The sequence below is a fragment of the Schistocerca gregaria genome, chromosome 3, assembly GCF_023897955.1.
Source record: "Schistocerca gregaria isolate iqSchGreg1 chromosome 3, iqSchGreg1.2, whole genome shotgun sequence".
Classification (NCBI taxonomy): domain Eukaryota; kingdom Metazoa; phylum Arthropoda; class Insecta; order Orthoptera; family Acrididae; genus Schistocerca; species Schistocerca gregaria.
In genome coordinates this window covers 211,035,334-211,279,126 of record NC_064922.1, presented here as the reverse complement: position 1 = coordinate 211,279,126, position 243,793 = coordinate 211,035,334, and the positions used below count along the sequence as shown (strand labels likewise).

The window sequence follows — 243,793 nt, the reverse complement described above, 5'->3', positions numbered from 1 at the left end:
TTATGTTCCTTTTAAAATTTAATGCAAAATAGAATGAGTATGTTTACCACTGTTACAAAGTCTATATACTTACGTTAAGTAATTATTCGGGACGTTTTCCTGTTGATTCCCTCCAGATTCAAAAGGCTCTGAGCACTATGGGACTTAACTTCTGAGGTCATCAGTCGCCTATAACTTAGTACTAATTAAACCTAACTAACCTAAGGACATCACACACATCCATGCCCGATGCAGGATTCGAACCTGCGACCGTAGCGGTCGCCCGGTTCCAGACTGTAGCGCCCAGAACCGCACGGCCACTTCGGTCGGCTCTCCAGATTCAAAACGTAAACTGTCACCTGTAGTCATTGGTAAGATTTCGAGTAAAATCCCTTGTTCAGTACCATTAACAAACCTTTTATTTTCATGTTGGCTGTGCGTGCTCACACAGCCAGCTTCTTCGTTTGTATCTTTAATATTCATTTGTATGCAAGCGCTACCAACGGTAGGCTATCCGTAGACGTGAAGTTTAATTGCACCAATAGTCACGGTTAATGATGTCAGCACTGCAGGAAGCAACTGACGCTGCTTTCCCCTCGCCCCTCACCGCCCCAACCCCTCGTAAACCTATCGTTCCCCACAAACACCGCGCGATTCGTCGACAGGCAGTAGAGGGAGGACTGACACGAAGGGAGAATGAGTGACAGCGCCGATGTAGCGGGAGAGGGAGAGGGGAAGAGAGTGAGTGAACGAACTAGAAAAAAGTGTGGAGTGTGCTATCTGTGAAGAGTTTGAAGTACCAGTTCACTGAAATTGAGTGGTTAGTTCACACTTCACTAGAGTGAAGCGTTCATTTGAACGACTCATTCACGAGCTCCCCATCACTACTGCGTAGTCATTTACATAAGGATTTAACTGTGGTTCATTATATGAACCACAAAATGAAATTAACTGTCCACGATGTTGCGAATGATGTAGCAGATGTATACCACATACAGTTTTTCTTTTAGATTCCTTATATTCTGTGTTTTCTCGAAGTCCCAAAAATTAGAGACTACTACAAAGTGCTTGACAAGAATTATCCTCGCAGCTATTAAAACTAGGCCGTATTTTTCGCATACGTTGGATTGCTTCCTCATTTAATGCTGTGCGAGCTTTTCTTGAAAGTCAGAGTTCTCTTGTCCATCTTTTTGAAAAAACTGAGACATGATAGTTCCTGATCAATTCAGGAGAGATCTAAATTTGAAGGTTTACTAAAACATATCACAAAGTGGCTTTTCTGATAGTGCATACGCTTGAATATTGAGTTTCGGCATTAACATCTATATATAAATAATGGTTTAACCATGGTTAACGCCACGGTCCAAACTAGTAACATATATAATTATACCAACCCCCTAAGACATCCCACCCACTGGTAAAAGCACACTGAAGCCTGGTGACATCTGCCATCAGCCAAGGTGCACCGCAAAACAAACAGCAGCCACTTGGATGTATGCATTAGCTCTAACCATTTCCACCCCCACATAGACGCCCAGTTTAAAAATACGCTTTACACAATCCTATGTTGTTGACCATACACCGCAAATTTCCCATGTGAAATGTAGATAGAAATCGTTGCAAACACGCATTTTCACATCGATAAAATATCGTTCTTGTGAAAACCCTCTAACAGTATAGCATAGGCTACATTTCCTGTAGGTATTTTCTCATCAGGTGGAAAAAAATCTGTTCTAATCAGCTTAATATCTGTTATGCCCTGCATCACAGGAGTAGAATATTAAACTCATTTTTGGCTCATGATGGAGTGCTAAGATCTATCTCCATCACAGGAACCTCCCTTAAAACAACCAAATGCGTTGTCACATACGAAGTCTCTTAAGGTAATAGAACAGATAAGTTGTAAATATCAGGTTTATATTACGTATCACTTTATAAATTCGGTAATACATCTCATTTTATTACGATATCGTCTCTCCCCGTGTAGGTGGAAGACTGAGAGTTTCGGTAAAAGATATCACCGCAGGGAAAGAACACCTGATTACCACTCTAACTCAATAATCATACCCGTGGTGCACTAGCCGTCGCTTCCACCGGCCAGACGGTACATCATTGACATCAAATTAATTGGCTAGTTAATTAAATTGATTATGAGAGTCACTTTGCTTGACGAGCAATTTTTTTTTTATTTCTGCAGCCAGGTAGCTGGAGGGAAGACAATGTTCTTTTTGGGGAACATTATTGAGAACCGACATTTGAAGTTGTCCACCTAAGGATTCTATTGCTGGGAACATACATTTGCCTAAGGACCGAGCTATTAAAAGCATGATCAAAATGACTATGTCAGTATCATCCTGAACAAAAAGTGGTCTTGGTTCTACAGGTAGGCCTATACACGAGAGTCGCTGATAGTGTTACGCTTTCTGGTAGAAATGCTGTCTGCGATTTAGAATCAAGTTTCTCCATTCAACCACATACTTGCATTGGACCCTATGGAGACTTCTTTTAATGATTACAGCAACTAGTGAATCATATTCGTGGCACTCTCATACCTCGAAACAAGTGATCTTTTTTCCAACCACTCTGCTAATGAACCCATACAGCAAAACTCATATCTCGAAACTAGTCACCTTTTTCAAACCTATATGCTACTGTAAAACTCCAAAGTGGTTTTAGGCAGTCCCTCTGCATCTTGTGACTCTTGCTCAGTCTCTGTCCCGCCTTCCCTGCCGTTGAGTCCATGTGATTGTTCCAATTTAAGTCAGAGCTGAGCAGACAGCGCTATATCTGCCACCTTCTGGATCCTGAGGAGAAACAGGGTGAGCTGAGTCAGTGCAACAAGACCGTGTTTTGACCACTCAGTGGAAATGGGAACATGTTGTCATGGCTCCACCAACTGTGTACCGTATGAAAGGCCAACACCAAATGAAGCTTTCTCTTGCAACATGAGGTAGTGGAAAAAACAGTGCAAACAGTTGTGGTGGTGTTTGTATCAGGAAAATTAGGAAGACCCCACATCATACAGGAACTTGAAGAAGGGCAAAGATTTTACAGCTGCATTGCTGTGCATCCGAAAACTACATACAGGAGCTGCAGTCTGAAGGAGATCTACATCTCTCACATTACATTCATGTCTGTCACCCAAGCGTTCTCTGTATCATCGTTATTTTCTATCATTCAAAGAGAAAAACTACGATCTATAAAAATTCCACCAACGTCACCCAGTAGAGAACTTACGAAGGGACCTTCTGGGAGGTGCATCGATTTATAAGCTCCCACTTCGCCTGCTGATAGTGTGGGTAGGAATCTATCACACCCTAAAATTGTAGGTGACAATGCGGCCTCGTTTTTGAAATATTGGCTGTTAAAGTTTGGACAGTTATTTATATACAGAAAAGTTTCACGGTTGTGGCAAGTGAGCTAGTAGCCGCGTCATTTGTACTTTCGACATCACGAACATATACGAATGCACGTTCATTTTCGTCACAATTAAAAAAAAAAGAAAAAAGAGTAGCACGTGAGCGAGACTCCCGTCCAGGCGACCCTGGTTCGAGACACGTCTATGCTACTTTTATTTCCTTTTTTTTTTCAAATGTCTGTTTTAGTTCATAATTAATCATGGAAATTACGCAAGGAATTGATTAAAAAGAATTACAAGCCTCTATAAATCAAAATTACACATTGAATGTCAAATTTTGGTCCAATCTTTTGCGTTTTTTTATTTTAACTGGAAATTAAGCGTAATGTAATTTCTTGAAATATTTTATTATTGTTCAATTTTTTTCGTTGTTTTTTCAATTTTCTTCCGTTGAGGTAGGGAATATTAAAAAAATACCAACGAATGAGGGATTAAAAATATGTTTCATTTAATGGAAAATTTAATCGATATTTCCTATATCTTGACGAGTACATTCCGACGGATGATACTTTTAAAAACAATCAAAACATTTGTACTTTCGACACCACGAACATTGCACGAACGCACATTCATTTTCGTCGTAATCGCATCTGTATTTTCTCAAGTCCGCAGGAAACGCCACTGCATTGAAGTTATGGAATACTGTTAAAATAAAAAAAAAAAACGCAAAAGATAGAAACAAAATTTGACATTCAATGTGTAATTTTGATTTATAGACGCTTGTAATTCCTTTTAATCAATTCCTTGCGGAATTTTCATGATTGATTATAAATTAAAACAGGCATTTGAAAAAAAAGGAAACAAAAGTAGCATAGACGCGTCTCGAACCAGGGTTCCCTGGACGGGAGTCTCGCTCGCTTGCCACTTTTTTTTTTTTTTTTTTTTTACATGGCATCCGGCTAGGTCATTTGTTGATCCTTCCACTCAGTTTTTTATTACAGAGGCCAACCATCTCTCTGACCGAGCACGCTGAGCTACCGTGCCGGCACACTCGTTCACTTGCCAGCAGAACCGTGAAACTTTTCTGTATATACAGAGTTGCCCAAACTTCTTTAACAGGCAATATTTCAAAACGAGGCCGCATTGACACCTACAATTTTAGGGTGTCATAGATGCCTACCCACCTATTAGCAGGCGAAGTGGGAGGTCATAGCTCGATGCACCTATCAGAAACTCCCCTCGTCAGTAAGATATTACCACATCTCTCTCTTCTGATGTATTGGGAAACAAATACTGTCTGCATGCTAGCATCGAGTGTATGTGCTGATCCTATTGAATATACGTGCTTTGGTCCATTGGTGCAGGTGGCCAATGATTGAAATCGCTTATACAGACCAGTGTAAAGTTTCGTCGCTGTAGGAGGACCACATGCCACAAACTATCAATCGTAAGAGAGGTATCTGCGTTGTTGTTTGACACATTGATTTTTTTCTGTTGTAACATACCTAAGCAGTGTATGTCTACAGCTTTGTACACTGCCATATATTTTGTTCTCTGCACCGCGACTTCAGGGTCTGTGTCAGGTTCTAAACGCTTTTTGATCCATTGGCTCTGACTGAAAGCAATACATTGCTTGGTGTAAACTATGCTTCTGCTCGCCCAACATACAGGATGATTGAAATAAAACACAGAAGCGGTGTTTCTTATTGACAACAATGTGGAAGACATAGCAACATATGGAGACTGGAGGGGTTTTTCGGCACTAGAGTGTGAAGTGCAATGCTGTCAATATTCCAATGTAAGAAATGTAATTCCAGCACATGACATACATTCTCCCTACAAGTTCTCTACAATAAATTATGGTGACAAACTTTAAAGTGATAAAACTAGTACCTAGCACATCAAAGAAAATATCGATTCTTTGTATCACAAACACCACATAGGTTTCCAGAGGTGTATGACGTCTGCTATTAATGAAGTTCAAACCCGATTACAATTCGGAAATTATGGTATGTTCACAACGATGCTATAAAATGACTCTCGGCATCGAAAATGCATATGAAGACGCAGTGACATCGTACGAGGAAATAAACAACACAATCAGAACCCAGAGGGGATGTAACAGTCTTATTACACCTGAACCACTGCCCATAGTAACCTTCCTTTTGCACATGCAAGTCATGGTCGGATGTTAGATTGTATTGCTCATGTGCGGGATAACATCGCCGTTTCTCCTTGACGCTACGCCTCTAGAAAGCCTCCTCTTTTCACTATTAAGGCATATATGTAGCATCAGTCTACTCTCCTGCTCTGTGTATGTTACTGATGGCTCCCATGACCCAGGCCTCCCACTGGTGGAACCAACTTCAGGCACAGAATACATCTCCGGGTGTAACTCAAGGTGGGCTAACCTTTGAGCCCTGTCCCAGGTATGATGTATGGTGGATCCACCTCTGAACATCGCTCCAAATATAATGCATGGCGGATCCACCTTTAAACCCTACCCCGGACATAGCATATTGTGGATCTGTATCCAGACATCACTCCAGGTATAACGTGTGGTGGATCCACACTCAAACACTAGCTTGGGTCTACTCTGGGTTATGGGAACCATCCGTGACACATGCACAGATACACACATACTGAAAACAGAGCAAAAGCACTGCAACTGCAAGTGACTCGCATGATCAGTTTAATTAATTGGCCTTTCAGTTTGATACCAATGACACAACATCTGGTGGGTGGTAACGATGGCAAGGAAACTATGGTATTATTATTGACTTGGAGTGATAATCAGGTGATTTTTCGTTGCAGTGATATCTTTTAACGAAAATTTCAATCTTCCACCTACACAGGGAAAGACTTTATCGTAATAAAATCAGATGTATTACCGAATTTATAAAGTGATACGTAGTATAAAACTGATATTTACAACTTTTCTGTCCTATTACCTTAAGAGACTTCGTTGTGATGAGAATTTTGGTTGTTTTAAGGGATGTTCGAAAGTGAAGGGGTATCTTATTCAAGAGATAGATCTAAGCACCCTGTCATGAGCCATAAATGAGTTTAATATTATAGTCCTGTGGTGCAGGGTGTAACAGATATCAAGCTGATTAGAAAAGATTTTTTCTACCTGATGAGAAAATACTTGGTGGAAATATAGCCTATGCCTTACTGTTACAGAGTTTCTACAACAAGTAACAAGTGATGTGAAAGCATGTGTATGCACTGATTTCTTGTCCTTGTTAATAACTTGTATAAAAGGGAGAAATCTATATTTCACATGAGAAATTCGACGTGAATGACCAACAATATGGCTCTCTCAGATTGAGTAAAATGTATTTTTTAGACTGGGGGCGGGAGGGGGGGGGGGTGTCTATGCCAGGGTGGAATTGGTTAGAGCTACTGTATACATCCAAGTGAAGCTGTTTGTTTTGGAGGGAATCGGGGCTAGAGGCAGGTGTGGTCACGAGGCTTTGGCGACCAGAAGTAACGGATTAGATGAGTGTGTGACAGGCTGTTAGTTACAATGAATGCACCAACCTGTGTAGTCTTGCCCAGGGCAGTTGGGGCTGGTGATGTGACCAGTGCAGCGGGTGACCAGTGACAGAAACAGATGTGTGTGTTGTATAAGAGAAGATTCAACATGACAGATGTTTGCGGTGGATGATTATTCCCCCCCCCCCTCCCCCTCCCCCCCAGGTAAATTAATTGGTTGACTGCTTGGTGACAGCCGCTCTAACCTCTGAGCATTCAGTATGACAGGCTTGTGGATGCCAGGAGATAGATATGCAGCTCCTGGAATAGCTGCCGCTGTTCTAGGCCTCCTTCGCGGCTGGCATGGATGGAACTACTCTGCATTTGGCGGATGGCGCCCGATTCTCGATCACAAATCTGAGTGATCGGTAGGATCTTTTTTCATCAGATATGTTTAGATGGAAATGTTGTGGTGGAGGAGAGCATTTGTGTTCTCAAATGTAAATTCATCCAAGAATGATCTATTTGTGATGGAAATTTCATTGCTTGATTTGCTTAATGTTTGCATGTGATACTCTTACAATGAAAATATGTTTTCTTATGAAGAAGATCATTGTAAGGTGGTGGTGAGTGTTTTAAGCTATCTATTTGACTCCTGTAAACTGTTAAACAATTAATTTGGTAGAGTAGTGCAAAAGAATTACTTCACTCTATTTCTGATATCGAAATTGCATCAACTCTCCTTTCGTCTCCAGCATTAGCCAATAGAAATATCTCTGAGGAGAGATGAAAACCTCCGTCTGCATCTTTGGAGATGTTGGTTCAGAAAGACAAACAGGTTGAGACTTCTTGAGAGAGACAGAGACAGGAAGCGAGTCTGGTATTTGCTGGTCAACAACATGCCGTCACTTGATGCTCTGTTTGGGGACTGTGTGATCAAGGGAGGGTGATATCTGGTCTGTAGTTGGTGGTATTTAGTAACATGGTCTGTAATTAGGACATTGGGCCGTTTTGAAATTTGTGGCTGCGTCCGCGGTGGCCGTGCAGTTCTGGCGCTGCAGTCCGGAACCGCGGTGCTGCTACGGTCGCAGGTTCGAATCCTGCCTCGGACATGGGTGTGTGTGATGTCCTTAGGTTAGTTAGGTTTAAGTAGTTCTAAGTTCTAGGGGACTTATGACCTAAGATGTTGAGTCCCATAGTGCTCAGAGCCATTTGAACCATTTTTTTTTGGCTGCGTCCTGATCATAGACACTCGTGTGGGAGACCTCAAACAGTGACTACGGTACTGCACTTCATTCATTTCCTAAGTGATTACAGTTATTATGTCATGGTTAGCGTTGGTGGTGGGAGGGGAGGTCAGTTGTGAATTCTACCAAAGAGGGTTAGCCCTGTCTCCTGCAAAAAAATATGTATCAATATATTACTGACTCTGATTTGAATTTCGAGGCTTGAGATCCTTTGTCTTCAGCACAGAGTGAGTCTTTTACCTACAATTTTTTTTTCTTGGGTGGGTGGGGAGAGAGGGAGCGAGGGTTAAGGATGTGGGATGTCCTCTGGTGGTGGCACTGTGAGCGAGCTCATTCGATCACTGCATGTCACGGTGAGCACACACACGAAATTTTTTTCCAGCAGGACAACATCTCCAATCTGCAACAGTGTAATTACTTAATTTGGACATGTAGTTGCTGGATGTGAGTTTTTCCCACCAAATAAAAGAGAGATCCAACCTCTGCAAACTGAATGTTATAAATAAACGCTATATCCTTTGCTATGTAATTGACATTGATTTGAATTTCCTGTCATGATATCCTTCCTCTTCAGCACAGATACAGTCCTCTTCTCACCAGGTTCCAGATTGGGGGGACGGCTGGGGGATTTCCCACACAGGTGGGGTTAATTAATTGATCGATTTAATTAAATAGTCAATCAAACCGACAGATTGGAAGTGGCTATTTGAGTAATTCAGGCCTGGAAGTGTACTTGTATTGGCGAAGGGAGTTCCCAGAGAGGTGTGGGAGGGGGATGGGAGGGGAATGGATGGGGGCTTTCTTGGAAGGATGGATTATTCCCAGGCACTCATAATCCATTTAGTAGAACAACAGGTTAAGGACCTGACAATCAAAAGAGAACAATAGGTTTGCCTCTGAATGTTTGTTTGCCCATGATGTAGGCAACCCACACTAACAAAACCGTTTGATGCCAGCTTTGCCCTACTACTTATGGTTTCCTAGTGTTTAAAATTCTTCTGAACCTCAGGAAAGTTTTTGCATGAACATGAACTTTAAAAAAGGGTAGTTACGAACTCAGGAGTAAGAAAAAAAAAGAGTATCAAAATTAAAAAAAAAAACTGGTAAATCTGGAAAAACTGGAGTATATGGCAACCATAAAAGTGTGTGAAACTTTCTGGCAGATTAAAACTGTGTGCTCTATCAGAGCACTTGCCCACGAAAGGCAAAGGTCCCGAGTTCGAGTCTCGGTTGGGCACACAGTTTTAATCTGTCAGGAAGTTTCATATCAGCGCACACTCCACTGCAGAGTGAAAATCTCATTCTGGAAACATCCTCCAGGCTGAGTCTAAGCCATGTCTCCACAGTATCCTTTCTTTCAGGAGTGCTAGTTCTGCAAGATTCGCTGGAGAGCGTCTGTAAAGTTTGGAAGGTAGGAGACGAGAAACTGGTAGAATTAAAGCTGTGAGGACCGGGCTTGAGTCGTGCTTCGGTAGCTCTGATGGTAGAGCACTTGCACGCGAAAGGCAAAGGCCCCGAATTCGAGTCTCGGTCGGGCACACAGTTTTAATCTGCACAGTCAGCTGCAGAGTGAAAATCTCAATCTATAAAAGTGTGTGTTGAATTTTCATGACAGACGGTCACTGAAGAGGATTATGACGAAAAATTATTAGACGACACTACAAAGCCCAGTACAAAATTGGGTGACCCATTCGCGAAACCTGTCAATGCCTTAAGAACATGAAAGGAGCTCTATAAGTAGGAAATAGCGGGGTGAACTGAAATTCTAAACCACTCGTCAGTGATGCAAATGCCCCTAGAAGGAAAACTTGGTGCCAATATCATAAAACTTGAAGTACCGAGCAATGGAAGAAAGAGATATGGCCAAACAAGTCTTGCTTCATACTGTTTACAACTTCTGGCAGAGTTTACATCCCAGTTTTGAAATATGGCCTGTGTTCAATGATGATTTGGGCAGCCATGTTGTGGAGGTCTGTGGGGCCCATGGTTACTCTGTGAAATGGTTCAAATGGCTCTGAGCACTATGGGACTTAACATCTTAGGTCATCAGTCCCCTAGAACTTAGAACTACTTAAGCCTAACTAACCTAAGGACATCACACACATCCATGCCCGAGGCAGGATTCGAACCTGCGACCGTAGCAGTCGCGCAGCTCCGGACTGAGTGCCTAGAACCGCAAGACCACCGCGGCCGGCTTACTCTGTGAGATCGCATTCCTAACAAGGATTATGTGATCATTTTAGCTGATCAGGTCCATGCCATGCTACAATATTTTGTTTGCCAATGGTGATGCTGTGTTCCGAGATGACAGGGCCTCTCTTCACAGAGCTTGCATCGTCCAGGAATGGTTTTGCGAGCACAAGGATGAATGTCACATCTCACCTGCTGAAAGCAGTCACTAGATCTCAATATTATTGATCCTTTATAGCTTACTTTAGAGAGAAGGGTGTGTGTTCGCTAGCCTCCTCCCTCACCTTTACCTGAAATTGCCTCAGTTTTGCAGGAAGAATGCTATAAGAATCCTTTGAAAACCATACGACATCTCGATTTATCCATTCCAAGACGGCTAACGACTGTTTTGAATGCCAACGGTTTACCTACATTGTATTAGGCATGGTAGTGTGTCGCGTTTTTGGAGTTTTCAAATTTTTGTGCACCATACGCCCACTATAATCAGGAGTAATTTCGTTTCTCACTATAACTATTGGATGTTATCCCTTAGCTACTTGAAACATTATCTACCACCGTCCTATAGAACGTCTATTTTGGTTTTGATCACAGGGTGTCTACGACCCGGGACAACAGGGAGATCCGGGAAAAACCCGGGGGAATTTTTTCATCCTAGAGAAAACTGGGAAAAACCCGGGAATCTTTTTGTGTTCCGGGAATTTTTCATTGTTTTAGTTTTCAGTTAAATTTTTGTGATTTTGACTGGTAAGAACCAATACTCTAACAAAATAATTTACTGTATCCCGCTTCTGCAGAATAATACTGCAGCAACAAAACAGAACTAAAATAAAACTTAAGTCGCAAAGAAAATGCGACATATACAACAACAAAACACAGTGCTCATACAAGCGTCTGCCAGCAGCAAAGTGTGTCAAAGGCTTTAGGAAGACTGTGCAGTGCTCATTAACAACAAATTGCCTCCAATGAGCGTGAAGTGACACTTTTTTTACATTGCTTTGAAAAGCGTTACTTTCAAAGTAAATTTCCTTTTATGTAAGATAAACTATGTGTGAGAGTGTACGACGAATTTCTTAACTCACAGAGCGTTTCACTCTCATTTAAAAATCAACTCTTTGGGGATGACCATATGAAGAATTTCGAGCCCAGAAGATCAGACATTTACGTCGTTATTAAAAAATTTTACTGGCACATTTATTTGATGTATAATGCGCAAAAAAGATCAACAATATATGTGGAAGCTTAGCTTCTCTTGCAGCTTATTAATCTTAGAGACCAATATTACATGTGATAGCTTTTCTTTTCTTGTAGCAACAATTGTACATTAATTTTTCTTATTTGCGTGTTCGCGCTACTTAAGAGTGATCTTGCTATTGGCTGACTACATCACGTGTCAAATGCTGTCATCAGCTGGTGAGATCAGGTAACATGAGCTGTGACTGGCTTACAAAAGCGCATCGCAATCTCGGTTTTAATGCTTCAGAAAGTAACATGCGGTGTTTGGTGGAATTCGAATTTTTACGTTCGTAACACGGAAATATGCAGTGTATATGTTGCTGCACATCAAAGATCTTTCCAAAACGTGTTTTTTCCCCTGAGTTTCATCTTCTGAAATGCCGGCAAATTCTACGCCGGTGTATAAAACCATAAACCATAAAAGTGCCGAGAAAAAGTATACTGTCACTTAACACGGAAAAGTGTATTTTCACCTGGGAGAAAGTGTATTTTCAACTGGGAAATCCGGGAAAAATCCGGGAGTTATTTTTCCTTGTCCATGTAGACACCCTGGATCACATAAAACATGGCATAGGGTTGTTCAGTTTGCCTAGCTGTCATCACAGCATTGTCCCTCTATGGTATTCTGTTTCTTTGCCTGTGCAGGATTCCGACAGAGGTGGGAGCTGGTGAGCCAGTGCCTGAGGAGAAACCAGAAGAGGTGCTGACGCGCGAGCAGGCAAGTGCAGCGCTCAGCCACCTGGGCAAGGCAGCCGATGGGCTGCGCTATGCCTACCTGGCAATGCGGCTGCCCGGCTGCCGCCTCTGCGACATCTCCGCTGCAGCCGCCTTTCAGAACATTCTCTTCATTGACGTGTCCAACAACAGGTGACCATCTTCCTCTGGCATTAGCGGGCTATACGTGATACCATTTGTTAATCAGTATGACCAATTTTTCATTAGTGAAATCACTGTTATAGTTCCCAGCCAAAGACTGATATGATACAACTCTTCACAAGAGTCCATCCTGTGCAAGCCTCTTCATCCCTGCACAATTACTACAACCTACATACTTTTGAACCTGCTTATTCGAGCCTTGGTTTCCCTGTACAATTTTTACTCTCCCTCTCCCCCACACACACTTCTCTCCACTACCACACTGGCTATTTCTTTTATGCCTCAGGATGCATCCTATCGACTGATCCCTTCTTTTAATCAGTTTGTGCTACTGAGTGAGCTAGCACAGTGGTTAGCACTATGAACTCTCATTTGGGAGGACTACAGCTCAAATTCCTGTCCAGCTACCCAAATTTAGGTTTTCCATGATTTGGCTAAATCACTCTAGCCATGTGCCAGGATGGTTCGTTTGAAAAGGACATGGTCAATTTCCTTCCCAATCCTTCGGTAATCTGAGCCTATGCTCCTTCTGTAACGTCTGCAGTTTCGACAGGAAAACTCAAATCTTCTTTTCAATTTCTTACACAAATTTCTTTTCTCCCCTGTTCAACTCAGTTCCCCTTCATTACTTACATGATCTACCAATCTAATCTTCGTCATTCTTCTTTACCTACACATTTCAAAAGCTTCTATCCTCTGCCTATCTAAACTGCTTATCATCCATCGATCACTTCTGTACAAGGCTACAATCTTGACAAATACCTACGAAAAAGACTTCCGAACACTTAAATTCACATGTGTTGTTAAAAAATTCCTCATTTTCAGAAATGCTTTCCTTGCTATTAGTCTGTCTGCATTTCCCTTCCTCTCTACTTTGACCATCATCGGTTACTTTGATGCCTAATAGCAAAACTTATCTTCTACTTTAAGTATCTCATTTTCTAATAAAATTTGACTACATTCCATTACCCCTTTTTAACTTCTACTATTGCTCATCTTACAACCTTTTTCCAAGACATTATCCATTATGTTCAACTGCTTTTTCGTGTCTTTTTCCATCTCTGACAGAAATATGATGTCAAAGGCAAGCCTCATGCATTTTATTTTTCCTCCCGAAACTTAAATCCATTCTCAAATTTTCCATTATTTCCTGTACTGGTTGCTCAATGTACAGACTAAAAACATCAAGGATAAGCTGCAATCCTGTCTCACTCCCTTCTCAACTACTGGTTTCCTTCCACATCCTTCGACTCTTATAACTCCGGTCTAGTTTCTGTATGAGCTGTATATAATCTTTTCCTCCCTCCTACATTCGGATTTTCAATGAGTGTATTCCAGTCAATATTGATAAAAGTTTTCTCTAACTCTACAAATGCTATAAACATAAATTTGCCTTTCTTTAACCTGTTATCTAAGATACAATATGTGATCAAATATATCCAGACACACCCAAAAACATACGTTTTTCATTGTGAGAGAGCAGAATGGAGTGCTCAGCAGAACTCACAGACTTCAAATGTGGTCAGGTGATTGGGTGTCACTTGTACCATACATCTGTATGCGAGATTTATGTACACCTAAACATCCCTAGGTCCACTGTTTCTGATGTGATAGTGAAGTGGAAACATGAAGTGACACGTACAGCACAGAAGTGTACAGGCAGATCTCGTCTGTTCATTGACAGAGACTGCCAACAATTGAAGAGGGTCGTAATGTCTAATAGGCAGACATCTATCCAGACCATCACACAGGAATTTCAAACTGCATCAGGATCCACTGCAAGTACTATGACAGTTAGGCGGGAGGTGAGAAAACTTGGATTCCATGGTTGAGTGGCTGCTCATAAGCCACACATCATGCTGGTAAATGCCAAACAACACCTCGCTAGGTGTAAGGAGCGTAAACATTGGACGATTGAACAGTGGAAAAATGTTGTGTGGAGTGACAAATCACAGTACACAATGTGGCAATCTGATGGCAGGGTATGGGTATGGCAAATGCCTGGTGAACGTCATCTGCTAGTGTGTGTAGTGCCAACAGTAAAATTTGGAGGCGGTGGTGTTACGGTGTGTTCATGTTTTTCATGGAGGAGGCTTGCACCATTGTTGTTTTGCATGGCACTACCACAGCACAAGCCTACATTGATGTTTTAAGCACCTTCTTGCTTCCCTCTGTTGAAGAGTGCTTCGGGGATGGCTGTTGCATCTTTCATCACAATCAAGCACCTGTTCATAATGTACGCCCTGTGGTGGAGTGGTTACACGACAATAACATCCCTGTAATGGACTGGCCTGCACAGAGTCCTGACCTGAATCCTGTATAACACCTTTCACCTTTGGGATGTTTTGGAACGCTGACTTCGTGCCAGGCCTCACTGACCTACATCGATACCTCTCCTCAGTGCACCATTCCATGAATAACGGGCTCCCATTTCCCAGGAAACCTTCCAGCACCTAATTGAATGTATGCCCGGAAGAGTGGAAGGTGTCATCAAGGCTAAGGGTGGGCCAGCACCACATTGAATTCCAGCATTACCGATGGAGGGTGCCACCTTTCACCTTTGGGATGTTTTGGAACGCTGACTTCGTGCCAGGCCTCACTGACCTACATCGATACCTCTCCTCAGTGCACCATTCCATGAAGAACGGGCTCCCATTTCCCAGGAAACCTTCCAGCACCTAATTGAATGTATGCCCGGAAGAGTGGAAGGTGTCATCAAGGCTAAGGGTGGGCCAGCACCACATTGAATTCCAGCATTACCGATGGAGGGTGCCATGAACTTGTAAGTCATTTTCAGCCAGGTGTCCAGATGCTTTTGATCACATAGTGTAATTCATAGGGTCAGTTTGCCATGGGTGTTCTTCCATTTCTCTGAAATCCAAACTGATCTTCTCCAAGGTAGGCTTCTGCCTGTTTTCCCATTGTTCTGTTAATAATTTGTGTCAATATTTTGCAAGCATGACTTATTAAAATGACTGTTTTTTAATATTCACACCTGTCACCACCCATTTTCATTGGGGTTGGAATTATTACAGCATTCTTGAAGTCAGAGGGCATTTCCCTTGTCCCATACTTCATGCATATAATGTAGAGTATTTTTGTGATAGGTGGCTCTTTCAAGGATCTCAATAATTCTGAGTAATTGACATCTGTTTCAGGGGCCTCATTTGTCTTCAAGTTTACTTGCCTTGTAGAGCCCTTCTGAATATTAATTCCAGCTAGCAGCTGGCCATTCTTTGCCATATGAGTTCTTAATATTCATATAGTTGGTTCTTTTTTCTGCAAAGGTCTCTTTAACATTCTTGTAGGGGGTATGTATCTTCTGCTTTTGAATGCACTATTGGCAGATAATCACACTAGACCAAAGAAAATCACTTTTTTAAAAGAAGACACTGGGTTATTTGGAGAGCTGTAGATAGTGTAGAACTGGTACCAGGCGTTCATATGACCCTCGACAGCTGACGCTGTGGCAGTGAAATGATAGACTAGGTGGTTAAAATTAAAATTACAAACAAGGCCTATACAAATACAAATAATAATCAGACACACTTAGTTTATGAGAAGTTCATATAATAGGGAAGCTACAGCTGACATAAAACAGCATACCTAAACCTTAGTACTACACTTCATAAGGAAGATAAGAGAGTTGAAGATACAAAAAAGTGGATGAGAGGCTGATGATATTTACAAATTACATTCTTTTTATGTTTGCCAAAGATGATCAGGTCACTTGACCAAGTATGAAGGCTCGAGAGATTTTTAGCTTATTTCTTCCTTTTTAGAATGGTATAATCCATTAAAGCAATAATGACATTTGATAATTTACTGTTCATTGTACTTAGGAGAAACTCCAGTATCATTTGGATAGTTCAGGTTGGTAAATAAAGGCATACATGTGATCACGACAACTTACGAGCAGGGACGCCATCTAGTGATCTATGCTGTCAAATACACTCCTGGAAATTGAAATAAGAACACTGTGAATTCATTGTCCCAGGAAGGGGAAACTTTATTGACACATTCCTGGGGTCAGATACATCACATGATCACACTGACAGAACCACAGGCACATAGACACAGGCAACAGAGCATGCACAATGCCGGCACTAGTACAGTGTATATCCACCTTTCGCAGCAATGCAGGCTGCTATTCTCCCATGGAGACGATCGTAGAGATGCTGGATGTAGTCCTGTGGAACGGCTTGCCATGCCATTTCCACCTGCCGCCTCAGTTGGACCAGCGTTCGTGCTGGACGTGCAGACCGCGTGAGACGACGCTTCATCCAGTCCCAAACATGCTCAATCGGGGAGAGATCCGGAGATCTTGCTGGCCAGGGTAGTTGACTTACACCTTCTAGAGCACGTTGGGTGGCACGGGATACATGCGCATGTGCATTGTCCTGTTGGAACAGCAAGTTCCCTTGCCGGTCTAGGAATGGTAGAACGATGGGTTCGATGACGGTTTGGATGTACCGTGCACTATTCAGTGTCCCCTCGACGATCACCAGAGGTGTACGGCCAGTGTAGGAGATCGCTCCCCACACCATGATGCCGGGTGTTGGCCCTGTGTGCCTCGGTCGTATGCAGTCCTGATTGTGGCGCTCACCTGCACGGCGCCAAACACGCATACGACCATCATTGGCACCAAGGCAGAAGCGACTCTCATCGCTGAAGACGACACGTCTCCATTCGTCCCTCGATTCACGCCTGTCACGACACCACTGGAGGCGGGCTGCACGATGTTGGGGCGTGAGCGGAAGACGGCCTAACGGTGTGCGGGACCGTAGCCCAGCTTCATGGAGACGGTTGCGAATGGTCCTCGCCGATACCCCAGGAGCAACAGTGTCCCTAATTTGCTGGGAAGTGGTGGTGCGGTCCCCTACGGCACTGCGTAGGATCCTACGGTCTTGGCGTGCATCCGTGCATCACTGCGGTCCGGTCCCAGGTCGACGGGCATGTGCACCTTCCGCCCATCACTGGCGACAACATCAATGTACTGTGGAGACCTCACGCCCCACGTGTTGAGCAATTCGGCGGTACGTCCACCCGGCCTCCCGCATGCCCACTATACGCCCTCGCTCAAAGTCCGTCAACTGCACATATGGTTCACATCCACGCTGTCACGGCATGCTACCAGTGTTTAAGACTGCGATGGAGCTCTGTATGCCATGGCAAACTGGCTGACACTGACGGCGGCGGTGCACAAATGCTGCGCAGCTAGCGCCATTCGACGGCCAACACCGCGGTTCCTGGTGTGTCCGCTGTGCCGTGTGTGTGATCATTGCTTGTACAGCCCTCTCGCAGTGTCCGGAGCAAGTATGGTGGGTCTGACACACCGGTGTCAATGTGTTCTTTTTTCCATTTCCAGGAGTGTATAAGTGACAACAGTTATCTTTAGGGACAGCTCAGCTGAAACAAGAATAACCAATAACATTTTCGATTAATGTGAGGGCCCTCGGTTGCTACTTTGATGCCTCCAGATTAGATTTGATCCATATTATGTTGCTTCTGTATTATGCCGACACTATATTGTGGCAGTTTTAGGTGCGAAATGTTTTGAATTATGGTTGCCGATAGAGAGCGGGACTGAAGTACCACTGCCAATTGCAGCAAACAATTGTCCTGCAGTCACTAGCTTTGTGTATTTAAATTTACTTTGTATTGTGGATTGTTGTTGTCTTTTTCTTACTTTGTAATGAGTGAAGAGATATAATCGTGGTGCATAAGGGTATTCGATTGCGGCTCTCAGCACAACATAACAAGTCAGCGATCCCTATTATCTTTACGTCAGTTCCGCTTTCGTGGAAGTACAGAACGCGGACATAGAATGGCAGCTCTACGATATAGAGGTGGGGCTTATTCCCTCGTACAGCTCTTCACCCCAGGGACAGTTCAAGTTCTCTTTTGTTTACGGTCATGGTCGATTGCCATGATATACTTTCTGTATACCGTAATACTATAACCTGTGTGTTATGACAGTATGCCGTTTCAAGACAATGGTGCATTAAAGATTTACCACAAGCGTCAATCTTGGTACAATTTATTATAATTAAATGTCAGTTAACAAAGTGTCATGGAAAAAAGCATTTAGGAGAGCCTAAGATAAATGATACAAATGCCGAGTGTTGTATGTGTATGGCGTGGTATTATAGTTAGAGGCACACGGTTATTGTGTCGGAGGAAGTAGGTTTGCATCCTGCTACACCTGCATATGCTCATAATGGCTGCTCATAGCAGCTTGTAACTCTGCGAGTTCCTTACTAGCCCTGATAAAAGTTAGTCCCATTGTCACTCTACAGGTTTGGCACCTAACCTTTGGTGATACAAATCTTCTAGGGGCTGACAGGAATGCATTAGCAGTCATGTTGTCAACTACCAGCAAATGCACCGCCTATGTCGCCAAGCACACAAATATGGACAATGTAGCAGTTTTCCTTTAATTTTGATCGCCATGAGCCAGTTTTCACTTAGTACTGTCCTTTGCAATTGTAGGGAACAGTTGACACTCAGTGCAGAAGATGACGATGTTCATCTTCCACTATTACATTTGTGAGATGATGGTGAAGTGGCAGTATGAGTTGATGCTTCTACTCATATGACAGATAAGCATTTAGTCGCCTGTCTCCTACCTGAAGTAATTTCATGTCATCAAGGATACAGTACAGTGATATGAGCTTTCTATTACTGTCTACTAGCCTGTTGGTCCCCGACTGTTGGATTTCCATTGCATGTACAGATTGTTGTGTTATTCTGACAAACCATAGCAAGACGTCCTGCAGTTCATTGTGAGACCATTCAGCAATTACTGTTGTTTCCTCTGCAGTTTTGTAGTTATTAAAAAACTGAAGACAATATGCCATTATCCGCTACAATTGTGATAATGTTGAGAATTGACAGATGAGACCCTCTCTGATTGCTCCGCTTCACCTGCTCAGAATATTTCTTCATACCAATTTCCATAAGGCTGTGTAGGGGCTCACCTCTTTGGCGTCCTGGCAGAGATTGAGAACACATCTGTAGTGAACTGCTCATTTGTTGTGATTGTACAAGGTGTATTTAGAAAAATCACAACTGGTGGCATTAGTAAATGAAGGACAGTGTTGCTGTATTAGTGTGACTATCTTTTGACCTTGAGATGTGCTTCTTTGCTGTGATAAGTTTAATTCAAAACTGATTAGCTTTGGCACAGTTGACATGAACTTCATTCAATTTTTGTATGAGACACGGACACTTTTACAAATGTTGGCGACTGCATGGTAGTAATCTTCATTCATTTTGACCAAAGTCTGATATCAATCACTTAAAGTAGCTTCCAAGAAACAGTTGTTAGTTACACCAAACTGAAACTTTGTGCAACATTCTTCTGAATCATCCTTACTAACAGTCACATCACTTAACATAATTTATCACTTTTTTGCAGAAATTTGTGACAGTATTTATCAGTTCACTATCATACATGGGCTAGAAAAAACAGCAGTCAGTTGAAGGTATTTGTCATCCAGTTCACAAGGCATCTCAGTTTTCTACATCTGCAGATTGGTTGTAATGAAATCATGCAGATAAACTTCAAGGGATTGTGGTGTGCGTCATGAGGAGCATTTTGAGGATTGCAGCCTGTGTCCAGAAACATCATCCAGGTATTGTAGAAAGTATTGAAGATAAGAGGCCGACAATTGCAGCAGTGCCAGTCCTTTGGCAGTAAAAGTGAGTTTGTGTGGTCTATGGAGATGTTACAGGCATGGCCACATTTGACACGATGTAATATAATGAATGCAGGTATGTTGCTAGGAGCTCGACTTATGATCCATCACATTTCAAACTCACATTTGATGTTGAACTAGGTTAGATTAGATTAGATTAGATTAATACTTGTTCCATAGATCATGAATACGACACTTCGTTATGATGTGGAACGTGTCAGGTTAATGAAAGATGTCTATACAAGATATTACATTACACAAAATATTGCATGACACTAATGCTTAAGTTAGTTTTTTCCCTCCCTTAATTTATATCAAAAAATTCAGCTAATGACTAGAAGGAGTTGTCATCTAGAAATTCTTTTAATTTATTTTTAAATGTTTGTTGACTATCTGTCAGGCTTTTGATGCTGTTTGGTAGGTGACCAAAGACATTTGTGGCAGCATAATTTGCCCCCTTCTGTGCCAAAGTCAGATTTAACCCTGCATAGTGAAGATCACCCTTTCTCCTGGTGTTATAGCTATGCACACTGCTATTACTTTTGAACTGGGTTGGATTATTAACAACAAATTTCATAAGTGAATATATATACTGTGAGGTTACTGTGAGGATCCCTAGATCCTTAAATAGATGTCTGCAAGATGACCATGGGTGGGCTCCAGCAATTATTCTGATTACACGTTTTTGAGCAATGAATACTTTTCTACTCAACAATGAATTACCCCAGAATATGATACCATACGAAAGCAGTGAATGAAAGTAGGCATAGTAAGCTAATTTACTGAGATTCTTATCACCAAAATTTGCAATAACCCTAATAGCATACGTAGCCGAACTCAGACGTTTCAGCAGACCATCAATGTGTTGCTTCGAGTTTAACCTCTCATCAATGGACACACCTAAAAATTTTGAAATTTCTACCTTAGCTACAGACTTCTGTTCAAAGTCTATATTTATTACTGGAGTTGTGCCATTTACTATATGGAACTGTATATACTGTGTTTTATCAAAATTTAAAGAGAGTCCGTTTGCTGAGAACCACTAGGTGACCTAGATGCAGGTGCTTGCTCCTATAACTTCAAAATGTTGAAGTGCCTGTCTTCGGATGATGTTCCTGACATGGGTTCCTATCCTCAATGTGCTTCTCATGACACCCTCTACAGACCCAGAAAGTCTGTTGACATCCGTTCATTACACTCTGTACATCTGTATTCTGCACACTGTCTTGTGATATTTAGTGGAAGACACTTGTGGGTGTCATTACCTTTTCCTTCCTTTCCTGTTCCAATTGCAGTGGTACATTGTGGGAAAAATGAGCTCTGATTTCCTTGATTTTTGTGCCAGATTATTTCACAAGATGTTCAAGGGAAGAAGTAGTATGTTGCTTCTCAGAATTTCAAGAGTGGAACTCTGACACATACCACCTCTCATGTAACATCTTCCACTGTAATTTGGTAAACTTCTGTGTATAACTCTCATTCTTGCTAAACTAATCCATGACAGACTTCGTCACTCTTATTTACATCCTGTGTACCTACTTTTTTTACTCCATTTTCACCATCTAATCAATAGTATCCATAAACCTATGAGTGGACATTAATATCAGGTATGTTCACCGTTTGCCTTTATGACAGCTTGAACTCGACTGAGGACACTTTCAGTGAGGTGTCTGAATGTCTGTGGAGGAATGACAGGCCATTTTTCCTCAAGAGCTGAAACCAGAATAGGTAGTGATGTTGAACACTGGGATCTGGAGCAAAGCTGATGTTTTAACTCATCCCAAAGGTATTCCTCTGGGTTTAGGTCAGGACTCAGGGCAGACCAGAATATTTCAGGAATGTTATTGTCCACAAATGATTGCCTCACAGATGCTGCTTTACAGCAGTGTGCATTGTCATGCTGATACAATCACAGTCTGCGAATGGTTCCTCTACTTCATTCAGTATGTAATGCTGTAAAATGTGTTCCTATCCTTCCACATTTAACGTTGTCTTAGGTGCAGTAAGGAGACCATGCCCTAACCACAAAGAAAACTTCCTCCTCCATACTTCACTGTTGATGTTACATGCAATGACAGGTAATGTGCTCCAGGCATTTGTCAAATTCAAACCCTTACATCAGATTGTCATGAGGTTAACCTGATTCATCACTCCAAATCACCCATTTTCACACATTGACTGGCATTGCCCACTATGCCAGCTCAAGTGTCAGATAAAACTGTCTACAGAAATTTGCGGCTTGAAAGAAGCTGCTAGACCATTGTACCCAATTGTTTTTAATTCCCACACAAAGTTGTTGAGCTAGCTGGTCTACTAGTAACACTATGGAACTCACGAGTTTCTTCTGCAGATTCCATCTGATTTTTTACAGCTAGCCTCCACAATTCTCGACACTCCCTACCAAGTGAGGTGGCACGTGATTAGCATACTGTAATCACATTTGGAAGGATGACAGTTAAAATCTACATCTTTCCATGCTGATTTAGGTTTTCTGTGATTTCCCTAAATTCCTCCAGGCAAATGCTAAGATGGTTCCTTTGAAAAGGGCATAGCTAATTTCCTACCCCATCCCTTTGTAATATGAGCTTGAGCTCTGTTTGCAATGATCTCACTGTTGATGGGACCTTAAACTTTAATCTTCCTTCCTTCCATCAAAACTCTCTGTCACTATATGATGTCTGTCTGTCTGGTCTTGGTTAAGCTGTGGCTGTTCTTTTGCATTTCCATCACACAGTTGCATTACCAACAATTGACTTGGGCAGCTTTAGAAGAGTTGAAATATCCTTCATGGATTTGTTACTCTGGTGTCATCCAATGACTAGTCCACATTTGAAGTAACTGAGTTCTCCTGACTGACATATTCTGCTGTTACTACTTTGCTACTGACAACATAATACTCCTCGTTTCCTTTTATAGTGGTAAGTCCTTCTCTCATATCTAGTAATCAATTCCACATTACATAGGGATATCCAAATACTTTTGATCAGATAATTTAATAAGAATCCCCAACTGATGAGCGATATTGAATAATCAGTTTAATAAGGGTTTTTTAAACTCTGTCTATTATGTATGAATTACATTTCCTCATGATTAATCAGTCTTGTCTGTTATTTCACTAAAAGTTGTCTTTCATAGTTTTCCACATTAGATCTTTCTCACACATATTTTACAGTTGTTTCTGTTTCCAGAGTGTTATTGTCAATTATATATTCAAATAATGAAGTGTCTTTCTGCCCATTCACACAATATTTCAATTTATTTATTGTGTTTGCCAGACTGTAAGACAACCCTGAATCACCCTCTCCCCCGCCTCCCCCTTTTTTGAGATGGTCTTTGAGAAAATTTTATCTGTAGCATATCCTGACTAGTCAAATTTACAAACTCTTTAACTGATATCAAGTATCTCCCGCCATATGAAGGTGTGTAGTGCACTTACAATTATTGTCAAACATGATTGTTTTGGTGGTCCAGGTGTTATGGAGCAGGGAGGCGTGATGTTGCATGGCCATACTGATCTCCAAATCTTCGAACATTGTACACTCACCAATCATTGTTAATTGTGACACTATACACGTTCCCCATATGTGTCTTTTCAGGGGTGCATTCAACCCGTATTTCATTTTTATGGGCGGCAGTGAACAACCACATCAAACTGCACAGGTTAAGGAGCTCTTGGAGCAAGGGGATATTCAGTGAATGGACTGATCTACCCGTTTCCCCAACTTTATTTGTAAATCCCATCAAGCATGTATCGGATGCATTGGGGAGACATATTGCAGCACATCCACATGGATCAATGACCAGCCAGCAGGTGGCAACCACACTGGTGGTGGAATGGAATGCCCTACCACAAGAACTGCTTAACAACCTTGTGGGCAGTGTGGGAACATGTTGGAGAGCATATATTACTGCTGTATCTCCCTCAGGGAGATGCCTGATAATAAATAACAAGACCCAGGAAAAAAAGAACAAGGGTTTATTGCAACCACAATGGAAAGATTTAATAACAAAGGAAATATCATCTCAGCAAAAAAAAAAATACAGTTCCTCAGACAGTAACCGGCACATGCCTGGAACACACAGTGAATGAACATCATTGGACATAAAGACTATTCCATTGATAAACCCTAACGATGTTGATTGAGTTTTCAGCATAGTTGACCAACAGGTATGTCTTGGGATATTACTGTAAAGTCATAGGTCATGCTGTGGTGGCTTGCTGCCATGCTCTGACTGAATGAGCTGCTAAGAGCCAGTGCACAAATTGGCCCACAGTTCCAGTGGAGTGAACTGCTGACATGTTGGTTTGTGCCATCCTATATAGCTGGGGTGTGGAGGAATACGTGCTGATCCAGTTCCGCACATGACACATTGGAGGATATAGATCCCTGGCACAGACGACCTCTGGTGGTGCTTTTGTCCTGCCATTTGTCATCCTTGTTGTGATTGATACAATCCAGGGAGGCAATGCATTGTACATGTGCAAACCTGTGATGCTTCAGTGTCTGAGGGGTTTTCAATCTCTTTAGGTGAACAGTGGGAGCATGGCAGTTACCACGTGTGGTGATCAGACTTTTCTATTAAGAGCCATTTCCCACTGTTTATAATGTTCAGGGCCATCATAAACTGCAACAACTTCAATGTAATGATTGTCTTTGAATAAAAATGTCGTTTCTGTTTATCTCATTGCTTATTTTTTTCTGTTACCTTCTGTGCAATACTGTAGCAGTTCTTTCTATACATGATCCAAGTTTCGTTGAGCTGTGGTACTTGGTAGTGACACATCATATTAAAGTTACTTTTGTCCTTAAGCTTAGCACATCAGCATATACAGAATGGATCACCCACAATTTGCACCACAAATATTGCGAAAATGGAAATGCTATTGATCTGCGGTTTTCACAGAATGTATTGGTAGTCAGAGGTTCATATTGTTTCACAGATTGTAATAATACTTAGAAAGTTTATTTTATGTGCAAACGTATACCTTTTTAAGTGGAGCAATGCCTATTGACATTAACCAACTAAAATTAGGGTAAATTAGAATGTCAGTGGTGTTTGTTGCAGATTATATGTGTGAGACGTTTATGAGACATCATATTTTGAAAAGTTTCCACACCAACACTTAACAACACCTGTAGTAGCACACACCAAAGAACAACAGAAATGCATATGCTAGTTATGTAGATTATGGCCAGTAACAAGACAACTGACCATTGCAAGTTGTGTTCAAAATGACTGCCTGTAGTGGCAGCATTTCAGCAGAGATTTCCAAGCAGACTGCAGTTATACATCATTGTGTATCATGGTATGCCCACATAGACACCATCTTTCAGTTTTCTCCACAGAAAAAGTCTACAGGCATCAAATCTGGGGAATGGGCTGGCCAATGTACAAGTTCTCTGTGTCCAGTTCAACAATTTGGAAACAATTCCTGAAGCTGTGCTGTAATACTTTGTGTACTATATGCTGGACAGCCATCATATTGATACTACAGATTCCTCCTAATCTGCAGAGGAATGTCTTCTAGCATCTGTGAAAGATGGTCTACTAGGAGGCTGGGATACTGAGGCTGGGATACTTGTGCATGTTTAGTGTTCTATCTGTGAGCTGCTGATTTACTATTCCATACCACACATATACACTTCATGGATGCTGACATTCCATATGATGAAGTCAACATGGATTGTCAACAGACCAGTAGTGCATGCTTTAGTGGTTTATCGGGGTATGGTTAGTAAATATGGCTTCCTCACTAAACAAGATACATGATGCATCTGGAGTATCTTGTTTTAATGCTCAAGTACAGAAGTTAATGCAATTCCTATAATTGTTTCTATGCCACTCTTGATGGAGAGAGATTTGATAGGGACGGAACCTATGTCAATGGAGAATGCACAAGACACTTGCCTGGCTCATGCCACTTCCTTGTGCAGCTGCATGGAAGCTAACATGTGGATCAGCTGTAATGGCAGCAAGAACATGAATTCCCCTCTCTTATGTTATGATCCTGTTATATTATCTAGGCGTTAAACTATCGCTTTCATGCAACTGGCTGATAAATGATTGCTGAGATGGGTGACGTCTATTGGGGTATCTTGCCACATACACCATATGAGAACAAACTACATTCTTCCTACGCTCCCCATACACCATGAGCATGTCAGCTTTTTATGTATTGATAAATCCCATTGTCCACTCACAATCACTGCTTGGACTGTCATACATGAACTACTAGTAAGTCGCAGTGCCATCTAGGAATAACAACATCATACCTAGCAACTATGCATTTTGAATGCTACAAACAACTGTCAGTGTGGAAACTTTTCAAAATATGATCTCTCATAAAGGACTTACACTAGAGTCCTGCAATAAACACTCTTGACATTCTAGTTTTTTCACAGAAAATACACTTTCTAAATATTAAAATCTGTTGATTGGCTAACAATATCAGCCCCTGACTACCAATCCATTCCGTGAAAACTGCACATCAACAGCACTTTCCATTTCTGCAATATTTGTGGGGCAAGTTTTAGATGATTCACCATGTATACCATAAGGAATATCAATAACATTAATCAACATGACTCTGATTTGGTTGAGTGTAATTAGAAGTGATTTTTCAGTAATTATTTAATGTTTTCACACTGTCTGCATCATAGTATTTTCCTGTCTCTCAGTTAGCACCTTTGGCCTCTTTACTACTTACATCGATTTGTTATGGATTCAGTTTATGCCTTCATGATTATGGAAGAACTACTTTACAACACTTACCACACCACTTTAGTCACAGTGGAACACCAACCACTTTCGAATTTCATAACTGGACACAATTCTGTGCCAACCATTCAGTTTGTTATATGCAGAGAAACACCAAAATTGTACTGCCTCAATTGCAAACTTAATGTCTGAAACTGTTGTAGGCAATGTCTCCTTCGTATCTGTATCTTATAATGAATGGTATCAGTGGGACATTATCTCCAACTGTACCAATTATGTATTCTAATGAGGAGAAATTACAAACTTTCCAATTACTGCCACTTCAGTAGCAATATTTCTCCCACATCTGATGAAATGCATGTAGCTGCTTGGAAATAGCAGGAAAATGAGCTTCCCATCAGATACTCTCATATGGAGAGTGGAATCATGTCACTTAGAAGGTATTCACTTCCAACACTGGATGTGTTGCTCCGTCCAACTATTTATAATATGTCTTCGTCAAACTCTAATCTTGGACCTTCACTAAAAACAATCATTTACATAGAGAAAACTGTCACACTGGTCCTTCAGACCAAATATAGAACAACCCTCACTATAAATTGCCTTAGTAAACAATTAGGAATGGTAAACTCCACAAAATTTCTATGAATATTGGTTCAGGAGGACATGAATTGGGGCACACATATAAACTACCTCAATAAACTAACCTCAATATCCTACGGAATAAAAATATTTGCTAGATGTACAGCAAAGGAGATATTGAAGAACGTACATTATGTCCAAGCAGAGTCACTGTTGCTGTATGAGATGATTTTTGCAAAAGCTCCTTCATAGGACAAAGGAGGATTGTAACAACAGTTGAAAATGCAGCATCCAGAAACTCTTGCAAAACAATATTTAAAATACTCCAGATACTACTAATGCAATCCCTGTGCATTATTGAAGGACTATCTGCATGAAGATAATTTCAGAGGCTGAAAACAATTTAGTATTTACAGATCAAGCTCTCAATAAATATGATACCAGACAAAAATTGGATTTTCACATTGAGTATGCAAACACAACTCTCAGACAAAGTGTACACTTGCAAACTGGGAAAAAGCTTTACAGTAAACTACATGACTATATCAAGACAACAAAGAAACACATATTTCAGAATGATTGTAAAAGCACATTTGCAAGAAAGGTGCTATTATACTATAAGTGAATATCTGATAGCATAAAATTAAATTGTTTTCTCTTTCTTTCTATGTATCTAAAATTGTTTTTGTTATTTAGTGTATTGTATATCAGATTGTATTGTTACTGTAATGTATTCTATTTCTCTGTTTTATTGTACTTTATTACATAATTTATGGTATTGAATAACACTGAATTATTTTTACTGTAATGTATCATATATTCAGAATTGTGTATTTGTTTTAAAGCCATGCTCTATGTCAATGATATGCTGAAATGGGTGGTTTATAAATAAATAATTAAAAAATAAGATAAATAAAATGGTTCCATGTGCCTACAGATTCCTGTTATTTTCACTGTCTGCCATACTGCAGTTAGAAACCTTCAATCAGCTTGTATTGTGAGGGATTACGGATCATTGTAAATTGCTAGAATAAGGAAATTTCTTGACACTGCTTTCTGTCTATGGATTTTTCATGCCCCTATGTTACTGTTGTACATAGCTCCTTCATTTATTTTTTATATTGGTAGCTGATTACCCGAATACACTTGGTCATTTTTGATCATTTTCCTATGTCATCATCTTTCCATTCCCATCGCAACAGCTAGAGTTACAAAGCAATATTATTCCAAACTAGTTTTCTAGATAGTAAATCTACCAGCTTTGAAAACCATGTGGGACAGCCTATTTATCCCGAATATTGTGGATATGCACGGCCAGTTCTTTTTGGTTATTTTTACATGCTATCTTATTCCTATCCACACTCAGTAGTTTTCTCCCTAGTTAATAAGTCACATGTGTACTAAATGTGGTTGGATATTTTCCAGACATCCCCTGCTCTGAAAATAAATGTTGAGATATTGCAGCAGTTCTGACTGCACAGTATTTTATTTTAAGAAACATGATCAATTCAGAGATTTAAAGCTTTATCTTTTAATGCAGTTATGTTTAGAGGTTTACAGATATTGTTCTTTGCAAGGTGTAAACAGAAACTACCAGGAGACAGTAGCAATTAATATTTACCTACATGAACAAAGGTTTCAGATCTTGTGCATCATCAGAAACTTGTCATTGTGTCAAGAACTGACTGTTGTCATACACTGTCTATCCTGATCACATGCTAGATTTCTGTCTAAAATTTGAGGTTTCAATTCAACAAAGAATGCTCCTTTCTCTTAATAAAGGATGGCTAGACTTATTAGTCTCATCATATTCAAAATTATTACTGCCTATACACTAGCTCTTTGGAAAAGATTCAGGAAAGGGGTTGGCCATGTCCTCTCTCTGAAGGAACATACCAGTTGAATTAATGTGGACTTGTCTTTCCTCAACTTCCACTTTTATTACTTCCTGTGTACACTGAGTCACATAGATAGTCATTTTTCCTCTATACAATATGTGAATGGAATAGGACAAAAACTCAGTAATATTGGTTTGTATACTGTAGTAGTTTTTTGGAGTGTACATATAGATGTATAAACGGAATGCTTGAAATGTACATGTACGGTGTTTCGAATGGTGCAGGTTGCGTGATGGAAGCCTGGATGTGCTGTCAGCCATCCCATTTCTGGTGATGATCAAGGCAGAGAACAACCTGCTGGAGTCGGCTGCCATACCAGCAATGCCCTACTTGCAGCTGCTCATCCTCAATGGCAACCGCATCACACACACACATGGCATTGAGCATCCTCTGCTGGAGTGCCTGGAACTTGGTCACAACCAGATCCGTGACATCTGCAGCCTGGAGCCTGACATCCTCAAAAGGCTGCGCACCCTAGACCTCCGAGCCAATGTGCTCACCTCCACTGCAGGCATCCAGTTACCTACACTTGAGAACCTCTACCTGGCACAGAACTCTATCCAACTACTTGAGGACCTGCAATCACTCACCAGTCTGCGTGTCCTCCACTTGCGGCAGAATCCTCTCAGGTTGCTGACGGGCTTCAGTAACAAAATGGCTCATCTGACATACCTCAACCTGCGCGGCTGTAAGATTGAAGATATGAGTGAGCTGAAGAAGCTGGCATGCCTGCCAATGCTGGAGACACTTGTGATCTCAGAGAACCCGATGGTCGAGGCTGCAGAGGAGGAGTACCGTGTGTCATTGTTGTCTGAGCTGCCTCGTCTGAAGAGGATAGACAAGCTGGCTGTGGAGGAGGAAGAGCTGATGGCTGCAGAGGAGCTGATTGCTGCCCGCACGGAGGTTCCGGAGGGCGAGGACGAGCAGGTGGCAGACGAAGAAGATGAAATTTGAGAACGACGACTTATGGTACTCTTAAGTTCCCTCCCTCCATACCCGTCAAGTTTCAGGTGGTGCTTACTTTCAGAAACTGTCAACTGTGCCAAGGACATGTAAACTTTGTAATACAATAGTACAGACACTGTATGGATATAGTTTTGTTCTAAAATGTTCTGCAGTCCATATAACAATTCTTACTTTTGCAATGTTTGTAATTCTTTGTCATATGTAATTCTTTGTTATATGTAATTCTTAGTCATAATTAATGTAAGGGACGCAAATGGAGATTAGATTTGAAGATGCCTCAACACTTGGTCTGCCAGTTTTGTATTGTGGTACAGGTGTAAGTAACTAACTTCATGAATTAGTCCACACACATCACTGTTCCTGTTTTAGTCTTTCTAGCTGTAATTTCGTACCCTGAGTCACTCAGTTAATATAAAAATGCTGTTTTTGTATTATTGCTTACAAAATTTTATTGTTGCTTGGTGGTAGTAAGAACTGATAAATATATTTACCAAAAGAAACCATTTGATGATAAAGTGGTAATGACTGTTATTCAATAACGCACATATTTCTTTCTGGAGCAGTAATAAGTTTAGTCCATATAATTAGTTATCTTTGCTTTAATCAGTGACATGTCAAAAAGTAGCCCAGTTTTCAAGCATTCTTTACAGCCACTCCACTCAAACAGTACTTCAGAATGCTCTCCTCTCTCTCTCTCTCTCTCTCTCTCTCTCTCTCTCTACATGGACTGCCTTCCGCAGAGATGCCAAATATTGTATAGTGATACCCAAGATTCCTGAATGCATACTGGAACAATATTATCACAGCCTTGTTGCCAAGAAAGAGAACACCTAATCAATTATTCAAAATACATGATTTTAGTCATATTCAGCATGTTGAAATTGCTGATTAAATCAGTGCTTCATATAATGACACTGCTACTAAGCTCAATACAAAATGTGGTCACTGGATTGTGAACAAGGATCCTAGATGCTTATGCAAGAATGTTTGTGGGTGCTTAACATCATGGTCTTTTTTTATGACGTGCTATATACCCTGTGGCTTCTCTGCATCTTTTGTGTTTTTCTTTTTCCAGCGGTGTTTCTTTTGATAGTGCTCCATCCTTCTTCAATGTTGCTAATATTCATCTCCTATGACTTTAATGTTGACAGAACACTATAAAATAACCTTCCTTAGACATGAATAATCAAGAATGATAGTCTTGTAAAAATATGTGCAAGGCACTCTTATATTATGTCCAATGATAATGCACACAGTGCCACATTCAGCTACAACATGATTATGGAGTACATATCAGGATCAAGATGGAGTTATCAGTGAAGTACTCATCACCACCATGCCACCTGCTCCTAGTAATGATAAATTTCTTTTCCTCTTCTTAGGTCTTAAACCATCAGATTGATTAGCAGCAGTTCACTATTAATTTCTGTCTTCAGCCACCCTCTTGAGAGCAGTGCTGCAGCTGGTAATCTCCATGATGTATTCTAGTTTCGGTCTGTCTTTTGCATTTTTCTCTTCTATTGTCCCTTCAAATATACTTTTAATGATACTTTGGCAGTAGGGCTGGATACTGACCCATCCGATTGGTTAGCCTGCTAGTTTGTGATAAATAATGCACAATGATATTTCCTATGCTGAGATGACAAGACCTTTATTTGTTTGTTTGGTTGATACAAGACATCTTTTAGACGCAGTGTAGGTCAGTGGAAGACACACGTGAAAATGAATGAGTGACATGTTGATTGGTTCCTCAAGAACTAAGTATAAAAATATACTTAAGAATTAACATGGAGAAAAAAAGAACATGTAAAAAACTATATGAATCAAGTTTTTTTTAAAAGGGTGTACCTAATGTTGAGTAAATTTTTAAGGAAACACAACAAACTATGTCAACTCCAAACTATGAAACACATGCTTTTTGGTGGTTTTATGTGATTAGTAAAGTAATGTCTGAGTTTATGTGAGAAAGATTTTCACCTTAAGTAATTATGCTATGTGTAATTGAACTATAAACTTCATTGATTTACACCCTTTTAAAAAAAAATACATCCTAAATTAAAAAACCCATGTCAGAATTAAGCAGACTTTGCTTTGTCTTTTTAAAATTTTGTTTAATTAGTTTTCAAAGGTATACAAAATACTATTAAGAGCAATGGTTTATGATAAAAATCACAAAAATTACTAAAAAAATATAACACCAGTACTGTCATCAGCTAGATTACATAAAACGCATTCTTCTTATTCTGTGGCATTTTCAGGTTCAGTTGGCCAAGAAAATAATTCTGTGTAGAAATACTTGTGCTCTTGAGGAATGTAGAGTTCAATTTTCTTCAGGTCTTCAGTCTGGTCTTCTGACGGGTACTTTCCCAGAAGAGTACGATGGTGATGATGGTGGAGCATGTGTCATTGAACTGAGAGCTATGAAGAAAGTGTAGCTGACCAGACCATTTATTGTCGAATACCCCTTAATGTAACCCTTTCTTTCATAGGAATAGACAAAGTGATAAAGTGTCTAATTGAAAACTTAATTCTTTCATTTCCGGGTTTACTTTTAGTCTCTTCAGACATAGCATACTTTTTGTAGTGCAATAGCCACCAGCTTTTGAAATGCAGAATTTCAGTGGTTGCCACTTCTTTCACCACAAACTTTCCTGGTACAGAACTCTCTATAATATGATGAGCAACCGCATGTGCTGACTAGATTCTATCAATTTTTTTTGAGATTTTTTGCACAGTTATCTGAAAATAAACTGAGCTCTGTTTTCATTTGAGGCACCTCTTTTATAAAATCTGATAAAAAAGAACAGATCTCATCTGGCGATTTTCTGCCATCTCCTTCATGGTAAACATACAATGTATTCTTCTTTCCTTTAATGTTACTGATGCAAAATATACTAACAGTAAGGTGTCTTAAATAGAAAAGCTCCTGAACTGGAATCTTTGGTAGGCTTGTATTCTGCATGGAGTCAATTGCGATGGACAAAACATGACTTTCTTTTTGCCCCTCTACAGATAATTCATGCTTTAGAGCAGAATAAAACTTCCTACTCCTGTGTTTATGTATTAATAGTTCAGTTGTAGCTGACCTTTTAGCAACCTCATTAAGATGAGGGACTTTAATTTTCTGGTTAAGTTCTTCACAGGTACAACATACATCTACTTGAGGCCTACGAAATCTGTAGCCAAAGTTCTCGTTAAAATCATTCCAGTATGTGTAGTAGAGTTCTGAATTCAGGATATTTCGTTCTGAACAGTTTCCAATTGTTTTTATTGATAGCTGAGGGCTCAGGTAGCATATTTTGTCCTGAGAATAATATGATTCATACAATGGGAAAGATCTAATATGTTCATGAATTGCCTCATGCATTTCATGTGCACGACATCTGCTAATACTTCTACCTCTTTTATCTTCTGGAGTACATCCAGCCATTTTTAAATCTCTGATTCTTCTGACTCGCTTTTCACTAACAGAAAAAATTGAAAGAAAAACTTTCATGCACACCTTTGTTTGATCACTTTCTATAAGAATGTGGTAAGAGAAAGTACTGCTTTTCACTACCTTGGGATTAGTTCTACCCTCTGGTCTTCTCTGTTTAACTTCACCTACATCAATCCAGCCTTGTAGATACAAATCCTGGGCATTCTTACTAAGAATATTGTAAAATTTTGAAAACACATCCAAACAGTTGTCTTCCCCCCAGATTGTCCAAAAACTTTCTTGTACCTCTAACAGAAGAAAGAAAAAGAAAGAAACAAATGAGTAATTGTTGCAGTAAACACAACTAGTACACGGTCATTATGAAGAAGATGGAGGCTACCATTTAAAACAGCTTTGGTTACCTATCAGTAATATTGTTATTAATTGCTTTAATTATAAACATAAAGTACAGCTTTGAAACATTAATGTATATCTAAATCATTAACACAAAAATGGAGCAAAATAATGGAAGCAAAGTGGCTTACCTGCATGAAAACTCACTTTTTTTTAGTCTCAACAATCTTGTCTCTGTGGTTAACATGACCTTCACACTTGAGTTTGGCTGCTTTTACTTTGTTTACCTTATATAATGATGGATTTGCACCACATTTCCTTTTGCATGATTTGTCAGCATGATCACCACTACACATGCTATCAGTGTTACTCATTTTATCATATTACCAAGTGGGAAAGCGCCGGTAGACAGGCACAATAAAATAACAGACAAACACACACACAAAATTTCTAGCTTTCGCAACCAACGGTTGCTTCTTCAGGAAAGAGGGAAGGAGAGAGAAAGACGAAAGGATGTGGGTTTTAAGGGAGAAGGTAAGGAGTCATTCCAATCCCGGGAGCGGAAAGACTTACCGTAGGGGGAAAAAAGGACAGGTGTACACTCACACACACACACACACACACACACACACACACACACACACACACACACACATATCCATCCGCACATACACAGACACAAGGAGACATAATGTCTGCTTGTGTCTGTGTATGTGATGATGGATATGTGTGTGTGTGTGTGTGTGTGTGTGTGTGTGTGTGTGTGTGTGTGTGAGTGTACACCTGTCCTTTTTTCCCCCTACGGTAAGTCTTTCCACTCCCGGGATTGGAATGACTCCTTACCATCTCCCTTAAAACCCACATCCTTTCATCTTTCCCTCTCCTTCTCTCTTTCCTGAAGAAGCAACCATTGATTGCGAAAGCTAGAAAATTTTGTGTGTATGTTTGCGTGTTATTTTATTGTGCCTGTCTACCGGCACTTTCCCGCTTGGTAAGTCTTGGAATCTTTGTTTTAATATATTTTTCCCATGTGGAAGTTTCTTTCTATTTTATTTACTCATTTTATCATTTGATGTGAACTAATTGTCAACTGAACAGCAATGGAACGAAGGCTGTATAACACAGGTTAGAAAATAAGCGGCAAACTGAAACAGCTATTTACAATGCTGCCAACAGATTTTTTTTAAGAGGTGGAAGTCAGTGACATATGCCCATTTAAAAAAAAAAAAAACTGTGATCTTTGGTCTGCGATTCTCACTCAATGTGAGACATTAGAAACGCCCTTTTAGAACTAATCGATAGGCATATCTATTGGGTTTCTGAAACAACAAAAAACTAAAAATTGGTGAAAAAACTCGATTCATATACTAACAATAAACAACACAGAGTAACGGACACAGCACAGCACTCCTAGTGGCTGGCACAGAAGTAATTTATACTTGGGGTGTGACACAAGGGTGATGCACTAGTGAACTGAACTGCACTGCTAATTGTGGTCGCTACAACAGCCCCCTTGGCAAGACTGGTGTACCATCCAGGTAGTACACCAGGAAGTGGATGCGCCGACCTGACCTGGTGGTGCACTGGTCTACCGGAATTGACGTCCTGCTCGGTGGTGGTGACGGAGCTGCTGTTGCCAGACCAAGTTCTGAGTGAAGCTGTGTTCACTGAGTCTCAGTGGGGGGTGGCTTGTTGAAGATGTAGGCTGGTTTGACCCTGTCAGTTGTAACAGAGGCTCATTTTCCATTCACAAGAATATCCAGGGTGCTCCTCCCCTACTGAGGATTCGATGTGGCCTGGTGTACGGTGCCTGGGTGACAGTTTGACGCCATGAGTTTGTAACATAACGTGAGTCCATTTCCTGATGTCTTTGTTCACTAAGGTGGCAACAGTTCTGTGCCTAGACAGTTGTGGAGGACGAATTTCCCTGACAAAGTCATGAAGGTGACTGATGAAGGTAGACAGGTCTATATCAGGCTGTGGAGTCATGTCTACAAATTTGCCAGGCAGTTGTAATGACTCTCCATACACTAGTTGTACAGAGGAACTGTCTAGATCTGGCTTTTAAGAGTTTCGTAAGCCAAGCAGGCCCATTGGAAGAGCTTCTGTCCACCCGGCATTGTCGCACATCAGGGCTGCTTTCAAAGTGCAGTGCCAATGCTCTACATGCTGTTACTGGCTGGATGGTAGCTGGTTGTGTTTTGGTGGCTCATCACACAGAACACCGTTAGGTTTGCGAACAAATCAGATAACATTGTTTACCATGATCTGTGGTGATGTGCGAAGGACAGCCAAATCGTTACACCCAGTTTAATATGAAGCATATGCCAAGGTTTGTAACAAGACATTGTCCACTGGGGCCACTTCTGGCCAACACATGAATTGGTCAATCATTGTCAGCAAAAATCGATGGCCATTTGAAGGTGGTAACAGTCCCATGACATCGACATGTACGTGTGTTAAACAGGTGGTGGTTTCAGGAAAGTTTCCAGTAGGTGCATGCAAACCAACCTTATTGCACTGAAGCTGTATACAACATCGTGTCCACTCACAGTAGTCTTTCTTCATCCCTGGCCACACAAAGCAATTTGAGATTAGGCATATTGTAGTTCATGCTCCAGGATGCCACAGGTAATGCAAAGATCTAAATGCGTGTTTCCTGAATATTTTGGCTAAAAATGGTTGGGGTTGCTCACGCTGACAAAACATCAGAAAAATTATCAAAAAAATGTCAGCTGAAGAACCCAAGACAGAATCCAACAGGCAAAGCAGTCCTACCACACTTCTCTGTGGCACTTCTGATGATACACTTGTCTCTGATAAACATTTGCCGTCTGGGACAATGTACTGGGATACATTATTCAGAATGTCTGTGAGGCACTCACATACTGGAGAACCCATGCCATTTGCTCAGAACTTTGTTTACAGTCGGTAGTGGGACTCTGTATCCAACACTTTCCAGAAATCTACAAATATGGAATATGCCCAGTGTCCTTCGCAGGTTATTGTGTATGGAAAGGGCAAGCAGATTTTTGCAAGAGCAGTGATTTCTAAATCTGTGCTGATTTGTGAACATAAGCTTTTCTGTCTCAAAGAAATTTAATATATTCGAATTGCTCAATAATTCTGCAGCAAACCAACGTAAAGGATATTGATCTGTAATTTTGCAAGCCCATTCTTTTACCCTTCTGAAACAGGGTGTTCAGTTTAACTGAAGATATTGAAATATCTTGAAAACTACACATCAGATCAAAAAAGGTTTTAGTGCTAATTTGTTTGTCTCAGAGGGGGACATCCAATGATACCACACTTGACCCTCCACCCCATCCTGCACATGGCTGGTGGTGGGCTCCTTTGAAATCCTCAATGGAAACCGCTATTTTGTGTTGCAGATTACAGTTCTATGGCATAATCTACATACATTTTGTCTGAAGCATTTTCTTCATCTCACCACAGATGGTGCTGTACTTGGAGGAGTCAAAATGGATACACAGTCATAATTTCTGACATGCTACTCAATGGTCCTTGAATATCCAATGGCACATGGGACCAGACCTCCACGTCGTGAGGGTAGGATAGGCTAGTACTTCATAACTTCTAATTGGAAACCACATTCACAATGTTGTATTCCTCCAACATATTGAGCAGGGGACTAGTTGTCATGCCACCATGGCCATATAACAAACTATGACATATCATAACAGAGGCATTCCACTGCAACTGAAGCTCATGTGTCATCCAGACATAAAACAGATAGTGGCTCTAAACATTAAAAAATTTGCACAGTTCTTATTGCCTGCACACCTAGCTATTATAAGGAGAGCATGTGTGCAAGTGGACAGTGAATGTTGCAACTTCAGAAGGAAAAATTGAAATGATCCTGATTTATGCTGATAGTAGGAGAAATGAGGATGCTTTTGCCTTGTATGCCAAGCAATTTCCAGAGAAAGCTCATCTCATTCGTTCTTTTACAAGGTTGTGAACACCTTCATGTCTGATGCAGTGTACAGATTGGCAAAAGGAAACAACGCAAACTTGTTACAGGAGAAGTTAATGAAATAACTGTACTAGCAGCAGTGCACCACAACCCATGGATAAGTGTATGGCAATTACACCACAATTCCAGTATGTCTGTAGGTAGTATTGTTATAATATTGCATAATCATAATTATAATCCATAACACATGTCACTGCATCAAGAACTTCATGGCACCAATTTCCATGATTGGGCAGTGTTTCGTGAATGGGCACATCAACAAATGCAATTACCCCCACTTTCTTTGGGGAGGTACTACTTTCTGATGAGTCTACATTCACAAACCATGGCAGTGTTAAACAGCATAAGATGGATTACTGGATGTAGACAATCCCCACTAGTTATGGCAAGTCAACCATCAACATTCTTGGTCAGTTAATGAACAGTGTGGCATCATGGGGAACAAACTCATTGGTCTGTATTTTATTGATGGCACATTGAATGGCTACAAATATCGAACATTTTTGGAACAGGAAGTACTGGTACTGCTGCAGGAAATTCGACAACATAAGTGGTTTCAGTATGATACTTACCCAGCGCTTTAAGCAGTTGAAGTACAGAGGTATTAGACCATGTTTACACTGGTAGGTGGATCAGCAGAGGTCACCCTATTACTTGGCCCACTAGGTCACTAGATTTGATGTCACTGGTTGCTTTCTTTGGGGATATTTAAAAGTTAGGGTGTATCAGCAAGTGCCAACAGGTCATGAAGACAATATTGACTGTATCAGAAATACCTGTGCTGACATTCCTGCAGATATGCTTCTGCCCAGTGTACGATCATTTGAAAAGTGGATCACCAAGTGTATTGAAGTTGGCAGTATTATGTTTGAACACTTATTCTAATTGGAAAAGCACAGCAGCAGTCACATTAAGCCACAGCCACAGAGGTGCATTTGGTAGTCCCCTGTCCGGTATGCTGGAGGAATACAAAAATGTGAATGGAGTTTTCAATTAGAACTTATGAAATACTGGCCTGTCTTAACCTCGTAGCATGGAGATGGGGTCCCACATGCCATTGGATATTCAATGGCTGTTCAATAGCATGTAAAATATGATAGTATACCCATTTCTATCCCTCTGAGTACAGTGCCATCTGCAGCGAAATGAAGAAAACATAATCTGCAATAAAAAAGATGGGGATTGCCATTGAAGATTTCAAAGTTTTCTCCTACCACTCATGCATGGGGTACAGTGGTGTGTCAAGTGTGGTATCATTAGATGACCCCCTCCGAGACAAACAAATTGGAATCGTAACTTTTTTTGATCTGATGTGTAGTTTTCAAGATATTTCAGTGTCCTCAGTTGAAATTATCACCCTGTATACAGGAGTCACCTGCACTTCTTTCTAGTTGCTTGGTACTCTGTACTAAGTGAGAGATTCATGGTGAATATGAGATAGGTAACGGGCCAACGCCTAGTTCTCTCTATAGAACCAAACTGGGATTCTATCTGAACCTGTTTTTACTTACTTGTTTTCAAGTCTTTCAGGTACTTCTCAATATGAAGGATGCCCGTCTATGTATTCTCTACAAGGGATTCTATTCAGTCGTCAAACAGGGGTTTGCTGTACGATCTTCCTACATGAATGAATAGAATAGAATAGAATCTTTATTGTCACATGACATGTTATATACAATCATTTGATTGAAACATTGGTGACTCGTCAATGAATAATTCTATGCCTACCTAAGTATACCTACAACAACTACAACAAGATACATTAAAATAATGCATTGTGGATGCTCCCACAAGCACATAACAACATAAAAAGATAATTACATGTTAGAGTTCTTCCTTTTTCTTAACATTTCCACAGTGGTTTGAAATCATTCTTTTAAAGTATTTATCATGTTTGTTTCTGGAGTTTATAAATATAGACATACTCCAAAGACCACATACTTTCTTAATAGTAGTATATATGTTTACATCTAGATATTTAGATACATAGTTTATAAGTATGGACACATATAAAAAGAACATATACCTCCATTAAAAGGGAACATAAGCATACACATCGAACATAATGTAGAACAAACAGGAAAACCAAGCACATGAATATCTCCTACTTGCCTTCCTCGTTTATAAAATCATCCACACTGTAGTAGCATTTGCTTTTTAAATATTTTTCAATGTTTGCACAAGTGGATTCTAGCTTACAGTCCTTCAACTTTGAACGGATTTTATTGCCAAGCTTCAAAGCCATATAATATAGCGTATTTTCAAATAATGTTAACCTGTGGCAAGGTAACATGTAATCTTGTTTTTTTTTTTTTTTTTTTTTTTTTTTTTTTTTTTTTTTTTTTTCAGTGAAATTTAAGGTGATGAAATATTACCAGAAAAGAGTGACTCAAACTCAAATATCTCTGTTAAAAGTGCTTTGATGAAAAGGTCATGATTTGCAATGCTGACAAATACATTGAAAAAAAGAAAGGGAGATTGGTGGTTCCATAAATTTTATTGAATCTTATACAACCTGGATTGGGTGTGATTATATCCATAGTTGGTAGTTAAAGATGTGCTTTGTAAGTTGTGTGTGTGTGTGTGTGTGTGTGTGTGTAAACCAATAATATATCTCACGAAGGAATAAATAAATAAACTTAATGCTGTCAGTTCGTGCACCATTGCAGACAGGAATTTTCGTCTCTGAGTGTATTTTCTTTTATAAATGTGCTTATTTTCCTTAATTGATCCATATACAAAGACAGAAAAACAATTAATCGAGAAAACAGAGCTTACAACAGTATCTCCTGAAAATAATGTAAATGGTGGACGAAAGTAAAATCTGGGAATGCACTGTAGATGTGGATACATCATCCTTGTACTTGACATCGGAATAGTTTCCATGCAGCAGACATATGTAGCTTCTTGCACGTTAACCATGAGTGGCTAATATGCATTGTTTGTGGATGCCTACTGTGAGGTCACGCACGAAGTTGATGTGTTCCCATCTATTGCACACTTAAGAATGAGCATACTCCTGAAACCGTCTATTAGTGCAATATAAAGTACTAATTTAAAATAACAACTTTGTGGAAACAATGTCATTCTTTAAATATATAGTGAAGCTGTCAATTCATGTCCAAAATAAGTCTACCAAAAGCATTGTGGGATGAAGCAATTTTAACTGGAGTATGTATTCTAAATTGCACTGTGAAAAGTAACATTTTGTGCAGGATATAATCCAACAGACTAGTGAAGATCCACCATATGCGATTTAGATATTTCTGGTTGATCACTCTCAAATGTTGTTTGACTGTACCTTCACTGCTGTTTATTTTTGATGTCATTATCACTAGCACTAGCAGTAGCACTAACAGTATCATCATCTCAGGCTTTTACATGCAACTCATAATTAAACATTGGTTTTGTAATTTATTCTGTGTTTCATAATCAATAGGGAAGCTGCGAAACGTGGCATTGACATCTTCTTTCCCTGCCCACGCTCGTTTCCAAAAAGGATTTTATGTGATACATTAAGTTGAGGAAAAGCAAAACGCCTTTACAATACATCATACAATATGTAGCTAGAATTTTGAATTTTTTGATATAACCCACATCTAAATGCAGCATTTGGTTTGTGTGTTATATAATTTTTAATGAATCACAGCAGCAGAATTCAGGGAGCTTTTCAACAGCCATGCTTGGCCATTGTTACTCAAGGTGATGAGAAATAGTAGCATGGTATGTGAGTCTATAACAGGCTGGTGGAAGCCATGTCCAAGAGGGTGAGAAAGAGATGTCTCGAATATTCTACAGTATTGTTGTAGGGATACTTCCATTGAAACTAAAAAGTAAGACACAGTTTGGGGGAAGAGAGGGAGACCCTTGTAGGGTGGGAGGAAAGATATAGTCTACCAGTGATATGCAATAATAAAAGTTGTCTAATCATGGATGTTACGAAAAGTGACATATATGGTGTCACACCCATTGAAAAGTTTCAATACAGGATGCCTTGTGTGAGCAGATTGCGATGGGGTTGGCTGAAAGTTAACCTGTAGCTGGAGGTGGTTCGATCTCAGCATTACAGTAAGCTTTATTGGTAGTTCATCTGATGTTGCAAAGTAAAACAATGTACAACTGTATATGAAGTGGTCCACAAAAGTTTTATTTTAAATGGTGACAATAACCATAGACACAGACATGGTTAGATCAGATGAATTCAGCTTAGATGATATTACTGTGACATGCCTCAGAATGGCACTGGTAAGTAGGGCTACGCTCAGTATGTTGCTGTGCGTGTTCTCAGTGATGTGACAGATAATCATGGGTCACTTTATGGTCATGACTGAGTGGGGGATACATAAGAGTAGTGTATAATCTTATTGTGTATGGCACCTAGCAATATCTTAAATATCTTGGGATTTCATATATGAAGTCTTGTGTGGCAGTGTATTTTGTACAGGTGCCATGTTAAGTGTGTGTTAATGTTCATTTGCTGAATAATCTCCTACTGGGATCACTTGTTCATAAATAGTTCATTGGGAAGGGAATGATTTGGAATTGGTGGCTTCAATCACGACACCTTGAATTCTGGAGTAATGCACATCACTCATTGAAATGAATGCAATATTGATGGATACCAGCTTAATAGGAAGATACAGGGCCTCTGCAATGTAGTTCATTGCACTGTTTGACTATTCTGTCAGTTCTTGGTTTAATATTTTATACATTATGAATGGAACACACACGACCCTGGTGTAATATTCTACAATATTTATTATTTGTTACACGAATTGGTTTTCGGCTGTTATGTCATCATAAGGTACAAAGATAAGTTGACTGACAAACTCAAAAATACAATAAATGGTGCACAATCCATACTTAGGAAAAGTTTAAACGTAAATAGCTAGAAAGCTTAAATCCAGGAATGTAAAAACACCATTCTATATGCACAACACTGTTGGACACTTTTTGCCCAATGGTAAAGACAGCATTCTGGCTTTGGAAAAGAGTGGATTATATAAAATTATTTATAATTGTGGCAAATTCTACACACATCAAAAAAAGTTTTGCATCACTAGGTTCCTAGTTTCCTGAAAATGGATGTTGACTGTGGATGTTGTATCACAGATACAGACCCTTTGACTGTTCAGAGATGTTACTAAACCCACCCAGAGATGTAAACAACGCTGCATCAGTAATGACCAACAGCTGATCAGTTCCAGTCATTCCATCAGGAAGGAAGTACATGGCTTGTGTTGCTGTAGTTCAACCATGCCTAGACGGTCAATACCACACTTTGATCGCATCCACATTGCTACTTTGTGCCAGGAAGGGCTTTCAACAAGGGAAGTGTTCAGGCATCTTGGAGTGAACCAAAGCAATGTTGATCGGACATGGAGGAGATAAAGAAAGACAGTAACTGTCAATGACATGCTTTCTCAGGCCGCCCAAGGGCTACTACTGCAGTAAATGACTGGTACATACAGATTATGGCTCAGAGGAACCCTGACAGCAATGCCACCATGTTGAATAATGTTTTTTGTGCATCCACAGGCTGTCGTGTTATGACTCAAACTGTACACAATAGGCTGCATGATGCGCAACTTCACTCCCGTTGTCCAAGTCGAGGTCCATCTTTGCAACCACGACACCATGCAGTGTGGTACAGATGGACCCAACAACATACCGAATGAACCATTCAGACAAACTTCAACCAGACAAACTTCGGAGATATGTTTGGAGGCAACCCGGACAAGCTGAACATCTTAGACACATTGTCCGACGGGTGCAGCGAGTTTTGGAGTGGCATTATGTGGGGCCGATGTATTCCACTGGAGTTCATGGAAGGTGCTGTAACAACTGTACGATGTGTGAATGTAGTCCTCCAACTGATAGTGCAACCGTATCGGCATCATATTGGTGAGGCATTCGTCTTCATGAACAACAATGCACGCCCACGCCATGCACATCTTTTGAATGGCTTCGTTCAGGATAATGACATCTCTTGACTAGAGTGGCCAGCATGTTCTCCAGACATGAACCCTATCTAATATGCCTGGGATGGATTAAAACTGGATGTTTATAGATGACGTGACCCACCAATCACTCTGAGGGATCTACACCAAATCGCCATTGAGGAGTGGGACAATCTGGACCAACAGTATCTTGATGAACCTGTGAACAGTATGCCACAACAAATACAGCATGCATCATTGCAAGAGGACATGCTACTGGGTATTAGAGGTACCACACAGCAATCTGAACCATCACCTCTGAAAGCCTCGCTGTGTGGTGGTACAACATGCAATGTGTGGTTTTGATGAGCAATAAAAAGGGCGGAAATTATGTTTATGTTGATCTCTATTCCAGTTTTCTGTACAGGTTCCGGAACTCTTGGAACCGAGGTGATCCCAAACTTTTTTTTGATGTGTGTATACAGGTGAATCTGGCAGAACAATATGTAGATGTTTGGAGGGCCTCCACAGAAGTTAGAAACTTAGAAAAGGAGACTGTAATTTTGCTGATCACCTGCTTAAAGAAGGCCATAGTTACAAGGTGAAATGTTAATATTACATCACATCCATAAAGGAAAGAATAAGAACTATCTTGAAATAATGGAAGTTAAAAATGTGAACAAGTTAATGAACACCTAGGTTAGTACTCAATGACCAGGCACAGTTCCCTTACTCCCCTCTTCTAACTCCAGATATTACTCACAATCCCATCCAGGCCATGTTGTAAATTACCCCTCTTACTCACGTACCCTTTTACCTTTATTTCAGTTACTATAACTTCTCTCATTGTGTTAAAAAGTTACTTTTTATAATCATAGCTGCTTCACTCACTTGCTTAATATCACTATCATATCTTATCATCTGCTTGGAATTTAGGACCTATTAAAGATAAGATTGTTTTGTCCAGTCACATCATTGGAATATGTTACCAAAGTTTAATGTTCAATTATCTTCTTCTATGTACAACTGTTGTAATTTGTCTATAGCTCATTTGTTAATGTAGGATATTGTGTCTTAGTTAAATAATCTTTCATCACATCTACACTGAAATGATCACTCTTGTTTTGGAACATTAACATTTTTGTCTCTGGAATTGGAGGTACTCAAGATGCACTAGTTTAAAATATTTGATCTGACAAAATTTCACTGCACCACATACTTATCTTTGTGTATGATGATGGTATAACAGCTGAAAACTGGTTCGTGTAACAAATAATAAATATTGTAGAATATTACACCAGTGTTGTGCCTGTTTCATTCATAATGCAGTCTGTTTTTACCAGACATTTTCTAGTCAACTAATATCCCCCCTGGCGTGAAAGAGCATGTGTGTGTTTGCATGTGCGTGTGTTCTTATGTAACAAGTGGGTAGGTAAGTGGATTCAGCTGTTGTCCCATCACTTTCATATCTGCAAAAAAAGAGAGAAATCACACTGTTGAAAGCTCAATGTATATTATATAACAACAACAAAAATTTTGCACACTGTAGCTGAAGGGAATTTATTCAATGAATTTGAAGAGATTAAAATATTTATTATAAGGAAGAGCAATTCCTGAACAAACTATATTCTTATCTAGAGTGAACTTCAAGATTTGGTTGTAAATTCTGCAAACTGTGGATAACACATCAGCACTAGTTTCCACATTGCCATGAACTTCTGTATGTGACTGCACCTCACCGGAACCTGGCTGCATGAAGTGAAGAACTGATGCTCTGGCAGCAGAGGAGAATTTCAATTTGAATTTTAAAAGATTCTGGTCACATACTCTTACTCTTTATCCTACAGAGTATTTATGTTTTCTTGTTTTATTTCCTCTTTTCAAATTTTCCCAATTACTTACATTATAATAAAACTGTGATTACTTTATGCACTTTGCAAACATGGGTATTGTTGTGGTTGGCAGGAGAGCCAACACCGTGTTACTAGAGGAGGCCGAAAGGCACGCGATTTAGCTCACGCAGGCTGGCGTGAGGTCTGGAACAGGGCAAGGAAATTAGAATTTAGAAACAACGGACGTAGCTGATGGAATACTTAACTTTAATCCATTAAGGATGAACGTCGCTCTTGACATTACATGATTCACAGTATCAATAGTAACTGATAATGGCGCCTTGCTAGGTCGTAGCAAATGACGTAGCTGAAGGCTATGCTAACTATTGTCTCGGCAAATGAGAGCATAGAAGTCAGTGAACCATCACTAGCAAAGTCGGCTGTACAACTGAGGTGAGTGCTAGGAAGTCTCTCTAGACCTGCCGTGTGGCGGCACTCAGTCTGCAATCATTGATAGTGGCGACACGCGAGTCCGACGTATACTACCGGACCACGGCCGATTTAAAGGCTACCACCTAGCAAGTGTGGTGTCTAGCGGTGACACCACAGGTATCTGTAGTCAGTTTGAATACATAGCAGTGTCTGTCGCTGTATGTTATTACTCCCTCCCTCAGTTTCTTACAGAACTGCTGTGAGATTCAATCAACTTTGTTATAAGACTGACTTTTCATGAAATTTTCCAATACTGTAAGCACTGTTAAGATTTTAAAACTGCCAGCTTTTGTTATTTCTATTTTTCTATATCTTTTAATTGGAGAGCTAACTATACTTCTTCCTACTGTACTTATTTTGTAACTGTGTGACTCTCTGCTCCCCCCCCCCCCCCCCCCCCCCTTGTTCAATTTGAAAATTCTTTTTGGTGATGCACAACAGCTAATATTGTGGTGCTATCATGTTGACAGCGCATTGGACACATTTTGAGAAGTTTGACAAGGTGCTGCTTGTAGTGCACCTGCATTGTTGCATTTTGACCTATGGTACATAATCCTGCCATAATTTTTAAATATATTAAAAAAGGTATATCTTGAACTTTCGCCAATTCCTGTATTGACAGATAACTTATTACCTCTATTTTTGGTAGATCTAAAGATGATTGTTCCACAACTGAAAACAGTTATGTGGCAGCTTCTTTATGTTGTGATCACAACAAATAAATTCAAGAAATAGTAACTACTGAACAGTAGATGTAAAACAAACTGTAGGGCAATAGAGATAGAATTGTGATATGTGAACTCTTCATGACTATCTTAGCAAAACTATATCAAAACATCTCTCACTAACTGTAATGAAATTCTGGTCATATGTAAAGACTGTCAGTGGCGTCAAAATTAGTGTCCAGAAACTCTTGCATTACAAAGGAACTGAAATTGAGGGTAGTGAATCAGAGGCTAAAGTGAGTGACTTTGTTTACACATTCTCAGTTACAATGAAAGACACAGGAGTACTGTTCCAGTTTAATTCTCACATCATGGCTGAATGAGTGATACAGATACTAGTGTCAGCAGTGCTGAGAAATGCCTGAAATCTGTAAAACTCAAACGGCCTCAGGGCCGGTTAAATCCTCATCAGATTCCAGACAAAATTTGTGACTCAGTTAACCCCTCTGTTAACTGTAATATACCATAAATCATTGAAATAAAAAGCTATGCCCAGTAGTTGAAAGAAAGCACAGGTAACATCTCTTTACAAGAAGTGTAGCAGAAGTGATCCACATAACTATCATCCACTACTACTGAAATCCAGAACATAGATATGATTAGATTCAGTTTTCACTCCATAGACCAAGAACCAAAAAATTATATGATTCTTGGGTGTGTGGAACATGTCAGAAAGTATAACATAAAACATTTGAATATAATACTTACTACCCTGATCATTTGTCAGGAACTGTCAAACTAGGTGAATACAATACAGTAAACTGGAACAGCAAATATTTAGAGAATTAATATGCTGTCAAAGTGAAACATTATTATGCAGTATTAATAAATTTACCATACACAAAATACCTGATCTTGAGTGTTGTGACAAAGTGCTGTCAAAACTGAAATCTAGCAGACATTGTTACTTAAGCTGGCCTACCAGTCTCTGTTAAAATATTCATCTATAGAGTGGAAGGAGTTGCCTATAAAATGGCCTTTCAAACTCTGTTTAAACTGTGCTCCATCTGAAGCCAAGTTTTTAATGGTTGCTGGCAATTTATTGAAAATATTTGTGCCTAAGTACCGACCCCTTTTTGGAGCAAGGTAATTGATTTTAGGTCTTTACATAGATTATTCTTATTCCTAGTATTGATACTATGTATTGAGCTATTGGTTGGAAATAGAGATGTATTATTTGCAACAAATTTCATTAAGTAATAAATATGCCGAGAAGCAGTGGATAGAATACAAAGTTCCTTGGACATGTTTCTACATGATGTTCTCAAATTTACACCACAAATAATTCTTATTACATGCTTTCGCACCCTAAAAACTTTTGCTCGGTTTGATGATTTACCCAGAATATGATCTTGTGTGATACAATAGAATGAAAGTAAGCAAAATATACAAGTCGTTTTATATTTATATCTCGTACAACTGACATCATTCTTACTGCAAACACAGACTTGTTTAGGTGCTTAAGCAATTCTGTGGTATGCCCTTCTCAACTGAGTTTATTAACAACTTGTAATACCAGAAATTTAACACTGTCAACCTCTTTGATCTGCATGTCTTCATATGTTATACACATGGTGGAAGGAAATCTCTTACAGGTTCTGCACTGCATATAGTGGGTCTTTCCAAAGTTTTAATGACAGTGAGAAAAATATATCTAAAAACAAAGATGATGTGACTTACCAAACGAAAGCACTGACAGGTTGATAGACACACAAACAAACACAAACATACACACAAAATTTAATGACAGTGAATTAGCTTTAAACCATTAATTAATGTCAGTGAAAATTTGATTAGTAGTTATTTCTAAATCTGTACTTGAATCGCTACTTATTACAATGTTTGTATCATCTGCAAACAAAACAAACTGAGCACCTGGCAATGTAACAGATGAGAGGTCATTAATGTACACAAGCAAAAGAAATGGACCCAAGATGGAACCTTGGGGAACACCGCATGTAATTAATTCCAAAACATATGAAGTCTGACTGCTTACTGCACAGGTATTTTGCAACAACACCCTTTGTTAACTGTTAATCAGATAAGATTCAAACCATTTCGCAGAACTGACAGTGACACCACAATATTCTAATTTAGTTAAGAGAATGGTGTGGTTCACACAGTCAGAGGCTTTTGACAGGGCACAGAAAATGCCAGTAGCCTCTAATTTATTATCTAATGAATTAAGTACATTCTCACTGTAAGTGTTAATAGCTTTCTCTACATCAGTACCCTTAAGAAATTCAAACTGTGCCTTAGGCAATTTATTATTTGCAGTCAGATGCTTAAGGAGATGCTTGAACACAACCTTTTCAAATATTTTTGAGAAAGTTGGCAGAAGTGAAATTGGTCAATAGTTTGATAATATCTCTTTATCCCCCTTCTTGTTAAGAGACTTAACTTCAGCATATTTTTACCAGTCTGGAAATATTCCACTGATAAGAGACTTAATATGGAAAACTCACATAAGCACTCTTTGATTAACTTCAGTCATCATACCCACTAGAATGATTAAGATTTTAAGAATTTTTATGATGGAAGCTACTGATTTTGGGAGACTTGTGAGTCATTTCCATTTTACTGAAGTTATTTTTAGATACTGGTCTCATATACTCCATTGCACTGTGCGCTGAACCTGATAATGCCAAGCTGTCAGTGACAGAAATGAAGTATTTGTTTAAGAGGTTTGCAACACTAGATGCACTTGTTACCAAAGTCTCATTTATTTTTACAGCTATCTGTTCCTCTTCCTTTTTAGCCTCACCTGTCCCTAAGTTTACTACATCCCATACTGTTTTTATTTTGTTACCCAATGTAATTATCTTTTTCTCAAATAAAGCTGCTTTGACTTCGGGATTACTTGCTTCAATATTTTGCAGTATTCTTTGTAATGCATTACAGTGCTAACACAGAGCTGTTCCTAGATAGTAGATACAGTCTCCTTTTTGTCCCACGTGATGTCTTAATTCCTTGTGTAATCCATGATTTATTTTTTGACTTCTGTGTGATTTGAGTCACCTTTTCACTGACAGCACTTTTCAATAAATTCACATTAAAATCACCAGCTATGATTATTTCCTTGTATTTTACTGTGAGATGGGACAAAAGAGCTTCCAGATTTTTTATGAAGAGGTTAAAATTGCCTGAAGATGATCTGTATATATTTACTATTATAAAGGACTTTTCATGAAATACTACTTCTGTTGCACAAGCTTCTAACTGCTGCTCTGAGGAAAATTTATTAATATCAATATTCTTGAAATCAAAAGTTTCTGACAAATGTAGCATCTCCTCTTTTCTTCATATTTTCTCTACTGAAGTAAGAAGCAAACATGAATCCTGCAACATTTAACATATCTATACCGGTGATCACATGATGTTTAGAGAAACAGATTATATTAATTAGGTTGCTCAACTTTAATTCTTCAACACAAATAAGCAACTGATTAAGCTTACCCCTTTGTCCTCAGATATTCTGATGCAATATGGATCACCGATTTTGTGCGCTGGCTGAATTATAACTGGATGAACCTAACGTTCTTGTCAGTTTTTGAGTGTCTCTAGTTCCAGTCTGCATGAATTGTGTACATTAAAATTTACTTTCTGGCTGCCTGTTTTACAATGTGAATATCATTTTTAGCTTGTCTCTGAAAATCTATTGTTTTGACCCTCCCTACCTTAAAAGAACGTGCTGTTCTTTCACTTGTAACCACTGTTACTTCACCACTTGTGACAGTGCCCCCGCCCCCCATCAAGTTATCTGCGCTATTAGCCCAGACAGTTTTTCCTTCCCTTCTTCCCTTCCCTCTTGAGGTGAAGGCCGTGCATAGTATAGTCCCACCTGCTGATAGAGTCAGCAGGAACTACACCGACGACCCCATACCTGATCCAAGCAGATGTTCCACCTCTAAATTAACTCTCCTAACAGAAGAGTTTAAGTGAGGCCGGTCATGGTGCCTCAGAACAGACACAAGCCCACCACCAGTCTGTCTTGTTGCTGAAACTATCTTTACCAGGTCAATCTCAGTTGAATAATTAGGGTTCCTATCTATGTTTTTGCCCACCCCACCCACTATTACCATACTGTCTTCCTTTGTGAAGTCTTTGCAAAGTGAACCTACATCCTCTATCACCTGACCCTGACTCGCACTAAGTTAAAAAAAAAAAAGGGTTGTGATCTGGTAACATGATTCTAGTTCATCCTTCAACAGTAGGCCAAAACCTTTACCATGTGAACAACCTAACAACAAAACTTTCTTCTTTTTCACAACTTTTTCTGACTTTTTACTTTTCAAACACTTTTTGAAAGTTTGTTGTGTGTTGTCTACTCCTAAATCTACTTGTGACTCATCAGTTTCCAAATGTGACAACAGATCAAACCTGTTTCTCATATTGACAACAAAACTGTCTGAGAAAGTCATATTCCCATTTCTTCTACGACCTGTTGTCACTTCCCACCTCTCTTGTCCCTTCTCTCCCCTTAACCTTGTTTTGCTTTATCTAGTTCCACCTGAAGGGCAGCAATCTTCTCCTCCTGTTCCACTATCTTCCTATCTCTACATCAAATCCTACACAACCAGTGAGCCTTGTTTATTTCCCCAATCCCCACGCCACTACAGTCACCCACATGAAAGAAACTGCAACAACTCTCACTGCACACCCCAGAACTAACAATCCTACAGCAATTTATACACCCCTCACTCATGGCAAACAAATTTTAGCTTTAGTGTAAGTTAAAACAAGAATAACTTCCTAGACTACTCAATTAATATATTAAATTTCTTAGAAAGTTTGGGCCTAAATTTGGATGCTAATTCATAAGTTCCGGAGAAACAAAAACGATTTAACCTGTATTTTTTGCGTGATGAAATAAAAAGTAAACACAGAACTGAGCCAACACTATACAAACTTTTCACTTATTTTGTAACTTCCCACTTCAGCTACTTGCTAGAGAATCAAATGGATAGCGTGTAAGAATACACTAACAGCACAAACTTTACTTTATTGAAATATTCTGAGCTTAAGCACAATGAGGTATCTTGGACAGAATGACATCCTCCATGCCAACCAGAATGGATTCTGTAAACATCAGTCGTGTAAATCCAAGTTGTACTTTTCTCACAAGACATCCTGGAAGCCACAAATCAAAGCAGTCAGTAGATGCAGTATTTATTGGCTTCCAAACAGTTTTCGACTGATTGCCAAACTAATACTTACTAACAGAAGTATGGTCATATGGGAAATCAAACAAAATTTGTGACTAGATTGAGAATTTCTTGGTGGGGAGAAAACTGTGTTGTTTTGAATGGAGAGCCATCAACAGATGTAGAGATAACTTAAGTAGTGCTGTAGTGATGTGAGTTGGTGCCTGTACTACTCATGTTGTATGCTGATAACCTGGTAATCAATATTAATAGTAGTCTCAGACTCTTCGCAGGTGATGCTGTTATCAGCAATTAAGTAGTATTGAAAAAAAGCCTCACATATATTCAGGGAGATCATGATACAGTTTCAAAGTGGTACTCAGATTGCGAACTTCTTTAAATGTTCTGAAATGTAAAAATGTGCACAACACGAAACACAAAAACACAGTGACCTATGATAAAATCAACAGTAGGTTGTAATTGGAATGTCAAGTTATACAAATATTTGGAAAGCCATAGATAATGCAAGTTGCAGATAGGTTTGTTGGCAGAATATCAGGAGACTGCTTGCAAACTTCTTGTGCAACCCATCTTAGAGTACTGCTTGAGTGTGTGGGATCCATACCAAATAGGTCTAACAGTGAATATTAAACAGATACAAGGAAAAGTGGTCTGGACTATGACAGAACCGTTTGAACCATGAATGTGTCACAAAAATGGTGAAAAAATTGCACTTGAAGATTGATCTCAACTATGTCACAAAAGTATTTTACAGAGCTCAAGACCCAACCCTAAGTGGAAAATCTGGAAATATTTTGTTGCCTTCTGTGTATCACTCCCATATGGCCCACAAAGACAAGATGAGACTTTTTACCACACACAGAGCCATTTAACCTGTTTGTTGTTGAGTGAACACATATGACGCTCCCAAGTTGTATGCAGTAATGAGAATTAGGGCATTAATGTTCCATATCTATCATATGCTGTTATCTGGTGAGAAGCTTTTGGATCTTTGAGCCATGAGCTGGATATATAGGGGACTTTGTGTGGATTGATATGTGTTGATAACTGGAACAGTGCTTCTGTTTCACGAAAATCAAATCACCATCTCCTCTGTTCCAAGAATGTCTCAAATGTGTAAGTGTTGTTTCCTTACACATCATAGGAATTATTTTGAAACTTTACTACACTCTTCAGTAATTCTACTGCTTTGTACATGAGTTGTAGTTAACGGGATGTTTACAGTTCAGCAAACTTCATCGAGTGGGAGAAGCTCTGGTGTGTGTATGTCCATGGGTGTCAGCACAATTTTTTCTAAGAGGGAGCAAGTGTCAAAAGTTACATTTTGATATAAGTGATTGGCGAGTTTGAAAAAGTGAGTCCCTCATAAACTAAATCTGGTGAGCGGTAAACAAAACTTACTGTGTCTCAAAATATTAATATCTGTCTTGGTATTTTGAACATGATTACTTTGGTACCTAAACATTAAACATATTTATATTTCTATAATACATGCAAAGCACATATCTTTATGTTATTAATATAGATGGCTCTGAGCACGATGGGACTTAACATCCGAGGTCATCAGTCCCCTAGAACTTAGAACTACTTAAACCTAACTAACATAAGGACATGAATGTCACATTTTTGATATAATGACCTGAAATTTCATCCTCATACAGTTAAATCCAGGCTGTCCAAGGATTTATGAAATAAAGTTTGAAAACATTTTTGAAAATAATTTATTCATACTCAAATATTATTCGGTTAAACCAAAAATTAAAAATCTGAAATATGGATAAGAGTCAGAACGAGTAGAAAATACTGCTGGATACCAATAAAAATGCTGCATTAATGCCCCTCCAAGTGGAGAAACAGGGAATAGGATTTAAAATAAGGCTTCCTTAACTTTGATACCTTCTATAGCACAGTTTCCTTATAAAACTCCACATCTGTTCATTTTAATGGATTTATTGTTTTATTTTCTTGATTTATATCTTTTACTGTCAACTGATGTTATTATGTCTCCATGTTTGTCATCAAATATGGGGTGTCTAGGAAACCTGCTTTCTCAGATCACTAGACAATGTTCAAACACATCATATTGAAGAGTTTTATTACAAAAAAGTAATTGACAATACTTTGACAATTAAACAGAAGTGTCACAAGCAACGGTTGACATATGAAATAATGAATCCGGTTCAGTATAAACAATTCCAAATCTGTACAAGTGAAGTAATGAGTGTTGACGCGCTATCCATGTGCCTAATCTTGAAGCCGCTGCTGTCCGTGTTGTCGTTCTGGAGAGGGGTCAGTCAGCATGCTATTGGTTGACGTCTTCTCCCAGCCATCTCTTCTCTATCATTCCCGACTAGCATGCCAGTGCTTGACTTTACACCATAATAGATGTAGCTAACAGAATATGTTTTGAAAGGTACATTTTTTGGGTTGATTATGTAAAGTATAACCCAGGGCCAATAAATGACTAGACGAATGTAGGAATCATCCCAAAACCGTTCTCAAATTGGCTGGTAGAACCAACCTTTAACAGCCTAGGATTGCACCACGGTAATCATTGTGTCTCCAGTTTCTCACTGTTGTGCAGCATGCCTATTGGAAGGCAGAATTCAGAGTTCTGTGACTGCATGAGGCACTGTGTTGATACATATAAGCTTTGACAAAGTCCCAATCCTGGAGAGGACATCGTGACTGACGTGTTTGGTGTGAAGTGTAGATATTGATGCATTTGGGATTAAATGTAGATGTGTGCAGTTCTGCATCCATAAAGGTTTCTCAACAGAGAAACCAATACGTGATCCCACAAACTCTCTAACGGCACACACAAACAAGACAACATGCTCTGTTATCATTTTCAAACAATGGAAAATCCAGGATAGAATAATGACAATATTATGAAAAGGATAGAGTGCTTCACTTTTTGTTCGCTTATTTCCAGGTATTTACTCACTCTTCCAATTTTTACTAATTTTCTTCCCAAGTCATCACACCATCTGCATATGCTATGATTTTCATATCATCTGCTGTTCATTCTTGGTGAGCTTTCCTTACAATGTTGTCCGAGACTGTATTAAAAAGCACTGGTGGGAGCCTGCTTCCTTGCTGAGCCTCTCTGTTCATTATAAATCATTCTGATTTTTTGCCATCTATTATAACACAGTTCTGGTATTTATTATTTATGTTTCTGATTCTCTGTTGCATTTCTTTTGACAATTCCAGCCTATTAAGATCTTGCCATATCTCTTCCCTTCTAACAGTGTCATAAGCTTTTTTTAAATGTATGAATGCAACTAATGTGTGTTTCCCAGTTTCCCATTTCCTTTCTACGACCTGTCTAGTTGTAAATAAGTCATCTACAGTTGACCTTATAGGTCGAAATCCTTGTTGTTCTTCCCTTAATTGTGGTTCTATCTTATTCCTTATTTTCTGTAGAATTATCTTTTCGTAGTTCTTCACACAGTGGCACAGTAAAGTGTTATTCCACTGTAATTTTCACAGAGTGCCTTGTTACCCTTCTTAAAGATAGGTACAGTAATGGCATTTGTCCAATTGTCATGAATCTTTCCATATGTCCATACTGTTCTCATTATTTCATACAGATATTGAGTTCTGATAGGTCCTGTGGCTTTGATGATTTCCAATGTGATGTCATCTACTCAAGGAGCATTGTCATTATTCATTTATAACACAGCTTTCTCTACATCCTTCATCTGCAGATGATCTCGTTTGATTTCCTCTATGATGGTGATATTTCTTTATTCTCTCGTCTCACCATGTGTATTTGTTTCACTTTTCCTTCACAGTTTCTGGAAGTACTTTTTCCTTACTTTCAAAATTATTTCTTTCTCCCACATAAGTTTTCCTTCTTTAAGACTTTTGAAGTATTTTCTTTTTGATTCTTTCTGTTACCTAATATGTGGTATAATATCTCTTTGTCATTCGGAAAATTCTCAACCATTTTTTTTTTAATTTTTCCCAGTGCTATCGTTCTCTTAGTAGCTCTGCTTAGTCGTTTCCATTTGTCTATATTATATTCCATTCTGTTTTTTAACCATTCTCTCCATGCATTATGTTTCTTCTTCTTGACAGCTTCTGCAATTCCAGCATTTCATCATGGAGTTTTGTTGTGTCTAACTTTTATTGATGTCCTTCCACGTGTTTCTTCGGCTGCCTTGACTGGAGCCCATTTGAGCATCCCCCATTCTTCCATGACCTTTAACTCATTCTACAGCTGCTCATTCTGTGTTTGTTCACATACACTATGATATCTGCATAGACTCATGATGTCTGCAGATCATTCTCTGAATCTATTTATTAGCTATAAAATTCTTTTCTTCATTTCAGTTGAAATACATGTCAGTCCATTTTTCCAGAGGATGTTCCCTATGGGATTGGTCACATTTTTAAGTAAAGGAAAAGTGCTCCACTTATTCTCCTCATGGTAACAACTTTACAGTCATTCATTTCTTTTTCTCTAGTCTTGACATTGTACTCATTATATATAAATTCATTCACATTGTTGACTGCGGTGCCTACATTTCCTTACCACCTCAGTCAACTTGTACAGTACTGACTGCTTTGGAAATGGGTGATCATGTGATGGAGCATTGAGGAATCAGACAGTGCACATTGATTTTCTCTACTGTTGACGCTGTGGAACATCACTGGGGGTTGCTATACACCATATCATCTCTGAATTGCAAGCTCTCTGTAAACCCCTTCTTCAGTGTTAAGGAAATATTGAGATGTCTGGATGCGTTCTGAAAACATTGAATTATATACTGATTAGGAAATGAGGCACTAAAAGAAGAAAATGAGTTTTGCTATTTAGGCAGCAAAATAAACAGTGGTTGAAGTAGAGAGGATATAAAATGTAGCCTAGCAACAGCAAGAAAAGCATTTCTGAAGAAGAGATCTCTGTTAACATTGAATATAGATGAAGTGTTATGAAGTCTTTTCTGAAGGTATTTGTGCAGGGTGTAGCCAAGATGGAAGTGAAACATGAATGATAAACAGTTTAGACAAGAAGAGAATAGAAGCTTTTCAAATGTGGTACTACAGTAGAATGCTGGAGATTAGATGGTAACTAATGAGGAAGCACTGAACAGAATCGGGGAAACAACAAAATTTGTGGCACAACTAGATTAAAAGAAGTGATCAGCTCATAGGACACACTCTGAGACATCAAGGTATCAACAATTCAGTATTAGAGGGAAGTGTGGGGGTTTAACATCACAGAGGGAGAGAAAGATATGAAGACAGCAAGCAGAATCAGAAGGATGTAGGTAGCAGTAGTTATTTGGAGATAATGAGGCTTCTACACTATATAGTTGCATGGAGAATTGCATGAAACCAATCTTCAGACTGAAGACAACAACAACATATACAGTTTGCCTCACCACGTGAACATGTGTTAACAAACATCCCCATGTATCACAAACAACTGCACAATTACATAGTAGCTTTATCCATTAATTAATTGTGGCCATACTGGTTATGTCTGAGAATTGTGACTTTGTGGAATAACTATTTATTTGTATTTTTTGCTATCAGGCACATTTATTTGTTTTATGTTTAACATAATTTCAGGTGTTTATGCATACAAAAAGCCGATACTTAAAAATAAATTGTCATATACTGGCTTGACACAGAATTTTTTGTTTATTGCTCATTGCTGGAGGGGCTGTTGGGGTATTTGGAGGAGGGAGGGAGTTGGGAAGAGGGGACACTTGGCTGGATAGAAATTGTTGTCCAATGACGTCTTCTGCTTGTGTGGAACTGTGTTTCATTGTTTACTATGGCCACCACCACATCTTGTGTTGTAGGCAAATAGTTTTGCATCAGTTACTGTGTTGTGAAAAGTGTGTGATACTCTTTTCTATATGACTGTTTTATCCATAATTTTTAGCTCAGAATGTTACATAAAAAAATCCACAATAAATGAGGATATAGGATGACATGTTGTAGGGAAAAAAAAACTTCCTAAAAATAACTGAATGGATCCTCCAATGGCACAGAAATCTTGGGAAAAAGAACAGAAAATGATGCAGTATGATAACCTAACAAGTTTTAACCTAAACTACAATGGCCATAAAGGCACACACAGATATATAAGCTCAAGATAATACAGTATGAGTTATGACATTAAGATCACTTAAAAAAACACTGAATTGTCTACAGCAGGGATAGTCAACATTTCTGTAAGCATATGGAGCTTTTGCATACGTGCGGATCTCTTGCATGCATGTGGTTATTCCATCTGACTGCACACTTTCCCCACTGCCACACACTGCATTAGACATATTATGCTCTATTAAAAAATATGAAAATCTGAAGCTCTGTTCTACTTAACATGAAAAGCAAAATTATATTGTAACTGACTGTTGGTGCAAGAGAATACTGTATATTCATTTTTTTTTTTTTTTTGTAAGCTACAATACACCAGCAATATTGTGTGTGGCACATTGTTCCCTTTTTTGAATATAGAAAGTCAGAAACAACTAGTCTCTCTAGCACGAAGGTAAAGGTGGAGCAAGTGTTTCTTTTACGGGTACTTAAAGACAGATTTTACTATCTGGAACTACTCTAGTGACATTATAATGGCACCATTTCTCAATAAGAGAGATCACAAACAAAACAAAATTTTTATGACGTACGAATGGTTGACACAAAGACAAACACAGACTGTTTCACAGATTTTCCTCAGGCTGCCACGTAATTTTGTTGTTTAGTTCAAAAAATGGCTCTGAGCACTGTGGGACTTAACATCTGAGGTCATCAGTCCCCTAGAACTTAGAACTATTTAAACCTAACCAACCTAAGCACATCACACACATCCATGCCCGCGGCAGGGTTCGAACCTGCGACAGTAGCAGTCGCGCGGTTCCAGACTGAAGTGCCTAGAACTGCTTGGCCGTGGTTAAGATTTTTTTTTTCTTTTTTTTTCTTTTTAAGAACCTGTAACATTCATATATTGACTGACAAACTGATATAACTTTTGCAGTCTCATTATGGAGATACAGAATCTCTTCCAAAGAAAAACTTCATGGAACTCATGGACAGCTTTAATGTAAGAAAATCTGTCTTTTAAACTTGAAATACACTGCAAATTGATCAGTTCCATATGCACCTGCACAGTGCAACTTTCAACTGAAAAGACAGCCTTGAAAACTGCTCAAAAATGGATGTAAGATTGGCAGAGTTCTGAAAACATTTCGAAAACTGTTCCTATTATGCTTTCAATATGCTGCAATGAATTCTTCAAAAGTTGCATTTCCTTTAAAGAAGAGAACCGAGGGAAATTGTCCCTTCCACAGTCAGATTTTCTTTTTAATTGTTTCCACTTCCCCCATCAAAGGAGAAATACGTTGCTTCTCATCTTTCAATGCACTACTTGGATGTTCAAGTGAGCAGTCAATTCTATTAAAATGTGAGGTCTGCAGTAAAGTTTGGATTTTGTAATTCTGGTCCTTGCTTTCCCATTTCCATCAGAAATTAAAGGATAGTGGGTCTTAAACTGAAAAACTGCTGCAGGTATGAAACCTGTCTTAACATTTAGAATGAAGGCCACATAAAACTTACTATTTCTTAGGATGTCAGCCTTTTTTATGGCTGTTTTAGGAACTACATGTCTCCTGCAACACAATGAAGACCAGCCAAGCCCACCAATATTTGCAATTTCATATTTAAAATTGGGAAAAATCATAACCCGTCAAATTGACTGATACACAGTGTCCTGAAACTTTCGCTCCCATCAATTGATGGCATTGCAACGAATTTCACTGTAATATATAATGTCCCTAATCTCGTCATCCAATTCCATACAAAACTATTAAAACTGACAAGTATAATAATTCATTTGACTTATGACAATTTACTATCTGTACCACTAATTTCATCATGTGCTCATGCTTGGAAATTTAGTATAAAGTGCTTCTTGAAGTACAAAACAATGAATCCTATAAAAATTGTCAGTTGATCATTGTAATTTTTTTGTTTTTGTTGCCTAAATGTTTAAGTTCCTCAAGCATCATGCCATGATGCCACTCTATAATTGTGCCCAATGATTAAGCAGCTGCATAATAGACACTGAAAATTCTCATCCTTCTCTTCGAAAAAGTACTATGACTCCCCTTCTATTTTAAGGCTTGTGGTGATCACTTGACTGCCTATTGTTCCACTGTGTTTGTCCCACTGCAACAGCCACTTCCTTTGTACCACAAGCAAACAGTGAGGGATAAACAGTGCTGCCACTATGATTCTGCCAAACTGAAGAAAGTCATGCCTACTGGAAAATGGTGCATCACATGCCGGAAGAAACAGTGTTGCATCGCACTTCTGAATGAAATGTCATGCTGCACTGAGCACTTCTGAAAAGGACAAAAGAAAGCTGTGATGAACCTTGAAGAAGCAGATATGTACCGAGTAATGCTGAGACGGGCTGAGTAATGGAATGCATGCGTGCAGTACACTGTGCACATGTGAAGTTTTGTAAGGCTTGGCTGACTCTGGTCTAAGGTATGAGAATTTGAATGACACTGCACAATTAATGAAAAACACTGACCAAGTTATAGATGTTTTTCAATAATAAATTCATAACAGCACAACAAGACATATTGCAACATATTTGGAAGAGCATATCAGAATTGTGTCAGAGGCAAATTCTGCAAACTGTACAGTAGTAAAAAGTGTACTTTCAACAATTATTACTGTAAATGTCTGTTTCATGCACTTATATTCTAATAAAGAATCATAAGGTGTACATTTTATTGATGAAATCAACTGCCATTCTTTCTTGATCTTTCAGTATTCTGCATCTTTCCACTGATTGTGGTAAGGAAATGAAAGTACTTTTATACTTCATATTTTCAAAGTTACAAGAGGCTCCTACAATGATGCCAACACAATGGAAGAACACAGTATAGATAACTGTGACCTAGGATGTTGTCTGCTTAGTGTCAGAGGAGAACAGAAATGAAAATCAGATAGATTGACACACCATGCTAATCTGTAGCACCCCAAGACAACAATTGAAAAAGTGAATTTATGTTTGGGGTTAATCACCTTCACCAGCACATTATAATCTTGTTCTGTAAGGCATAAAAAATAATTTGTAATTTAATCAGGGATTGTGATCGGCAAAATACCAAATAAAAATTGTAAATCAAACTTTTTGTTTACTGAGCCAATTAGATAGTGGTATATTTATTTCAGTTTATGCACAGTGTGTTGTCATTTATATGGTCTTCTGTAACCATTATAAAATATAAAACTGTGGTTTGTCTGTACAATACAATATCAACATCATCATATACATATGTATAAAATGTGCATTCTGAAGAACACACTAATAAATATTTTCAACCAATATTTAAGTGCAAGAAAATTTCATACAATGATTCAAAACAAAGTGAATGCTGGAAAATTGTATAAACTGAAGTTTATATTTTTTTCACCAGCTCTATCTTCACATATTACTCTCTGGCATTCCTGCTATATACAATGCTCTATACTGTACAATCACAATACTGTTTCATAGCAAGCATGAGCAAAGCTAATCTGGTGGTGAGCAGTTTCCCTCACTCATGATGCAGCATAAGTGCATGTTGCATATCACAACATAATAAATATCTATATATCAGTTCAGCATCACCAGCAGCAGATATATGCAGTTCAATGAATGGAAAAAAGTATAAAATAAATGCAAAGAAATATGGAAGTCTGAAGTTCCATTTCTGACCTTTCCACAATTGCTATTATATGTGTACTGATTGTGTAACAATTACACTATAAAGCACCTATTTAATTCTAACTGTAGCAGCAATTAACAAGAGAAAACTGTTGATCACTCACTGTTATAAATGTAATAGAGTAATAGCTGTAAAGTTGATGGAAAAATGGTTTCTTTGAAGCAAAGTTGTAGAACAACAAGCTTTTCAAATAGGTTACAAAATCACAGATAATGAATAAGCTTTAATAAAATGGTATCAACAGTAACTGTACTCAATATAGAGGAGGCTCAGTCAAAAAACTGCAGTCTGTTGCAGAAAAATTAATAATCTCATAAAATGGACAATATGGATCACAGCTGCTTCATGCACCATATGATCAAGTAGCATGCATTCTGGGATACATTCCGTTCTCTTTACTTTAAATTTGTTTTCTCAAGAGGGTGACTCCTTTTTTAAGAGCTGGTCAATCTGAAACAAAAAACTCATTTTTACTTTCTAATTAAATTTATAACAAAACAATAATGTACACAAACCTGAATATAACTTAGATCCTCTTTCTTTTATTTTTCTGTGATAAGTTGTATTTATTTATTCTAAAAAAGTGTCACTATGTATCTACTGTTCAGTTCCAGAATTGTAATAGTTTAACAATGCGAACATTTTATTTCACAGGAAGATGGGAGTGGTTCACAGAAACAAAGTTAAGAGTAGTGAAACACATGCTTAGTGCCATATTTTTTCTTCACATTATCACAATGTGTTGTTAATTTATTTTAATTTTTATTCAGATGGAAAAGGAGAAACACTGTTGACTGAGCAGATGACTGTATTGAGGTCAGTCATCCAAATATTGTGCAAAATGGAAATAATCAACGTGAAAATGTATATCCTACAAACCATACAAGAAAAACCTAAAAATCGTATGAAAACCAACCCTTACCTCACTTTTGTAACTATTACAAATCTGAGATTTTATTACAGATAAATGATGCTGTTGGTAATGTCAACTATGATGGCATTATATTGCACTATTTCCTGTCAAGCAGTGTACTGACATGGAAAACAAAATCAATCATGTAATTAAAAGTTGTGTAGCTGTATAATAAGCTGATATAGTTCTGCTTAAGTACAGATCCTTTGTTTAGTAGCCCAGTCAGACATGGATGTAGAAATTACACTGTCACTCTCTGTAATTGCTGTGACATCCACCAGCAGGAAGTCTGGGGGCCATCTGGCTTGAGTTAGTGTACACATAAAAGTGAGTCAGCCACCTGGGCCAATAAACAGCTGGCTCCATCCTGTTGGAAGCCACTTCAGTATTTACATGTGCCTATGTCCTACAGTGGTATTGGTCTGGCCTTCATAATAAAGTGTCGGTCATCAGAACTGTATTTGTTTTGCTCTTTGGACTTCGCTTATAGCTGCTGCTACTGACTCATGTGATAGGTTTTCTTCTCATGATCTGCCTGCCTTTTCTTGTAATGAAGGTGTTTCCAGGTTTTGTGACACTACATTTATGTCACTCGTTTGCACTGTGATTTATATAGACATAAATATTCAATGCTACTACAAAATGTTGTGTAACAGAATGAAACAAATTTCCTTCCATCACTGTTTGTTAGCAGTTACATGAAAGTATTCAAGGAAATCTTTATCATGATTAACAACAGGAACTCCACCTCTTATTATGAGTATGTTATAAAAATATATATTTTCTTCAACTCTTTTTCCTGAGTCTGTTCCACCATAACCATTGGCCCTTGTCACAGTACACATACCTGTACACTAAGGTGACAAAAGTCATGGGACGGCGACATGCTCAGTTACAGATGGTGGTAGTATTGAGTACACAAGGTGTAAAGGGGCAGTGCATTGGTGGGGCTGTAATTTGTACTCAGGTGATCAATGTGGAAAGGTTTCCAACACAATTATGGCCACAAGGCGGGAATTAACATACTTTGAATGCAAAATGACAGTTGGTGCTAGATACACATGACATTATGTTTCAGAAATTGATTGGGAATTTAATAATCTGAGATCCACAGTGTCAAGACATTGCTGAGAATTCCAAATTTCAGACATTATCTTTCACCATGGACAACATAGTGCCCTTTGCTTAGACTGATAGCAGCAGCATTTGTGTAGAGTTATCAGTACAAACAGACAAGCAACACTGCGTATAATAACCACAGAAATCAAGGTGGACCATATGACAAATGTATTCCTCAGGACAGTGTGGAAAAAGTTTGCATTAATAGGCTATAGCAACACATGACCAATACAAGTGCCATTGCTAACAGTATGACATTGCCTGCAGTGCCTCTCCTGACCTTGTCACCAAATCAGTTGGACCCTAATTGCCTGGAAAATTGAGACCTGGTCAGATTAGTACCAATTTCAGTTGGTAAAACATGATCAAAGTGTTCAAGTGTGGTGCAGACCACATAAGGCCATGGAACAGTTATTATGTTCGAGTATAATGACTTTTCTGTAGACTAGAAATCTACTCTGTAGGAATCAGCACGGGTTTCAAAAACGACGATCGTGTGAAACCCAGCTCGCACTATTCGTCCACGAGACTCAGAGGGCCATAGACATGGGTTCCCAGGTAGATGCCGTGTTTATTGACTTCCGCAAGGCGTTCGATGCAGTTCTCCACAGTCATTTAATGAACAAAGTAAGAGCATATGGACTATCAGACCAATTGTGTGATGGGACTGAAGAGTTCCTAGATAACAGAACACAGCATGTCATTCTCAACGGAGAGAAGTCTTCCGAAGTAAGAATGATTTCAGGTGTGCCGCAGGGGGGTGTCATAGGACCGTTGCTATTCACAATATACATAAATGACCTTGTGGATGACACTGGAAGTTCACTGAGGCTTTTTGCAGATGATGCTGTGGTATATCGAGAGGTTGTAACAATGGAAAATTGTACTGAAATGGAGGAGGATCTGCAGCAAATTGACGCATGGTGTAGGGAATGGCAATTGAATCTCAATGTCGACAAGTGTAATGTGCTGCAAATACATAGAAAGCAAGATCCCTTATCATTTAGCTACAATATAGCAGGTCAGCAACTGGAAGCAGTTAATTCCATAAATTATCTGGGAGTAGGCATTAAGATTGATTTAAAATGGAATGATCATATAAAGTTGATCGTCGTTAAAGCAGATGCCAGACAGATTCATTGGAAGAATCCTAAGGAAATGCAATCCAAAAACAAAGGAAGTAGGTTACAGTACGCTTTTTCGCCCACTGCTTGAAAAATGGTCAGAAGTGTGGGATCCGTACCAGATAGGGTTGATAGAACAGATAGAGAAGATCCAATAGAGAGCAGCGCGCTTCGTTACAGGATCATTTAGTAATCGTGAAAGCGTTACGGAGATGATAGATAAACTCCAGTGGAAGACTCTGCAGGAGAGACACTTAGTAGCTCGGTACGGGCTTTTGTTGAAGTTTTGAGAACATACCTTCACTGAGGAGTCAAGCAATATATTGCACCCTCCTATGTATATCTCGCGAAGAGACCATGAGGATAAAATGAGAGAGGCATACCGATGATCCTCCTTTCCACGAACAATATGAGACTGGAACAGAAGGGTGAACCAATAGAGGTACTCAAGGTACCCTCCGTCACACACTGTCAGGTGGCTTGTGGAGTATGGATGTGGATGTAGATGTAGAACCATGCTGTCAACAAGGCATCGTGTAAGCTTGGGGTAGCTCCATAATGGTGTGGATGGTGTTTACATGGAATGGACTGGGTCCTCTGGCCCAAGTGAATCAATAACTAACTGTAAATTATTATGTTTGGCTACCTGAAGGCCATTTACAGCCATTCATGGACTTCACGTTCCCAAACAAGGATGTGCCATGTCACAAGGCCACAACTTATTACAATTGGTTTGAAGAATATTTTGAACAATTTAAGTAAATGATTTGGCCACCCAGATTGCCTATCATGAATCCTATTGAACATTTATGAGAGATAATCGCATGGGGTGCACAAAATCCTGGACCAGTAACACTTCCACAATTATGGATGGCTACAGTGGCAGCATGGCTCAATATCTGTGCAGGAGACTTTCAAAGACTTGTTAAGTTCTTGCCACATCAAGTTGCTCTACTATTATGGCCAAAAGGAGGTCCAACACAATGTTAGGAAGTATCCCATGAATTCTATCACCCCAGTGCAAAGCCACATATGTTGTCAAGAACTTGAAATGTGGTGGACTACCATCCAGTCCTCAAGAGCGTTCAGATACAGTTCACTGTGCAAGAGATGTGATGGCGCTAGCCATATGGAACCATCACTGTCACCTGACAATTTAGTACGGGTAAATAACATCAGACTCTGGGACTATGAAATTGGGCATACAAAAAACAAATCAAAAATGGAAAAAAGAAAACTTATGAACTATTAACAACACAGTAGTGTGAATAGCGTCAGGTTGAAGATCAGGAGCAAACTACTACTCATTCAACAACCAATTCCACTTTCAGAGCTGGAAGACCTCCCCATGGGATCACTAGTCAGTGAATCCCTTGCTGATGTCTTCTTAAGTTGTACTGAAAATAATATTTTTGAGTGGTGTCTAAGTAATGTAGTGTAATATACTGGCATTATTACATAGATTAATCATTTGTCCTATAGATAAACACCCAATCAGATGCAACAATTTATAAAAATCCTCTCACTACTGAAATAAAACAGAAACAAAAAAAAGTTAAATTTTCTACATCTCATAATTCACAAAAAAACTAACATATGTCAATTCCTCACATTCAGGAAATGACCACCATCAGCCCAGTCACTCATAAAATAGCACCCACAAGCAATGCTGATTTCAAAATGCAACTCAATGAAAACAATTATAACAGAGAGCAACAGAAAGACAGACAAATATATAAGCTATTTTTGTCCAACGAGAAATTGGTTTCTGCTGAAGTGAGAAGTCTCAATATACAATTACTGCTAAAGTGAACACTGAACAAATAGCAAACTTTCATTAAAAATTGGCCAGGTACAACTACAACTCGCACTTGGAGGGTTCCATACAATCTTAATTATGTACATAGACAGTTTATCCATTCCAGGACTAGAGAATCTCAATGTTTTTTGCCTGTTTTTGACATTGGTACTGGCAAGATATCGGTCCCAGGGATTTCAAGACTTCTGAGAATATTTTAATTTCAAGTTTGAAGCTGGATAACATATGACAACAGAACCTTGCTTCTTGCATAAGTTCATGATTCTAGGTCAACGTAAAGTACCCTATAAGTTTTACTAAGGGAGTTTGTAATAATTAAAATATGTGACATGAATGGCCACATCTTTTGATTGCATTAACATAGAAGCTTCAATTTCCTACACTGTCAAGGGACTGTAGAGCTTAAATGTGACAATTTCTAGATGATATGTCTACCAGTTCCTGAGAAAAAGGGGTCTTAACAGAAGGACAGATGGACAGTCAGACAGTCGGATAAAAAAAGACAAAAAGGGGGGGGGGGGGAGGGGGAATTGGATAAATAAAAAAATCTACTCACCAAGTGATGACAGAACACACATATAAAAGATTATATTAGGCAAGCTTTCAGAGCCAGTGGCTCCTCCTCCAGACAGAAGGGTTGACAGGAAGGAAGAGAGGTGAAGGAAAAGGACTGGAGAGATGTAGGAAAATGGGTAGATTTCAGGGAGACTTACTAGACGGGATGAGAAGGAAAACTTGCCTATATAATCTTTTATGTGTGTGTTCTGCCGCCACTTGGTGAGCAGAATTTTTTTATCTATCCAATTACCTTATTTTGTCAAAAAAGACAAATAAAGTTTTTTCCCCTAGTGTAATATAATTACAAATGCAAAATTTTTGGATTTTTTCACTTCACCTGTACAATGAAACCTTGCTTCTTGCCAAATTTCATGGTTCTAGGCCAACATGAAGTAGCTGGAAGGTTTTGATGAGTTAGTTTGCAAGTGTGAAAATATGTTTCATAATTACCTGTATCTTTTGATTACACTGACTTGGAAGCTCAGTTTTTCTCACCACCAAGCACTGTGGATCTTAATATGTGACCTGAATGTCAACATGATGCGTCTATCCATTCCTGAGAGAAAGGGCTATTAATATTTGGGCAAACAGAGAGAGACAAACAATAAAGTGATCCAATAATGGTCTGATTGTACATCAACATGTATTTATCTTTAATAATGATCCACCACTTTAGAAGATACAGTTTACACTTTTAACTGTAACTAGAGGTGAAATGGATATAGAGTTCTACCTCTGTTTCTGGGTGTAAAAGAATGGAATGTCAGCCTTGAAGGCTGTTGTGTTGCTGTCGCTTCAGATGTCAATCCCACATTGCCTTCAGCAAAATACAAAATTTTCAAGACTTTGAATGTCTTGTAAGCTTTGTAAATAACTTTGAACAGTTTTTGTAGGGGCCTTGGTTTGAAATCTCAGCATATTTGTGGTAATATTAAACCTATATTACACTGTAAGAGGACTTTGTAGTTGAACTTTTATAAGATCTTTAATAAGAGCACAGCAAGACTTTAGTGCCATAAAACTAAATGACAAGTGTACTAACAAACAATCAGAAATTGGAAATATTTTTAATAATCATTTTTTAAATGTTGTGGAGAAAATAGGATCTAGATCTGCACTAGAAGAGGCAAGGCTTCTAATAGAAGAGGCCATACCTGTGCAGTTTGAAACAACTGTATTTCCACCAACCTCTCCCTCTGAAATCAGTAAAATAATAAACCCACTGAAAAGTAAAAGCTCTTACAGAATTGATGGCATTTCCAGCAAGATACTTAAAGCTTGTTCCCCACAGATAAGTAGGATTCTCAGCCACGTATGTAATAGCTCTTTTGAGCAGGGTGTTTTCCCCGATAGACTGAAATATGCCATTGTAAAACCATTGCATAAAAAGGGGGATACGTCGGATGTCAACAACTATCACCCAATCTCTCTTCTGACAGCCCTATCAAAAATTTTTGAGAAAGTAATGTATTCAAGAGTAGCCTCCCATATTTGTAAAAATAAAGTACTAACAAAATATCAGTTTGGTTTTCAGAAAGGCTTTTCAACAGAAAATGCTATATACCCTTTCACTGATCAAATATTAAATGCTCTGAATAACCGGACATCACCCATTGGTATTTTTTGTGATCTCTCAAAGGCCTTTGATTGTGTAAATCATGGAATTCTTTTAGATAAGCTAAATCATTATGGTTTGAGGGGGGCAGTGCACAAATGGTTTAATTCATACTTAACTGGAAGAATGCAGAAAGTTGAAATAAGTGATTCATGTAATGTTAAAACAACAGCTGATTCCTCAAACTGAGGGGCTATCAAGTACGGGGTCCCACAGGGTTCGGTCATAGGTCCTTTACTGTTCTTGATATACATTAATGACTTACCATTCCATATTGAAGAAGATGCAAAGTTAGTTCTTTTTGCTGATGATACAAGTATAGTAATAACATCCAAAAACCAAGAACTAGGTGATGTAATTGTAAATGATTTTTTTTCACAAAATTATTAAGTGGTTCTCAGCAAACGGACTCGCTTTAAATTTTGATAAAACACAGTATATACAGTTCCTTACAGTAAATGGCACAACTCCAGTAATAAATATAGACTTTGAACAGAAGTCTGTAGCTAAGGTAGAATTTTCAAAAATTTTAGGTGTGTCCATTGATGAGAGGTAAAACTCGAAGCAACACATTGATGGTCTGCTGAAACGTCTGAGTTCAGCTACGTATGCTATTAGGGTTATTGCAAATTTTGGTGATAAGAATCTCAGTAAATTAGCTTACTATGCCTACTTTCATTCACTGCTTTCATATGGCATCATATTCTGGGGTAATTCATCGTTGAGTAGAAAAGTATTCATTGCTCAAAAACGTGTAATCAGAATAATTGCTGGAGCCCACCCACGGTCATCCTGCAGACATCTATTTAAGGATCTAGGGATCCCCACAGTAACCTCACAGTATATATATTCACTTATGAAATTTGTTGTTAATAATCCAACCCAGTTCAAAAGTAATAGCAGTGTGCATAGCTATAACACCAGGAGAAAGGATGATCTTCACTATGCAGGGTTAAATCTGACTGACAAAAGTCTTTGGTCACCTGCCAAACAGCATCAAAAGCCTAACAGATAGTCAACCAACATTTAAAAATAAATTAAAAGAATTTCTAGATGACAACTCCTCCTACTCATTGGCTGAATTTTTAGATATAAATTAAGGGAGGGAAAAAAACTTACTTAAACATTAGTGTCATGAAATATTTTGAGTAATGTAATATCGCGTACAGACATCTTTGATTAACCTGATACGCTCCACATCATTACGTAGTGTCGTATTCATGATCTATGGAACAAGTATTCATCTAATCTAATATAATGATGTCCTTAGGTGTTTTTATAATATCTTTTATAAAAATTGGAGCATGGTCCTGCATTTTATATAAAGATCCCTCACACTTCTTTGATGAGATATTACAAGCCTTTGATTTGCTATAAATTTGATTTAATCACGCCGGAGCATCAAATTAACTTTGATTTATTGTAAAATAGGATGTGTGTGGACTTTTCACAAGTGCAGTGAATCTTAAACTTTGCTAAAGAATTTGGAAAAACTTTCATGAGAGAGACTAGCTCCCAATAAAGACATTTGAAACATAATTATTTATTGTGGTTGTACAGCTCCTTTTTATTAATGTCTTTTTTGATTAATTTCGTGGTTATCGGACTCAAGTACTGTGAGCTTTAAACAGAGATCACACTTCGTTACGAAATAAATCTGACCATGTTTTTAATACAAATGTGTGTCCCCCACACTTTTCAAATAATTAATTTATTCAGTTAATAAATGAAAATGTCACTTCAGAATAGCAACAGTACAAGTAAGATTATTTTACTGACACTTAAAACACTATGCCCGTCCAATCTTGTTGTTAACAGTTGTGCTTGTTTTCACATTCATACTGAAGTAACCATCGCTACACTGCATTTCCATGTTAATTAAAACATGTAATCACTGATTACAGATGCCTTTTCATTTTATGTTCCACTATCAATATGTCCATCCATAACAATTACTGATTCAAAAACATGACAATGGTTCAACCATAAATCTCATAATTAATCCATGCACCTTTCTGTGAAATAACTGAATTACTGAAAATTTTTCTTAATTATTTTTCTACAAAATTTCTCATACTATCTATCCATGATGAAGCTGCACACAAATGCCATGTGTGGGAGCTCAACACTGATTCTTTTTCACACACCAAGATGGCTCATGACCACTAGTGCTATGGCATTATTGCCATTATACAGCAAGACAATACTCCCACAGAGAAAAGGCATGTTCAGCTTTGAATGTTCCAGAAGCCCGCGATAAGTAATGAGTTCAATATCAGTTAATTACAACACTAAAGATAGCAGTACTACTTAAATGGTCAACAAATGATTCTAATTAAAACTGTAATTGCAGGTGACTGTGTTTTATCGATTAGGTGTCACTTTCTCCTAGAATGCTTACTGAATTTATGTATAGCTAAATCACTAAAGTTCTTGTGTTATTTGATTTCTTACTAGTTTTGCTCATCAGAGGTGGGCATCTTCAGATATTCTTTACCATAGTGACAACACATTAAATGTTGCTATTAGGGAAATGAATATCTGAAGACTCATACATCTTATGAGGGGAAATAGTAATCAATCAAATGAACGCTACTTATCGTGGGTTACCTGTTCACTACTTCAATGGTGGTGGTTTATTCTTTCTCTCTTTAACTGATGGTCGATCAAAGACTGAATAAGACACAGTGACAAGTGTTGGAAGTTTCAATACATATTAAATGGTTTTGTTCGCAACTGTTCACTGCATCGATATCTGGATAAATTGCTCTTAACTACATCACAATATGTTGGCGCATTAGTACTTGGGTTGTACTTTTGAATCAAGAGTACACTATTTCTGTTTCCTCAGCATTTTCCAGATTTGATTATTAAATCATGGAGGGTCCTTTCCATCCTTAATCCACTTACTTGGCACATTCATTTCCAGAGTGTAATTTATAATCAGTTTAAACTTTGCCCATATCATACTGAATCTAAATGTCCATTCATTGTAAACTAAGTTGGATGCTAACAATTGCTTATCTGTTTTTTCTAGCATAAATACTATCCTAGCCTTCCTGATGGGCTATTAACTATAGTGACAAACATCGCTACAATGACATCAAGATCACTAATCTCTTTCTCTATGCTAACAATGTGGATAACAAGGTCTAAAATATTTTCATTGCGTGGGGCAGTTTTTGGAAAATGTGTAGAAAAGTACTTCACAAGACTTGTCTGTCCATAACACCTGCTGTGAATCCATTGACATCACAGTCTTTACTTGGTAGAGTCACCGCTAGCTAATACTATATGATCCAGATATTTATGTGCTACTGAGCATGAGTTTTTCCTTAAATGATTCTACAACTACTATGATGGAATCAGGTGGCTGGTGAAAACATCTGATGATAAACCTGAGTTCAGCCAGGCTTGCTACTTACATCCAGATAACTTCACAGTCAAGACTCGATTTCAATGTTGATACACACAATATTTTACTGACAGCATGAACACCCTCCCTCCTATAGTGTCTAATCGTTATACATTTTATACCTTGCTCAATATTTTGGTGCTTTCTACTTTGGATTTCAACCAATTCTCAGTTTTGAGAATAACTGGACCACGACAACTTTCCTGGGGGGCAGTAAGTTCAGGAAAATTGTCACAAATGCTTCAACAATTTATTGTTAAAATTTTGACCATTGAAGTGCCTTTACTTTATATGCAATCTGATTTTGCACTTTGCATATCGACTGGCAGGCATTCATCAAATGACCTTAAACTACTGCCGAGCCTTATAAAGACCATGCATGTACCACAAGTACTACACTGTCCAAGTTGCTGCTTTCTTTGTGTGGTGCACCCCTGACCATCAGAGGAGTCCTACAAATGTGTAAGTCCAAAAATCTGCAGCCATGACCATCACGGAATCGATGGAGCCTCTGGTTGATGAGACCAAAACCAAAGGACCCCAACTGATTCTTGATACAGTGCCACAAATTGTGAACTCTGCTTGCAGGCTGCGAGTAAGACCAGCAGTCTTCACTACTTCCACTATCTGCCTGTAGGAACTGACGTGGCCCTCAGAATCCAGTAGTGCTGACATAAGCAAGAACTTGCGCACTTCTGCATCCTCCACCCCTGATAGCTGCAGGCAGAGTGTACATATCTGGGATGCAGGCAGAGTGTACATATCTGGGATGAGCCTGGGCTGCAAGTTTGGATGCTGCCCAACATGAGTCCATGGGATGTTCATCATCCACCATAGGTCCATGATGTGTACTGTGGCCTACACCCACACACTTCTGCAGCAGAACCGAAATCAACTTTGGACCCTACCATCCTGGGCAGCAGCTGGCTGTGTCTCCTTGCCCAGTGGGCCCTTTGGTCCCCTAGTAAGATGTGCAACTTACATTAAGTTTTTTTCACTATCGCTTTTCACAGTGGCACCAATTGGCATTGATCCACTATCCCTCCTGGTTGGCTTCTCCAGACCACGCATCACCTACATTTTTCTCCCAAGGCAGTTGCTTTTGGCAGAGGAGGGGACAGCAATGAAGTGGCACCAATTGTTACTATGGAAACTGAGTAACTGCTACAACATTCCTGTCAGCTTCTGTGGTACCATTAAGCAGATGGCACTTCTAATCAGGAACATCCTCTGACAGGACAATGTCAGACTCCCACATAAAAATTGGCCCCCGGCCTGTCCGAGTTGATAATGTCAGACTCTGACATAAATTGGCCCAGGACACGTCTGAGTAAGCTGTTATGAAATAACAAATTATGCACCGTAGGCATATTGGTTTAATTTACAGTGTTAGCATTTTGGACTCCTGTTTTTTACAAAATAGCTTGCAAATTCTCTGGACATATTCTGTAATAGATCTCAAATTGTCTAATTAATCAGAGATAAGTCTCCTTCAGTTTTGTGTGCAACCTGCCTTTACAGAAGTCATTGTGTTCTCTCACACTACAGTTTCAGGCAGGGTTACTCAAACCAAAGTGTAAAATAAATAGCGATTTATCTCTTAATATTTTTTGTTTTGTTTAATTATTTTAATCTTCAAACATAAAATGTTTCACATCATCAATGTTAGTATTACATACCTGAGTTTTATACATTTCTTTGACATCTTGCAGGTCAAGTTTGAGTTCTTGTGTCTCTTCCACTTTCTCTCCATACATCTGCAACAGAGCATCATACTTGTGCTGAATATCTTCAAACTGAGCTCGGAGCTCTTGAGCACTGGCGAGAGCTGTCTCCTGTTCTTCAATGCGTGCTATCAGTGCCGATACTTCCCCTGTAAGTGCTGCCCTCTCTGCATCCCGACGTGAAAGTTCCCACTGCAGCTGCTGGACTTCACCTGAACAGAGCAAGCGATGACTATAGCTTTTCGGATACTTATAATCTGATATTCTGTCTCATGCAGAAAACAATAAATTTAAGAAGAGCAAATGACATAATTATGTAAATAAAATAGAAAGAAACTTCCACATGGGGAAAATATATTAAAAACAAAGATTCCAAGACTTACCAAGCGGGAAAGTGCCGGTAGACAGGCACAATAAAATAACACACAAACACAAAATTTCGAGCTTTCGCAACCGGCGGCTGCTTCGTCAGAAAAGAGGGAAGAAAAAGGAAAGATGAAAGGATGTGGGTTTTAAGGGAGAGGGTAAGGAGTCATTCCAATCCTGGGAGCAGAAAGACTTACCTTAGGGGGAAAAAAGGATAGGTATATACTCGCGCGCGCGCACGCACACACACAGACGCACACACACAGACACACACACACAAACACACACACACAAACACACAAACACAAACACACACACACACACACTCACACACACACACACACACACACACACACACACACACATCCATACATACACAGACACAAGCAGACCAAATGACATAATTACTTAGATACACTCATAAGCAATTGAATTAGAGGTAGATGGCATGTCATTTGACTGAATAACTGTCGGACTCATCGGCATGGTAGTTGAGTGGAAGGTTGTTAGAGCACATTTCACTGCAGGCAAATTGTGGGGTCTGGAATGTGAAACACTTCCACTTCAAGTTTGTGCAGGCACTGGGAACTCACTCATCACAATATAAATGGTAAACTGCACGTAGTTCAATTTGGAGAAAGCTGCCGCATAAGGTGGTGGTGGTTAGTGTTGAACGTCCCGTCAACGAGGTCATTAGGGACGCAGCAAGCTCGGGTTAAGGAAGGACTCGAAAGGAAATTGGCCGTGCCCTTTCAAAGGAACCATCCCTGCATTTGCCTGAAACGATTTAGGGAAATCACGGAAAACCTAAATCAGGATGGCTGGAGATGGGATTGAACCGTCGTCCTCCCGAATGCCTGTTTCGGCAACAATGTATTGGTGACAGAGATTGCCTTTGATTACTGTAGATTGTAGCAGTGGCATACAGACTAAAATATAGCAGTTCAAGAATAAATGCTGGACAACAATGATCAGTGAATACCCAAACCTTTCAGATCTACCATCATTGCTACGCAATACAGAAGTGGACTCTCACGTGTGGATCTCTTCTCACAGTATGCCATGAGGAATACACATCAGTATAGGCACAGTAGCAGCACCATTGCATGCACAAAGCACAAAAAAGTGTCACGAAGCTGAGAGTTCCCATACACGTGGCAGAGAAACAATAATTATGTCAAAAATCACACGAGGGGAAGCAACCTGCTTGCCAATATAACACCACTAATACAAATGGCAGAGATATTCTTTTGTTTACATGTAATGAAATGGAGCCTCTGAAATAGTTACTGTCACCTCTACTTGCAAATGATGCGGGAGCTTACTATCCTGCAATGCACATACATTTTCTCACTTACAGAGTTTTCATTAACACGCTGCTCTACATCAACATTCCTGAATTGTGTCAGATTTGTCTGAGGATGTCCTACAGTCTTGAGAGAAACTGTGTGGTATCTAAGATCAACTAACCTTAATCCTTTTGGGCATACCTGAAATTCCATCAAGCAAGCTGTGTGCGCTTTGGTCCCAACTCTGAGTAATCTCCATAAGTTGTGGGTGGCAATTTAGAGGACACAGATCAAGATGGCTCTCCAATACTTCTGGTGTCTCATAGAGCTCATGTCAACATGTGTCATCACCACTGTTAGTGCGAAAGGGAGTGCTATACATTACTTGGTAGGAGTGTTGAGTGTTTGTAATTAAACAGATGAGTTCTTTATTCAAATTTTTCCATCAACCACTGACCATGAAAATGACATGGGTTTTGATATGCATGCAGTAATAAGAATTTACTTTAAAAATTACGCATTGCTTTTAGATTTTACATTAAAATTTACGTGTTAGGTTTAGGATAATACACTACCACAGAATTCTTCTACCTCATAAACACAGTTGTTGATTAATAGTTTCTGTAGATTGGTTGGCTGTTGGAGTTAAGAGAGACCAAACTGCGAGGTCATCAGTCTCTTCATCCTATCTGTGTTGAACCAGGAATAGTCCTCAAACAAAGGATACAAGAGGCAAATCCTGGGAAGACCAGTTAAATATGATACAATCTGACAGAAATAAAATAAAGGAAAAGCAGGAAAGGAGTGAGAGGGGGTAAATTCGGTAAGCCACTCCGTGCACAGTGCAGCTGGAGGTCACCAGGACATGATGGGAGACACACCCTCTACATCCCACCAGCACAAAGTCACTGTCTGTTACATTAAGGAAATGACCAACATGGACAAGATGATAAAAGCTCTGGAAATATAAAACATTAAAAACAGCGAACATAAAAGAACAATGAGAATAAAGAGGTGGGTCGGGTAGAGGCCAGGCCAGACCGCCAAGCAAGAGTCACTATGGCATTCCAGAGCCAGAGCAGCAAACTCCGAAGTTGGTCAATGAGGCTAAAGTCCTCCACCTGACAGAGACAAGTAGAAACTACTTTCACTGGTGAAATGTAAAACCAGGTCTTCCGCTAACACCAGCAGTAGCGTATCAGGAAGGTTAAGAGATTGCCACAAAGCAACCAGATTTGGGCAGTCTAGTAGGATATGGGCCACCATCAGAAGGACACCATATTGGCAGTAAGGTGGGTCCTCACATCAGACAATATCAGCCAAATGTGGCCAATGCACAATGAGAATAAAGAGGTGGGTCGGGTAGAGGCCAGGCCAGACCGCCAAGCAAGAGTCACTATGGCATTCCAGGGCCAGAGCAGCAAACTCCGAAGTTGGTCAATGAGGCTAAAGTCCTCCACCTGACAGAGACAAGTAGAAACTACTTTCACTGGTGAAATGTAAAACCAGGTCTTCCGCTAACACCAGCAGTAGCGTATCAGGAAGGTTAAGAGATTGCCACAAAGCAACCAGATTTGGGCAGTCTAGTAGGATATGGGCCACCATCAGAAGGACACCATATTGGCAGTAAGGTGGGTCCTCACATCAGACAATGTCAGCCAAATGTGGCCAATGCACAGCTGAGACAGGACAGTGGACTCCCTGCGAGAAGCATGAAGGAAAGACTGCACATGATCATGGTCTCCTTTATTTCTCTCAGTTTGTTTGGGGAGTTCATGGAGAACCATTCCGCATTCAGACATCCAACAACTGATGATGTAGAGTAAACTGAAGGTACAGTTCTGGAAGCTCCATTTCCAAAATTGGATCCTGGCAGCCAACTTTGCCAAATGGTCGGCATGTTCATTCCCTGAGATCCCCTCATGTGTAGGGGTCCAAACATAGATGACCGGCCATCCAGCTTGATGGAGTCAGAACGAAGATACTGGATAGTCGTCACTAATGAGTGATGAGGGTAGCATTGACCTATAGTCTGAAGGCTACTCAGGTAATCACTGCAAATTAGCAGCATCTTGACGATGCAAGGAAGAGCATGGATAAGGGCTCATTTACTGGCCACCAATTCAGTAGTGGAGACACAGGATACATTTGACAGGGACTGTAGTTCACTAAAATTTGCATGAGGGTATGCAAAACCGATCTGTCCATTAACCATTGAGCTGTAAGTGTATAGCACTTCTGAACTTGGAAATGCATTGAGGACAGCAATGAACAGGTGGAAAAACACCATGGGGTCAACTGAATTTTTCAGCAAAGGATAAATCGAGACATATGTGAGGTCGGGATACATGCCATGGGTACGTAACCGATAGCTCCCTTACAAGAGGCAACAGTGAGGGAAATGGATTTCAGAGCTCAGACAATGTAGTCTAACTGTCATTACGACCCTAGTTCTGGGTCTGTTGTGGGAGGTGAACCTCCATGCTAGGAAAAAGGACACGGAAGTTTGGATGCTTCCGAAAGCTGTGAATATGTGTAGCATAATTGAGTACCTGTTGCTAGCATCTGATCCATAGTGAAGGGGACCTAGCCTCCATGAGTAGGCTTTACACAGAGCTAGCTTAAAAGGCTCCTGCTCCAAGTCGGAACCCATAGTGAAGTATCAGGTTCAGCAACTGTGAGCAATGCTGAACCATATGCCAGAATCCCATAACTAAGACAGAACAGAACAGAATCTACATCTACATCTACATCCATACTCCGCAAGCCACCTGACGGTGTGTGGCGGAGGGTACCCTGAGTACCTCTATCGGTTCTCCCTTCTATTCCAGTCTCGTATTGTACGTGGAAAGAAGAATTTTCGGTATGCTTTTGTGTGGGCTCTAATCTCTATGATTTTATCCTCATGGTCTCTTCGCGAGATATACATAGGAGGGAGCAATATACTGCTTGACTCTTCGGTGAAGGTATGTTCTCAAAACTTCAACAAAAGCCCGTACCGGGCTACTGAGCGTCTCTCCTGCAGAGTCTTCCACTGGAGTTTATCTATCATCTCCGTAACGCTTTCACGATTACTAAATGATCCTGTAACGAAGCACGCTTCTCTCCGTTGGATCTTCTCTATCTCTTCTATCAACCCTATCTGGTGCGGATCCCACACTGCTGAGCAGTATTCAAGCAGTGGGCAAACAAGTGTACTGTAACTTACTTCCTTTGTTGTCGGATTGCATTTCCTTAGGATTCTTCCAATGAATCTCAGTCTGGCATCTGCTTTACCGACGGTCAACTTTATATGATCATTCCATTTTAACTCACTCCTAATGCGTACTCCCAGATAATTTATGGAATTAACTGCTTCCAGTTGCTGACCTGCTATTTTGTAGCTAAATGATAAGGGACCTATCTTTCTATGTATTCGCATCACATTACACTTGTCTACATTGAGATTCAATTGCCATTCCATGCACCATGCGTCAATTCGCTGCAGATCTTCCTGCATTTTAGTACAATTTTCCATTGTTGCAACCTCTCGATACACCACAGCATCATCTGCAAAAAGCCTCAGTGAACTTCCGATGTCATCCACCAGGTCATTTATGTATATTGTGAACAGCAATGGTCCTATGACATTCCCCTGCGGCACACCTGAAATCACTCTTACTTCGGAAGACTTCTCTCCATTGAGAATGACATGCTGAGTTCTGTTATCTAGGAACTCCTCAATCCAATCACACAATTGATCTGATAGTCCGTATGCTCTTACTTTGTTCATTAAACGACTGTGGGGAACTGTGTGAAACTCCTTGCGGAAGTCAAGAAACACGGCATCTACCTGTGAACCCGTGTCTAGGGCCCTCTGAGTCTCGTGGACGAATAGCGCGAGCTGGGTTTCACACGACCGTCTTTTTCGAAACGCATGCTGATTCCTACAGAGTATATTTCTAGTCTCCAGAAAAGACATTATACTCGAACATAATACGTGTTCCAAAATTCTACAACTGATCGACGTTAGAGATATAGGTCTATAGTTCTGCACATCTGTTCGACGTCCCTTCTTGAAAACGGGGACGACCTGTGCCCTTTTCCAATCCTTTGGAACGCTTCGCTCTTCTAGAGACCTACGGTACACCGCTGCAAGAAGGGGGGCAAGTTCTTTCGCGTATTCTGTGTAAAATCGAACTGGTATCCCATCAGGACCAGCGGCCTTTCCTCTTTTGAGCGAATCAGGGCTTTGTAAAGCTGCAGTGGTGTGGTCTGCATCCGAGCTGGTGTTACTGAAGCAGCAAAGTGTATTAATGTGTAGCCAGCACCTTTGCTTAAGCTGGTGAAGATGGGGAAGCCATATCAGCCGGACATCAAGGACAAGTGTCAAAAAGTGATATGTCTCCACCATGTCGATTAATTGGTCGTCACAGTACATTTCTGGTTGTGGAATGGCAACAGAAGTGCGTGACCTGAGTCATCATGACAGAAAACTGAGAACAATGGGCGAGGGTCCATGACTGCACCTTTCAAAGGGCGCCCTGCAGTTGGTTTTCAGCGACACACACACACACACACACACACACACACACACACAAACACTAGAAGAGCAATAGTAAAAGCAAAAATCGTTAACACATGAGGGGGGACAGGGACTATTAATACAGAGCCCTATGGGACCCCTTTCCCGTGGATATGGGGGTACCATGGAAAGCACCAACTTGGCGTGGCATGGTAAGAAGTTCTAGACTTAAATCAGAAGTGGGCCATGGATATCCCACTCATGTATTGTTGTGGTGTTGTCATGTGATGTCATGAGCCTTTTGTAGAGAAGGTGTTATCTCAAAAGCTGTCTGGATGGCAGATTACAGGCAAGCCAAATTATTATCAGCAGTGGAACGGCCTTGACAAAAACTGCCCTGGGATGGAACCAGAAGGCCCCAAGACTCAAGGAGCCTACACAGCTACAGGCTCACTAGGCATTTGAGAAACTTACAGAAAATATTGGTGAGACTAATTGTGATAGCTTTCCATATCTAGGGGACACTTCCCCAGTTTCAGTACTGGGATGATGATGCTCTCCTCTCACTGACATGCAAGCTACCCTCACTCCAGATACAGTTAAAAATGGTAAGAAGAAGGTGATGTCAATCCACTGATAGGTGTTTGAGCATTTGGTTGTGGATGATTTGTAGTCTTGGGGGTGTATCAGGGCAAAGGGCTAAGGTGTTGAAGAATTCCCACTCACTGAATGGAGTTCCAGGTGCTTTGTAATGAAAGGTAGGTACAATCGCTCAATTCGCTGTTTAAGAACTTGAAAAGCAGGCTGACAGATATCAGATGCAGAGGCTCATCCATAATGCAGAGCAAAATGTCTGACTATGGCATCCGTGAAAACAGCACCGTTCAAGGAAATACAAAGTACACAGGCAGAGGACTGATAACCACAGAGGTGTCTGTTCTTAGCTCAAACCTGCAAAGGAGGTACTTGTGGTCCAATGGTTGAAATGTGCCATTTTCAGCATTTTTGCTTCTGTCGTTTTATTAAGTGGCAGACGTGGATATGGAGCTGTTTAAAGGCAATGAGGTGCTTGATTGATAGATGCTGTTTATAATATTAGAGAGTCTCTAATGGCCCCAACAATTTTTGAGGTCCATCAAGGTGCTACCTTCTGATGGAGGGAGAACCTGAAACAAGAATTTTGCTAAGTCGGCTGCTGACAAAATGACTGCTGTTGTATTCTGAACAGCCTCATCAATGTCTCCATTTAGCGGGCAGTGACAAGTGATGTGAAAGCATCGCAGTTGGCATTGTGGTCAGCTCATCTAGACAGGCACCCATGGGAGTGATGCTGAGGGAGGGACAGGAAGACTGGGAACTGTTCACTACCACACAAGTCTTCATGGACCCTCCAGTAGACGGATGGGAGGGGCTGCAAATAGAAAAATCAGTGGCCAAATAATTTCCATGTGCCACACTGAAGAGTGTGGAGGCACCAGTGTTTTAAGAGACAGAGGTCAAGATCTGCCAGTAAGTGTTATGTCCTAACTGTGGCCAGTGACCATGGTTCCACTCAAAAATGGATTATGGGCACTGAAGTTGACCCAGATTAGAAAAATTGGGGGGAACTGAGAAACCAATGCAGGTAATATTTTCTGAGGAACTCCACCATTGGGAGGGAGATAACCATTACAGACAGTAAAATACTGAAATGCCATTGCCCAAACAGCCACAGCCTCCAAAGTTGTATCAAGAGGCACAAGTTTGCTATATACACAGTTCAGAACACATGTGCAAACTCCACCTGACACCCTATCATAATTGGTATGATTCTTAAAATATCACTGACAGCCACAGAGGACGAGGGTCCCTGTTGCCAGAAACCAAGTTCCTTGAACGGCAAAGCAGAAAGCAGGAGAGGAGCTTAAAAGATGTCATAGCTCAGTCAGGTGGTGGAAAAAAACCACTACAATTGCACTGGAGAACTGTGTTGTCAATTTACTGTGAGGACGTGAAGGGACCAAGGAGGCAGATTACATCTACTGGTTAAGAGGGAGTGGCATCAAATGTACAGGTTCTGAGACACATTGTGTAGTGAGATTATGGGCTCTAGGGGCCACTGGGATTGCTGCTGTAGTCACAGAAGCAGAACATGTGGGATTTGGTGGTGTGGGTACCACCGGAATTTTCGGTGAAGAATTATTTTATCTTTCTTTTCTGCAGGCATTTGGATGACTGGGAGGACTTCCCTGAGTCAGTTTCAGGGACTGAAGACGCTCATGCAGCTCTATGATCAGCAGTCTGTGGGTGCTTCAGCCACTGGCTGGTATCCAGTTGCAGACCGGAAGAAACCTTGGAGGGGAGTGTCCCAAGTGACCCCTTCTTGACGTAAGAAACTGGACAAAGATAATGCGTCTTGGCATCCATGGTGGGTGGGGAGCAATTTGCTCCAGAAGTAGGTGTGGGGGAAGCAGCAGGAGGAGAACCCCCAACCATTAGGGGAATAAGCATTGTCGAGCAGCCCCAAGGGCTCACTGTAGGATACATTATGGAGGAGAGTACCAATGGCAGAGAGGGTGATGTCATCGTAGCTGTAGCATATGACACTGTCATGCATGCACGATATAGATGCTCATACATTTTCTTGGCTTCTTTGTACAGCAGCCTGACCAGAGTCTTATATTCCCATATTTTTTTCTCCCTGCAGTCTGGTGAGCAGCTGGCGCAGACAAGGGGAGGAGAACAAGGAATGTTTATATACAACAGTTGTTCACAATCTCTACAGACTGGGCTGGCATTGCAACAGGAAGACATATGCCTGAATTTCATACCTTTGAAGTGCTGCATGAAGTTGGCAGGATGAAGGGACATATGGTGTCTTGGCACAGTGGTATACCATCACCTTGACCTTTTCAGGCAACAAGGAGCCCTCAAAGGCCTATTGACCTTCAGACCCTTGTGCACACAACGAACAAAAAGTACACCCCGTCACTCAAAGATGGCACGTATATAATCATCGGACTGCAAGAGGACGTCATGATGGAAAAGGATGCCTTAAACCCTGTTTAGATTATTATGGGGAGTGACGGTCACCAGAATGTTACCCAGCTTGTCACAAATGAGCAAAGTCCATGACTGGACAGGGGATGTTATTTTAATCAAAACTGATCTCTTCATTTGAAGGTGATTGCAACTTCCCCAAACCTTCCTCAATAATCTATACAAAGAATAAAGGCTTTGTGGCCAAAAAAAGAATCCACATCTGTCCTTGTACAAACCAGGTATTGGGAAGAGCATTTCTCTTGCTTCTCACTTTAGCTGATGTTCCTCCCATAGTACACCCAGGGAAGGAAATCTCTTGGAGTCGTATTGTTCTGCCATGAGGAGGGAGTGTTTCTACAGATACCTCTCAAAGAAATTCAATGGTAGGTCTATCACTGCCAGGGATAGTTTAATATACAGCTGTATCCCAGTATATTGAAAACTATTTTGGGGCTTGTTAAATTTAGCCTAAATCTACATTATTTGTGTTCTTTGTTCGATAATTGTGTATAGAACTTCTCCAATTTAAAGTCTCCAGCTGCTTCATCGATGTCTCTCCCAACTCCAAAGAATAACCACCAAATTCAACAGAGATCAGTGAAGGTGAAAGCAACAGCTACAATATAATATCCGTGTTGCTCTTATGAGCCATTTAATTGCAAAATGTGTGTTCATTACATCATTACATGACGATCCAAAATATGCCTTGGTACTATTTATTGATAATATTTTATGGCTTTATGAAGCTTAAACAGTACAACGAAGACTACACATTTAAATACGGTTGGTACAAATACCACTGACATGAGTGTCTGAACCCCCTCAGATTTTCTAAATTAATAAACATGATCAAATCAGTGTAGACCATAAAAAACCTAATGATTTTATATTGCACACCTATCTACTAGGATTTTGTTATAAGTGACAACCAACTAAAAGATGACCTCTTGAACACTGTTGATAATCAGCTCAGTAAAGTCTGGCATATGACTATTAAAAAGCTGAAAAACAACAGACATCAATAGTAAACCATTGCAGTAAGCTTTTACACCAATCCCAATAAAGTGCATTTGGAGATTGAGTAACCCGTTTCAAATCAAGGAAACAAAATTCAATTATGTTGCACGAGATGCTGTAATAACGCAAAGTGGCTAACAGTGGCTTTCTAATGCAGCTTATAGCAGCTGTTCTTGTGTTCAAACAGAATAAACAATCACCAAGTGTACAAACCCATTCAATCATACATTTTACATTATTTTACAATGAAAAAACTATCAACTAAAAAGAGGTTTGGAAGTAAAAAGCAATGTGAAATTAAAGACCATCCTACAGAATAGGCAATCAGTTTGGAGGTATCAACCTATAGTAGTACCTGATATCAACAGCAAACACTTTTACCAATCATAAAATTTTGGGTGTGGTGTAGAATGGTTGTCAACACCTTTCCCAACATTTCCCCCATGTTTTCCCCCTTGTTCAGTCCTTTTTAAAATGAAAATTCTGCCACATGTATATCTTACTTATCTGTCTCAAACATAATTTGCAAATTCAATTTGAACTAATACACATATATTCTTAGAAGACACCATCAAGGTGGCCACAAAGAACAGTCGAACTGATAGAAATTGAATGACATTGTGCAATGTTGCCTGGTGTTAAGCTGCTGCCAACTTACCTAACAAACAACATTATGTTTAATGTCTCTACCTTATCTATGTAAGATAATTTCAAACTCAATTACAAACATTTCAGCGACTGTTCATTCTACAAGTCACTTTTACTTTCTTAGATAAGGACACAGAACAGTGTAATTATTTTCTTCAATGATTTACAGAGACAGAGAACAAAGTATCTGCGAAAAGGTCGAATTTTATGTTGTGCTACAGTGGATTCCCTTAGACGTTTCTTGTGTTTGAGAATGTGATTAAAAGGTTTCATACTTTGTGTTTAGTCCTTTGAATGTGTTCCAAATATATAAATAGATTCAACTGTGTCAGGCATCTTAATTTTAACCAAAGCAAATAAGGCTTCTAAGTGATTTTTTTGTAATAATGTCAGTTATAATCTAATCCCATAACATGGCTTTGTTATGACTTTCTACTCGGGTGCAGCAAATGCTTCCAAGTATTTTCATCTATTTTTCCTGCAGCAGAAATGACATACTTGAGTTATTTTATTATGATCTTGTCTGGGTGCCAATCACTGCTGCAAAATGTCTCATAGATTCTCAACTGTGTTGCAATTTGCTGTTCTATATGCTTTGATATTTATCTTCTCTGGAGTTAACCACATTGATTATTCATACAACCAGCCACAAAATCTGAATCATATCACAGTGTCTCCAAATAAAATTTAATACTGTTTAATAGTATGAAAAACGCAGAAAAAAAAGATCAAAATGCTGCGCATCCACTGGTATGCCACAATGTATAATAGTATATACTACTCTTCTGTTATTCTAAATTCCTACCATGCCACATTTTTACCACTGTAATTGACAGTGAGTGTTTAGGTGTGTGATTCCTGCTGTATGTGCTGTTACTCATGCTAGGAAACCAATTATAGACATTTCTTGATAAACAGTGAAAGTACTTGCTTAATCTCAAGATGTCATCCAAAATCTGATGTTTTAGTTCTAAGTGGATTTTTTCCAGCTTCACTACATGTCAATGATGTCAACAGTATGTGTCTAGCAAACCCCTGCTCATCATTTTCAGTTTCTTCTATATGGCCACCTGTGACATTATCTCCATTGTATGTTTACATTACTAACATTCTACTTACTCCAACATATACAACTACCTAAAAATTTTTGAGATTTAATAACAGTGTGCTGCCAACATACAAAAGTCAGAGCAGTGTCTTATATTAGTTGTTGATACACAAAGTACTAACCATCCCGTAACTTCAGCTGTGCCTGAAGTCCTTCGAGCAGTGATGTTGTGTTTCCAGAACGCAGACTATCATACACATTGCTTAAACGCCCAGAATTTGATGCTGTGTCAAATGCATCATCAGGAAACTGAAACAAATCACTTGTTAATTATAATGCAAATTAAATGTACACTCACTGACCACTAAAGGCTGAGAAATTTTCAAAAAGGTGAACTACATTTTATATCTCTATTTTTGGGTGGAAAGCTAGAGCAACAGTAATTCGTCTAGGGAAGAAATCAACACTAGCAGCCAACTCAGTGAAGCTGCACACAAATGTAATACTATAGCTATGATTTTTTACCAATTATTCTAGTTTTTCCTAATAATATAAAATTCCCTGCAAAAAATGTCACAATAAATGGAGGATGGTCAAAACATCAAATTGTAGCTGCATTTCATAAAATTACAGGACTTTTCAATAGAAAAAGTACAACATATGTAGGGGACCTCTGAAAGAAAGTTGCACATGTGGCTCCACACTAACACCACTGCACAATAAGGGTGGCACATTGTCAGAAGACAGTACATGTTCCCGGTTTTCTGCAGACACAAATCTGTGTATGACTGAAGTGGTGTAGAAAATGGAAATACACTCTAAAGTTGAAGCATACAGGACAAAATGATTCTCATGAGCAAAACATCTTACTTACCATGAAATTTTGGTGGTATATGGACCAAATACAAGGTTGCATCAAGTCATAGAGAAATATTGCCAACAATTCGACCAAGACTGCTTATATATGTGTGTGATGCCAATCGGGAAGAAAGGTCATCAACATCGACCACAGATGACAATATCTGAGCAATTAGCAAGCTGAGAGAACATCTGGGGACAGAGAGATTTTCTGTCAATGAGGACATTCACGCAAATGGCTCTTGAAGGATCAAGGAGCAGATTCTATCACTGAGGAATTGAACGATTATTAGAATATTTCGAGTGTCCTTTATAGATACTTGGTGACTGTGCTGATAAATAGTGAACATATATGCATTAGTTTGAAGTGTGATACAGCATTCAATGATAGTTACTTTGCCTGCAATATAATGCATAATTTACTTTTTTAAGTGCTCTTGTACTACAAAAATTTGCAGCTCTCTCTTCAGATAAAAAAGATGTGATGGTAGACAATTCCAAATTTATTTATTTTTTACATTTTTTGGCCTTCACTGAACCACTCTAGCCAACTTTATACGAAGAATTTTTCAGTTTCCTGTCAGCCCAGTACTTCTTCATTCTCTCGGATCTCATCCTTCTTTTTTCATCAGAAATCACCCTTTCTATTGTCTGTTTGTTGATTCTCATTTGCAGTCTGGTTTGTTCGTCTGTGAGCTTCCTGATTTTGTCAGATTTGTTTCTTAGGTCTTCCACTGTAATGTGTAGCTCATCCATATCTTCCTTGATTTCTGTAATCCACTTAATGTTGCACTTACTATTCCACAATTTTTCTATTATTCTTCAGATGATCTTGTTCTCTGGTATTCTGATTAGATGTCCAAAAAATGAAAGGCATTCTTCCTGATTGTACTCATTATTGGTTCTACTGCCTTGTAGACTGTTTCATTTGTAGCTACTCTCCAGTGTCCATCTTTCTAGTACAATTTGCTGATGCAAGTTCTGATGATTCTTCTCTCTATTTTGAGTATTTTGTCTATTTGTGCAGTGTTAGTTGTTCTGAAGATGGTTTTACTTGCATCTGTTATTTCTTGTTGAGAGGCTGTTTTGTAGTGTTTTAATTTTGTTGCTATTGACAGGCTCTTTATGTTGTAGGTGTTTTTGGTGATATATTGAGCTCAAGTCAATGTGTTTATTCTGTGTGCCATGTTGGCTTTTCATTGAGGTTATATGTTATGATTTCTCCCAGATATTTATATTTATCGACAATTTTGATTTCTTGGTTTCCTATGGCAATTTCGTTTACGAGTGGTGGTCAGTTAACATGATGACTGTTGTTTCAAAGGATATTCCAAGACCAATTTTCTGTGCTATTTCCTGTAGTGAGATAACTTGTTGTTTGGTTTCCTGAATACCGTTGGACAAGAGAGCAAGGTCATTAGCTAATCCTAGACAATTTAAACTTATGTTGTCTTTGGGTCTTCCAATTTCGATGTACTCTGGGTTAGTCTTGAACGATTCCCTCATTATGTATTCTAAAGCACAGTTGAAAAGCAGGGGTGCCAAGCAATCTCCTTGTCTTAAACCTGTTTTTATGATGAATGGCTCAGAGGGTTCCCCCCTGAACTTCACTTTGGATACAGTGTTGGTTAAGGTGAATTCTATCAATTTGATTAATTTTGTATGGAGCCTGAAATTTCTTAAGATTTTTAACATTGAAGGTCTATGGATACAGCCATTGCTTTTTTAAAGTCCACGAAAGTTATTATAAGAGGTTTATTTCATTTCTTGTAATATGCTATGGATAATTTTAAATTGATGATCTGTTCTGCACAGCTTCTCCAAGGTCTGAAGCCTCCTTGGTATTCACCTAATTCTTCTCTAGTTGCTCTTTGATTCTCTTGTATAGGAGTCTGGAGAAAATCTCTTATGTGCAGTCTAAGTTGCTTTTATCTCCTTTTTTTGTGAATTGTGTGGATTATGGCTATGATCCAATGTTCGGGAAACTTTTCTGTTATCCAGATTTTTGTTAGGGCTATGTTTGAGGATGTTCTAACTGTATCACTGGCATATTTCCACATTTCTGCAAAAACTTGGTCTTCTCCGCATGCCTTATAATTTTTCATCTCTCTGAGTGCCGTTTCCCCCTCTTGGATTGTTGGAGGATTTATGAGATCAGGTGGAGTCTTGATGGATGTGTTTGTATTAATTGCTAAAAGTTCCTTGAGTTCTTCACAATTCAAAAGTTTACTACATGCTTTGCCATGATTCCAGCATTTTCCTTGTCATTATGTGCCATTTTTCCATCTTCCCTTTTCAGCATTAATGTGAGAGGGGTAAATTTTTGTAATTGTCTTCCAAACGTTTTGTAAAAGTCGTTGGAGTTGGTTTTGTGATAATTTGTGTGAACTTTTTCCTGATATTTTTGAGGTTGGTTGCATTTTCTTCTGTTTTCTGTGTTTCAAATTTTTACCATGCATGATGTCTAACCATGCATGATGTCTTTCTTAATGAATTTTGTCATATTCTGAGTTCCACCAGACATGTCTATTACGTGGGTTCAATGGGGCTAAATTTTCTGCCTGTTGCCTGAGAAGTTGAACCAGTCCTTCTAAATTATCTGTCAGTTTTATGTTTTGTGTGACTTTTCTATATTTATCATTTCTAATTAATTCGTGGGGATCGAAGTTCCTCTTTCGTTTATTGTACTTTGTACTTTGGTTTCTTTTTTAGTGGTGTCAACTTAATTTTGATTTTGACAATGTAATGACCTCAACCTGTATCTACTCCTCTTAATACTTTAACAGTGTAGATTTCTCTGTAGAAGAATTTGTCCATAAATACATGATCCAGCTGCCATTCTCCTTTTCTCCAATCAGGATGTTTCCACATTATGAAATTATGAAAAGATGATATAATCACATATGAGAATCTGTCATATTTGGACTCTTAATCAAAAGAGAGAGAGAGAGAGAGAGAGAGAGAGAGAGAGAGAGAGAGAGAGAGAGAGAGAGAGAGGGGTGATTTGTGTGTTGGAGCAGCTCATATGGCATACTTCTACATTTCAGTCAGTTCTGAGCAGTTGGCAAAAGACAGAAATTTGAATTCAGAACCTGATCTGAAATACATTTGTGATCTTCTACATAAGTTCGCCATTATTAGTGACAGACAGACCTGTCACCCTCTGTTCATGCTCATATTGACATCAGTGGATGGACAAGTAGTTAGTTATATCATTTACCCAATATGCATTTTACATTTTATAACAGGTTTCCAAAAATCAGGACAACTGTTTTATGCTCAAGTCAAGAAAAAGCAAAGTCTGTGACACAAAATATTTACAATGAAGAACTGAGAGTCGCAAATGTGTAATGAACTCAAACACACTTGACTGCTGGTCTCTGTAGGAGTCTTCTGTGTTCATGACACCAGTCGTTATACAGTGTGACTCCGAAAAGAGTGCTGCTTGAGTACTGCTTCAGGTACTTGCAGAATATCACTTCCGATCTAGGGTTCCAAGAGCATTGTTATCTTTCCTCTGCCTGCCTACCTATTTGCCTGAATTGGGAAATTCCAACATACAAAGACAGATGCAACACTTTCAGTTATTTTGTGTCTATTCATTTTTACAAAATGCTTATATTTGGGTAACTGTTAACTGCTAAACAAATGCTTTTATCCAATCTGAACAAAGCCTGTGTACTGCTGTGCAGGAATCTTGTTCAAGTCTTATGAGTATTTCAACAATTAGACTAATTCAGGAACTAAACACAATATCTTGATGGTTAAATTGAAGGTGGGTAAGCAACAACGCTTGCTAGTGAAGGAAACAAGTTTTGTGGCTAGAGAAAAACTGAAAAAGGAGGAGGAGGAGGAGGAGGAGAGATTAGTGTTTAATGTCCTGTTGACAATGAGGTCATTAGAGACGCAGAACAAGCTCACATTAGGGATGGATGGGGAAAGAAATTGGCCATACTCTTTCAAAGGAGCCATCCTGGTATTTGCCTGAAGCAATGTAGGGAAATTGCAGAAAACTTATATCAGGATGGCCATAAGCATGCTTGAACCATCGTCCTCTTGATTGCAGGTCCAGAGTACTAAGCATTGTGCCCCCTCACTCGGTAAACTGAAGAAGATGCTTCTCGTTTCTAATATTACATTTAGTGTACTCTTGTTATCTGACTGGAAGCTGTCTTTGAGATGTTACAAGAGCATTTTACCATCAGGAAGGTTGTGTTGGGAGAGATCACACTAAACAACCAAGGGGTAAAAGCCTCAAAATTCGGATTTCTGTCAGCAAGAATTTAATAGGCTGAACAAAGGCAGATGAAGTATGACTGTATGAAATTGACCCGCACCAAAGCTACCTGTCATCTATCTGGTTCTTCCCCCAATGATTTCCCTCTAACAAAACTTAAGAGAGTAAGGAATGAAGACAGTGTACTTATGTGCATTTTCTTCATTACAATAAACATTTTACTACACTCATTCGAAGAAAGATCAGCAATAACTGCAGTTATGTATGCTGTAGTTTCTCCCCATAAGATTTTAGTAAGCACCCAAAAATGAGCCGTACAAGATTTTGTGCTACCACACCAAGTACAGGCTATTGTAATCATATGACAAAAAGTATCAAATTCAGAAATTTCGGCAACTGTCTTACAGCTGAGTTCCTCATGTGATCCCTTCTTCACCCAAAAGTGGAAGAGTGCAGTTGCTAGTGCACTAAGAAGCACAAGTATCTGTTTCCTTCATTAACTGATTTGGAAAGATACATTGGTGCATACAAATTCAAGGTGAAAACTTGGAGAAAAGAAGACATATAAGAGTTATGTTTTCCTGAAAATGTAGGTTTGTGTCACCTTCTCATATGGAACTACTGGATATTATGAAGTGTTACGAAGCAAGATCTCATTAAGTTGACAACATTTGACATGACAATCACACAATGTGTGTACAAGTTTGAAGAACTATGTCACATGTCCTTATATACTACATGCAGCTTTAACACATGACAGAGAAAAAATTAAATAAATAAAACGTACAGCAGATTTTCACTGATGAAATGCTCTTGGGTTAGCTAGTTCAATTTTCAATAGATTATATTCATTACACACATTATCATGTGGAATGTGTCAACTGAACAAAAGAATGCTTTTAGCCATTTACAGATTTATAAATGACTACGTATGTCTATTAAAGAAGTTTTCTGTGTATAGGAACAGGTTGTTATGGAGAAACAATCTGAATCTACATTTGGAAAGATATATGTTGTCAGTCATACAGTCCATGGCCAGATTATCACAGAATTTTATATCTCTTTCAAAAGGAAAATTATTTTCAGAAAACTATGAAATTATGGTACAGACTTGTTGGCCAGTACTTCACATCAGAAAGCAAAATTATTAGTACTGCCGACAGGCACACATGAAAGTATGATAAACTATCCTAGCCTTTGTATTATTAGATCCTTTCTTAGGCATAAGTTGGGGAAAGTTAAGAAGGAAGGTCCGAGCACTCATATCCCAGGATGAGAGGAACTTGCCCTCTGTGAGGAGGAGGGTGAACTCACAACAGACGAGTCTCTCTCATCCTGGCATCTGAGTAACATGATCTTCTTTATTTATCTTTCCCGACTTACCCCTTTTTCCTATCCAATGAAGCAGCTAATAGCTTAAGAAGCTACAACAGTTTCTTGTACTTTTATGTGTGTCTATCAGCAGTACTAAGAATGTTGCCTCCTTACGATTTCATAGCTGAATATTTTTTTCCTCTCTGTGCCAAAGTTAGATTTAATACAGAGAAGTGCAGGTCATGTTTTCTTCTAATATTGTGTTTGTGAATATCTACATTATTCTCACAATGCAATGGCTTGTTGGAAAAAACTTTCATCAGTAAATAAATACACTGTAACACTGCGGTTAATATTCCAAATCACTTAAACAAATGCCAGCAAACTACATGCGTGTGCACCACAAACAGTTGAATTACTTTCTTCTATTGAATAAACACTTTTTGCATACTGTATTTACTCGAATCTAAGCCGCATTTTTTTCCGGTTTTTGTAATCCAAAAAACCGCCTGCCCCTTAGAACCGAGTGCAAAGCAAGCGGAAGTTCTGAAAAATGTTGGTAGGTGCCGCCACAACTAATTTCTGCCGTCGAATATATGTAGCGCTACACAGGTATGTTTTGCAGGCACAATGATAAATACTGGCGCCAAAACCTCTGCGTCAGTAAATAAATTTTAAACAAAGGAGGAAGATGAGATTTTTTTCTCTGCCCCGAGTTTCGACCACTGGATCTTCATACATTATCCAACTAAGTAAATACAAATTCCGTATTGTTCATCTTCGAATGTAGAAGCATTTCAATGTACTACAAAAATCCGACTGGCAAGACTGTTTGGGATGTTTGTCAATATGGCCAACTCTACGTTCTGAATTTTTACCTACCTGTGAGAAGAAATGGTTGCTAAAAGAAACTTTTTGAATTGTGAATCACGTGCAGTATTCTCTTCATCATAAGAATAATATGAATATAAACATTTTGCCATCTATACTTTCGTGTTTGCTGCTATCTCTTTTAAATCCTGTCTGCCTAATAAACTACGAAACTAGAATAAGACAACAGCAAACGTGGAAGAATATACATATCATCTCATGTTTATATCCGTATTATTCTTGTGTCTAATAGTGATACAGTCAGAAATGAAGCACGGAAATAGACTAGATTTTTAAATCTAAGATGACTCTAATTTCTGTGCAGAATGTAATGTACTAAAGAGGTGTCTGCAAAGATTTTCAAAATTCTCGCTAAACTCTCGTTCAGAACATCTTCTATCATACGCAGTCTATTATTTAGCTTGTTGCCTAAGTAGGTGTGCATCCACGGAAACACAGTTAGTCGGAACTCAAGTTTCTTTTTATTTCTTACACATATCACCGGTTGTCAAGTAAGAGAATACATAAAAGAGAATCAACAACAAAGAGTAAAAAGGTAGGTATGAGAATCACAGTCGACAGCTCTCTTCTCTGTGACTCCCTTGCAAACTGTGGAGAATAATCTCTGTGGTTGGCGCGAATATTACGCGTCGGCTGGGATCAAAATGTGCGGTAGTCGCCACAGGCGCTTGTTGATCATTATCAAAGAAAGCAGCAGTGTAAGTAACAACAAATAGCAGTCTCTTGCCATTGTTTAGCTAATGAGACGATTTCTATCTCTCTTTTTTTTAAATTGTAAACGGCGGTAGTGCGCACAAAAGCAAGCCATGCCGCGAGCGGCGACAGGCTGTAAACACTCATTATCAGAATGTGACAAACAGTGCATGACACAGTACAATAACGCATTTTCAGCTTAGAGTGATGTAAACACCTATAATAAAGAGAACGGCACTTATCAGATCAAGGAAAAATAATCAATCAATTCAAACCAGACGAAACATGTGAGAAAGGAAGGGTACCCGTACAAATACGAACGGAGCACCTGACACATGGAAATGGCTACCTGGTAAAGCTTAACTGCTAAGCTTACGACTCGAACCAAACTACTGTGGCTGTATCATCATTCATTCAACCTAAATTGTGTCTCATATTACAAGGGACCAACTTTGTTTCGATTTGGAGGTGCGGCCTAAACCTTCTCTCCCCCCTTGAATTTCCAGTCTCAAATTTCAGGTGCAGCTTAGATTCGGGAAATTTTTTTTCCTTTGATTTCGAGTCTCATTTTTCATGTGTGGCTTAGACTCGACTGCGGCTTAGATTCGAGTAAATACGGTAAGTGAGGAGTTAACCCAGAATATTAGCCTGCAGGGCATCAGTGAATGGAAAAATGCAAAGTAAGCCAACTCACTATTTCCAAGTCCACATAGTCGTCAGTTATTCTTATGTGAAAAGTAGCTGAATAAAACTGTTTAAGCAGGTCTACTATATGGGCTTTCCAGTTTAAATGTTAATCAGTATGGATATCCCAAACTTTAAAACTTTCTACTCTGTTTATTATTTTTGGTTGGCACACAACATTAATATGAGGTGGGATGTTTTTGACAGTACAAAAATGGACAAGCTGTGTTTTTTCAGAGTTTAAAGCTAATATATTCATTCAAAACCAGTCAATCAGTCTATAACTTTAACAAAAGTGCCATTTACTGCTTCCCTGCTATTACTTATATGTTGGGCTTGACAATAATCCATATATCATCTGCAAAAAGGGACTAATTCTGCCTCCTGATTTACAGAAAATGGTCGGTCAATAACATATAAGACTACTTTTTTTTTTTTTTTTTTTTTTTTGCACCATGCATCAGTCCACTATAGGTGAGTGGTCACCTTTCCCTTATTTTAGACATAGCAAGAGGAGTAACTGGTACATAATCAAAACTTGTGGATTCCCTGTTGTGATTTCTTGTCGTGCAGACAACTGTCATCCCTAATTGTATAACCCTAACAGTCTTGCTCAACTTTTCGTCTCTTCTAGCTCAAATAGATACTGAACCAGGCATGTGTTGAATAATGTATTCCATAAAAACTTAACTTCTATTAATAGAAATTTATAATTGGCATTCTGAAATGCCTTCGATAATTCACAGGGGAACCAAATAGGTGAAGCTCCATTATTTGAAAATTTTATTACGACTTCAGTTAAAGCATAAACATCTTCCTCAGAAGAGTATCCCTTTTGACGTCTAAACAGTGAATGACGAAGTATTCCCTAACTACAAAGATGGATGACAATCCTTCAGTACATCAAATCTCAACACAGCTTCGTCTAGGAGTACCATTAAGCTTGGACTCTTCTGTCTATCTGCCACTGCCTGTCATCCTACTCCTTTTAGTGAGCCTTTTCCACAGACCTCCAACACCAGCTAGAACTAAATTTCTGTTTCATGCACTTTTGCATTACTTGAGAGCTCTCTTTTATTTTCTTCTTCTTACTCTTGTTTCCACAACAAACAACCTTGTCATCTTTGGATATAAAATCTTGAGACTGCATCCATTTAATTATACGTATCTGCAGTAATTTCAAAATTATTTTGTTATGTGTAACAACTTCATCTATATTATTAAAGTGCTTGCACTATAGAAGAGACTGGTGTCTTAACCAAAAAGTTTTTCCTTCTCCTTAAAGTTCAGTGTTCCAATGACAAAAATTTAGCTGCAGAATAACTCAATCTCACACCAGTACCACCAACATGGCCACCACAATATCACACATCATGCTGACAAACTGGGTTTGCATTGGGGAGGATCAGTGTTCAAATCCCCATTCAGGCATTCAATTTGATTTCCATGGTTATTCAAAATTGCCTAAGGGAATGCTGGGATGGTTCTTTTAAAAAGAACAAAGCCAATTTCCATCTCTACTTAGACCAATCCAATCTTGTGCTCCATCTCTACTGGGATTTTAAATACTAATCTTAATTTTCTTTTCCCACAAATGCAAAGGATGATATTTAAGACCACAGCAAAAAATGACACATGAAGTAGGAATAAAAATTAAAAGACATCTAGCACACAATATTCGCATTGTCAGAAACTAAAATGGTGAACTGATGTGCATCACACAGAGTTCTGGCTGCCCTCTCATATAGGGTTGCTTTTTCTTCACCCATAAATGGAATAACAATGTAGTATATCAATATGTATAATGTCTATTGCTGTACTAAAAAAAGAACATAACGGCAGAACATACATACCTGTGGCCAAGTTACACTTGACACAGACTCTGACAGTGACATTCTGCCGAAGCTCAATGTGGGTGATGACCTTGGAGTTCCTGCAGGAGAAGAACCTCTGCCACCAGAACGCTCCTTTTCAACTGCTATGTCTCTGTCTCGTAACTGATCCTGTGCAAGAGAACATTTAACAGTTCTAACACCTTTACTATTATAAGTGCAATGATGGTAATTTAGCCACATCATCTGTCTCTCCATGTATTTACATTATATCATGAAAATAACCTGAACTCACTCATCTGAACATGAAAAAGATACGACAGTTTCCACTTCTTTATGTACTCGTTTAACACTAGTATGACAGCCTGCTTGCTTACTGGAAACACACACATACCAACAAATATCTGCAATAATCAAATTACTACTACACAGTGAGAAACGACAGAATTTTCAGTATTTTTGTATACAGACCTCACACCAATACAAAGGAATTCTTTGAGAACAGCTACATCTGGAACTGGTATCCAAGAACAACAAGTACAGTTATCAACAGATAATATGAACATTCCAATCAAATCCCGTAAAGAAACACCTGAATCCAAAACAGGAAAACTACACAAAAATGTCTTATCAAATGCTATCCCCACATCTAGAAGCTCCAATCACCATTTAGTAAAATCAGTACACAGAGAGGTCTTCCAACTGGTAGTCAAAACATATTTTGAAGTACATGCTCAAGAGTGACGGGCAAGTCCAATAAATAGTTATAAGTATAATTCGCTGTGAATAGGCAAAATGACAGTGAGTAACCAGTACAAACAACACATATACAGTTTATTGAACATTTGGTCCACAACTGACTACTGTCCTCAAACATCTCAGTTGCTGAAGAACTCTGTAGAGTATATTATGATGTGTGAACAAACAAATGGGATAACATTGCCAAAAGGATAGTGGAAATTTGTCTCAATAATCATTTCATATATCAGGATAAAGGGTACAACATGAACACAGAGTGGGACTTTGTACGTAAATTGTAGCAGAATTCATACCAGTGCGCCCTATTCACTGGTAATAAATACATGGCAGTCCCAGGTACCAGGTTTGGGATCCTCTGGATGGAGATGATCCACAGAACACACCTGCGAGTAAGTACAAGAGCTAGATATGAACATCATTCATCCACAGAGACAGAAGTTTAGCAACAGGGACAACATAACAGTATTTCAATCTATGAGAGATCCTTATAGTGAAATCTCAGTTGTGATTTTTTTTCCTGGCATACTACCTCTAAAAAAGTTTGTATTATTGTGTGATTGTGGCACTTACAAGTATTATTATTATTATTATTATTATTATTATTATTATTATTATTATTATTACTATTATCATGAATGCGCAGTTTAATACAGATTTAGGCTTATGTTCCACTGGAAAATGTTGTGTATGACATTTGAAACAAAAGAATTGAGACTGATGTTACTAACTGCCACTAATTTGCAGTACCAGTTAGCAGTGGTTAACTACAAAATAGGATCCATACAAGCCCAGACACTTCTCCATTCATTCATTCATTCATTCATTCATTTTACTGCTCAAAATATTTATTGCATAGAACTGTTTGAGATACTGCTTAGGAGCTATTCCACTATTGCTGACTGGTGGCATATAGGAGCATGCTTACGTAAGGGGCAATTAAAAAGTTTCTGTTTGAAGGCGATACAGTCCAGACTCACTATGCCAATCAGACAAAATTGCTGTGAGCATTGAGGCAATCATCCCACTGGTGCATTATGTTGAAGGTTCTGTTCTGTGAAGAAGCCGTAACTGCCTGCTTCACATCCTTGTCCAACAGGAACTGTTGACACTTCAAGCCCTTTTTTAAGGGACCAAAGGTGTGATAATTGCTTGGAAAGAGATCAGGACAATAGGATGGGTGCTCAAGTGTCTCTCACTTGAATTGGACTCCCAGATCAACCGAAGTCTTGTGTCAAATGGAAAGAAAGGAATAAGGAAAGGAAAGGAATGATTGAGCCCAAACAAAGCAGCAGCTCTCCGACAAAAACCTGCATGATTCCGGAAAAGATAATGTTATGCATCTGGTTGAAAAGTGACAGTGTGGTGTACTATGAAATGCTTCCCAAGGTGTAACCATCACTGCTGACATTTATTGTTCACAACTGAGATGTCTTGTAGATGCAATCCAAGAATAATAAACTGCATAAAGTGATGCTACTCCAAGATAATGCCTGCTCACATTCTGCTAGACTGATAAAGACTGTTATATGGGAGTTTGACTGGGAAGTCATTCTGCAACTACCTTATTCACCAACTCTTGTGCCCTCAGATTTTCGCATTCTCCACTCTCTATTGAATAATCTTCAAGGCATTCCCTTTTTGGATGAAAATGTGCTCCAAACATGGTTTGTTGAGTTATTCACCTTAAAATGACTTCATTTCTACAGCTGTGGAATCAAAAAGTTACCACAGCACTGGCAGAGTACTGTAAATAGTGAAGGAGAATATATTATCCATGACTACATTTTCTGTTATGTGTATCTGTTGTGTTTGTCAAAATAGAAAATCACTATGAACTTATGCACCAAGCCAATATTTTACCACAACTCCACTAGCCTTCAAAGTAATCATCATTAGCTACCATAAACTTCTGACATTGGTTGCAAAGCTGTTCTAAACTGCCAGCAAACACTTGTTATGGAATCTCTTGAAGCGCCATGGACATGCATTGTTGGATATTTGCATCACTACTGCAGATGAGAACTGATGCTACCAATACGATCCAGATACCAAGTGACAGTCAATGGCATAGTATTCATTGCCTTCCCTGCCTCCCAACAAAAGTCAGCTGACAAAATCCAAAATTAAGACAACATTGTTTTACACAACAGCAAAGGCTTGATCCATAATGAATTTTTACTCTATGGAGGCAGGGGAGACGACGAACACCATGCCATTGACTGTCGTTTCTTCTCGTATCATATTGGTAGTACCATGTCTCATCTGTAATGGTGTGGATATCCAACAATGTACGACCATAGTGCTTCCAGTAATTCCACAAGAAGCATTTGCTGACAGTTTGCAACAGCTTTACTAATGATGCCAGAAGTGTGTTGTAGCTAAAGCTGATCACTTTAAAGTCATTAAAGGTATTTACTTTCTAACTATTGTTTCTTTTATTTTCTGAGACCATTCACCGAATTTTTCAGGCAAACCTTGTATAACAACTATGGCATTGTGCTTCTCTAATATTATAGTTTGCACCTGTGACAAGATGTGCGTATTACAGTGGGTATATCATTCACCCATTCCTTAGAATACAACACGTAAGATGACATATGAGAGTGTTGTCAACTAGTAAAATCACTTCAAAGCTCTTTTGAAAATAAAGCTCACATTTTAAATGTAACAATTATGTGTAGCTTCGACAAATTTATCTTCATAAATTATCAAATGACAGTGTGGTAAAAGTATGACAGAATCAAGTAGACAAATTCACATGCATGCTCCTCTCCCCACACACATGCTATTCTTTAGGGGCACTTATCAAATATGTTCATAGATGTACTATTATCTCAATATAGATGAAAAGAGTGTAACCTGGAGCACGGCAGTTTTCCTTTTCTCAGCTTCTGTAGCAGCACGCTCTACTGACAGCTGCTGCTCTAAACTGTTAATTTGCCTCTGTAAGTCCTTCATCTCTTCTGCCAATGTCTCCTGCATAGACTCAGATGTGCGGTGTTCCCTGTGTGGCAGACAAAAATTCTAGATAAACAACTGAAATTTGTTTTAACACACACACACACACACACACACACACACACACACACACACAGAGAGAGAGAGAGAGAGAGAGAGAGAGGGGGGGGGGCAATATTTAAAGTTATATTAAAAATACACAATACACAGCACAGCAATCACATTGCTTATACAACAGTCTACCAAGGGACACATGCAGAAAGTTTTCTATGTCTACGAAGCTGCTGCCAAAATGAAACACAGCACATTACCATTCACCTTGACTGCAAAAACACCTAAAAATTGTTATGATACCATCATACCACACAGTGTAGACAACTAAATGAAATTGTTGGCCAACCAAAAAACTCCCAAAGCCTGTTGGATCTTCACATGAATTTAGGTTAGTGATAATTTAATTCGCTTACCGCTGCTTTTACAATCTGTATACGTGTGCTTGGCAGATTAAGCACTGCCCAACAATGAGCTCTGACCATGCCGACTTTTTTTTAAGCAAGGTGGTAGTGGTAATAAATAAATAAATAAATAAATAAATGTTGTGTGGCATCATGGCCTGGTGCACGTCTTTCAACTGGATGCCATTTCTGTGACTTGCTTGACCTTAAAATCAATGGCACCCATGTTTCTCCAAACACTCATTCATCCAAGTACTATCCTGGCCCAATGTAGCTTAACTTCGGTGATCAGGCAGGGACTGATGTTATCAGTGTGGCAAGGTTGTTGGCAGGTAGTATTGATCATCTTTAGCAACTTACACTGAGTTATAAAAAATTCTTTTGATGTTGCATCATAGCTAAGTGACGACAATGCAGTCCAGTCACACACTCCTTTGGTCATCACAATTGAACTCCACATCCCATAACTACAATCCCCAAGACATTTGGTTATGAAACAATTGATGGAGTTTGTCTATGACGCTCCAGTCAATTATGTGCATAAATTTACAGGATTGTGTCTTCAGTGCTGTCAGCTCGTACAACACCCACCAGTATTTTTCATCAAAATACAGAAGCCTGTTATCAGAATAATATCTCATGCTAATTCTAGAACTTCCTACCAAGACACCTACTTTTAATTTTTTTTTAATGGGAGAGGGGAGGTATTCCGACAATTAGTTGATAAATGTCCTTAGTCACTGCCAATATTTCTCTCAAATGAAACAACAATTTACTGTTTCCAGTCACAATTTATTCTAACAGTAAACATGTGACTGATAGCAGTAAACATGTTGTTTCATTCCATATCAGTAACAGTAACCAAAAATGTTCAGAATACTTCTCGTTCTCAAAAACCAGAGAAAGGCATAAATACAGGGTGTTTCAAACAGAATGAACTCATTTTAGACAGTGATAATTAAGAAACTTGGGAAGTGCTGGCATGGAAAAGTGCACTAGAGTTTCAGAAATCGCTGTTAGATGTCAGCCAATGCGTCTTCTCAGTTTGCAGTCAGTTAGAAGCAACATAGCATCTGCTCAACAAAATGTATTTTGTCTGCTGAAGTTTGCAAAGATTGAGTCAGTAATTTCGGTCCAGCATGCTTTTCGTCGGTGTTCTGAAACTGATCGCCCTGCACTGAAAAACATTAGTCGTAGGTATATCCAATTTGAAGAGAGCGTATGCTTGTGCAAAGGTAAGAATCCAGGTGGACCTTGCACTTCTGATGACATGGTGGAGAGAATACAGTAAACAGTGAGCTACCTTCAAAAATGCTGCAGTTAGCTCTCTTAACAACTTCAGGAGGATGCCAGTGGCTTTATTTTCCAAAAGGATAGAGCTCCACTACAATGGCATGACAATGTACGGCAGTTTCTCAATGGCACTCTGCCTCAATGCTGGATAATGTGCATGGGATCCTGAGACACTGCCCTGCATTCTTGGCCTCCAAGATCACCAGACACGACTCATGCAATTTTTTCTTGTGGGACATGTGAAGGAAAGTGTGTTGCCCTTTACCTCGTGACACAGAAGAAGTGAAGAAGTTGCCATAACTTCTGTAAAAGCAAATACAATGTGTAAAGTTTATGACAAATTTAACTATCAACTAGATTATGTCCATGTTGCTGCTGAGGAATAGAGTGTATTTTCAACAGCTTAGCTAAAAATTTAAGATTTTGTGAGTATTTTGCAATGCATCTCCCTTTGTAGCATGTTTTCATCAATAAATATGGAGTTTTGAAAAAAGGTAATTCTTTCTGAAATACCCTCTACAATGACTTCTAGGGGCTAATATTAGTAAAGAAAAGTGTCAGATATATATGTACTCAACAATGTTACTTATATGCTTGCTTGCTTACTTACTTACTGGCCACACGAATGGAGTTGGTCCTTGGCCTCACTCATTTCATCCTTCCACACCTTTCTTTCAGCTGCATCTTCAGCTCTCTGACCAGTACCTGCATGTCTGCCATGGTATTATCCTTCCCTCTCTTTCTCGGCTGTACTAGTGGTCTCGTTCATTTGGCTTCTCCATCCATCCTCGTTACTTTGGCTTCTCCATCCATCACTGTCTTTATCACTGTATTTTCATCTCTCCACCTCACATTTCCATACCACCTGAGTCTATTAGTTTTCACACTCGCTACAATATCATGTAGTGTGTATAATCGCCTGAGTTCTCATTTTTCCTTATTCTCCACTATACATTTTCTTTCACTGGTCCATATATTTTTCTCAGTACTTCATTTTCAAAACTGATGAGTTTTTCCTCAGTTTTTATCAGGGTTCATGTCTCACTTGCGTAGCACACTATTGGTTTGATGATGGTCTGATATATTCTTATTTCTGTCGGCCAGGATAGTAACTTAGATCTTATGATGTTATGTATAGCTCCTAGACATCTTCCCCTGGCTTGAATTCTCGTTACAATCTCTTGTTCAATAAGGTTTCATTGGTTGATGCTGATACTGAGGTATATGAATGTGTCTGTCTTCTGTATTGTTAGGTTACTGACTGTTAGATGGTTTGGTCCTAACTGAGGTTTTCTTCCTATTCCCATGGACTCAGTTTTACATTCATTTATGCTTAGGTACATTTCCTTAGTTTCTTCCATCAGTACAGGTCCCATTTCCTCCAGGTCTTCCATGCTCTTTCCTACCACCACAATATCATCCGTGAAAGCCAGAGCATTTATCTTTTTCCCTATGGTAACTCCTGTCCATTTTTGTGTTACTCTCGTCAGGATGTTGTCAAGTGTCAATTTGAACAGGGTTGGTGATATAAGATCTCCCTGTCTCACTCCTGTTTTTACCTCAAATGTTGCTGAGAACTTCCCCTGTACTTTCACTCTACATTTTGATTCCATCACACACATTTTAGTAAGCCTGTCTGGTATCCCATACTCTTTTGTTATACTCCAATCTCCTCTCTCACTATGCTGTCACATGCTTTGTTGAAGTCTATAAACATACAGAAGGTATACTGATTGTGCTTCTAGTCCTTTTCTATCATTTATCTTAGTGTGAATATTTGGTCGGTTGTAGACTTGTTGTGAACCCTGTTTGTGCTGTGTCTAATATCTCTTCAGTGTATTGGCTAGGCCTGTTCAGAATAATTCTTGACATTATTTTATAGCAAGTGCACAGAAGTGATATCCCTTGTAGTTCTGTGACAATGTCTTGTCTCCCTTCTTGTATATGGGACACAGAGCAGCAGTTTCCCATTCCTCCATCATTACTTCTTTCCAACACGTCTTTTGTCAATTCCACTAATCATTCACATGTCTTTGTCTCTCCCTCTTTTGCTGAGCTAAGCTGATATCATTTCTATGCCTTGAGCCTTCCCATTTTTCAATCTTTTTATTGCCTCCTACACCTTTCTCAGAGTTTGTTCATCAACTAATGATTGTACTTTCTGGTTGTTTTCTGCCCTGTTCTTGTTGTTTTATGTGTCTACCGCATTGTTCAGCAGTTCTCTGGTGTTTCCCCTCCAGTTCTCTAGACATCCTTCACTATCACAGGCTTAGCTCTGTACTCCTTTCAATAGCTTCTCATTGTCCTGCAAAACTATTTACTGTTGTTCTGGCTATAGTCCTCCTCTGCCTTCCCTAACTGTTTATTGATGGGTGATCTTTTCTCTCATTTGATTGTTCTCGTCAGTTCTCTCATGGCTGTCTCGTATGTTATTTAATTTTCATATTAGTTATTGATCATCATTACCTGTCAGGCTGTCTTCCTGGCCTGAACTGCTTTTCTACACATTTCATTGAACCATGGTTAGTACTTAATATTGCTCTTATTGTTATCTCATAGAAGTTCTTTATCTTCTTTCCTATTACTTTCGTTCTCTAATTCTGTGAATCTATTTCCAAGCTTCATCTTAAATTGTTTATTCACCTTCTCTTCTTTTAGCCTACTCACATCTACTCTTTGGGTTCTTCCACCACTGTTGCTCTTACTTGGTTGTTTTGGTAATGATTGTTTCATCTTTTTATTAGCACAAGAGAATGGTCTGATTCTATCTCAGCCCCTCTCATTGCCCTAACATCTGTTACTGCCTTTTTATGTTTTTTCTCTATCAACACATGGTCTTTTGGTTCCTAGTTAGTTCATTCGGTGAAGTCCATGTTACTTTGTGTGTGTTTCCATGGGGAAATGATGTATTGAGTATGTTTCTAACTTGGTGAAGTTGATGAGCCTTATACCATTATCATTTGATTCAGTATGCAAGCTGAAATACATATATAGGGTTGCCATTGGTGTTCTTGTCCTATTTTGGCATTTAAGCATCCCAGCACAATTTTCATGTCATACTGTGGTAATCTGGAGCACATCTGATTTAAGGGTCATAGAATTTGTCTTTTATGTCTTCCTCCTTGTCCTCGGTTGGGACACTAATATTTCTGTATTTATCTTTGATTGTGATGCACCATATCCTTTCATTGACAGGTTCTAGTGCCATCATACTGACCATTATTTTATTATGTACCACAAATCCTGCCACAAATATATGGTGACCATGTTTGTTTCCACTGTATATGATTGTATAGTTTTTCTTTCTGTGCATGTCATCTTGTACTCTGTTATTTCTTCATCAAGTATCTTTGTCTGCCCTGCAGCGTATAGTGTTCTTACATTCCATGTTCCTATTCACAGTCTTTTCCTCGTAAGCTTGAGTTGTTTTCCGTAATATCCATTCCACTTGAAGGCTGGGTGGTTAGTCCAACAATTAACCCTGCCACTTTATTTGGGTCCAGGACTGGTTGGAAGGCTATCTACCTCCCAGAGCAAATTAAAAGTTATATAGAAAACAAGATGGAGTTTAAGACTGAATTAAATAACTTTCTATTGGGCAATTCTATCTATTCCACTGAAGAGTATCTTCAAAGACAGTTAGCGTTGTAATACAATAATGCAAAGTCTTTTCACTTTATTGTACTTAAATTACATTAAATGTACATCCTCGGCTTCCATCAAGTGTACATTTCCAGCCTTCTTTCAACAGCTCAGAGACTACTTTCCATGGGATCAATGGAACATGAGTAATGCGATGAATTATTACATGTGAAAAATCTTCATCAATCAACTTACTTGTCTCGCTCCTCACGTAGTTCAAGGTAGAGTTTCCGTTGACAGCTCAGATCATCCTGCAACTGGGCAATCTCAGCATTAGCGCTCGATAGGCGGTGTTCCAGAGAAGAAACTTGGGAATGCAGAGATATGTTTTGCTCCCGAGACATACGTTCCTGTTCTGTTAGAGCAGACATTCGGCCTTGCAGCTCACCTGTGCAATCATTGAAATATTTAGCATCATTTAAAATATTGACACTGCGATATTTCATACAGTAATATTCTAATGAATGGGTGACTAAGATTATCTTTCATGACCTACTTAACATTTCAAATTTAATACATACTAATGCACTTCTCAATTGGTAGATTGTGTCTAAAAAGGTAAACTGTGTCCAGTTCCGTTTCTGATACGATCCCCTTCATGGGTCATTCATGAATACATTTCCTCTCCAGTGTGGTAGTTTTGAAATGGGAAAGTGCCAACATAATAACTACTAACATGAAACGTAGTGCCTCATACATGCTCTCTTCTTTGTTTAGTGGTCTATTTTTCCACACCCACATGTTTACAGGCTATAGAGGTTAATACTGTCTTTTGCAACTACAATAAAAATTCTATTAAGATGAAATCCATTTCACTTTATTTTAAAGCATCTTCCGTGGTCACTGTAACAATTTGGCTTTTGTTATAAATCTAGGATCATGGAACAGTTCTCATACTGTAACTTACTTCTAGAAACAATATTGAATTATTATCATTACTTGTGTTTCTCTTTTTGAAGTTCTCCTACACATATGGATTTTTGTGCACAGTGTTTTCACTGATACAAAATATATTTATATTTTTATGTCATGTTGCTCAACTGTCCTCTTACGATTTTGTATACTTTGTTTTGGTATTGTGGGATGCAAATTTCTTTTGCTTTGTTTTGAGGGTAGTTGTAGGCTTAGGAGATGTTTCTTATGACTACATATGTCTGTCTCTATTGTGGTAGGAAGGAGGAAGAAGGAGGTTGGTATTTGATGCCCCATCGACGTCAAGGTCATTAGAGATGGAGCACAAGCTAGGATTAGAGAAGGATGGAGAAGGAAAGTGGCCATACCCTTTGGAAGGAATAATCCCGGCATCTGCCTCAGAAGATTTAGGGAAATCACAGAAAACCTAAATCAGGATGGCCAGATGTGCATTTGAACCACTATCCTCCTGAATGCGAGTCCACTGTGCTAACCATTGCGCAATCCCACCCGGTCTATTGTGGGTGGGTGGAGCTTTTCTTGTTTTACACATGTTGAATGGCCCGTGTCTTTGCTCTTTTATGTTCTTTATATCTTACTTCAAATGTTCTGCTGATCTGTCCAGAATACAGAGTGCCATAACTGTTACAATGAAGTTGATAAGTGCCATATTTTAGATATATGTCAGTGTCATTCTCCTGCTTTAGACATTTATATATTGTATACTTATATGGATATGGTGTCTGTGACCAGCAGCCGTCTAGGATGAAATCAGAATTATATATTAATACCTTCAGCTGCTGACAGGCGTTGATATATATCAACGGGGATAGGTGAAAATGTGTGCCCCGACTGGGACTCGAACGCGGGATTTCCTTCTTACATGGCAGACACACTATCCATGTGAGCCACCGAAGGCACAGAGGATAGTGTGACTGCAGGGACTATCTCGCGCACGCCTCCCGCGAGACCCACATTTTCACCTTATATGCCCACACACAACATTCGTAGTGTCCCTACCCAATACACTCATGAAAGACATTCTTACCAAGTCCCTTAAGAGTTCAAGGAATATGCGTGCATCCGCACCGAAGAAGAAGGTCATGGCCGGTATTGCCAGAACTATATACTTATATGGATATGGTGTCTGTGTGGTGTCACCGACAGACACCACACTTGCTACGTGGTAGACTTTAAATCAGCCGCAGTCCGGTAGTATACGTCGGATCCATGTGTCACCACTATCAGTGATTGCAGACTGAGCGCCGCCACACGGCAGGTCTAGAGAGACTTCCTAGCACTCGCCCCAGTTGTACAGCCGACTTTGCTAGCAATGGTTCACTGGCTTCTACGCTCTCATTTGCCGAGACGATAGTAAGCGTAGTCTTGAGCTACGTTATTTGCTACGACCTAGCAATGCGCCATTATCAGTTAGTATTGATATTGAATCATGTACCGTCAAGACCGACATTCGTCATTAATGGATTAAAGTTAAGTATTCCACCAGCTACGTCTGTTTTTCTACAGTCTAATTTCCTTGTCCTGCTCCAGACCTCACACCAGCCTGCGTGAGCTAAAACGCGTGCCTTTCGGCCTCCTCTAGTAACACGGTGTTGGCTCTCCTGCCAACCACAACATTGGCAAAGAGAGTAAAAGTGTTCTTATCTAAATTGCCCTGATTTACTTGTGTAATGGCTTCGCCACAATCTCCAGATGTACTGTCCGAATTTTATCGCTTACAGAATTAGCAGACGCAGGCATTACTGGATGACATTGGACAGCTCATCCAGGGTCAACGTGCAATGCAAAACGATGCGGCAGCCGCCGCTCCACCGCCGATGCAGCCCAACATGCTGTTGCCCCAACTTTTCGTCCTTTTGATGCTGCACTGGAAAGCTGGACGGAGTGGTCACGCCAATTTGGATTCCATCTCGCCGCCTACAGAATTCAAGGTAACGAGCGGTAGCCTTTTCTCCTTTCTTCCGTCGGGGTGACCACGTACCATGTGATAGTCAAATTATTACCTCCACGCGACGTCGCAACTCTGTCCTACGAAGAAATTTTGCCTGCATTAGATGCATATTTCAAAGAATCAGTCAATGTAGTTGCGTAACGGTATACTTTCTTTCGTACAAAACGTACGGCAGGTCAGACTAATTGGGAGTGGGTTGCAACCTTGCAAGGCCTTACTAGGGATTGTGCTTTTGAGTGTCAATGTGAACTCCCTTATTAGGATACTATGGTACTTGATGCAATTGCACAGAACGTTTCTGATGTTCGTATAAGGGAACAGATTTTGAAACTAGTAAATCCCTCCCTTCAACAAGTGATGGACATATTGGATCAGCAGGACACACTTGACTTTGCTCAGGAATCATTTGAAACTTCGCCAGCAGTGTGTCATGTTAACCAGCCCGCCGGGCGAGCTGCATGGAGCAGTAAACAGCCCTCGAGCCCGGCCACACCGCTGCCGCCAGGCTCTCAGCCACGTGTGCTGCGCCGGCAAGCTAATGCAGTGATGAAATCATGGCCGCGGTGTGCTACTAAACATTCGCGTGATAATTGCCCGTCACGCCAAGCTATTTGCTTTTATTGTAATAAAATAGGACATGTTCAGAGTGTTTGCCAGAAAAAGCTCAGATCAGAAGCTCAAAACCGTTCCAGGCCCTTTGCTTCGCGCCGGAATCGGAATTGAACCAAGGATACTCAGGCTCGCGAAACTTCGCCCATGGAAATTCATGTAGTTCATTCCACTCCTCCCAGAGCCACTCTGTCTAACACTGACTGTGTTCGCCCCAAAAATAGTGTTTATCGACATAACCGGAACTCCCGTCAAGTCGCAAGTTATTATGTACCAGTGTCAGTTCATGTTGCACGAGACAGTCGCTCTTGTCGTCAGCACGACAATAAACTTTTTGTGGACTTGGACACCACCGGCAAAGTGGTATCATTCCAGCTTGATACCAGAGCTGCAGTTTCACTGATCAATCAAGACACTTACAAACTGCTCGGCACACCTCCGTTGCGTGCCGCAAATGTTATGTTAAGTAGTTATTCAGGTCACAGTATCCCTGTGTTAAAACAGTGCAGCCTTCTTGCGACATACAAAGGACAAACAAAACTTGTGTCATTTTATGCCCTTCGTTCTTCTTCTGCAGTGAACTTGTTTGGTTTCGATTTATTTCAGTTGTGTAACTTGTCTATAGTAAATCAGGTCCTATCAGTGAACCAGACTGTGCCTTCAGACAGTGTTCCTCGTCTATGTGAAGAATTTGCAGACATTTTTGCACCGGGCCTTGGTTGCGCTAAGAACTATAAAGCACATTTGGAACTTAAAATTAAACGCGCAACCAAAATTTTTCAGAGCGTGCAATGTTACCCACGCATTGCATGATGAGGTCGCAAAAACATTACACGATTTGGAATCAGAGGATGTAATTGAACATGTGCAGGCTTCTCTCTGGGTATCACCCTTAGTAATTTTGCCAAAACCTTCCGGAAAGTTGAGACTTTGTGAGGACTTCAAGACAACAGTGAATACACAACTAGTGATTGCAACTTTTCCGTTACCCCGCCCGGAAGATCTTTTTGACAAACCCTGCCCGGGTAAATATTTTTAGAAGTTGGACCTAGCAGATGCGTACTTGCAAATACCTGTGGACGAAGAATCCCAGCATTTTGGTGGTTAACACGCATCTTGGTTTGTATCGATTCAAACGACTGCCATTCGGGTGTGCATCCGCCCCTGCATTGTTTCAGCAATATCTACAAACTGTTTGTGCATCGGGCCCTACTGCAGCAAATTATCTGGATGATATTGTGATCTCTGGAAGGACGGAAGAAGAACATTTGGCCAATCTCAGAACATTATTTCAGGTCTTGCGACAAAATGACCTTTGCTTGCGGAAGGACAAATGTGTGTGTTTTGCTCGGGACTTGCCATATTTGGGACAGGTACTCAATGCCCAAGGCATACATCCCAGTCCCACGCACCTTCGTACCATACAAGACTTGCCATCGCCGCAGAATATGAAGCAGCTACAGAGTGTGCTCAGAAAAATTACGTCTTATAACAGATATATGCCACATGCCTCTTCCATTTCAGCTCCGCTTCATCGCTTACGCCGTAAGGGTGTTCCGTTCGTCTGGACGACGGAATGCGAATACGCCTTTCGCCAGTTGAAATCGGCGTTGCTATCTGATACTTGCCTTACGCCACTCGATCCCCAGAAGCCCCTCTTCTTGATGGTGGATTTCGGGATCGGTGCTGTGCTTGCGCACAAAGATGGATCGCACGATCGCCCTATTGCCTTTGCGTCCAAATTGCTCTCGTCTGTGCAAAGAAATTACTCACAGATCGAGAAAGAAGCATTGGCTCTTGTATTTGGTGTTACAAAGTTTCATGATTTCTTGTATGGTCGTCACTTTACCATAATCACAGACCACAAACCTTTGACATCGCTTTTTCATCCGACCAAGCCTGTCCCTCCACGTACAGCGCAGAAATTCATTCACTGGTCTATTTCCCTCTCACAGTACCGCAACGATATCTTGTATCGGTCCACTGCTAAGCATGGAAACGCCGATGCATTGTCCCACTTGCCTGTTACTGAGGATAGGGCATTCGATTCCTCCGAACTTGCTTGCACGTTCATTGATGTGGAAACCGATGACGTGGTCGAATCGTTTCCGATTGATTTTCGTCGTGTAGCTACAGCCACAGCTGCCGACCCTGTCCTTGCTCCCGTTCTGCATTTTGCTGCTACGCAATGGCCCTTGTCAAAGTCACAGATCGGGGACCCATTGGTTCGCCAATTTTTTGCTCACAAGGAGAGACTTTTTGTACGACGTGGTGTTTTGCTGTTGTGTTCTGATAATGATCAGTCCAGGGTCATGGTACCACGTTCATTACAGTCCTCTGTCTTACAGCTTCTCCATCAAGGACATTGGAGTATAGTGAGAACGAAACAACTTGCTCGTCAGCACTGTACTTGGTTCGGAATCGATGCCGCGATTACGAATATGTGCTCTTCCTGCATGGTGTGTGCCGAACAACAATCAGCACCACTGCGGAAATTCTTTGCATGGCCAAACGCCACTTCCCCTTGGCAACGCTTACACATCAATGCTCGATGGTTGGTTGTGGTAGATTCATTCAGTAATTTTCCTTTTGTTGTCCGGATGTCTTCCACGACGTCATCTGCCACCATCTAAGCGTTATCCGCTATCTTTTGCATTGAAGGTCTTCCACAGACTATTGTTTCTGACAATGGCTCACAATTTATGTCCGCAGAATTTCAGTCATTCTGCAAGGCCAATGGTATTCAACATCTGATGTCCGTGCCGTTTTCACCACAGTCAAATGGTGCCACTGAACGATTGGTCAGGACTTTCAAGTCACAGATGTTGAAGTTAAAAGAGTCGCATTCTTGGGAGGAAGAGTTATTGCTCTTTTTGTCCTCGTATCGCTCTCAGCCCCGAGATGGTCGCTCGCTGGCTGAGTTGCTCCACGGTCGTCATTATCGGCCCTTGATGTCTTTGCTACATCCGCCACATCAGGTTCCTGTGCCGCGGCAGACACCTGCTTTTGCTCCAGGCGACGTTGTCTACTATCGCCACTATCGAGGTTCACGGCATTGGCTCGAAGGGCACATTCTTCGCTGCCTCAGCAGCGCTATGTATCTGGTTTTGGGGGCTTCTGGTGAGGTGCGACGGCATCTCAATCAGCAGCGCCTCTGTCGTCGCACAGGATCTGCTGCTTGCCGTCTGCTTTCAGTGACGGTGCCGTCCGGTCAGCACCCTGGGGACACATCTACTGGCTCGCCTCAGCCCCAGGTGTTACCGACGCTCCCTTCCATTTTTCCCCATGGCGACGCGCCGCCGCCGCCGTCGCCGCTGCCGCCGCCGCCGCCACCGCCACCGCCACCGCCACCGCCTGTTCTCCCGCTGGCGAGGCCCACAGTGGACGCGTCGCTGCAACCGCCGGGCACCTCCCTGGGTCACACGCTGCCGATCGCTTCCCATGACCAGTTGTCCTCCGACATGGAACTCTTGCCCGCTCCTGACCATATGTTGTCTTCGGCTGTCGGGTGCCCCAGCCTGATGGAGGTCGACCCTTTGGCCCCTCCTGTCTCTCTACAGGCGCATACACCGCATGTTGGCGTGCACCCTGGAGCAGGTTTTCAGGGGTTTCCTAGCTCCCCGCAGTCTGAATGGTAGGGTGCGGGTGGCACAGCCTCGCCTGTTGTTAAGCTTCCCACCTCGTCGCATACGTCAACATGGGGTCCTCCCCACGGCGGGCTTTTGCCTTATGCCACAACTGTACGCCGATTTGCGGGGGAAGAATGTGGTGTCACTGCCGGTAGTATATGTCGGACCCGCGTGTCGCCACTATCAGTGATTGCAGACCGAGCACCGCCACACGGCAGGTCTAGAGAGACTTCCTTGCACTCGCCCCAGTTGTACAGCCGACTTTGCTAGCGATGGTTCACTGGCTTCTACGCTCTCATTTGCCGAGACGATAGTCAGCATATCATTTGCCGAGACAATAGTTAGCATAGCCTTCAGCTACGTTATTTGCTACGACCTAGCAAGACCTAGCAAGGCGCCATTATCAGTTAGTATTTATATTAAATCATGTACTGTCAAGACCGACGTTCATCATTAATGGATTAAAGTTAAGTATTCCACCAGCTATGTCCGTTTTTCTAAAGTCTAATTTCCTTGTCCTGTTCCAGACCTCACGCCAGCCTGCGTGAGCTAAAACGCGTGCCTTTCGGCCTCCTCTAGTAACACGGTGTTGGCTCTCCTGCCAACCACAAGTCTGTTCTTTCGGACATGGCAGTATGTATAACTACAAAGTCTGTCACATTTCCTGTACTGCTTGAATAATAAAACCCATATTGTTTCAATCTGACAGAAATTAAAGATATTAATGATGCTGCAACACACACAGAACTCATTTAGCTCAAGTGAATAACTCTGAACTTTGATGAAGTAGGGAAACATTCCACATGGGAAAAATATATCTAAAAACAAAGATAATGTGACTTACCAAACGAAAGCGCTGGCAGGTCAATAGACACACAAACAAACACAAACATACACACAAAATTCAAGCTTTCACAACCAACGGTTGCTTCTTCAGGAAAGAGGGAAGGAGAGGGAAAGACGAAAGGATGTGGGTTTTAAGGGAGAGGGTAAGGAGTCATTCCAATCCCGGGAGCGGAAAGACTTACCTTAGGGGGAAAAAAGGACAGGTATACACTTGCACACACACACACACACACACACACACACACACACACACACACATATCCATCTGCACATGCACAGACACAAGTATAGAGTCAGCAAACCGATAAGCAAGCAAAGGTAGATGTATGTGAGGCACAAGGGTACAGGGGAGGTAGTTTGACAAAATGAGAGCGTACTGGGAGAACAGAAAGGAACATATGTCTGTGTGGGGGAGTATACATAGTGGAAAAGTGAAGAGGTAGTTGAAGGACAGAGAATAACAGAAGCCATGGGAATTGTAGTATTGAAGGAGACACTGAAGGGACAGTTAGAACATACAGTACATGTCATGTGTTTGGTGTGAAAAATTTATGCTGTTCATTAGTTTTGAGAAACACCGCAACAATTATAAACATGGTAGAAGCATTCTTTAGCATTCTGCCAGACATATGTTCAGCTGATCCTGTTTCACCCATGAACTTTCACAGACTTCTTTATCCTGCAACCAAAGAAAATATGCCACTACCTCTCATAGCAACACTTACCTATTGTGTCCGTGAGTGACTTTTCCTGTTTCTCAAATGTCGCCTGACGACTCGCAGCTGTGGCTTGCAGCTGTTCCAGCTGCCTCAACAGTGGTCTCGTTGCTCCCGAGGCTGCTTCAGCCAGCTCTTCACTCCGTGCCTCTGCTGCCTCAAGTCTACGAAGAAGCTCAGCAGTTTCTTGTCGTAAAGATGCCTCCCGCCTGTAAATTACTCTCATACAATCTACTTCTGTAGTAAACCAATGTGCACCATTAATAAAACACTAACTGACAGAAAGCTACTTACAATTGGTTATTTGTTTCCCAATCAAAATACATTTAACTACTTTAGAAAGACAATTTGAAACATCATTATCCCGGTGCAGTTGTCTTTAAGATGTTGCTCACATGCAGAAGAAAGTGAACTGGGAATCTCCATAAATTCAAAACTAAAAGTCATACACTGAAGTGACAACAGTCATGGGATAGCAATATACACATACACATTTGGAAGTAGTATTGTGTACACAAGGTATAAAAGGGCAGTGCACTGATGGAGTTGTCACTTGCACTCACGTGAAAAGGTTTCCAACATTATTATGGCTGAAAAATGGGAATTCGCAGATTCTGGATGCAGAATGCTAGTTGGAGCCAGATGCATGTTATAGTCCATTTCTAAAATCACTAGAGAATTCAATATTTTGGGATCCACAGTGTCAAGTGTGCGCCTAGAATATCAAATTTCAGGCATTACCTCTCATCAGGGATGAGACAATGGCCAACAGCCTTCACTTAATGATCAAGACCAGTGATGTTTGCGTAGAGTTGTCAGTGCTAATAGGCAAACAAAACTGTGTGAAATAACCACAGAAATCAATGTGCAATGTACAATGAACATATCCGTTAGGACAGTGTGGCAAAATGTGGGATTAATGGGCTATGTCAGCAGATGACCAATGTGAGTGCCTTTGCTTACAGCACGACAACCTATAGCACCTCACCTGGGCTCATTACCATTTCGGTTGGACCTAGAAGACTGGAAAACGGTGACCTGGTCAGATGAGTCCTGATATTAGTTGGTAAGAGCTGATGGTAGTGCTCGGGTATAGTGCAGACGTCACCAGGCCCCAAGTTGTCAACATGGCACTGTGCAAGCTGGTGGTGGCTCCATAATGGTGTGGGCTGTGTTCACATGGAATGGTATGGGTCCTCTAGCCCAACTGAACAGATTATTGACTGGAAATGGTTATGTTTCACTACTTGGAGACCACTTACAGCAATTCATGGACCTCATATTCCCAAACACCAATGGAATTTTTATGGATGACAATGCGCCATGTCACCGGAGCACAACTTTTCGTGGTTAGTTTGAAGAACATTCTGGACAATTCAAGTGAATGACTTGGCCAACCAGATCACCCAGCACAAATTCAATCAAACATTTAAGGGGCATAATAGTGAGGACAGTTTGTGTACACAATCCTACACCAGCAACACTTTTGCTATTATGCACAGCTCAGTATTTCTGCAGGGGACGTCCAACGATTTCTTGAGTTCAAGTCATGTTGAGTTGCTGCTCTATGCCAAGCAAAAGGTCATCTGATATGATATTAGGAGATCTCCTATGACTTTTGTCACTTCAGTGTATATCATCAGCCATTCCTTCTAAGAATTATTTGAATAGTTTGGTTCTGCTTTTATACAAGTCCTATTACCGCTGTATGAAATAATGGTTATTTAAAGAAGTCTTGACCATACATCTCATAGCAACAATTGTTCTTTGATAGTAAAATCAAATAAATGTTAAGTACTTTGTAGTACATATAGCTCGACAGAATAGTAAAACTGGAAAATGAGTAGTTTTTCAATTAATTATTGAATGCTTTAACTTTCAGCCTTCTCAAATATGAATAGAATTTGGTCAATGTGTTTGACAAATGATCTGGGGTACCAGTATCTATCTTTAATTATGATTATTTATTTCATACTAAAAAAAGTCTTTCCTTCTCATCCCATCTGTAAGTCTCCTCTGACCTGGGGTTCTGGGTGACTTTTCTGCACTGTACCCCTTTCCTTAAACTTCTCCAGTCCTTTTCCTTCACCCCTCTTCCTTCCCTTCAACTATTCTGCCAGAAGGAGGAGCCACTGGCTCCAAAAACTTTTAAAAGTGAAATCTGTGTGTGTGTGTGTGTGTGTGTGTGTGTGTGTGTGTGTGTGTGTGTGTGTGCGTGCGTGTGTGTGTGTGTGTGTGTGCTCCTTCCGCTACTTGGTGACTAGATATTTTTTAATATCGATCCATTGGCATTACAAGAATAAGTTGGTTATAGTTGCATCTCTGAGGTAATTTATGAAGTGACTTTTCCATCTCTGTAGTACTCGTGCTTGAGCATTCGTCTTCATGGTCTATGACAGCTTAGGATCCACGAAAAATACTGTGTGAATGATGACATACAACCAAACTAGGAAAGTTCAAGGGATGCTTATGATGAGAATGTATTTACTGCATACATCACCACAGTAACTAGTGTTATTACCAAAACAATATCAATCGAATGTGGCAAAAAAAATCTATAACACAATGGAAAATCCAAGATGGAATAACAACAATATGAAAGGATAGATTACCACTCACCAAATAGAGCAGTCGTTGGGTCACTGACAGGTACAATGAAAAAGAATGCTGGAAATATTCAGCTTTCAGACACAGAAGAAACACACATTCACATGAGCTCAATTCTCTCTCTCTCTCTCTCTCTCTCTCACACACACACACACACACACACACACACACACACACACACTCATGGCTACTATCGTTACCAGACACTAGGCGAGCTGCAATTGCATCTGAGGTGAGCAGCAATCTAACTGGAGTGGGTAGTTGGGGGTTCAGAAGAGGCATTTGGGGGGGGGGGGGGGGGGACAGATGGGGAATGCAGAGGGATAGCAGGGCAGAGGTGGGTGTGGGGCAAGATGCTAGAGCTGCCTGTGTGAGCTTGCAGGGATGTAGCAGGGACAGGAGAGGTCTGTTAGGTACAGCATCAGGGACTGTTCCACGGGCTTGGGGTTGTGGGTGGGGATGGAGGGTTAGATGGTGTGTTTAGCATGTTTGTGAGCAGGGGAGAGGATAGGCAGATGGAGGACAGGGACTACTGAAGTTTGAGACAGGGCAGTTACAAGACCCAAGGATATGTTGTAGGGAGAGTTCCCACCCGTGCAATTCTGAAAAGCTGGTGTTGGTGGGATGAATCCAGACAGGACAATCTGTTAAAGCAGCCATTAAAGTGATGCATGTTGTGTTGGGTGGCATGCTCAGCAATTAGCTGGTCTAGTTGTCTCTTAGCCACAGTCTGACACTGGTCATTCTTGTGGACAGACAGGTTGTTACCTGTCATGCCCACGTAGAATGTGGCACAGTGGTTGCAGCTAAGTAGGTAGATCACACGGCTGCTTTCACAGATGTCCCTGCCTTTGATGGGATGCAAAATGCCTGTGACTGGACTGGAGTAGGTGGTAATGATAAGATATATGGATCAGGGCTTGCACACATAAGAATCTGGTACAGTGATGTTTAAAGGCTTCACAAATTGCCCTCTTGAATTTAGCATCTATCTATCTATGGTCTTATGGTTCGTTAACATTATACAGAAATTGCTGTTTTGTTACAAGTTTCTTCACAGTTATTGTATACCTTCCAATCACGAACTGTACTAAGTACATATCTCTCCTGTTTATGATCAACTATTCTTTTAAACTTGAGCCACAATACTTTTGCATAGGCCTGACCTCTCTGATGATGTTTGTATTCCTTAGTGCCCACGAGCCTGGTACAGCAACAGTGATTACTAAAGTGCAACTGGCTGCTAAAACAAGTAGGAATATTTACATATTTAGTAAAATTATATACTTACCAAGCAGCAGCAGAACACACATATAAAATAATGTTGTAATTGGCAAGCTTTCAGAGCCAGTGGCTCCTTCTTCAGGCAGAAGGGTTGAAAGGGAAGGAAGAAGGGTGAAGGGTGAAGGAAAAGGACTGGCGAGGTCTAAGGAAAGGGGTAGATTACGGGAAAGTCACCCAGAACTGTGGGTCAGGGGAGACTTACCATAAGGGATGATAATTTTGTCAATAACTGACTGCATTCGTTGTTATAAATATTTAGTAAGACAGATAAAGAGGTAGTCTGTCACATCTCAAGGAGATAATAAACATTTAATGATTTAGTTGATGAGGAAAGAGCAAAAAACCACAATAATCAACAGAGATTTGTATGGGATTCATTGTTCTGTGCTAAATAAGAAGGTGTGAAGCATGTGATGAAATTGGTGGTACAAATAGTAAATTTTCTGAAGGCCCATGCATTATTACATCATTAGCTGTGGTAGTTTTTAACAGAACTGAACGAAGAGTATGGAGACATTACATATTGCTGCAATGAACATTAATTGAGTCAATGGGCATACCTGGAACAGTTTTTCAACTTAAGACTTCTTATTGTTGAGATTACGAAGGAAAAAGGAAAGCACGAACAAAAATTAGAACAGTCAGAATGGATTGCAGACATCTCACTTGAAGTAGACTTGACTGCACAATATACACAGTAAGATGCTGCAAGGTGAGAAACAATTTACTTCTGATTTGGAGGGGATGAATTTAGAAAGAAAATTGCAAGACATCCCATGTTCCTTGTGTGATTGCTTTCAGATCTAAACGTGATGCATTTGCAGTTTCTCCCTCGTCCCACTCAGACAATATAGATGTGTGCAGCCAGGCAATTCAACTCCTCATGTGAATGTGAGCACTGCATGCTTGGAGAATTCTTGGCACTCAATTCATGACATGGTACAAAACTTCACTGGTGCGCAAAACTTTTGCATGATGCGGCACTGCCAAGTAACACAGCTTGATGAAACTTGGACCATACATAGAAAGCACTGCTATAGTATAGTATGGTATGATATAGTGTAATATAGTACAGTATAGTAGAGGAGATAACTGAAAGAAATATGCTATGAGGCGAACAGAAATGGCACATATATTCATAGACTGTAGTTACACTGAAGTCACCATGATTTATGATGGTCCTCTGGACTTTACAATAGGTGGGACATGGTTCTTAACAAGTTGCATGATAACAACAGACAGCATTGTATGCACTGTGACATGCTCCCACGCTTGCCACAATGGTGGTATGGAATTTTTGTGGTAGTATGTTCAGTTTCTTTCTCAGCATAGTTGACAACTGCTGGACGGTCATTGGTGTATATTGACATGCCGCGATACTTCTCCTGCTCATGTCCCACAAGTGCTCGATTGGATTTAAGTCGAGGGAATGGTAGGCCAGTCCATTTGCTGAATGGCTTCTCATTCTAAGAACTCCTCCATCTGTGCAATCTGATGCTCTCATGAACTGTCATCCATTATAATGAAGTCAGGGCCGAATGTAAAAGTGTTAATATTGAATGATGAATTTGCTGTGTTCAAAGATTTGGTGGTAAATAATCTCAAGTGATATTATGCCTCCCTACACCATAACACCTGACCATCAAAATCATCATGTTCGACAATGTTCCTGGTTGAATTACATGTTCCCAGCTTTAGTCACATGAGGGTAAGTTTTCATTGTGTGTTCCAACCTCTAGTCATATAAGGGTAAGTCCAAAATCACTACTCAGACTGAATCTGCTCACACCTGAGAAAAGCATGTGATCTCACTTCTCATTGGCCCAGTCTCTACACTATTGGCACCATCGTAAATGGTGCCACCGGTGTGGAGGTGCAGGTGCAGGTGCCAATGGAACACAAAATACTGGTCATCATACAAAGAGACCACTCTCATACATTTGCCATGCCACTATGAAGCATGTAATTGCTTGTCTTACAATACTGTTAAATGTGGTTGCAATTGCACCCACTGTTTGAAATGGTTCCTTCTTTGCCTGCTGCCCAATGTAATGGCCATCTGCTGCTATGGTTGACAGTGGTCAACCACCTCCCCTTCTTTGGGCAGCAGTACCGGTGGTTCAGAACCTCCCCGCAATGCTGTGAGCAATACCACACTCCTGGGCTCCACTTGTGAAACTTCGTTGTCATTCCAGTTTCCTATTATTATTCATCTGTTGTCTTCAAACCATGTTTTAATGGAGAACACTAACACCATGCACCACAACTGCTCACTGATTGTTACACACTATCTTTTCCCAATCCTTAAAATGCCTCTTCTTGAACAACCAGCCCCATTTGGCACTACAGTCATGCTGACATCACGCCGTGTGACGTCCAACTTTCTGTGCAAGCAGAGAGACCTCGCACAACATTCTCCCACACTTTCATTCATTTACAATGACTAGTTAACACGTTATGTTATATTATGTACCTCATCCATAAGTTCTGCAGAGCAGTGTATTTCTACACAGTTTATTTCGTTAACAGAAGTAACCTTATTTTACAGCAAAATTCACTTTTTCATGGAAACCTGAGAAATTGTATTAATGGCACAGTGTTGAATAATTCTGATTCCTGATAAATTAAAATCATTGTTATTTAGAATGCCATTACATACCCTGAATGCTCTTCCTCAGTTTGGCGCAGACGCTGCCGCAAGTCTTCAATTGTGGCATTTAAGTGTTGCTGCTGTTCCTGTGAATTACGTTTTGCCTCTTCAAGAGCAGCTTCCAGTTCCTGTTGGGCCATGTTTTCAATACTCTCCATAGCCTTGGCAAGTTGTTGTTCTTTGAGTGCAAGAGCCTTCTTGCTTTCACTCATCTCCCTAAAAAAGTTATAGTAAAATAACAAAACAGAAATGCAACATTATAAATGGCTCAAGCAGTCATTTGTATTTTTTCCCCTAAGGACTGTTTTTCTCAAAGTCAATGTACTTGCAGTAATTTACAAAGCAGAGTTGCCTTTCATCATCTCAGCAGGTAAGTTTCAAAGCCTTAACATTGGTTATATTATGTTGTCATGTTTGCAGTTCCTTTTTAACAGTGCACAGTATTCACACCTAATGGAAAGAAGATCACCTGAAATGCAACGCTTGAACACACATAATACATAAATTTCTTTTATTTCGGTCTATGAACACAAAGATGTTTGGACTATAGGTTTCGGCCAGTGATGACAGTCGTCAGATCTGTAGCAAAGCATGGGAAAACTGATACATTTAGTGTGTAATATACATCTTATTTTCCTTTTTGACAATTTAACTTTATTCTTGTTTTTAATTTCTTACATTTTAAAACTGTAATAACTTACACACTCTATAAGGCCACTTTTGTATTCTTCATTTTATTGCATTCTCTGCTATTTTACAACATAAAAATTGGTGCAGACTTACAGCAGCAACATCTACTGCACAAACATATTTTGTGGCTACTGTACTGCAGTTTGTTATGTAGAGTAGACTCTTAGCAGCATGACTCCCTGGCTCTGTGGCTTAGTTTGCACCACATTTCAAACATGTGTGATGTTGCTAAGCTGATTTTGTATGTTTTAGGATGATGCCACCATGGCTTCATTATATTAGGACACGTTTAAAACCAGTATGCTTGTTATATTTTAAGCACAATTTTTCCACTTGTATAAGTAATACTTTTCATTGTGGCTTTTATTGTTTTAAGATGTCTACTTCCCACTTGTTGTATTTGGTTTTTTCATGTTTTCTTGTAGATTTGAAGATGGTCACTGCATACCAAAATCGATAGTCAAGAGACCAAACAATTTTTTGATTGTAGACGGAAGTAAAAGAAATTTATTCTACAGTTTCTAGATCGCTGTTCTATTCACGATTATGTTGCACCTTCTGAAACATGAAATAAAATGTAATTTACAGATTTTGTAATATTTAGCAATTAGCGATAACCTATATGATAACAATTAAGACTGTACAGAAAGTGAACTGCAATAAACATTCAGTCATTATAGATGATATATAAGCTCAGTAGGATAAACCACCACCACCACCACCACCACCACCACCACCACCACCATCCTTAGCAACAGCAGCTGCTGCACCAGTTGACACCTTGTTTTCTGGACAAATGCTTCCTGCACTCTTTCATAGGTTTTGGTTTTCACATCTTCCATCAAACAGTAACTAACTAACCAACCAACTTCCCATTTCTTCCTCTCCTCTCCCCCCCCCCCTCCCCTTCCACCTCTAATATAGCCATTTTTATGGGAAACATGACAACAGCTGATCAGTATGTGAGGATAGATGCTACCACTTTCAGCTGTGTGTTTTTACAATTTCTTTGTTCAGTGTGAGCAGTTTTGGTGCTACAATGCACCATCATCAGCTTCTGTGTAGATCAGTGTGACAACAGTGTTAGTCATCCAAAAAACATAAAGACAATGTGGCAATAAATGTTATCAAATATTCTTTCTTTAAGAAACAACTTATTTAGGTACATCATCATTAGATGAAGAAAACTATAATAAAAAGTAATTTATTATGTTTATTAAATATATTAATAGTAAATCTCATATGACTATGAAACAAGTTTGTTGCTTAATAAGAGAAGCCACTCACTGAATAAATCAACCTGCACAAGCACATACTGACAGTAATTGTGAATTCAAAATTGCCACAAAACAAGGCTGTTGCACCAGGAAAGTAATAAATCATTTACATTAAATTAAAAGTCAACCAATATGAACATGTAAAAAGTATATCAGGATCAATACATACACTGCAAGCGGTGGTCTAGCGGTTCTAGGCAATCAGTCTGGAGCCGCAAGAATGCTACGGTCACAGGTTTGAATCCTGCCTCAGGCGTGGATGTGTGTGATGTCCTTAGGTTAGTTACGTTTAAGTAGTTCTAAGTTCTAGGGGACTTATGACCTCAGCAGTTGAGTCCCATAGTGCTCAGAGCCTTTTGAACCATTTTGAACATACACTGCAGCAATCACAAGTCAGTCAAAATGCACTGACTGTCTACGAAGTTCCACTATCTGTGTCTAAAATAAATATAACATGAGAAAACTGTTCTTAAATAAAAGTAACAAGAGTAAGCACATAGCTCAACAACAACACACAGTACAAAACTCTTACAGGCTGCCCTCCTTGTCCATAATAAACAGCACTTATTCTCTTCTCACCACAGAAATGAAGTATGAAGTCAGTGCAAAATAGAATTATAAAATAAAATCCTCCTATAAAACCCTGTAATATTATATAACTACTATGGTTTGGCACTGAGTGTATGTTTTCTATAGACAGTATCTTGTTTAGTGAGGCAACACACAGCTTCAGGTAGGATTTGAATTTACCTGTCTTAAATGTTACCTGTACCATGCAGAATGCTGTTTGGTCATGTCTAACCAGTGATAGCAAATGGTTTTATTTTGTGATCCTACTTTTCAGTGATTGAAAACTTCCATTTCTGTGGTGAACAGAGAATATGTGCCCTTTTTTTATGGATGGGAGGGCAGCTCGTAACAGTTTTGTACACTGTGCAGCTGTTGGGATTATATGTTTATACTTGTTGTTATTTAAGAACTATTTTATCATATTAAACTTATATGAGACACAGATGGTGGAACCCTGCAGACAGTCAAGCTACAATCCATATATTGATGTTGAGATACCTTTTACATTTTCATAATGGCTGACTTTTGTTCTTAATGTACACAACTTCCTACTCTCATTGAGCAACAGCTCTGTTTTGCAGCCATTTTGAATTCACAATTACTGTTAGTACATATTCTCAAAGATTGATGTATTCAGTGACTGGCTACTCTTATTAAGCAACAGAACTGTTCTGCAGCCTTATGCAATTTACAATTAATTTAATTAATGCACAGTATAAATTACATTTAATGTATGATTTTCTTCATCTAATGACTATGTACTTAATTAAATTGTTTATTAAAGAAAGAATATCTGACATCATATGTTGTAACATTGTTTTTATGTTTCTTGGATAACTAACACTGATGTCACACTGATGTACATATAAACTGGTCACACATGGTTGAAGAAGGTGCCATCAATCCTCACAACCTTCCACTAGGTCATCATCTTGGTCTTTTCAAGTCTTTTGGAATCAAGAAAGCAACTCCTTTCAACCACCATCTATTCATCCACTTCAACTGTATTTTCATAATGCTCAAAATTAAATCTTAACTGAAATTTTTTCCTGGTCCATTTATTTATTCTCTGTCTCTCCAAGAAATTCTTAACGTAAATCTCTCCACTGCTCACCACCCAACTCTCAGTTCTCAGGCATATTCACAGTCATTTTCCTCTATTTCTGACACAGTTTGCAATGACATGAGTCTTCACAGTAACTGTGTTCCATTGATTGGTGCAAATATGTCTACTTCAGTGTAGTATATTTGACACTGTGTGGTGCTGTTCAATATGTCTCCCAAAATGCATGTATGTGGTTTTGTCACACACTGAATTTTAAATATTGGCCTCTTGACCAAACTTTTCAGATGTAGCTTATACATCTTCCAATGACATGCAAGACAAAGAAACATGGCTGAATTATTTCGCAAGTCTCTAATAATATAGTATTTCCCACAATAACTAACATCTTTTATGTTTCACAAATAAAGAATAGTCAACAGAGATAAAAAAAATAGTGGAATTGCTTACTTTGATGCAGCTTCAAGTGAAACACTTAATGTTTCCACTTTCTGATTCAGATCATCAATCTGGCTATGCAGAGTAGCTATCTCCTTTTCTTGGTTTTTGGTTCTTGCTGTCAGCTGATGCACTGCCTCAATCTGTGTCCTCTCCACTTCTTCCTTGGCAGTAAGAGATCGTTTCAACCTTTCAACTTCTTGCGACAATTCTTCTAATTGCTCCCTAAAGTTTCAAGATGGAAAAATAAGTTCGCAAAAATATATTTCATTGTCTCACATCTTGTACATGATTATTTTATAGGTCCTAAACAGATAACAGCATAACTGAAAATCATTTAACTTATTGGCATAAATAAAAATGTATGTATTTATGCAGCTGAACGTAGCTGACTTATAGCCATTAGTACCACAATTTCACATTTTTGTTCAGTATATGCAGAGCCAATCACAGTGAAGATATTTGCATGTGTCCTGTGCCATTCTGTGTGGAGAATGTCCTAGTTTACATGGACATCAGACTTAATGAGATAATTTTATTCATACTTTAGCAAAATTGCACGTATCAGCACAAGCTTTCATCAAAATTTTGAAATGCTGCTCATTATAAATAGTCCAAATTGTAATGGCACTTAAGCTAATTTAACTAATGGAGTAGTTTTTTGTTAGTTGTATTTTACTCTTTATCCTTGATATAATAAAATGAAGCAAGTTCCTGATCAAAATATCAATTCAATTTTTGTTACTTCCTTATGTTGTTGCTTCACATTGAAGATATTATACATTTACTTTTCTCCATAATATACTGAATGCAATATTTTTAGTACTTATACCTTACAAGAGATTTTTGCCCGAATGAAAATATTATAAGGGAAAAAATAAGTGCAGTCATTCAGTCAACTGTTGGTTCATACAGTTACCTTTTTTTCCTTGAAATGGAAGTGTAGTGTTTTAAGTTTAACCGTTTAATATTGGTGACAATAACAAACCAATCCAGAACAGTGATGCACCCAGTTGATGATGCCAAAAGAGTGTGTGTGTGTGTGTGTGTGTGTGTGTGTGTGTGTGTGTGTGTGTGTGTGTGTGTGTGTGTGAGAGAGAGAGAGAGAGAGAGAGAGAGAGAGAGAGAGAGAGAGAGAGTTACTGCACCTGTTGCAACTGTGATATTTTCCACTAAGTAATAAGATACACCACAATTTCAGTAACAAAGTTTCAATAAGACGAAGAAAGATAACACATTATTTTACAACATTCTTCTTGAAATAAACCTTACTTCTGATTCTTGATTGTGTTGTCACTTTCTTTTTCCTTAACCCTGAGCTTCTTGATAATATTAGAATATTGCAATTGCTGTTTTGACAGTTTTTCTCCTTCCTCTCTTAGTTCTCGTATTACTTCATCCTTTTCTGCCACTAAGCCTTCCAGTTCAGTTTTTGATAATCTTGATGCTGCATCTAATCTTGCTTGCTGTAAGAGAGAAACAGAATTGAACTATCACACTTAAATTAAAAAATTAAAAAATGTCATTCTTAAAGTAAAGCGTACCTCAAGTTGCTTCCTTAGGGTCTCCTTGTCACGTATAGCTTGCTGGAATTTACGTTCTAGAGAGGACAACCTCTGGGTATATTCCTCCGTCACTTGATGAATGTCTTGGGATTCTGACACACTTGACTGTAGGGCTGTTTCTAACTGCCTGAGGAGAGTTTCCAAAATGTAGTGTAACTTTCAAAAGGAACAAAAATCTTATCTGTCAGAGCTTCATTAAGACATGCCATAAATTTTAAATAATAAATAAAATATTTCAGTATAACACAGACACATAACAATGCCAAAATAGTGATGAATCCAAAATTAGGTAGATGACCTTCACATTTATCTCCAGGACTCTACTTGAATGAAAATTTTAAGGATGGGAAAAACAAAGGAGAGGAATACCATTAGAAGAAAGATAAGCTAAATTACATTTTTTTAAAAGAAGGGTAACAATAAAATGAAAAGAGAAGATTAATGAAAAAAGCTAAATGGAATCAAGTAGTAATGAGATGTTAATGAGAAACTACTTGTACTATCCATGGCCAGGTGAAAGAAAGCAATGAAGCCTGGCTGGATATATATGTGTTGCATGTGACGAGTTGACACATAATAGAAATAAAAGAGAGTGGAAAAGTGTTAAAAGTAAAAAACGGGATGAGAATTAAAATAAAGGACGATAAGAATCAATTCATTTTATTTATTTAGTCATCCAACGGCATCTAGAAATGATGTAGTATGTGTCAGCACAATAGAATGAAAATAAATAGTTCTCTCACATGCGCACGCGCGCTTGCGCGCGCCCACACACACACACACACACACACACACACACACACACACATTGCACGTGGGAAAAATATATCTAAAAACAAAGATGATGTAACTTACTAAACAAAAGCGTTGGTATGCTGATAGACACACAAATACACACAAAGACATACACAAAATTCAAGCTTTAGCAACCCACGGTTGCTTCATCAGGAAAGAGGGAAGGAAAGGGAATGACAATAGGATGTGGGTTTTAAGGGAGAGGGTAAGGAGTCATTCCAATCCTGGGAGCGGAAAGACTTACCTTAGGGGGAAAAAAGGACAGGTATACACTCGCGCACGCACACACATATCCATCCGCACATATACCCCTAGTTAGGAGCTGGTTTAATAATGAATAAGAAAATAGGAGTGCAGCAAAGCTGCTACAAAGAGCATAATGAACACATTATTGTGTCTGTATATATATATATATATATATATGTGTGTGTGTGTGTGTGTGTGTGTGTGTGTGTGTGTGTGTGTGTGTGTATGCACGCGCGAGCGAGTGTATACCTGTCCTTTTTTCCCCCCCCTAACGTAAGTCTTTCCGCTTCCGGTTTTGGAATGACTCCTTACAGTCTCCCTTAAAACCCACATCCTTTCGTCCTTCCCTCTCCTTCCTCTTTCCTGAAGAAGCAACAGTGGGTTGCAAAAGCTTGAATTTTGTGTGTGTGTTTGTGTTTATGTGTGTGTGTGTGTGTGTGTGTGTGTGTGTGTGTGTGTGTGTGTGTGTTTGTGTTTATTTGTGTGTCTATCAACGTACTAATACTTTCGTTTGGTAAGTTACATCATATATGGATTTTATATATAAAAACAAAGATGAAGTGAAACATGGACGATAACTAGTTTGGACAAGTAGAGAATAGAAGCTTTCAAAATGTGGTGCTATAGAAGAATGCTGTAGATTAGATGGGTAGATCACATAACTAATGAAGAGATGCTGAATAGAATTGGGGAGAAGAGAAATTTGTGGCACAGCTTGACTAGAAGAAGGGATCGGTTGACAGTGCATGTTTCGAGGCATCATGGGGTCACTAATTTAGTATTGGAGAGCAATGGGGAGGGGAAAAATCATAGAGGGAGATCAAGACATGAATACATTAAGCAGATTCAGAAGGATGTAGGGTGCAGTAGAAACTGGGAGATGAAGAAGATTGCACAGGATAGAGTAGCAGGGAGAGCTGCATCGAACCAGTCTCTGGACTGAAGACTACAAACAACAAAACAACAACAGGTGAAAACTGACATGCACAAATAACTGCATTTTTTCTTAATTATAATTTTATATACAATAGAATATGTTACAACAATGTAAAAGTTACTGAAAACTAAAGCAAAATATTTTTGTTTGTAATCTCGACTACTCATAAATGTCTCAACTTTTCTTTTCGTTTACAGGACCTCATCTTTCCACAGAAACCCCCAAATTTTCGCTGTGTGTGTGTGTGTGTGTGTGTGTGTGTGTGTGTGTGTGTGTGTGTGTGTTGACAGGGCTTGAAATAATTGCAGTTACAGTAAGAACACTTAACAAGCAGTTGTCTTTTTATTAGTTCTATCAAATCATCATATTTATTTATTTTTTTGGGGTGTTTTAGATGTTAGGCTGGTGTTATTGGGAACTGTGATGTCAATGATCATGTGTTATGGTAAGACTTATTCACTACAATTATTAATTATAACAGGACAGTTTGCTATGTTAGTACTGTTCAGCTCAGTACATTTCTCACTGATCATTTTCTGTTACATATGAAACATCGGCATTTATCATCAGAAACCAAATATTGTGTTAGATAAGGTTCCAGAAGTACTATTTCTCAACTAAGTATATAACAAGTTTTATCTTACATTTCTGACATTGCCCAATATATTGTCTCAAGAGCACTGTACACATATTGAGAGTTGTTTACCATAGGAGTCTCTTGCAGTGTACTTCATGTTGTCTCTTATCATGATAACATGATCTTGTACAGTCATGTTACAACCCACAATTTCCAGGAACAACTGCATAGAGGTCAAGAAATAGTGTTACTGTATATTTCTGTGTTACTTTTCATGTTGACTTCATTAGGATGTAATCAAAGCAAGGATTTTGCCATCCATGCATTCGTTTTATTTTTACAATTACAGATTTTACGAATTCCTATGCGATTGAGATTCAGAAGTACGGGGCGTATCAAAAAGAATCATCTGATTTGGCATGTCTACATTTGTGAAACTAATACGCATATACAATGTTTTTTTTTATGAACAGGAAACTCAAAAAGTTTTTTTCATACCATTACCTAAGCTTTCAATATGCCCCCCCCCCCCCCCCCCCCTCCTCCCAGAGACTCATGGCTTATGTCAATGCAGTATTCAAACGGTCTCCACACTGCAGTGAGCAGGTCTTGAGTTACAGCTTCCACAGCTGCTCTTATGCAATGTTTCAGTTCATTCATTGTTATTGGTAACAGAGGTGCATATAGAATCTTTTATACACCTCCACAAGGAATAATCACATACAATCGGGTCCTGTGACCTTGGAGGCCAGTAACGTAAGGCTGAATCATTTGGTCCAGCGCAAACTGATAGATCTTTCAATAATCCTTTGATTAAAAAATTCTGCACTTCCAGATGCCAGTGTGGTGGTGCCCCATACTGTTGGTAAATGAAATCATTCAAATCAGACTCTCAACTGTGGGAAATGAAAGTTCTCAAGAATATCGTGATATGTACTTCCTATAACAGTGTTCTTGGCAGAGAAAAATGGAGCAAACACCTTTTCCCATGAAACTGCACAAAACACATTAAATGTTGGAGAATCCCTCTCACGTTGTACAACTACTTGTGGTTGTTTCGTACCCCATATTCTCACATTATTATGGTTCACCTTTCCATGTAAATGGAATGTTGCCTCGTCACTAAACACTAAGTGTGGAAGAAAACTGTCATCCTCCATCTTGCCAAAAACAAAATTGCAAAACTCATGTTGTCATTTGTCACCTTCATGAAGAGCTTGCAGTAGCTGAATTTTGTACAGTTTCAGGTGTAAACATCGATTCAACACGTGGCAGACAGACGTCGGGAGCATGTTGAGCTGTTGAGCTGCACAGCGAATTGATTTTTGCGGACTCCTTGTGAAACTAAGGCAGATGCGTTGATATTATGTGAGAGACACTTGGGGATGGCCAGGTGATTTGCCTTTACACAAGTAACCTGTTTTTTGGAATTGTTCATACCACTGTATAATGCTCTGAGCTGTAGGAGGATACACACCATATCTAGTATGGAAGTCAAACTGAACAGTTATTACTCAACCATACAGGCCAAACATAGAATACAAAACACTTTCTGTTGTCCTGACACCATTTTTACTACAACTGAAATGTGCGCACACTGCTGCTGCCTAGCAGGACCCATGTAAAACTTGAAAGTTGGCCCTTTCCAGCACTATGTTGTTCAACCACATACCTCAATTTTTTAAAATTGGATGATCTTTTTGATATAACCTGTATTTAATTGTCTGCATGACACATAGCATGATGTAATGAAAAACTGTGAGAGATTATCTTATTTTTATGTTACTGTTGATTTGTAGACTGTTTCATGTCTTGGAAGTGTGATTTTTTACTCTTGACTGGAGAAAACATTTGCAAGCTTTTATCACAAACTCTCCAAGTTTTTGCTGTAGTTCTTCAATGGTAGTATTCGAGGTGGCTGCACCAAATACATAACCTTACCAGGCATGTTAATTATTAATGGATTTGACCATGTTTTTCTAATTTGGGCTGTTATTCAGGAACTTATGCCATGTAAATTCCCCACCCAGCTATTTTTTCTCTCCATAGATATATGTCACCAAGCTAATTTCAAAGTGCCCATAGGTTTAGTAATCAATGCAAAACTGAAGACAGAATACACGTGTGAGGATAGTTCAATGTTTGCTGAGTAACATCTACTCAGTCAGACGTGTGTGTGTGTGTGTGTGTGTGTGTGTGTGTGTGTGTGTGTGTGTGTGTGTGTGTGTGTGTGTGTGTGTGTCTACTGCTGACAAAGGCCTTAATGGCCGAAAGCTTTAATTGTGTGAATCTTTTTGTTGTGCCTATCGCGACTCAGCATCTCCGCTATATGCTGAGTAGCAACTTACCTTCTCTGGCATTGTTATAATGAGAATTTATATTTTGTTCTACTATTTTCATACACCTTGATAATTCTTTGTTCATATTCCTTAAGTTATACCATTCTTTTGTTCTGTTCATGTAATTTTGCTTCATTTACTCCCATTCTGTGTGTTTTTTGAAAGACGGTTTCATGTCTGATATTCTCCAATATTTAGTAGTTCCAAAAATATTCTGTGTGTTTGTAATTTTTTGATATAAACTGATTAATAACAATAAAAGTATCAAACTCCAAAATTAAAACTGAAGAACGAATAACTTTTTTGACAAACCACATTCTTTTTTTTTCTGTGGTTGAAAGATCGACGAAATTGTATATTAATTATACATTCCTATCAGTTCTTAGCAGATTCATGATGGAGCTGTTGCAAACCAGCAGATATGAATTGACTAAAAAGTCTAACACTATGCATGGGTGCACAGATTAAATATATTCTTACGGTGGGAAAAGAAGAGTTCGTTCCTTGAAAATATGTTGTACTTACTAAGCATACATTTCTTGTTATGTAATGTAATTACTTCAATGGTTATTTACTTTAGCTACAATTTTGATCATTAAAGCCCATAATGTTTGAATAACTGGCAGGAGCTCAACTAGCTAAATTCATCAAAAACTCTTGATATTTTAACAAGTAACCCTGTCTTTTCCAAATATGAACTGAATCCGGTGGTGCCCTTCAATACAAACCCATGGTGGGGGTAAGACAGTGCAAGCATGAACCAAATAAGACGTTGTACAGGGCAACAGACAACTCATAATCAAAACTAGCACCACAGCCAATGGGAAATAACAATTGCCAAGATGTACTGATGAAATACTTGTGGGCAGACTAAGGATAATACTACTACAGTGTGGATAAGTATAACAGGAACTTCAGAATAGGTTTACTAAATTGTTCTACAAGGTTTCACAGAAATGCTTTTACAAAAAGTTTCAGTTGTATTTAAAATAAATGCACCTGGCTGAAACACAAATTTTTAACAATGATTAAAATTAATTTTATCACAAAACTTACAAAAATATAGAACTGCCAATTTCAATGAATGTTTTATATCATTTCCATGTGCCATATTTCTTAATGCTAGCTGGTATAATTAAAGTTGCACAAATGTCTGTTGAAAGATACATGTTTTGGGTGGTTGGTGGGAAGTGTAAGGTAGGCCCAGAACTTGTCTAGTTCAACACAATAAACTTCCTAAAATCACCTCAAACTGTCTGGTGCAATTGACTCTGAACAGCCTCTGGCTCTAGCATGTGTCAAAAACTCTGGATATACCAGTTTCCAAATTTGATGAAAAATTCACAATTTTTGCCCAACTTCTCTTGTGAGTCACAATATAAATATGGGTTCACAAGTGAAGGTTAAAGAACAAACCTACTCTGTAAATGGCAATGCCTTTCAGTGTCTACCACAATCATTCTACCATGGAATATTAGTCGGTAAGCTACTACAGGTCTAGGGTGTACATAGAAAAAAGCTATAACACTGTGTCTATTAATTTGCACAGATAGGTGGGGTGGGATGGGCGTGAGGGTGAGTGTTCTTCCCCTTTGAAAATAGGCAACTGATGACTGCTAAGTGTCAACTACTTCTACTGAAAGAGATGAGGCTGTGGTTAGCACACTAGACTTACTATCAGAAGGATGATAGTTCAAAACCCATGCAGCCACGCAGGTTTAGCTTTTCCTGATTTCCCCAAACTGCTCCAGACAAATGCTGGGATGGCTCCTTCGGAAAAGGCATGTTCAGTTTCTTTCCCATACTTTCATAATCCGGGTTAGTGCTCCACTTCAAGTGCCCACAGTATCAATGGGAAGTTAAATTAAACTATCCTCTGCCTTCTATCTACACTCTGTAAGCCACCTTATGGTGTGTGGCAGAGGGTGCTCTGGGTACCACTGTCACTGCCCCCTTTTCCTGTTCGTCATGAGTGGTTCGTAAGGGGGTGGGGGGAACTGCAGGTAAGTCTCTATGCACACTCATGCTCCTCAAAACTCACGTTCCTCAATATGCTCTGCCAGATAACACAGACCAGTATGTGACCCCAGAGAGACAACAGTTCTCAGACACTTGAAGAGAGGACTGGGAATCGGCCAAGGAGTGTGTGAACTTCAACAAAATCCAGTGGGCGGTGGGAACATTCCAGCCGTTCAAGTCACCTGGCCCAGATGGAATTTTTCCAGCTCTCCTGCAACAGGCAGGAGGAAAGCTTATAAGAATCCTATGCAGGCTATTTAGGGTTGGCTTAGCAGTAGGAATCATTCCCAATGTTTGGAGGGCAGTGAAAGTTGTCTTCATTCCAAAGCCAGGGAGAACTGATCATACCAAGGCCAAGGATATGAGACCAATCAATCTGTCCTCCTTCATTCTCAAAACATTGGAAAAACTGGTTAATGTATACGTTGGAGAGAGGAAGCTATGTGGGGGTCCCTCTACACCTGAACCAACACACATACCAACCAGGTAAATCATGTGAGACAGCTCTCCACCAATTCGTCAGGAAGGTGGAAAAAGCACTTCACTTCCAAGAAATAGCCCTCTGCATCTTCCTGGATATCGAGGGGGCCTTCAGTAACACAACTTTCGATTCCATGATAAGGGCAGCAGAGGTGCATGACCTGTGGACCACTACATGTAGGTGGACCAGAGCTGTGCATATACCTACTATTATAAAGGACTTATTATTAAATACTACTTTAGTTGCACAATATTGCAAGTGCTGCTCTGAGCAAAATTTTTTAATATCAGTATTCCTGAAATCAAAACAGTTTATGACAAATAAAGTAACTCCTCCTTTCTCCATATTTTCCTACAGAAGTAAGAAGTGAACTTGAAACCTGCAACATTTAACATATCTATACCAGTGGTCACATGATGTTCAGCAGGGCAGATTATATCAACTGATTTGCTCAACTCTAGTTCTTCAACACAAATATGCAACTCATTACACTTACCCCCGCAATAAGGATAACTTATTTTGTGCACTGGCTGAATTACAACTGGACGAACCCAATTTTTCCGCCAATTTTTGAATATCTCCAGTTTCAATCAGAGGCTGTCTGCATGAATTGTGTGCATTAAAACTTTCTGGTTGCCTGTTTTATCAATGTGAATGTCATTTTCAACTTGTCTCTGAATGTCTTTTGTTTCTGCCCCCTACAAAAAATGCTGTTTTATCACTTGTAACCACTACTACCTTAACATTTGTGATAGTGCCCCCCCCCCCCCCCCCACCATATTTGCTATTAACCCATACAGTTTTCCTTCCCTTTCCTGTTGAGGTGAAGACCATGCCTAGTATAGTTCCATCTATTCATAGAGCTGACAGGAACCACACAGATATCAGACTCCATACCTGATCCAAACAGCTGTTCCACCTCTAAATTAATCATTCTAAAAGAAGAGTTTAAATAAGGCCAATCACGGCAGTGAACTAGACTGGTCTACAGCTTCAAGTTAAACTGCGGAATGATTGACTAATGCAGTGTCACCTGCATCTTGGCAAAATGAAGACAGAGCATTAGATAACTGATTGTAAGAACTTGGGACCATCCAAATCAAAAAGTATATCTCCTTTGAGTGACTACATTCAATTATGTTGGATTCAGGATAACCAAAATGGCCAGCTTACTGGTGAGGTGGGGCAAGAATTACTTTGGCTTGGGTGAAATGTGAATGAGAACCAGTGTCACCTTAACTGATAAATATAAATCATACAAAAACAAAAGACTATTGTATCATTGTAGAATAACTCTGTAAAACCACAATCATAGGTCAGACTTATACAAAAGAAAAATGGAGAACCCTGACACAGTTTATCAGGCAGAAAATCATGACAACTACTTTATTATAATTTACTTTTGTGGTTCAAGGAATCATGCAAGGCTTTCTAGTTGATTCCACTTGGGAAGCTTGCCTGTCTTGTGTAGTAGGTAACTGATGTGTAGATACATAGTGTAGTATCATGCATTTTTTGTGATAATGGAAGGAAAGTGATAAAACCTGTGACTGGTGCAGAGTCTACTATTCTCAAATAGCACCAAGGGAGCTTCTGAGCTTAACATTCACATCTGAGAGACAGGTCACTATCAACAGTGCCCTTTCTCCATTAAATGTAATGGAAAGGTTTGGAACTTAACATGGCCTCTGGTGTAAAGAAGTATTAGTTTTCCGAGTACATAGCCTGTCTTATGACAGACTTAAAATGTACTGAAAAGAAGTTACTAATAATACATTTTAAACTTGCATAAACTCTATTAAATTTTTATTATGTTATAATATTATAAAAATCTGATGCAAAACAAACAAAGAATGAGAGAAAAAACTACCAGGCAAGCTGTTAATGCAAATCTTTGCATGATGGATATAAAAATAAAACAGGTAACGGCTGAAAGACACCATCAAATTGTAAAATACAACATGGTATTTGGAGTATTGTTCACTTTACCGCCGAAGAAGAAAATAATTTAAAAAAGCATATAAATGACCAGTGTGGCGAATTTCTTTGTTGTTGTGGTCTTCTGTCCAAAGACTGGTTTGATGCAGCTCTTCATGTTAGTCAATCCTGTGCTGCCCTCTTCACCTCTGCTTACCTACTACATCCATTTGAACCTGCTTATGGTGTTGAAGCCTTAGACTATAGCACCACATTTCAAAGCTGCTGTTCTCTTCTCATGTGCACTGCATATATTTTTATTTCTCTTTTAAATGTCATTACTTCCATATTTTATGGTTTATGGTATTTTTTCAATTGTTTATCAATGTGTTCCACATAACAAATTTCGAATAACTCTCACTTTTGACACTCATCTTTCAAACAAATAATCTCATGCACACCACAGCTGTCTTATATGCGCCAGTGTACTAATTAAAAATTAGGGCACCGAAACTTTTAAAACATCTTCGGTAAGCAATCAATAACCATGGCATGTTAAGAGAAAAAAGCTATGTAGATATGTTTCCATACCAACCTCTTCAAATCTGTGTTGTGCTCCTCCAATTCAATATTTAGCCTGCTTATTTCAATCAATTTTGACTCCCTTGACTCCAATATCTCTGTCATATCAGCCACTCTCTAAAAACAAAGAAAATTTATTGAAGTTTTATATCCATAGGAAGTGTAAAAGGATTTAGAAAAATCTGTAAGGTTGAAAGAGGCATGGGGATGAGATGAGAGAATTGCCCACACCCAGAGAGTGGAAACTACCATTTAATTATGATACAAAATGCTTTCATTAGAAAGAGACAGTTTAATTATTACACAAAATGCTTTCATTAGACAAAGAGAGAGAGAGAGAGAGAGAGAGAGAGAGAGAGAGAGAGAGAGAGAACCAATTTACTCTGTTGGTTATAATTAACTCAAAGCTTTTTTCGAACAGATAATCAATCAAGTTTTCATGAACACACATACACCATGTAAACCACCCTCATGACTTGCATCATTTCTTCCTTTCTTTCTTCTTCTTTTTTTCCCCTTTTATCAAAAAAGATTTGCTCAAAAACATCTTTATCAAAGAAATCACTATTTACAGCTACAATGCCACTAAGGGAAAGCAAACTGGCATTCTTACTGCAGTTCAATACAGCATGCTGTGCTTCTGATGCTGTTTGGTCTGTTAATATCTCTCAAAGGATCACTGCATGTTTAGGCTGTGAGAGCACTGTCACTTTATTGCAAGAAGTATCGTTACCACAAAAAATTGCCACCCGAAATGGAGTATGTCACTGCAACATCATAAGAATATCCAGCAGCTATAGTGACACAAAAATAATAAGATCTGCTTCATAATGGTTCCCCACTGTCAACAACACAAGCTGATGACTGTTACCTACAAATTATGGCTCATAGGTAGACTTAAAGGTGCACTTAAAAAGGATGCAACTAGGCTGGCTGCATCAACTGACAGTATGCTACAATTTCCACACAGACACATTGGCCTCTAGGTGTTCATCAGACACAAGTTTTGACCTGCCCCCCCCCCCCCCTCCCCCCACACATGCACAAAAAAAGAAAGAAAATGTGCTTAAAGAAGAAGGGCAATTATACACACTCTTTATCAATGGCACTGGGTTCTTTTCACAGCTAAGCACTGGATTTGTGTGGTGCTGAATAATAATTGTAGAAGAGTGTAGAGGTGGCCACATACGCAATGTGATCAAAAGTATCTGGACACCCCCAAAAAATACGTTTTTCATATGTGTATTGTGCTGACACTTACTGCCAGGTACTCCACATCAGCAACCTCAGGGGGGCACTCCACGGAACTCGTGCACTTTGAATGTGGTCAGGTGACTGGGTGTCACTTGTGTCATGCATCTGCATGTGAGATTTCCACACTCCAAAACCTCCCTAGGTCCACTGTTTCTGATGTGACAGTGAAGTGGAAACATTAAGGGACATGTACAGCACAAAAGCTTACAGGCCGACTTCGTCTGGTGACCGACAGAGACCGCCGACAGTTGAAGGGTCGTAATGTGTAATAGGCAGACATCTGTCCAGATCATCACACAGGAATTCCAAACTGCATCAGGATCCACTGCAAGCACTATGACAGTCAGGCCGGGAGGTGAGAAAACTTGAATTTCATGGTAGAACGGCTGCTCATAAGCCATACATCATGTCGGTAAGTGCTAAAAGACACTTTTTTTAGCGTAAGGAGAGTAAACATTGGACGGTTGAACAGTGTAAAAACACTGTGTGGAGGGATAAATCATGGTACACAATATGGCAATCTGGTGGCAGGGTGTGGGTTTGGCGAATGCCTGGTAAACGTCATCTGCCAGTGTGTGTAGTGCTGAAAGTAAAATTCAGAGGTGGTGGTGTTATGGTGTGGTCGTGTTTTTCATGGAGGGGGTTTGCACCCCTTGTCGTTTAGCATGGCACTATCACAGCACAGGCCTACATTGATGTTTTAAGCACCCTCTTGCATCCCACTGTTGAAGAGTAATTTGGGGAGGGCGAATGCATCTTCCAACACGACCGAGCACCTGTTCATAATGCATGGCCTGCACGGAGTGGTTACACGATAATAACATCCCTGTAATGAATTGGCCTGCACAGAGTTTTGACTTGAATCCTATAAAACGCCTCTGGGATGTTTTGGAATGATGACTTTGTGCCAGGCCTCACCGACTGACATAGATACCTCTCCTCAGTGCAGCACTCTGTGAAAAATGGGCTGCCATTCCCCAAGAAACCTGCCAGCACCTGACTGAATGTATGCCAGTGAGGGTGGAAGCTGTCATCAAGGCAAAGGGTGGGCCAACACCATACTGAATTCCAGCATTACCGATGGAGAGTGCCACGAACTTGGAAGTCATTTTCAGCCAGGTGTCCGGACACTTTTGATCACACTGTGTATCAATGCAGGACTTGGAAGTCATTTTCAGCCAGGTGTCTGGACACTTTTGATCACACTGTGTATCAATGCAGGACTTCAGTGTAATATCCCACAGGTTCAGCAAGGATATGGATCAGTCAGATCTCTAACACCTCACACCACTTTTGAGGTTAATTTGAGAGTTCTGAACTATCGGGACTGTATTCTCCAATCTCCTATCCAGCTACTATGTCAACATTTAGATGATGGGTTCATCCTTCAAGATAATAATTTATTAGCAAACCGTACTCACATCATTAACTTTTCCGCCAGAAGCCAGGAATCAACAAAATGGAACAGCCTGTGGTAAAGCTGAAATGAACCTGATTCAGCATTCTTAGGACCAGTCGAAACTTGCAATGGATCATCCCAGGAAGCCTCCTCACACACTGGATGACTTGAGGAGGACCACCATCAAAGAGTGGGGCAGGTTTGAAGAGCTACAATCTGACTCCCTTGTGGACAACATGTCAAAGAGAAATCGAGCATATTACAATGGAATGGGTGGAGCAATATGGCACTGAATGCCATCCAACTGAAAAGTTTGATTTCACTGAGGTTCACTTTTATATAGACTGCCTCTAGCAAGCAAGACACAGTATTTACAAATGAGCAAGAGGAAAGTACTGCTGTCAACAAGCAAGATGCAGTATTTACAAACGAGCAAGAGAAAATGTGAGTAAACAATTTCAAAATATAGAACATAATCCACGCATAACAAACTACATGAAATAGTTCATCATATCTAAGCTTCACAAAACTTTTACCAAAGTCTAGAGGTTCAGCCCACCTATACAAAAAACACATTTGGCACACAAAAACAAATTTATCACAGCTCAGAACTAACCATATACTACAACGGTAAGGCCAAAAATGGACATATGCCACAGATTTTACCAGAACTACATTTTAAAGGTTGGATTATAAACAAAAATTCAATGCAGACAATTTTCTAACATACCCCATGTTTGAAGATGACATGGAGTATTAATTTAGAGCTGTAGCTGATTTTGGTTGCCAGCCACAGGACACACACAATGTACAATAAAAGGTAAAGTGCATATACAAAATAAATAACAACAAAATTTGATAGACCATATTGATACCACTGAGGATGGCATAACTGTGGTGAAACATATTTGGGTGGTAAAACAAAACAATAATTTGTGTACCATATTTGCAAAAAGACAGACCCATCCTTAATTCATTATTTTTCTGCAAGCACAGGAACAGAGCTAAAAAAATTCAGATATGAATTTAGTGTATTCATTTATAACCTGTTTTCCTTCTGCTAGTGCCACTGCCTTCTGTATGTTGAAGTTTTACTCTACTGCTAGTTTATGGTTTAGGCTGTGGCTGGATTTTAATATTTTTAAATCTTTTTCTATTGTAATTGGGTTGTAGTTGAGGGCTATTATGTAACCAGCAAATGTGCTGTGGACACTCTCCAGAGCTCTGAGATGTTCTGAATATCTTGTTTTAAACTTCCTGCATGTTTCTCCAATGTACACCAAGTGTCATGTATTGTATGTAAGAATAGATAGAATATGGTAAATGCACAAAACAACTCATGAAAATCTGTGGCTTTGTGAAAGGCCTATATTGATACCTCAAAACGATGAACCTCCAAGAATTAACTCTGACATACCTACTCATGCTGAGTACATCTCTATTAACAGAATGAATGGATGATTCTATCAATTATCTAGACCAATTATTAAACTCTTTTAACACACCCAAACTTTCATCACACAAAATTAATTTGAAGAATGGCTTTCCAATTACTTTGTTGTGAAATTTGAACCCACTGAAATTGTGTAATGGTACCAGGCTTAAAGTTACTTCTCTCCAATGTAACATCATTAAGCAGAAATTTTGATAGGCAATGGCACAGTTCAGCTGAGCAAGTTTATATACATGTTAACTGAATCTTCCGTCGGTTCTTGGTAGAATAACATTATAATAAATGAAAAGCACTAGTTTGCTTTCGTTCTACAGTATTTATAGTTTTTATACCATAAATCCTACTTATTTCTAACAATTTCCCATTTCACTTTAAACTTGTACAATTCCCAGTGAACTTATGTTATGCCATGACCATAAACAAAACACAACGCAAGACACTGTGTGTTTCGGGTACGGACCTTACTGTCAGTTGCTTTTGGAATTGCCAGCTCCTACATGGCTCTCTCTTGTGTCAGTGAAACACACAAGCTCTTTGTTCAGGTTCTCGATCATACCTCTTCAAACATTGTATACAAAGAAGCTTTATAGTTCAAAACTAAATTACACACATACAAAGTCTCCAGTACAGCTATAAATAAATAACTGGGCAATGCTAGGTCTCTCAGTTAGTTCTACACTGAAGATTTGTGGATGTAATCATAAGCCTCTTTCGGAGTCTACAAGATCGCTGTTTATATAAATATAATAAAGACTACTATTCAAATTCCACTCCTTAAAGGTGGTGCCTGATTAACATGTTTACTTAATTGTAAGATGAGGCTTTTCCCCAAATTTGTCACTTGAAAAATACAGGGTTGTATTTTTCAAGGGACAAAATATATTATTATCAAAATATTAGTACATTTACAGATTAAAATTTGTCAACCGAAGTATCATAAAGATTTATTTTGAAGAAACCGGTAAGGTTCTGTATTGTCACAAAATTGCTGACACTAGCACTCGTACTTCTGCCACTAGTGCAATCACAGGCAATGTCTAATTTGACTATGGATTGTTTTCATTGACTATTATTTAATATACTGAATTCTTTCTTTTACAAGAGTTTGCTTTCAACATAGATTGGCCACTGTTGCGCCTGAGAAAACTGATCCATACTATGCTTCAGGTACAACGTAGACCAAACCAACAACAGGCCAGAATGATGATGGCAACAGCATGGCATTGCATATTCCGTGCAGCCCACATATGTTAAGCACGAGTTCCACAATGGTGCATCAAGGGAGTTAGAATCTGTTTTAACCTCTTTGCGCAGCACAGATGCTGTTCCTTTTTTAACAATGAATTATTGTTAATTGATTTTCTGGACTGAATGGAGAAAGTTGTCACAAAACTAATATTACTTGTTAATTATCTTAGTTGAGTAAAATTTAATTTTACCACTATTTTTCTTTAGCTATTTTCACAGCAGTGATCAAAAAAGATCATAACTAAAACCCCTTCTGAGTTAGCTGCCTTTCCATTTGTTGTGTGAACTGAACTGACCTTAAAATTAGACAAATAATCGATAATACTACACATTTCTGCAGGAGGCAATAGAAGTCTTGATAGTGGCCATTGGAATACTGAAGTGATTTTTGCAGTAATCCTGTTAATGCTCAGTGTGAAGTATGACAGGAATGAAAGTGGATGTGTCAGCTGTTGGTTCTATGCAGTCAATGAGAGAGCAACAGGCAAATGGCATGTTTGGAACAAAAGACAAAGGAAAATATTGCCACATTCTCACATCAGTACAGACAAAAATCCTCTATGAGTTTGGTGGGGGAAGGGAAGGGGAGGGGAGAGAGAGAGAGAGAGAGAGAGAGAGAGAGAGAGAGAGAGAGAGAGAGAGAGAATTGTGTTCTCATGTAACTCACTGCTATTTCAGCTGTGCAATGAGGTTCCACCCTAAACGATACCTCAGAAATCATGACGTACTCAACAGCCAAATATTTGCGACAACCAAGATTATATGAATTTCATTGCTGCATGTGGGAATACACTGCCTCTTTTCTCACCTCTCACTGATTAGGTGAAACTATTATCTCAGATACTAATAGTAATACCACAGGTGGCTGTCTCAAACAGTAAGCAAAGAAGGAACTGAAAATTAAAATTAATGCAAATAATTTCTTTTTGTTTATTTTATTTCCCCTTGTATTGTCAAAATGTAGAAAATCAATAAATGGCATAAGTTCAGAATTTGTAAAATGTTAACTTTTTGTGGCAGATAATGAACACCATGAAAGTGTTAACAATTTTGATTAGTCTGAACAATTAAAAACAAAATTTTCTCAAAGAGCCTCTTTTTTTAAAAAAGTGTCATGTTATATTCACAGTTGTCTATTTTGTAAATCCTCGTCACCAGTTTTGTAAAGGCCTCATCGCCACTGCTGTGAAAGCCAAGTTGCCATTGTTGTTACAGTAGGCCGAGTTTGTGAGTTCGTGAAATGGCTTCTGGTGCAGTACACCAGTAAGGCAATTTCTCCCTGCCACCATTACACAGCTATGCCCCAGGGCCCGGAGACAGAACAGGAGAATGAAGATTCTACAACACTCATACAAATTAGTAACAAAGTCACACAAAAAGGTTTACTTATCTTTGTGACTTGTTGAGTAATGAAGTCTGCAACACTGCTTGTAATATAACACACCAAAAGGCCCTCAATGGTTAAGTGCAAATAATTGTGTGTAAACTTCACAGTACACAGCAAATGCAATTTACAACAACTGTCTGTTCACTTCTATGAGTTCACTAAATGACGTTTCCTGTCTAAGTCAGTCCTGGACGATAAGCTGCTCTTCTATCTTAAGGGTAGGCTTCTGTCCACTGTCATCCGGTCATTGGTCGGTTGTACTCGGCTTGCAACTGGCCGAGGCAAAGTTGGTATCATCTTCAGCTCCGCCCATGGTGCTGGTGGAACTCGCATAAGTGACAAGTCTCTATGGCACTGGCACCAGCATCTTTGTGCCTGCGGTGCTTTTGCCCTGGCTGTGTCTTCTTCGGACGACACAGCCTTCTTTTTGCTTAGGTAAATACTGTAATTAATATTTATGGATGGCATATCAATCAAGCCATCACAGGGTACCCTCATGTTATTAGTGCTGCTTTCCGGCAAAAGATATTAGTTGTGGCATTGTGGTGAAGGCAAACAAAAACAAAGTATGGCTGCCAAAGCTAATCTCCGAATTCTTCTGCCGACTGAGAATATCACATTTTATTGCAGGTCTGTGCAGTTTATTCAGAGGATAGATCTTGTTCTTATTAATAACATTATCAGTCAGCTCAACTTCAATTGATTCCATTAGAACACAATCCGGACACGAGAAGTGGCAGCGACAACATGTTTCTCATCGTACTTCATTTCGTGTTACTTAGTTAAGAAGTGCTCCACCACAGCGGATCTTTTTTTTTTTTTTATCGTAATTTTGTGCAGCAGCAATGTTCTACACACCTGTCCCCAATAGCATGAATAGTTCGATTAATATGTGCCTTACAGCAGTGCATGGAATCCTATGGACACTGGGTTCCCTTAGCTGCAATTCATCTTCAACTCCTAAACGATTTTTTTCCAAATTATATTCCAAAAAGTATTTGTTCTTATAAACAAAAAAGGTCCTACAATGAACAAAATTATGTATAAACATATAAAGACAGCTTTTAAGGCTCAAAATAGTGAGTTACTAAATTCTGAAGATTGCCGGTAATAAAATCCCAAGTATACTCATGCACTGGACTTTGACTAAAATATCCAGAAACTTTTTAGTTTCTGTGTAGCTTTGAAAGTCAACCATGTGTTTCACAACAGTTTCCTATGAATATAAATCTTGGAGGAACTGGCTGGAGCACAGTGGATGTATTTATCTATTAACACTGGTGAGCACTTGTCACTCAACTGGCAAACTGTCATCCCTTCAGTCTCTAATGAAGTAACATCACATTTTTCTTCATTTTCTGAGCTGCCAAATTCAATGTGAAACTCAGGAGCACTATATCTATCCTTTACTGAAAGCATTCACTTTGTTAAGTATCCAAAGCTGCAGATGGTAAAGATGACATCTAGTGGAAACCACCTCAACAAAAACATGACAGCCAGGTTACAAATGTAGTACCAGATGCTCTCTAGTGGCTGAACACTTAACTAGCAGAGCTGAAGTGGATATAAGTGGGTTTTACTATTTCAAAGGGCTGTTTATAAGTTGCTCGCTTACACTCATGATTTTAAGTTTCTGTTAAAATAATAAAAATAAGATAACTTGGGGTTTTAAGCTAAGGGATTAACAGAACCCAAAAGGGCACTAACTTTGGCTCGTGGACAAAACACAGTTTTTGTGTTACAATTTCTTTAATTTTTCCATATTTTAGCAAAAACTTTCCCAGCATATGGTAAGAGAGCAACTGATGTAAATTCATCTTGCTGTACTTCCAGTAATGGTCTGAACTCTAGGCCTGATAGATCTGCTTCTTAGAGAATCAGTTCCACTTAAATACAGGCTGTAGGTGTTCAGTGTCCTACAGTAAGCTTTCCACACCAGATAATGCGGAAGATACACTTGGTATCATGATCACATGTGCCACAGAGTATTGGTAAGGAGGATGACCGCCAACTGCATGCAGATACCGGTAACTACATCTAGGTTTGCAGTAAATGTTATGCCCCAGAGTGCCATAATTCCACTTGTAGACAATAACATTGAAAAATGCAAGTTTTCAGTCAATCTCTACATACATGTTACAACTGTAACCTGTACACACCAACAGAGCAGCATGTTACCACAGTGGAAACCCAGTAATTCAAGTTAATTGGGTCTGAGACTACCTCCAATTACAAAAAAACTTGGCTAATATGGAAATATCATAAAATCCACAGGTAAATAATGATTAAATGTTTAATGAGTGCACTACTAAATAAAAAATGGTGTAGTACAAACCTGTGTTATATGTACATACATTGGCACACATTTTCAAGTTGCAAAAATATAAGTTACATTTAAAAACAATAGTCCTTAGTCTTTCATTTTAAAAAAGAACCTCATTTTTTAAATGCAAATGTTGCATCATCTTCTAAAAGCATGGTGTCAATTGGAGTAGCTTCTGCTAGCCGCTTGATGTAATGCAATGCAGATAGCACTGTAAAATCCTTTGCGTAAGTGATCACTGGTACAATTCTTCAGGCAATTTCTCATCGTCACTGTCTTCTGTGGATTCAGTAAGCATTTCAACAATTGCAAGATTGGTCACTTCAAACAGTTCATTACATTCTTAAACACCACTCACTTTCACATTTTCACATTCAGCAAGTTTTTTCATCAGTTTTACCAAGGCTAGGTCATCTTTGTTGTACTCTAGATATCCGTTTCATTCCATAAAATCTGGTTCCAAGACTTTTTTAGTGTCTTTTCCTTTATTTCAGACCACATCTTCTGTCACAGTTTTTCTTTTTTAGAAATTTTTTGATGGTTCCTTTATCTTCTATCATTTGTAGAGGCGTCTAAAGCAAACAATGACAATTTTGTCGATGTTGTCTTCGCTTAGAGCAGCTGAAGGTCGACCGGAACGGGGCTGATCTTCAACCACCATTTCTCCCTTTTTAAACCGAGAAAACCATTCGTACACTTGCGTTTTACTAAGAGCGTGGTCTTTGTAGGCTGTCTGAATCATTGCAACAGTTTCTGCTGTGTTCTTGCCGAGCAAGAAACGAAACTTAACTGCTGCACGTTGTTCATAAGAACTAGCCATTTCCTCGTGTCATGTCTGCACCCTGGAGTGTACACACCATGCAAGAGCAATGACTGACTTTTATTGTTAGGAGCTTGCAGCAGAGAAGGAGGGGGGAGGGATGTGTTTGTTTTTAGTAAGGAAGATTGAGCTGTGTTGGCTCATTCCATGTTTTTACATTCTTGCCTACTGACGCATTCTGCCTCTGTCCACTCACCATGTCACACCTTACTGGTCCCTTAGTACAGTTTTTGGTTGCAGTTCCTTGGGCAGCTTGTTGATTACATTGGTGGTCAGTCAGTCATAGCCAGGGCAAGAGAGAGACAGTGGCACATGTGACAACCTGCGGGTTGTGCATGGAGGTTATGGGCGCAGATTGTCTAAGGTGCCGGTTGTCACAAAAGTCGTGTTGGACAGCAATACTTGTGCCTAATATTGATGCAGTAGATTTCCCTGCATTAAGAAAGCATAGTTGCTTATATGGGTGTTGGACTGCTGTTCATTTTCTAATGCTGTTTGTGCTTCCCTTGTGAGCAAGGTACTTATTATCGATTGCTGCATGCGCTCCCATGTTGAAGATGCTCCCACTAAACTGGATTGCCATCACACTGTTTCAAGAAATGAATTTATCTTTTCATGCCCCTGTTTGAGATAATTTGAGTGCCACATTTGTGTGTTTTAAAATTACCTTTAATTACAATTAGTTCAATGCCTGCTTATTTGTCAGTTGCATCTGAAACTAAATGTCATATGTTCTAGGCCCCTATATGTGTTAGTGACCACTTAGGTCAAAATTCACTCTGATTTGTATTGGAAGTTGTTGCTTCCCTGACTGATGCAGTGGCTGTAAAATTTCCTACAGCTGTGGTAAGCAAATGCTAGCGGCTCAATCTTGGCTCTTTGCACAATTGGGTTCCATTACTCTGGCGAGATTTACCCTTTCAGGAAAATTAATATTTATTGTTTCAAATATGATTAAGATTGTAGATGTTTCAGTGTAGTGCCCAGGACTTGCCTGTTACCTTCTAAGCTACTTTCAACAGTTGATGTGACTGAGAATTGTGTGTAATTCACATTAAATTATTATCTTTTATTGTAAGATTAACTGGTTAATCATTAATAATTCTTTTGTAAAATTCTGGTTGATACACGTACGGTTTGGTTGGGGCTACACTCATGCTGAGCTTTCTGGGTATTTTCATATTTTCCAGGGTTATTATGCATGATTTTTTGTTTGTTTTGTCTCTGCCTTCCAAGCTGTTCATAGCATTTGGAGGCACTGCTCCAGGGTCTTATTAGTTACTTGCCACTTCAATGGGCATAGCCTGACAACGTCAGCCGTGTACATGTGCATGGGCTGCGCACCGCATCCTGTCTCACTGTACCTCTGAGACATTATGGCCTCCGGGTTTGCTACGGCAACCTTTATAAGTTGAGTTACTATCTCGTAGAAATCATATGTTATTTAAACCAGTAGTGCCCATTATTTTCCATCTTATTCGGAATTGGCCTGCTCCACCTGTCCCTTCTGTGGTTTCCCTGTCTGAAGTTTGGCTTTTTCACTGTAACAGTCTTATCACTCGTGTAATACTCAGTTGTGAAATGGTATTTTATTATTTTTCCATGCCAGTATATTGAATATGACAAAGAGCCTTCCCTGATTGATTAAATATGTTTTCAAAATTACGTGATTCACTTTGGCTAGGGTTAAGAGAAATTTATCTTTTTTATTATTTATATTGAACCTATTGTGTGTTGTTTACCTGTAAATGTGAAATGAAGAATTTCCATTTTTAATGTATTTGAACAATGTTCTATATTTATGGTGGTAAGATGGAATAAAAGAATTCAGTGGGAATGTATTTTGGTCAGGCAGCTGATTTATAAGATTTATCTGTGCAATAAAATGTTTTTGAACTTTTGCAAATAACAAATTACTTGTGATATGTGGCCTGCACCTTTCCAGGGCAGTTTAGTTGTTCCTTCATCCTGAAGCGTCCTCTGATATTTCAGGGATTGTGAGTATTCGTTGCAATTAGAAGCAGTGAGTAAGGGAACTGTGTGCAAACACTATCTCTAGATACTATTCATAACCCCATCTATATACTCTGCCAAATAGGTAAGTGCACCTAAATGAGTAACAATTGGATATAATAGCATCACTTCCTTGTGAATTACGGGCGAACCATACTCTCTCGGCAGAATGGCAGCACTGGGCTGCAATTTTCTAATATTATCTGTAAGCAATGAGATCTTTTTCAGGACTCAAAATATCTTCTATTTTATCATTTCTATTACTGGCATAGTCCAACTAATAAAGGGGACCATGGCATTCCTTTTGTCTGTGAGTAAAGCTACTAAATCTTTATTTTTTCTGATAGAATGAATAGCTGCCCCATCAGCAGAAAATATATCATTCTTTGGTGGCCTAGTGCAGCATATAACACACACCTTTCCTGATTTTTTATGCTTCATCCTATGGGAGACAGATCACTGTATAGTGCTATGGTTAAAGTCCAGAGAACAACTTCAGGCGACTGAATAACATCACTTTCCTATAGGTTAAACGATTTAAGCAGTTGGGTTGGTTGGTTGGTTTGGGGGAAGAGACCAAACAGCGAGGTCATTGGTCTCTTCGGATTAGAGAAGGATGGAGAAGGAAGTCGGCCATGCCCTTTCAAAGGAACCATCCCGGCATTTGCCTGGAGTGATTTAGGGAAATCACGGAAAACCTAAATCAGGATGGCCGGACGCGGGATTGAACCATCGTCCTCCCGAATGCGAGTCCAGTGTGCTAGCCACTAAGCAGTTGGGCCAGGAAAGCTGTGAGGGGACATGAATTTTAGGTGTTCCACATTTAATTGGCGTTCAGAGAGGCATCTCATGGCAATGATGGAAGCTGCAAGCTCTCGCGCCACCTGGCCCAACCCGACTCAGTGTATTTATTAGTAAAAACTGTGTCAAAACCTGTAGTCATTCAGAAGGTTAGCCTTCAAATACAGATGAAAAACATAGTGGGAGGCTTTATGACATGTACAGAAGAAGAAAATATGCATGTATGTGTAGATTCTCGTAACAATAGTTTTGTAGAGCTCAGTGGCATAGTGCAAGTTTTTCAATTAAATGCCACTTCACACCTATATTGGTCAACACTCACCTGATCCATGAAGACGTGCAGCCAGCACAAAATGTACAAACCCCAGAATTGAAAATAGATCATACAACTGTGATGATGGTGTCTTAGCACGAATGGAGAACCATCATCACTGCAGACAGTGGAGAAGATAAAATGAGCACTCTCAATAGTGCAGCAATAATCCACTGTGAATTATGTCATTCACCACTAAATGCGAATGGTGTTGTTTTCATAGCAGTGGTTCACTTTGAATTCTTATCAGTTCAGCCAATATGAATGACATTTATAAATTATATACAATAAACCTTACTCAAAAAATCAGTCTACTTATCAGTAAAAACATAAAAATCATTACAGTAGTTCCTGAGATTACTCTGTACATATCAACAGCAACATATAGAAGACTTCAGTTTATGTATATAGAGATTATATCCACTTATGATATTACTTTGTGAGAGAAATGCATGGTATCTTTGAGCTAAATTAGCTTTAATGTGAGTGTACTTCTCACTTCCTGACTTTTTATTTACGTTAATGCCATCTAGTATTGAACAAGTTTGGAAATTTCTTCGAAGTATTATGAAAATTTTTGGTACAATCTTAATGTAAACAGGAAATCAGCACAAACTGAAACATATTAATATAACCCTTATAATGTACTACAAATTGATATGTACATATAACACACCTTTAACAGTTTCTCCACCTCCTGGCAGTGACTGTCATCGGATCCTCCACTAGAAGTCTCAGAAAGTTCCCGCTGGTGGCCTGTTTATCATTAAAAGTGTTATCTTTTTTGCACACAAGAGCAATATATACGATGGTCTTAAGGAAAGGAAACAAAAGCTAAGTCAGAGCACTAACACTACAAACAAAGGCTTTTTAGCAAGCGTTCAAAAGCTTTTGTAGTCATCTTGGTAAGATTTGTGGAATTTATCACACTTATTATCTGGAATAATTTACATTAATTGCAACAGCTGAAAACAATGCTCATACAACAAAAACTGATGACTTCAATAAAATAATACCTTACATATAGAAATCTCTGTCTGTTTGTCACACACGCGCGCCCACACACACACAACACACACAACACACACACACACACAGATAACACCTTAGGGTAGACCTGGAGTATGTACTACAGATGATTAATAATACTGCTCACCTTTTGTTTTTGGAATGACTGAAAACTTGCTTTCTGAACCATGTGAACTCGAACATTCATGTTCAGCAACTGCTAGGGCTAGTTTTCCTCTTGTGGCTCGCTGTAACAATTTTGCTGGACTATGACGGGAGTGTGTGCTGCTGCTGTCTCCATTTGGACTATGTAACAAATAAGAGTACTGTCAGCATAAACTTGATTACTCACTTGTGGATGATATTGCAACACATCACAAAAAAGGACAAAAGTTATTACCACACATGACATAAGTAATAATTTATCACACTGTTTATGGGATTTACTATTTGAAAAATACTTTATTAAGAGTTACATTTGGTAGAGGATGAGGGAGGCACAAATAAGTAATTTTTCTTTCTATTTTCATGAGCTGGATGCCAAATATTAACACTGTCGTCCAAATGTAACCACTTACCAGCTACACAGTGACAACCCTATAATAGCAAAATCTACAGTTAATCTAAATCATCCCATGACACACTGGCTCAGAACAGACTGCATAACTAATTTTAAAACATGTGGTAGCAGGAGGTTACAATGAGAATAAAGTGGGACATGATTCACAAAAGATTTACATTAGAAAAAGTTTATGACCCTCTATAATACCGTGTACCTACACAATGTGCTTCTGTACACAATCATACCTTATTTATCAGATTATAAAATGACATTGAATATAAATTCCCTATTCTGAAGAGGCTTCTTGAGAACATTCTTATTGTATGCAAATTCTAATGAATTAATTGATTTATGACATCTTAATATTCACCAAACAGTTAGCACTACTTATCGTAAACTTATTTCAGTTATTGGTTGCCTAAATTATGACGATAGTGGAAAAAAAAAGGTAACATTAACCGAACCTTCCATCAGTGCTTGAGAGAACTTGACAATAATAACAAAGAGGAAACACTTATCTGACATTCTACAATTGTAATTAATGTCATCACAAACATGTTTCTGACTCATTAGGCCATCATCAAGTGCCAATTGAATGTCGCAATTACAGATGTAATAACAGGCTACTTACTGAGCTACTAGTGATACAAATAAAGATTGTTTGAAAAGATAAGTATACAAGTATACATTTTCATATTTTAAGGAAATTGTTATATTTTAAAAACGGATAATACCATTGATTTTTACTATTGCAATCTAACATTTTCATAAATGAAGCATATTTAATGAGGGAGTATTGTGTTTAGGCTTCCAAAAACTAACTGTGTTGCCTATGTATCGACCACGTATTTCCAGTAGTGTCATCTTTGTTTTTCTTAACAGTCTGTAAAGTCTCACAATGTACATCATGTGGATGGTTTTCAGCTAAAAGAGATTCCACAGATATCAAATATGCCTTTTGGATTCACTACAGACTTCTTAAGCAAGCTCACTCACTATAGGTCTTTACTTTGTTTATAAATAAGATATATTCTCTGAATACAATGGAAAATCCAGGATGGAACGTAAGAATATTAGAGAAGGAAAGTTACTACTCACCATATATAGCAGATATGCTCAGTTGAGATAGGCACAACAAAAGATTCACACAATTGTGGCTTTCGGCCATTAAGGCCTTTGTCAGCGACAGACATAAGTACACACACACTCATGCAAATGCAACTTGCATACACGTCTGCAGTCTCTGACAACTGAAACCATAGTGTGTGTGTGTGTGTGTGTGTGTGTGTGTGTGTGTGTGAGTATGTGTATGTGTGTTTGTGTGTGTGTGTGTGTGTGTGTGTATTGCTGACAAAGAGCTTAATGGCCAAAAGCTTTCTGTTGTGCCTATCGCGACTCAGCATCTCTGCTGTATGGTGAGTAGCAACTTTTCTTCTCTAATTTTGATATATTATGTAAATACTTTTGATAAAGTTTACTCACCTAGAAATAATTTCTATATCAGATGAAGTTGTGGTTTCAAGTTCATCTCCAGATGTATGGCCACTTGTCTGCTCTGACTCTACCTTCACAAGATCAGATCTGCTGAAAATGATGATATGAATTATATTTTATAAAGATGCAAAGGTCATTAGCTATGAGCCAAGATCCAAAGTAATACAGTGTAACAGAGTGATGTACTCAACTTTGAAATGAGGGTTAAGAGGTCTTAAACTCAAACACTGCAGTCAGATCAGTTCAGGAAAATAAAATCAAACTATTAAAATGTTCATGAAGCAAATATTTATCATGCCACAGATTGATACATGAGCTTACTAAATTTCCAGTCCTTATTTTACAAACTCACATTCCACATGACCTGCTCTATTCATGACTAAAACTATATACTGATGAGCCAAAACATAATGACCACCTGCTTAATTAGTCTATTGTTCTGCAGACTTGGTAACAATTCAGCAGCAGTGCTGTAGGGCGTGGACTGTACAAGTCCTTGGTATGTTTCCTGAGGTGTCATCCAATTCCCATAAATTATGGGCCAGTGGTAGTGTACTAGATACATTCCATCTGGTGCCTGGTAGTGTACCAGATACATTCCATCTGGTGCTTCATAGTTCACCAGATACATACATACATTACATTACATTACATACATACAGATGACAATGATGATGATGACTTCTAAGGTTTGTTTACAATATTCTCCAAAAAACACACATATATCAGTTTTTTTTACATTTTTACACAATAATCAAATTTAAATTCTATCACTGTGCTTCCTAGTGCATTACTTTAGTCTCATTGTGAGCAGAATATGTCACAGCCAACATCACGCAAAGTTCATACTTCAACAGTCTCTGATATGCACAGTAGCTTGCTGTATGCCAGTCTTTCCACAGTACAGTATGCAACCCTTTCATATTTTGTCACAAGTGGTTCAACGTTTGGCTTGATGCATCAAGATCATCAATAGAAGAGGAAGTTACACATTGTAACACAGAAATAGCAAGGTAAATATAAAACATATAGTACAATAAACACACACAATATACTTGCAATATATATAATGACATTAATTTAATGATTTTTAATATCTTTGTGGATTGATCATCATGTGCAGTGTTTGCTAAGTGTCCAGACACACTTAAGATCGTTCCAAGGTTAGTGTTTCTGAAATTAACTGTTTATTTGACATCACTGTTAAGAGTGTCTTTTCTCATAATCCATATTCATTCCATGCTTTCCATACAACGTTTTTTTTCCCCTTCATTGCTCCTTTTTTCGCAGAGTGATACAATTTCTGCGACTACTTTTTTTTTTTTTCAACGTTGTACTAGGCAGGTGAGTTGTCATCGCGTTACTGAGAACATTTCACCCTCCAATTCCCACACTACTTTTCACATCCATAGTATTCACTCGTTTATATTTACTTTTGCAACTTGCCATACCCCTGCACATGTTTCACTGTACACTACATTGAACTTCAATGTTCAAATTTATCACAGTTTATGGTATCATAAAACATTCCCATCATTATTTATACAATTTTGTTAATTGTTTTTTATCATTCTAAACATTCTACTATGTATTTGTTTATGCAGAAATTCTATGTTTCTTTTATGTCACCATATAATTTCTCCTTTTTTTTTAATTACTAGTGAAGCCTGAAAGGAAAGATTAGGCACAGCAAAAGCCACACACCCAACACGGGAGCTCATGCACATATCTGTGAATCAAATACTACAGTTTAAGTAAAATTACTCTAAATTGGGATACAAGATACAATACTTGATGTATCTGTGGACCCTAATCTGTTTTCCAATTTTGTGTAATGATTTTGTACTTCTACATCACTTGTCTGCTTCCTTTGACATTTTACATTATATTCTGAAAGTATGTGGTTTCATTCTGTGTTTCGAAACGTAGTTCATTTATAGGTATGATTTCTGTTTGTGCTCAGTCTTCTGTCATAACTGTTACACTGTAAATTCCTGAGTGAGTGGCATAACCTTCATTATGCAGCATAATAAATTAAATAAATCGTTTAACATAAGGACATCATTTAAATCATAATAAAGTTTTCTTCTTCAGCGTCCCTTCTTTCTTTTTAGCTGCTGACCTGAAATAAAATATCTTAGACAATTTTGTATATTTGTTAGCTGTAGACACGGTGTTGTGCTTTACATTTGTGGTTTGTGATTCACTTACCTGCATGTCTCTTTAATGACTTTGTTTATGCTTTTATATGAAACTGATGTGAATCTCTATGATGATATAATCCAACTATTTTATTTGTTTAGGATTCTGTAAAAAATACAAACCAGCTTGTGGAATGCAAGCAGTTATGTATGGACTTTCACAAAGGCGTGCCCAGTTACTGTTACGTCGCTTCAATGGACAAGATTTTGGGTGAATATTCAAAAGTAGCTGCACACGTATTGTAAATTTCTGAGTTTGTTTTATAGTTTCGTCCAATTCATGTTTTCTGATGCTGGCATTATTTGCTAGAGTAATCAATACATCTCGTATCTTGTTGTCATAGGATTCCAGTTGTCCAGGAATCTTCCGAAGGGGATCACAAAAGTCTTTCCTTTCCTTTACATCTAACATAATTTCTTTAGGTATAGAGTCATATACTGGCAAATTATTGTAAACTCCCTCGAAAAGAGACAAATAGTTCACCCGCTTGAAATGATTTCCTGACATGTAAGATCACATAAAACAGTTTACTTTCCTGAAGACCCTTTCACATTGATTCGACTGAGGGCTAAATCCTGAGATAAGGACAATTTTGATGTCATTATTTTCCAAAATCTACCTCCACTTATAACTGTCTGAGAGGATGGCGACAGGTTGGCGAATGCTAGGTATATAATCTCTTCTTACCCGTTTAATGATTGTGTTGGCTATTGTGCATTTTATGGTATACAGTTTCGAATATTTTGAGAAAAGGTCATACAGAGTGAGTACATACTTGACACCGCCTCTGCCTCTAGGGTACTGTCCACCTATGTCTGTTGCTACAATTTCTTTAAGTTTAAAGAGAATAATCGGATTCTCAGGATTTGCCTTTTAACAAACAAATAGTACATGTTTTGAAAATTTTGTGAATTTTCCTACACACATTTGTGAAATAACAGAAGGTGTTTAGTTTCTGTATACATTTCTTTGTTCCATAGTGTCCCAAAGTAAAATATACATGCCAGATTAGATTTGGTTCTGATTCTTGTGGAATATAGAAGGCTTCAAGAGGCCTGCACAAGATAGACTAGTGTAGCGAGCAGCATCAAACCAGTATGAAGACCGCAAAAAAAATTGTATCACACACATTTGGGTTTGCAGAAATTTTTGTATATTTGCTAATATGTCGTAAGGGATTTGACATTTTTTAAGCCTTGGGTTAATGGCCAAAAAATTTAATGTATAGGCTATCCAATAAGTGTGCTTGATGCACCGCACGATACTGAAACAATTAGATAATTTACATTAGTCTGTTTAGACTTCTTCCATGTTCTAAATGGAATCAAACCATGGTAATGATGGAACTGATATTTAAATTTATAAGAATTTACCCACTGAGAAATGTGAATGCCAATGTGATGGTTAAGAAGCATTCTCACGATTATGTTGAGAATGTGATTAAGCCCAAATGCCTACAGACAGACAAAAGGCCACAACAAAAGGCATGGTAACAATTTCTTAGAGGCAAAAGAAATATGCCAAATTCAGATGTATAACTGTTGTCCAATTTCCAATCTGGTTGAGGCAATACAGTGTACAATAGGTCATCTACGTCATGCCTATTCTGGACAGTAATGTGAGATTTTACAAAGTGCTACTTGAATGGGAACAAGACAAAATTTTTAGTGGCTCTAGAAAGCAAATAGAAATTCAGTAAGTGTAAAATTGAAAGAAATGTTATGCCAGGCTGGTCAGGTCCATAACTTATCATGTGGTTGACTATTTTAATAAGAAATTATTTGAAATCAGTCAAGTTTTTGAAAAAGTGAATTATACATTACTACAAAGTTGATGCTCTGTATGAAAACTCAGAGAAGCTCTTTTGTCCACAAGACAAGGAAAATATTACACCATATCATCATAGTGAAGGCTACAATGTATTGGAAAAAGACTGGACAGACGAACCTGAAGATTGGACTATATTAAACAGAACATTACATTATTTTTCTTCAAGTGTCACAGAATGGCTTAGGTACTGTCAATCATAATTATTAAGTGACTGCTGTTCAGTGCCAGATACAGGAAAACCTCAAGGAGTGGGAGCTAAAGATATCTTGAGCTAACTTATGTATCAATAGTTTCCTGTACCTAACTCTTATTACGAGTTAGGAATGGAAACTATTGTTATGTTATTAGTAAAAATATTGTTATGAGTCTTGTAACAATATTTTTACTGGCAAATTACTATGAACTACTATTATTAATACTTCACAATCAACTGGTCACTCTCATTCTGGACTAATCTTCACACTCGCACTTGCTACAACTTGGACTTTTTACTTATTCATTCTTCAATCTTATTATTTCTGCTGAGTGTAAACTAGCTTCCTATTCGTTGAATACTCCGTATTTATAATGCTACATATTGAAGGTTCTCTGTACAAGAAAACAGTACAATATTCATGACTTTTCTTTAACAAATGCCAAATGGAATAACGTATCGAGATCACAAGCTACCTATGGGCCAGACAGAAGCGAATAAAATACGATAACGTGGACGTGCTTGCTACACAGGAAACTACAACTACTTGATAACTCAATTCAGTCAAGTCGACTGACAGAAGAAGTGAATGAACATCGTGTGGGCTGACTGGCGGGGGCGGCACGGGTGGCAATATGGGCGGCCCTACAAAGGTGAGAGAGGGGGGTGGCCGCCCTGTGCACCCCCCCTCCCCCCATTCATATCCACCACTGGTGCTATTGGTAATGTCAGCAATAGTGTAAGAATGTTTTGTGTGAGCTGTTGATATAAGCAGAAGGCACTTGAGCAGAAAAAGCAACCATTGAAACTGAACGTGAAGATGTGCTTACACAAATGTGAGAGTACAATTGTTCCAGCAATGTAAGAGCCACAGAATCAGAAATCCTATGTCTTGTGCACAGGCACAGTATAAACAATGCAGACGTATGGCTTTGAGGTTATGTGTTAATACATATGTGAATGGTCTGACTTGTGGTGGAATGTGGTGCCCATGCTGTTGCCAGTGTAAGCAGCTTGAAACACCTGTCTCAGCTGGGCATACAGCAGAATGTCACACATCAAAAACAGGCAGATTAACACTTCCTTCGGTCAGCCGCTCCCAACACTCCTAACTGTGGTCTTGAATACATCAACCTGTCATCATAATGGAGGTATATGACAGTAATGATCTACACCAACAAGTACATCCACCTCAACATCACCCCATTATCATTTTCATAATTTTAAAATCCTTCATTTCCTCATATCTTAGTTGAAATGTGAGTCTGGTTTGGCTATAGCATGTTTCCTTAATAATAACTGTATTTTACTCCTCTTCTTATAAATTTTCTAAGAAATAAAAAAGCCAGTATATGAATTTTCATTAAAAAACACTGAGTTACATCATGCATTCTAAACTCACACACTCACAAACTAAACATATCAGGTAATTGGTAAAATAAATATTGAAGACAGAATTAAACTAACAAAGATTTCAGGTGCCCTACCTTTCTGATGATATAGGGGACTGGTCACGAGTAACAAGTGATGTTCTGTTTTCCTCCTCACCCATAGCATCAGCTAGCATAGTTTTAACATAATAAGAACTGGATTGCTGTTGTGTTATGGGTGCTGATGGTGTGCTTTCCTCAATGCTGCTATCCATCAATGTGGCGTCACCGCTGCTATCTGTGCTCATAAGTGTTCGGCTGTCTGACAATGTGGATCCACTTGAGCCATCTTCAGCTGCCGAGGTAGCTTCTATCACCTGCAGATTATTCAATGTTTGTTATGGCACACTATATATTATAAAATACGCACATCAAAAAAAGTTTTGCATCACCTCAGTTCTGAGAGTTCTGGAACCTGTACAGAAAATTGGAACGGAGATCAATATAAACATCACTTTCACCCTTTTTATTACTTATGAAAACCACACACTGCATCTTGTACCACCATATAGCGAGATCTTCAGAGGTGGTGGTCCAGAAAGCTGTACACACTGGTACCTCTAATATCTAGCGGCACATCCTCTTGCACTGATGCATGCCTGTATTTTTTATGGCATACTATCCACAAGTTCATCAAGGCACTGTTGGTCCAGATTGTCCCACTCCTCAATGGCGATTCGGCGTACATCCCTCAGAGTAGTTGGTGGGTCACATAGTCCATAAACAGCCCTTTTCAAGTTGGCATGTAGTGAACAAGAGAACTTTCCCTTCAAGCCACCGTTCGAGAGTGCAAAAGGCTGGGGGTTAATTTTCTGACGCGGAGGCTCGAGCATAGTGCTCAGCAAAGTGCTCGGCAATCGCATTTGCGTTGGTAGACAACACGCCATTTATGTTAACATCGGGAACATCTGTTGGTGTATCTGGTACCCAAAAACACGTTTGATCTTTGCCCAGACTTAGGAAGGTGACATATGGCACCCAGTGGTCGAGACATATCTCCCCAACACTCCTGCTTCCGTTGTTTGATAAGTTGCCAAACATGGGCACAGAGCCGTTTAAAGGCTAAGAGGTGCTCCAGGGAACGGTGCTGCTTATGCCACTGTAGAGCTTGCCGACTCTCCTTAATTGCTTCAGTGACTTCCGTCAACCACCAAGGGACTGCCTTTCACTGGGTGCACCCTAAAGAGCTAGGGATCGTGTTTTCTGTCACAAAAGCGGTTGTTGTATTCACCTGCTCAACCATCACATCGATGTTACCAGGTGGAGGAGATTCAACAGTGACAGCAGAGGTGAAAGTTTCCCAGTCCGCCTTGTTTAAAGCCCATCTGGGCAGGTGTCTGTGGGCCTGATGCCGGGGCAGTGACAGGAAGATGGGGAAGTGGTCACTACCACACAGGTTGTCATGTGCTCTCCAGTGGGTAGATGGGAGAAATCCTGGGCTGCAGACTGATAAATCAAAGGCTAATTAATTACCATCAGCCACAATGAAATGTGTGGTGGCCCAGAATTTAAAAGGCAGAGGTCGGACCGAGGTCGTAAAGTTTCGACATCTCTGCCTCGGAGTGTTAGTATGGTGCCACCCCACAAGTGGTCATGGGCATTAAAATCTCCCAAAAGTAGGAAAGGTTTAGGGGGTTGATCAATAAGTGCAGTTAATACATTCAGGCATACTGTACCATCTGGAGAAAGATATATATTGCAGACAGTTAGTTCCTGTGCCGTCCTTATTCTGACAGGCACAGCATCAGAGGGGTTTGAAGGGGCACAGTTTCACTACAGACTGAGTTAAGGACATAAACGCAAACTCCACCTGACACTAGATTATAGTCGCTATGATTCCTGTAGTATCCCTTATAGCGGTGGAGGACAGGGGTGTCCATTGACAAGAACCAGGTTTGCTGAAGCGCAATGCAGAAAGCAGATGTAAAGCTAACAGTTGCCTTAGCTCAGCCAGGCGGTGGAAAAAATCCGCCGCAATTCCACTGGAAGATGACGTCATCGTGAGACTGGGAAGGCATGGAACATTCAATGATGCAGTTTACACCTCAGGGTCACCTGCTCCCACCAGCTTTTTGCCTGAGCAGTCTATATCCATTGTGTCTGAGGGTCCAGCGAGATCTAAATCCTCAGCGGACGCAAGAATATCCACCTCATCTGCAGACACAGAGCTTGAAGGTAGTGGTGGTGTGGAAGTCACTGCAATTCTCTGGGTCTTGGGGACCTTCTTTTTGGCTTTCTCTCACTGCTCCTTGGGTTTCCCTGGCTGGGAGGACTTCACTGATTCAGTCTCCGGGAATGAGGACATGCGTGAAGCCCTACGACTAGCTGCTTTTGGGCTCTTCAGCCACTGGTAGGTGTCACCTTTCCCACTCTCAAAAACCCGGGAAGGGAATGGCCCGAAGGACCCCCTCGTAGCGAGAGGAGCTGAAGAAGACTTACACTTCTCCAGCTCAATTGTGGGGACTGATATTCCCAGTGTTATGTGGGGGGGGGGGGGGGGGGGGGGGGAGGGGGGGTTGTTCCCGAGGTAGGTGGTGCGGGAGCAACAGGGAAGGAAGTGCCCCACCATCAACGGGGCAGGTGTAGTCTTCTGATTCTGAGAGGCGACAGGAATGTGAGGAGCTGATGGGGCAACAACTTTTCTTGTAGCGGCTGCGTAAAAGGAGGTCATAGTCACAGGATGTAGGCACCCAAATTTTCTCTTAGCCTCAGTGTAGGTCAGTTGGCCCAGAGTCTTATATTCCATGATTTTCCTCTCTTTCTGTAAAATCCTGTAGTCTGATGAGACAGTGAATGCTGCTCTCTGCAGCTGGCACAGGTGGGAGGTGGGGCACATGGAGTATTGGGATGTGATGGACATCCACAATCTTGGCAAGTGGCACTGGAAGTACAGTGGAAAGACATATGGCAGAACTTCCAGCACTTAAAGCATTGCTTTGGGGGAGGGATATGGCTTGAAGGCACAGCTGTAGACCATCACCTTGACATTCTCGAGTAATGAAGATGAAGGTAAGAAGAAGGCACCGGTGGCAGTCTGACCATCTCTTGGACCTCGATGGATGTGCGGGACGAAATGAACACCTCGCTGCTCTAAATTGGCGCACAGTTTGTTTTCAGACTGCAAAAGAAGGTCCCTGTGGAATATAATACCCTGGACCATATTTAAGCTCTTAAGGGGCATGATGATAACAGAAACATCCCCAACTTGTCACAAGCAAGTAATGCCCACGACTGGGCAGAGGATGCTGTTTTTGTCAAGACTGACCCAGAGTGCATTTTTGACAAGCCCTCCACCTCCCCAAACTTGTCCTCCAAATGCTCCACAAAAAAACTGAGGCTTCATCAAGACAAAGGAGTCCCCATCAGCTCTCATACTTACAAGGTACCGGGGGTGAATAAGCTTCACTGCCATCCTTAGCCTGGCGTTCCTCTCATACTGTGGCCACGGAGGTGACGATTTGGGTTTATATTTCTTAGTACTGAAGTTAGACTTTGCCCGCTTACTTACAGACTGCTGGCGGCAGACTACCAGCCAGAAATGACGTACTACGCTTCATGGCGTGTCATCCACCGTGATGCCACCCACTCCGACCAGGGGCCCTCCCCACAGGCATCACCCAACCTTAGCAAGGGCCACCTGGCAGGATGGCCTTTGCCGGGAGTCCCAATGCCCCAGAGCGATGGGCATCTACTCCATGGCATATGTGGGGAGTTAACGGTGCAGGCATAAGCAGAGCAATCCCTGTGTTGTCTGGGGGTTACAATAAACAGGGTACATGGTGGCCCTATCACAACGAACTGGCTACCATGCTGGATATGTGCTAAGAAGGCCATGGTCATCACCGGTGCAGAAAGTGACATTCAATAGGGCTTGGTGGAAAACGCACCCAGGAAGGTGTCCTTGCCCAAGAGATGGAGAATGAGCAGGACTGCAATGTGACATTGAGGAAGTGGGCTAAAGATCTTAATGCACGATGACACAATGCACCATGTAACGTGTCCTTCTCCAATTGGCTCGATCTTCAGGAAAATTTAGAAAGATGGAATTCAAACCCGACAGGGGACCATCACATAAAGGCCAAAACGTGTGAGATACTGCAAATCAAAGTAAGTTTTAAGCCATGTTTATAATAAATAATAATAATAATAATGATAACAATAATAATAATAGTCAGCAATTTACAACAATATTTTAACTTTTGTTCCAAATTTCTGAAAGTTATCCAGGATGTGAAGCATATTTGATATTAGAAGAAAATGTACCATTGCTTGGAGACCTAGAGGGTCATACCAATTGGAAACATTTCTTTTATCTTCAAACACTACAACTTCTCCTCGTGAAATACAAATATTGTCACTTCTAGATGAGTTGGCATAAGTTGATCTCTTGCAGTTGTAGTAGGCTGGCCACAGCAGCTTCACCGGCCTATCTCAACCAATAATGTAACACCATTTTGTAAATAACTCCATGGCAATGACCTAAGTGTTTTCATTACTCTGTAGACAGCTACTGTTTTTGTATGTAGCCGTTAGCGCTCGCAGCTGAAAGCTTGCAACAATGAGCCTAAGCAATGACACCTACAGTTGAGACGGTGTAAGAAGATCCCTACCTTCTTATACCATCTCAACTATAGGTGTAATTGCTTAGGTTGGAGGACCAATTTAGACAATAGTGTGCACTGCGTTTTTGTACTTGATGGGGACGGAGGTGGGAAAGGATAGTCATAATGAGCTAATTCATTTTCAGCATAAATTGTTCTGAGACATAAAAAACACAATAGCATTACAGTTGCAATGTTGACAGAAGAATTCACGGGTGAACAGCTGAGTGTTACTGTCCGACCGGCACAATATTTCGGAAAGCGACCACATTGTCATCATCAGATGCGCTGACAAACTGATCGCCGAGACACTGATGTCAGGCTTTTATCTCCTCTCCCCCTCCAGGTATTCCAGATGAGGTCTAAACCCAGGCATGGAGTGTTCAGCACCCTTTTTATCAGATTCAAAACAGGTTCCCAGGCATTATTAAGGGTGTAACCGCTATCTTGATTGATCAGTTGTTCCTGTACTCGAATCTCAATAGCTTCTTCAATGACGCATTCCCAGAATTTGGAAGTCTGTGTCAGAACCATGGTTGGTTGTAATTCTTCCTGTGCAATTTCGAGAGGTGATGTTCAGCAACCACCGACTTGTTAGGCTGCTGCAGCCTGGTGTGCCGTTCATGTTCTTGGCAAGAATCTTTGATAGTATGAACCGTTTGACCAATGTAAGTCATGCCACATTCCCAGGGAATCTAGTAGACTCTGGATTTCCGTAGTCCTAGATCTTCCTTGACATTACCAAGCAGTGCCTGTGTCTTAATTGATGGGTGGAAGACAGTCTTCAATTGATGCTTTTGAAGAAATCAACCTATCTCTCCCGATAAAGTGCCACAGAATGGAGTAAATGCTATGCTCCCATCATGCTGAGGTTCCTCTTCTGTTTCCTATGGTCGTATAGTTGGTGCAGGATGTAGAGCTCTCTGAATTTGCTTCTCTGTGTAGCCATTTTTCTGGAAAACCAGCCTCAGATGTTCAAGATCTGAGTTAAGGCTCTCATTGTCAGACAGGGTATGGAACGTGTGAACCAATCTTTTGAAGACGGCGTTCTTCTGTGCGGGATGGTGGCAGCTGTTTGCATGTAAGCAAAGGTCAGTGTGCGTCTTCTTACAGTACATGCTGTGGCCCAATGTGCTGTCTGCCATTCTTTTAATCAGGACATCCAGAAAGGGGAGCACTCCCTCCACTTCGGCTGGCAGAGTAAACTTGATGTACGGAATTGAGATGCATGAGGAAACCATTCTGCTTGTCTCTATCATGTGGCCATATGACAAAGGTGTCATCAGTATAGTGGAAGAAACAGGTAGGTTTCCACTGCGCTGAATGCACGGCTTCCTCCTCGAAATGTTCCATGAACAAGTTGGTGACAACTGGTGAAAGTGGACTCCCACTGGCTACTCATTCAGTTTGCTTGTAATAGCCTACGTCGAAGAAAAAGTATGTCGATGCCAGGATGTGCCTAAAAAGGTTGGTCGTCTCTGTGTGAAATTTCTGACCAGTAAGTTCTGAGGCTTCCTGCAAAGGTACTCCTGCGAAGAGAGAGACTGCATCGAAACTCAGAAGGATGTCCAAATCACGCAGTCTGAAGTTGTTAATTCGCCCGACAAAATCCAATGAGTTGCGAATATGATGTGAACATTTTCTGATGTAAGGGCTAAGCATATCCTTAAGGTATTTTGCAAGTGAGTTTGGCGAAGCACCAATGTTGCTGACAATCGGTCGTAAAGGCATTCCCTCTTCGTGTACCTTGGGAGTCCTTAAAGTCTCAGTTGTAGCTTCTTCACAACATTCTCAAAACATTGGCTCACATGGCCCATACCCTGTATGGCCCATATCCTGTCTGACAATGAGAGCCTTAACCAAGAACTTGGCTACACAGAGAAGCAAATTCTGGAAATATGGCTACACAGAGAAGCACAAATTCAGATATCTCTATGTCCCACACTGACTGTACAACCAGGGGAAACAGAAGAGGAACATCAGCAGGACGATGGCATAGCATTTAATCTGTTCTGTGGCACTTTATTGGGAAATATTGGTCGAATTCTTCAAAAACATCAAGCGAATACTGTCTTCCGTCCATCAATTAAGTCAGGCACTGCTTGGTAATGTCAAGGACAACATAGCACTATGGAAATCCAGATTCTACCAGATCCTCTGGGAGTCTGACACGACTTACATAGACCAAACACTGTGTACTATCTAAAATCTTTGTCAAGAACATCAATGGCACACCAGACTGTAGCACTCCTAACAAGTCAGCAGTTGCTGATCATTGCCTCTTGGAATTACACAGAATGAATTATGACCAGAACAAGGTTCTGACACAGGCTTCCACATACTGGGACTGTGTCATTTAAGTGTCTATCGAGGTCCGAGTATGGGAACTGTTGATCAATCAAGATTATATCCTTAGAAGGCCGGGGTACCTGCTTTGAATCTGATAAAGTGTAGAAAGAAGTCATCCCATCACAAACTGACTTCGAGAACAGGCAGAGATACTATGTAGACGCTATCAGTACCTGCCCCTGGGTGCAGACTGTGAACAGAACAGGTGCTGGACGCTCTGTGCCTGGGCGTGGAACGCATTTGGAACACCTCGAGGCTGGGTGCCAATACCTCGGTGGTCTGTTCATCAGCCCATCTGAAGATGGCAATGTCATCACTTGCCAAAATATTGTGCCAGTTGGACACTAAGACCAGGCTGTTCAACCATGAACTCTTTAATCATGAAGTATGCTGGAAGACATTGAAGAATCAGTTATAATGTTATTCAGCAATTTATGTAATATCAGAATATGATAAACTGCTCACCTTATCCTTCAGAGATGATGTTGCTGGCAGCAGTACAGAAGGCTTTGGTATATCAGCTGACACAGAGACTGGAATTCGAATGGGTTCTGTAGTATGAGCAAGAGAAAGCTGGAGCCCTGCTCGACAGCCAGTGTGAGTTGCCACAGGGATTTCTGGAGGTGCCTCTGTCCTACTGGCCCCCAGCAAGCCACTGTCACCAATGGGCTGCGACTGTATCACAGCCTGAGGGAACTGCCTGCCACCAGATGCTTCCATTATCGTCACAGTAGCTGTTGCCGTGCTTTCAGATGCTGATGTGTAGCTGTCATCTGCCACACTCTCATCGTCTTCTTCTGGAATAACTTCAACACTCTCAGGCGAAGTTTTTTCTGATGTATCACCACTCCTTGTTGGTGGCCTGTATCCAATAAGAAGTAATCAAACAATGCACAGATTACAAAAATGAAGAGGATATTCACATGTAGGCAGCACGATTACTACATATACACTGTATCATCTGAAATGCACATGAGATCATTTACTCCATATTGAGGAACTTGGAAAATTGTTAGTCTTTTCTTGCTTTCTTTTTTCCCCTCTTTTTCAAATGCACACATTGTACCATTGAAAGCTTCAAATAATAGAAATGACAAGGATTTTGATAGTAGGTACGCTAAAAAAAAATCAGTAGAGCATTATTTGTTGGAAGGTATAAGCATCTTTTCTTGCAAAGTGGGAGACAACAACTTTTTGTAGCTTAACCCAATCAGGTAAAATTTTTAAATTTAATCTAAAAGCTGTATGAATAAACTTTATCACATCTACCACTCATTTATATGTACAATTATTGTCTTATGCTTATGACATATCTGACATTCATATCAAAAATGGACAATGCTCGCAACAGCAAGAAGTTACATAGTTAGTAAGATCCGTTGTAATTAAAACAATGAAATGGTTGCACCAAGAGGTACCATACCTTGTTGCAACAAAAAATAAGCAGCTCAGAGTATTGCAAATAAATATCAGTGGCCAGTATAGTAATTCTTTTAATTTTGTTTTAGTTTCATCGCCACTCTTAGTATTGCTGCTTCCATTTATGTATCTTCTGCAATGTCACAAACATCACTATCTGCAGAAAGCAGTGAATTCTGGCATATTTAATTTTATAAGGATTGGGTAGCTGAGTATGTGAGTGTATCAAAATTGGTAATCACAATTTTTCATTAGGAAACATCTGCAGCCACATATCTATGAAGTGCCTGAACTACTGAGATTGCCTTCAATAATTATCAATGAATTTATAGACGGGAACTGTTAAATTAGATGGCATGAAAATGAGCTACATAAACAGTTTATATACTGCCACAATTGCTGAGCCACACTGATTGTAAGCCATTCATTTCAGGACAAAAGTTTTTGCTTGGTGAATTTTTAACATTTCTAATGACAGAGTGTAGAAGATATAGAACTGAAATTAAATGGAGGAAAAGGGGGGGGGGGGGGGGTGCTAAACAAGCAGAAACACAGAAACAGCACAGAACAAATGTTGTGCAGCATCTTCTCTAAAAATCTAACAAATCCAAAATAACAGTTAAAGGCACAACCCCCTTCCTACTTTCCATGGTTGACATATGGTATGCAGTATGTTAAATATGGTGTGAATGGTGGCAACAATGGAACAGAAATGACTGAATCAATTACAATGCAGATTGGGTATTTCGCCACAATGAGGTGTACTAAGCATGGAGTAAATGTTGCCAATGACAGGTACCGACCTCAAGTTACACTACAGATCAGCAGGTTACCGCATCCTTTATTTTATATTCACTTTTTTTTTCATTTCACCACCAAACAACTAAATGTCACGTCTACCTTAGACCTTAGAACATACTGTAGATTATCTGTCGCAATCAAGATCTTATTTCACACCAGATTTTCGCTCATCTGAAACTGAGTGCATCTCTGCCAATATCAAGAATGACTTACTGGCTATACGTTCAGAACACATCAGCTGCATACCTGACTTTCTAGAAAATCTTGAAATTTAAGTACTCAAAAATCATCAAAATATGCAAGCATTTATGACCTAAAACTTGCATGAATATGACCTTAAAAATTAAATACGACTTTATAAAGTTTATTTAAAAACATACTTGTTGACTGTTTTATATACCATGTAACAAAATTCACTTCTGAACAAATTGTGGGTGTTTTTGTGGTGTTTGAAACTAACTAGTACTTATTTTTGAAATGTCTGCATTTGTCTGAAAAAACACGAAGTACAGTAGAAACAATACCATCTATCCAGGCCATAAAACCATTTTTTTACCAATTATTTAAAAGATTCTAAATTCTTTAACATGTTCCTCCAATCTTCAGTGTCTGCAGAATATCATTGGATCACAAAGTGTATTTTCAGGTTTTCCAATTTCAATTATCTATAGGTGCTGAGGACAGCTTTGTACCTGGAACAGTTTGTCTCTACATCACAGGATGTTACAGAACCTATTTGAAGGTGGCAAGATCACTGCAAGCCAGTTTTGGTTCACTGTCTTTAGATGTTGTGGCATTCCCACAAAAACTGTCATTAATTTTGCACACTGTAGAATATCCAGGATTCCACTGGAGAGCATATTTGGAATTTGTTGTTTCCTTTGTCAGTCACTTGACCACAAGCTTGGCCCAACTCACTCTGCACATGCTGCACAATACTCAGGGCATCATAAGGTTGAGTAGCAGCAGCTTCCAGTCATGTGCTGTCTTCTGATACCACTGAAAAGGTACGCCAAGTTTCCAGAAAAGGTATCTGTACAGACTTCTTCCACGGTTTTAATAGCATTTGATTCAGAAGTATCAGGTTCACAAAAGATAGTCTTTATATTGGTGTAGTTGATGCAACGATACTCGGCAGCATTAAGCATTCATGTAAGAACAGGATGAGAGGGAGGGGCATCGAAGGTGTTTGTTCCTTGAACTGTCTGTATTCTGATGTAGGTGGCACAGTAACACTTGGCAACATTAAGTCAAGAACACCATCTAAGAACAGGTTGTGGGGGAAGGGCAATGAACATACTTGTCCCTTGAATTTCTGCACCTGTATTGAAAGTTTCACTCAGATTTTCTTGCCCCAGGAAATTAGGGCTAGTTTGTTCATATCATGGTAACCTGACCGCACCTCTTTTGCAGCTCTTTGTACTGCATGTGCGAGGCAAGTGACAAACACTATACTGGGGTAGAGAATCTGAAGCCCCTTGTTGCTTTAGCCATGTATGAAGCACCATCTGTTACTACCATCAAAACATTGTTTCTGTTCACACCATCCAGGCATAGTAGGTTTATGGAATTGTCAAACAAAATGGCTATTGTCGAATTGTTTACTCTCTCAAGAGGTTCACGCATAAGGATGAAAATTTATCCAGGTCCATTAATTTTTAGAACACCAACAACAACATTTAGAATGTAAGGCCCATCAACACAAAGGTTTCTTCTGTTGACACCCAGACCTTTTTGTCAGCAACACTAATTCATGAGTTGCTGAGCAACTCCTCATAGCACACGGACCAACAGTTGCTTCTCACTGTAGATTGATCTGGAACTGGATGTGTCACGCACTTCTCCAAGAATTGTCTGAAGCATGAATTATTCAGATTCTCCAATGGCATGTTGCAAGAGACAACAATCTCACACAAGTCCTTGAAGAATGATTATGTTGTTGAGTAACAGCATTTGTCTGCTGTCATTTTCATCACTTCTATTTACACAGCAACTGTGTGTGGTGATATTACAGTGTTACTGCATATTAAATTGCTTTTTAGCACTAATTTTAATTTCACACAGTTATAAAATAATATTTATCCACTAATGCTGAAGGACTTCTCTCCAAAATCACAAATAAAACCTCACAGCATATTCTGTTAGAGCACTTTACTTTTGGCATGTTGAAACAGACTAAGTTTGTAACAGGCTTCTAGAGCATTTTGTCAACACCACACAACAATATATTAAGTCAACAAGCTGACTAATGTGTTGCACTGCTTGTCTGGTATAGTCCTGACAAATAAATCTTCATAGTAACTGTTTTGTTTATTTGTAAAATACCACCTGAAACATTAACAAGTGAGCAACATTTTCATATTTTTATTCTAATGCTTCTTTAATACATGACAAATATATTCATTTTTGGCATAAGTTTGCCAAAGTATGACCTACCACAGCAAAAGCTGGCTGAAATATGACATAACTAGAAAACATGTAAATATGATTTATATGCAAAACAAAAATATATTTTTCTACACTACAATACCTGGATTTATGCATAAATTGTTGTAAAATTCACACGAAAAAACAGGAAAAATATGACTTGTCTTTAAAATCTGGCCCATACTAATCATTTATTAATTGAAAGGACATAAAGTGAGTAAAGAACTGTCTATAAATCATAACATAGTATAGTGCATATCAACAGCTGATAAAAATGTGATGCCTACATAATTCAAATGAATATCATAACTGAATGCTGCTCTTTTTGTTTCTTCTATAATTATTCACCATGCACAATAACTATGCTGAACCACTTCACAATTAGATGAAAAAATCTTGAGCCAAAGTCTACGGGGGTAACTTTACTCAGTAAGTGGTATGGAAACTTATCTATGAGGAAAATTCAGCAGGCTTACACTAAAAAAACTGTTGTTATATACTGTCCACCATCTTCATAGATTTTCAGTTGTTTTTTGGATGTTAATGGAATAATCCAAACCTGACAATAATAATTTCTTTGACTGTAAAACATTATCTCCATAAATTATCTACAGAGAACAGTGTTAAAATTAAGAGACTTCAGTACCATTTAATTCATGATGAAAGAAACAAATATAAATCATTCAATGAAGCAATTGCTGATAAGTTTCAATGTATCTTACAACTGTATTGGTTACATTCATCAGCCTGCATAAAATGCACATTATTCAGAAATGCTTGCATAAAAAGCTATCCTATCACTTGACATGAAGCATAGCTATTTCACTGTAGGTTTATCTTTTTCTCTTGTTTCTTGCTTATTTGTATTCTGAATAAAAATTTGTATTAACCCGCAGAAACCTTTTAATAACATTTAATTAGTGTTTCTTGAATAAAGTGCATATTGAATTTATTGAATTATACTAGAACATAAGCATAAATAGAATATGCCCACCTGGTGATAAAAGTTTAATCATAAGTATAACATATCTGTAGTCTTACTATTGTCCAGACAAACTATTTCCTTCTTATTATATCACAGTTTTCATTTCTAGTCAATAAAAAGAAGAAACAATAGTATTCTAGCTGATGACGCTTTCACAAGCATTATGAGAAAGGGTTCACACATCTGGCAAACCTTTTTATGGGGTGATGTTGGCTGCCAATATTTAAAAGATTGAGAAAGACATGATCTTAGACACCTCCTTTGACATATCAGAACCTCATGTCAAATAGGATGAAGCACTGTAATGCATTTATTTTTACAATAACTTTAGGTTGTGGAAGAACACAAGGCACTGTACACATATCAAGCTGGCAGTAGGTGCAGTAATGTTAAAGGAAAAAGAAATTACAATAAATGAAAAACATCAGTTTGCTTTTGTTCTACAATATTACTCTTATTGTTAACCGGTTTTCGGCTTACAAGGCCATCTTCAGACATTTACTGAGTATTATCACCAAAGAAGTTAAATGTTAGCAAACAACATTGGGACAGAAGTAACACATCTAGAAACATACAGTAAGTAACATCTTTGCAATGAAAAAGTAAAAACTGAACAGTACGTAAATAGCAATGGAGTAGACAGGAAAACCTTTAGCACAAAATAGGAATAGCATGCCTACATAACAGTTTCTATTAATAAACAAAACTAACAAAATAAAACAAAATTAGTACTAGACAAGGCTGCATCAGGAGGTATGAAACATGGAGAGTGATACACAACCAATAAAATGAAGAGACAGTTATTAATGTTAATACAGAATACTTAAGGAACTTAAGCAATATCAATAAGATAAACAGAATGCTCACAACATCCCATAGCTCACAAACATGAAGCTTTCCACTCAATGGTAGACCATCTCATATCTGTCCCCATGTTGAGAGGTGATTTTAAAGCAGAGTTAGATACAATAAAATTTATTGCCACAGCCAATGGCTACAATCCAGTTCTTATTGACCAGATCTTGCACAGGAAACAAAAACGGGAAATTATACCCCTCTTCTATGCCCCACCCGGTTCCCCATCCACTGTCTACAAGAAATGGTGTACACTACCATTTCTAGGTCAGGTATCACAGATTGTAGCCAAGGCACTGAAATCCTGCAACTATATGATTTCCTACTATGCCAGGAACACGACAGCCCAGTGTGTTTTTAATAGCAAAGACAAGATCCAGTTATTATCCAACAGTGGGGTATACAAAATCGCCTGTTCTAATTGTAACAAAAATTTTACATTGGTCAGTCCGGCAGAGACATATCAACTAGGCTGGCTGAACATGAATTCAGCTGGAGGTTGCAGTATTCAGACTCTGTGTTTGCTGAACGTGTACTGAGTGAGGTTCACAACTACCAGCCAGTGTCCCATGTACTTCACCTAGCAAACAAAGGCCATAAACTCAACCTGCTGGAAGCCCTAGAAATTACAAACATCTTGCTCACAGTCCAGATCTCATCCTAAATGACCAGACACGGCTCAACACTTCCCCTCCCCTAAAGTTCATATAATCATCTTTGTTGTTCATTACTTTCCACACTCTCTCTCCACTTTCCACACTCTCTCTTCCTACATATTCCCATTTTCCTGTATTCATTAAGTTGTTTTGTTCTGTTGAAGTTGTCTTTGTAATCCACATAGACTGTAGTTTCAACAGTTAAGGCTTTCTTTTAACTGGTACTTGTATTACTGTCCATGTTTAACACCCCTTGTAGTTGTCTCATCAAATACTGTTCATATTTTACTTTGCTCATTTATTTAATGAAAACTGCTACACGGCCACTGCTTTGTTATAATGTTAATGTTAAAATGCAGTACCACCACAGTCTCAAACTGTAGGTTCCCGCAAACACCTCCATTTTCCTGCATTCATTTATATCTGTTTATCTTATTGATACTGCTTAAGTTCCTTAAGTATTCTGTATTTACATTGATAAACTGTCTCTTCTTTTAATTGGTTGTGTATCACTCTCCATGTTTCATAACTCCTGAAGTAGCCTTGTCTAGTACTAATTTTATTTTATTTTATTAGTTTTGTTTATTAATAGAAACTGTTATGTAGGCATGCTATTCCTATTTTGTGCTAAAGGTTTTCCTGTCTACTCCATTGCTATTTACGTACTGTTCAGTTTTTACTTTTTCATTGCAAAGATGTTACTTACTGTATGTTTCTAGATGTGTTACTTCTGTCCCAATGTTGTTTGCTAAAATTTAACTTCTTTGGTGATAATACTCAGTAAATGTCTGAAGATGGCCTTGTAAGCCGAAAACCGGTTAACAATAAAAGTAATATTGGAGAACAAAAGCAAACTGGTGCTTTTCATTTATTATAATGTTGTTCTACCAAGAACCGACGGAAGATTGTGTTAATATGAAAGGAAATTACATTTTTTAAGTGAGAAAATATTGCAGTAACTACACACTTAACCTGTTTGAATACTGTGTGTACACAAAATTGGGCAGAGATGTTAATACAGACATTTCTGTGCTCTGAATAAATAGGGCTATAGATTAATGTAATTCATGTTCACTGAGATTTTGGGAGTGGAGTTAGAACATCATTAGTTCCTGAAGCACTATTTACTTTCATTTATTCCTTGTGACATCAGTGCATATGGTGCAAATAGAGGCCTAATATGATATGACTTCACAATACATGAGACATATGATAACTATAACTTGCAAGCACTTGCATCAAAGATACACTTATGCAGTAGGACAATAAAAGTTATGAGTAAGAACAAACAAGTTCTGCAGTGATATCAGGTCAGTTGCTGGTCAAACTGGCAGCAGACAATGAAATACAAAATGATGTGGACCCATAACAGAAATCTCTCTTGTGGTGAAAATGAGATCAGAGATGGAATCCACTTCCATATAAATAAACCTTCATTTCATTCATCTGAGTAATCTGCTAGTCAATGTCCACAGTTTCCTTAAGTGTCAATCAACAAGATTTTGATTATTTCAATACCTATGGTGTGTTAAACTATCCTTTCTTTTTCTGCTATGCGGTCAAAGAGCAATTCCATACAATTTCGAAATAGGTTGGAGTTTGCCATTGTGCATCAAGCAATCACATCTGGGATTCTTCTTTCTAAGTAGTCATGATCTTTCATTGATTCAATGAATTCAGACACGAAATAAATTATTTTGAAGATGAGATGTAGCACAGGTGCCTGCTAAGAGCAAATACTGAGGGGAGCACATTTTATGTTGGATAATGACTGAAGAAAATGTTCACTGTACAACACAACACATTTATTTTAGACTTCATACTGGGCTAACAGCTACCTCTAACATCCTGAATTAGTCTTTAAGTTCCAACGATGAGCAGTCACTGAAAACCACACCATCAAAGACAGGAAAAGAAGGTTTGGAATTTTGTGTTATGTTAACAATTGCTTAAGAGTTCTAATATCAGCAGTTCACAAACAATGCTCAATATACGAACTGTGGTGAATGTTGTCTGTACCAAGTAAATATTGTGTGTCAGTCACATATATGCTCGATCTTCCATGTTGATACTCCTCCTACAAAAGTGAAGAGAACAAGGAATACGAACATAACCAATGTGGCCATTTCCTTTCATCCAAGCAGAAACATCACCACAGTGCCTCATAAAAATTGAAAAAGTTGGGACTCATATGCTAGAGTTTATTCCCTGAACTTTTAGAAAGAATATGAATTTTGACAAATTGCCTGATGGCATCTGTTTTGGTTTCTTTGGCCAACACTATCTGCCAATTTTTCTGATGTTTCGCCAGTACAAGTGTCTGAGCTTTACCCTGCACTACATCAGCAATTGAGAGTGAAGCTTTGATACTACCAGGCACTCGTGCTGGTGAAATGTCAGAAAAAAACAGCAGACAAATGTCGGCCAAAGAAACTGAAACAGAAGCCTACAGGCAATTTGTCAACAAGTGATAATGCTAGCCTTAACAATTTTGTAACCTTGCCTGACCACACTTTGTATGATGATGATGAAGATTTCGTATGTGAGGTGCTCAACAGCATGGTCATCAATGCCCTTGAGGAGAATCAGCATGCCATACATACAGGAGGGGAAGGGGGGAGTGATGGAGGCTGTCTGCATATCTGTTTAAGCTGTGTTGTTTATAATGCACTGAAGTCCACCTACTCTCCCCAGGGGATAGGGATGAGGCCCAACACTTTACAAAATTTCAAAACCCACGCGACACTGAAGTCGGTGTCAGTGAGGATGGCGGGCAGATCTCCAGCAAAACAGAGGGCTGCCTCGATATCAGTATTTTAAAACACACAATGTCAAAACATGTTGAGCCAGAAATGGCACACCAAAAACTTCACTGAGTGGAGGATTTGCCTGCCAGAGGACACTGAATATTAATGGACTACGTCCTATGTGCAGTCTAGTGAGCAGTACTTTCTTCCATCAATGTGGTTGGCATGAAGTCAATCATGCCTGTGTGGCCAATATGAGCAACCACAGTTTGTTGTCTGTCACTTCCAACCACCCAGTTTCCCATTGATGCATGATTCTTCTGTCTGATAATGAGATGACAGTGTTTTAGGGGATGACACATTAACATACACCACCATCCCAGCATGTTTCTTTGACTGCTTTGTCAGCTATGTTATTTCTCTGTCTCCTGATGTGTCCAGGTACTCAAAAAAAGACCACCTCCTTGCCTCAGCGTTGGAGCCATTGCAAGGTGTCATGGATGAGCGGAATCAACTTGTCTACTGTACATATTAGGTAGACCATTTGTAATGGAGTGAGTGAGTCAGACCAGATTAGGAACCTCGTACTCTGATGCCTCCAAATTCACTCCAGTGCCATCATAATGTCAATAATTCAGTCACATAATCTGCAGATCTGATATATCCAGATCTGTGAGACTGTTGGTGCCTGTATCCAGAATGGCTTGTTGCATGGCACCGATTCCTGAATTGTCAAAGTTGGCTGTCAAAGTTAGGTTGGACTGATGCATTAAATGTCAATGAATGAGGCAACCCTGACGTTTTCAGGGCCAGCTGGACTAGAAGTAGGTGCCACTGAATCCAGAGTGGTGGTTCACCAGCCTTTGCACACAAAGTCTGAACTGCCGAAAGGCTCCAGTTGATATCTGACTGTCCTCATGGTGGACAGTGTCTAGCAGCTTGAGGTAGAAATGTGGCTGATCCATACACCATATTGCCACAATCTATGGTCTGACATATACCCTATAAACTTGTTACCTCCTCACCTCTTTCTGCTGAGGTATTTCAAGACATTTCATGATTTGAAGCCCTTCATTCACAGGTCTTTCCGGTGTGGGAGCCAGATTAATTTCAAGTTGAATAGTAGGCCCGAAGAGTGGACACTGTCCTTAAAATTTAAATGTGTCCCCATCGTGAGCTCCAGTGGTGAAAACTGTGACAAGTACAATTACAGTTGACACAAGTAGTCTTCTCAAGTAAGAACCTAAAATCAATTTTATTTCCCCAAGTTCCCAGCCTCCTTAAGGTCAGCTGAAGTTGCCTCACTAAGATGAGGAGAAGGAAAAGTAGAAGGTCACACAGTTATTCACAATCAACTCTTAAATGGGCTTCTCACTGCAGAGGAGATGCCATAATTGCAACATAAGAATGATTCCAGTATCACCATCTCCAGTAGAATTAACTTATCATGGTCAGAATGGTAGTGCCTGAAACTGCACTGGGGGCAGCCACGTGGCCCCAGGATTTGAGGAGCCAAATGAGTTGGTGTTTGACCATGTGCTCAAAAGTAGCTAAGCTGGTAAGGGCTACATCGTGTAATTATTAGGGCTGTCATGATCCTTGCCTGGTTTGCATAGGGGGATTAATATTGCTTCCTTCCAAGATCTGATCTGATTGAAACAAGACAGGAGCTTGTCTTTAGGGCACAGACGACAGACTATGGCAATAATGAGTCTGATGTGGTCCTGGAGCAGTGTCCCTGGCTTCTGACAAAGCTGACTCCTATTTCCACATGGAGAATGGAAGATAGTAGACCTCTTCAGTACTCAAGAAGAAGCAGAGCCTGCTCATCTCCCAAGCCTTACAAAACAACTGAAATTCAGGAGTTTGTCCAAATGGCCTGGTAGAAGTACAAAAGTGTTCAGTGAAAACCTGAGACATGGTTTTAGGCATATACACCAAGACCTCATTTCTCAACAAATCCATAAGGATAGATGTACTGCCCTTGCCTGAAATCTGCCTTATTGACTCCCAAGCTTGTGCAGTGGCCATGGACCAACTAATGGAAGTCACCAATTCCTTTCAGGAATTCCTCTTCTGTTCTTTTATAATTCACCTCATTTGTGCTCTCGCAGACCTACTAAGGCACAAACATTTTCTGTAGTTGGATGGTGTTGCACGCCAGGCTCTGATAAGCAAGCGACATTCTTTATTTCACCAAGTGACAAGCTGTAATGTAAGGTGATTGGTAAACTGAGGATAAAATCTGCAGCAGCTCGGATCGCACAAGTAACACGTTCCATCATCTCCTGAGCACATTCCTATTGTTCAGAAATGGTCTGGCGACTGTATCAGAACCTATTTGACCTCCAAAGCATTCATCTTTCTCCTGTTGACCACAGTTCGAGTCAATCCACATCAGAAAGTGGTCACAGAAAGCAAATCTGTGGCCACATCCCACTGAACTGAGTCTGCAAGAGATGGGGAACCAATAAAAAGGACAATGGCTGAAAATGACCCTATAGCTGTAGGAAAGTTTGTCATCTGACGGCAGTTCAAAAGGCAAATGCTCTCTAAATGGAGTAGGTGTTTGACAATTCAACCACTTGAGCTAGTGACAGCTGAGCCCCACAGCACATTGTGTGCACTGAAGCCATCCTTGGGAAGGAATGGACAGGGGAGCGCTAGGAAGAGCTCTGTCAGTGCACCTCCATCCAATGGATCATGATGTGGAAGAGATCAAGAACACACTGTGATCTGAACTGATGTGACAAGATCCACTGAAAATGCTAGGATGCCTGTTCTAAGAGGGACAGGAGAGGAGGAGCATTAGTTGCCAATTGTTGAGGGTTATTCTTATAGAGGTGTGTACCTTCCTCTCTGTCCAAGAGGTGAGGCCAAAGCTCCTTTTCCCAAGACACACAATGTTCCACCTGCTGTGACTAACAGTAGTTCTTGATTTATGCCCAGAGTTTATGGGAAAAGATGTCTGGTGATGCTGGCCAGTTCCCAGCTTGGGAAACCTGACACCACCGTTCCTGTGCCCAACTACTGCTGGCAGAGCTCCCTGGAGAAACACACAGCCATCCCTCCCCTACACTGACAGACGTCTTCATCAGGCCCCTCTGCTGAGGCCTGCCAAGCTTGGGTGGCCATGCTAGTAGCTATGCAACCACCAGCACAGCCCCCAGCATCACAGAGGCATACAGGTTCTTATGATAAAGTGGCGCCCCTGTGAAAGCCACACATTGTAGGCAGTAAAGAGCCTGTAATGATATTATGTGCACTGTAGATTCTTTGAATAATGATTATATGTCCTTAGGCTTCAATCAAATAATTTGCATTCAGACTTTTTGCAGTTTACAATTACATTACATAGTTAAGCACTGTATGCTGTGTTAATTAAATAATATTTTCACAGACCATTTGGTGATCCTGAGTAACCTAATCAAGCACTGGGATGGCCACATAGCAGTCAGGAGCAATTAAACTACACACTGAAGTGATACAATACTTATTACATTCATTTTGTGTGTCATCCATGTAAGGACTACTACTATCAAAGGTAGTATCACATAGTAAATCGTAACCTTTATGTATCGGTTGTTATCTGGGACTTTTTGAGCTGAGTGCATTTTTTTTTCGGAATGGGGACTGTCTTGCAGTTATTTTCAACAATGCACTAGCACTACCCATCATGTGCCATAATACAAGGTGGGAGATGTCATTCCATGTGTAACACGTGTGGCTGCATTGCATTAAAATTATTTAAACAGTTTGCTGAAGTGGTGATTTATGAGTTTGAAAGTATTATGTCAGTCAGTGGGGTAATAGGGGGTAATAATTCAGTTTATTCGCAGAAGGAGAACGTAATTACCTATGAAATTAGTGGAAGAAACAGTATCGTTGTTCTTACTCAGTAGCTTCCATTAGCAGAACTTATGATTTGAACAATTATGAAAGGGCTACTGTGGACAGTTATTATGTGGCAGAATAATTTGGATAAGCAATACAGCAACAGCGAACTTCAGTATGAAAATGGAATACATTTAGCTGTTAATATGAACATGATTGGGTCTAGACATTGTTAGCTGATGTGTTGCTTGCAAAGTATCAATAAATGAAGTAAAATGGTTTATCCTTCCACCAAAACATTTTTTCACCTAATGTTCTGAGGAACTTTAATATTCATCAAGCAGAGAGACACTTTTCATATTAGGTAACACAATTACATTTATTTTGCGAAGAAAGCATGTTCTCTCTGACATGCCTGATCACCAGAAATTAATATAAAAGAAGGTATGGAGGAGGTTAGACATGGATTATTGTGAAAGAACTAGCTTTTCAGTGAAGAGCAGTCAAAACAGAGAACTCTGGGATGCAATAATGAGAAACAAACAAAACAGTAAAGCAACCACGTAGAGAGATACAGTAAAAATGTGTGTCAGCATCAAAAAGATTGTGTGAGAGATGGCAACTGACAGCAACCTGGATTAGATGTCCAACATGGCAACACACAGTGGGCAGCACAGTTTCATTACTGCAACATTGAACAGCAAACAACAGTCACAGAAAGAAACGTATCACTAGATAATGCTGCGTGAGCTTGGCTCATTAGAGAGGGAGAATATCATAGTGCAGGACTCAAAGGTGAGGGTGTGACTAAGGAAGATTTCTTAGACAAGCAACTTATGATCAAATTAAACTACCAAAGTCACACATGCAAAAGCAGGAAGGGTTAGAGGGGACCTTACTTGTTAGTAAAACCGAGCATCAGTCCCCTCCGGATATGTCACTTGGATATGATGGTGCTATTCAACGTGATAAGACAAAATCACAAAGAACAGTCAACAGAAAACAGTAAGGAATGAAAGAAATTTAAGGAAAGTCAAGAGCAATGTACAAAGGGATTAAAAGAATTAAAGGAAGGTCAAGAGAAAACTAATGAAGGAATTAATGTAAGAAGTTTTGGAAAGTCAAGAACTAAAATCAACATTTAAGGGGGAGGGGGTAAAAAAATTATACAAATGAATTAAAGATGGGTTAGAAAAAGAAACGTGTGGCTACATATAATAAAATGCAAAACATACATATTGTCCTCCCCCTATGTTTGATACTAATGAAGCCACGACTACAGCTGATGGCAAAAGGTATGAAGAGAAACTTTTATGCTCATGAATCACTACAGATAACAAGTCTCACAGACTCAGTCAGGTATAGTGGAATGTTCAATACTAGCTACTAGCTTTGACCTTTGATCTGATGGCTGCTGCAATCTCATATTGTTGTGTGTATTTTGAACTGATTTTCCATGTAACCTTACATTCTATCGAATGTAATCTTGTTGTTTCATAGAGAAAGTAATATGTTAGTCTTTGATGTTCATCAGAAATGGAAATCTGTCTTTGCACAGGATTTGAAATTGTTTTTTAAGTATTAGCAGTAATGCAAAATACGGAGGCAGTTGCGGAGCCCAATTCTGTTGCTGATTTTGAAGGTACGGAAAATAATCCCAAATTCCTCCTGTTCATTTCGCTATTTTGATATTGGCTGATGAACTGAGAGAACCGATGAATGTAATCAGTTTTGCCAGACAGTACAGCCTAATTGCTAGTTATTGTATCTGTAGTGTTTGTGGCAGCGTTTCCAAGAAATGCGTGAATGATTTGTATATGTGGTGCTGCTGAAAAGATCTTATGTGGTAATCTACTCATAGCGAGATGTGGTTTGATAAATCATGGCTTCCTATGAAAACAATTTTTCTACTTTCTTACTACTTTTGCTTAAGATCTCTTGTTTGGCTTGCGGCTCATGAGATATAGACAGACTGTGAAAATGTCACAGACTGGTATTTGTTTTGCCAGGAAGTTTGTTCGGATTTTGTTATGAAAAAGAGACAAAAATCGGTGGGCTGGAAGATATAGAAATAGATAAGTCACAATTTGCAAAATACAACAAAAAATAAATAAATAAAAGTAAACAAATAAATGGGAGATGTTATTGGACCACAGGTGTCAGGGACAGTTGTGTCAAGAGATCACTCTTCTCCAGACATGATTTTAAGGTATTTAGAGATAAGATAGCTTGTATTGTGTTTCAGTTAGTAAAAAGTTACACAGCAGATTGGTCCATTATCACGGATGGTGGGTCAGTTGAAGGGGTTACATGAAGCTTGGTACATGCATTTGGCTGTGAATCATTTCATTGAATTTAGGGATAAAAGAACAGGAATATCTACAAATATAATTGAAGGTTATTGGAGGACAATAAAGATTATTATTGTGAGAGAGAAAAGGAGAATTTCATTGCTACACAGTCATTCACAGAAGTATGTTTGTAGGAAGAATGTTCCACAGAATAGCTGTTTGCTTGAGGATTTTTTTGGAAGGTGTGGGGAGAATGTTTTTGGCAAGGAAAGAAAGGTTTTTATTTTGAAATGGTGGTGGATTGTTTGTTAATTATTTTAATTATTAAACATTTTTTGTTTCGTGTTTGGTATTGAATTCTTAGGGGCATCTTTTTTTTTTATTAATGGTTTCACATGTAGAACTGATTTCTTGGACATCAATCCATTGGGGATAATCATCTGCTATTGGTAAGTACTGGTGCGTATCTATTACTGAATTTTCATTTCTATAGTAATTCTGCCCAACAAGGACTTGCTGTTTGGTGGCGGCATGGGGCGAGTAGGGCAGCAAAGCAAAGTGGACTGTGGGAACGTGTAGTGCTGATTGTGGGAACATGCAGGAATGTGATGGGGAAAGGTTTCGCTGCTAGGTGGTTTAGGAAGGGCGAGGGGTGGGGAGTGGGAGGAGGGGGGAGGAGTGGGAGGAGGTGAGAGGAGGGTGGAGGAGTGGGAGGAGGTTGGAGGAGTGGGAGGAGGGGAGAGGAGTGGGAGGAGGGGAGAGGAGTGGGAGGAGGGGAGAGGAGTGGGAGGAGGGGTGGTGGTGGAAGGAGGGGGGAGGAGTGACGAGGGGGAGCAGTGGGGAGGGAGAGGAATGGAAAAAATAGTGAATTACAAGGGTGTGTTCTTGAAATAGAAAGCTATGCTGTGCTTCATTGGGAGAAGGGAGGGGATACGTATGTAGAGGGCAGGTACTAGCGAAGATTGAGTCGGGGGCTTATGGGAAAGTAGAAAACATTGCAGGGAGAATTCCCACCTGTTAAGTTCAGAAAACCTGGTGTTGGCAGGAAAGATCCAGATGGAGCAGGCTGTGAAGCAATCATTGAACTGAAGCTCATTGCACTGAGCACCACATACAGCAACTGCGTGGTCCAGCTGACTCTTTGCCCCAGTTTGACAGTGGCCATTTATGCCGACAGACAGCCTGATAGTTGTCTTGTCCGCATAGAAAACAGCATGTTGGTTGCTGCATAGTTTGTGGATCACATGGTTTCTTTCACAGGTAACCCTGCCTTTGATGGGACAGGAGACATCTGTGATTTACTGGAGTAGTTGGTGGTGGGAGGATGTGTGGGATAAGTCTTGCATTTACATCTATTTCAAAGATATGAGACAGAGCAAGGAGTGGGTGCATGGATGAAATAGGGATGGAAAAGGATATTGCAGGGTTTCAGTGGGTGCTGGAATACTACTGTGAGAGGCTTGGTAAGGATGTTGGGTAGGATACTCCACATTTCAGGGCATGGCAAGAGGTAGTCAAAACCCCGGGGGGGGGGGGATGACGTTCACTTGCTCCAATCCTGGGTAGTACAGAGTCATGAGGGGAGTGCTTCTTTGTGGTTAGAGTGTGGATGTGTGAGAGGTGGTAGGTGACTGGAGAGACAAGGTATTGGAGATCCGTTTCTGTACAAGATTGGGTGGGTAATTTCAGTCTGTGAACGCCACAGTTAGGGCCTTGGTATATTTGGAGAGGGCCTGCTTGTTGCTGGAGATGTGACACACACATGGGTGGCTAGGTTGTATTGAAGGGAATTCCTGATATGGATTGAGTGGTGGCTGTCAAAGTAGAGGTATCGATGGTAGCTGGTAAGGTGGTTATGGACAGAGGTATTGATGGCCTAGGGCATCCCAAGGAATCCTTCCTGACCATCCAGTATGCCAAAATCTTACCTATTGATCTAGAATGAGGGTGAGGATGTCCTATCCAAATTTCTCCGTAATGACACCTTCTCCCCCATTTACTTCACCTGGTCCTCCTCAACCCTACAAGCCACTTTCTTCAATGTCGACCTCCTCTTCAAGAATGGCTACACGTTGACCTCTGGCCATAGCAAACGTAACAGCCACTAGTAATACCTCCACTTTGACCCACTCCATACCAGGAAGTCCTTCAATCCAGCACAACCAGCTGTGGTAGCTGCATCTGCATTAACAGGGCTCTCTCTCCAAATATATCAAGGGTCTCACTGGTGCCTTCATGGACTGAAATTACCCACCCAATCTTGTACGAAAAAAGACCTCCAGTGCATTATTCTCCAGTCACCTACCACTTCCCACATACCCAGTGTCTGGCCACAAAGGAACACTCCCATTGCAACTCAGTACCGCTCACGACTGGGGCAACTGAATAACATTTTCTGTCAGGCTTTCAATTACTCTCCCTCATGCCCTGAAATGAGGAATATCCTACCCACCAACATTCCCACCCCTCTCATAGTGCTGTTCCACTGCACACCAGACCTTCATAATATCCTTTTACATCCCTACTCCACCTTTGTCCCCAACCCTACCTCAAGACTTATATCCCTGCAATAGGCCTAGATGCAAGACCTGTCCCATAAATCTTCCTACCACCACCTACTTCAGTCTGCTCAGAGGCATCTCCTCTCCCATCAAAAGCAGGGCTACCTATGAAAGCAGCCATGTGGTCTATTAACTAAGGTGTAACCAAACTATGCTGTTTACTACAAGGGCATGACAGCTGACAAGTTGCCTGATTGCATGAATAGCCACTGTCAAACTGTGGCCAAGAGACAGCTACACCATCCAATTGCTGAACATGCCTCAGTTCAATGACTGCTTCACAACCTGCTTCATCTGGATCCTTACTACCAAAACCAGATTTTTTGAGTTGGGCAGGTGGGACTCTCCTTGCAATATGGTGTATCTGACATACCCATACCCTTTGAGAATCCCTGTCTTCCACTTACCTATCCCCTTCCCTACTCCTACTCCAGCTCAACAGCCTTCTATATCATCAACATACTCTTTTCTACTTCTCTGCTTTTCTGCTCCCCCTTCCCCCATCACCAAAATCTCCAGACACTGCACCAATTAGCACTACCCTGTCCCTGCATGTTCCCACAAGCAGCACTACACCTTCCCCCACCCCACCCTGCTATGCCCCCCTCCCCCACCCCCTGCCTCCACCGAACCCCAGCAAAAGGTTGCTCCTCCCATAAGGTGTACTTACAACTCAGCCTGGCCACAGTGGTCAAAGGCAGTGGCCATGTGTGTGAATTGCATGTATGTGAGTCTGTACGTGTTTTCTACTTCAGATGAATGGCTTTCTGTGCAAAGTCAGAATGAATAGCAGTTTTTTTAGTTGTGCTTGTCAGTGTGACTCAACATTGCCTTTATAACAATGTATCCTTTTCAAAACATTGAAGTTATTCCATCCTTGACTTTTTTAACTGTTTGTTTCAACAAAATAAATATTAAAAACTGAATCACAACTTACATCTCGACTGGCGTCTGCAGCTCTCCAAATGCTTCTTCATATGAGCAAGGCGCAACTGCACTTTCAGGAGAGATGTACGGTGATGAAGTAGTCCGTGACGTTCGTCCACTACATGGGTCCCCCAGAACCTCTACAGAGCTTGTTGTATCTGGGATAACCTCTACAGACTCTGGAGAACTAGTAGCAGCACATGACCTAACACCTGTTACTGAAGACGACACAGACATATCTGGACTCATAAGACCCAGTTCTGACTCTGGAGATGTTGTGAAACTGCTGCCACATTCCGAACCAATCACTTCAACACTCTCTGATGACTTTTTGTCACTTTCAGAAGAAATGACAGATAGTCTATTATGTTTAAAGCTACCTGTCGATGGAAGTTCACGCCTATGAGTAACAACCACAGCATTCTGATCTCCATCTTCAGTACTTTGGCCCACAGTCACAACTTTATGGTCCACTGCACAACACTCAGCATCTGCATCTGCATCTTCACTCTCTACAACTAGTTTACTCCGGCTAAATCCTTCATCTGAGCGAAGTTCACTTGGATCGTCACCAAGTGCTGATGTCTCATCACTATCCATGTAACTGAGAACTCCCCCTTCATCCCAGCTCTTCTTTCTCTTCTTTGCAGCTATGCTTGCATCTTTGTTCCTGGAATCATGCTTGAGAGAACTTGTGCGAATGAGACCACCTTTTTTAGGCTGCAATGACACTGGATCTGAGTTTTCATCACCATATACTCCAGCATTACCTGCAAAACATACAAACACATCCCTCTCAGCACACTCAAGGTTACTATCATCATACTGTGTTTGATATGTGTATACTGACTACTATTTAAGAAATAATTATCATTAGTCTTGGAGCTGCTTTGAACAGATTAACTGTACTGAAAGGTGGTTACTTTGAAGACATTACATTCATGTTCAGAAAAAAAACAGAACATCCTGAATGACAAGAAATAGGACATTCATATTCACAGGACATGTACATTAGCATGTTCTGCACAAGTGATTAGCATTTCAGTCACCACAGTTGAGCATGTGTCCTGTTGCCTCTTAGGCACAGGAACTGCCATGGACCCTGACAACTTGTTCCATGCATGATGGCATCAATGCGTACAAGGCATGAATGGCATCCTATGGTACAGCAATCAATGCTGCATTCACCTGGTTCCAAAGTTCATCTGTGATGGTTGGAATAAGGTGACAGCACTGCACCCATCATTTCACCACATCCCACACATTTTCGATTGGCAACAGGTCTGGTGATCTCATGGGCCACGGCAATGGGCTGACATCCCTTGACCAACAAGGCAACTGTTGACGCAGCAACATGTGGGTTGTGCATTGTCTTGCTGAAAAATGGCATCTGGGGACACAAAGGGTATGGATACAGGTCACAGGATGTCATTAACTCAGATCACACTGGTCACAGTGCCCTGGATACACACCAACTGTGATTTGTGGTTGCACTCAGCAGCACCCGACACCATATGGCCTAGAGTTGTGAGAATGCAGTCACTGTGATGTTGCTCCCTCCATCAGTGGCAAACCAAAATACAGCCATAATTTTCAAACAATGAGAATGTGGATTCATTCGAAAACACTATCTGATGTCATTCCTGTCCCCAATGACATTTTTCCATACACATATTCATCAAAGGTAGGCGAAGAAGTGGGCGATGCACATTAACCCATGTGTCACCCCTGTGTTCCACTGTTGCACCAGAGTTACGGAGAACGAAGATCTGTCCTGCAATGGCATTAGGATGAGGGGAAAGGGGGAGGGGGGGGGGGTCTGGGTGGTGCAACATGACCCATATCATCATGTTCTATGACCCTCCGCGAACCATTCGGCACACACCCCTTGCACTGCCAAAACACTTCGTCCCACAAGAGCAGCAATTTCCTGGATGGATGCATCACATTCTCTCAAATGCCAATAATGCACCCTCTTTCGGTGATTTGATGGTAGGGTTTACGCATACATCTGGAATGCTGGTACATTAATAACCCATGAAACCTCCATACAGTTGAATGCATGCATGCAGACATGCATATGTCATGTTGTCCAGGTGCTGCATGTCATTTTGTGGGATAGAGATCCATGCCTGTTGCACTTGGTCTGTCAATACAGAGACAGTAATGCAGTTTGTGGATGATGCTGGAGTCGTTATCCAATAATGTCCCAGATGTGCTTGATTGGAGACAGTTCTGGTGATCGAGCAGGCCAAGGCAAATGTGGACACTCTCTAGAGCATGTTGGGTTAGAGAGCCTGTTGAGTTACAACAACGGTACGTGGGCGAGTGTTATTCTGTTGGAAAATGCTCTGTGGAATGCTGTCCATGAACAGCATCACAAGAGGCAGAATCACCAAAATGATGTACAAATTTGCAGTCAGGTGCATGCGATAACAAGAATTCTCCTGCCATCAAATGGAATCACATGCCAAACCATAACTCCAGTGTGTGTAACACGCAGGCAGGTTGATTGCAGGTCCCCACCTAACCAACACATGACCATCACTGGCACCTAGGCAGAACCAGCTTTCATCAGAAAACACTCTGTCCTGCAATTAGCTCGTGCTTGACACCACTGATGTCACAAATGGTGATGGTTTGGAGTCAGTGGAATACACACTACAGGGTATCTGGCTCAGAGTTGCCCTAGAAGTGACCAATTTGTAACAGTTCGTTGTCAGTGTGGTGTCAACTGCTGCTCAAATTACCGCTACAGATGCAGTATGTCATTCTGGAGCCACACACTGAACCCAACAGTCTTCCCTCTCAATAGCACCATGTGGCTGTCTGGAGCCCAGTCTTCTTGCAATCATACATTCTCGTGGCCAACACTGCCTGCAATCATGTACTGTGGCTACAATTCTGCCATGTCTTTCTGCAATATCACAGAAGGAATATTCAGCTTCTCGTAGCCCTATTACACGACCTCATTCAAACTCAGTGAGGTTCTGATAATGGCATTCTTGACTAATATTAACTCACCACATCCAATCTCAAAGGTAACTAACACCGACTCTTATTTCTCTGAAACTGTGTTGTACAACTCGTTGTCAAGGGGTAATGGGTTTGCTTTCGAGCTAGTTATACACCAGTGCCATTGTTCTCCTGTTTGTGTTTGGTAGGGATGCTCCTAGGCTTCTGATCAGCATACCTGCCTCATCAGTAAATGCAGTACAACAGTTCTTGAAGCATCCTCCAATATCCAGGCAAATTGTTTATGTATGTCAAGAACAGGTGCAGATCAAGCACCAAACCCTATGGCACACTGTATTTAATGTTTGACCACTCTTAAGAGTGAACATTTGTTTACATGACCCTCTCTTCTTTATCTATACTGATAATAAACTGTAAAACCATCTTGTCTGTCTGTTTGAACATACCAATCTCCAAAACCACTAGGTGAATTTTCTCTGAGTTTTCAGTGTTAGCTTGAATGTAGCTTAGAGGTATGTACAGGCTTTATTTCATCAAAGTTGGGGGATAACAGTAAAAAAGACATCATACTTTAAATTTTTATCTAAATCTGTTCTGTCTACCAGTTGGAAAACGCTAATCTCCAAAACTACTAGAACTTTTCACGTGATTTTCATGGGTAAGATGAGCATAGCTTGTAGTAAGCTATGGGGTTTATAAAAAAAAGATATCTTATTTTCAAGTTTTTACATAAAACTGTCTCTTCAGTTCAGTAGTTCAGACGTTTACCTCAGTGTCATGATCTGCATTGTGTAGTATTCCAAAGCAGCAATAGATGGCACTGTTTGTTTTCTTAAAACGAGTGAGGTTTTTTTTTTTTTTTTTTTTTTTTTTTTTGGGGGGGGGGGGGGGGGGGGGGGAGTGCAGCAATCTCATCTTCACAAATACAAACTAAAATACATTGAATTTACTTCTTTAGGATATATGGTCTACTAATTTCACTTTCCGTATTAGGAACTTAATGACATTGCTTTGCTTCTTTCGAAATGTTTTACTTTAGTTCTTCACTAGTAAAAACAAATTTACTGAATTTGCTTTGTGATTTCGGTGTCCTACTCATAACACCCCCCCCCTCCCCCCCATGAACCATGGACCATGCCGTTGGTGGGGAGGCTTGCGTGCCTCAGCGATACAGATGGCCGGACTGTAGGTGCAACCACACCGGAGGGGTATCTGTTGAGAGGCCAGACAAACGTGTGGTTCCAGAAGAGGGGCAGCAGCCTTTTCAGTAGTTGCAGGGGCAACAGTCTGGATGATTGACTTATCTGGCCTTGTAACAATAACCAAAACGGCCTTGCTGTGCTGGTACTGTGAACGGCTGAAAGCAAGGGGAAACGACAGCCGTAATTTTTCCCGAGGGCATGCAGCTTTACTGTATGATTAAATGATGATGGCATCCTCTTGGGTAAAATATTCAGGAGGTAAAATAGTCCCCCATTCAGATCTCCGGGTGGGGACTACTCAAGAGGATGTCGTTATCAGGAGAAAGAAAACTGGCGTTCTACGGATCAGTGTCTGGAATGTCAGGTCGCTTAATCGGGCAGGTAGGTTAGAAAATTTAAAAAGGGAAATGGATAGGTTAAAGTTAGATATAGTGGGAATTAGTGAAGTTCGGTGGCAGGAGGAACAAGACTTCTGGTCAGGTGACTACAGGGTTATAAACACAAAATCAAATAGGGGTAATGCAGGAGTAGGTTTAATAATTAATAGAAAAATAGGAATGCGGGTAAGCTACTACAAACAGCATAGTGAACGCATTATTGTGGCCAAGATAGATACGAAGCCCACACCTACTACAGTAGTACAAGTTTATATGCCAACTAGCTCTGCAGATGACGAAGAAATTGAAGAAATGTATGATGAAATAAAAGAAATTATTCAGATAGTGAAGGGTGATGATAATTTAATAGTCTTGGGTGACTGGAATTCGGTAAGAGGAAAAGGCAGAGAAGGAAACGTAGTAGGTGAATATGGATTGGGGAAAAGAAATGAAAGAGGAAACCGCCTGTTAGAATTTTTTCACAGAGCACAACTTAATCATAGCTAACACTTGGTTCAAGAATCATAAAAGAAGGCTGTATACATGGAAGAAGCCTGGGGATACTGACAGGTTTCAGATAGATTATATAATGGTAAGACAGAGATTTAGGAACCAGGCTTTAAATTGTAAGACATTTCCAGCGGCAGATGTGGACTCTGACCACAATCTATTGGTTATGAACTGTAGATTAAAACTGAAGAAACTGCAAAAAGGGGGGAATTTAAGGGGATGGGACGTGGATAAACTGAAAGAACCAGAGGTTGTACAGAGTTTCAGGGAGAGCATAAGGGAACAATTGACAGGAATGGGGGAAAGAAATACAGTAGAAGAAGAACCGGTAGCTTTGAGGGATGAAGTAGTGAAGGGAGCAGAGGATCAAGTAGGTAAAAAGACGAGGGCTGCTAGAAATCCTTGGGTAACAGAAGAAATATTGAATTTAATTGATGAAAGGAGAAAATATAAAAATGCAGTAAATGAAGCAGGCAAAAAGGAATACAAACTTCTCAAAAATGAGATCGACAGGAAGTGCAAAATGGCTAAGCAGGGATGGCTAGAGGACAAATGTAAGGATGTAGAGGCTTATCTCACTAGGGGTAAGATAGATACTGCCTACAGGAAAAGAGACCTTTGGAGATAAGAGAACCACTTGTATGAACATCAAGAGCTCAGATGGAAACCCAGTTCTAAGCAAAGAAGGGAAAGCAGAAAGGTGGAAGGAGTATATAGAGGGTCTATATACAAGGGCGATGTACTTGAGGACATTATTATGAAAATGGAAGGGGATGTAGGTAATGATGAAAATGGAGATACAGTACTGCGTGAAAAGTTTGACAGAGCACTGAAAGACCTGAGTCGAAACAAGGCCCCGGGAGTAGACAACATTCCTTCGGAACTACTGACAGCCTTGGGAGAGCCAGTCCTGACAAAACCCTACCATCTGGACAGCAAGATGTATGAGACAGGCGAAATTCTGTCAGACTTCAAGAAGAATATAATAATTCCAATCCCAAAGAAAACAGGTGTTGACAGGTATGAAAATTACTGAACTACCAGTTTAATAAGTCACAGGTGCAAAATACTAACGCGAATTCTTTACAGACAAATGGAAAAACTAGTAGAAGCCGACCTCGGGGAAGATCAGTTTGGATTCCGTAGAAATGTAAGGAAGGGCAAACCTACGTTTCTAGCATTTGTAGACTTAGAGAAAGCTTTTGACAACGTTGACTGGAATACTCTCTTTCAAATTCTAAAGGTGGCAGGGGTAAAATACAGGGAGCGAAAGGCTATTTACAATTTGTACAGAAACCAGATGACAGTTATAAGAGTCGAGGGACATGAAAGGTAAGCAGTGGTTGGGAACAGAGCGAGACAGGGTTGTAGTCTCTGCCTGATGTTATTCAATCTGTATATTGAGCAAGCAGTGAAGGAAACAAAAGAAAAATTCGAGGTAGGTATTAAAATCCATGGAGAAGAAATAAAAACTTTGAGGTTTGCCGATGACATTGTAATTCTGTCAGAGACAGCAAAGGACTTGGAAGAGCAGTTGAATGGAATGGACAGTGTCTTGAAAGGAGGGTATAAGATGAACATCAACAAAAGCAAAACGAGGATAATGGAATGTAGTCGAATTAAGTCGGGTGATGCTGAGGGAATTAGATTAGGAAATGAGACACTTAAAGTAGTAAAGGAGTTTTGCTATTTGGGGAGCAAAATAACTGATGATGGTCGAAGTAGAGAGGATATAAAATGTAGACTGGCAATGGCAAGGAAAGCGTTTCTGAAGAAGAGAAATTTATTAACATCGAGCATAGATTTAAGTGTCAGGAAGTCGTTTCTGAAAGTATTTGTATGGAGTGTAGCCATGTATGGAAGTGAAACATGGACAATAAATAGTTTGGACAAGAAGAGAATAGAAGCTTTCGAAATGTGGTGCTACAGAAGAATGCTGAAGATTAGATGGGTGGATCACATAACTAATGAGGAAGTATTGAATAGGATTGGGGAGAAGAGAAGTTTGTGGCACAACTTGACCAGAAGAAGGGATCGGTTGGTAGGACATATTCTGAGGCATCAAGGGATCACCAATTTTGCATTGGAGGGCAGCGTGGAGGGTAAAAATCGTAGAGGGAGACCAAGAGATGAATACACTAAGCAGATTCAGAAGGATGAAGGTTGCAGTAGGTACTGGGAGATGAAGAAGCTTGCACAGGATAGAGTAGCATGGAGAGCTGCATCAAACCAGTCTCAGGACTGAAGACCACAACCACAACAACAACAACAACAACAACTCATAACATTTTCATTTTTTTTGTATATTAATAAAAATGCCTAGAAAACAGTTGAGTGTTCCTGAATACACCAAAAGGCTAAAAGACTGAGGACTATGCAACCTCAAGAATCCATGAAGATTGCTAGGTGAGACTTGCTCTTTGGAAATACCTTCCAAAAGTGAGGAGCAAAATAGCTCTTATCAAAAACGTCTTGCATTAACTCCCTTGTCTGTACCTTTCCCTAACATAGTAAACAACTGAAGTTCTCAGTGTGTTAGCACAGCTGTTTCATGGTCTGTCCCGTGTTTGAAGCAAATAAGCTCTCGTTCATGTCCCCAATCATACTACTAGAAAATGTTGCATACAAAGAAGCTTCATAAATCAAAAAGAAATTCCACACATAGGAGATGAGGAGGAGGAGGAGGCGGAGGAGGAGGAGGAGGAGGAGTAGTAAGAGATCAGTGCTTAACGTCCCATTGATAACGAGGTCATTAGAGATGGAGCAGAAGCTCAGATTAGTGAAGGAAACTGGCATTGCCCTTTCAAAGGAGCCATTATGGCATTTGCCCTAAGTGATTTAGGGAAATCACAAGAAACCTATAATCAGGATTGCTGAACATAGGTTTGAACCATCATCCTCCCGAATATAAGTCCAATGTGGTAACAACTGCACTACCCTACCCAGTTCCATAATATGAAGTCTAGGGCACAGCTATAAATTAATACCCAGGTTTTTCATTTAGTTATTTAACTATGACTCCATCCATGCAAATAGACTGTCACCAACACCAGGACTAGTTTCCCTAGAAGGACATAAAAATTCACACAATTGAGTGTTTTGGAAAGCTCACAGATGCTGACAGAATAACTTTTATAATGTAGCTCTACCACGGCTGAGTTCGTGAGACCATTTACTGCTGGCTTCATAGCAAAGCAACACCGAAGTGACATAAAATGGTCATTCACAGGAAAGTTGTTCCATATTCTGTTGGAAGTCAATTTTACGTTCCTGCTTTCGGAACTTTGTTCCTTCGTCAGGGAGGAGAGAGGGGAAAAAAAGGGGAAGAGGGGAAATTGGATTCAGTTACTCACAACCCAGGTTATGAAGCAACAGGGGAAAGGTAAACAGGGAGGGTAGAAAAGATGGAGGCATAGGTGTCCGAGGGAAGCCAAAGATACTCTAGGTAGTACTGATATTTTGTGTATCTATCGGCTGTACTGAGCTGAGGTAAGTACTGGCCAGCCCCTCTATCTTTTTGTTAGTATTTGTTTTGCATATTTATAAGAGATTTTCCATTAATCATTTAAATAAATAAATAGGCAGAACTTGGAAGGAGATATGTCCTTAATTATAGATCACTTACTCATAGCCCCCTTTATAAATGAGTTTCACTGCCTCACATTTAAGTGTTTCAGAAATTACACACTAACTTGCCCAAAGATCACATAGATACTTAAGGGGGGGGGGGGGTGAGGGGAAGAGGGGGGGGGGCAATATTTGTAGCCACTGTTAGGATGGAGTTGGAAAGAAGGTAACTGTGAAGAAACTATAGGTAACAGAAGAAATACTTCAGCTTATCAATGAAAGAAGGAAGAACATAAATGTTCAAGGAAAATCAAGAATACAGGCCTACAAGTCACTCTGGGATGTAATAAATAGGAAGTGCATGAAAGCTAAGGTGAATGGGCTGCACAAAAAATATGAAGAAATTGAATGGGTTTCAAAAGAACTGATTCAGCATATAGGAAAGACAAAACCACCCTCAAAGAAATTAAAAGCAAGGACAGTAACATTTAAGAGCACAATGAAAATTCCACAGTTTAATGCTGAGGAGAGACGACATATGTGGAAACAGTACACTGAAAGCCTCTATGAGGCCATGAGGGGATGGACTCATGTGTTGACATAACAGAAGGAACAGGAGCCAACAGGGTAGAGAGGGAGGATCCCTTATTAGAATCAGAATTTAAAATAACTTTGCATGATTTACAATTAAATAAGGTAAAAGGAATAGATAAAATTCCATTGGAATTTCTAGTCACTGGGGGAAATGGTAAAAAAGCAACAATTCAAGTTGCTGCATAGAATGTATAAGACCGATGATATACCATCAGACTTTCAGAAAATTATCATCCACACAATTTTGGAGACAGTAAGAGCTGAGAAGTGTGAGAATTATTGTAATCAGCTTAACTGCTCATGCATCCAAGTTCCTGAAAGAATAATATCCAGAAGGATGGAAAAGAATATTGAGCTTCTGCTAGATAATGATCAGTTTGACTTTTGGATATGTAAAGACACCAGAGAGCCAGTTCTGACCTCGCAATTGATAATGGAAGAGTAAAGGAAAATCAAGACACACTGACAAGATTTGTCAACTTGGAAAAAGTGTTATACAATGTCAAATGGTGCAAGATGTTCGAAATTGTGAGAAAAATAGTGTAAGCTGAAGAAAAAGGTGAGCAATATAGAACACATGCATGAACCAAGAAGGAACAATAAGGCTGCAAGACCCAAGAGCAAAGTGTTTGGATTAAAGAAAGGGGTAGACAAGGATGCAATCTTTCCCCCCTACTGTTCAAGCTGTAAATCGAAGAAGCAATGACGGAAATGAAAGAGAGGTTCAAGAATGGGATCAAAATTCAAGATGAAATGATATCAATGACAATATCTGCTGATGACATTTCTATCCTCAGTGAAAGTGAATGGTACTTACAAGACCTGTTGAATGGAATGAACAATCTGATGAGTATAGAATACAGATTGAGAATAAATTCAAGGAAGATGAAAGTAGCAGAAATGAGTATAGCACGAAACTTAACATCAGAACTGGGAATAATGAAGTAGATGAGGCTAAGGAATTTTGCTACCTTGGTGGCAAAGTAAACTATGATGGGACAGAGCAAGGAGGGCATGAAAAGCAGACTAGCACTGGGAAAAAGAGCACTCCTGGCCAAGTGATATCTATTAGTGTCAAACATAGGCCTTAATTTGAGGAAGAAATTTCTGAGAATGTTTGTTTCGAGCTCAGCATTGTATACTAATGAAACATGGATGGTGGGAAAACTGGAGCAGAAGAGAGTTGAAGCATTTGAGATGTGGTGCTACAGAACAATGTTGAAAATTAGTTGGACTTATAAAGTAAGGAATAATGAGGTTCTCTTCAGAATTAGTGAGGAAAGGAATATATAGAAAATGCCGACAAGAAGAAGGGACGTGTGTTAAGATTTCAGGAAATGACTTCCATGGTACTAGAGGGAGCTGTAGATGGTAAAAATTGTAGAGGAAGACAGAGACTGGAACAAATCTAGCAAATAATTGTGGATGTAGACTGCAAGTGCACAAGGAGAGAAAAAACTAGCCTATGGTTCATCATGACAGTTAACTTTCAGTTCCATATTTGACAGGTTACTCTGCAACTGTGATGAATAGTATGTTGGTCAGCTGTTGTATTGTAGCTAATTTTGTAAAGTTTTTGAAGCTTACAAAAGATAAATCTTAAGCTACTTGTAATTCAAACTAGTTGTAATTTAAATTAAATTTTTTAAATAGATGCGACGATGAGCAAGCGGCTCGAAAGCGGTCATATGGAAATAAAGGAAAATGATCTGGACATCAAATTTGGATGGGTTCCTATTTTTTTTTTTTTTTTTAATACCTCATGAAGTATTGTCTGAAAATGCTGAATTAATATTCAGTCAGATATGATAGGATTTCAAAAGTGGTGGTAAGATTGGCATTTTCTTCAATAGTATGAAATGTAAACTAATGCAATTTATAAAATGCAAAACTGTAATATTCTCTGACTACAATATCAGTGAGTCCCAACTGGAGTCACTAAACTCATACATATATCTGGGTGTAACAATTTGTAGGGATATGAAATGGAATGATCACATAGGAACTGTTGCAGCTAAAACAGAGTGTAGATTTTGATTCATCGGTAGGATACTGGACAAATGTAGTCAGTCATCAAATGTCGTCGTTTACCAGCTCGTGGTTTCACGGTACCGTTCTCGCTTCCCGAGCACAGGGTCCAGGGTTCAATTCCCGGTGGGGTCAGGGATTTTCACCTGCCTCGAGATGACTGGGTGTTGTTGTGTCATCTTCATCTTCTTCTTCATCATCATCATCATCATCATCATCATCATCATCATCATCATCATCATCATTCATCCCCATTATGGTCGGAGGAAGGCAATGGCAAACCACCTCCACTAGGACCTTGCCTAGTACAGCGGTGCGGGTCTCCCACATTGTCCCCTACGCTCTGTCAAGGAGTATGGGACTTCAGCATCAATACAAAGCACTTGTATGACCCATCATAAAATATTATTCAAGTAAATGGTACCCATACAAAACAGGAATAGCAGAGGATATTGAATATATACAAAGAAGGGCAGCAAGTATGGATGCTGGTTCATTTGATCTGTGAGAAAGTGTCTCAGAAATGCTGAAAAATATGGACTAGCAGATGCTTAAAAAAATAGATGCCAACTATTCAGTGAAAGTTTTAAGAATTAGTATTATACGAGACGAGACAAGGCATTTAAATGGTAATTCTTCCCCTGGATTGGCGAGACACTTAATTGTGTGTGTGTGTTTATGGGGAAGGGATGGAGGGGGAGAGGGTGTTTTATCAGTCTTATATTGAAAGTACCAGATGACAATGAAGGTGATGAGGTTGTTGACATGCCAAAGAAATTTACAGGCTACTGTGTATAAACTGAGCCAACATACAATATTGGCCATGTACCATTTACAATGCCACATTATGACCTATGAACAGGAATGTCTCCCTGTCTCATCCATATGGTGCAGGAGAAATACTGACACTCTGATAGAAACAATCCCAAATCACAGTCCTGCATTTCACAGACTACATCCATCAACCAATGAACTTTGAAAATAATACTGGTCCATGAAAGTCATACGAGAAGCTTTTTCAATATAGCATTCTCTCTAAATTACCCTGAACAAAGTCCAGAAATAGGATATTGAGGAGTACTATAAACGAGTTATGGGCTTTGACCAGTGATGTAGGGAACATGTGACAAATGACATAAACAACATGGCAACTTTATGTGTGTTGTGATATGAGTGACAATTTTTTTTTTCAAATCGTCTAAGCTACAGGTCAGTCGTCACAACAACTACTTTCCTTTAGTTTCACATTCATTGACTTCGTCAACTCACAACGAAACTTTCAGCTGCCAATCTCAGGCAAAGCTACAGATTCGTCTGACACCACAACCATGATTTTTTTACTTTCACACAAACTGGCTTTGCCAACTCACAACCAAACTGTCAACTTCCAACCTAACAAAGACCTTAGGGAAAGCTACAAAACTATATCTTTCTGCTTTCACATACATTGGCTTTGCCAACTAAAACCAAAACTGTGAGTACATGCCCGAAAAGTGACACCACAGCACTCCAGAACATTACATCAGTGGTCAAACCCAATGAGTCATAGCAAATACTCCTCAACATCAGAAATCAATGTACATCATCTCTTTGAAAAACACTGATATCAGAAACTGCACACTTAAAGTAATTGCTGATGATAACAACACTGTAATCCAAGGTGAGGATAAAACATAAAGGTAAAGAATGAGAAGCACAGTGAAGTTGACATTTTCTGAAGATCAGTCAAATACAAACTAGATATACTACATAATGGAAAAGAAATTTAAAGGAACCACTAATGATGTTCACTGATTAAGCTTTGAGAGAAAATCTAACAGGAGACGGAGCACTCCTATTTTGACACTAAAATCTGATGGGGAAAACATTTAAAGAAAGATATGGTCTCGTAAGAAAAGTTACAAAAATTAGTATATTAATCAGTAAAAAACCTATGACCATTTTGTTGGCAATTATGTATCATATAGTGGAAACTGGCGAGAATGTACTCCTCAAAATAATAGGAAATGAGAAATGAGTAAATATGATAGCACATAAGAAATGTTTGTATATCTGTACAGTGCAGATTGAGAGATTACAGCTCAGTCAGAATTGTCAATCAGACAACAATTTGTACTTCGAATTTACTATTTTGCTTGGTGGAAATAGCTACTGTAGTCTCCGTTTGAAAGCAACTACAAAACTTTAGTAGGACGCAAATAGTAAATGGCTTGTGTTAAACAAATGATGAGAAATAAGATTTAGATCGTTATGTCTTACCTTCCGATGTCCTAGGATTTTCAAAAAAAGATCCAGTAAAAGAACCCCATAAACTTGCTGTCATATTCAATTTACTGTTTCCTTTCGGCGACTCCTTTTGGGACGTGATGTCGGTATCGCTAGGCTTATCCGTCGCCAGTGTGTCCACTCCTGACTTCAATCCCCATGTAGCGAAAAAGTCGTCGCTTGCAGCTTCTAATGTGGAATCTCGTGTCTCTGGATGTTGCTCATCTTCCTTTATATCTAGTGCTTTATCTATAGTTTTCTGCGCTTCTTTCAGGGCATTTTTGGCAAGACTAGCTATCCCAGACGCATCAAACCAGCTCATGATCAACTGATACTCGACATAGTCTGCAAGAAAACACTGCAGCAGAATTATGTTATTTAGTATGTACGGCAAAAAGCAAACGAAGTGTGCCCCTTAATACTGAGACACCGGTATTTTTGTCAATAATTAGGATACTATCAATGACTACCAGAAATAGAGAAATTGTCAGTTATCTAGGAACTATCTGTTTAAGGTTACTAATAATTACCTGTCACTTGAACGAATTCGGCGAGTGCTCTATTCAATAGGAAAACCGAATATTTGATTGCAACAGTAATTAAGTAAGAACTACGTAAAACAATTTACAATGTATTTTTTTTAACAATGAGACCACGTAAAAATACGTGTTCTGCTACGTATATGTAAATTATCTCTGCAATAGACGCGTACGTGTTTATTTTGAACAGCTGATATTCACAGCATAGGATCTCTGCGCTTGAATTAATGTCAAAACATATTGTAAACATATATGGGTGTCTATCGAGGTAACATGTGTGGAACAGCAACGAAATGTTTTATTTGAGTACATAATAATTCAAAATATTTAATACTTCAGCCAGTGTTCATAACTATTAAATTATACGTAAATTGGTAGATGAGCATTCCGTGATTAAATATAGAGTCAATAAATTTTAAAAAAGATTTTTACCAGTACCTTTTAAATGAAATTCCAGTTTTTATACTTCAAATTCCAAAATACAGGATTTTTCACAAAAAACCTCTCTGACTCAAAACCATCTCAGAGTTAATAAAGCTAGGAACAATGATTGCACTCGAGCAGTGAGAATATAAAGAGATTAGGAGAAAAAACATAAACAGCAAATATCATACACAATAACCGTAAAAAAATATATATTTAAACTAATATTCAAACTCTATCATAAACTGTCATAAGGCTCCATTCCTTCAGTGCTCCAGTGGCGCAATCGGTTAGCGCACGGTACTTATAGACAGTAAGTTGTGAGCAATGCCGGGGTTGTGAGTTCGAGCCTCACCTGGAGCAATATTTTTATTTAGCTCAACGTACTCTGTATTCAACTAACATTATGTCCTTACATGGTTTTCATCTAGTTCCGCTCCTTTTAATGTACATTTTTTTTATCAAATCTGGGCTTGAGTAGCACAAGATAGAACACACGTTTCTGTACCCAGCGAGTGGAAGACAGCTATGGCATCTACTTTCAGCCCCGTCTCCCTTTCCCCCGCCGCCTTAAATAACAATAAAATTCTCAGAAACTGAACTTTCGTCGTGATCAATCACAAGACTAGAAGAATCAGTTTGAAGAAGGAAGAAATTTGTTCGTGATATACGACAATTTTCGAAATAAGTTCTATTACAGGCACATCTGATAATATATTCATCTTATGGATCCGCAGCTCTTATCTTGCTTTCCCCGTCTGCATTTAAATTGTAGAATATAGGTTCCGCCTTTTTGTAAACACGCTTTTTTCCTTTTTACCCAAACTTGTTAGATGGGTTACAGCCTAAAACGTTCACTTCTTACGGTTTTCAATAAACCCACTGTTGATAGAACAGAGGTGCTGAAACATGTTTGGTTAAAAAGAAAAAAAGGCGGGACATATTTTCTACAACCTTTGATAATGGTGGTGGGAACCGGTGTGAAAGGGGAATGAGACTAAGGCCTATACTTTCCCGAGCGACAAGGCGTGCCGGTCCCCGGGACGAATCTGGCCGGCGGATAGGCTTATTTCACATGAACCCGGCAGGCCGACAAGCCGGTATTTTTGCCGGGCCGATACGAGACCTACCGCCTATTCATACGTAGCTGACAGCAGCCCGGCATGCCCTGCCGTCCTTCCGTGTCTTGTGCATGTTCAGCTATTGGCGTTTGAAAAACAGAAGAAGAGGATGTGTTCATTGGGTCCATCTACTTAATATGAGAAGAGACGAAGTGGATGCATTCTTTATTCTTTTTGAGGGATTAAGGGGAGATGAAGATAAGTTTTTAAATTATTTTCGGATGAGTTTACGAACTTTAGACGCTCTACATGCACGAATGAAGAGTTCCATTCATCGCCTTAATACATCCTTCGGAGAATGTATCCAGCCTCTACAAACGTTGACAATTACCATCATGTAAGTGGGAAAAAAAACGAAAGCTAAAATTAAAAAAAAAAGAATTATCCTAAAGGATGTATATTTTTGTTATCACCTTAAAAAATTAAAACATTGGTTAAGGATTTCCACAACCAGTAAAATAGTCAGATGTGTGTGTCAAGCTATTTGGTCTCTGCCTTATGAATGTATGTCTCTACCCAACAAAGACGACTTTGAAAACATAGCTGGAAAATTTGAGCCAAGAGCAAATTGGTGCTGTAGACAGAAAACTTAATGTGCCACTGACGTAAAAAAAATTTGTACTTAACGTAAAAAATAAAGATTTGTACTTACCATAGTCGTTCTGTCTTTGTCACACGTCGTTCAAAGCTTCGTTCAGTTCTTTGCAAACTTTGATCCATGCATTCCTTGTTTGTATTCTGTCCTTATAAGTACCTAAAGTCTTATCCCATATGGAATAAGGACTTCGTTATCAATTTCCGCCATGACACAGTAGACTAGAAATGTCCAGAAAAGATTGAACAACCAACAAAGCAAAACACAACTGGCCGGCACACGATAGTTGTCGACAGGGTGGTCCATTGATCGTGCCCGGGCCACATATCTCACGAAATAAGCTTAAAAAAAAAGTCTAGCTTGAAGGGGGAAACCAAAGTGCGCTATGGTTGGCCTGCGCTAGATGGCGCTGACATAGAAACGGATATTAACCGCGTCTTTTTAAATAGGAACCCCCTTTTTTTTATAATATGTTCGTGTAGTACGTGAAGAAATATGAATGTTTCAGTTGGACCACTTTTTGCACTTTGTGATAGATGGCGCTGTAATAGTCACAAACATATGGCTCACAATTTTAGACCAACAGTTGGTAACAGGTAGGTTTTTTAAATTAAAATACAGAAGGTAGGTACGATTGAATATTTTATTTCGGTTGTTCGAATGCGATACATGTACCTTTGTGAACTTGATCATTTCTGAGAACGTATGCTGTTACAGCGTGGTTACCTGCAAATACCACATTAATGCAATAAATGCTCAAAATGATGTCCGTCAACCTCAATGCATTTGGCAACAGGTGTAACGACATTCCTCTCAACAGCGAGTAGTTCGTCTGCCGTAATGTTCGCACATGCATTGACAATGCGCTGACGCATGTTGTCAGGCGTTGTCGGTGGATCACGATAGCAAATATCCTTCAACTTTCCCCACAGATCAGGGGACGTCAGATCCGGTGAACGTTCTTCGACGACCAATCCACCTGTCATGAAATATGCTATTCAATACCGCTTCAGCCGCACGCGAGCTATGTGCCGGACATCCATGATGTTGGAAGTACATCGCCATTCTGTCATGCAGTGAAACATCTTGTAGTAACATATGTAGAACATTACGTAGGAAATCAGCATATATTAGACTGCCATTAATAAAATGGGGGCCAATTATACTTCCTCCCATAATGCCGCACCATACATTAACCCGCCAAGGTCGCTGATGTTCCACTTGTCGCAGCCATCGTGGATTTTCCGTTGCCCAATAGTGCATGTTATGACGGTTTACGTTACCGCTGTTGGTGAATGACGCTTCGTCGCTAAACAGAACGCGTGCAAAAAATCTGTCATCGTCCCGTAATTTCTCTTGTGCCCGGTGGCAGAACTGTACACGACGTTCAAAGTCGTCGCCATGCAATTCCTGGTCCATAGAAATATGGCAAGGGTGCAATCGATGTTGATGTATCATTCACAACACCGACGTTTTTGAGACTCCCGATTCTCGCGCAGTTTGTCTGCTGGGGAAGTACGGATTAGCCGCGACAACAGCTAAGACACATACTTGGGCATCATCATTTGTTGCAGGTCGTGGTTGACGTTTCACATGTGGCTGAACACTTCCTGTTTCCTTAAATAACGTAACTATCCCGCGAACTGTCGGACACTTGGATGATGTCGTCCAGAATACCGAGTAGCATACATAGTACACGCCCGTTGGGCATTTTGATCACAATAGCCATACATCAACACGATATCGACCTTTTCCACAATTGAAACGGTCCATTTTAACACGGGTAATGTATCACGAATCAAATACCGTCGCCACTGGCGGAATGTTACGTGATACCACAGACTTACGCGTTTATGACTATTACAGAGCCATCTATCACAAAGCAAAAAAAGCAGTCCAACTAAAACATTAATATTTCCTAACATACTACACGAATATGTAATAAAAATGAGGGTTCCTAGATAAAAAAAAAACGCAGTTGATATCTGTTTGACCTATGGCAGCGCCATATAGCGCGCCAATCATAGCGCCATCTGGTTTCCCCCCTTCAAGCTAGACGAGTTTCTTTGTAGATTTTTCGTTTGGTGCTTATTTCGTGAGATATTTGGCTCAGTCACTATCAATGTACCACCCTATATGTGTAGCGCTCGTACTGTTCTGCATACCCCACCACTTGCGCCGGTATTTCCACATGACCCCGACAACGGCCCGACTCAGTGGGCGCCGCTGTCGGCTGTCGTTTAGCCGCCCACGTCGTCTGTCGGCCAGGTGTGAAATGACCCGTGCCGGCCGTTGTGGCCGAGCGGTTTTAGGGGCTTTAGTCTGGCGCCGCGCGGCTGCTACGGTCGCAGGTTCGAATCCTGCCTCGGGCATGGATATGTGTGATGTCCTTAAGTTAGTTAGGTTTAAGTAGTTCTAAGCCTAGTGAACCGATGACCTCAGATGTTAAGTCCCATAGTGCTTAGAGCCATTTGAACCATTTTGAAACGTGCCGTAAGCGCCTCACTCTCACAACCGGCTAGCCGGTGCCGGCTGCCGTGTCGAGGTCCGGTGAGCCGACCAGCCTGTGAATGTTTCTTAAGGCGGTTTTCCATCTGCCTCGGCGAATGCTGACTGGTTCCCTTTATTCCGCCTCAGTTACACACTACGTCGGCGATTGCTGCGCGAACACTGTCTCCACTTACGAGTACATCATAACTACTCAATCACGTAAAAATTTGGTGTTACACTCGTCTGGTATGAGATGTTACCGGGAGAGGGGGGTGGTTCACTGGGTTCGGTGTGGGGCAGTGGGGTTGTGAACCACTGTGGGCTACGGCGGGACGAAGCCTCTCCGTCGTTTCTAGGTCCCCGGTTCAATACACAAGGCCTACACTTCTTCCAGATTTGTCTTGTTCATGAAGTAGGTATAAGCTACTTTAGTTACAAATTCTTCATGTCCACAGCTACTGTCCCCCTAACCCCGCAAACGTGACTAGATGCCAGTATTAACGTGCCCTGCCGGAGTCACACGCGCAACCGTAGTACTGATGAACTGGGGAAGTCCTATTAAGCAATGAGTCTTAACATTATTTATCATATATGATTCTACTTCCATGTTGGATGTCACATCAGAAACCATTTGTGCAAGCAATATGACGTGACACTCAGCCCACTATGGGCGTGATGTTGCACCAGTACTGAACATCATATACAACCGTTCGCTCGACGAAAGATCAGTACCCAAAGAGAGGGAAGGTTACACAGGTCACACCAATATTCAAGCAAGGTAGTAGGAGTAATCCACTAAATTACAGGCCCATATCGTTAACGTCGATATGCAGCAGAATATTAGAACATACACTCATGGAAATTGAAATAAGAACACCGTGAATTCATTGTCCCAGGAAGGGGAAACTTTATTGACACATTCCTGGGGTCAGATACATCACATGATCACACTGACAGAACCACAGGCACATAGACACAGGCAACAGAGCATGCACAATGTCGGCACTAGTACAGTGTATATCCACCTTTCGCAGCAATGCAGCCTGCTATTCTCCCATGGAGACGATCGTAGAGATGCTGGATGTAGTCCTGTGGAACGGCTTGCCATGCCATTTCCACCTGGCGCCTCAGTTGGATCAGCGTTCGTGTTGGACGTGCAGACCGCGTGAGACGACGCTTCATCCAGTCTCAAACATGCTAATGGGGGACAGATCCGGAGATCTTGCTGGCCAGGGTAGTTGACTTACACCTTCTAGAGCACGTTGGGTGGCACGGGATACATGCGGACGTGCATTGTCCTGTTGGAACAGCAAGTTCCCTTGCCGGTCTAGGAATGGTAGAACGATGGGTTCGATGACGGTTTGGATGTACCGTGCACACTAGAGGTGTACGGCCAGTGTAGGAGATCGCTCCCCACACCATGATGCCGGGTGTTGGCCCTGTGTGCCTCGGTCGTATGCAGTCCTGATTGTGGCGCTCTCCTGCACGGCGCCAAACACGCATACGACCATCATTGGCACCAAGGCAGAAGCGACTCTCATCGCTGAAGACGACACGTCTCCATTCGTCCCTCCATTCACGCCTGTCGCGACACCACTGGAGGCGGGCTGCACGATGTTGGGGCGTGAGCGGAAGACGGCCCAACGGTGTGCGGGACCGTAGCCCAGCTCCATGGAGACGGTTGCGAATGGTCCTCGCAGATACCCCAGGAGCAACAGTGTCCCTAATTTGCTGGGAAGTGGCGGTGCGGTCCCCTACAGCACTGCTGTATGGCATCATATTCTGGGGTAATTCATCGTTGAGTAGAAAAGTATTCATTGCACAAAAACGTGTAATCAGAATAATTGCTGGAGCCCACCCACGGTCATCCTGCAGACATCTATTTAAGGATCTAGGGATCCTCACAGTAACCTCACAGTATATATATTCCCTTATGAAATTTGTTGATAATAATCCAACCCAATTCAAAAGTAATAGCAGTGTGCATACCTATAACACCAGGAGAAAGGATGATCTTCACTATGCAGGGTTAAATCTGACTTTGGCACAGAAAGGGGTAAATTATGCTGCCACAAAAGTCTTTGGGCACCTACCAAACAGCATCAAAAGCCTGACAGATAGCCAACTAACATTTAAAAATAAATTAAAAGAATTTCTAGATGACAACTCCTTCTACTCATTGGCTGAATTTTTAGATATAAAGTAAGTAATAAAAAAAAAAAAAAATAAAAAAAATAAAAAATATAAAAAAAAAACACTTAATCATTAGTGTCATGCAATATTTTGGGTAATGTAATTTCTTGTACAGACATCTTTTATTAACCTGACACGTTCCACATCATTACGAAGTGTCGTATTCATGATCTATGGAACAAGTATTAATCTAATCTAATCTAATCTAACTGCGTAGGATCCTACGGTCTTGGCGTGCATCCGTGCGTCGCTGCGGTCCGGTCCCAGGTCGACGGGCACGTGCACCTTTCGCCGACCACTGGCGACAACATCGATGTACTGTGGAGACCTCACGCCCCAAGTGTAGAGCAATTCGGCGGTACGTCCACCCGGCCTCCCTCATGCCCACTATACGCCCTCGCTCAAAGTCCGTCAACTGCACATACGGTTCACGTCCACGCTGTCGCGGCATGCTACCAGTGTTAAAGACTGCGATGGAGCTCCGTATTTTTCAACTGGTAGTCGCGATGTACCTTACGAGAGGATGAAACGAATTTTTGCAGTTACTTCAGAATTTCTGCCACAAACTTGGGTGAATTACATCAAAAGCTTGGAATCATATTACAGAACCAAGACATAAATATACTGTCGTACAAATGGTATGTGTTCCAGTGAGTAATGTACATGAAACTGGATTTTGCTGATTGCATCTAAAGCTTGCTGTGTTCTGCATAATTATGTGCACGACTGAGGTGATCAACTTGAAGGCATGGTCACTCTGAAAACATTTGAGTGTGCAACAGATTTGGGTGGAAGGAGTGCGTCAAAAGTAAGAAAAAGCAATGCATTGGCAATTGTGTTTGGTAAAACGCTTTGGCGGGGCTGCATAATGTGATTTGTTGCGTAAGGTAGGGGTTTCCAGACTTCTTGTCAATATGTAGCACTTTACGTTTTTAGAAATTTGGGAGTACCACTGTAGCTTGTTCAATATTTAAGGAACACAGTATTTAAGGAACCTCCACGTCGGAGGTTTGCATCCTCTCTCGGCCATGGGTGTGTGTGTTGTTCTCAGCATAAGTTAGTTTAAGTAGTGTGTAAGTCTAGGGACCGATGCCTGAGCAATTTGGTCCCTTTGGAATTCACACAAATTTGAACATTTAAAAATATTTCTCTCCTTCATACCTCCTCTGTGTTACCACAGATGACGCGTCACTGATCTCATTTGTACTAAGGTTGCAGTACATGCGAAGTGCCTATTTGCTTCCACCGCTCTGAATGGAATGCACAAGTTCTAATAATTGTACACCAACGTGCAGTCTTCCACAATCGTTGTCCCCTGCGCAGAAAACAGCATGTAGGTTGTGAAACCGTTATCTTGAGGCTCTAGGAAACCCCCTAGCGAGGAACTGTTATTTTAGAAATAATTAAATGTCCAAACAGTTTGTTTATACGGGATGCCACTCGCTTTTTACTAGCAGAACATGAGAAACTGCACAATTAAATTCCACTTTTGTTACAAATAATTTCTAATCTTCAACAGATTAATGTTGTTGTTGTTGTGGCCTTCAGTCCTGAAACTGTTTTGATGCAGCTCTCCATGCTACTCTTTCCTGTGCAAGCTTCTTCATCTCCCAGTACCTACTGCAACCTACATCCTTCTGAATCTGCTTAGTGTATTCATCTCTTAGTCTCTCTCTTCGATTTTTACCCTCCACGCTGCCCTCCAATGCAAAATTGGTGATCCCTTGATGCCTCAGAACATGTCCTACCAACCGAGCCATTCTTCTGGTCAAGTTGTGCCACAAACTTCTCTTCTCCCCAATCCTATTCAATACTTCCTCATTAGTTATCTGATCCACCCATCTAATCTTCAGCATTCTTCTGTAGCACCACATTTCGAAAACTTCTATTCTCTTCTTGTCCAAACTATTTATCGTCCATGTTTCACTTCCATACATGGCTACACTCCATACAAATACTTTCAGAAACGACTTCCTGACACTTAAATCTATGCTCGATGTTAACAAATTTCTCTTCTTCAGAAACGCTTTTCTTCCCATTGCCAGTCTACATTTTATATCCTCTCTACTTCGACCATCATCAGTTATTTTGCTTCCCAAATAGCAAAACTCCTTTACTACTTTAAGTGTCTCATTTCCTAATCTAATTCCCTCAGCATCACTCTACTTAATTCGACTACATTCCATTATCCTCGTTTTGCTTTTGTTGATGTTCATCTTATACCCTCCTTTCAAGACACTGTCCATTCTGTTCAACTGCTCTTCCAAGTCCTTTGCTGTCTCTGACAGAATTACGATATCATCGTCAAACCTCAAAGTTTTTATTTCTTCTCCATGGATTTTAATACCTACTCCGAATATTTCTTTTGTTTCCTTCACTGCTTGCTCAATATACAGATTGAATAACATCGGGGAGAGGCTACAACCCTGTCTCACTCCTTTCCCAACCACTGCTTCCCTTTCATGTCCCTCGACTCTTTTAACTGCCATCTGATTTCTGTACAGATTGTAAATAGCCTTTCGCTCCCTGTATTTCACCCCTGCTACCTTCAGAATTTGAAAGAGAGTATTCCAATCAACATTATCAAAAGCTTTCTGTAAGTCTACAAATGCTAGAAATGTAGGTCTGCCCTTCCTTAATCTAGCTTCTAGGGTAAGTCGTAAGAACAGTATTGCCTCACGTGTTCCAACATTTCTACGGAATCCAAACTGATCTTCCCCGATAGTATTTTGCAGCTGTGACTTATTAAACTGATAGTTCGGTAATTTTCACATCTGTCAACACCTGCTTTCTTTGGGATTGGAATTATTATATTCTTCTTGAAGTCTGAGGGTATTTCGCCTGTCTCATACATCTTGCTCACCAGATGGTAGAGTTTTGTCAGGACTGGCTCTCCCAAGGCCGTCAGTGGTTCCAATGGAATGTTGTCTACTCCGGGGGCCTTGTTTCCACTCAGGTCTTTCTAATGAACTGCGTATTTCTGCAGCTACAACCACACTGTTCTCAGATACACGTCCATATAACCATACTTGCTAATAAAGTCTTAACTATCACCGACCGCGGCAGACAGCATGTCTGTCTTTCGAGACTGCCGAACCAGCTTCACATTTACAAACTAGACATTGCAAATGAAGTCTTAACTGATACTGTGGTGGACATGTCTGTCTTCCGAGACTGCCCTAACAGCTCTGATCTTACAGCCGAACCACTTCGCCCACCAATCAAGTAAGGCGCGATCCGAACATCACCGAAATGCTTCGTCTGCGTCTTCGTTTAGCAGTTGTTTATTATTCTGCTGGTTATTAATGTTTGTGAAATAATGGAATGGTAGCACACCATTGAGTGATGCTTTAAATATGAGATGCAAGTAAATACGCTGTTTAGCTTGTCTAATATGAATAAGAGAAGATTATTATTTTGGCGCGCAACTTTCGATTGCAGCAGCCAATCGCAGAGAATGACCAAAATTTAGGCAGTCTTTCTCACGATTCCCGTACCTGACAAACCATCTGTCATCGGAACCATTAATTATGTGAATATAATTTCGTAAGGCATTCATTTGGGTTTTGACTTACATCATCTTATGTAAAGCAACCGTTGCCATTATTGTCTGCTCTCCATTAAATGAGAAGGAGGACAATACAGGTATCCTGAGTTTGTAAGAAATTATAATGCGTGCTGCTACCGCTGCTTCTTTCTCGTCGGTCACAGACAGTCGGTGAACAGATAAACAACTTTAGAAACTAGTAGTGTGCACATAGATGACATGAAACTGGTGCTAGCACTTCGTTACAGAATGATACTTTCACGTTAGAATACATTGGCCTTAAAATAATAATAAGTCCAGAATAACTGTTCACTCACGTAGCCGGATATGTACAACGACGATTCTGTCGTCGTAAGAGATGATTACAATTGATCGCTGGTAATATGAGTGGACTGAGCAGCACTTCACTCGGACATAATTAACTTCCCGGCTGCCGTGGCTAGACTAGGGGACTTGCCTAGGTCGATGCCTCCGATACGTTGCTGCGTTTGGCAGCGCCCGCCATTACTTGTAGTACCATGCTGAAGTACCAACTTTTGAATGGTACCTCGTTCTGCAGACGACACAACACTGTATTTGTACCAGAAGTGTGCGAAACCATCATCAGTGTTTTGTAAGCATACGTCAAGGTACGTGAAAAGTTCTCATATGTTTCTAACACAGATTTGATATTATTTTTTTATTTTTTACTATTTTTATTATAGTGAAACATAGTATACAAGAAAAACACAACACTAAAATAATACAACAGTAAATTATGAAACATATCAATGAAGTACTGAATAAACTTTGTAATGAAGCATTGTATAAACGAACATGATTAATAACTGTAAAGTAGAAATGTATACAAGTTTTATGTCCCTTTGTAGTTGGATATATACACACCGACGAGACAGGAAATTAGTTCAAAATAAGGAGCGGTGGTTTACGGGCACGCAGCTGGCGTCCAATATGTGTTTCATTGGGTCAGATCAGGTACATCTGCTGGCCAAGACATCAGTGTGAGTTCACTGTAATGCCTCTCAAACCAATGTAGCACGATTCTGACCTTGCAACAGGGACAGTTATCCTGTTGGAAACTGTAAACGCCGTAGTGGGAGACTTTAAGCACGAAGCGATGCAGATAGTCTGCAGTAATGTTCACATAGTTGATTGCTGTCATGACGCCATAGATAACCACCATAGAACCCTTCGGAGCCCAATTCAGTTGTAATGTTCTTTTACAAACAAATATTTACGATTACTTTGAATGAATGTCTGAACTGTGGAATGGGTACTAAACTCGAATTATCGTGTAGCATGTTGTAAGTGCAAGTGGGGTGCTTACTATGTCATTGTTATCAAAAACTTTATACGAACAGTTTGGGCAACGTAATTTCCAGTACCAATAAAGGAATACAGTCACTGCAAAATGCATTCAGCCCCTTAGGCACTGAATCCTCTGGCCCTGTTCAATATGATAACTTTGGTCCTCGTGCACATAACAAATAAGTTAAACTGTTTTATCTCTAAAGCAGCAACGGTGGAACGCGATAAATTCTGGTCTCCCATAAAAAATATGCTAGTTACATGCTCAGCTGTGTGCAATACTGGCGTAATACTTTGAAATGCACATGAAATTTGAAAGGTCTCTGTTGGATTCCTTTCATGTTAATTTCTTAAATCTGTTGTCATTTACGGCATAAATTCCTTTTCTAAATTTACTGTGGCGTTTCTGACTATCTGCGAGGAGACTGAGCAGTGGAACGTGTTACTTTTACACATAAACAAGAACGATCTGTCACACTACTACACTTTAAAGCACAGTTTATATCTAATTCATATATGTAATTCATGTCACACAGTCTCATACGGAACCTACATCTCGAATCACACTGCGATGAAATTTAAGATAATATTAGATATTTTAGAGCTAAACCTGAAATAAAGGTGATTAAATTTTCAGTTAGGCTGAACTTAAGAAATCCATTGTCCTACGGACTTAGCAGACACGCGCTTAGCCGGAGATCTTACCACTTCAGACGCTCGCCACGGACAGACTGACCTGGGTTTCTACCAAGGGTGCTTCCGTATACAAAACGGAAGTGACCAGAGAGGCAGCTTCCTATACCAACATGACAAGGGACGCTCAGGACAATACTAAGAATAGAAACCTCTCTGCTTTTAGAAAGCGTAGCTACCTGTTCCGACGTTGGTCCTACCGTTCTCTAGCAGACAGGCTTGTCTACTACCATCCAGCATGCAACTAGAAATATATTTGCTCATTCATTCTTTCACACAGAAGGAAAGGGGGATTGACAGTATCTTATCACATACGGTATATAAAAGAAAGCGGATGTAGGTTCCGTACGAGACTGTGTGACATGAATTACATATATGAATTAGATATAAACTGTGCTTTAAAGTGTAGTAGTGTGACAGATCGTTCTTGTTTATGTGTAAAAGTAACACGTTCCACTGCTCAGTCCCCTCGCAGATAGTCACAAACGCCACAGTAAATTAAGAAGAGGAATTTATGCCGTAAATGACAACAGATTTAAGAAATTAACATGAAAGGAATCCAACAGAGACCTTGCAAATTATTTTGACTGATAAATGTTAATAAAAATCCAACTACCTTGAAAATCATATGACCTGGACGGGATGGTAGTACTGATTGTGGTGAATTACTAACACTGTTTCTTTCTTTTCTTTTTTTTTTTTTTTTAGCAATGCTATATTGCAAGTTAAGTTTGTCTTTTCAAAAACATCTACAACTGAAGTTACATTGGTTAGAATAATATATCATATTTACTAACTGATCCACAAACAACGAGATTTATACAGAAAGTATAATCTAGTCTCACTAATCTAGTATAAATACAAATCATCAAATTACATATAGCTCTGTTAACGAAACATAGAAACATTACAAAAGTGAAATATCTAACTAGCCATTTTATCAAATCAGTTTACGTATTTTTTTGGGGTTACTCAACAATTACAAATTATCGGCCACCTCATCTCTGCTAACGAGCTGGCAAAACAAAAATCTTAATTATTTGACATCTTTACTTCGCTTGCATGAAGACTTCTGCTTCTGTGTTCTCGTAATTCCTACATTAATCTAAGACTTGGTGGCTTCAAAAAGCACACCATAGAAACTGCCTACACCATCGTTTTTCGCTCAGTAGTGCCTACTACTGAGCGCCCAGCACTCACTTACACCAACACTACAATCTCTGATCAGAAACAGTAACTTTGCGGTCGTGCACAGTCAGCGATCTGCCTTATAAAGCCTATCAGAGACGTACACCGTTTATAATATTGTAGTTTCAGTTTGACTTACATTAATATTCTTATCATATTCGGGTGCCACATGCAAGTGTGCCCCAGTAAACTCCTTTCACAGTGTACCCCATAGCATAATTCTGTCCACATTGGCCGGAATCTATGGTGTGGTGCATGTTTCGTGCAGCCATTTGCCTGGAAGACGTCGTGTAAGGACTCAGAGACCATCGACATTGTGTAACAAGAAATGCGATTCATTTGATAGGTGACACGCTTATATTGATCCACAGTGAAAACTCAGTTATGATCTGCCCTCTGCAATCATAACTGTCGATGTTGTTGGGTAAACACAGCAGCGCGTTGGGGTAGTGTGCTTTGGAGCTCGATATTCAGCAATCGCCTTTGAAGTAAGCTGATAAAATAGCTTCATATTTAGCAATTATATACAGCCACTCCCCCCCGGAAAGATCCGTACCTAAAGACTGGAAAATTGCTCAAGTCACACCAATACCCAAAAAGGGAAGTAGGAGTAATCCGCTGAATTGCAGGCCCATATCACTAAGGAAGATTTGCAGTAGGGTTTTGGAACATATACTGTAGTCTAACATTATGAAGTACCTCGAAGAAAACGATTTATTGACACATAGCACGGATTCAGAAAATATCGTTCTTGTGAAAGACAAATACACTCCTGGAAATTGAAATAAGAACACCGTGAATTCATTGTCCCAGGAAGGGGAAACTTTATTGACACATTCCTGGGGTCAGATACATCACATGATCACACTGACAGAACCACAGGCACATAGACACAGGCAACAGAGCATGCACAATGTCGGCACTAGTACAGTGTATATCCACCTTTCGCACCAATGCAGGCTGCTATTCTCCCATGGAGAAGATCGTAAAGATGCTGGATGTAGTCCTGTGGAACGGCTTGCCATGCCATTTCCACCTGGCGCCTCAGTTGGACCAGTGTTCGTGCTGGACGTGCAGACCGCGTGAGACGACGCTTCATCCAGTCCCAAACATGCTCAATGGGGGACAGATCCGGAGATCTTGCTGGCCAGGGTAGTTGACTTACACCTTCTAGAGCACGTTGGGTGGCACGGGATACATGCGGCCGTGCATTGTCCTGTTGGAACAGCAAGTTCCCTTGCCGGTCTAGGAATGGTAGAACGATGGGTTCGATGACGGTTTGGATGTACCGTGCACTATTCAGTGTCCCCTAGACGATCACCAGAGGTGTACGGCCAGTGTAGGAGATCGCTCCCCACACCATGATGCCGGGTGTTGGCCCTGTGTGCCTCGGTCGTATGCAGTCCTGATTGTGGCGCTCACCTGCACGGTGCCAAACACGCATACGACCATCATTGGCACTAAGACAGAAGCGACTCTTATCGCTGAAGACGACACGTCTCCATTCGTCCCTCCATTCACGCCTGTCGCGACACCACTGGAGGCGGGCTGCACGATGTTGGGGCGTGAGCGGAAGACGGCCCAACGGTGTGCGGGACCGTAGCCCAGCTTCATGGAGACGGTTGCGAATGGTCCTCACCGATACCCCAGGAGCAACAGTGTCCCTAATTTGCTGGGAAGTGGCGGTGCGGTCCCCTACGGCACTACGTACGATCCTACGGTCTTGGCGTGCATCCGTGCGTCGCTGCGGTCCGGTCCCAGGTCGACGGGCACGTGCACCTTCCGCCGACCACTGGCGACAACATCGATGTACTGTGGAGACCTCACGCCCCACGTCTTGAGCAATTCGGCGGTACGTCCACCCGGCCTCCCGCATGCCCACTATACGCCCTCGCTCAAAGTCCGTCAACTGCACATACGGTTCACGTCCACGCTGTCGCGGCATGCTACCAGTGTTAAAGACTGCGATGGAGCTCCGTATGCCACGGCAAACTGGCTGACACTGACGGCGGCGGTGCACAAATGCTGCGCAGCTAGCGCCATTCGACGGCCAACACCGCGGTTCCTGGTGTGTCCTCTGGGCTGTGCGTGTGATCATTGCTTATACAGCCCTCTCGCAGTGTCCGGAGCAAGTATGGTGGGTCTGACACACCGGTGTCAATGTGTTCTTTTTTCCATTTCCAGGAGTGTAGCTCTTTATACTCATGAAGTAATAAGTGCTATCGACAGGGGATGTCAAATTGGTTCTATATTTTTAGATTTCCAGAAGGCTTTCGACACAGTTCCTCACTAGCGTCTTATAACCAAAATGCGTGCCTACGGAGTATCGCCTCAGTTGTGCGACTGGATTCGTGATTTCCTGTCACAAAGATCACAGTTCGTAATAACAGACGGAAAGTCATCGAGTAAAACAGAAGTAATATCCGGCTTTCCCCAAGAAGTGTTATAGGCCTTCTATTGTTCCTGATCTATATTAACGACAGAGGAGACAATCTGAGTAGCCATCTTAGATTGTTTGCAGATGATTCTGTCATTTACCGTCTCGTAAAGTCATCAGATGACAAAAAAACTTGCAAAATGATTTAAATAAGATATCTGTATGGTGCGAAAAGTGGCAATTGACCCTGAATAAAGAAAAGTGTGACGTTATTCACATGAGTACTAAAAGGAATCAGGTAAATTTCGATTAGGGAGATAAGTCACACAAATCTGAATGCTATAAATTCAACTAAATACTTAGGGATTACAATTACAAATAACCTAAATTGGAACGATCACATAGATAATATTGTGGGTAGAGCAAATCAAAGAATACGATTCATTGGCAGAACATTTAGAAGGTGCAACAGGTCTACCAAGGAGACTGCTTACAGTACGCTTGTCCGCCCTATTCTGGAGTATTGCTGTGCGGTGTGGGATCCGCATCAAAGCGATGCGCGAGTAGTGTGGATGGCAACAAACACTGACCAGTTGGTTCGCTGCACTCGTACATCTTAGTCTTGGCGTTATTCTTTTTTCTGCGTTGTGGACATCGGTTTTTCTTTTAAAATAGAGTGGCCCGACGATTTTGCCATTAAATTGATAAATATTTATGAACAACGTCCTGTGTTTTGAGACGCAACAAATTCCCAATGTAATATAAAATTTAAAAAAAGTGAAGTGTGGTATGGTGGATGTGGCCGAATTAAAAAAAAAAAAGCTTATTACCCACTTACAGGAAAGTTCGCCAGAACAAAAATGAGCCTGGGCTGTCTGGCGCTGGGGTTGAGCAAGTGAACGCTCCAAACTGGCTCGCTTTCAAAGCGTTTCAATTTCTGCACTGCAAATATCAGCTGTGGAAGACAAGATATAAGTAAACAAATATTTATTTTTGGAAATGTATAAAAGGACCTATTAAAAAACGTAAGGCGTTCGGTCTCTTTTGGGTTCTGTCTCCACAGCTAGTTAATTTTTGTCTTTCTCAGCTTACACTTTGGTCCCTGCTCATTTGTTATTTTTATATTTCTTGATGTTATTCCCTTATATACTATTAATCATCGCATATCTTATCTTAAGATAGTTTTTCATATTTATTTTAGTTTACTACCATTTCTATTAGGAATATACCCAAAACTGCTTATAGTTTTGAAATTTAAAAATTAAAAAAAGTTATAATTGTGATAAAATTGTAGCGCTTATGGCAAAATGGACTCTGAACGTTACAGAGAAGAAAGGAGCAAATGGAGTAACAGGATTGGAATACATACTGGTGCAATGCTGGGTACTTAGCTAGTAATAAATAAATAGTAATGAATAACATTTATTTTTCTAACATAATATATTTAAGCGCATGTACATTTATGTATATTTTATTTGTATATTATGTTATTTGGGGAAATAAAAATAATAGGACAGGAATTAATGAAGGTAAAACTTCACATATATAGGTAGTTGAAATGTGTGAAGTCAGGCAGTCACACGTACGTACGTAGCTAGTAGCTGAAAAAAATTCTTTATATGTTATTGGTAATAATCTTGCCATGGCAATCTGCTCTCTTTGGAAACGAAATAAGCAGCGAATTTATATCCAATGTCTTGGGCAATCTGCGTTGAACGTCGTGGAATGATCGCTAATCGTGTAAACGTTGCAGCAGGAGTGATTTCATTTCTATAAGATCCTGTCTTTAAATGCCCGTTCTCCTCATAATCCACTGCTCCTACAGTGGCATGAATTTGTCTGGAAGCAGAACGTTTTCGCAAGAAATTATGGAGGTATATACAAGTCATAATAACACTTTGGATTTTCTCAGGCTGTAGTAATACAGGCTTTCTTAGTATCCGGTATATGGAAGAATGAATTCCGAACGCATTTTCCACAATCCGCTGTGCTCTTCAAAGTCTGTAGTTGAAAATTCTTTTCATCTCCCTCTGCGGTTGTTGCCCAATATACGGCTTCATGATATGACTGTTCAGGGGAAACGCGTCGTCTGAGACAGTAATATAGGGTATTTTTTTCTGTCTACCTGGGAGGGTACGGGACTCCTTGAGTGTTTATGAATGTGTTGTGAACTAACATGTCAATCTTGGCTATAAACTACATTATAGTTCGGAAAAACGATATCAAAAAAAAAGATGTATTTCGAAAAACACCACCGTCTGAAATTCGACCTTGGCGGCCGACATCAGCAAACATCATCCACCACCTGCGTGTTCTTGGGACTTTGTAGCGTCTTCTTCTATGCTCTTCCTCAGCAAAAAGGCGCATCCCAAGGAAGCTGGCACTTACTACAACCACTTCGTCCATTTTTAAATTAGGAAACTGGCACTGGTCACGACTTCGAGTACGGTGCGGATCGTCACGAGCCAAAGCCTGGCAAGCAACTGGAGTAGTGTGGACGAAGATAGAAGCAGCACGAGCGCAAGTCAGACAAGTCTCGCCAGACGCATATGACGAGCAGAAGTCTGGCGAGCACGAGTAGTTTGGGCGCAGGCTGGGCGCAAATTGAGACGCGTGTAGCACGTGTGACGTGACACGACACTACAGCGCGACACGCACGAGTTGCGCGGGTGCAGCGCATATTGCGACGCGTACACCATACTTCGAACGCGCCGACTGGCGACGCTCTGCACTGACAAAACCGAAGCGCGCGTAACCTGTTATCTTTCTCAAACGATTTTACAAAAACTATTCCCTGAAAATATTTGATTTTTGCCTTACTTGTAGCGTTATGTGTCAGCTTCGTGGCGAAGCGCCCATTGTCTCGCTAATGACCATTCTTATCGTGATGTACACATTTTAGTAAGACACTACGCAAAATTCAAAAAGTTTGCAACGAAAATTAGGGGTCACTGTGATTTTGCGTTTGGTGCGTATTACACAATATGTTGCTGTATATGAGATTTAGCTAACATGTTGAATTGTTGTTTAGACTTGGGAGGAGGTCTCTATCTGCCTCCGATCTCGAGAAAATGGATCCTATGTAGCGCGCTCACTTCCGATCTCGCGCCCGCAACATCTCTCGTATCTCCTAAACCGCTCGAGACATCGAAACGAAAGTTTGGTGATTGATAGCACACAAGGAGGAGAGTGTTTTGCCAATTCTTAAACACACGGAGTCTTCTTATCTATGGTGATATATCAGTACTTATACTTCCCTTTTGTATTTGTTTCACTCCAGTCACTGCAATTTATAAAAGTTATCGACAGCTAGCGAAACAAGAGTTTCCTACTATGAAAATAAACATGAAATTCTTTCTTTTATGTTACTGCAAACCGACACTATGAAATTTTTCGTAAGCTATTGAGCTCTGTGGTTGACAATTACTTGTTTAATGAAGCACTCCGTTTCAGAATTCTGTCACAATGCCTGCTGTGAGATGAGTTTGGCAAATTACACTGTGACAAAGGAAGTACAATTAAACCAGTCACCAAGAGAAATGTGGCCGTTACTCACAAATGATGATGCTTCTTCGATTGAGAAAAGGTTAACAACTCACACAAAAATAGATTGCCGATTCTCTTAGAATTTTGGTGGAATCCCCCTAACCCATGGTATTTTTAACACTGAGCAATTGGAATGGAAACTTACCAAAGGATTTTATTCCTTCTGTTGATCTGAGCACTATTAAAATAATGACGAGCGTTCATTCAGGAGGAATGATAGCACATGCCAGATACTGTTTACTCACCTACGGCTTGCCAAACTGACAATGTGTGATCGCGAACAAAATAGTTGGTATTGAGGAAAATACACAATTGATCTGTCGCACAACACAATGGTCAGTGTATTGTCAGCAGCGGAGGATAATGTGCGCGGTAAGGATGCTAGCCATGTGTGCCTTGTGAGCTGGAGTTCGAAAAACATTGTCATGAAGGTAGATCTGCCTTTGTCAGCAGCACTTTTCAAAAAATTAAATATATCTGATCATGACACTCTTTTAGAATATTTCTACTTTCGTAATAATACCGACCATTTTCCTCGTTTGTGTAGCCTGTTGTATAATTAGTTTATTAATGCTGATAATGTTCATACAACAACTGAAATGCTTTTTCTCATCACGGCGAACCAATAACACATTGTTATTTGTGACTGCTTTTCAGCTGTTTCTAGCTTGCAGTGAAAATGTGATGTTCACGTGCATGGAGTACAGTGTGTGGTATTACATTATTACATCCATATCCAACTAATCACAGTAAGACTTCTAAACTTCAGATCTTGGACGCTCTTTACCAGGAGCACAAAGGGATCTCACCTGTGGAGATTATCCCTTTCTAAATTTTTATAACAGATCGTACAGATACGCCAGCATACTAGGCAGCGAGAAGACAACCTTGTTTTACTTTCCTGCCTTGCTTCTTAATCATATGATTTTATAATATTTCTTGCTTCCTTATTCACTACCCTCTGTCCCTTTTTGTGATCTGAAAACATTGCGGAGGCATATGATACAATTCCAGCGGCCAATGGCTCACCAGTTATTGAAGTATGCATTTTTCTTGACAGAAGAAAAACAAAACAAAACAAAACTATATAGATGTAAACAACAGAAAATTATAATGGACTAACGAAGAAATCTGGAGCGCTTAAAAGATGAAAAACGAAACACTACCCAAAGGCAATAAAATTTAGTATACAGTAAGGCAAAATTTATTGTATGGGCAATACTACAGCTGGTCATATGTGCCGTTCCGATGTAAGCATATGGCCGGGCTACTTTTCCGTTCCCCGCCTAAAATTTCCCACGGTGCCAGCGAGGCAGGCGCGACGCGCGGCGCGAGAAACTGTGCCACAACCACAACGTCGCGCGACCCAGCGCAGGCGCGCCTCGCGTCCCAGTCGCGTCGCGTCGCAATTCGCGCGGTCCCGTTTCAACCTGTGAAGCTAGAAAAATGCGCGCTGCGCTGCGTCGTGCCGCACGCGCTACACGCGCTTCAATTTGTGTCTAGCCACGAAATGTCACACGGTATATGCGTGATAGCCCCTTGTATTGGTACGACTACGATTGATGACCACTTACAATCCGATGTTGATATAATAATGAAGTTGTAGTCAGTGCATGTGTCAAGAGGAATTGCTATGAATAAAATTGAAGGCAAGTCATCAAACTTGTGTGCTTTTAAAAGACAAAGGAATGATGGTAAGTAAATATTTATTACAAAATGTACTCCACTTTACTCAATTTTGCCACTTACATGTAGTAAAACATCCAGTTTATGGAAATTAGCAGCAGTTTTTTTTTAACCTGATATAAATGTTTCATTAGCCTATTATACTCTATACGTATTATTCGCTAATGTTGAGACATTTGTAAGACTTGTACTTGTGTGCCCAGCTTCAAACTGCAAAAGAGAACATAATTTTACTGCTCTACGACATCGGCAGAACAATCTGTGTTCAACAATGACACAGCGGGCGCTCACTCGCATAGCAGTTTGCAGTGGACACAAGTAGCAGTTCGATAAAATAGACTTAAGAACTGTTGCTACACTCTTTGTATCCAATTTGAATACAGGAAAAATGGATCTGGATGACTATATGATGAACTTTGTAATATTATTTTACCTTATGCTCTTGACACCATATTCAGTTACCGTTTCTGACTTTTTAACTAATGAAATTTTTATTTCTGGTTTTCATATTTTTCTCTTTGTGCTGTCATACGTGTTTTTAATGTTTGAAAAATAAAGCAAATGAAATCGTGTATGTAATTGGCTATTTATTTGCATTTCTAATAAAAAAAAGCAGAATTTAGTTTGAAAAATTATACAGTTTGAAAACTTTCCACCGTTGTTTAGGACATAATACATAACAATCATACACACATTGCTGATAAATTAAATGTTAATATTATTTAACTTTTTTATACTCGGCAATCGCAAAATACGTTTTAATCCAAGTTTAAATTAAGTGCGCATTAGGTGTTAAATTTGTCACTGAAATACATGTCCTTAAGCGTTCATTAAGCTCCAAAAAGTGGTTTTAGGTCCGAATTTTTTCAACTTTATTCGTGGGGATCTCCCGTTTAGATCCTCTAGTCATCTATACCCCATCTATCAAGCCCCCTCCCCTCCCCCCCCCCCCCCCAATAATTTACTGCTGGTGACAGCCTTGTGTTTACAGCACAACTGCGTAAACAGTCGCTGACACAAGACGTTTTTCATAGGATGGCTTATATTTTCTGTAATAATATCTAAGTTACGATCCAGTACCGAAGAATGTTCTCAGCCAATGTTTAAGAGCTGAAAATGGGAAAGCTATTAGACGCCATTAATAACGCTCTGGATGTGTTCTGAGTCTTCCTTGCCTATCATTACTTTTTCTGGAGGAAATGAAGTTATTAAAGAAAGTAGTTCAGTGAACAGGAACGGACATTTCTAAAAAGGGCAGTCACAGAAGACACAAAGGAAAACGTAGATACAAGTAAGGTAACTGCGAAGTAATCATGGATAATAAAAAAAAAATATTTCTGTTGATCGATGAAAAAAGGAAGTACAAAAATACTTAGGGAAATTCAGAAATACGAAAATACAAGTCAGTTAGGAGCGAAATAAACAGGAAGCGCAGAGAAGCTAAGGGGAAATGGCTGCAGGGAAAATGTGAAACAATCTAAAAAGAAATGATTATCGGAAGGCTTGACTCGTCATACAGAAAAGCCGAAACAACCTTCAGGGAAATTAAAAGCAAGGGCGGTAACATTAAGTATGCAATGGAATTCAACTGTTAAAAGCAGAGGATAGAGCCCATAGGTGGGAAGAATACATAGAAGGCCTCTGTTAAGGGGTGGACTTAGCAGATGAAGTGATAAAAGAAGAAACATGAGTCGACAGAGAAGAGGTAGGAAAGCCAGTATTAGAATCAGAATTTAAAAGAGCTCTGGACGACTTAAGAGCAATTAATGCAGAAGTGATTGATAACATCCCAGGGGTATTTGTAAAATCACTGGAAAAGTGACAACAAAACGACTACACACGTTGGTGATATACCATCAGACATTCGGAGAAACATCATCCATACAATACCGAAAACTGCAAGAGCCGACAAGTGCGGGAATTATCGCACAATCAGCTTAACAGCTCATGCATACAAAAATCATTGAGAAGAATAATATACAGAAGAATGGAAAATAAAACTGAGGATGTGTTACATGTCGATCAGTTTGGCTCTACGAAAGGTAAAGGCACCAGAGAGGCAGTTCTGACGTTGTGGTTGATTGTGGAAGCAAGACTGAAGAAAAATCGAGACACATTCGTAGGATTTGTTGACCTGGAAAAAGCGTTCGATAAAATAAAATTGTGCAGGATGTTCCTGAGAAATCTAGGAATAAGCTAGGGGGAATGACGGTTAATATACAACGCGCACAAGAGTCAAGAGCGAATAATAAGACTGAAAAACCTAGTACGAAGTGCTCGGAGGGGGTAAGACAGGGATGTAGTCTTTCAGTCCTATTGTTCAATCGATACACGGAAGAAGCAATGACGGAAATTAAAGAAAGATTCAAGAGTGAGATTGAAATTCGGGATGAAAGGACATCAGTGACAAGTTTCACCGATGACGTTGTTATGCTGAGTGAAAGTGAAAAAGAATTACAGGGTCTGTTGAGTGGTACGAGCAGTCTATTAAGTACGGGGTATGGCTTGAGAATAAATCAAAGAAACACGAAAGTAATGAGAAGTAGCAGAAATGAGAACAGCGAGAAACTCAGCATCTGGATTGATGGTCACAATGTAAATTAAGTTAAGGAATTCTGCTGCCTAGTCATCAAAATGACTCATGATGGGCTGAGCAAGGTGGACATAAAAAGCAGACTATCAATGGGAAAAAGGACATTCCTGGCCAAGAGGAGTGTATTTGTATCAAACGCGGGACTTAATTTGAGGAAGAAATTTCTGAGAGTGTACATTTGGAGCACAGTATTGTATGATAGTGAAAGACGGGCTGTGGGAAAACCGGAACAGAATCGAAGCATTTGAGATGTGCTGCTGCACAGGAACGTTGGAAATCAGATGGTCCTGTAAGTAATGAGTAGGTTCTCCACAGAACTGGTGAGGAAAGGAATATTGGTAATGACCCCAGACACTAGAACAATAGAATTGCTAGCGCAGTTTAATTACGTAAAACGCATCAAACTCCACCCGTCTGGAGTTCCATCATGTATAAAAAAACACCCGTTTCTTGTTCTTAACCATCTGTTATACCATCACAACAGTTTCATATCTACTGTACACCGATAAGGGGTGCTAATATCCTCGGCATTCACGCATAGTGAGAAATCTTGAGTCTTCGATGCGTGCGAGACAGCAGTTACATCCTCTAATAATTTTTCATAATGTGAGGCCACAGTCATAACATATTTCTTTAAAGACAGTACCGCCATTAGACTGTTGTTTATTTGCAGTGTTACATTTACACTTACACAATCATGATTTCGGCTTCAAAGTGCCATTATCAAGTGTTTTAAGTGTTATACAGTGCCTCGGACGGCATACTGTCGTATTTAAAATGCAAAATGCACTATTAAATACGACTGTATGTCATATTAGGCACTGTATAACACTTAAAACACTTGTAGTGACACTTTGAAGCAGAAATCACGATTGTTTAAGTGTAAATGTAACATTGCAAATAAACAACAGTGTAATGGCGGTACTGACTTTACAGAAGTTACAGCCTCGGTCAGAATCTTGATAACTTGCCATTGTAGCAGCAGTAACCGATCTAACTCCTTGTCTTATGCAGGCGTTGCCGAGCGCATCTCCGTAATCTGCCTGTTTACATATCTCTGTGTTTGAATACGCATGCCTATACCAGTTTCACTGGCACTTCAGTGTAGTAAGTGGAGATTTTAATTTAAACTTCCGAGAGTATGCCTACTCCAGCATTATTCCGAGTCCCTTGCGATTTCATGTAATCTAACTCACCTTGTAGAATTTGCGACAAGTGTTATAGGTACCAGCAACTCTGCTATTATTGTTAACATTTTTACAGACACTTCGAGACTGCCATATCGCAGTCTAATTTCCGTAGTTGATGGCCTCTCGGACTCATAGTATAATTATAGTAGTTAATGGCGTCTCAGAGTCGTAGTGTAATTCCAGTAGTTAAGGGCCTCTCAGACCACTATTGCCAACTGGTGACATTCATAATAAATAACTCGAAAAATGCAAAGATAAAAAATGAAAAGGGAGTTGAGAAATTCAAGAAGATCATCCGAAGTACAGATTGCAAAGATGTGCAACGCACTCCTGGTGCGAATGAAAATATAGTGTATTCTATAACATAATCAATACACTCTTAAGAGTGCAGTGCGAATACCACTGTTCCACCGTTGAAAGCGGAGATGAAAACGGATACGTGGAAAGAGCACACTGAAGGGCTTGCAAAATCTCAGCTCGCACACTGAACGCCAAAATGTAACGGCTACAATTTTGAATTTATAAAAACGACATTGAAACTTTAACTTAGGAATAATAAATATACACTACTGGCCATTAAAATTGCTACACCACGAAGATGACGTGCTACAGACGCGGAATTTAACCGACAGGAAGAAGATGCTGTCATATGCAAATGATTAGCTTTTCAGAGCATTCACACAAAGTTGGAGCCGGTGGCGACACCTACAACATGCTGACATGAGGAAAGTTACCAACCGATTCCTCATATACAAACAGCAGTTGACGGCGTTGCCTGGTGAAACGTTGTTGTGATGCCTCGTGTAAGGAGGAGAAATGCCTACCATCACGTTTCCGACTTTGATAAAGGTCGAATTGTAGCCTATCGCGATTGCGGTTTACCGTATCGCGGTATTGCTGCTCGCGTTGGTTGAGGACAAATGACTGTTGGCAGAATATGGAATCAGCGGGTTCAGGAGGGTAATACGGAACGCCGTGCTGGATCCCAACGGTCTCGTATCACTAGTAGTCGAGATGACAGGCATCTTATCCACAAAGCTGTAACGGATCGTCCAGCCACGTCTCGATTCCTGAGTCAACAGATGGGGACGTTTTCAAGACAATAACCATCTGCACGAACAGTTCGACGACGTTTGCAGCAGCATGGACTATCAGCTCCGAGACCATGGCTGCGGTTACCCCTGACGCTGCATCACAGACAGGAGAGCCTGCCATGGTGTACTCAACGACCAGCCTGGGTGCACGATTCGCAAAACGTCATTTTTTTCTGATGAATCCAGGTTCTGTTTACAGCATCACGATGGTCGCATCCGTGTTTGGCGACGTCGCTGTGGACGCACATTGGAAGCGTGTATTTGTCAGCGATATACTGGCGTATCACCTGGCGTGATGGTATGGGGTGCCATTGGTTACACGTCTCTGTCACCTCTTGTTCGCATTGACGTCACTTTGAACAGTGGACGCTACATTTCGGATGTATTACGACCCGTGTCTCTACCCTTCATTCGATCCCTGCGAAACCCTCGATTTCAGTAGGATAATGCACGACCGCATGTTGCACGTCCTTTACGGGTCTTTCTGGATACAGAAAATGTTCGGCTGGTGCCCCGGGCCAGCACATTCTCCAGATCTCCCACCAACTGAAAACGTCTGGTCAATGGTGGCCGAGCAACTGGCTCGTCACAATACGCCAGTCACTAATCTTGATGAACTGTGGCAATGTGTTGAAGCTTCATGGGCAATTGTACCTGTACACGGCATCCAAGCTCTTTTTGACTCAATGCCCAGGCGTATCACGGCCGTTATTATTGCCAGAGGTGGTTGTTCTTGGTACTGATTTCTGAGGATCTATGCACCCAAATTGCGTGAAAATGTAATCACATGTCAGTTCTAGTATAATATATTTGTCCAATGAATACCCGTTTATTATCTGCATTTCTTCTTGGTGTAGCAATTTTAATGGCCAGTAGTGTATACGGGTCAGTTTATATCAACGGGATCATTTAATTCATTGCCCAGGGCGCAAGGTTGGTCACTAAACGCCTATTAAAACATGTGCACACAGTTGATAGAATATAAATTCAGAATATGAGGCCTCAATTAATCACATACTAGAATTGATAAATTCATTTATTAAACTACTGAAAATTAGCACAACATGACGAAATATCTACTACTGAATAATATAATTACCACCTGCTCATAGAGCCAGAGCCCAATAGAGGGCATCACGTAGGCAGCAAGAGAAAAAATGCCGCACCGGTCTTGTACTAGCCGCTAATATTGCTACAAAGAAGCAGACGCTTCACCGGTGAGCAGTAATCTTGGTACCGTGCAGACATACTGGGCAAATGTATACCGGGAAAATTTATTTCATTGACGTTAGGCCGTCCTTGGGTTAACCTCATAAATAAGCGTTTAGACAGTCCCCTATTGGATCCGTGTTGCAAATCCGTGAGTAAATTTCAAGTAACAGAGTTCTCAGATTAAAAATCACAAATACGCCCAAAATTGAAAAAAGTATTACACGCTTTGTCCATTATACTTGTCCGGGCTGTTATGCCGAGGTCGGTTGATGAATTTTGTCTCAATTCCCAACGTTTCGTCTCCGACTGCGGGAGACATCTTCAAGGGGGTCCGTAGGTCGATAGAAGGTCCAACACACCCACTGGCTCGCTACTGACTGCCGCTAAATTCCGTCTTCGCGAGCTCCCGCGCCGCGGTGTGACGTCACGTATTTTGAAAACGTCAGTGCAATTGGCCGCTGTCCGTCGCCGTCGATCGCCGTTGCCATCATCCAGTAGTGGACGGGTGGTACACATCTTCTGTAACACCGGCATCCATATACCGTTTAATTTCACGCCCTCCTCCTTTCGGTTGAAATTATATGGGTGTTTAGCGATTTCGATTGCCTCCCTGTAGAGCCTTTCGTAGTATTCGCTTGTGGCCGCTAGTACTTGCGTCTCCTCGAAACGAATATTGTGGTTCCCTGGCTGGAAAGCATGCTCCGCAACAGCTGATCGTTCCGTTTCTCCTCTTCTACAGTTTCCCTTGTGCTCTTCTAAACGTTTAGAAACCGTTCTTTTAGTTGTACCCACATAAACATCACCACAGCTGCATGGGATCCTATACACTCCAGCTTTTTCCAAAGGTTTGCGAGCGTCCTTGGCAGGCTTAAGGTATTCCTGTATCTTCCTGGTGGGCTTGTAAATTACGGTAATATTCCGCTTCGTCAAAATCCTCCCTATTCTTTCCGTTACATTTTTAACAAACGGCAGGAATACCTTAGATTTTGCAGTAGCCTGTACGTCAGTATGGTTTCTGCGTGGCTGCCTCAACGCACGTTTTATTTCGGCGGACGAATATCCGTTCTTCATTAATGCATTGTGGAGATGTTCCATCTCAGCGTCGAGCAACTCAGGTTCACAAATACACTCCTGGAAATTGAAATAAGAACACCGTGAATTCATTGTCCCAGGAAGGGGAAACTTTATTGACACATTCCTGGGGTCAGATACATCACATGATCACACTGACAGAACCACAGGCACATAGACACAGGCAACAGAGCATGCACAATGTCGGCACTAGTACAGTGTATATCCACCTTTCGCAGCAATGCAGGTTGCCATTCTCCCATGGAGACGATCGTAGAGTTGCTGTATGTAGTCCTGTGGAACGGCTTGCCATGCCATTTCCACCTGGCGCCTCAGTTGGACCAGCGTTCGTGCTGGACGTGCAGACCGCGTGAGACGACGCTTCATCCAGTCCCAAACATGCTCAATGGGGGGCAGATCCGGAGATCTTGCTGCCAGGGTAGTTGACTTACACCTTGTAGAGCACGTTGGGTGGCACGGGATACATGCGGACGTGCATTGTCCTGTTGGAACAGCAAGTTCCCTTGCCGGTCTAGGAATGGTAGCACGATGGGTTCGATGACGGTTTGGATGTACCGTGCACTATTCAGTGTCCCCTCGACGATCACCAGAGGTGTACGGCCAGTGTAGGAGATCGCTCCCCACACCATGATGCCAGGTGTTGGCCCTGTGTGCCTCGGTCGTATGCAGTCCTGATTGTGGCGCTCACCTGCACGGCGCCAAACACCCATACGACCATCATTGGCACCAAGGCAGAAGCGACTCTCGTCGCTGAAGACGACACGTCTCCATTCGTCCCTCCATTCACGCCTGTCGCGACACCACTGGAGGCGGGCTGCACGATGTTGGGGCGTGAGCGGAAGACGGTCTAACGGTGTGCGGGACCGTAGCCCAGCTTCACGGAGACGGTTGCGAATAGTCCTCGCCGATACCCCAGGAGCAACAGTGACCCTAATTTGCTGGGAAGTGGCGGTGCGGTCCCCTACGGCACTGCGTAGGATCCTACGGTCTTGGCGTGCATCCGTGCGTCGCTGCGGTCCAGTCCCAGGTCGACGAGCACGTGCACCTTCCGCCGGCCACTGGCGACAACATCGATGTACTGTGGAGACCTCACGCCCCACGTGTTGAGCAATTCGGCGGTACGTCCACCCGGCCTCCCGCATGCCCACTATACGCCCTCGCTCAAAGTCCGTCAACTGCACATACGGTTCACGTCTACGCTGTCGCACTGCGATGGAGCTCCGTATGCCACGGCAAACTGGCTGACACTGACGGCGGCGGTGCACAAATGCTGAGCAGCTAGCGCCATTCGACGGCCAACACCGCGGTTCCTGGTGTGTCCGCTGTGCCGTGCTGTGCGTGTGATCATGGCTTTTACAGCCCTCTCGCAGTGTCCGGAGCAAGTATGGTGGGTCTGACACACCGGTGTCAATGTGTTCTTTTTTCCATTTCCAGGAGTGTATTTTTAGCTCTGTCCGCTAACGTCTTGATAACACCCCGCTTCTGTTGTGGGTGGTGGTTCGAATCCCGGTGCAAATAACGGTCTGTGTGCGTGGATTTGCGGTATACTGAGTGGCCCAAACTACCATTTTCGTTTCTAAAAACAAGCACATCGAGGAAATGTAATTTGCCGTCTACCTCCTCCTCCATTGTAAACTGAATTCTCGAGTTTATGGTGTTTAGATGTTCGTGAAACCGGCTTAGTTCTTCCCTACCATGTCTCCACAGCACAAACGTGTCATCCACGTATCGGAACCATACATTTGGTTTTTTGCTGGCAGTACCTAAGGCCTGTTCTTCGAATTTCTCCATAAAGAAGTTTGCAATTACGGGACTTAGGGGGCTTCCCATAGCCACGCCATCCGTTTGCTCATAAAACTGTCCATTCCACTTGAAGTATGTGGTCGTCAAACAACACTTAAATAGTTCTAAAATATCGGCAGGAAAAATTCGATCCAGCTGTTCCAATACATCATTAAGTGGACAGCGATACCACATCAAAGCTGACCAATATGTCCTCTGGCTGGACCACTATGCCATCCAATCTGCTGATGAAATGTGTCGAATTCCTTATATAAGAGTCCGAACGGCCCACATGTGGTTTCAACAGCGTAGTCAAAAACTTGGCTAACGAGTAGGTGGGCGAACTAATGGCACTTAGTATCGGTCTTAATGGCACACTTTCTTTATGAATTTTGGGCAATCCATAAAGCCTCGGTGGTAGCGCAACCGAATTGCACAGACCTTTCTGTACACTCTCTTCAACGAAGGACTTTTTTATTAACCGCGACACAGTTGTGAGAACGTTGTTAGTGGGGTCCTTATTCAGCTTCCTATATGCTTGCGGATCCAATAGATCAGTAATTTTACTCTGGTAGTCGGCCACATCCATAACCATCGTTGCGCTTCCTTTGTGAGCTGGGAGAACCAAAATACTATCGTCGTCATTCAGGAGTTTTAAAGCTCTTCTCTCACCCACAGTTATATTACTTTTCGGCGGTTTTGCATTGGCTAATATTCTCACTGTTTCTATACGGATTTCTTCAGCTGTTACAGAATCCACACTGCGAATTCCTGCTTCTACACTGGCTATAATTTCTTCCGTGGGCACATAACGCGGACTAACAGCAAACTTTCCTCCCTTGGCAAGCACAGATGTCTCATCGTCAGATGACGAACGTTTGGACAAATTGATAACGGTCCGGAAAACGTCTAAATGCCGAACAGACTGCTTAGGTAGCAAATTATCAAACTTCTTCTTCTGTCTACTAGACGTTGTCAACATATGCTTCCCCATGGTATCATGCAGTAGTCTATCAATCTTATCCCAGTCACTGCTGCACAGTTTATTACTGATTGTAATATGGAGAGACATTAACTTACAGTTTGTGCTTGCCAAGTCCCGTCGGGCCTGCTGAATGCGCTCTCGTAGTAAGGCCTCCTCAGTCCGTTTGAAAATGCGTTGTGCCTTTCCCGAATAGAACAGTCGCTTTATCTTCAGAAACTTCGGTATGACGCCGACGGCTCTGCAACGAGACAGGAATGTGATGAAACACAACAGCTGCACTCTCTTCTTCTGGAGTCCTTCCAGGCGTCGCACTTCTCTTGACATCTCCTCCCCGTAGAGGCGTCTGATACTAAAATGTAGACTTTCACGGCCGGAAATATCATGTCCATTACACTTGTCCGGCCTGTTATGCCGTGGTCGGTTGATGAATTTTGTCTCAATTCCCAACGTTTCGTCTCCGACTGCGGGAGACATCTTCAAGGGGGTCCGTAGGTCGATAGAAGGTCCAACACACCCACTGGCTCGCTACTGAGGGCGTGAAATTAAACGGTATATGGATGCCGGTGTTACAGAAGATGTGTACCACCCGTCCACTACTGGATGATGGCAACGGCGATCGACGGCGACGGACAGCGCCCAATTGCACTGACGTTTTCAAAACACGTGACGTCACACCGCGGCGCGGGAGCTCGCGGAGACGGAATTTAGCGGCAGTCAGTAACGAGCCAGTGGGTGTGTTGGACCTTCTATCGACCTACGGACCCCCTTGAAGATGTCTCCTGCAGTCGGAGACGAAACGTTGGGAATTGAGACAAAATTCATCAACCGACCACGGTATAACAGCCCGGACAAGTATAATGGACATGATATTTCCGGCCGTGAAAGTCTACATTTTAGTATTACACACTTTGCCAACACGAGATCTCGGATGGATTGTGTTCAAGAAGTGACTTACTGAACTAGCATGCTACACTGAAGCGCCAAAGAACTGGTACATGCGTGCATATTCAAATACAGAGATGTATAAACAGGCAGAATACAGCACTGCCGTCGGCAACTTCTGGATAAGGCAACAAGTGTCTGCCGCAGTTGTTAGCTAGGTTACTGCTGCTACAACGGCAGGTTATCAAGAATTAAGTGAGTTTGAACGTGGTATTTTAGTCGGCGCACTTGCGATGGGACACAACGTCTCCGAGGTTGCGATGAAGTGGGCATTTTCCCGTACGACCATTTCACGAGTGTACCGTGAATATCAGGAATCCGGTAAAACATCAAGTCTCCGACATCGCTGTGGCTGGAAAATAATTCTGAAAGGACAAAACCGACGAAGACTGAAGAGAATCGTTCAACGTGACTGAAGTGCAATCCTTCCGCAAATTGCTGCAGATTTCAATACTGGGTCATCAACAAGTGTCAGCATGCGAACTATTCAACGAAACATCATCGATATGGGCTTTCGGAGCCGATGGCCCACTCCAGCACCGTTGATGACTGTACGGCACAAACCCTTACGCCTCGCCTGGGCCCTTCAACATCGACATTGGAATATGACTGGAAATATGTTGCCTGGTCGGATGAGTCTCGTTTCAAATTGTATCCAGCGGATGGACGTGCATCGGTATGGAGACAACCTCGTGAATCCAATGACCCTGCATATTAGCAGGGGACTGTTCAAACTGGTAGAGGATCTAATGGTGTGGGGCATGTGCAGTTGGAGTGATATGGGACACCTGATACGTCTAGATATGACTCTGTCAGGTGACACGTACGTAGCATCCTGTCTGATCACCTGTATTGTGCATTCCGACGGACTTGGGCAATTCCAGCAGGACAGTGCGACACCCCATACGTTCAGGATTGCTACAGAGTGGCTCTAGGAACACTCTTCTGAGTTTAAACACTTTCGCTGGCCACTAAACTCCCCAGACATGAACATTATTGAGCATATCTGGGATGCCTTGCAAAGTGCTGTCCAGAAGAGATCTCTACTCCCTCGCATTCTTACGGATTTATGGACAGCCCTGCAGGATTCGTGCTGTCAGTACCCTCCAGCAATACTTCAGACATTAGTCGAGTTATTTGCTTCTGCGCGCTTGCGGTTGCCCTACACGATATTAGGCAATTGTACCAGTTTCTTTGGCTCTTTAGTGTATTATGTCATTGTGCTTGAAGTCACGAAGTGCAATAATGCATCAATCTGTTTGAAAGTAAAAGTTACTGGATGATGGCATTCTGACTACTGTTATTGACTTTCCACGAAAATACAGAGTGTTGAGGGTATAAATGCAGATGTTATGATCTTTGGTACCTTGCTATTTACCGACTTCAGTCTGATAGTTGTTTTTCCTCTGCGTCTATCAATCTTCCTGCACATGACACATAATTTACTTCCTGATGTTTCTTGCGCCGTCGTAAGTGCACCACTAAGTGGACTACACCTGTCAGTATAGACTAACCGTTCGAGTCCACCCTTCCACACTTCAGCGCCTGACGTGCTGTCCAGGAGAAAATAAGCAATAATGGCTTGCTCTTACCACTTGTAGTTGGAGATACCTAAAAACCTAAAAACATACCACTCCTAATAGCTGTAATTATTAGTCTACAAACAAAGTAAATACTAAATTAATGTTGTTCAGTAGACTGTCCTCAGTCACCAATAAAGACAGCTACATTTATATCCCTAATACACTGTATATTTCTGCAGCACAAGCTAGGAAATGTTGATAACTGCAACATCTATAGGAACAGCACTTTTACAATTGTATTCCTTCCTATGTGGTTACTTGTCCTTTCTCCACACCTGACCTGCAGCAACTGGATACTAAGTTATATACATCTATGTTCAGCATTCCTAAATCTGTTGTTAACAAAGAAATTCGCCAAACAGCCGTGATGATTGGGGAGTTACTTTATTTTATTTCCACTAACAGTTTTGGCTATTCAATAAGCCATCTTCAGGCCTCGTAGGCACCTTCAAAAGTTATCGATATCGGCACACTTACCACTTCTCTTACAATTTATATTACAATCGAATGAGATTCTGACGGTGGCATTTACAGGAAGTGCGTGATGGGTCCATTTTTTGTCTCCCTCTCCTGCTAAACTCCGGGCATCATAGAAGAAGCATGCTTTACATTCAGAGAAAACGTAGAGAATATTTGTAATTCAGAGGGGAACTGTTAATCATTACAACAACAACAACAACAAAAACAAAAAGTATCCATCTTTTCCCCCTTCTCAGAGCTTTGAGAACAAGCTCACTTAACATTTCAAATTCACATCTGTCTTTTATGTGCAGTTTGCGAGCTGCCAATTATCGGGATCCTTAACATCTCAATGTACATGAAATCTGGTTTCGCAGTATAGAACGGATCAAGTTATGGTTGTGGAGGGGGGGGGGGCGTAATCAGTTACTGTCAGTTGCACAAAACCACTTAATTACACATTGCCTAAAAAGGATCAAAATAAAACAATATGGCTGAAGGCATAGTTAGGAAAACTTGAGATACCTCCAGGGCTGTAGGCTCAAAAGCACACCCAAAAGAAGAATGGCTGAAGGCTTAAACACGAGTTATAAAAAATTGCTTTTAAGAATACACGTGGCTGAAGGCCTTACTTATAAAAATATTTCACCTAAATAAACGGCTGAAGGCCACACACTAGACATTGAACAACTCAGGTCTTAGGGCCTGGATAACAAGAATATCAGATAGAGCAAATGTAAAAAAAATCATTTTAAACAAATGAATTTTCAAATTTTAATTTAAAATGGCTGAAGGCCTTATCTTAAAAATATTTCACTTAAAAGCTGGGCTGAAGGCCACACACTGGACATTGAACAACTCAGGGCTTAAAGCCTGGATAACAAGAATTTCAGTTAGATCAAACTTTCAAAATTTAGTTTTAACCAAATAAATCTTCAAATTTTAATTTACTTCAGCTGAAGGCCTTACTTTAAAATTAAAACAAACTAAATTAATAGACGGCTGAAGGCCTCATTCAGTACTTCAGACTAAAATGAAAGTCACAATCTAAAACCAACAGAACAGTGGTGCTCCAAAGTGTTCCGAGAGTCAGTGGACAACGAACTTTGTTGCTCTCACAACTAGCGCCTCACAATCCGACCGTTTGTTACTTGCTACCAGCAGTCCCGGCCTGTCCTGGCACTGCGGACACTTTCTCGCTGCTCTGTCCCAAATGATCGCCTGTCACACGCACCACCACACGGAAATATAGCAGTCACACCAAAGATGGTACAACAGCACTAGTATCAAAAGCGCTGCTGCTGCCACTGACGGAGGCAAGTCAGCAAATCGTTATGGTCGTAACTCAGGGAGAAATAAGACGCCACTCGATTGTGACAAAATGCCAAAGAACAAACGGCATCAATGGCTGCCGGCCACAGCTCAGTACACACTACAAATATATTACTATTCTAGTCAAGTTCAACATTTTATGGCAGTTTTGATGAAAGTACGGATCTCACCTGAGCTTTTCTTGTTCACCGACGCAAGCGAGTATTTTCAGGTTTGAAGTAAGTAGGGACCTAAGTGCGAATTTACTGACAATGGGACCTATGTGCCAAGGCCAGCAACATAAAAGGCGATTTAAGTGCCAGTGATCGATAACAGAACGCGCTCACTATATGTGGCAGACGGTCGAACATACAAAGGGATCTAACTCCTGAAGCGCCGGCGACCTGCATCGTGTTTGTGACTCGTTTTGTTGTGTTACATTGCAGCCTGTTGTCTTTGTAGTGTGTTGTGAGTGCTTAGTGTGAGTGACTGGGCCTATAATTAGAAGGCTTATCAGTGTTATTCAGCGTAAACTATGGCAGACGAGGTTGTTAAGAAGCGTAGGAAGAAATGAGAAGGAAGACTGTTCGAAGATAATGAGAAGCTAAGAAATGCTGACAAGCCCTATGTTACAGCTACTAGCACTGTAGCGAAGGTGAAGGTTGTCCTACCCCAACAAACTAAGTGCAGACACAAGCGCAAATGTATACTCTACGACCAAACTTTTTACTCTTTGATGTGTTTTATAATTCAGACCATTGTAAACAACAAAACAATCTTGTAGGACTAATGGAAGTTAAGCGTGTTGCGAGACGCAGGCATGGTACATACGAATATACTGCACAAGTAGGCGTCAAACAACGGTGACGTACACTGTTCCAAATGGCGAAGGGGAAGTTGTGCAAGTCTGTAAGAATACTTTTTGCAATATTTGTGCTATCTACGGCAAAAGGTGCCAGCTTTCAGTAAAAATCAAGAAGACTGCTAACTCAGTGTATATTGAAAAAAGGGATAATAAGAAAACTGATCGAAAATATACTCACGATGACAAGGCTCTTGTCTGTGAGTACATTACGGCTAGTTGAAAAGAGAGAGAGGAAAAGAGAGATACAGTATATACGTACATGTGATAAACCCATTCCCTCGAAAACTTCTCTTTTTCATATTTTCTCTGAGTTACGACAGATGACGTGTCTCTGATCTCATTTGTGCTAAGATTGCAGTAGACGCGGGGTGCCTATTTGCTTCCACCGTCCTGAGTGGAATGCGTAAGTTCTAATAAGTGTTCACCAACGTGCGGTCATCTATAGTTGTTGTCCCCTGCACAGAAAACAGTACGTAGTTCGTGAATCCGTTATCTCGAGGCTGTAATAAAAATGGTTCAAATGGCTCTGAGCACTATGGGACTTAACTTCTGAGGTCATCACTCCCCTAGGACTTAAAACTACTTAAACCTAACCAACCTAACGACCCTCTTCGGTGTCGCTTAGGACACATCGAAAAATCGGCCGTAGCCGAGCATGTTTTTCGAGATGGGAATTAAATTTAATGAGACAAGCGTTCTAGCACGAACATACCATTATCATTCGCGCATGTACTGATAAGCAACAGAAATTCACAAACACCATAACAATTTCAATAGAAAAGAGGAAGTTTTAAAGTTGGACAAAATATGGATGTCGACCTTGAGCCAGCAGAATGACAATCGATTACTATTAATCGAGAATGATGAGCCTTCCAAAGATAGGCATACCGTCGGCAACACGGGACGAATGGTGGTGCCCTGTATGCACTCTATAATACCTGGAGCCTCAGTGGCAGTAGCCGGACGACCTCAGAAGATGTCTCCTGCAGATGGAGACGAAGCGTCAGGTGCAAATTTTATACATCGACCACGGCCTCTCAGCCCGGAAGTTTCATCTGAAGACCACACCGACCGTGAAAGCCTACATTGTATGATTAAACGCCTCTACGGGGAGGAAGTGTCAGGTTTGGTTCGGCGACTGGGGGGACTGCGCAAGAAGAAAGCACAACAACTGTATACGCTTACTTTCCTGCTACGCTTCCGGGGCACACAGGGCCAACACCCGGCATCATGGTGTGGGGAGCGATCTCCTACACTGGCCGTACATCTCTGGTGATCGTCGAGGGGACACTGAATAGTGCATGGTACATCCAAACCGTCATCGAACCCATCGTTCTACCATTCCTAGACCGGCAAGGGAACTTGCTGTTCCAACAGGACAATGCACGTCCGCATGTATCACGTGACACCCAACGTGCTCTAGAAGGTGTAAGTCAACTACCCTGGCCAGCAAGATCTCCGGATCTGTCCCCCATTGAACATGTTTGGGACTGGATGAAGCGTCGTCTCACGCGGTCTGCACGTCCAACACGAACGCTGGTCCAACTGAGGCACCAGGTGGAAATGGCATGGCAAGCCGTTCCACAGGTCTACATCCAGCATCTCTACGATCGTCTCCATGGGAGAATAGCAGCCTGCATTGCTACGAAAGGTGGATATACACTGTACTAGTGCCGACATTGTGCATGCTCTGTTGCCTGTGTCTATGTGCCAGTGGTTCTGTCAGTGTGATCATGTGATGTATCTGACCCCAGGAATGTGTCAATAAAGTTTCCCCTTCCTGGGACAATGAATTCACGGTGTTCTTATTTCAATTTCGAGGTGTGTATATCAGTACGACAATGCAGTGTTATGACTGGAATAAGGTGGACTGTTTAACGTTTAGGATCATGGAGCTCAGTGCAGTTGTGGCAACTAATAGGCAGAAGAGGAAATTCGATGGCCTACAGAAAGGCAGAGGTGAAACATTAGTCGCTGGCAGCTCTCGCACTGTGATTAACATGTCTGGGAGAGAATTAACAAAAGAGGAACATTCAGTTCTGTCGAAAGGAGGCAACTTTGCAGTCACGCCACTAAAGGTTCCTACGGAGGACATTATAGCGAATGTGGAGGCAGGAATCCGTTTGTTATAATCGCATTCCGCGGATGAAATCAGGACTGAAACAGCCAGATTATTACGCCAACCGAAACCACCTACCAGCAATTTGTCTCAATTGGAAAGGAGGGCACTGAGGGAGATCAATGCGGATAAGAGCAATATTGTACTTGCAGCTGATAAAGGAAATGCTACGGTTTTGCTGAACACCGAAGATTATCACAAGAAAATGAGTGACCTTTTGGATCCCACTACGTACAAAAAGCTTCAGAAGGATCCTACAACCAAAATTTTGAGAAATACCAATCAACTGGTGAAACAATCTTCTCTTTCTTCGGATGATAAAAAACAACTCTGCAAAACGGAAGCTTATCCACCCAGACTTTATGGACTCCCAAAGGTGCATAAACCACAGGTCCCATTGAGACCGATTGTGAGTGACATAGGATCTCCAGCACAAGAGGTGGCCAGATATCTCGCCTGCTTGCTGCAACTACACATCGGCAGAACGGACAGTTACATTAACAACTGGGCGCATTTTATTGAAAAACTGAGGGAGATTAACGTCAGCCCAAGTGATGTTCTTGTGAGCTTCGATGTAGTGTCATTGTTTACTATGGTGCCTGTAAACGAAGCTATTTCATATATAGCAGATTTTTTACGACTGACATAGTGGCTTTATTTAAACACTGCCTGACGACAACTTATTTCCAGTATAACAACGAGTTGTACGAACAGATTGACGGGATGGTGATGGGTAGCCCTCTCAGTCCAGCTGTTGCCAATTTATTTATGGAGATCTTCGAACAGCGAGCGCTGCAGGGTGCCAGTAAAAAGCCTGCTAAATGGTACCGCTATGTTGATGACACATTTGTAGTGTGGATTCATGGTAAAGAAGAGCTGGATGTCTTCTTGGTGCACCTGAATGGCATTAACCCGAAGATACAGTTTACGATGGAGAAAGAGAACAACGGTCGACTCAATTTCCTGGATGTGTCGGTAATTGAACGGGTGGATGGGACGCTGGGCCACAAGGTATATAGAAAGAACACTCACACGAATCGATACCTCCACAAGGAATCTAACCATCATCCTAGGCAAAAAAGAGGTGTCATTAAAACCTTGGTGGACAGAGCCAACAAACTCTGCAAGCCGGCTTACTTACAAGATGAACTGAATCACATACGGGTAGCCTTAATCAAAAACGGATATACCAGCATGGAAATTGATCGAGCCCTCCATCAAAGAAGAAAAGAAGCCAGAAGTACAGAGCAACAACGGTCATCTACTAGAAAAGTGTTCCTACCGTTTATTAATAAGGTTACGGACCGTGTCGGGAAAGTTCTGGCCAAGTATGGGATCGAAACAATCTTCAGACCCACCAAGAAGATTAAGGAATATTTAAGAAATGCAAAAGACGCCCGATATCCCCTAGCAACACCTGGGGTATACAAAATTCCATGCAGTTGTGGACAAGTATATATTGGAACAACGAAAAGAAGTGTAAACACCCGCTTAGCCGAACATAAAAGAAACTGTCGCTTAGGACACATCGAAAAATCGGCTGTAGCTGAGCATGTTTTTCGAGATGGGAATCGCGAAATTAAATTTAATGAGACAAGCGTTCTAGCACGAACATCCCATTATCATTCGCGCATGTATAGAGAAGCAATAGAAATTCACAAACACCATAACAATTTCAATAGAGAAGAGGAAGTTTTAAAGTTGGACAAAATATGGATGTCGACGTTGCGCCAGCAGAATGACAATCGATTACTCTTAATCGAGAATGATGACGCTTTCCAAAGATTGGCATACCGTCGGCATCACGTGAGGAATGGTGGTGCCCTCTATGCGCTCTGTAAATGTGAGAATACCTGCAGCCTCAGTGGCAGTAGCCGGACGACCTCAGAAGATGTCTCCTGCAGATGGAGATGAAACGTTAGGTGGAAATTTCAAACATCGACCACGGCCTCTCAGCCCGGAAGTTTTAGCTGAAGACAACACCGGCCATGAAAGCCTACATTGAAAGATTAACCTAAGGACATTACAAACATCCATGCCCAAGGTAGGATTCGAACCTGCGACCGTAGCGGTCGCGCGGTTCCAGATTGTAGCGCCTAGAACCGCTCGGCCACCTCGGCCGGCGAGGCTGTAATATAGTCTTAGCGAGGAAATGATATTTAGAAATAATTAAACTTCCAATTAGTTTGTTAATACGGGATGCTGCTCGGTTTTTAATAACAGAATACGAGAAACTTCACAATTACATTCCACTTCAGTCACAAGTAACTTCCATTCATCAACAAAATAATGAATTGCGTATTTCCGTAATTACTATCACACTGTCCTCAACTACATGTCCAAATAACCATACATTGCTATTAAAGTCATAACCTGATGCCAACCGTGGCGGACAGCATGTCTGTGCTCCGAGACTGCCGAAGTAACTATGATCTTAAAGCCGAACCACTTCGCGCGCTTTCCAAGTTAGGCGCGATCCGAAGGTCACCGAAGTGTTTCGTCTGCCTTTCCGTTTAGCAGTTGTTTACTATTCTGCTGGTTATTAATATTTGTGAAATAGTGAAATTATAGCACGCTATTGAGAGATGCTTTAATTTGAAATGCAGTAAATACGCTGTTTAGTTTGTCTAATACTAATAATAACAGAAAACAATAATTTTGGCGCGCAACTTCCGAATGCCGCAGCCCAATCGGAGAAGGATCAGAATTGCAAAGATAGAATTTCCTGAGTTGTGCAAATCACATATTACAGAAGATAAGAAGACCGATTTGAAAACTATGGTTTAATTTTTGGTGAATCCTGAAGATAGACTGTTTTATGAAAGCATCACCTCTTAAAATTCAAGCAATGCACAGAATGTTTTTATTATTCCAATATGATTGTAATAATGGATTTCAATAGTGTTGTGTTAATAACTTGAATATTACTTAAAAAGATGTGAGTTTTTGTATTACTGTACCAGTTTCTGTTATCAACACAAGCAAGAACAAGGAACCAAGAACTATTCTATGATTAGGTATTATGCAATGAAACATCTGCATAAAGGGATATAAGTGTCTTAGGAACTTACGTCCTATTTTAGGTCAAATACTGTGGACAAGGGTTGACCGCATGTTGAGACATTTGCAATTTTTTTTACTGTTCTTGATTAATTTTTGTTTTCATAATGATTGATCGCAGTGTAACATGTCTTCAGTTAAGTATATAAACCTATTTTGAATTAGAAAATTAATAGTAAGTACTAACCAAAGAAAAAACGCATTTTCTGTAAAATGTTGGGAATGGCACTTAGATCCCACTTACTTCAAGCCTTTGTTTGTGTGTTTCTCAGCACCTTCGAGCTCACCATTTCCTAAATCTCGTTAAGTCTGTAAAATTTGCCTCTAGTTATAACCCATCTAAACAGCGTTCACGGAATAGAAAAGACACACTGCTAAAACTACCGTTATAACAGTGTAGACCCAGTTAAATATACACACAATAGGGAAACGTGAGTCTAAGAAGGATAGCCAACCCCTCCCCCCCCTCCCCTTCAAGCACCGTCCCTCAATCCCCTTCTCCCGTATGCCAATGACAAAAGAAAAAATTAATTTGCAACGGTCTCTTCGCACTGTCTGCGGGCAGTCATTAACAAACACACGAGTGCTGACTTGGTTACCTTACTACAAGATGCAGATCGATGCAGTTTGCTGCCGCTATTGGGCTGCAATCACCAACTTGTTCAGCAGGCTTCTGTTCGTCATCTTGTTCGCGGAATACCGCCGCGGCGATCCCACATTCATCTGACTGCTGCTGTGTGCGGCACGGTATGGATCTCTTTATTTAGCTGCTTTCCGCTCTATCAGTACATTCCCCAGAGAAATGGAAGATGAACAAATGATAAGGTGAGTTTAAAAAGGAAGAGGAGAAACAGAATATAGAGGATTCGTGCAATTAATTTTAAATAAATGAAGGCAGACAGTTCTGTTTCAAGAGCCTAGCGTGAGCTTCAGAAATTCTTTCAGTACCTTCGGGTGAGTTTATCAACATTAGAAGAATTGAGCGACTAATAGAAGCCGACCAGGCGAAGATTAGTTTTAATTCCGGACAAATGTAGAAGAGCCCGAAGCAATATTGACCAAACGACTTCGAAGAAAACACGAAGAAAGACAACAGCATTTGTAGAATTTAAGAAAGCTTTTGAAAATCCTGACTGGAATGCCCACTTTGAAATTCAGAAGTTAACACTGATAATACACAAGGAGCGAAAGGTTGTTTACAAATGTAGTTATCTTCTGTGATCCAGAGCTTGTTCGGCGATGTTTTGGGGGTGCTTTTGGTACCATGACCTCAGACCACTCATTCTGTTTAAACTGAACAAGGACCATGCTTATTTTCACCATTTCCTGCGTCACAATTTCTTATTATTCTACATCTTGGTGATGAGCATGCAGTAGACACGGCCGTTTACCAAAATAACAAGAGTAATACTCACAGGGCTGCACGCATGCATTCCTGGTTGGGCGAAGACTCAGGCAGCCCGTCGCATCTTTACAACCCGCTAAATCACCTGATAGTGATATTAAAGAGAGCATCTTGAACTGTTTGGAGCAGAGATTGAAACGTAACGATCAACATCACAGCAATTTGGTCACTATATGGGATCTAATTATCAATCACTTCAGTTGGATATGGTATATCAGAAGAAACTTGTGGTCTCCCACCCTCGCCGAATTGAAGTCACTGTCATGACTAGATGGGGTATAAAACAGTATTAGAATTATATCTTCCGGATATAATTCTTGTGCTATGTGCTGGGCATACCCACAAATGATAGCGCAGCTGTGGCAGAACTTATTTAGGAGAGAAGGAAATACAACCCTGGTTTTGGATGAGGCGGCCACAAGGGTCGGAGGTCACAAAAGACAGGCAGTTCTTGAGAAAGAAGAACAGTGTTGCAAACTATCAGTCGTTCCTCAGCGTCTGTACATGGAGCAAGGTGTCTGTACATGGAGCAAGCAGTGAAGGAGAAACGTGACAAATGGAATGTGGGGTCATGCAGAAGAAATAAGTTTTACAGATGGCTTGGGAGAGCCGGCCGGTGTGGCCGAGTACGAAGTTACACAGTAAGTTTTGTACACTGAACAACCAAAGAATCTGGAACACCTGCCTACAATCATCTAGGGCCCCCGAGACCACACAGAAGTGCCACAACACGACGTGCCATGGACTCGCCTAATGTCTGAAGTAGTGCTGTTTGGGACTGACACCACGAATTCTGCAGGGCTGTCCATAAATCCGTAACAGTACGAGGGAGTGGATATATCTTCTGAACAACACGTTGCAAGTCATCCCAGATATACTCAATTATGTTCTTGTCTGGGGAGTCTGGTGGCCAGCGGAATTGTTTAGACTCAGAAAAGTGTCCCTGGAGTCCCTCTGTAACAATTCTGGACGTGTGAAGTGTCGCATTGTCCTGCTGGAATTGCCCAAGTCCGTCGAAATGCACAATGGATATGGCCAGACGGTGTGGCCGAGCGGTTCTAGGGGCTTCAGTCTGGAACCGCGGGACCACTACGGTCGCAGGTTCGAATCCTGCCTCGGGCATGGATGCGTGTGACGTCCTTAGGTTAGCTAGGTTTAAGTAGTTCTAAGTTCTAGGGGACTGATGACCTCATATGTTGAGTCCCATAGTGCTCGGAGCCTTTTTAACCATTTGGCTTGGGAGATCATTTCAACATAACTTATAGTGTATTGAAAACAGGTTATAAGATGAACTGTTCACATCTCCATCTACATTTACATCTGCATTTACATCTACATGCATATTCCGCAAGCCACCGTTTGGTGTGTGGAGGAGGTACTGTGTACCAACACTGGCCATTTCCTTCACTTTTCCTCTCGCAAATATGCGAGGGTGATGATGTGTGTGAATTCCTAAGAGACCAAACTGCTGAGGTGATCGGTCCCTAGATTTACACACTACTTAAACTAACTTATGTTAAGAACAACACACACACCCATGCCCGAGGGAGGACTCGAACCTCTAGCGGGAGAGGCAGCGCAATCCGTGACAAGGCGCCTCAAACCGCGCGGCCACTCCGCACGGCTGTGCGAGGGAAAAACGATTATCTATATGCCCCGTGCGAACCCTAAGTTCTCTTTATCTTCGAATCGTTCTGCAGTCAACTTCAAATACCGGCTCAGTAGGCTCTGCGAAAAGAACATCACTTTCGCTCCTGCGATTCCCACATGAGTTCACGAAGCATCTGCGTCATACTCGCGTGTTGATCGAGCCTGCCGGTAACAAATCTGGCAGCCCGTCTCTAAATTTCTTCAATGCCTTTCTTTAATCCGAACTAGAGCGGACCCAAAACATTCCAGCAGTACTCAACAATGGTTCGCACAAGTGTTTTATCAGACCTTCCCGCACATCACAGCATCACACAGATTGCTGTTTATCCTGCCCGTCAGATTATCTGTGTATACAGAGTACGAGGGCGGCCCTATCACACGATGATAATCTCTGATGAACACTTGCCGTCGAGGACAGCGTATTGGCTTTTATTACTTAAGAAGACTTCGAGACAAGTGTCTGGTAACACATTTCATTTGCTCGTGCCTTGAACAGTTTGCAGTGGGACACCATGTCAAACGCTTTCCTTAAATCTAGTAATATGAAATCTGTTGCTCTTCATAAACGGTTCGCAGCATATCCTGTGAGAAAAGGGTAAGCTGAGTTTCGCATGTTCGGTGCTTACTAAATC

General features: G+C 40.3%; 2 protein-coding genes, 1 non-coding gene and 1 pseudogene across 6 annotated transcripts; 3 read left to right on the top strand and 1 right to left on the bottom strand.

Annotated features, from left to right (window-relative positions):
• The first annotated feature begins 1,669 nt into the window (after nucleotides 1-1,669).
• LOC126356827 (U2 spliceosomal RNA) lies at nucleotides 1,670-1,824 on the top strand (annotated as a pseudogene).
• Nucleotides 1,825-12,172: 10,348 nt separating this feature from the next.
• On the top strand, nucleotides 12,173-30,642 carry LOC126355312 (leucine-rich repeat-containing protein 23-like; the record flags this gene model as incomplete). The annotated part of the gene is made up of 2 exons (XM_050005604.1): nucleotides 12,173-12,351; nucleotides 29,485-30,642. Coding segments are annotated over 2 exons (909 nt in total), but the record flags the coding sequence as incomplete, so codon positions are not given.
• Nucleotides 30,643-61,954: 31,312 nt separating this feature from the next.
• Nucleotides 61,955-198,853, bottom strand: LOC126354519 (TATA element modulatory factor). Of its 4 annotated transcripts, none has more exons than XM_050004240.1 (20): nucleotides 198,644-198,853; nucleotides 198,108-198,471; nucleotides 184,605-185,364; nucleotides 165,557-165,953; nucleotides 158,199-158,458; nucleotides 152,475-152,573; nucleotides 150,579-150,736; nucleotides 150,099-150,178; nucleotides 136,425-136,528; nucleotides 126,498-126,645; nucleotides 126,226-126,419; nucleotides 124,966-125,178; nucleotides 120,925-121,131; nucleotides 114,384-114,583; nucleotides 105,886-106,078; nucleotides 100,202-100,346; nucleotides 96,605-96,754; nucleotides 86,257-86,383; nucleotides 74,137-74,393; nucleotides 61,955-62,344 (listed from the first exon to the last, which is right to left on the bottom strand). In XM_050004240.1, the coding sequence occupies exons 2-20, from the start codon at nucleotides 198,433-198,435 to the stop codon at nucleotides 62,309-62,311; spliced, it is 4,056 nt and encodes a 1,351-aa protein (XP_049860197.1). In that variant the 5' UTR covers nucleotides 198,436-198,471; nucleotides 198,644-198,853; the 3' UTR covers nucleotides 61,955-62,308. The 4 variants fall into 4 exon arrangements, with proteins under 4 accessions (XP_049860197.1, XP_049860196.1, XP_049860195.1 ...); XM_050004239.1 differs by having other exon boundaries at nucleotides 152,475-152,576; nucleotides 198,644-198,850; XM_050004238.1 differs by having other exon boundaries at nucleotides 152,475-152,576; nucleotides 198,108-198,458; nucleotides 198,644-198,833.
• Nucleotides 198,854-199,346: 493 nt separating this feature from the next.
• Trnai-uau (transfer RNA isoleucine (anticodon UAU)) lies at nucleotides 199,347-199,438 on the top strand. The gene is given in 2 exon segments: nucleotides 199,347-199,384; nucleotides 199,403-199,438. It is a non-coding gene; the product is annotated as a tRNA-Ile (tRNA).
• Nucleotides 199,439-243,793: the final 44,355 nt, after the last annotated feature.

Bases quoted from the DNA above. Each gene is read 5' to 3' on its own strand.
- LOC126354519 (XM_050004239.1), bottom strand. From the start codon at position 198,435: ATGAGCTGGTTTGATGCGTCTGGGATAGCTAGTCTTGCCAAAAATGCC. The intron at 100,347-105,885 runs GTAAGTTGATTG...TCTGCCACACAG, and splicing joins CTACGTGAGGAGCGAGACAA to GGAACACCGCACATCTGAGT. The intron at 86,384-96,604 runs GTATGTATGTTC...GATTTGTTTCAG, and splicing joins CAAGTGTAACTTGGCCACAG to TTTCCTGATGATGCATTTGA.